Here is a 288,358-nt window from a genome sequence, read left to right as displayed (position 1 = left end):
TAAACTTGAGTCTTGAAAACATGCTTTGTTTTATATACACCTATGGAAACACAGTATTACGAAGAGAGACTGCTGAGTAAGAGGAGAGGCACTAGTTTTCCAAGTCTTTTACAGAAAACTAACACTTTCCTACACAGAAGTCCCTAGACTACCTCATCCCTCCATCACATTGAAGTCTTTGGGGCTGAAGGATAGAGAGATGTATGAGTTTAGCTTGCCTCATCTCAGAAAAACCCTGCTAAAGTCCTGCAGCTTAGACATTTAAGCCAGAAAAGGTTGAAGCCATGCAGGTTCAAAAATCTTTAATTGCTTTGCTTTTGGAAGTGAAGAGAAAATTGAACATAAAGTATTCAAGACAGCTAATAAATCTGGCTTATAACTTTATTGTTTCCTTAGCCAGGATGCAATTTTACATTAAAAAGAAGACGGAAAAAAAAAGATGGGCTTTATATATCCTTACATTCCTTTTGAGCTATAACTCCCTGTTCCTAAATATACTTCTACCCTAGTATCTTCCTACGTATTGGATAAAAGCAAGCATTTTATTTGGATAAAAGATCATTTAAAAAAAAAAAAAAAGAAGAATATTTCTGCATTTTTAGAACTCATTTAAGGGACAAAAGGATATGATATAATTTATTTGGCTGCTCAAAGGGCAGTCAAATAGGCAATTCCAAATATTCACACCAACAGTTGAATATACAGCTCTTGGATAGCCCAGAACTGTTGATGTCAAAACTTTTGATACAAAATTTTGTTCCAAAAATGAGAGTAACAGAACAAAAAAAATCACAGTCCAGCAATTTGTGAACAGGGCTAGACCAGTTTTGACAAATACATTATTCACAGCAAACCATTAATTGAAGTACCACATTAACAGTTAGTTCAGCAACCAAATTGGATGCTGCAGCAAGACTTCTGTGTTTATTTTGCAATACAACTTCTTATTTCTATTGATTGTTTTCATACCAACATACAACAAGTAAAGAAAATGGCATTACTTGATAATGCAGTCAAATATTCAGAAATTATTTCAAATACAGGAAAAAAATCTTCCTTTTTCTTCAATAATTACATATTTGGTTTACAGGACAGAGTCTCCTCTCATTTACTGCACTGCAGATTCATGATTCTCCTTTCCTAGATTGAAACATTGAAGAAAACGTAAACTCATATTATAATCTGAGTAGGGTCAGAACTGCCCTTTATTGAAACAGTCTTTCTGAAACACTTGATTGTAGTGTGATACTTATCAGACTATAATTATCTACAGGGAAGAACATCCTACATAGCACTTTCTAAATGCAGTTTGCTTAGGTAAGAGCATTAATGACAGTATCAGCAGCAAAAGCTCCTGGCACTGTGCTAGGTTGGGTACATGCACAGAAGGAGACATTTGGCTGCTCAAACAGGATTTATGCATAGCTTTGGAGTAACTTGCATATTACTAATGGGATGCTTATCACAGCTTGAGAACGCTGGCCCAGACCCATCTTTATATTTGGATGACACTGGTGTAGGAGTCACCTTAGTCATGTCATGAGACAGAGGCAAAGACTGTGTCTCAGATGCCTGGTGCCTGACTGGGCATACAGTGCTCACCCATCGCAAGTGCAAAGCAAAGTGTGCCAGCTTAAAGCATCTCTGCTGAGCTGAATAACTGAATCATTCTGGACCAGGTGTGCATGGTTATGGACATGGCAAAGGGGAGGCTTGTATTAGTCAGTGAAATATTTGTGGCATAAATATGCAAATCTACCCTGGTATGGGGAAAAATTAATAGAGGTGATAATGATCATCATTTTAGTTGTTTATATTGCTTAAAAAAAACTTGAGTGGGATTGTTATTGCATTTTAATTGCTATTTACAAGTTTTATTGATTTTATGCTGACAGAGAAGGCAAAGTAGATATATTGTAACTGCTAACATTTAAGACAGAAAATAATGGTTGTTAGCTGCAAACTAGGATATTTTACAGAATATCAGGAGATTTCTCTGTTAATTATTTTTTGTCTTAGCCATGTTCAGAGGTCATTGGTTGCTTACTAAATTTGCAAGCTTATTGCAGACCAATCCAAGTTTATATAACTCTCCAAACATAACTGTTCTGTGTACAATATTAGCTAACAAGTAATTATAACTACTAGCTGCTCCCAGCTGGTAATATGCTTAGGAAATTCATACATTTGGACTTGTCAGTTTAGGTTAAATTATTTGAGAAAATGCCTGACTTAAAAGGGTGCCAAAAGAGAGTGATTAAGATACAAATAATTGCATAAGATGTGTTGCTCTTAAAAAGGAATAGTTTAAAATGTAAATATTTTAAATTCACAATTCCCGTGTTAATTTGTCTCAGAATAGGGATTTGAGAAAACATTAAATTGATAATGTTTTGATAAAGTACTAAAAGCTCAACTCTAGAAGCACATGCCAGGTGGCAGAGGAGTTACATGGTTTGCATCTATTTTTAACTAAATTACTACTTTGAAGTCAATAATTGTATAGCCATCTTGGATACCAGAGGAAGCTTTTTCTAGCATCTAATCATGCTTAATATCCAATTACTTTCAAAATAATGGAAGTCTTTTCATTTAAGCAGTTCTGCCTTCAAAGACAACTTTCTTCAGTACACTGGATAATGTTGTTTGGGTTTTTTCCCTTGGGTTTTAAAAGCGTTAGGACACTATTTCTCAAATTCCTGCATTACGAAGAAAAACTAATCAATAACCAGCAAGGACATAAGAAACTAAGTACCAAAGAAAGAAGGATCTTCAAGATGCCAAAAAAGAGTAGAAGCCTAGTAACTCAAACCCCTGATATTCTGTAGCCATTAAAAAATCACTAGAGCAGGAACTTGAGAATTGAATTGTTAAAATTATTAAGGTGATATTTTAGCAAAAGATCCAGTACCGATTTTAGCTCAGAACACATAGGTCAGAAGAAGTGGAAGTTGCCATGACTCTAAGTGATTTGAGAGGTCTTTCAGATTTGGGATGTTTAATGGGATCAACCATCATTGCCATTGAACAGGTAGTGCCAGAGAATAATCCACATTACTGCTCAGAGGCCAACTGGCACCAAATGTCCCCAGGAGCTCCACAGCTACGTACAAATACCTGTGTGTCACTCCATGCCTTTACACCTCAAAGCCAGGGCTTGCGTGTGCCCCTTGCTATTCTTTCACTAGCTAATTTCACCAGGATTTTAAAGAATGTTATGTTTATTTTGATTTTGTACCAAGGTAAATGGGACTTGGTCAATAAGCTAAGAAGTAACCTTCAACTTTTTGCCACAAAACAGGTGAGCATATGACAGCATATGCTCATTTCTCCAGAAGGCAACCTAAGAACGGTGGAAAGCCAATAAGGACACTAAATTTAATAATGTGTACTCATAATTTTTTTTCATTCTTATAGTGCATATAGAGTTTCATAGTGTCTTTTGAAATTACATAAGTTAATTTTAGGGAGTACCTTTTCTGCACCAGAAAAACTCTCCTTGCTAGTGTTGTTAATTGTCCCAAAACACCTTCTCTGCTTTATCAGTTCTCTCCCTGTGAGCTCAGAAATATTACTTGTTGTACTATAACTCCATGTTTTTCTAGCCCTATCCACAAAGAAGTATGGGGTTTTTGAATGCTTTATGTCACATGATTCTCCTTCATATTACATTTCAGAAGAATGAAAAATCTCCTCTGCCATTTAGGGCAGTATCATGAATAACTTAATCTCAAAAACACCTGTTGTTTTAGAATAGACATAACTACAGTATTAATGTATTTTTCCTGCTGAATTTGATTTCTCAATCTTCAGAGTCTTCACCTTTACTCAGAAAAAGTATGGAGTCAGCTGAACTATAAAAACTGCTCAACTCTCATGGGCAGGTTGATGCAAACTGGGTGGGCAGACTTTACAGAAGATGTTCTGGTTGCTACCAAAAAAAAAAACCAAACCCCAAACCAAAGAAAAGCCTTTTTTGCCTGAGATATTTCATGTTATTTGTTTGCTTATTTGATTGTTTTTCTTGGTGAAAATTACAAAATATGCATTTAGTTCACACTGTGCATAGTTCTCTGTATAAGTATATATGCCCCGTATACCTCATTTGGCATAACACTGTAATAGTTCTATACCCATTCTTTAAATGCTTTTTAGTTCCACTGGTTTGAGCTTTCAAGTCTTTTTTCCTTGATGCACCTTCTCATTGCTGATTCTTGTTAAAAGCAACTTAAGAAGACTGTGCTAGAGCCATCATACCCTAGAAAGGCTCTAATATACCAGAGGATACATGTTTGCACACTATGGGAGTTACTGATCCACTCTATTTCCTAGGTACCCTCAAATTAATTGCATCCCATGCTTTACTTTCTCCTTTAAAACATGACCAATGACAATGACACATCTATCTGGCTAAAGTTTTGAGCCTTTTTCTAAGGATGGTTGTGGCTTAACTCTTGAGTAGTCACCCAACTATTCTCCCAGTGCCTTAGCTGTAACAGAACCACGCTGTCACTTACTCCTCTCCCTCTCAGAAATGATCTCCAAAGGAATATGTGTAAAGGAGAATTGCATCACTGCACTTTTACCTGGTTTCTGATCCTGGAAATAGACCTCTATTTTTTCTGCATCCTCTTGGTCCTTGAATTCAGCTGGTTGAGCTATGTACAGTTTATAAATTATTGTACAGCTTACTGTATGAAAGTTATACCATTATCAGCAGATAAGTAGACCCAGCTACTTAAGCCCACATAAAATGTTTAACTTCCTTAGTTACAGCAGAAAATTATTTTTAGTGAAATCAATAGCAGGGGAGTTTGTAATGGGATCTTTGTTCTCTTTTAAATTCACTGCTTCCCATAGTGTGCTGGAGTCAGTCTCTGATAAGGCTATCCCATAAATAGCTAACAGGCAAGAGGCAATTTCTATTAATGCAAAATTTGTAAAGTGCAGCCAGAGAGTCATTGAAGCTGGGAACAGAAGATTTGAAGCTTTTAGCTGCCTGAAAAATTTTGTATTCTTGGTGAGACAGGTGAATCTAAGACTGGTTCACTAGTAACATGGAATGTGATGCCTCAGTACAGTATCACTGCACAAAGTAATATGTCTTCACACAAAATGTGTTCTGAATATCAGAAATCTAAGAAGTGTAAGATGGCAATCCACATGGCAAAGCATGGAACATATTTTGCTGAGGAAACTTGCAAGTCCTGGTGGTGCAGTTTGTAAGTCCACATTCACACTGATAAACTATTATTGATGTAACTAACTATACCTGTCCCATCAACTTCACTATCAATCTGGCCTTGAGTTTAGAGCTAATAGAAAAGTTTTCCTGGGATGATTATAACTTCTAAAACAAAGCTCATTTTCACCTGACGACAGAAACTTTAAATAAGTGCAGGACTCTATTTTGGCAACAAGCAGTTTTCCTGAACAGCACATTTTCACTTGGGCTTGCTTTCACCTACTACATTTTTAGCCAAGTTTGTAACCTAATTGTGTGAGAGGAACACAATTAGATATTTCACTTGAAAGAGTCAGCTGTTAATTCTATACAAGGCTTCCCCAATGAGTGTTAATGTTACTAAAGGCAGAAGCTTTCCTTTGAAAGTTAAGAGCAAGGAAGATACATAACAGAAAGGGAGTTATTTCAATGCTTCGAATAATGTATTTGAGGTTTACCCATATCACTCATTTCAGATAACAAAGCACATCCCCTGTCTAGCACTTGCGGGTGCCATTCAGGTCTTTCGTGCAGTATACTATGAATATTTTCTAAAGTTAATGAAGCATTCTTCTCCTTCCACAGCAGAAAACTGTTCTGGTACTAATCAAAGGGAGATGTATTCAGTCAAATGTTTAGAGCTTTCAGCTGAATCAGTTGTTAAATAAGCATAATCTGTAGTTTTTACTCTCTGCTGGTTATTCTAGCTTAAAAACCAACCAACCCATTATAGTGTTTGGAGAAAATATGCAGCAGAAAGCCCAGGGATAGTGCCAGAAGCTGCCTTTGGTTCTGAAGTAGATTCAGAAGCTGCCTTCTGGATTTTCAGTATGTGTGCAGAAGAGAGAGCTGAAGACTACAGCAGGCTGGATTCTTTTAGCTACAACTAAAAACGGATCTGAGTCACTTTACAGTTTTGACTTCGTGAAACCTGTAAGCATGCTGTCAACCTACATAGAAGTCCAGCCTTTCATCTAAATAACTCTAGCTGCAGCCAATGAGGCAAGTCAAGGTAGGGGAGAAATCTTGGATTCAAGATCCCACATGGAGCCTTCCCTTGGGAGAGTACAGAAGATTCCTCTTGTGCTAGGTAGCACATAGCAATGGGACGTAAAGTAATACGTGAGGGTTAGTGTTAACACCTGTAAGGTGTTACAGTTATGGAATATTTCACACAGTACCATCAGCAGACATCTTATAGCTATAAAACCTTCACAGGCTGGTTTTGGACTTCTGACACACCCACCAAAAAGCCCCTTGGTATATATACATCCACAGGAGCTCCTAAGAAAGGGCAAATGGCATAGACATTAGAGCTAAAATATGGCACTCCCTTCACTTTGAGGAATGGGTCATGTCACATTGACAGCCTACAGGATGGGGCTGATGAGTCAGCCAAAAGAGGACAGTAATAGAAATAAGTATAAGGTAAAAGTTAAATGAAGATCTTTTTTTGGCCTCAGAAAAACAAATGGGAAGCTGAATGTGGACCTTGGAGTAGGGACCACAGGTCGGAGGCTGTTTCTGTGCTCTTCTTCAACAGCTTTTATCATTGTTTCAGAAACTCACTGCCATTTTTGGCCACCAAAAAGATGGTCACTGAGTCCTACAACCTTAGTGTCAACAGCTGAGTCAGTGCATTGCCAGGGCAGGGAGGGAATAGAAATGGTGGGTCCACAGTGAGTGGCTTGAGGCAAAAGCTCAGGAAAGGGAAGATGCCAAAAAAAACCCCTAAGATTTATGCTTTTACTAGTTACAAGACCTGAGGAGAACAGCAGTCCAGAAAGGGAATTTTGACAGTGATGAGATAGAGGAAAGGCACTGGACTTTTGATAGGGTTATTATAAAGCAGAGTGAGGCAGAACAGAGAGAGCTCTCCTGGCGTGAAGGAAGCTGCACTCAACTCAGTTTGGGATTCAAACATAAGCCAGGACACTGCAGCTATGTTTACTCTTTGGGACACAGACTGTTCTCTGGGCCTGAAAGCACAATGTAGCATGTGCCTGTATGGGCCATGCAATCTCCCAAACCATGGCCAAGCATGGTCAAGGACAGAACAAACTGGCACAGGCCAGAATTGTGCCAGGGAGCTTATGGGTAATGATGCATCAGTGCTCAAATTCTGCCTTGGCACAGTGATTATATTTGCTGTAGAAGTAGTTTGTGGGTCTATCTTAGATAGGGGGAGGAACAGCTTTACTATGCTATGCAAGACAACATTACTGCTATGACAGGGCAATGTGACATCTGAATATAACTATGAAAAGCACTTGCAAGTGAAACCATAGCTGTAGTACTTGAAGTGTCTGAAAGCTTATGAAAATAAATTCTTTTACCCATGTGAAAAATAATCCCTTATGCTGGATGCCAGGTGAGTGGTAAATAACTGACCATTATAAAAACTATGTCATACTGGAATGGGAATTTATCATTGCGTAATTGTCTGGAAGAGTCACTGGTTGGGCTTAATTTTGGGGTATATTATGAATCTACAATATTATGAATTATAGAGTGAAAAAACATTCCTGTAAATTTCTGGAATTATCATATGGGGACACAGTAATTCTCTATTGGATTAACATAGTAAATTCAGGCTTTGCAATAGGTTGCAGCAGGTTGACGAGATTTGTGGCATCTTTCAGGAAGGTATGCTGGTAGCATGCTCTTCTTGGAGTGCAGAAGAGCTGTATCATTCAGATAAGTCACTGAGTATTTACTCTGAATTCTCAAGCAGTTTACTAAACTAGAGGAGATTATCCCTTGTTCTGAAGATAAGTTACAGCAAATAAGAAAAGTGAGAAGGCAGTAACAATCTCTCTGTCAGAGGGCATCCAAGATAAGCTCAAACAGATTTTAATGAGTTTATTTATGGGAAGGTGGACGCTACTTCTGGAATTACAAGAGATGCATCAATAGGAGCCAATTTCCATTACCATTTCACCAGCACAGTTTCTAAGATGAATGAAACAGCACATCACAAAATGCTGATGAAGTATAAGCAAGACACGTTACCTTTTTGGCCCCATGGTGACTATTTGAAGATTATCTCTTCATTGAGGGTCAGGTAAGACCACAGGTATTCTTAATTCCTGGCAATGCTAATTGCTAGTGCTTCAGTTATTATGTACAGGTGGGTACGTGATGATGCTGTGAAGAAGACGATCTGTCAGCTCTCTCTGTTGGAAAGGCTTTACTGATGTTGAGCTAAGGAAGAAGAAAGCTTATCGCTGTCACGGTCCGTTTGTGTTCAGGAGAAGCTGGGAGCCACCCCAGCAGTACACTGCTGCACAAGCTAGCAGCCTTGCCCTTTCAATAGCTGCAGCTGGTATGCACAGACACAAAGATCAGTAGCAGAGTTGGTTACTATGGGTCATACAAGAGTAAGGTAAAAATCTTAAAACATGAAAAGCTGTCATCCTGGTCATTTCCCTCTCTGACATAATGGACAGCTATACTTGCCCCAGTCCTAAAACATCCAGTGAAAGAAATGTGCTAGTGCCTGTAGGCAGTTTATTCCAGTGTTTCTTTAGTTTTACTGATATCCAACCTGCATAATACTTTCTGCAATTTAGTAAAACATGTTTGGTTGTAATAAGATTATCCTATTCATTAGTCTCTGACTGCTTATGCTAGTCCACCCAGATGGAGACCTTGAGGCTATACAAAAGAGCTGTGTAGGATGAGGGAGAGGATAAAACTGCATCAAACCCCAATTAATCCTTGAATCCTGGACAGATCTTTGCTTTTGTGAATCAAGCCAAACGCTAAAAGTTGTCTGCAAGTGGTAACCCAATTAGTTCTTGTTTTTAAATGCCATGCATTTAACTAGAAGGTGTTCACGAAAAATGTTACTAATTCCAGTATTGCCAATGAAGTTCCTACTCTAAGTACAAAAGTCAGACCTTCCTGTTTCTGGAATTTTTCTGTACACTTCCACTTACATTAAGTACACTATATTACATATAGAAGTTATGGTGGTGCTCTAAGATATATTAATGCTGTCTGTGGTGCTTACCTCCATGGTTATCTTCAGACTATATTTAAGCTCATGCCAAAAACCCTTAGGAAGTCAAAAAAAGTCAAAAAAGCTGCTTCCACTTGCATTATTTACTAACTTATCTAAAATTAATCTAAGTAGAATTTACATGGTCTAACAAATGGAAGGAAGCTAGTATAAATGTTAAGTGAAACAATTAAAGTGAAAAGGAATCTAAGATTTTTAATCACAGAGATGTGCAAGCAAGAAGCAGTTTTGACTGAAGACAGAGATCAAATTTGTCAAATATGAATGCCTCAGATTTGGCATGGATAGACATATCTGGGCAAATAAACAGATGCTTATCTAATTTTCAGAACTGTTGAGCACGCACACTCCCTAGTGATTCTGAGAACTAAGCAGATTTGATATTTCAAAGAGATGAGAAGACATTTTATTCAATGTTTATGTGTTTGAGTAATACTATATTTGTAGTTGTGATGCTAAGTTGATTGTTTTAGTATCATCATAAGTGTTTTAGATGAGACTTCCTTCCACACAGTCCCATAAGCACTAATGTGCTTCACTATCCCAAACTAACTCCATTTAAGCTATCTTGTATTTGAATACTTCCTTGGTTCCTTCATATTTATTGTAAGGTTGCATTGGTTCTTACTGGGTGAACATGGAGCAGGATTACTGACATGATAAACTGGGTGGTTGATCTTAAGACCTTTGTTTTATGGCACAGTTCTAGATAAAACTACATCAATGACACTTTATATTACAGGCCTTATTCACAGGGAGAACCCGGAGGACAATCTGCATGAGGACTGAAGAAGCTGATTTTTTTAAGCACTAACACTTTCAGTGCTACTAAAAGGAAGGAAATAATAGAATAAAAATCCTAGCAAAAAACACCTAACAACAACCCAAGAGCAACATTTCATTCCAGTAGTTACCCAGAAATCTGATTTCCCTTGCTTTGTGTCAGGCAGCATTACTCTTGCAGTGAAGGGAACTTTATGAGAGTGTTTAAAATAAAACTTCTTGGAGGAGAGGTGTCACAAGAGACTGCAGCATCACCCATGAAGTCATTTATCTACTGTGAAAACACAGGTCCCTTGCTTTGTTAAACATCTCTGTACAAGCTCCACTTGATATCTGGGGCCAGATATTCACCTGGCACAGTTCCATTGAAATCAATGGACCTGTATTGATTTACACCAGCTGAAAATCTAAACCTCTGAGTTTATTACAGCATCACTAAAAGGGGTGATTAATTGTAACGTAGCATCACAATATGATAATAATGCTCAGAAACCTCTCCAGAGTGGAACAGATAAATGTTATGTCTTCCTGCAAAGCATTTGTTTCATGCAGGCTACCTCTTTTTCAGTTGTGTGGGGTTTTTTTTATATTTAAAATACAGACAGCAATCTTGTTACCATCTCAGGTTTACCCTGAAAAACACATCATGACAAGGTAGTGGTGTATAACTGCTGAAATCCTGATTGACACTGAGCCCCAGGTATGTTGTGATCCCTTTGAAGAAGAGTATGCATTCTCTATTTGACAATGTCCTACAGAAGATGTGGCTTTCCTGTCCTGCAGGACAGTCGAGTCTGGGCAATGCATGCACCCGCAGGCTCTGCAGCCTCTGCCCCCCCACCCAGGGGCTGGCTGCATGTGCTGGTGGCACAGCCATCTAAGCTGGGATCAGGCTGCTGGGAAAAAAGCTGTGCAAGAGAGCCATGAGGCACCCTGTCAGGGCCTCCCCCTGCTTTGTTCATGCATTTAAGTTGTAGCTGTTGCCCTCAGTCCTGGCACAAGCCACATTGGAGGTATGCCTGCGTCTAGCCCTCCTCCTGGCCTGCTGACTTGACCTCAGACCTGCCTAGTCACCAGGGACCTCCTGGGCTGTGACTGACCCTGGTTACTGTCACCTGACCTGTCCTGCTTTCATTGCTCGGGCACGGTGGGACTGTACCCTTGCTCATGAGGACACTGCCTTGACAGCTTGCCATCACCCTGATCCCTGGCTTGCCTTCCCTGGGGAGCAGCCCACTCTTGTTACTTCCTGAGAAGATGAACCCTTAACTCCTGCATATACGCTGCTATGGGCAGCAGCCATAAGTGAAAGAGCATATACTGGTGTTTTTGAAAAACAAAGATAATAAAATGTGCTTTACAGGATCATTCTTATTTAATATTAAATTTAGCAGGAATGGTAAAAATTGACTCTCTCTTTTTTGGTTTTGCTACTCAGAAATCTTCTGTTTACTAAGATCTTATAATCTGAGAAGCTAAATGGCAGAAAGAAAATTGCATCCAGCACACCACAGTCCAATCAAAACATTTCTCTGCATTTGCTTAATTTTAATAATAGAAGTAGGTAATAGCATGTTTCCCAAGCTATAGACTTGTCAGCTGTCATGCAGGAGTGTGAGACATACTCAAGGGTTCACCGAACCTACGGTCTTCTTGCAGAGTCCCTGTAGTTCACACAGTTGTGATGCAGTGTCCCAGTCTCTCTTCCCAACTGAGACACTGTGCGTGAAGATACAGGGGGGCAGAGGAGTCCAGGCCCTGTGCTGTAGGAAAGGTTGGGCCTACTTATGAAGTGTCACATGCAGAAGTCGCAGCAGAAGACATGCTTACACCACCACAGTCTCACACCATCGCTCCTGTCCTGTCACAAACTCAGCTCGAGAAATGAGCTGAGCTGGTGCAGAGGGGCAGGGATACATCCATCACAGGATCCACCTTGTTGAGTCTTACAGGCTAGATCAGGGAAAAAGTGGAGGTCTAAATCAAGCCACTCTTGACTGGCTCATTTCCTAATTCCCTGGTTTTGGCAGATTTGGGTCAGGAGAGGGAAAATGGAAAAAGCAAAAGTAATAAACTTAATGCATGAGGCTCCAGTTCCAGCCGTGTAGTTTAATTCTGAAAGGACAAAGCCTGAAGCCCAGTTATAGGACTGTAAATAGTCAATAAAATGTAAAGTCAAAACACTTTTAATAGACAACTCTTAACAGAATTAAAGTGTTAAAAGAATAAATTCTGTTTTCATGGAGGTGTTTAGTACAGGCCCGAACACTCTCCTTAGCAGCAGCACTAAATGTTAATAATGTGATGAAATTTGGTGCAAGTCTGACATTTTGGTGTCAAGTTTCTCAGCACGAATAGCTCCCTGAGATGGCAGTGGGCATGATTCATCCTAATATAGCTGCTGACATGAAATTGTGCTTAGAAGTGTTTTGGGGAGCCAGGCTGGTGGAAAGGTTTCTGTCAGAGGCACCCAGGACCCACGGCATGCCAGACCCAGGGCACTGCAGTTCAGCAGCTCATTAAGCATTTCAGTCATGCCCAGCAGTTCTCTGAATTGTGGTCTTTTCAGTACATCTTTTTTTTCTCTAATTATATTGATTTTAGCAAATTGCATTGTCCTTCTGTTGATTTTCAACTATGTACAGCAAAAACTCAGAGTGTGAGAGGAAAAACAAACTCATTGTGCTCCAGCAAGTTATTTTATACCATTAGACCTCTGATGGGACAAAACAGAGACTTCAAAGCTAAGAGCATGTGAAAATATTACAGTTATTACAAAAATAAACAGAAGCTAAGTTTCTAAATGAATATAAACCTTACATTCATAACCCAACAAAAAAAGACCACTCAGTTATTTGGAACACGAGCTTTGTAATTACATGCCCATGTATTTTCAGTGTGTGGAGGGTGTAATTGCCTGTGCCCAGCTTTATCTTTGGGTCATCACAACAAACCAACCATGCCACGTGCCAGCACCTGCGATCTGCAGGCTGTCCTCCCACACCAGAGACCTGAAAGCTAGCCCACTCTGCTTCCTAAATCATGTCTTAATAAGGCAGAGAGCTACTAAAATCTGCTCCATTAATTAGGGGCTGTCATACAACCTCTAGCAAACCCGGCAATACAACCCCTATGCTGTTTCTTCCCCATGTAGATAAGCTTTGATTCCTCCCTACACTTTCATTTTACAAAACATTTCAGTAATTGTATTGATGAATCATGCTAGAGGCAGAACATCTGCATTGGTGTAAATGCAGCTACAGTCAATGCAGCTAAATATTATAGCACCAGTAATTTCATTCATGGTGGGCAGAAGGGGTTCTTGGGTCGTTGGGGAGTATGTTTCTCTTCCTGCTTTGACCTTTTTACTTATTTTAGTGAATGATTTGCTTATACCAAATACTTAAGCAGTTCTGGGAGCTGAGAACAAAGTCCAGAGTGAGTGTTTTAACGAGCTAGCCAGCACCAAGAGTATTTTAAAGGACAGTTGAACCCTGGTCCATTCATTCAAGACTGTATGTGCTACATACAGCCATCTGCTGCCTTTGTGGATGTAGCTCCTGCATGGTGGGAGATACCTGGCTCACCACTGCAGGTAAATACCTTGGCTTTAGGGAAGGGTACAACACAAATATGCATCTTTCTGCAGAATTCCCCTCTGGTTAACTCTGAGATGCTCCTAGTTCAGTGCTTTTGGTTCAGTCTCTAATAGAGTGAACTAGTCCTTTATTGGATTTAGTTCATATACTTTACAGAGGGTTTAGAATTTTTTTTTCACCAGTCAGTCATGATAATATATAAGAAATATTTATTCCACTGTTTTTTTTGTTGTGGGAAAAATAATACATGATAACTGGGGTTAATCTAACATTTAGCAATTTAATCTTATGTTTTGTGACCTTTTTATTATGTATAAAAATAATCCAGAAGGATACAGTCTATGGTTAGTCATATTTAGCTCTTTTCCTAGGTATAGTTAGCCCATATCCCAAGAATTTGTGGTCTATACAAAGGACAAAAATAATTTACTTAGCAGTTAGAAGCTTGGCATGGCATGTTTAGGGACATACCACATAACTTGCACTTCTTTGTGTTTGGGAACCTCTTTCCTCTGCAACTCAGTAGACACCTTGGCAGGATTTATTAAAGGGACTTACCAGCTTAATAAAAATGTGTAGCTTCAATACTTAATTTAAAATCTGTTCAGGTAGTTGTTACCCTCGCTAAAAATCAATGGACCAAATCCCATACATCTCACATATATCACCAGAATTCCACTTAAATCAAAGAGTTGCCTTAATGTAAGTGAGGAAGGCATTTGCCCAGTGGGAATGTTCATTCAAGTAATCACTGCAGGCCCAGCCCTAGCCTTGTTAAGACCCATCAGTCACTCAGCAATGTCAACTTAATTAATTTATCTCCTTTCAAAGTTTTTTCCCCATCAGTGAAATAATTCCATGGAATAAGTAAGAAAAAAATCCTGCAAATCATTAACTTGTAAAAATAGGATAAGTATCTTCCCTTCATTTCTTTCCCTCTTCACATGCAAGCTGACAACTCTGAATTAGCAAGACTACCTAGTATCTCTAAATTTTAGACTGCATCTTAGACTTGGTATCCATGAAGGGCTTTGGAGACTAAGGAGCTGAGCATCTAGGGAGATGCCATGGTTAAAAGAAGTAAAGCAAAGCCAGTAGTGGAGGAGTGGAGGGAAGTAATCGCAAAGACTAATTTCAGTCCCGGGGACACCTGACCTGCTTCTCTAAGATTCTTTGTTATGAATGGAGGATAATTATGTAGCAGATAAGTCAAAGCAGAAACCTAACTTTAGGTTAGGGGAACTTCTTTCTCCATCGTAGACCTCCATGCCCCCAGCTCCAGTGTCCACATTTTAAAAAAGGGTATTTTAAAAGTAGACTGTGCACTGAAGGGAAACACAAAAATCATTTAAGGACTGGAGAAAATGCCTGTCTTTAAGCTTGGTCTATTTATCTTATCAGAAAAGAAGATTGAGACATGACTAGATTAAGGTGTATAAGTACTTTCATGAGTAAAAAATACTGGGCACTAAAGGGGACTCTAATCTAGCAGAGAATTGCATATCAGGAACCAAATGGCTGGAAGCAGAAGCCAGACAATTCAAATTAGAAATTAAACACACATTCTTAACAGTGAGAGTGAATAGCTACTGGAACAGACTACAGAGGAAAATGGTAGATTCTCACCATATTCAGGTCTTCAAGTCAGGACTAGATGCTAGGCTGAAAGAAAAGTTTTAGTGAAACTATGGGTCTCGATGTGGCGTTACAGTCTGATACTTAATGGCCTGTGATATTCAGAAGATTAGATAGTCTAATGGTGCTTCTTAACCTTAAACATTATGAAGCTAAACTCTGTGAATCTATATCAGTCTCCAGGGATTCAGATGTAGGCTTTGCATAAAAAGATTATCCCCAAATTCTTTAACTCAACAGTTTTGATAACTTCTGGTATCTTTCAAAACTGATTGATTTCTGAAAGCTTTCTGGCCATAACATCACTTCTGCTGAGATTCGAAAAGCTGAATATAAACTGGATACAATCTTTATTTGTAGCAATAACTGTTTATTAATAATGGACTGTTTTCTATTCTGTTATACAAGTACTTAAAATCAATAAGATGGCTGTAATTTTATGGCATAAATTACCATATTTATGGTAATAAATATGACATTAACAGCTGCAATTCACCTAGACTCAAGCTACACAGAGGAATGCAGAGGATGAGTACGCTGATGTGATTTGCAAATGTTCATTGATTGAACATCACCATAATACTGTGAAGTGAGTAAGTAGTATTACCCTGATTTGATAAACATTTTCCCATCTAAGTGAAGTGGCTTGTTCAAAGATATATATATATATATATATAGATATATATATATATATATATATAAAAGACAATAGCAAAAATAGCATTAAAACCCATATGGGAAAACTTGGCTTTCTTGAAGTCATTTGCAGATTTGGGGAAACTGAATTTTCAACCTGATTTGTAGCTCAACTTAAACCTAAATCCATCTTCGGGACAGTGAAGTTTTTCATTAAGTTTGTATCTGACCTGAAAATTTGTGGCAAAAGAAGCATAATGATCATTCCAGATTTATTTATTTTCTCCTTTTTCTGCACTATGTCTTGTTTGATGATCATGCTGAATTATCAGGTAGAAAAATTCTTTACTCTTTCCCCATTTTATATATTTTTAATGTATTTCCCATGAGGGTAAAGTGAGCTGAGATTAAATTCTGAAAATAGAAAAATTTGAAAACCCATAAGAAAAATCACAGGGAGAATGAAATCAGGGCTTTATTTCTAGTACTATAGTTGACTTCAGATGTATTCTTCACCGAAGTAATCTGATGTTAAGATTTCCTTTGTGCTCAGAAAACAAAACCATAAAAATGAAGACAAGTCCGATGAATTAAACGTGATTAAAGCTAAATGAGAAGTATCTGAATGATTTTGTGTAAAAAACATAAATTCTATAACTTGTGACAGTTCATAACTCTGTTTTATTGAAACTCATACCAGGGAAGTGAGGGGTTACCCCAATAAATTGACATAGGCTATTAAATAGGTTTTGAGCTGTTTTAAGTGATTTCCAACTCAATAATTTTGGCTAGCTTTGGCTTCAGTTATTGGGGGAAGGATGAAGACAACTGAATGTAACACTGTGATTAAATGCAACCATTTTCTAACATGTGGCTGCACCCTCTCTGCCCACAGGCACTCTTGCACTGCCCACACATCTGCATGGCTTTTCCCCACCTTCACACTGAAGAGGCAAAATGGGCAGGAAGCCATCACAAAACCATGATCTCTACTCATTTGCCAGTAAGAACCTCTCCTACCCTGGCCCTCAGTTTCACACATTTTCTCCCCTTCAACCAGGATCCCAGTGCCTTCCCTTCAGAGGAAAAACTGCAGTAGCTGAAAGGTATTATTCCTTGATTCAACAGTCCACAAATCTTTCCTCCCTCTAGCTCTGGAGTCTCAAAGAAGGAATTATTTCCCGACATTTCTACAGCAACTCCTAACTGACTTCTTCTGTGCCTTTTCACTCAAGAACTCTGCTGATTATCTGGGGCTTAGCAAAGTCAGCAGCAGTTTCCATTTCAGTCACTTGCAAGCCATCTGAAGTCTCTCTTCCCAAGGAAACGTTATTACACAGTAAAGTGACGTATGTCACCTGGAAGAAAGAGACACTTTGCCTTGATTTCCCTGCAAGGTCACAGTGTAATGGCTTCCTACATTTGCAGTACTTTCCTTATATCTAACAATAATCATTTTGCTATACCATCTTCTCCTTCTTCAGGGACTTCTTGCAATATTTCTCCAAGCTATTCTCTTACCCCAGGTGCAGAGGAGGTTATTGTTTGAGTCTTCAGATGGACAATACACTTTATAAAACATGTCACATAGGAAAATGAGAAAGTTGAGAGTAAGGAATGCAAAGTGTTAGAAAATACCTACAAAGAGAGGAGGTTAGCAAAAATGACACTTTCCTTCTGGCTGCAATACAGAATAAGGCTGTGAATGCATTAGAACTTAGATAATGTTCTTCCCAGTTCAAAAAAAGTGCACATCAAATTTAAAAATCAGCAAATTAACAGCATTACAGAGAGAGAAAATACAGTAAAAGTCAATTCCATACTATTGTGTCAACTGTAAGGATATGGAAGGCACCCATCTGCACAGCTGTAAAATATAAAATTAAATGGGTTATAAATCTCTTACTTTTCTTTTTTCCAGCATCATATGACTATGATTCTCTAAAGCAGGTAGATAAACAAATGTAGGTAGAGAAAGTCTTTAGATTTGTTAAACTTGGTAGCAGTCCTAACACTAATAGAGTCCTTAGAAGCCCTGAAAGGAAAATACAAACAGGAATCAAGGTCACCACCAATGACAAGCTGCAGATCCATCAGGGCTGTTGGTGATACAGTTGATAGGCTCATGATGCCCATGAGACAGAACAATCAACACAACAATACAGCCTCTTTTTTGCTGCATACTACTGAGAAGGTGGGCAGCTATAATCCCCTACATATCTTCTGTAAATCCAAACTTGCCTGGTAACACCAAAGGAAATAGTGACAAAAATCTAATAGCTCCCTTCCCAAAAATTACAGAGCCTAAAACTGGTCAAACAAAGGCAAAATACAGTGAAACATGAACACTATTGAACACACAAGTCATGTTAGTCACAGAAAAGATGCATCACTGGATCATGATCGAAGTATGATGAAAGTTATAAGGCAGTCAAGTGTTTCTGTATCTGGAATAATGATACACACCTACAAGATTTATACAAAATTTAACAGAGTTTCTCTTAAGAAACTAGGGAAAGTCCAGCAACCATGATTACAGGAATAGCAGTGACAACAAAACCAATCAGTATGTACATGAACCCAACAAATCTATACGAAAATTAAAGTGCTACAACGAAAGATATCAACTACCGGAAGGCATCCTCACAAGCTGCTTCACTTCCTGTCTGAAGGAACTCCTTTGGGAAAGCAAGAGCTCTGAGACCAATTCAGCAGAACTGTACTCAAGAGAAAACCAAAGTATCTGCCATCGTCAGTGAGGGTTAAAGGCTGCATAAATTCACATAGTCCAACAAATTTGTGACAACATCTTTGACAAACTTGTAATTTCTTCACCACTGAGATTTTACTCATGACTTTGAAGCTATTTTTATTAGTATTAGTAATGAAGTGCAAGAAAACTATGCTTCTGAAGAAAAATATGTAAAGATTATTGTCAGTATTCCCTGAGTCTGTGAGGGGCACCTCTGAAATGTTAAGTAGAAATGCAGCACAGTAGACATATGAGAACACACATGTCATAGAAACATTCAAGATCACCACTCCACAGCTGTCTGATTAAACCATACAGAGAAGGCAGAGCCAGACTACTTAGAGGTACACAGCAATGGGATGTGAGGCCATGAACACAAGTTGGAACACCCTCCTTCAGTTGGACCTGAAGGCTTAGAACGGTTCATTGGTAAAACAGCTTCTCCTGATTTTCAGCGCTGCAAATGACAGCAAAATAAGATCAGGCAGATCCTTCCACAATAAAAGGACTTAAGGTTCAGAACTTAGAGACATTTCAGTCTGATGATACAAAGACAATGTGAATGGTGGCACCTCAGCAAAGTGGTTGAATCAGTGAAATAACCTACATTTTTTAAATTCAAAGAATAGAGTGTTACTTAAGCAAAAACAAAATACTTGAAAAATCTCTCTATGAATGCAAACAAACATCATGGAAAACACACACAATGAGGTGAAATAGCAGCTGAGAACATCGACTGCCATCCCTATAGCCCTGAGAACCACCTGTCACACAGGGAAAAGACAATTCTGTTCTCACAAAACAAGCACAAACCTCTGACACCTTCACGGCTGTCCCAGTGGTCGAAGTGGAACTGTTGAGCTGCTAGTATGGAAACTGACTACAGTTACAGCTAACACCTTCCCAGTGCTGTGGGCGGGCATGCCAGCAGTGCCTATGCTGCACCAGCCCATTTGACTGCTCCCCTTATGACCTTATCTAAGAAGAAATGCCAAATATGACATCCAAACAGCAGAATGTTGTAGAAACATCTGTAACTACACTTCCAGCTTCTCTGAGTGATGCTTTTCATGCACAGTTAGGTAATTTCATTTGAAAGAGGCATTGGAGGTGAGATTAGGATGTTCTTTCTCCCTTTGTCTCTACTCCTGTGTATGTGTGAAAGTGTGCATATTCTAAGCTGAAGTGCTGTGACTTGAGGATGGTTTTGGAAAGCCTTGCTAGAATGTTTGTCTCATTTTACCCTATCTAATGTGAGTCTTCATTTGGGAAACAGGTTAAACATAGACAAAACAAGGAAAAGCATTTATTACAATAAGAAGATTATAAGTATGCATACACAGTGTCAAACATATTCACATTGCTCTCCTATTATGAGTCATATCAAAACACTCTCCTCCAAGCACATTTTCTTGAAATGAGCTTTAACTTTGGCTCTGTGAGCTGTCTGAAGAACAGACTTAGTGATTTCTAGCAGCATGAACCATGTTAGGTTACAGGTCATTTAACCAAATTGCTTTTGATTTTTGAAGTGTGCAGGCTGCCTTTGCTGAAGGACCTGTTGGTATGAGAATGCATATTTAAGGTGTATTAAATATGCTAGTTATACAAAAAGAATGATGTAAGGCATCTTGAAGGCACAGAGGTGAATATGAATTTAATTCTCCGGAGTGATCAGTTAGGATTTTGCATACAAAATTTGACCCCAAACATTAACATCAACTTATTTTCCATTTCAAAAGACAACACTTTACTAATCTATCATCAAATATCCAAGTATATTATAAATAGCACCCTTAAAAGAATTTGAACTTTTCTTGTGAATCTTATAGGATGGGTTAGATAAATTTAAAATTCATTTTGCTTTCCACTGTCAAGTGTTCTTCTCAAATGACAATATATAACACATGCAATTTCATCCTGCAGTAATCTGTGATAGATCTGATGATATATTGCCTGTCAACAATAAACTTTCTGTCAAACTGTTTTGGCAAGCATCATTTTCATGAAGCCATCAAGAAGGGAGCCTTGGTGCTTCCGGCCCAGTCATGAGACAACCCTGTCAGAAAGACAGCTTCGGGCTATGCCATCTGGTGGGGCAGTGACAAAAGCTACAATGCAGCAAAAGAAGACCCACGAAGCAGCAGAAGAGGAAGGTTATTGCAGCAGCTTTTCTCCAGTTAGCAATAATTTTGCATTCTCATTTAAAATTCCAGGCAATCTATTTTCATGCTACCAATGACCCAGTGCCTGAAATGTAAGCTTCAAAGCTATGAGTTTGTAGATCTTAGTAGCAGAACTAATAAGAACCTAGATACCTCTTCATCACAGACCTGCTTCTTATGCTAAGAGCAATGGGTTGTTTCTTCATTCATGCCCAGTAGGCAAGGAAGGTCGCTGCATTTTAAATAACTTTATCAAATGATGTTGATAAGCACATGGCTATGTCCTTCAGAAACCATTTCAGCTTGTGCATATTTGCCCTTGTATCTGAATGTCATCTGGATGTTCTCCAGGAATTAGTCTGTATGGCTATTGTTCCTCCACATCCTCCTTCTAAATTCACTTCTGGTGAGTGCCTTGGAGAAATCAGGCAACCACTAAAGGTTAAGTTGTGCATCAGTGAAGAGAAACAGATGTCATTTATTTATTAAAACAAACTTCCAGATGGTTCAAGATCACCACATTGTGCAAACAGCCAGCTTAAACAACTGCTTGCTTTTGTTGTCATCACCCTCCAGTTTCCTTCTGCCACCACCTAGTGTGTGTTATGCTTCCTTACTTCAGCTTGTATCCAAGCATTATGTGTTATCTGAGATATGAACTTTGCTTATAAGGTTTCTAGAAGCCTTTGGAACAAAAATGGTAAAACAAAAATGGTAACAGTGGATCACTAAACAGAATAAAACTGTCCCTATGACCAGAAATATAAAAGTCCAACCAGTCTGATAGTATACACCTGTTAGTTATGAAATTGCTTAGGAATGAAGTAGCTGTGCTTTTAACAAAAATATGTAATTTCTTATAAATATCTAACCCTAAAAAGCAAGAAAATATTAAGTTAATGTGTTAGTCACAGCCTGTTGTTCACACAGCATGTTTCCACACAGCAACACCTCTGAGTCTCCAGAAGGAATTTTCTTTTGCCTCCAGCTGATAATGAAACACACTACACACAACACATTAATCTCCTTCACAGAACCGCACAAAACCTTATCTACGACCTCAGCAAAATAACAAGTACTCAGCCCTGAGATGTTTGCCAAGATTAGTTGTGCAGTGCATCACACTTGTTACATTATAAGACCCCAGCAGACGTTTTGCATTGTGGTGTGAAGAAGACTTGCATGTAGTTAGTGTCCATGGAAGATATAAAGCTTCAGCACCTTGTCAAGTGCAAATCCAAAAGGAAACTGAGCATAGCAAGCAAGTTTCTAGCAACCCCAGTTTCCCCATCAGATATAAAAGACCCATAATTCAGTCTGGTTCACACTGTCCTAAGAAGAGCCTGAACTCAGGCATCCCACGTACCTCAGTGACCCTTGTTGCACGCAATGTTGGGACTTCCTTAGAAGGCCCAACTTCTTCAACACTGAGTGCATGAGATGATTGACTAAAGGACTAATCAGATAGACAGTGCTGGACTTGCTTGCCCCAACCACCTCTGATAAGGGCAATCATTTCCTCAGCATATTCAAGAACCTTCATAATGCTTATATCTGCATATGATCATGGATGCAATACAAATTCAGGACTGAATGTTCATGCTTAAAACATCATATTGATCCACCTGATCCTACCTATTGTACTTTTACAGCTATAAGATGTTACTGCTCTTCTAGTCTGCCTTGGCATATTTGAATACTATTAACTCTGTTCACTGAAAACCGATTCAGGTATTCTTATGCCCTGGAGAGACACACACTTTCAAAGCACAAAACAATAAATAGCTGCAACCCTGTTAATATTTTAACATGGTGAAAATCATGTCTGAAGATATTTTTCAGTGTTGAAATGTTTAACCTATAATTCAAGATAATGATATAAAGCACATTTATTGTTTACTTTCCTACCACTGCTTTAAGTGTTGGAAGAAAAGCTTAAAATTCAGGTGCGCTTCTTCTCTGAAACTGTCAGACAGCAAGCAATTATAGATGGCTCAGACAGATGGAATCCTGCCCCTACTATGCAAGATCCCAATTATCTCATACAAACCGTCATAAGGAACAAATGAAGAATTGGGAAGAGTAAGAACTTTCTTTAACAGGTACATTTGTGTAAGTCGTTCTGGCCTTACACCTGAGTAACGGTGGCCAGGTTGCTCTAAAACAAGGATAAGCCAGCTCATTAGCGGCACTGGAGCACTCAGTCACTGAAACATGACCACATCTACATATGTGAAAATGTTATTAGTGCCCTCAGTGGGGGCAGAATGTTAACTTATCCCCACATAGCTGGATAGCCTAGAGATAAGAAATGTGAAAAAAAGACTAGTGTGTTGTCCAGGCAATGAATGGCCGTTTCAGCATATTCAGCATTCAGGTCATTTTGAACAGAAATGAAAGAGACTTCTGGTAGCACTTCCCGTCTTTAGCTCTGGAGTATACTACTTCATACAAAGACTTTCCACTTCTTATTTTCAGACATTAATCGTAGTCATGCCTGAGGGCTCAAAACTAAGCATCAATGAACATGAAAGGGCTCCAGCAGACCTTGTCAGACACGAGACCAAAAGAGGACTTGCCAGTTGCATGTTGGAGATGCTCAGAATTCCTTCATTTTCTTCCTCTGTGTCCCACTTTGACCTGTTGGAAAATATACTTGATATGAAGTAGCACCCTTCTTTTTGATATATATGCTTTGTATTTCCACAGACCATTTTGTGTATAAGTATTTGGGCTAGCTGAATCACTCCCAGCCTACAGTGTATATTTTCAAAGGGACTATAACCACAGAAAAAGAAAATTACAACTTTAAGCTTTATTGGAAGTGCTGTATCTGGCTCTAGTTAGTTAGCTAAGTGAATAAATGAACAAGCATACACACAACTGGAAACGACATTTCAGTTATTTTTGCTAACTTGGAAGCTGTTAATCTTGTAATTAAAGGGTTTGAGATGTGGAATTCTATTACAGTATTTCTGACAATGAAATATTTCCACAGTAGCTCTGGGACTGGAACTCAGACAGGTGAGAACCATCTTGATCATTTTCTCTCCAGCGAAACTGATTCAAGCTGGGACTAGTGTGCTCTCAAGCACTCATCGCAGGTAATTACCCCGCAGAGGTAACACAGCTGGAGAAATGTTACAGCTTTACTACTATTACTTTTTTGGATTAAGTAATAAATAGTTAAGAAAGCAAAGCTAGCCCACATGAAAGGATAAATGAGCACACACTGAAACCCCACCTACTCAATTGTGCACCATAAGGCCTCTTCTACCTGAAATAAACAGCAAAAATAATTCCCTTCCCCACCACTGTGGGATCTTATTTTCCTAAACTAAGCTAAACTCTCCTTCAAAGCTAGTCTCTGCTGTGATATTAATGACTTTTATAAATGTTTCTGGTCTATTTCTTTAAAAAAAAACCAAACAAGTGAGGTCAAAACAACATCAGACAGCACAACATGGAGTGCTTTCCACTGTAGAGCTAGGGGTGCTTCTCAGTCTTTTCTATGCCTGTCTGAGAGAAGTGTGGGTCTTTGTGCAATAGAGTTAACCCTCCTGACCACAGGATCACATTTTTTAAATGCTTTTGCATGGAATTTGAAAGTAATTCAGTCTTCTGAAGACTCCCAGACTCTGAAGTGAAAAACAACAAATCTGTTCTTTTTCCATTGCTGTGTCATCCCTAGTCACTCACTCACTGACCACTCAGCTGGTAATACTCTCTCATGCTAAAATTTGTGCCAGAAAATTTGCAAAAATAGATGGTAAATAAAAAATAATCAACTGTGAGGCATTTATAAAAATCTCATTTTATATCTAAGAAATTAACTTCCAATGACCCCATTATTTGATCTTTCACTACACTTTTCCTTAATACTGGGAAGCAAGATGACATTTAAATGGACTGGCATGGTACAGATCTTGGGAAATATTTAGACTTCTTAGAAGTTATTTCTTGTCATTCTAATATTTCTCTGTTTTTGATAACCTGTCAAAGTTCTGCAAATAAAAAATTGTGATTTTGAGGGTTAGCTGGATATTATAGCATATTCTCAGTCCTAGCTTTAGGTATACTTTAAAACAAATTTTGTTTTGCATGTAGTAATAATAAAAAAGATCTTCAAATCCCCAAACATTTTTCATAGGTTAATCTGATTGATTTAGATCTAAAGCCTGTTTTATTAACAGTTTTTAAAATATTGAAAAAATTACTGGTCATCTGTGAAAATAATCCATGGAAGGCATTAATTCCACAGATTTTAAAGCACATCTTATCTATTTGTCTATTCATCGTGCAGCAAAGGCAATCTACATTTTAGTGTATCCGAACCCCTTCAGGTCATGGACGCAGGAATGAGGAAACCTGGGGTGTATTGCCAATATTTCTAAAAAGGCCAACACCTCAGGCAATCCCCTGAATCCAGTTCACCCCATCTGAACTATGACAAATTTACCCCTCCATGAATCAGAGGTGCATGTGCCATTCTTCCAAACACCTGCTTTTCATATTTGCAACATCTGGTTCCTTAAAAGCACCTGTCATATAAACTGCCCCAGTTTTATACCACCGTTATTCCCTCTTTTTTTCATGCATCTACAACCAAAGAAAACTTTTTACGGAAAAAAAAAATCTACTATTATAGAAAAAACCCAAAGAAGTAAGACACCGAAGTGTGTTCTTGTCTGTTTTCTACAATTATTGCTTTGTTCTAGAAGATTCTGGGGAAGTTCTTATTTCAAATACATATTTCTGTAAGAAATCAGAACATGGTTTTCACATAGACTGATATCTCTAACTAGAATTTTATGAGGAAATTCAGGAACAATAAATCCAGGAATGCAATTTAATAACTTCTTTCTAACAGAATGTAAAGTGTGGCAGAGCAAAAGTGCCAATAAGGATATGGAGTATAACTGTAAAGTTCTAGAAAGTCAGAAATTTCCTTGACTCTGACTCCACCCTACAAAGGCAAATGTACATCTCTTTTGAGAGATCCAGCTGAAGCCCACAGAGGAAACTTGGGTGCTTAGAGGCAGACCCTACAGCTCATTTTCATAAAAACAGATGCCTTGGTGAGTCTTGCCCTTAGAGGTATTGATTACATTGACACATTAAACAGGGAACTTGGTTACTCCTTGAAAAATATAGCCTTACAAGACTGAAAGAGCTTCAGTAACAGAAAATCTCATGTCTTTAATTTGTTAGAGGTCAGCTGGATTCTGGCCAGGGGTGAGGTTAATAAATCAGGATGTAATGGTAACTGCTAGGTCATTTCTGAGCATAGAAAAACACTGGGGCATTGATCAGATACTTTTTTCTTGGGAATAAATTCCTATCCCCTGATAAAACAAAAGTTAACAAAATGCCAGACTTCACTCAAAACATTTTCCAGTTTCAGGCTTCTAACCTGGACGCAAGGCTCTGGGATCAGCCTGTTCGTCCCTCTAATGTTATCTGCCCATGTAAGGTCAGAGGGTGCTCAGTGCAGCGTACCTTCTCCCAGAGCACCTGTCACGGCCAGCGTTGCCTCCCTGAGCTGTCCTACAAAGTCACTGCTCTCTCTTCCTAATCCTGTCTCAGGGCTCTCTGCAGCAATATGTAGCCACAAATAAAGGCAGCTAAAAAAACTCAGGTATTTGTTTTTATAATAAAGATTTTGACAAGTAGATACCAGATTTTACACATAATTTTCTACTTTTTTTTGTATTTCTGATATTTTTTGTCATAATCACCTTCCAGGTGTTCAGCAGGCTCAAGCCAGCTAGGTGCTATGGTAATCATAGCAACAAAGAATCGTTTAGGTTGGAAAAGACCTTTAAGACCATTGAGTCCAACTGTAACATAAATATTATACAATAGTTCATATCTCCTTGTGCCCTAGGAGTGAATCTTGCCCAGACATTTCCCTTGTGGGAAAGTTTTTTAAAATGTATTGCAACTGCAATCCATATTTACTTAGTTGTGCCCAGCCAATATCGTATGATCTATAGAACTAAATAAAGCTTTAGGTTTTTTCTATATTATTAATATCATACTGTGTAAACCTAAAGCTGGTGTGTGCTGGGAATGGTCTAATAAATTGTTTAGTGTGAATCTGAACAACTGTGGAAAATATGTAACATTTTCAGGACAGCTCTGTGGAACCTTTCTTCAAAATTTAAGACAGAAAACACCAGCAATAACATTAAAAAATTCATCAAGAAATGGACCTCCAGTCATTTTTTTTCCAAACAATCAACACAACTGCTGAGGTCCAGTGCACATGTTAAAAATTAAGCTTTTTCTTATAAACATTAATCATATCTATTTAATTAAAAATAGTTGAAAACTAATTCATGTAACCTGATGGAAAATTCTTGATGGGTTGTCTTGCAGTGGCTCAGATACAGTTTATAATTTTTACCTGTAAATTTACAAACTCAGCCAAACCAACCTAATCTGGCCTAATTTGAATTTGGACTCCACAGAGGAATTGTACCAAGCCACTCAAAATACTCACTTGTTTCACACATAAAAGGGTATGGCTTTGTGCATAGATATGACCTAAGGTGCCTAGAATTTTAGTCAGCAATTTGACCTTCAGCCTTCTAAGAATTAATTTTTATGCCAGAAGAATTTGCTGTAAGATCTCCGTACAACAGAGAGGCCAGAGGGAAAGGTATCCCATTGGTTTGGATCTACAGCTTATGGCTAATTTTTTTATCTTCTTCTGTAGAAAGACACACGACAGTAAGTCTGACCCAGAGTTCAGCATAGTTCTCATCTGTACAACGCAGATCCAAAACTTTATTCAGTTCTTAAGGCATTATTTTTTGTATAACTTTAAATATTTAGATTATATTGAAGACTTAATAATAAGACTAGCAGGAGTTAATAAGAGACAAGCAAAGAGATTTTAATTCAACCTGAGAAGAAAGCTCTTAGCTCTGATTGACAAAAATTTGATGCAGCCTTATTATTTGCGGCATTAACTCGTCAAAACAGAAAAGAGCCTGAAATTTCTATTGACCAGCTACTAAATCCAGGAATATTAATACATGCAGAAATAAAAAGAACGTGAGCCAAAATTAAAATTATTTCTGACATTCATGAAAAGTCGAGTCAGAATAACTTGTCAGGAAAGGAAGAGTTTGCTTTCTGTGGAGTATCGAGGCAGAAAGTTTCTCCTTATACAGGACCTCATCTAAATTATTTTTATTATTATTATTTTAGAATTGTTGTTTATGACTTAAACTTTACTGTATTTTATCTCTATACTTTTTTGAAATTCCATGTTTATAGTTTCAAATTCAATAATCATACTGGAAAAACTCAAAATGTTAAACAAAATATAGCTCAATAGATGAAAAGTATTTGCCATATTTCTTTAGCAAAAACAAACTTCTGGGGAAAAATTAATGCACCACGGAAAAAAGACTTTTCCTAACTACAAAAGCTTCCATTTTAAACATGAACCCTTATAAACACTGAGACACCGAACAGGAATGTTGTGTGTTGCTCTGGTACTACCATAGCATTAATACATGCCCAGAGCACTCTGAGTTTTATATGCATAAAGCTAGTTGACATTTTTAGTAACACTTTGTTCAGAGAGCATCCCAGTTTCATCTGGGAAATTTCACAGCCCAATGTTCAATATTTCCACTAAATTTTAGGACAAATGAGGTGGAAGAAAGGCTGTGGAAACTCCCAATTTATAGAAAGCATAGCATGACAAGTCTGCTCCCGGTAGCAACCCTGGACTTTTTCCTGTCCCACTCAAAACACACAGTCAATCCCTGAGCAGATGGGATTTTCTCTCAAAGAAAATGTAATAAGCAAAAAAGACATAGGGACAGGTAGATTTTAATTTCTTTCATTTTAATTAATCTCTAAAGTTTCTGTCCAATGGTATAGAAACTGGGAGATTTGACCTTTCTCAAGTGGTCGCAGAGGAGAGGTAGACAAAGGGTAGGTTTCAACAGATGTAACTGTGGTACTCCTGGGTTTACGTCTCTCCTTGCTGAAAAGGCCAATATGGAAAAAAAAGAGAAACAGGAAAAATCAGAACCCGATACACTTAGAAGCATTTCACGGTGGCAGTTCCTAGTATATGCTACCATAACACTAACAACTCCTCTATTGCAGAATATTGATGTAGGGATTAACCTAGATTTTTCCATATTAAACTTAGTTGCCCAGTTTAGCTAGTCACTTAGGCTGTTCTTTAGTCACTGGAAGGACACATGCCCTTCCCAATATGATTGTTTCCATCACAAACAGGTGCTTAAGGATGAATCACCTGGGACAACTCCAGCAGGGACTTCACCATGATGCGCCATCAAGATCCCTCAGGAACTCCAACAGTGACCATCAGGACTCTCCACCTCTTCCCAAAGGAATCTAGAAGGTGTACACTAGAAACTCTACTTTTTAAGTAGCTAATATATTAAATGGAGCCTGCTTTTCATCCAGTACTCAGTGGATACATCTTTCATGCAGTGATTCCCCTAAGCAGTACAAAAAATACACTCAAATGAAAGAGGCTTCTTGGAGGGACAGTCAGTCCTATTCCCCTTCCTAGTCTCCTTATTATACCCCCAGGGTCTGCTCTGTATGCACAAAACGTCAGGCAGTGCTAAGAGGCAGGGGCAGGGGTCACTATGATGACCCTGCAAACCAGTAATACCCAAAGGGACCAGATCACAACTGAGGGCACTACTGGGGACTTACCTGTCTCCCAGGTGTTTTACAGCTATGAGGCAGAGGGACACAGTTTCCTTTCTTTTTCTTTTCCAAGCCATGCTGATACCTGACACCAGCTTCAAAAGAACATACAGCCTCCTCTAATTGGAGCAACATAGCTAAGTTTTTAAATACTTGGAATACTTTACAAATAAGATAGTCTTAGAACTTGCTATATGTGATTAGATAGAAGGGAGTCTGGAGACACTGTATCCTTGAGCAGAATAAATAAGGGAAATGTACTAGAATAAGCTAGTTCAGTAGCAGTGAGAATTGTGTAACCAAGCCAAAAACTAATTTAGCATGCCCAGAGATAGAGTTCAACCAGCAGATACGGTGAGGAAGACTATTGACGACCACCAGAGGACCCTGGAAGACCACCAAAGAACATGAATGTGCATGCATTAAGGACATTAGTATGAATATAATAATTTCATAGAAATCTAATGAATATGTATATTTTGATTGCATATAACCCCTGTAGTAGAGCAACTCAGTGCACACAGTAGGTGGACTGATCCCCTGTGCGTCCCACACCACAATAAAGAATGCCTGCTTTCTAAAACTACAAACTGAGTTTTACAGGTTTCTTATATTTGTTGACTTATGGTATCAATACAACAGCACATAACAGCCTTGGCATTCACAGGAAGGAAATGAGCTCAGATTGTCAACAGGAGCTCTTCTGTTTCTGTGCCATCTCTGTTCTTCTGTCACCTCTAGCACTCTAGCCAAGGACGAAGGCTTACTCTTTGATTTGACCACTGCCTCCAAGATCCCAGCTTGATCAGTTGTCATGATAATGAGTAGATGGTGGTAACACGTTACAGAAAGAAATCCCTGTTTCCACTACTGAGCACTGGCTGTTATTAGTAACAATTAAAAAGCTGCTTTGGAAGCTACTCTCTCTATCCAGCTGAGAGCTCCTGCCCAGAACTTTTGCCAGTCATGTCCAGCTTGGCTTCCTCTGAGACTTTTAAGAATTAACATGCTCAGAGTAACCTCCATCACTGGATTAAAATTCCTGCATTAGAATAGCAAGTGTCTATTCTACTTATTCTGGAAGTGTGTGGGAGCTTTACGCACATAGCCCAGTTTCCACTACATAAACACTTACAGAAAGCCCTGAAAAAACTTGTGCGGTAAATCTAACAGGGCTAAGGAAAGGTGACAAGCAGACAGAATAAGCACAGGGAAGCAATGAAATAATACAGGTCATCAAGAGAGTGCCATAACAATAGGCACCGCATAAGCAGCCACAGTTTAAAGCTGTTTATCTAAGCAGCAGGAATCACCTAAGAAGAGGTGGCTGTGCTTGAGAGTGGCACTTTTTTATTTGCCTGGGTCTTGAAAGAAAAAATGCACAGATCTCAATTTATAGTAACATTTCACTATGAGATAAATTTGCATTTTGGGTGAAGAAAAAGAGGAAAATGGAGGCAAAGGGGAACTAAGTATTACAACTGAGTACAATAAGCACTACAGTGAGTAAACGGCCATCCTACTTAGGCTGCACAGGGAGTTCTAATAGAGACAAATAGTGCTGCTGCCTGGCATGATACATGAAAAATAGCTTCAGCATTTCACTGAATCACAACAGTTCACCTAATGTAATGACTGCAGAGAAAAGTTATCTGATCTAAAGGAGTGTTTTATCTATGTGGGATATTCTTTTAATCCCAAAAACTGTCAGAATCACCAGCCACCTGAATCCTAGAACCTATTCATTCGAACTGAAGAACCAAGCATCATAAGTGTCTTGCCTGTCCTTTGTGTTCAGTGTGAAAAAGTCTTACCCAAAAAACAACAGAGTGCCAATCTTGCAAGTCAAACCAAGCCTGACTTAATTTAATGGCTTTCAGTAGGGTTTTGATCAGTTGCAGGTTTAACCCTACACATCCTTCACAAGCACATTTAGGACAGAAGTAATAAATTAACTGCATTCTTTTCACACGTCTAGCTCAGTCCCTGCACAGGGATGGAAAGAATAGATCTTCTGTCCAAAGAGCAGAAGCATTTCAACATAAGGAAAGGAACCCTTTGGCACAGCTACAATATAGGTTCATCCCGTGGTCTGCAAGAACAACTTAGTTTCACAATAGGCCAGTCTTTGTGTCAAGGCAATTCTGGCCATTGACAGTGTACACAATGATGGAAAATATAACCTTTGTAAAAAATTCTTAAGTTAAATATATAAATAAGTTAATAGAAGGCACACCGCTTAAAGGGTACTCCAGGGCTTCTCTATTTTTCCTTGTGTTGGAAAATTAGCCATATTACCCGCTTTCAAAAGATCCATGCAGCTGGTTTTCCTTTAACAGCAGTTCTTCAGGTACCATGAACTGAATCAGTACATAAAGTTACAACTATTCCCTTGGGAATACAGCTGAAATCACACACCAATTAAAATCTTTCAATGTGTTCACCTAATAGCAAAATATTACAGCAGCCTACACAGCCCAGTAGTGTTCCATATATAAAAATAGCTTTCCAGAAATAACTACTTTGCTGTATCGGACTACTGAATTTCCCAGAGGACCAGTTACTGTTGTTTTATATGTTAACACACTTGCTGTAGAGGGAATGTACTGAACCCGAATACATTAGCAGTAGTTTGCTTATTGCCTACAAATGGCATTTAAGCGACAGTAATACTGCTTTAGACTTGAAAAGCTTTTGCCTTTGAAATTTTGGCAAGTTGTTGGAATAATTCTGTGCTCCATTCCCAGTACATAAATCTCAACACAGTGGGCATATATTCTCAGTCAAATTACTGCGAGGGGAGAAAGCCTTGCAGTTGTCTGAATGCAACGAGTTTGGCAAGATAGCTCTCTTATTGTACTTTTTAATCTGACATTTTTTTCACTGCTCAGCAAGAGCAAGTAATCAGAACAGCAAGTGATTCCAAAATGTAAATTAGGGTGTCTGATGTAGAGATCCAGTGCATGTAAAAAGTCTTGATTGAAAACATTTCCTTTTCTAGTTCACTGCTGGCAATCAAACCTTTGAAATTAAAGAACTGCTTTTCTAATCCTGGTGTTATTTTAGTGTTTCTTTTAAGAATGCAGCACATGGGCACACACATATCATATACCTTTGTTTAGAGGTTACAGTTTCTATTAAATTTAATTACTTCTTTCTGTGACTTTAAATCTAGTGCTTCTTGAAAGCAAGGGCAGTTTCTATTGAATACCATAATTTTCTACAGAAACATACATGTTAAAGATGTCTGGCGGAGGTGTGGCTACAAAATTAAGTCTTTTATTAAGGCACATTATTACCAAATGGCAATACATGGAAAATGACTACTGTTGAGGCATCTCAATGTTAAAAGTTTAGACTTTTAGCCTAATGAAGCATATTCAAAACAGTTAAGACCACAGATCCTTCAATCACTGCATCCTGAAAATGTCATTACAATTATTGTAATGAGGGTGTTAGAGTTCAGAATCTGCAGGGTCAAACCTTTAAGTAACATTGACAGGCATTGCTTGAAAATTCATTCAGCCCTCTTCAAGATTTATTCTGGTATAGGAATTTCAGGTTATGGTATTTAAATAAAATGGAATTAAGAATAGGAGTTAAGCATATACTGTTAAAAGTTCAGAATACATTATTTAGAAGATGCCTCCCAATGTTGCTTAATCATTTCTTTATAGAAAAGAGAGCAGTTAATGTGCATGTAACATCACTGAAGTATACAGACTAAAAAGGATAGAAGTATTTCTCTCAATAGATATGGAAGAATGGATCAGTATGCTTACAGAGATTCACTGAACTCAGTAAAGATTCCAGTATAGATTGCAGAAGTTGAGCTCTGGTTCCTGCTTTGACACAGTGCCATGTGATAAAGGGAAAAGATATAACCCCTATCCAATATATTATTAGAATCCCTGTATATCCAGGAACATGTATTGCTTCACTGACTTTGCTGTAGCTATGTACAGACACTACTATTATTTATTATTTGCATTATGGTAGCTGCCATCAAGGACCAGGGCTTCAGTGAGCTAGTCATTATGGAGACATTTACAGAGCTCCCAGTTTTCATGAGCGGCAGTATATCAGAAGAGACAAGCATGATTGGGAAGGATGACATTACAAATGAGCAAATCGAGCGAGCAGGGAAGTCTGCTGAAGTCATTCTTATTGTTTCTGTGTGTAAAGTTACAATCAATCTAAAGCATATTTCAAAACAGGGTTCTGTATTAGACAGAAAGGAAGGAGAAATATCTACACAATAGAAGATTGTAAGTATCCTTGTTTAAGCAAAGTACATATGATTTCTAAGATTTTTTTCACCCTTCTGCATACCTTTCATGCTTATATGGAGGGGTTTTTCTAACCTCACTTCAATTTTAACAGATTGTGATATGCATTTGGGTCATGGACACAATGAATCAGTCATAGTCACCTGAATTAATTTTTCTATGTGGCACAATCATTTTCCTTGATTTATTATTATGCACATAACAGTTCTGAAAAGAAAGTAACATTGGATTATTGAGGGAAAGAAATACCAAAGACCATATATGAAACAGGCATCTATTTCCTGTTTGTGTTGAGTAAGAAAGTAGATGCTCAACAAAAAGACATTTAGCCTTGAATTGAACAATGCTTCTGGGAACAGCTGATCATTATTCTGTTCAATGTGATCTTGAAAGTTCAGCATTTGCCCTGAATAAAGGGTGAAGCAAAAAGGATGTTTTTCAAGTGAAACAACAGCAGGCTTCTTTAACAAAATTGTCAGCAATAAGGACTAGAAGCATGGAGAGAATTGAGCTCTGCATTTGGTATCACATCAGCGTAAGGAAAAAAATTTAAACTTGAGAATTTTATTTGTTAGAATTAGTAATGCTCTTTGACTCTATTTTCAGCTATGCTTTAAGATGGTTAAAGGAGTTTAGTCTAAATCCCCAGATTTAGATTCACTGAAGCATTAAATGTGTTTGAAAATAAAATTTCAATCCAGAACATAATTTTTGAAGTTAGCATATTAAATCAATAGAGTAATCCAGGCACTAATGTAAAAGTATAATATTGACCTGATTTGAATTTTGCAGTTTTTCCCAAACACCAATTCTTATAAACTGTTTCAAGTATGATCTTCAGTACTTACTACCATCTTAGCTACAAAAACTAAAAATCAAGCTTCAAAAGTTATTTAAAAGTGGCTTTACTACAAGTATTCACTGTGCAAATGTAGCTAAACTTATCCAAATCACAAAAAGTGCCATTTTTAGATTACGTCCTTTACCTCCTCTTTCAGATGTCACAATTATGCTTCATACAATTTGGAAGCTTCAACAATAGATTTAACTGCCTGCATAGCCAGAGATTTTTTTTACACCCTGCAAATTAATGACCCCATCAAAAACTTCTGTAGCAGACAGGAAAATAAGCAAAATGAAGAGGAAAAGATAAGAAAGTCAAACAGTACTTGGCAATGTTTCTGATTTTACAGTGAAACTCATTATATTAGATAGCTGAGCTTTAACCGTAATTCCTTGGTTATACGAAAATCCTAGCTTTCCTATTTTCCTTTAAATAAAAAAAGAAATATTTTTGTTGTTAACTTCTTATTTATGTAAAAATGATTGAAAATAAATCCCTAAAAGTCTCAGGTCTTGCATGTCCTTAAAAATAACTCTAAGTATTTTTTACAATCCCATTCCTTTAAAGCTAAGGCCATAATGAGAAAGGGAGTACATTTTGAAAAGAAAACTAAGGCTGATTTCAGTAGTTCGGTGATATCCCAGGGCATAGGGTTTGAAAATATAGGAAATTATAAAGTAGGAAGATCCCCTCTGACACAGCAAATGCTCAGTTTTGTGCTTCATTGCTGTCTTCACTGAAGACAAAAATCTGCCAGAAATTTACTGATGGATTATGAACAAAAATTTCTTACAAATATTCCTGTGGCAGTATCTGCAGCAAAGCTGAAATGTTTTTCAAAAACTACTTGTACATATGAAGTAATACAGGAAACTTTGTCTTAGAGCTTCAGTTTCAACATTGCCCATGCAACCAAAACACCTGCACTTTCTCCAGACATTTAACAATCACATGATTGTAAATGCACCTGAATTTCAAGGTAAAAGGCAGAAAACAGTTGTTGAAAGTGATTAACTTAACTAACTCAATTTTACTCAACAAGCAACAGAGTAAGCAGTATTTACAGATAGAGGGACATTCTAACAAAAATATATTTTGCTACGGGCTTCTACAATACATGAGGACGAACTCCAAAATTTCAGCCTCCCTAAAACTGATAATAGTAATGTTTTTAAAAAGCATAAGCAGATGTTAATTCAAATACTGAAGATACAAGCCACCTGATTTTAAAACAGTATTTCCTCCTACTTGGGATTTTTTTTCTTAGAATTGTTTCTACAGCTAGTTGAACCACAATCCATCTCAGCATCTTCTGGTGAAAGGCTGAGAAGCTTTGAAAAGGAAGATCAGATTACATATTTTGCACTCAACAAAACTGTGTAAATATTTCCAGAATGGACAGCTTTGGAAACTGAAATGCTGCTGAAGATTCTATAAGGACTAGCCTAAATAAACGGTAAATTTCTATTTCTAGAAATTGAAACATATCCTGTCACATTAAATACTATCAGCACATACTATCAGGGAAACATTTATTGAGATCAGTATTAAATTAAACCAAAGAAAACTTGCAACTGAGTTTTTTAAAATAGATCATGGGTGCTTTTCATTCTTATGATGGGAACCAGCAACCCTTTTGAGAGTCCCTCTGAGGCACGGAACTGCCTGGAACCTTATCAACATCCTGAATCAGAGGACCTCTTATGAATAAACAAAAAGCCATTTCTTTTCACTCCTGAGCAAAACATATTAGAGAAGCATTCAGACTTCCTGTATGACTATAGTGTTGGGTAATTATCATACATTGGTCACAAGTTCATTTCTAAATATTTCCAGGAACAAGCACCTATCAGGATTGGCCTAAAACTTGAAGGAAGTAGAGCAGGTAAATTATTTTCTGCGATTCTGTGATCACACTGTCATATAGGATCATAGCCAAAGAAAACATCTATTCATTTCTTAGACATGCTTGTGCAGGCTTGCCCATGAATTCTAATACCATATATTAGCTGAAATATAACAAGAAACTCAAAATCTTTAGCAGTGTTGAACCATTGTTATTTTTATGGCCCTAAAAACTGATATCTAAATCGATTATATTTGGGCAGATCAGAGTAGAATAACATCTTCAACATTGGCTAAACCTCTGCTGAATCACTTTCAGCCACAGCCATCTCTGCTGTAACTTAGTTGACAGGAATTTTTCTACAGCTGGAATGGACGTTGGTCTAAAAACAGCACCTACATTTAAATGCACATAGCTTAATATTTTATACTGGTTTTAATCCAGTACTAGACAAAGAAGGAAATGACAAGAAGAATTATCCTCAGGTTTGCCAGTCTTTCACTGGCAAAATTGCTGGCTGGTGAGAGAAAACCTTTCAAATGTGACTAAGGGCAGAGAGCACTACTGAAAAGTCAGTTTCTAGCTTTTAGTTGTGAGACTTATCTGTAAATGGACAAAGCACTGGACTTTTTCCTAATATGTATTCCAAATCCCCAATACACACATTCTGGTGTGGGATCTGAAAAAGTAATCTAAAATCAAGTACTAGGTTCCAAATACAACGTAGTTAGGATCACTTATTATTTTATCTTTGCAATTATTAACTGTATTGAATTTACATACCCCTGTACTGAATCTACATACATCAGCTCTGAGTCTCGCAACAGCATTCTTGTGGCATTTCCACTTTTTTCTCTTGCTGATGCTTGTCTCTTACAGGTCTCACAGAAGACTCACTGTTACGTACTAAAGATCTCAAACTCACATATCGAGTCTATTAGTGATAACCTTGAACTCTCTCCACACTTCAGAATGTGCATGGCCTATCCAGGAACTTCGTCATAGGTTTCATTACCTTTACAGCCTCTACACTGATTTTACTAAGAGCACCAGAGTCAGGTGTGAACCAATAAAAGTTTTTAAACAAACGCTTTTCTCCATTTCTTTTCCCCTCTGGGTCTGTACTCAGACTGTTGTATGAATTACCATGTCTATCCTGCTGTTATTGCCCTCTATGGAAGTATTGTCGTTTACTTCCCTGCAACGTGGATCAGACTGCAAGTTCTATAACTGAAAGTTTCTGCAGGGACAAGAATATTTTTTTGTTAGCAAATACAACTTCCTCCCATAGTTGAAAACAAAGCTAGGCATTAGCAAATAAATATTTAATTCTTATTATAAATCCTTGTCCTCATCGTTGGGTCACCTCTAATAGGCACTTACTGTTGTCTTACAACAACAACAAAAAAGCAAAAATTACTCCCCAGAACTGTTGACCATTCACCTCTAGGAAATGCCATAAAACATGAGTTGCCCCTTTAGAGTGGAAACTTAAAAGTAACTCTATACTGCTTTTTGTCTCTAAATTTAATAAATCCTAAATTCTGGCAGGAAAATAATTAATAACGTGACTTGTTTTCAAGTCTCTCTAGATTGCCATGTTGTTGGGTGGTTGGCCCAACATCACAGCATTTTGCTAGAATTTTAAGCCTGACATTTACTCACTCCATGCAGCATAGGATCCTACCATTGCCTCCTGCAGTAAAATCTTTTCCTCCGTGGACTTCTGGCATCAGAAGTTGGAGATACACAAGTGTTGTAATGGAAAACATCTGGTTCATTTGATAGGAAAAAAGAAGAAAATTAATTTATATGAAGATCCTCTTGAAACTTTGAACTGCAAAATAGCATTTGTGTTCTGCTGAGAACTGCAGCAACATTTCTATTCTTTGCATTTGAGATCTTAAAAACTCATGTGATAAAGTATTTAAATAAAAATCCTGTTGACATGATATTTCATCTAATAGGAAGACATGTTTGTCAAGAAAGAGGATTATAATATTTATTCATTTCACTTCTTTGTTTGATGGCTATGTTATCACCACTGCAAGAACAATTTCAAAGAGAAGGGTGGAAGTTGGCTTACCAAAGATGTAAGTCAGCTCCAGGAGGCAAATATAAACATAAAAAACTGAAGAGAGCATTTAAATGGTGCTGGATTAAGGCAACTGAGAATGTATGAAAGCAGGGGAAAGTCAGAGACTGGAATACGAGAAAAGTGAACCCAGCTGGAAATGCAGAGGAAGTTATCAAAGGGATTCAACAATGAAGGCAATGGGGGACAGATAAGACAATTTTATGGCAGCATTTCAGAGACTGGTTTCTAAAAGGCAAGAAATTGCTGTAACGTGGGACCAAAATAGGTCCATGTAGTAAGCGTTATGAAGAATGTAGGGATATTTTTATGAGTATTCAAGTGTAACACATAATTCAAATGCTTTGGCACAGTTCACTTTGCAGTTAAATTACAGTTCTCATACACGGTAGGGAAGCTTGAGTATTGCCTTCAAGCAGATATAAAGGCATATATTTTATTTGTTGTGAATCTTAAACATTAAGATTTCATTTAACAATTAACTTAACCGTTAACCTTTTCATTATTCAAAGAAAAAAATGCTACTTTCCAATTTACCTTTTACAAATGCCAAGAATGCATTTTTTGTTCATTGTGCACCACACCCGATGTGATGGGTGCACAGCTAATAAGAATATGTGCGTGCATCAGAAATTTCTGAGGACTGCCCTGAAAAGCTTTTGAGAATCAAGCAACCATGTAACTGAAGCCTTACATGAGGCAGGTAGATTACAAGAAGATATACAATGCTATACTCGATGCAAATGACTCATAAGTAGTCCATAAGCAATATTACAATGAAGCAATATCATTTAGTGACTAAAATAAAAACTCATTCACACAGAAAAATAAGTTTATTGAGTAACTTACACCAGTCTAGTGGATTATCTGTTTGTATATATTTGCATTAATCAAAAAGTAACATCTCTACCTTTTCTTTCTCCTTTATGAGGGACAAACATAGCTACAGGTCTTTCTGCAATAGAATTATTTAGAGCCCATCATAAGGAGCAAAAGCCCAAGAGAGAGAAGTGGGAGTCTACAGTGACTCAGTGCAACAACGCAGAGAAATAACGAGGTGGGTCAAGAGAATACAGAAAGATTGCAGCTTCTAAATAGGTAGTATCACAGGCAGTGACAATGTAATGTGGAGAGGAGACAATAAGTAAAGCAGAAGACCCCATAGCAGCATTCAGCAGTCATGAATAAACCGATAACAAAGAATTGCACAAAAAGCAGAAGCATGAACACATGAATGAGGGGGATTCTAAAAAACCCGCAAAATAATGTAGGCAAAAAATGCAGAAAAGATATGGTTTAAGATCTACTTACCAAGACACAAAGAAAGCAATATGAAGAGAAAGCACATTATATTTCATTAGGAGCAAGCTGAGGGAAAATATAGATCAATTATTTAAAAGGCAGTGTGAATAAATAATGAATACTACTAATGAAGGCAAAATACTTACTGCCTTTTTGGTATGAGCCTTTGGACAAAAAGATTAATAGCAACCATGCATGTAGCACAATCTTTATAATAGGTAGCTCAGGCCAGCAGAGGAAAGAACAAGTTACAGAATACTTAGAACAATGAGACGTATTCAAGACAGTAAATGGGATGGATTTCAATCCACACTTTTAAAGGAAGTAGCAAAAGTGATCTCTGAATCATTTGCAATTAATTATCTAAGATAACTTGAGGGGGGAGAGAGAGAGGTGACAGTAAACACTGGAAGACTGGAGAACAGTAAATACAGTCTTTTTTCTTCAGAATGAGGAAAAAGTAGATCCGTACATAATGAACCCAGAAAGATTCTGTGGCAAACTATTAAACAATCATTTAATTAGCCCCTGAAGGAAATATGATAGGAGACATCTCAAAAGGAAGTACAAAAGCATACCCTGTCAAAACCATCTCATCTTTGACAGTGTAGTCGATAGGGAAAGCAAAAGATGTTTCATATCTTTAGTATGGAAATGCACTGCAGCTAAAATTATCTTACAATGGTGAAAAGACTGGACAAAAAAAACCTGATCAAAGTGTAGTGTTCAGTAGTTTCTGGCTATCTTTGGAGGCTGTACCTATCAAATTCTTTTATAGGCCTGTTTTGGGTTTTCACTAACAGCTTGAGTGCTGGAGGAGACAGCACACAAAAAATCTGCACTAACAGCAAGCTGGGTGATTAGGAACCACTTTAGGAAAGACAACTACCTTCAGAATTGTTTTGCTCAACTGAAGAAATTGTTTTGTTCAATCTGAAGTTAGTAAGATAAAATAAAACTAGAAAGGAAAAAAAAAAGACAAAACAAGGACTAACTTGGCTAGGAAGGAGCTCTACAGAAAAAGCTTGGGGCTAATAATGGGTTGTAAGTATAATAGGAGGCTAAAAGTAGTTCAATAAATATTTTAATCTAACATAAAACAGTCATGCCATCATAAGGAAGAGTCTTGTTCTCCTGCTGCCACATCCTCTTCCTTTTTGCAATGGAAAATTATTGGTATAGCTACACTGTAAACCATATCAAAGAAGCAAAGGTGACAACTTTTTTTGGCAGATTCGTTTTCAACTCAGAGGAGAGAGATGTGGACAGAGAGGGATGGAGGCTGCAGCAGGACTGACTTATTCCAAGTTAAACTTTATTCACATTTTAAGACAGGTTGACAGTGTGACACCTTTTCTAAAAAGTGATGTGGGATGTCCTGAGAGGCACACTGGATGCAGGAGAACAGAGACAGAAAGTCCTGTGGGTGAGCACCTGCTCTCCAGCCCTCCACTGCAGTTCAGGAAAGCACAGGGTGGCCCATCTAAGAAAGGAGCATATGATGTGGAAGGATTCCAGGGGAGTGCAATGAAGATAATAGGTTTTGAAAGGACCGAGCATCTAGCATTGATGGGGTTGGGGCTGGCTCAGCATCTTACAGCCTTGGTATGCTGGTTCGTCTTTTAAGTTCCTCAGGTTCCTTCTAGACAGGCATTTCATAATTTTAAAATGCTTTGGGGTTCTTTGAAAAATACTTTCATTTTTTAATTTACAAAAAACTATATACATGCTTCATCATATCCTGTTATCTCCATTCTATGTAACAGAGCATTGTCCACCAACTGTCCAGGTAGCTGTGAGTTACGTTCTAGCAGTCTGTAGAATAACTTAATCTTACATATGTTTCTTCATTTCCTGAATGTTTTTTGCAAAGGTTTCAAGATAAAAAAGCTAATCACTTTAATACAGAATTTATTTTCAAATTAAGCTATTTTTAATTATTTTTAACAACTGAGGTGCTGGCAAAATTTCCATAACTAAGATTTGAAAATAGCAGAGTTTAACCACAGAGTTACTAGAAAGTTTCAGGAAAGACAATGGTATGGATAGAATTGTGACATTTTGACTTGCACAGCTGCTAAGAGTAGATTCAAAAGGCTGTTGAAATAATGGCTCCAAAATTCCACTGAAAGGTAGTCTGCTGACACCAAATAAATTTCTTGGGTAAAAAATTCCCTAGCAGCTGCCTGGAAAGATTTTTCTGTGAAACCTGTGTAACTAATTTTCAGTTTGTTGCTCTTAGTCCGTTTGTGGAGCATATGGGAAAGACAAAACAAAGGAGAAGGCCTTTGACACAGACCCCCCCAACATCCTTCTCTCTAAATTGGCGAGATAAGGATTTGATGGGTGCACTGTTCAGTGGATGAGGAATTGATTGGGTGGTCGCATCCAGAGGGCAGTGGTCAATGGCTCAATGTCCAGACGGAGATCAGTGACAAGTGGTGTCCCTCAGGGGTCCTTATTGGGACCAGCACTGTTTAGTGTCTTCATCAATGACATAGACAGTGGGACCAAGTGCACCCTCAGCAAGTTTGCAGATGACACCAAGTTGGCATACCTGAGGGACAGGATGCCATCCAGAAGGACCTAAACAACCTCAAGAAATGGGTCCATGTGAATCTCATGAGGTTCAACAAGGCCAAGTGCAGGGTCCTGAACATTGTTCGGGCAAACCCCCTGTATCAGTATTGGCTGGGGGATGAAGGGATTGAGAGTAGCCCTGTGGAGAAAGATTTGGGGGTTACTGGTGGGTGAAAAGCTGGACGTGAGCTGGCAATGTGCACTCGCAGACCAGAAGGCCAAACATATCCCGGGCTGCATCAAAAGCAGTGTGACCAGCAGGTCCAGGGAAGTGATTCTGCCCCTCTGCTCTGCTCTGGTGAGACCCCACCTGCAGCGCTGCGTCCAGCTCTGGAGCCCTCAGCACAGGAGGGACATGGACCTGTTGGAGCGAGACCAGAGGAGGGCAACAAAAATGATCCGAGGGCTGGAGCACCTCTCCTATGAAGAAAGGCTGAGAGAGTTGGGGTTATTCAGCCTGGAGAAGAGAAGGCTGCGGGGAGACCTTACTGTGGCCCTTCAATACATAAAGAACAGTAAATGATGCTTGTTCTGGCCTGCAAATCTATTGTTAACCTTCTTAGTGTCCCAAAGAAATATTTTCTTTTTTTAAGAGAGTATTACAGTTTTAAATTCAAACAACAAAAAAACCAACCCTTATTCCTTGCTGATTTTACTTGAATTTAGGCCACTGTAAACATAGAAATGCCAATATTTTCCTCTAGTCCTCAAAGGGTATTAATTTTAAATGTTGAGTTTGCTCTTTTGGAGGCTCATAATTGTAAAAAAGTCTGTCCTTTAAAAACTGCCTACATGTAGAATACATTTTATGCATCCTAGCTGAGTCTTGATAGAGTCTAGTGATGTCTATTTGATACTTTGCTATAGAATAAGCAGAAAATGCGTATGAAACAATACTATAATGCTTTAGTATTTTATGCCAGTCTTCATTCAGCAGTTCTAGACTGGGTTCCTACCAGTCTTGGTTTACCTCCACTAAGATCCAAAGTTTTGCATAAGAGGGTGAAAAGAAAACACTGTTTCCCAAATTCCTTGATTCAAACACAAATTTGTTGATTCAGATATCCCTACCTTGTAAAGATTAACAGATTTGTAGAGCAATGTAACTTTTATTTTGACCCAGCTCTTTTCAGATTAACTAATTCATTCGTCAGTAATCCTTGGCATTTTTCATTTTATTTGTTTTACAGCTAAGAGTGATTTTTCCCCTATTTACACTTTTGGATATGTACTAATTAAGTCTGCGTTTTCCTGGTGTATGCAAGAACCAGCAATGCATCTCTGGTAACAAATGACCAACCCCAGTTTATCACATTAAATATTTTACTGGATCTTGTTATCTTCTAAATTTCTTCCCTAAGTGTATAGAACTGATTTCAAACTTTTTCTGCTTACAAGACACCAAAAAATAGAAGAAATCATAAATTTGCGCAGTACTCCAGATGTATGGAATGAATGGACTGTGAAGTTCCAGAACTACATAATTCTAGTTTTGATCATCTTTAACTGCTTTCTATTTTATTTCCTTAAACTTTACTACTACCATTGACCTTGGAAATGTCCTCTGTGGACCATATGAAAATTCTAAAATTTTCCAAAATTTTAAGTTAGGGCCATAAACCCACTATAACCAATGAATTTTCACAATAAATTGGAATTCAACTTTCCGTATCATCAATAATCACTTCTTCTAGGGTAGTAAGCAATCAAGGCTTTCACATAAAATGTGTCAGAAGTCATAAGTAAACAAACACCTAGCTTTACCAGTTAGGCTTTATTATACCTCTTAGCATGAGGGAGACTGTGAGGTGGAAAACGCTCAGATCAATTGCAAACCTCTCTGGTTATCAGCTGAAAGGAGCTCTTACTATCCTTTCCTTATACATACTCTGCTAAAGAAAAAAAATATTCCATACTCCCACCTTTGGCTAATTTTAAAAGACAACATGCCATAATGGAATTACTTCTCTACTCATTATCTCAGCATCCCACTTCAGCATCCCATAGCTATGTTCAACCTTTTGGCTGTGGTGGCTAAAATTCTGGGAAAACTGCAGTCTCTTTGGGGGGGTGGGGGTGGGGGGAGAAGGGGAGGAGAGAAGAAAATACAGGCTTATGAGCTTCCCTAAGGAAAATAGACAGAAAAATAGTGAATCAGATCTCCCACTTCACTACAAAGTACAGTGGATAAGTATATTTTGAGAGTTCAGTCTCCAATTCCCATCTCAGTAATTTTAACTTAGAAGTACAGGAAAAGTAACTTCAGCGATGCCAAATATAAAATGTGTGCTCAATCACGGAAGATAGTTCAAGGCTTTTTCGACTATTGTTGACAATTCTGCAACAAGCTAGTTGGCAACTGTTAGGACTGGATCAATAATTATCTTTGTACTAATGTTTTGCTTAGATGGAAGCAGAATGAAGAGTCATTCTTGCCTCTTCATTGAAGAAAACAGTGAAATGAATTGAAGGAAAAACAGGAATTTTATTAATCATAAATACTTATCAAGCTGTTGATAACCATAATACTGTCGAGTACTATAATAGTATTAAATCTTTTCACTGGAGAGTTGCTGGGATTTTAGAGAGACATTGACAGGGAGAAAGGTGTCACACTTTTCTCCACCACAAAACCTCTTGCTGCCCAGATGATCTCACTGGGGGTGCCTGTCTCTGAGGGTAAGGGAAGCTACATGAAGCGAGGTGCTCATGGACCCCAGAAAACCCCCTGCTCCCTGCTGCTAGCACCAAAGCCCCCGTGACCTCATTAGCAGGAGAGCTCTGCTCTGCCATTTTGTGCTGGCATTTTCTCTCAGTGGGGGCAGGGAGGAGAGCTGGGAAAACAGTGGGGGAAGAAAGGTGAAAGCACAACATAGCAGAAAATAACTAATTCTCACTAAAGGGAGGTTATCTTGGATCTGTGCAGGTAGTTCACAGGTACACTCTCCCTTTAGTAAAGGAAGTGTGAGTGATTTTGAGTTAGCAATTCTGCATCATTTCTTTGTGACTGCTTTGAGCTGAGCTGGAAAAAGCAAAATGTAGTTCAAAGGCCAGTAATGGGCCTGACTGTCCCTGGCCAAACCCCCAGGGCTCCCCCACCCTACCCATGGCCAAGGACCCCATTTCAGCCCCTGAGGCCATCAGCCCCTGACCCAGTGATGCTGCAGCAGGACTGATCAGGCCCTGCCCTGCCCAGCCACGGGCCATGATGATCCAGCCCATCCTTGTCCCCAAGTTGGTGCCTGATGCCCAGGGCTGGGGCTGCCCCAGTGCCCACTGGCTGCCCTGCTCCTGGCTGGGGCGGTGGGACGGGCCCTGGCTGCCAGGCTCTGCCTGTGCTGACAAGGTCTCCATTGACTTCCAAGGGAATTTATACCATTACCTCACATGTATGTAGACAGCTACGTGGCAGACACCTAAATGCAGATGTCTCAATCCAAAGCTACTTCCTATCCCTAGAGGCCATTCCAAGAAAATATCTCGTATAAGGTTTCCTGGACAAAAAGTAGCTTTGACTTTGACTAATGTAAAGTTTTTATTGGTGATAAGGAACTTGATCTTGCACAGTACTACTTCATAAAACCGTCCGGTTTTCCTCTGGGTTAAATACCCAGACTACTGAATCATTCAGCAAGATGAGTAACACAACCCTGTCAATCAGCTTGGTATCTTTTAAAAATCCATAAAATTTTATTAAACTTATGAAAGGCAATAGTTTCTCTCTGGTTCTAGCAGAGGCTTTGTTGTTTTGAAGTGACCAGCAAGAATACAGGAGCAGATGTATCGCAGAGATACAGCTGAAGTAATAAATGGATAATGATGACTTTTGCATGATCTCCCATGTTTTCCAACAAGTTTCTGCAATGTTCTTATTTTAAGATTATAACATATTAAGAATATAACTATATTTCAGTTCACGCTGTTTGTGTTTCTTTGCATGGAATTAGTTTATAAAATAAAGATCTTATCTGGGTACCACAGCCTGCTCTCGAAATGCCTTGACTCTTGGGCAGAAATAGACCTAACATATATTCTACAACCTGAATGACAAGGGCTTGCTCGTATTTTATTAGGAATAGATAAAAGACAGCATTGACAATTTTCAATCTGACATGTCACCTTTTTTCTTGTGTAGGAGAATAGTTACTGTACTACTATAATCAACTGGTGTGGTCTCATATTCCCAAATGGATACAAATCACAGTTTATGCCTGTGAATAAATGCTGCAGCACCATAATTAAGAGGAGCAAGAGGCAATGCCTTTATGATCTGGTGAGTGGTAACTTGAGCTGATGTACAGCTTTTTGATTTCTTCTGAAGGCGGTGGCGCTGCTGGTGCTTGAATTGTTCCTGCCTGTGTTTTTTTTTTCTCCCAGTTGCCCTCTGCAGAAGGTTAATAGTAGGCTTAGAATGCCAAAGTTTTCTAGCCAGTGAATCACAATCTCAGATTTGTCAGTCAGTGATGTGAAACCAGCTGCTATTTAAAGTGGAACACTTACACTTCCCCCCGCCTCGCTCCACAGATGCTCTTCAGTTGTATGAAGAAATTGATCATTTTGCTTCTTCTGCAAGTCTTCAAAATGTCACTAATTTCTTATTTACCACAAATTTTTCATCTTGCGTAAGTTACACTGTAGAAGTGTTACAGCTACCCTATATGCTCTGCACTGATCTCACAGCTGGATAATGAAAGAATGAATTTTATCCAGCACAGAATTAAAATTCATAAGTATGGAACTTGTCGTAAACATGAAACTGCATCCTGTCTGTAAATATCCTGTAATGATGCTGTGAATTAGTATACTTAAGTTATTTCCAGGTTAAAAATTCATTACTCCTGCTACGAAGAACAACTTACAGACAGATTAGTAAAACCAAGCTGATTTTACAATTATTATTTTCTTCTGACAGTCATGCTATTTACATTTTGTGTTCCCCTCGACCTAGAAAACTTTTATTACAAAATGTCAGCCCAAAGCAGCTGCAGAGAGTCAGCAGCTCAGATTTGCATTGGTGCCTTTACATCTTCCGGGGCTTTTCTGTTCTCTGCTGCACACTACAAATATTAGCATAAAGGAGACAGATGAAGTTTTAGACATTTGGATCATCCTTAGGAGGAGTCACTCTCAATAGGCTTTGGCCAAAACTTTTCTATTCTCAGACTGAAAAGGGAAAAGCCTGCCATTAAAGAATACTGATATTTTTAAGCCTGCTTGCTCATCTTTTTTTTCACCCTCATCATTATGATACTACATCATATATACTCCTCTGAGCTCCAGTTTCCTTCTGCTCATAGATGATCCTACTTTCAACGTTTGACAGGTCATTGCATCAGTGTGGAACATGGTCATAGTTCAACAGCTACAAAAGTGTCATTCTTTTAAGTAATGGAAACACAGCTGCCTTAAAATAATATCTAGCTCCACAAAAAGAGCCATGATTTCACTGGTTAATTGAGGAAAATGTGAAAATGTGTTCCCAAAATTCTAATTAAAAAATTATGGCTTTTAGTTAGCTTCCTCATGCTTCAGGAAGAACGTTATAACTAGTTAATCACCTTGAAACAAGTCTGCTCTGTGTGAGGGAAAAAAGGTCTCGTAAGTGGTGAGATCCATGTGCTGTGTTTCCAATGTGGCTACCTCTTACCTTGTGTTCCAAACGGTATCAGTAGCAAGTAGTTGAAGCCCTCTGTAGGTCCCTTCCAAATGAAATGTTCTATCCAATCCTGTCCTATCCTATCCTATCCTATGCATCAGCTTTGAGATTTTAAAATACAGTCGATTTCAAGGATCCACTGTTGATGCCCTGCAAGTCAATAGAAGACCTAGAGAATACACATTCCTGTCTTACATCCATCATTGTGGCACCTAATAGCATAAGAAAAATATCATAGTTAAAATATCTAATTAACCTGATGATGGCTTTGTTAACTTTTAAATGCTTAACAATGCCAAATAACAGGAAATTGAACTTCTTTCCTTTTCATGGAAAATTAACTCTGACTAGTTAAAAAATAATCAAACTAGTGTTAGCCACTTCCTGCTGCATAATTATATATTCTGTTTATTGAGACCAACACATCTTTGAGCTCTGAATAAAATGTTATTTATACATAATACTAGCACTGGAGTATCATTTGCCTCAGCTAAAGATCATTTGGTATAGAAAGAGTTAAGTTAGTCATTTCATGAAGCTTGAGAATTTCTAAAAAAGATCTGCATACTTTTTAAGACTAAAGAGACCCACCAGATACATCAAAGTAGTATCTGAGCAAAATAAAACAAGCATCTGATTTCTTTTTACACCTGACACAGATTAATTCAGTACAGGAATCTTTGTCACTGGTGTTGATGAAGGATAGATATCCAAAAGCCATTGGATTGATTCTCCATTTTAGAATCAGCAGTTATAGTGGTTTTTTCATTATTTCTGAAGTTCTCCAATTTGGACTAGTAAGGCAGTATTATTAAAAATAGACTTTTGGAGAAAATCTTACCTGTACATCATTATTTCCCCCCCTCCCCCCATCCTCATAGATCCTTAAAGTACAGAGGTAGATGAAATAGCCAAGTATAAAGTTTTCTGAACCTTAAGAATGTTTTGTCTGGATCTGATTCAAGGTTAGAATTGATTCTTATTTCATACAAATGAGTTCATTCCTCTCAATATGTCTGGCAATGTATAACACATCCTAATGGAGACACATACTTCAAAAATATTGAAGTGCAAATTAGCAATATACTTCATGTAAATAGTTGCTGTGGGGAAGAGGAGGCAATATTATGTATCAGCTACCAGAAACATCTGAGTTACAGTATGAAGAATATGTGGCTGATATGCAATGATTTATTAATACTCTATATTGCCTACTTGTGGGATAGTATGGCTGTATTAGCTTGCTAGAATGTTTACTATATGCATATGTTGATTTACTTTTACAAGAGAGTAGTTAGAAAAATGCCAAGAAGGCAAAATAAAGATTGTCAATAAGTATCCCGCTGGTAAACATTTCAAAGGCACTATGGAACAATACCTGAATTATTAAGCTATTCCAGGGACCAGCCAGGTCATTTCTTTTGCTAAGACTAAGAGCAATAAGATTAGAGGAACAGTAACACAGCAAAAGAGCCACTCTTAGAAGGTGGATGGAAGCTTTGTAATGCAAGATTAAACTTTGAGCTTCTGACGTGATAAAAAGAGGCAAAATCTGTAGACAAAAACTTTCTACTAAGCATTTTAGCTCCACTGAGGTTGCAACTGACCATAATTAGCTTTTCCATGGTTAAATTAACACTGTGAAAGGTGCTGAATCCCGGCCTTATTTGGTACAGACACTGAAGAAAAAATACCACTTCCAAATTCCGCCTTTCAAATCAAAGCCATTTTTAAATGAAGGTCAAACACACCAGTACCTGCAGATAATGGCTTTTGGGAAGCATTTTGTTCTTTCTAGCTTAAGTGATGACTAAGAATGATGACCACTGAAAACAAACTGCACTGCAATATGAAAGGAGACACATTTTTTCTGTTTTTGCATTGTTACATTTTTTTTTTCCCTGCTCTTTGTATTACACTCTCCAAAGCTTAAAAAGGAAAACTGCCATCATGGATTTAATGTCTTTCCATGCTCAGACTTCCCTCTTTGTGAAGCAGATTGCCAACGACATTACTGCCCTCAAACTTTGATACAATGGAACTGAAATTTATTGAGTTAGCGTTCATAAGATTTTTCTCAACACACCAAAGTTCTAACAAATGCCTGGACCACAGTTAAAATACAGGGAAAGGAGCCACTCAAAATCTGTAATTAGCAGCCACAGCATCTTTGTAAACAGGTAATGTCAAAGGAATCAGAGGCAAGCAAGCATGAAATCGTAAAAACAAGTGGCTCCAGTGACAAGTAATCAGCGTCACAATAGGGAATATTCAGGAAACAAACAGAATTAATTTTGAAAGCTCCAGTCCTTTAGACTAACAAAACAATCCACACGCTTCTGCATATGCTTACATTTACCTGTGTAAGTAGTAGCAAGTTGACTAGAAAAGTGGAGAAAGTTAAAGAAAACTTGCAAACTTTTCCAGGAGCTCCACTGATGTTCCAGTGGTAACAAGATCAAACAAGCATGCCAATTCTGGGAATAAAGTCTAGCAGAGTTAGCACGGGTACAGTTCAAATCAGGAATCTTTACTAAGTACGTAAGGACAGAAAATCAGGTTCAGTAATAGGACAGTCAAAACAAAGGAAATTAAAAGACCTAATACTCTACATTGGCTTTCTGAAGTGCTGTGTGGCACTGTCTCAGGAGGTAGGCACAACCCTGCATAAAAGAAGAACAGAAAGGCAAAATAAGTCCCAAACGCCAAAGTATTGCTCAGTAAGGAAGTCATTCTGGATGGAAAGCAGAAATCAAAGCTCTATGAAGGCAACCAACACGAAAGTAGCAGATAGGTGGTCATGAGGTGTCAAAATATGTACGTTAATTAAACACTTTGTAAGCCTGAGGGAAAACTGGGTACAGAAAGGATATATCCAGAAGTCCTTTGGGATTATATATGGGACTGCAGTATTCTGATCTGCCAAAATTAGTGCTGCTGGTTTCACAAGTGAACAAAGAGTAGGAAACTCACACTGATGATAACTTCATTAGAGTAGGGTCCTAGCACTGAGAATGAGAGGGACTTTGACAGCAAAGGCAGAATTATCTGAAACCATATGAATAAGGTAATTTAAAACTCAAAGGAAGATACCTGAAAGGTTCATCTGAGACTGTCATGCAGTATTTCAGCAGCTTTCTATACTGCATATTGTACTGACCTGCATTAACTTTGGTTTTTACTTTGTCCTGTATGATTTCTCCTGAGGAAGCGTGACACACATACAGAATAAGCAATTGTTTCTATATGGAAAAATTGAGCAAGGTCACCCCATGCTGTGTTGAAAGAGCCATTAATGGCACCTCAGTATCTTCCAATAACAAACCCATTTATGTATGTCATCACAGTAAAGTACTAAGCAGTCGCAGCACTACAGCAAAATTAATCAATATGCAGTGTACTGGGCTCCGAGCAAAATTTTAGTGCTGTTTTTAAAGGTACCTTGAGGTATGCTTTGGTAAATGGTAACTTGTTAAAGGTAGCCTGAAACCATAACAACAGGATAAGCACACTTGCTTAATTTTCTTTTCAAAAGACTGAAGTATAAAATAGAAAAACGTATATCATGCTTTACCTAAGCGACAATATCCTTTCGTGGATGACAAAATACATGGAAGGTGTTTCTTAAACTTAAGTTGCCTGCAGTCATACATAGAAAATGAATTGTCTGCAACTTGCTCACAAAGGGAATAATTTCCATTAGGTCAGCCTAATGTGATGCCCCTCTTGACTTACAGGTTATGCTTTAAACATATCTCCTATTTCATGAACTAATTTCAGGCTCTTGAATGCAAGCACATAGTGGGAGCAAGTGTGAGGATATTGACTAGAGGACACCGACTAGAGGACACAGCAACTTTTTCCAGGAATGCCACTTTTTAGTAATATTGTATGGGACCCAAACAGGACACGTGTTCAGGGTAGATTAAGTAGTTGATCCCAGTCTGACCGTGCATGTAGATATAGTGCATATAAATATGCACTGTAGTGCAGATAAATACATATTTTCCCTTTCTCTTCTGTCATATTAAATTGTTATCTCAACCCATGAGTTTTACCTTTTCTTTTTTGATTCTCACCCCCATCCCACTGGGGGGAAGTGTGCAAACATCTGTGTGGAGTTTAACTGCCTGCCGGGTTAAACCACAACAATAGTACATAAATAAATATTAATATGACACTGGTACTATTGAAAGCAATGGAGTTATCAGTGCACCTAATCACTTTACTGCATTGGGCAGAGAGTAATCCGTTTTTTCCCAATAGTTGACATCCTCCTGCTAATTTCTGAGGGCCAAATGCAACATACCTAGAGGTACAGAGAGCTCTTCTGCCAGGACTTGCGTCATATTTAGCTTTAGCCTACCTTTTGTATGGGTAGCTCATGCTATAAATTTCTTTAGCAAGCATGAGAAGTGTTGCACAATTCAACTTCATGTCCCATTCCCCTTTTCTCTAAACACCCAGTGGAATCATACTGGTTTTCATCAGGTTTAGACCAGGATGCCTCAGGACACTGTGGTTCTCTCACACAGCCCCATGCAGTTTTTGAAAAGGCATCATTTTACTGAAAGAGAACAGGCCTTTGCTTCAAGTTCAATATTATACTTATACCCTTTGAGTATGACTTATTGATTTATTCACTAAAAATTACCCCTCATGAGTTGATTTACAGTAATTCACTGTCTTCTGATCTTCCTCTTTCCCCTTTTCCTACCTCCAGGAGTTTATTTGGGTTTCCACAGTCTCTGTGTGCTATCCAAAATTCCTCTCCCAGACCTAGTCCTGAGCCATAGGTAATGCAGACAGGCAAGTGTCTCTCTGTGCTTGTTTTGTCTGGGATAGAATTAATTTTCTTCATAGTAGCTGGTATGAGACTGTGTTTTGGATTTGTGCTGAAAACAGTGTTGACAATTCATGGATGTTTTAGTTATTGCTGAGCAGGGTTTAAACATAGTCAAGGCCTTTTCTGCCCCTCACCCCACCAGCGAGCAGGCTGGGAGTGCACAAGAAGGTGGGAGGGGACACAGCTGGGCCAGCTGACCCCAACTGACCAAAGGGATATCCCACACCATATGGTGTCATATCCAGCATATAAAGCTGGGGGAAGGAGAAGGAAAGGCAGGGGGACATTCGGAGTGATGACATTTGTCTTCCCAAGTAACCATTAAGAGTGTTAGAGCCCTGCTTTCCTGGAGATGGCTGAACACCTGACTGTCAATGGGAAGGAGTGAAGGAATTTTGCTTTGCTTCTATGTGTGGCTTTTGCTTTACCTATTAAACTTTTTTTACCTCAACCCATGAGTTTTCTCACTTTTACCCTTCCAATTCTCTCCCCCATCACCCCAGGGGGGAGTGAGCAAGTACTACGTGGTGCTTAGTTTCTGGCTGGGATTAAACCACAACACTCTCCCAGTGTTAGACTGGAGAGTCTGGGCTTCAGGAGACAACTCCATCCAGACAGAATCCAGGTTCTGGGATCTTCCCTGGGTCTGGGTAAAGAGGATCTTCAGTTTAGGTCTCTGGCTTCAGTAACTACTATGAATAGTATGTTAGGCAACACCACTATCATTAAAAAATAAGAAAATGAAGAAAAAAAATCCTCTTTGAAATAATAATGCAGATATCTATTGACAAGGTATTGTAGAACAGCTTGGCTTTATCTTGAACACTGAAAAAGGATGTCAGTGAGAACCATGCTTTAGGGAGACACTGTCACCTTTGAGTAGGATGTCGGGGGGGTTTGTCAATTGCTTGGTATTCCCTGCGCACTTAATTGGAGACAGAAGCATAAGTCTGGGATGCACACTCCTTTCAGGAAGCCACAATAGTCTCTGATTTCTGACACACTTAGATCTTTTTCTTAATCAAGTCCCTAACCTGTAGATACTACTATCATTAAAATTATCCAAAAGAAAGGCAAATAACCTCTATTTTGTCCTTGTTTGTGTGAAAAAGAGGATTTTTATCTTACTTAATTGTATTTTATTAACTCAAAATCTGAAAGAGTAGTTTTACCCTGCCACTTTATGTGTCATATACACTGGACACAGAATATTTAAACACCTTCAAGTGTTTTTTGGCTGGTAAGAAACAATGCCAATATAGTCACCATACTCTTCACAATTTAAATTCATTTAAACTTGGGAAATAAAGGCAGGCAAAGAATTACAACAGCAGGCAAACAAGCAGCAGACTCTACTTAGGGGGAGCTGCCAGGCTGCTTTCTCTCACTTTCTGCACTTCCCTTTCTGCAAGGACTACCGACTTAGTATCTAGGCAGCTTCTCTCATTGTGTCAACAAGCTCACTTAGCTCTCCACGACTTTTGATCCTCTCTTCAGCAAAATACTAGCATTTTTTACTTACTAAATGTTCGTGGACTAATAAACAAATTTTTTTTATGTTTAAACAACAGAAACTACTTAATCTGTATGACAGAAACTAGGTCCCCAGCTAAATTTCAAAATCTGACTAATAAAGAGATAAAGGATTCACCTTTATCAGGCAAAAGGTTTGTTTGGCCATTAGGGAATAGAGAAGAAAAGTCAAGAATTTAAGCTAAAGGTACATGAAAGGAAGAGAAAAGATGGAAGAAAAGAGGAGGGAAGTGAGAGAAAACCTTTGCAAATGCTCTGAGCTCTTTCTAAAGCAAACACAATATAAAGCACTGTATGCATTTGGGCCTCATCAGTTTGAATAACCCAACTATGATCAAAATGATTATTCACAAGAATTAAGTCAAATGCACATGGAAGTGTTTGCATCATAAGTGCTGTTGTTGCAACAAGACAAAACAAAGTACTAGCCTGAGTCAAGAAAAGCAGGGCTTCAGCAACTGTTTGAATTTTTAAAAGGAAAATTTATACTGCTGTAACTAGTGAGGAATCAATATTTTCTCCACTGTATTTTTCCTTTGTAATTTTGCATGTGCACATATCATCAATATTTCCTTTTAACACAATAAATGGTGCAAACTTTCAACTGTAATTTTAATGTCATTGACTCTGTTGGGGGGGGTATCAAATACTAGTTCCTAAAAAAATTAATAAACTTGCAGCCAAAACCATTAAGACAAACATTGGAGGCTGACAAATACCATCAGGAAAGGATGTGATATCCTGCTCTCCTTGAGAGAATAACTGCAATGGCAAGGTCACTAAAAGTGTCTCTGAGTGGCTTAAGAAATGTTGTCAATAACTTTTAAATTTAATATGAAATATAAAATAGAAACGCTGAGGGATCTAGAGAAAATCAGTAATGTGGTTTAGTAATTTGGAATAAATTAATAAATTGTGAAGAAGTGTTTGGACTAAGTATACTCCTAACATCAGCATAAGCACATTCTTTGAGTATACTAAGATTAACATAGTCAGTGACTAAAACATCATCACTTTGGCAATGGAATATAAATGGTTTCTCTCCAGCAGGATTCTTCAAGTGATAAACCCATCTCTTGTCAGATTATATATGTTACTTAGCCCTAAAATAAAGACATTGTTCCAAAAATAACACTGAGATCTTTAAGCGAACAAAGAACACTGGACTATTAAATTACATGGTTGAAGAAGGGGTTGTTGCAAGTTTGTGCCATGAGATAATTAGTTTTACTTCCATCTTGCTCAAATTCATTTTAAAATTAAGGTGTTCGGTTCTGAATTTCTGCCAAACACTGCGACAAAACATAGGCTGCAGCATCACAAAGCATCAGGAAAGAGAGAGAGGAAGCTGGGAACCATCAGCAAAGCAAAAGAATATTATACTTTGATGGTGAAAAATTGAAGTAGGAGACAGCATATAAAAAGAAGAAAATATAATGGTTATTATGTAGAGCCCTGGGATGGAGCCATTCCACAAAGTAGAATAAAAAGGAAAAAGAGGATGGAAGAATTTGGTCAACAATCTAATGATGTTCTCAAAGATTTTGACATAGACTTGTTAAGGCTACAGTTTCCAAAGTGGCAGCACAATATGGTTCAGCAGCATAGACTATTAATTATGGCACTGACTGGAAGGTCTGGTTTAAAGTAGAGATGCATATGCCATGAGAAATAAGTAAATACAATGAGAAAGAAGAGAAATAGGACATCGAGGAGAGTATAAACAATGTCTCAGCAATGATCTGAAAATGAGAAAAATGGAGGTTTTCTCTGTCCTCATTGGCATTGACAGGATCTGTCCCATTTACAGATACAGAACGCAAAACAAATCAATGATGACAGACAGTAGATAACTTCAGAAAAGTTAGTCTAAGACCGCAGTAGGTAAAGCTTGTCACTGCTAAGTACCCACCGGTATGTGAGCTATGTGGACACAAACAAATTCCCAGCAGTCACAAGACAACATCCCAAAGTCAACAAAGGGAATTTGTAGTCATTAGTTCTTTATGCTTATAGTCAGGGTCAGAAAAGAATGAAGACTCAATGAACATGGAAAATTGAGCAGCCCTTTCACTCTTGCAGCAGCATATGTGAATGAAGCACGCAGCATGTGGACAAAAGCAATAACAGGAACCCGGCATTCCTGTTGACCGCAAGATTCTCACCTGGGCATAACACAGGATGGATGGTTGGGCAAGCACCCTGCGAAATACTGCATTTCTATTTTATTTTACAAATTCACTTTAAAAGGTTTGCAAAGGGCTTGGTTGTACGAAGATTAACAAATACCAGCTACCAACACCAAAATCATCTCATCAGCAAGCAATTGAAGGATAAAAGTGTAATTCTTGCTGAATTCTACTTGGAGGTAGAGAGCTGTGAGGTCCTTGAAGGATTTTATATTCAGATCCTGCAAAGGACTTGCAGGAAGGCCATTTAAATATCACACACCTTTGTCCTGAGAACAGAACCCAGAGCTAGCGAATGATACGCTGGCTCCCCCATGCAGGCCACACTGAGCAGGACTCCCTTTTCCCTCGATTGTTTATAGGGGCACTTGATGGCTCCACATTTCACATAATATATCTGTCCAAAGTCTGGGGTGCTCATCTGGGGTAGGGAACCCTAATTCAGTGCCTGTCTTATCTGGCTGTCCTCCTGTCTTACCAAAGGCACTTGTTGGGTGTATATGCTTCTCCTGTCTGTGAGGGCAGTCACATCAAAAAGAAGCTAAAGCAAAACAACAGTGCACAGTGTCACTGCAGCGAATAGTAGGAGGGAAAGAGAGACTGTACCCTAGGGGATGAACTGGAAGATGTGCACTCTTTCTCTTACAGTTTTTCAGTTTTGGGGGGTTTTTAGTTTGGGTTGGTTTTTTTTCCCATTGACAGTTGGGAAAAAATCCAATTATAAAAATCCAGTGCTAAACACTTCTGCCAGCATATGGACATGTGGAGTTAGTGCCCTTTCCAAACCAATAGCAAATTAAGACTCACGTCAGTGGGATGGCACTCTAATTATGAAGCTATCACGAGGTGGGCACTGCTACCCGTATGCTGATAGTGCATGGCATAAAGGCTTTGCAAATGCCTAGCAAACCAGGTCCTTTGAGGATTTTGCAATCTGTTCAACGTGTTTCTGAATCCTAATCACACATAGCCCTAAGGTACGTGCTGACCTGCTCAGCATAGTGCAGTTCTACACATGAACAGACAGTGCCTAAAGAACTACAGGTACGAGGACAGAACACAGAGTGCATTTAAAACTTAGTAGGGACTATATCTTACAGCAAGAACAAACATACTGCATAGACATAGTAACACAGCCTGGGTTACTGTAGAATTAAGGAAGTCATCAGTGAATTAATTTTCTTTGCTTTGATATAAATTGCCCCAAAACCTTTAACATCAGCACTTAAAAAAAAAAAAGCATATAAAACAAATTTTAGTGTGAATTAAGTTAAATAAAATCATCAAACAAATGGGTGTCTTCTCTAAAAGAACCTAGAAATAAATATGAATTATATAAATATATAAAACAAAGCAGATGGCTGCACAAAAGACGGATCCCAAAGAGTGAGACCTGCTTTTATAAGTCGTATATCGCAGGGCACATAAACCAAGGTGGAATTTAGAGGGAATGTGTTTTCTGTTCAGGTGAAGAAACATAATGAGAACTATTTTACCTGGGTCAAACAATGTCTGCACTTTAACATCCAGAGCAGCAAGCATCAGAACTCAAATGGAATCAGTTGTCTCTTGAAATAAATTACTTGCATGTTCCTACAGATATGGTTACTATTAACAAATGGAAGTGTAGGATTTCATGAGCTGTCAAAAGTATATATATCTTGTCAGAAGATCTTGAAGGTGACCTAAGCAAACCTTATTCTGTTCTTTTCAGCACGTATAAGTGAGAACAGATTCCAGAATCATATCTTTAACTACAGAATAAAGTAAAAATTTAAAGTATTAGCCTATTCAATGTTTGTTTTACTATGCTGAGGTTCATATCTCATTTATATTATCATCATTATCATTATCAGTTTATTATCATTATCAATTAATATTATTATCATTGTTGTTGTTGTTATTGTTATTATAACATATTCTGAAAAAGCACTGGAAAATTTGGTCTCACAATATGTATACAATTCTGTCCTAAATCATTGCTTGGAGAAACAGGACTTATACATGCTTATGTTGATACCATATGAAACAGGAGCAACGCACATTCTGCATGTAGGGTATTCAACCTGACTCAAAGCCATTATCTTAATAAAGGATATTTCAGAGCTAGAGAAGGAATTATCCAAATGTGACAACTTTCTTTTACTACATGCAGAGGCACAAATAAAAATTAAATAAAATTTAAATGGCATTAAAAGTTTCTTCTGTGGAAACAAGCTCTGATAGGAAACTGGGCAGTGGATTTTTAGGGTAGAATTTATCTTACATAAGTTTAAATAGCTACAGTGTGGACATTGACATCTGAGCTTCTCACCCTAGCCTTCCCATATAATTGATTTAGAGCAACAGGCACATTCAGAGTGTCATTCATCTGATCTACTTCCAATGTGTACTGTAGGATAACATACATCAAACCTTGGGGAGGTCTATTTCTCTGCAATGACTGTAAAGGGAGCTTCAGGTGACTAATTCACCAAATACTATAGGTATCTACATTTGCTCAGATGAAACCCACCTTAAATGTGTTCTTGAAGAGGAATGTGATGTATCTTAATGCAAAAAGAATTATGTAGAAAAAGAAGAACATATTGAGGAAGTAGGTTAGAAGAATTTAAATTTCCAGGATCAGTTGCTAAGAAATTACCATAATAAAATCTCCCATAAATTCTGAACTATGTCTCATTATATTATAAAAAAATGGTCTTTAAAAATAAACTTATTAGCTTATGCTGGCAGCCATGACCTGGTAAAATGTATGGAGAGAACCTGGAATGATGAGGCAGCATCCATACGGAGCAGTTGGATTAACCACTGTACATCCACACATAAGAAATAAAGACCATACACCAGAAAGGGCATGGACACTTGCTTCTTTGAAGACTGTGTAGAAAAAGGCCTTTATATTGCTAAACATATCATATCCATTCCTTTGACTTTCCCCAGGTCTGTTAGGCCAGCATTAAAAAATCCTGAGCCTTTCCATAATATAAATATAAATTTTGGTGAAATACTTCAGGACCTAGCAAATAGATTTGTACATGAATGGTACACATGTATTTGGTAAAAGGTAGGCAGTGCATGAATGCCTCTTGGTTGGGACCTATTCATCTGCTGTGGGTAGGACATTCATTTGCTGGTAGGGAAGAGCTATGAGGACAGCCAAGCAGTGGAGAAAGTTGCCAGAGTTGTGTGATCTCTGGTTTTGGAGGTTTAAAAGACTTGATGGGATTAAATAAACTTCCACAGTCCCTTCCAAACGATATGATTCTAGGATTCTGTATGCATGTGTATGTCTCAAATACACACAGAGATATATATAAAACTATTCTGATTTATAAATTGAGCCAACATAAATTTCTGATTTTCAAGGAAAAATGCATAGTACAAATATTCTAAATGAAATAAGGACAAAAATTTAATCAACTATGGCTACATGAATATTAAAACTGTGACACTGTACTTTTCCTTTTGTCTAACACTAAAAGCGATATTGCCAAAAAGGACAAAAAGAAAATCACGTCACCATGCTTCTGCTGCATGTCCACAGACAAAGTCAAAATTTAAGACTTATTTCAACTACTTATAAGCTGTGAGCAATCTCCATTTCTGTTCTTCATGGAGCTGGTCCTCAAGCCAGCATCTAATTTATAGCTATTTTTATGGTAACTACCAAAATTTTCTAAGAATTATCCTGATTATGTTTATTTCTGTTCTTTTCTATTTAGTTCTTTTAGGTTAACATTCTTGCCATTTTTCCAAAAGGACAGTTCAGAAAAATGCAAAGAAAAATCCATATCCAATTTACATTCCTGTATACAAATGCTACTTACCCAAAAGTTAAGATCTTGGGCTCAGGCTAATTAGTCATGTGAAGATTTTTTTAAAAGTATATAAAACACAAGTCTTGTAAGTGCACTAAAAATCTGCCAGTAGCTTCATTCAAGAGTAGCAACAATTTATTTCATAAAGGTTATAGATTATATATAGACAATCTCTAACACACTTGTCTATATCTAATTTGGCAGTCTAGGATTAATGAAACATATAATGCTTTTCTCAATTTGAAAACTTGGGTACATATTGTAAATAACAATATGAAAATACAGCAATGAAATCAAAGTACATCTTTAAACATATTTGAACAATTAAGGTTTTTTATGAGAATAGTAGTAACAGTAGTGGTTGTTTTGGTTTTTTAATATGTATATAATTTCATGGACCACTGCTCTGTACTAACAACTAGTAAGTCATAAACTTCTGTAAACTCATAGAGAGGAATTTGCATTTCATCACTGGAGTTGTGAAGTTTTTCTGTGGGATCTGATTCTGACTTCATACCAGCCACTACCACTGTAGTTAAACTAACTTCAGTGGTATTGTTCCTCATATTTTCCAATGTGCTAACAAAATCAGCTCCTAAACAGTTGCATTCATGGCGATCCGTTAGTTAAACCTGAAAGCCAGATTCCAGTGACCATTTATTTAAAAGGTAAAAATCTTTCTGAGGCAACCAGTTTAACATTTCCACCAGCTTAACCCCTAAAGATAATTTTGATGAGCATGGGTAGAATTCATCCACTTCATTTTAGATGTCTGAGAAGTAATCCAGGTGTCTAAACATGGGTGTCTAGAGCCATTTTAGATCTTCTGGGAGTTAGCAGGAATGACACAGAACCAACTGGAGACCTGTATCTTTCTTTACTAGCAACTGGAGACCTGGATATCTGGGACTTTTGAGGTGACATTCAACACCTAAGTTTAGGAAACAGAATTCCATTTGGAAAAAATATTCATTAGTATCAGTATTAGCATTAGCACTGGTATTATTTAAGTCTGAACTAGTTGCATTAGGGTCCCGTTATAGTCAATGGGAAGAAGCAAACTCTTCAGGATACAATTCTTATTAATTAGCTTGCATATCTACACCTAGGTCAAACGACATACCAGAAGCAGTCATTTCTTTGCACTGAGTATAAAGTAAACCCTGGTAATTGCCTGGCCCTCTGTGCTTTCAATCACTTTTACATCTACTGAAATATAACAACTTAAAGCATTATGATATCAAATGATTCAAATAACTTGCTTTCTTCTATCTAATCTAAATGGCCTGACCATTAGCTACTATAGCACTTCATGGTGAACATCATAGAGGAAAAGAGTAGAGAGGTAGCTGAGATGTCTGTTTTAGACTGATAGCTCACTTGAAGAGACAGAGAGAAGATTCATAACAATGATGAAAGAGGTATTTATTCTGCTTCACCATGTGTTACAAAGCAGCATAATCACAATGATATTACCAAAATAAAATACATCAAAAAATGTGCAGTATCTCCAGGTGCAGGGTGAATGTAAGAGTATGATACATGGGACAAACGATTAGTCTCAAGTGTACCTCTCAAAAGGGGTTATTTAAGATATTCTGCTCCTAGATGAACCATCTGTGATCATATGCTCATTTGTAAATGGTTTAACTTGAAAGATTTGAAGATTAGCATTTTAATACAAGGCACTTTTTCCATCAAAGACCTTCATTCAAATCTTGGTATAAATAAATTGTGTTTGGTATGTCACCCTAACCCTCTGTGAATACTGACTACATCACATATGCTAGAAAATTGCCACCACTGGCAATCCAACAAGGAAAGTCAAGCTCTGCTGATGAGTCAGGGATGAGGTTCAGTGAGATAAAATGAACAGTACAGGCTCAGCTCAGGACACTGATTCCATTCTGTCATCAGATGTACATTATTGATCTCAGCAGTTTAAAAGAAGAGCATGTATTTGATGTACCTGGCAGCAGCCTTCCACTTAAATTGCTCTTCAGCTGTCAGACTATTCTGTGAGCTTTGTTACAAAGCAGATCAGTAAATGCACACATTTTTTTGTATTTCTCACAGTATCTAAGACAGTGAGTAATCTGAACAACTATTTAAACATTTTCAGTCACTGCTTTAAACAGGTGTAGATAGAGCCTGCATGCATGGATTTTGCTGCTTGCCAGTGACCAGTCAGGAAGAATTCACCACACCGAGTGTGGTCTTCCATTCAGCCCAACACGATGTGTCAGAGAACACGCTATAGAGAAAGTCATTGAGTCTGTCACAAATTTGGGCCTAAAGTGCTTGGGAAAAAAAGTCTTTGGGGATGACATGTTGTTGATATGTGATATACTTTGGCCTATATGGTTCATAAATAGATTTCCACTGTTAAAGATGCAGTCTTCTTCCTTTCTTGTCACTCAAGGAAATTAAGGAGAAGAAAGACAGAGACAAGGAAGCTTTTCCTAAAAATGTAGAAACATAAAATATTGCCAGAAAAGGATTATGAAAGAAGTATACCTAAAACTTAAAGATACTTCTGTGCATCTATTTGTACCTGCTCCTTACAAAACCACTCCTGCCTCACATGTTGTTAATATATATGTGTAAAGAAGGTAAAGTATGGGCTTGTATGAAATTAATGAAATTCCCTAAAAGAATTCCCAGCTGAGGTCTGAAGAATGAGATCAGAAACTGCTAAAATTTGAGGGAAAGATATCTCTCAAGAAGAGAAACACACAGGCTATGCAGGATAGGTAGTTATCCAAGGAGAGAGAGAACACAAATAGCCTCAGAAGAAAAGTAGCAGTTAGGAGTAGCCTCTAAGAAGGAAAACCCCAAAAGACAGAAATAGCTTTTAGAAAAGGGAATGGGAACCCAGCCAAGAGGAGGAACAGCACTTGTACAAACTCTCTAATGAGGGCATACTTCAGGTGTGTCTGCAAGAGATTTTCTTGCAGGAAGAGCTTAATGGATAGAGAAGTAAACCACTGATGGAGACAAACACAGGTGGAATCAAATGAATCTCCTTGGCATAACACTATCACCCTTACAAAGAACTCGCTTTGAGTTGTAGGTACATTTGTTAACACAGCCTACATGGTTACCTGAGCAGACACCATGTTTTTATTTTTTGTATATATAACATCCCACACAGGGGCCCTGATCACTACGTAGACCCTCTTTGGTGTGAACATAACAGTGATAACTAACAGGATCAAATGCAGTCAGCAACTGAATAGCAGGAGAAAGGAGGGGGACTAGATGGCTATGCAGACATTCTCCATCCAAGCACACCTTAATAAAGAACTATAAGGGGGAGTTTTACTGTCTCCCTTTACAGCTTCTTCCTGTTCCAGGAAAGCCACACTTAAATAACAGCAAATGTTATTGCAACAGCAGCAGGGTTTTCCCCATGCACTTCACCTCTTGGGTAGGAATTAGCAGTGATGTACCAGTTTGTAAGCACTCATAAGATTATTATAAACGTAAGAAAGTAAACAGCATGATTTTTACTTGTTATACAAGTAAAACAAACAGCATGTCATAAATCACTATACTTTGCAGAAAATAAAGCTGAACTCAGATAACTTAGGAGCCAATTTTCATGTATGCTTATCACTGTAAGTACATTGTGCCAAGTCTTTCAGTTATTCCTCTGCAGAAGGCTGAAACCTTCACAAGCAGGGTCTAAAAGTTTGGGCTGTTCCAACTACATAATTTCCAAATCTGTTGTGCAGCCACTGCTGTTAACTGGCTGACATGATGCATGACCCCACCAGAGGATAATAGCTCAGCATGCCACATGAAGCCCACTTGAACTGTTCTGGCAAGAGTAAGTGAGTCGTTAATTATCCCACAGCTAAATCTATTGAAGACTTATTAACACTAATTCACAATAAAGGGGCTTGTTTGATTCCCACTAGGATGGAGAAGTTGAATTAGACTGTTATTAAAATACACCTAATATTAAGGCAGTACCTCCCAAAGTAATGCGATTTAAAAGAGATATTATTAAGATCATCTGAAATATCCTTGACTTCTCTATAAATATTACTATCGTATTACATGCAATTACTGTTCATTGCCAAATCAAACTTTCTTTAACTATGACATTTAGAATAACCTTTAGAGCACCAAAAATTATCTGAACTTATTCCAGTTATTCATGGCCAAAAGCTAAGTCTGCCAGTTAGGATTCCTTTAATGCTTATTTTAGGTATTCCAACTGATTACCATATAGAAATCTGTCATAAATTAATTCAGAAGTAATTAAAGAACACTTGCAAAGTAATTCAAGGAATAATTAAATACTTAAAAAAATTATTCTCACTGGCAATTTAAAAATCGCTGTCATAGGAATCCGGAAAGAAGGACTGATATTAATTATATTGACAATAGTTAAGAATTTTTCTGAACTATGAAAGCCAACAGTAAATATAAGTTCTAGGCTGAAATTCGAAATGGGAGCTGGAAATATACTTTGTATACCTTTAGGAAGTTTGAAAACCCAACAGACAACTACAAAGTTAAGTTCATTTGTATATTCGCATTATAATATCAGTTTCCATTCTAGCTGCACCTGTTTCACACTTGTAAATCAACATGCAGGCATTATTTTGGGATAAAAGCACCTTTAAATGTTTTTTAATCAATTAAAATGAACCAACAAGAATGATATAGCAACCTGGAAGTCCATAACGAGCTACATTTTCAATTTTAAAAAAGTATATCTTTAAACCATTAATATAAAATAATTTTAAAAATATTTAATAATAAAAACAGCTTCATTTTACTTTGAAAATTAGTAATTTCTTAAACAAAATTTACACTTTTAACTTAAGTATTCCCTGCCATGATTCTCTAATATAGTCTGGTGCCTGTTGGCATGTTTTGAGAAAAGCCGAAGTGTCTAAAACAGAGTTAGCTGAAAGTTGCAAAACTGTGTGGATGATGCACTATCATAAAATTGCAAAATCCTAAAAAAATTGCCAATGCAGCTCACTTTTTAATTAAAAGTTTCCCAAATTATTTTTCTGGCCATGTTCTTTAGCATTTCACTCAGTCTTACGAGCAGCTTGGTATGAAGCTGACAATGAAGCATTCCTTTGCTTATATTCATTAACAAAATATTCTCAGGGTATCCTTAAATGTAGTTTAGGAATAGAGTATCTCTCTACATGCAGTGCAGTTATTTTTATTTCTCAAAATCCTGAAGAAGAAAATGGTCCCCAGAAGAGGATGGGTTTTAGACGCTTAAGCCTTTTTGGTTTCTCATGCTTCTTGCGCTCTGTCAGACAAGCTGGAAGCATTAGCCTACTAAGCACATCATTTCCTAGAATCCTGTCCTGCAATGCCTAACCCCTGCCCTGCTCTGCTCAGGGAGCCTTCATGCCTGAAACACAGCTCTGGGGTCCACTTCAAGGAGCAGGCTAAAAGTCAGGGTCTTCAAAACTCACTGACTCAGTTCTTTTTGGTTTTAAGTAAGATCATTTGCCTGAAAAAAAGAGAAAATGTTCATTGTAGGATGAAATAACTTTGTCATATGAACCACAGTTTTCTTTGTATCCAGATAGAAAAGATTTCATAAAGATTTTTATCATACCAAAAATGTGGACAAACACTGCAGTTGGCAGCTGGTTTGACATAATGCTGTGTTAGGGTATGTAGAATCAATACTCTGTAACACTCAAAGCACTATTTATACAGTGGAAGGCTGTGGTTCTTTAAGAGAGACAGAACGATCACTTTTTAAATGTGAATAAATGGTTAGAGAACAACAAAGCTTTCTCTGAGCTGTTAGGAGAGCCTCATAATAAAATGATTATGTCTGGCTGTCTATTATAAAATCTTCCTGTTACTGAACCACTTTTAATATCCCATACTGAAGCTGCACACTCAGGATCTGCAAGCATTTCCAAAAGTGGCCATGAATTTTCAAACTGATTATAGCAACCTGACAGAAACATTTTTTAGAAGCTTAACCCAGCAAAGTGCTGAGCCATTTTTTAAGGTGTTGGGCAGCCTCAAACCCAATTGTTTTTAGGGAGAGCTGTGGCTACTCACTGAATTTTAGGAACACTCAGCATTTTGCAAGATTTAACTCTGAAGATCCTAATTGAAAGTCAATGAGAGTTAGTTTCCTAAAACTCAGCGTCTCTAAGATATTTCAGTACTTGAAATCAATGGAGTCAGCTCCCTAAGCACCTTTGAAGCGCAGAGTTTTCGCTTTGCAGAGTGCAGTGCCATGATGCCTGGCTCCAGCATAACTGTCCATAATATCTGAAGGATACACTGATGGATATGCATGTCTGCCAACTTCTGCAACATATTTATAATGGCCAAGGAAACAATAAGGCTGGGGGGGAAGTGAGAAAGTGAGTGCAATACATATAAAAGCAGACATTAGCCATTTATGCGCTAAAACTAATCAAGGTACAAAGAGGATGACCTCAACAGCTATATTAAGAGCATATCAAGTGTTGTCCTACATGGTTATGTGTGGTTTGTTTCTGTCCCCCAAATCTTACCATCTGGACAAAAATGAACATAGTCTTTGCCCTCAGCAAACAAAACTCAGAGCACTCAAAAACAGCAGAAATGCTCAGACACCCCAAGAAAAGGAGTGAATCTATGGTTCCACCTGCCCTACCTCGTCAGCCCACAGAGCATGGTGCTGGCTGTGAAGGGTTGTGGCAGGTGTCACTGTTCTGTTCTTTCTTTCAGGGATGTTGCATTTGATTTTGGGTAATGCTTCCATCAGCTGCCACAAGAGTTTCTCTTCACACAATGCACAGCAACCTGGAACAGTCGTAGTTACAATTCTTCTATTTTCCCTTTTTTCATATGTACGGTTGAAAGTATTTATGTAAAAAAAAACCTAACTGCATACATTTCAAGCTTACCTCAGTACAAGACAACCTTTAAATAAGTGTACATACTTGTATATATATAACTAAGCAAAGCTAAATCTGAAAAGTGAACTGGTTTGGGAAAAACACAGAATAGTTCTTATTGCTGTCTCTTATTTTTTTGAAGTTATTTGAACAAAGCAGTTCTCTTGTCAGTCGGTATTCATCTAGACAGTGCCCAGAAGTGTGCTATGTGCTCTTCAGCTGCTTGTCAATATGTTTGTTTATTTAAAAATCAATCTTTTCACCATTACATCTACTGTTGATGACAGATTTTGTACACATAATAGTGTAGTTTTAGTGTTGCTTATGTATTTTTCAGGAAAAAACAGCCATCATGTATTATTGTAACCACTGTAGTGTTCTCTTCTACATAAAGTATTTTTAATAAAACACATTTTAAGGGTGGTTTGAATCACATGGGATCAGCAGGCAGTTCATTGTGATGCCTGTGAATAGATATCTAGTACGCATTAACGTTAACTTCTGCAGTAATAAACACAGTAAAGATCTTGATTGTTAAAAGCCAGGATACTACAGGAAAGAAAAAAAAAAAAGAAAATAAAGTTTAAACACTAGTTATAGATTTTTCAAGGCTAGAGTTCCTTGCTTCTGGCATCAAACACATTTCACCATCCAAAGAAGTTTCACTCCTACTTTACCTGTCAGCAAAAATCACATCTAATGGCTTCTACAGACTCAGGTAACAAATGTAAGACTCTGCGTTCCTACACAAGCATGACACATTACAAGAGTAGAGAGCCTTGATCAAGCAGTGACTGAGGCTGAGGTAGCTGCAGAGAAACAGAAAGGAAAAAAGCAGAAACTGAGAAACAGGAGTGAAAAATCAAGGAAATAACATGTTTATCCATCTGAGAGTGGAAGCTGGTGTTAAATGGAAGGAGAATATCTTCAGTAATGCCCTTGATAGATGGATCCCTATGCTTTAAATAAAGCCATAAAACATATTATACAGTGAAAAGTGTTGAGGGGGCAGCTGAAGCAGCAAAATATTCCCAGTGTTGCTCATGAGAAATATATTTTCAGAATTGGACACAGAAGGCTCAAAATGTTATACATGCCTTTTTGTATGAGCAAGTGATATCTGGTGCTAGATTCACCCCTAAACTATGTCAAATAATTCCACAGATTTTTGAAGGATTACCTGATAAAATCCTAACTGATAACAAAGACAAATTTTGCAGGGAGCTAGAAGTCACATAGCACAACTCTCTGAAAACTGGTCTAAGAGAATATATCTATCTTAGGCATAAAATGAGCTGTGGAAGCCAATAATCAGGCCACCAAAACAGATGCCAGGGTTAGAGCTGCCGATCCCTAACCATCAAAGATTGCAAATATTGGCCTTTGTCTGTAGTACCACCTAGTGTCAAAAACTCTTATCTCTGAGCTGAAAAGAACTGGATTGAACTCCACCTACTCTCCTTTATTTCCTTGGTCCAAAACAACACCAGATTATACAGGAAGGGTGTCCAAAGGGCCTCTCATGATGGCGAGTGCAAGGAAGTGTCTTTCACACTTTTGCTTGCTTTATGGAGACAGAATTTTGGGTCTAAAAGTAGTTTGCATTTTTGGCACATCAGATGCAAACTCCCCCAATATTCTGCACAATTTTAAGTACAGTTCACTTTTTCCACAGTATAAAGCCGCAGAAGTGCTGTAGGGCTTCTCTGCACTGGACATGAGAGAAACCTTACAGTGAGCTAGGCTGTGGCAGCACAGCCCATTTTGCATTTGTGGGCAAGCCCCAATGTGGAATCAGAGGACTCACAAAGAGAGGCTCTCTGTCTGCACACCAAGGGAGTCCTCGTGCAGAATGGAACAGCGCCAGCAACACAATGAAAATTCATCCTCCAGCTCTCCACATGTTAATTTGTCTGTGTACATTTTCTTTCAAAAACAAAATGTTCTCCCAGAGATCCCAGGTTCACAGACTGCCTAGGGAGGCGGCCACACCAGGATCCTGCCTCCTCCCTGCCCATCTGGCAGGGAAGCCTGCACAGCACAGGAGGTGGCACAGGCGAGGTGGGCAGCTCAGGAGCCAAAGCCACCTGCCTGCCTGCCAAGATAGACAAGCTGCTTGCCTGCCAAAGCTGGGCACCCGACAGTTCCTCCAGAGCAGGGAGCTCCCAGGCAGCTGGCAGGCTGCGGGAGTAGGGCAGCCCCATGTCCCTGGAGCCCCAGGGCCTGAGGAGTGGGAAGCGGAGGGAGTTGGACTTGGTGGCCACCCACTCTGGGGGCTGCCAAGGAGTTGGGCAGCTCCTGAGCCTGGCAGCTGGGAACCAGCCGGGTGGGCAAGGTGGCATGTTGCACCTCACCCAACCTAACCAGGGCTTTTTGGATCTCTCCCTTCAAAACCTTTCTAGTGGAAACCAGTTTTGCCACAGAATTTCATACCTGCTCTGTCTGGGACTTCCCAAAACATGGTATCTAGAAGAAAAGTTCATAATGTGACGGTGGGCACAGAAAGCTTACAACATGACTTTAAATTAAGGCAGAACAGGTACAGCAAATGTGAAAAGATACAAAGCAGACACATTTACTAAACCAGAATGGAGTGTGTTGACTGGAATACAGCCAGCCTGTGAACGTGGGCCTCTAGCTGCAATTCATGTGACTAATGAGTAACTGACATGGAAGCTCCATGTATAGATTGTAGATTTACTTAAAAATTTAATACAAGAGCAGGCCAGAGAAACAAGATCAAGATTAAATGTATAACAAAAATTTGTAGCAACATCAGCTAATTGCATAGCTGAGGCAGGAGGTGTTAATTACAATTATACATGAGCCAGCTAGTAATTCACATTAGTGAGCATAGAGCAATTATCAACCTGCTGGTTTTCCTGCTACTCATAATATACATGTTTTCCCAATTTTGATGGAACATAATAGTTGTATTGAACAATGTAACAGAACAGTAATGGATATAATGCCTATTTAGGTAACCTACAGCTGTGATGTGCAATATTATCACAAAGATATTCTGTTTCATTTGGATTAAGTCACTATCCAGAGAGCTGAGTATCTCTACTGCTAGCCTTGAGTAGAAAAAACAACATGGGCAATTCACAGATGGACAGACACACTTTGTTTCTTGCATTAGGATTTACAAATACAAATTAACCTTGACTGGACTTGAGGCAAAAGAACAGTTTAAATTATGCACCAGTAGAAAATCAAATCTAAGAGTATCAACATCAGTATATCTGTGTCTAAGTGATAAATTGGAAGAATTTTGCTGACATTCAATGGAAGAAACATGGTCTCTAAGTCTGGCAAATGTGTTATTCCTATGAGCTTCCAACAGACTTGGTTTAACATGGATCACCCAGGAGAGACCATGTCATCATCATTGTGTTAGCAGCCTTATCATATAACACATCATTGTATGGGGTACTAGAAAGAAGGCGTTAAAGTCAAGGTAACCTTCTCAGGTCCCAAGGGGGCTTTGTGCTTGCAAGTCATACCCATGATCCTCACTATGAGTCAATTACAGTGGCAAGGCACTGGATGCTCTGTTAGTGCACAGCTTCCCAGGGGAAGACAGAATGTTGGTATAGCCCAAAAGTCCTGTAGACAGGGGACTGGCAAAACTCTCTGTTCTCCATTTACGGAAAGGCAAGGTGCTTTACAGCTAGCAAGGCTATTTTACTTTGTCAATGGTTTGTGCTTTGCACTGTGTACAAAATACAGTGAAAATCCTTTTCAGGCAAAGGGGAGTTATTCATCTCCAACTAGACATCTTTGGGATGAACTCTGAACATTTGTACTTACAGTATGCTCCACTGGTATATTCCTGGCAGTGCCTTGCCCTCGATCACTCAAGCTTTAAATAAATTTTAAAAAACACTATTTACTTCACTCTGAAGCAGAACATGAGTCACATTTTGAACATGTAATGCTGTCATTTCACATGGTTTCTATATATTTATGCCAGTAGTTCAGTCACATTGAAATTCAATACAAGGATATCAAGCAACTATGCAATTTTTGTCTGAAAATTACCATCTTTCTGGGCAGATGTTTATCAATTAACAGGTACAACTGGGATATTATAACTAAGCTACACATTTTCTGTTTGTTTAACAATAACTGAAGCTGAATTCAGTATTGTATGTGTATCAAGAGAAAATTAAATCCTTCCTAGGTTAACGTACAAAACAAAACTTCACAACATTAGCAACATTATTTTCTTACTATTCATGGTTTGAAGTATTTGTAAACTTCAACAGAAGGAATAATGGCTAGAATCAACTAAATAACTAAATATTTTGAACAAATTCCATGACTATTTGCTCAAATTTTAAAAGAAATTTATTTTGAGTTGCATCTGCACTACTTCTGTGTTTCATTTCTGGATTACATTCAGCAAAACCACCTGCCTTGCAGAAGATTTGTGTATTAAATAAGTCAACATAGCTGCTATTTTGAGAGCTTAGCTGAGATAAAAAGGAAGCATATCCTTCATACTTTTTATGCAGCAATAAATATACCTAGAAATATGATATATCTATGTGTGCTTCTTCCTCCAAGTATACATATGTTATTACCCTGTCTTAGTCTGGAATTTTTTGATCAGTGTGATTGAAAGGAACTGGTCAGATAGTTGTGACATTAGGTATCACCCTGAACTTCCCATGTCCCTGCAAGATTGACAGTGGAATAGGGATCACATTAGTGCCATAGCTGATAAATAATATGGACAAATGTTAAACATCCAGCAAGATTTTGATACCAAAATTTTCTGTGAACTTGAAAAATGATTGTTAGTATATATGTTGTGTGGTTTTCTCTCAAGAAATTTCCAGATAAGGCACTAGCATTTTCAAACCTTTGAGTCTGAATGTGTTTCAAAGCACGTTTCCATCATCCTTGGGCTAAAATTCTCAGGATCTCCATGATGGTGCCAGGAGTCATGTGATGCCAAAGCAGAGGGCTACAAATGGGTTACAATTTTCATCTCTACCTCTTTCCTCTCTAACACTCAGAATTAGCAATGTTTTAACTTTCTTTGTGGTTATTGAAAGATAATGTTATGGACAATAACTTTAACTGCATATGTCTCAAGCCTTGTAGATACTACACTCTTAATCCAAGGAATAATTTCAAGTCCAACCTTACTCTATCAACCCCATAAGTCAAACCCCTGTACACTACATTTCAGCTTAGACGAGTGATCTGTGTCATGGTTTAGCCCCAGTCAGCAACTAAGCACCACCCAGCCACTCGCTCACTCCCCCCACCCCTGTGGGATGGGGGAGAAAACCAGAAGGGCCAAAGAAAACTCATAGGTTGAGATAAGAACAGTTTAACAATGAAAAGAAAACAGTAATAGTAATGATAACAATAATAATATAATGAAAAGAAAATAATGAGAGAGGCAAAACTTCAGGAGGAGGGAAAAAACCAAACAACACATGATGCAACCACTCATCACCCACTGACTGACGATGCCGGTCCCTGAGCCACAATCGCTGCTTCCCCCAGCCAACTCCCCCCAGTTAATATACTGGGCATGATGTCATATGAAATGGAAATATCCCTTTGGTCAGTTTGGATCAGCTGTCTTGGCTGTGCCCCCTCCCCTCCTGGCTTCTTGTGCACCCGGCAGAGCATGGGAAGCTGGAGAAGTCCTTGACTAATACAAGCACTACTTAGCAATAACTAAAACATCAGTGTGTTAACATTTTTCTCATACTAAGTCCAAAACACAGCACTACACCAACTACAGTGAAGAAAATTAACTCTATCCCAGCTAAAACCACATAATGTGAGTGAAATACAAGAACCATTGTTGCTAGAGATGGTAAAGGTATGGAGGCCCTGGGCTACTAAAGCAAAAACTCATTGCTACCTGAGTACCACTTCCTCTGGAAACAGATGAAGACAGAAGAGTTCTCTTACTCTTAGGTAACCCCAAGTAACTCAAGCTTGCAGTAAAGACAAGTCCAAAGTTTAGAGGAACATGAGAAGAGACCTGGCTGGCCAGAAGAAGAAAACAGGAAATTTGCCAAGTGTAAACAACTCTCTCAGGATAACTGAACAGGTATTCAACTCACTTAAATACTGAAAAAGACTTCACAGAGTTTAAGTGTGAAGTGCTCTCCCTATGTGAGTCACTGGAAGATTCTTCACTGACTTCAATAGAAGCAATATTTTTATCTTTTGTACAGATGTTTGATATAGACGTACCTGCATGTTGTACAGAGATTCACAGACAACTAAAATATAAGGAAACTTTCAAATTTAAAATGTTATTAAGACAAAATATAATAAATTTTAGAAGTAACACTTTGGGATATTTGTTATTGATATTCAAGCACCAGATATGATCAAATATAAATAGAGTTTAGAGATTAGTATTAGCTATAGCTCAGATATAAGTACCTTCCTCTGTACCTGAGCATCAGCACTGCTGGTCCCTGGAAATCAAACCCCACATCAATATATGTAACAAAGGAATCATTTGTCACTTTTTCCTGGGTGCCTGTTCAGGTAGAAGTTACAGCTTCCAAGGTATCATATAGTGAATGAGGTTAATTTTAGCATCCTTGGATTACTCCGTCTCTTGAAGAAATTACAATGCCTTTAACTATGCTAGCTGAGTGGTTTCTGACTCAGAGCTTCTGAAGCTTTTTGACTGGAGAGCTTCTGAAGCAGTCACTACACTGACAGTGCCACACTCACGCCTGTGTAAAGTGTTGTAGGACTTATTTTTATAGGAAAAAATCCAAAATAGGTTTTAAACTATGTATTTAGGAAAGGATAATAGAAAGAAAATCCAGTCCTGCAAAAGAATCAGGCAGGGTTCACTTCTATTTTGTAGCTGCACTGCAGTCACCAAATAATGTCACAATGTGGGAGTCAGATATATTGTTCCTTTAGCTGATTTTAATTACTACTAATACTTTTCTTCAATGGGTTCCAGACACACAAACATAGGAGATGCTACTAGCTTGTCCACCCCAGCCATGGGTTCCTTAATGACATTCCCAACAGCTTCTTGTTCCCCCATCGTTCAGTCCTGTGTAAACTTTTGCCTCCTATTCTCCCAGAGCTGACAGGCACTTCATATTGCTGTGTTCTGCCCCAGTTCTATTTAGCTTTGCAGACTCCCAGACAGTTCTAATTCTGCCCAGCTGAGGATGTGGCCCCAAACACAGCTTTTAAGACCACCACACTCACATACCAGCATGTATTTGGAAGGGAATGGTACATAATTATAATGCCATCCTACGACAACAACTAAGTAGACCGTGTAATGAGTCTTTAGTTTGTCCATATAGCGCAAAATCTTGAGGAGCAAAAAAGCAGTAATGGTGCCATGGAAGAAAAGCTAGTTCTCCAGCAATGCATAATAGATAAGTTCCTAAAAGCTTTCCATTCTGTGTGCTGCTGTGATTCAGTTCCAGAAATTCTAGACATAAATTCCAGAGCAAGCACAGATGTCATCAGAGGGTGACGTGTGAGAGGCGAGATGGTGCAGAGTCATAGAGGACTTTTCACGCAGGTTCTGAGTCATAACACCTGGGTTTCTTTCACCTGTGAACATCACATAAAAACTGGCAAAATTATTGTTGCTTTTTAAAATTATTGTTTCTTTTTTTCAAGTAGGAAGACATCCATTGTTAAGGATAGCTCCAGTGTAATTCTCATGCTGTGACATCACAGATGACCCCAACCTGCAGGACATGGTCATTGTTTGCATTTTGGCTGTCTAGGCACAGTTGCGTTTGGCTTGGCGTTGCCAAATGTTATAAAAAGTAGTCCAATGGCAAGAACCTATACAATAACTGAGGAGTGATCTGAGGTAGCTGAAACACTGAGCACAACCCACTTCCAAATGGGAATTGCCTATGTTGGGGAATTATTATGGTACCCCTCAAGGTGAGTTAAACACATTTGTGTTTAAACATAAAAGAAAAATTTAATGAACACTGCACTGGGCAGTGTCCTTCCACAATACATGGTTCTACATGGAGTCTCCAAAGATGTGTCACAAGCAGATTCCTTATATATATACTCTTGCACCAGCACCAATCCTAAAAGAGATTGCATGGGGCATCTCAGCCTGCCATGGATCCATCCCCCAGCCCAGCTCTGCTGCCCAAAGGTGGGCCCTGAACTTGGGCCCCTGAGCATTCCTATTCCAGGCTGAGGCTGTTTCTTACCTTATCACCAAGCGAAACTTCACTCCCTTGCAAGGAGTCCTGTTCTGTCTCTGGCATTCCTGCTTCCAGCCGCTTTAACCCCTTATTGCAATTGGGCTTTCTTGGCCTCCATGCCAGATCATTCCTCAGTCACAGATTACCACTGCTGAGCAGTTACGATTAGAATTTTCCCTTCACCCCGGTGTGCTAGGAAAGCACTCCCTGAGACACAAAGCAAAACTCTAGGTAGGTTTTAGGTAACCCCTTCTAATTCTGACTCTTGGCTTTATTTAGTTCATTTGTGCTAGAACCCAAATTTAGCCTTCTCAGGAGACATCTGTAGAAGGTTGAAATCAAGCTCGCAAAACTGAAGTTTGGGTGCTCAGAAAACACCGATGACCAGTCTCCCTTAACACTCAATATACATTGCTCTTATAAAAATGACAGATATATTCATCATGGAACAGACAAACAGAGCTGCTGACACTTAATGTCATTTCTGTATTTCCTGAATTTATTAACATTATGTAAAATGCAGCATCAACCATTCAATGCATAAAATTTTTAAATTTTGGACAGTCAGGAGAAAAAATTAATAAAGGATACAAAGCTTCCGGATGTATGCATATGTACATAGTCTTTTAAACTATCGTTTGCACAGCAGCCATCATTAATTTTAGAAGTCATTCAGTCATATTCTCCCACAAAGCTTTGAGACTGTAAGAGTAAGCTCACAGGTACATGAGAATGACAAATGTATTCCTCTGCCTCACAGGTATTATTTATATTCACCAGTGCAGTGCCCATCATTTTTATGTAATGCAATGCATTGTAATGACTTCTAAGTAAATAAATGCTTTAAAATAAAATAAATCAGAGAACTTCAAGCAAGAGCTTGTTGGAATTTTTCAGTGAAACTTTTATTGCTTGGGAGAGCCCATTTATCAAAGATTTTTGTGCGATTAGCATGAATGACACTTACTGGGAAAGGCTTCTGATATCTAATATGGACATGCTAGAAATACAGAAAGAAATGCAGGCAACTTAAGCACTTGCAATTGCAGGAGGTCTTTCTATGTACCAGACTCTTAGAAGCCCTTCTTTCTCATGATACTTTTTTTCTGTGGGTGGTACATTTCTTATATCTGCAATTAACTAGTTAGTCCAGGGAGAAAGAAAGGCTATCACACATATACTAGAGCAGTGATTGCGCACACTTTCAGTAAAAAAATTTCTGAATAGGTATACCCAATATATGTTTGTTTATTTATACATTATATAAATTTACTCCTGTACTAATATATTACATACATTATAAAACACACACAAAAATAGACATTTAAAAGGATAAGATAAAGTAAACATTATTTTGAAATTTATTTTATTTTATTTATTAGTGGTACAGAAAATATTTTCTTCCACTGAGGTATGCACACACCCTACTTTGGAGATCACTGAGCTAGAGTACCCACCTTGAAGACATGATTCCAACTCCCTCATCTGAATCAAAAAAAGCAGGGACTTGGTTTCCCACAGAAACTTCCTTCAGGGATTCTTGACTTTGCTAAGACAGTTAAGATGGTAGTACTACATTCCTTTTGTCCAAATTCTTCTCTCACACCACTAGAAGGAACATGCATTGTCATTCCCCAGGGCTCAGTTTTGGGGCCAGTTCTGTTTAATATCTTTATCAATGATCTGGATGAGGGGATCGAGTACACCCTCCGTAAGTTTGCAGGTGACACCACGTTGGGCAGAAATGTTGTTCTGCTTAAGGATAGGAAGGCTCTGCAGAGGAACCTGGACAGGCTGGATCGATGGGCCAAGGTCAATTGCATGAGGCTGAACAAGGCCAAGTGCCGAGTCCTGCACTTGCGTCACAACAACCCCATGCAACCCTACAGGCTTGGGGAAGGGTGGCTGGAGAGCTGCCCAGTGGAAAAGGGCCTGGGGGTCTTGGCTGACAGCCTGCTGAACATGAGCCAGCAGTGTGCCCAGGTGGCCAAGAAGGCCAACAACATCCTGGCTTGTATCAGAAACAGTGTGGCCAGCAGGAGCAGGGAGGTGATCGTGCCCCTGTACTTGGCACTGGTGAGGCTGCACGTGGAATCCTGTGTTTCAGTTTTGTGCCTCTCACTGCAAGAAGGACATTTAGTTGCTGGAGTGTGTCCAGAGAAGGGCAATGAAACTGGTGAAGGGTCTGGAGAGCAGGTCTTATGAGGAGAGGTTCAGGCAACTGGAGAAGAGGAGGCTGAGGCCTTATTGCTCTCTACAACTCCCTGAACTGAGGTTGTAGTGAGGTGGGTGTTGGTCTCTTCTCCCTAGTTACTAGTGATATGACAAGAGGAAATGGCCTCAAGTTGTGCCAGGATAGGTTTAGATTGAATATTAGGAAAAATTTCTTCACTGACAGGGTTGTCAAGCATTAGAAGAGGCTGCTGAGGGACGTAGTTGTGTCATCATCCCTGGAGGTATTTAAAAGACATGTAGATGTGGTGCTTAGGGACATGATTCAGTCAGTGGTGGACTCAACAGTGTTACATTTATGGTTAGGCTTGATTATCTTAAATGTCTTTTCCAACCTAAACAATTCTATGATTCTATAGTCTTCTAATTTCAGCTCACATTTTTGAAGAGCTGAGTAGATGGTGATTAACGATTCTCTCTCTTTTCTGTGATAATAGTTTATCACCATAGTGAAAGTATAGACATCGCATAGTAGAAGTTACATAAATGTGTACATATTTCAAAAAGCAAGTAGCTGCTTCACGAAGTTTTCAGTTTTTGTTCGAAAATGTCTCCCATGAGATCCTGTCAAGCAGATGCCTGACAAGCTGAAATTTGCTCTCTTTAGGTGATTGTACTCTTTGTCTTGTTTACTTTTCTCAGAATTTTAAATTCCATGATCTTAAGGTTACTGCAGCCAAGGCTGCCCTTGACCTTCACATACTTGGCCAATTCTTAATTATGTGAGTATAATAAGTCCAGCAGAACATCTCACTAGTCAGTTGATCCCCTTCATCAGGAGGAACTCAACTTCTTGTCGACACACCCCAGAAATCTCCCAGATTGTTTGCACCCGGCTGTATGTCCTCCCAGCAGATAGCAGAGTAGCTGAAGTCCCCATGTGTACGAGGGCATGTGAAAGTGTTGTGTCTAAAGAAATTTTCATCTTCTTGTATTCCTAATCAAGTGGTATATAACAGATACGTAGCACAATGTCACCCATGTTGGTCTGTCCCCTGATGTAAAAAAATCAGACAAAAAGCCATTGCAGCACTTAGTCATGTGAGCTGTCTCACCACGTTTCTCTATCCCAGTGATGTCACTTCTCTACAGATATGCAAGAACTTGGAATTCCTCTTGACATCTCCCACACTCCATCCATTTGTGTAGAGGCACTTGATACAGCCTTCCACTCATGCTGCACTTAGTGGCAGAATGCAAGATCCTCCTCCTTCATGTTTTTCTCTGGACACACCCTCATCTTCCCCTTGGCCTTCACTTCTTTTCAGGTTATAGTAACTCTAGTTATGTATTTAGTCATGGACCAGAAGGGGAAAATGTTGTTCTTTAGACTAAAGCAGTAAAGAGAATTAAAATAGCGCATTCGTGCTTTCATGCAGTAAAGCAAGCATATGGGCCCTGATGCAGCAACAATTACATAAGCACACATATTCCTGTAAAGAGTTTGACTGTATGGTGCAGAATATCTAAAGATACTTAAAACATTGGAAAATCCATAGTACGGAATAAAATCTCTGCTTTGGAGAGGGATTTGTAAACTGTGCTATCACCGTTCATGTCACCACACACAAAGATATGTATCTATCCTTGGAAAAGTCCAAGGTTTTGAGTAAGGTGATAGCTGATGAGGGATTTATCCCTTTCAAAGTATTAAATTCAGAAAATATGTACAGTTCAGGATTAAGCCTCTAAATTGTGAGAAGTACTTGGATCAATGCTTGATATACCAGGTGCTACAAATGCTCTTTCAATTCGGTGTTTATTTGTGACATGTCTCCTGGCATGATATTATTTCCTGCCCGTCTTTGAAAGCTGTTACTGCACTTGTATTCTGTGTGGAAGAACTAGAGTAACTGTGCTTACAGAGTAGACCTCAGGAGAGGATATGCACCAAATGTGTGACTCAATCCCACCTCATCTATCAAAACAGGTTCTAAATGAGCATAAAGGTCAGACAGGGGTTATTTTTTTGACTTTTTTGTGCAGGGGTTGTTTTCATTCTGTGCACTTTTAAAGGTAAATTGCTGAGTCTTCTGTGTATCTGGTGTGTCTCCATGTAACCTTCTTTTTTATTTACATCAACAGGAAAAAAAAAAAAGGCTGCTTTGTTTTACAGACCTCAGTTTAAAATGCTAGACCAGTTCTCACTTATCTCACTCCTGTCCAGATCAGCGAGTCAGACACAGGACTCATGCATTATAATTCTAAAGCCAGATTCCTGTTTGGTATGAAACCATTAAAGCTGCAGACAAAAAATGTAACCTAAGGACCTCAACCTTTCTGTTCCATAAAGTCAAAATACCCTTCTCCAAGCACCTGTCCCAGCTGCCCTCATAGGAATAGAAGAGCATGGAAGAGGCGAGGGTAGGCTCTGGCAGATTTTTGGCTGCCATGACATTTGGCAGAAGCCAGAATAAATCACTCAATCGCTGATCAGGAGAAATTTAGTTAGCTTAGGAAAAGTACAGCAGAAAACAGAAAGGCCATTCCATCTTCAGCTGAACAAAGTACAAATTCACAATATCCTTCCCCTTTTTCTCAGCATTACAAACAAAAGTAGGATTTTTTTTTTTTTCCAATATAGCATATGGGGAAGGATTGTCTTCCACAAGCTCATTGCACTTGGCTGTACGCACCATGGGAGAAAAAGGCTTGTCAACACAGGTTAGTGCTCAAATAATTCTCCAGTTTCAGTTTCATCTCTTCAAGTCTATTTTCTTTCTTTCCTGGGTTTTCCTCAGGCATGTGTTTCTCTGTTTATGTACAGTGACTTCTGTCCTCTTCCCTACTCTGCCTACATAACAGCATTTTTCCTCTTATGTTTTGTGCTTTGACCTCTCAAGCTCCTCGCCTCCTCCAAATGTGTTGTTTCTGCATCAAGAGAGAGGAGCACAACCACTGGGAAAAAAAGGCAGTTAGTTCTTCAAAGAACTAGACTGCAGCCTCAGTCCCAAACCTGGGTACATATTTCTGGATATGAAAGAAAAGCAGATGAAAGGCTGGTGAGGTTTTTTGGGCTGTTATTAAGGCAGAAAACTCAGAGGAAAAAGAGAGGAGCTACTAAGGAAGTACCAGGCATAGCCTGAACCAGTCTTGGAAATGTGTTCCTGAGAAAAGCAGCTTTTGGGACTAAGAATTCAAGGGCAGAGCTGAAATCTGAGACTTATTTCTTTCTGTGTTCAAAGAAAAATTATTTTGTATTTTTTAAATGTAGATGTAAATAAACAAGACTGCATTATCAGTGTCTCCTCAACGTAAACATCCTGCCAGCCCCAACGTTTGGCTAACTGCTTAGGTCAAAAAGGGGTAACTATATATTTATGTAGAGTGAATAATACATTAATCCCTTGCTCTCCAAGTGTGATATTGTGTTCTTTAGAATGTCATTCATTAATCTATATGGCACAAACAGTGGGAGCAGGTCAATAAGGTTAAAGATAATTAAGAATTGATTAGCATCTGAGAAGCCAAATGAAAAGACACATTTTCCCCCAATGACTGGAATGGTTGAATTAATTGATAAACCCAAGAATCTTTCTTTGAGTTCAAATTCTGATGCTCCTCACAATTACTGAGATTTATTTCTTTCTATAAATTAATGTTGGCATGTGTCAGTTGCATTGCACAGTGCCTTAGGTCCCTTAGCCTTTGTAGTGCTAAGGGCCTCCTCTTTCCATTTCCATTGCCTGCTTTTTGCTTGCAGCTCTGCAAACTTTCAACCAAGTTGCTGGGCACCTCCTAGGGGAGGACACTTGCCTGAGAACTCCCATGACTTCTCTTCCTAGTTGGCTACTGGGGATTCTTCCCTTCCCCTTTCTCTTTCTCTCTCCTTCCCCCCACCCCCTTTTGTTTTCATTTTTCCCCAGAAGTAACTTTTGCTGTTAAGTTTGCTATATGCCTTTGACGCAGATCCGGCTAATCTTTGTGCATGTGAACCTGTGAGAAAAAAAACCCAAACATTAACTTCAGAAAAAGAAACAAAAATAATCTTTTATTTACCTGCTATAAAGCATTTAATTGAGGAGAAATTTTCAGGAGAAACATAAATATATGTTTTTACAGTGTCTTAAAGTTTTTTAATCCATTCCAACACTAGCTCTAGGCACATACACTTTTTTTTTGTGGAGTATTAATTTTTGATATAAAGTATTCCTTGAACATGAGTCCTGAAGACCTCTAACCACCAGCAAGTACTTTCCACAACTAGTTCTAGCTTCCTAGAGTGACTTTGCAAAATAACTGTTCATGTCACATTTGTTTCCAAATGTTGTCTTTGTAAGTACAGTGTCAATGACTGGCCTGAGGATTTTTGAAAGAAGATTAATAAGCCAGTCCTTTGTATTAAGTGTGTCTGTCACCCCGCTCAAGAGTGGATCCCATCACAATCCATTGCATTTTTTCTAAATAACTTGTATGAATATCTATCCCACCTCTGGCATGAGTCATGTAATCTATGTAATTCTTTGCATCATATAACAAACATGATGGGGTGCACCAAACACTGTAACCAGCCAGTCAAAAGAGGTGATTACCCTGCTGCATTCAGCATTGGTGGGGCTTCACCTTGAGTACTGGGTGCAGTTCTGGGCTGCACGATTTAAGAAGGTTCTTGGATGTGCCCAGAGGAGGGCAACAAGGCTGGTGAGAGGGCTGAAAGGAATGTCCTATGAGGAGCAACTAAGGATTTGGGCTTGTCTAGTTTGGAGAAAAGGAGTGAGCTAATTGCTCTCTACAGCTTCCTAAGGAGGGGGAGTGGAGATGGAGGTGCTGAGCTCTTCTCCCTGGTACACAGTGACAGGGTACATGGGAATGGTTCAAAGCTCCACCAAGGGGAGGTTTAGACTGGACGTTAGGAAGCATTTCTTTACCAAGAGAGTGGTCAGACACTAGAACAGGCTTCCTAGAGAGGTGGTCGATGCCCCAAGCATGTCAGTGTTTAATAGACATTTCAACAATGCCCTTAATAACATGCTTTACCTTGGTCAGCCCTGAAGTGGTCAGGCAGTTGGACTAGATGTTTATTGTAAGTCCCTTCCAACTGAAATAATCTGTTCTGTTCTGTTCTATTCTAAAGATTGCTACCAATAGTAATTATGTACTTCATTTGCACTTCAGATGTTTCCACTGGCTTTTCTTTTAAGGTCTAAACACATACTTTCATAAATCTTCCATACACCACAGATGATGATGTGGTTGTAACATCCATCTGATACCTCTTTCTTCTGTTACTCCACTTTGCCCACAAAGTTCTGCTGGGATTTCTTTTAACATTCGAAGCTACTGATTAGTTTCAAGATGCACTTTCTCTTTTGAAAAGCAGGGGGAAAAATAACTTGCCAGAGAAACATTTCATTTTTTCTGCTTCCACCACAAATGCTGAATTTCTTTCAATATGGCCCGAAGCCCAGGACAGGCAATATTCTGTAATGTACCAGTGACAGGATTAAGATCCAGTATTTTGTGATCCATCAGTGTGGAAATGGGAGCTGTATACCATCGGCAGGGCAGATCATTGGAAAGGAAATGGAATGTGTGCAGTACTTTCTATCAGTCATGTCATTGCTGAAATATCAGACCTTGCACTTGTCATATTATGTGTGAAAAAGCAATTTATATTTAATTATTACATTTCTACAATGTGTTAGTGATCGTTTCACTCTTCCTTAGATGTCTGCACAGTTATATTTCTGATATTAGAGGATTTGTGTTACTGCTGGAGGAAGATGAAAGTGACACTAATAATATTTCTTAAATAGAAAAAATATTTGCATTGTCTTTTTTGGTAAAGTCTAAGAAATACAGAGAATCCCTGACAGATGATAGAGAGATTATTTTTTCATTTGTTTGGCATGCATAAATTTAAGGCCAAAATTGCTAGATCATCAGGTTACTCATAACTGGTCATTTCATTTCGCATTGTTTTTCTAAGGCACATCTTCTGAAAATAGATCAAATCTGTAATTGAAGCTTTTTATCAGTAATGGAAAACTCAATGGTTACACATTTTCATCACTGAAATTTTGTGCCTTAGCTTTCACATGAATTTCTGTGGATTCAACTTCAAGCCACTAGTTCATGCTTTGCTCTCTCCTGCTAGATTAAATAGCCTTAGCACCTGGTGTTTTCTCCCTGCAAATGTACTTATATTCTGCAACCATCTCATAGTTTCATCTTTTTGATAAAACTGGATGGATCTGATTTGTCCCTCAGTGAAAGGCATTTTCTACAACCATCAAATAATTCTGTATTCTCTTCTATATTGATGAATTTTCAACAACTTTTTCTATACATTACTTTTAGACCTAGATGCAATCTCCTTGGGTTACTCTCACCAGCACAGTGATAGCAATGCACCAGGAGTTTATGTTTAGTTGCTAGTCTACTATGCTTCCTAGATGCTTTTTAGTAACTGCTTTTCATTATACAGTCTGTCATACCTGTAGGTTTTACCTCTATTCTTGGTTTCTAGAAATACAACTTTGCATTTTGCATTACTAAATTGTAGCTGCTTAAAGCGATGCCAAACTTAGCAAGGAGACATTGTTCTGCGTGATTCCTTTTCCTTGTCGTTACTTATCTCTCCACTAACTGTATGGTCGTGTGTAATAACTTTTAACTAGCTCACTGATGAAAATGTTGAATAGCATCAGGCCTTGAGCCAGATCCTACAGGACTGCCTGAAAAACACTCCCAGTCAAAGGAAAATTTTCAGTGACAACAGTTCTTGAAGGTATTTCAGGAAGGTAACATCTTATACAGCATCTTAACCAGATTTCCCTTGCATCCATGTTCTCAGCCTCCCTTGTCTGACAGTCTTTTAGCTTGATCACAGGGACGGTCCAGCCCACTTCAGAGACTCTCTTGAATTTCCAGGATGAATCTGACTTGGCTTGCTTAATAAGTTCACACATTTTCAAAAGGTGTTTCAAGCTCACTGGAGTATGCAAGATTTGAGTATTAAAAGTTTCCAAATAACAATGGTTTCTGACATTGTCGCACCCTACTTCATCTCTCTCATTCCACTCCATGAAATATTTAAACAAAATAAATAAATAAATAAATACAAGCTTCGCCATAACCTGGGTGGCTTTGCTGTGGGGTACAATGTATAATACAGACCAGAGAGGGCAGTGCACATCCTTTGGGGTGACTCCAAGGTCAGCCTAAGATTCTAAGATTCAGTATATACTATCCATGGTATCTTTTAATCTATTTACCATGTACTTTATTGATATTGTATGACACTCATTTATTAATCACAGTATAATGCAGTGCATCAAGTGCTTTCCAAGTCTATATCTTGTGTATATAATTCCATTCATCAGTCTTATAAAAGGAGGAAATCACTTTTGTTTGATGAGATCTGTTTTCCATAAAATCAAAATTCCTGACATTAATTGTATTCCTATCTTAAGTTTTTGGAGAAATCCTTTATCAGCATTTCTGGGTTTCTACACAATTTTGCTTGGTTTTGATAGCAACCTAGTTATTCAGATGTCTAAACCATTTATTTTTTAAAGATATTACCTGAGCTGATCGCATATTTATTCTTCTGAAATTTCCCTACTCTCCTAGTGTTTCTTATATGAATATAAATCATACTAGGTTTGCCAACTAACCAGTTTAAGACTCCTGACTATGAGCCATGCCAAAGTAAAGCTCTTTATCACTCTTAGATGATTTAGAAAGTAATGGAAATTCAATACATTCTGTCTGATCTTCATCTGAGCATTCAGTACACCACCGTTTGGGAAGATATTAGTTAAAATGAAAAATAGTGAAAATGCATAGAAATACAGGAGCTGAGACGAGAACTGGCTAAAGACAGTATGACAACACATTGGTTGACAAAAGAATTGTGATGGAAAGAGATTGCCTGTAGACTTCCTCAAGGATTGGTTTTGGAGTTTGATCTCATATAATAGTTTAATTAATGATCTTGGCAGAAACAGTAGGAATGTGGTAATGAAATTTGCTGATGACAAAATTTGGGAAGTATTATCAATACAAAGAAGTTGGATGACCTCAAGGACTGCAGTAATAGAATAGTATTACATTTAATAATGAAAAGTGCCAGGTCATGCATTTAGGGACTAATAACAAGAATTTCTTCCAGAAGCTGGGAGCTAATCAGTTGGAAATGACAACAAAAGAGAATGATCTGGGTCAGCCAGGGTATGACAATATGGTAAGTCTGTGAAAAGGGCAGGTAACCCAAGGATGTATCTGGTAAAGTATTTCCACTAGGAAAAGGTGAGTATTAGTGCCGTTGTACAGTGCACTGGTGAGACCCTCCACTGGAATTCTTTTAAACAGCTAAAACCAAGATGCTTATACAAAATATTTTTATTTGACTGAAACAGCATTTCTTGACAAAATCCTTGCTTCAGATTCGGAATTTTTCACATGAAGCTTCTGCACGACTGGGCTTTCGGTTTAAAAGGAGGGAGGAAACTAACATGGTGTCAGATTTTCTGACATCATCATATTTCAAAGAAAGGTTGCCATGCAGTTTTGAACTGTCATTACATATCCAATAAAGAGTGATGAGACACTGATGAAATGTTGCAACACAACATGGGCATTTTGCTTTATGTGATAAAACTCCACAGGTAGCAATCACAACCCTATTCACATTGTTCCAGAGGGAGGAAAAAACCCCTCCTACATGCCTTTACAGCTGAGCTGGCAGGTAGCTTTATCACTTTCTCACAGCTGTATATTGGGTTTTTTAGCCATGGGATTTACTCCATCATTGGCCTAGAATACGTGGGGGTTTTTGTGTGTGATTGTGCATGGGAGGATGGATTGAGCAGTATATCTTTAGAAAGAACAAAATAAAGTACTAGCAAGGGCTGTATGGTCCGATTTCTGACACCCATTCAAAGGCTTCACAACTCCAGCTGAAGTTTTTAATTTTCTGCTTTCAGAAATAATGTTTCAGATGCAGTACTTCTAATGCTTATCACTGAGTTCCTGGCTCTCCACGCCTAACATGAGCCAAAGAGAAATAGATACGCCAGATATATGCCTTTGTCTGCTCCCTAAAACATCTTTCCCTGTAAATTCATGAAGTACAGGGAAATGAAGGGCAAATGAAAGCAATAGCTAATGCAATTTTTGTGTAAATGGTCACAACAGATATTTGATTCACGATAGTGAAAGGGTCTCACAGGAAAAGGGGTGAGGAAAGAGAGACGCTGGTAATTCTAAACTAAAATATCTTTGCAATATTTAAAACTCCACAGAGTGATTTTAGTTAGCAGCTACAGATGTAAATCAGTGATGAGAAGTGATCCAAAAGAGGAAGCAATACTTTCACAAGAGGTTTAAGAAAACTGTTCACAAAATTCTTTGACATTGATAGGATAGTTGAGGAATATGCATTGCAAGAGAAACATCAGTTAACAAACTGATGTATTCACTGAGTATTCAGGTTGTATTCAGCCTGCCTTCAGCTTGCATTCACCAAGCAGCTTATAGAGGAAGCATAGCTTTGATTCATCCAACAGGTTAACTTAGCCACTGCTGTCCACACAGTTCTTAGAGGCTTTTTTCAACTTCATTGCCTGGATAATTTTTTCAAAGCATGCAACTATAAGTGGTCCAACCATTCTGCCTCTCTTTATCCATGTGCAAAGGGGAAGCCATCAGAGATGGCTTTCTGGGTGAGAAGAGGGTTCTACTGTGCCTGCATCTGCCTTCTCCCCCTGCCTTGGACCATGGCACCTAAGTGAGCACAGCGGATAGATACTGGAGATATTGTCAACAAAACCTAAAGAATTCAGTTTGGGAGAGATATATTCTTTAGCATATTCATAAGGCAGAAACTTGCCTTTCTGGTACCCCAGAGAAGTACCTTGCTAAGAAGCACTGCTACCACACCTTCACTTGGGTTTCACACTAGGAAGAAAGGTGTGTGACCGAAACTCCCATTTGTTAGTAGAATGAGGCCAGTAGAGGGTATGTTGCAACCTTTTTGCTGATTCCTTGGGAGCCATCCCAGCTGATGTTGGGAATGTATCAGTAAGTGTCATTGCAAGCTCCAGAGGAAAAGTCTTGACCAAAACAACCATATCGGTACCTTAACCTTCTGTATGTCCAATCAGTCCCACAGAGTGTTAAGAAAGTGATTTGTCTTGAATACTGGGTATCAGAACTAATCACACTATTAGCACTCGCTTTCTTATTCAATTATTCTCCCGTCTTGCTTAAACTGTCTGCTACAAATTTGCAAATTAACTTGTCTGACCAGCAAAAGAAAAATGAGAAACACCTTTGGAAAAGTTTAAAACAACTCTCATTGGCATCTGCAATAGTATGCTATTCAAAAAGCTGCTGGCTAGGAAGGGAAAAGGATAGGTGCCAACATAAGGTGACAAGGGAGACCAGCAGCAAGAAAGAAAGACTTGCTGTTTGAATACTTGACTGGTTGATGTGACCAGAAAAATAACTACCAATCTCCTAACCTTTAAGGAGACAGAATTGTAGCATCATGCATCGCAAACACTACTTTTCGAAATCAATATCTCAGAGGCAATAACACGTGACTATTGGAACTTCCATGATTTTGAAGTAGTCTTGCATTCTCCTTTTATCTATGATACTTTTCACCACAATTACTTTGATCTTTCCCCCCTAATTAGTGAGTAGGCAAGTGGACAGACTGTCTTGATCATAACTCTGTTATCATGGTCATTAAAATTATGTATAGTGTCAGAAGTTCAGGTTTATAGTTTTGCCCTATCACACACAAGAGGGGAACTTACGCGTGGTTTACTATGCTGAGCATGTGAATAAAATGATAAACATGCCACAGATTTAGTGTGGATATTTACATCTATATGGTGGTTCTTCTGATGCAGGTTATGACCACTGCAGAAGATTATGGTTTCAGTGTTTTGCTCTGCCAAATTCCAGAAAGCAACTATTTTATTGGTGGTAAGTTATTTACTGAAGTTAATGTCAGTTCCTCTTTGTGGCCAGACTGAAAATAATATTTATACAGACAAGAAAAAGAAGACATTTGGTACATAAGATAGAGCAGTATTTGCCATCAGAGTATTGCGAGCATGAAGAAAACTTCAACAAAATTGATTAACTTTTATTGAGTGGTAATTAAAATAATTTTTTTGCATGCTTTCTGAGATAGTTAAGCAGGGAATCTTGTTTTCCTGGAGTCATTCGGGCATAGAGTAAGCAAAGCTCCAAGGAGATGAAACATCTCATTTTGGCAGATGTTTCAGCAAACAGCATTCCTGATGAAACTTCTGGAGGACTTTTTCAGTCTAACACAGTGACTAACTTACTTCATGTGTTTACGTTTTTATTTTCTTAAATATTTCTGCCATCACACAAACCCCAGGCTTAGCTGTATTTAACAAGTTTGATGTCTGTAGACAATAATATTTTGAGGTTGGTGTCAGACCATTATTTTTTCAATATTTTTGCTGTATCATCACAAAGTTAAAGGTCCACCACAGCTGGAATTTCCTGTAATATCATGTCCCAAATAAATAGTGTTGATGTACCCACATTTTGAACATATCAGAGATTTTCAAAATTTTCATTACTTTTAATATTGAAAAATTGTTCAGGTTGAGTACAGGACCAAAACTACATGCTTTCTTGATGTTCTGTCCCAATTTTAGGAAACAAACTTCTTTCATCTTCATCTTGTTGTGCAAAAAGTATTATGAATTACCTAAGAGAGCTGCTTTTATCTAAACCTTTTGGAAGTGCTTGTACATATAAGCAGACCTTTCCTATTATAGCTTGAAAAAAGAAAAAAAATGTACTTGACTACAAAGCGCGTCTGTGCTTTGCATTCTGAGCAGAGTACAAAGCTCAGTATACCTATGTGTTATAAAATCAAAATCAAGTCACGATGAAGTTGGGTGATAGGATCAGCAATGTTTTCTTCTCTTTTTTTTATATTCTTGCACAGTTCCAAGCACAATGGTTTTCCGGTCCAACTGTGGGGTCCCCAAATGCTACCATAATAAATAAAAGAGCAAAACTGTTATTCTTCCCATTGATCATTCCTCTCTAATGCTGCCCTCAAATATTATTTTAACTTTATGCTTTCTGTAAAGAATGCTTGATATTTAGTGTGTTCCATTTAGTAAAAAAAAAAAACAAACAAACAATGAATCTATTCTATTATTGCTGTAGAACAATCTGTACAACATACAGGCAAACTAGGACTCATGGGAAGTAAGCATCGTGGCACATGCTGCTTCTTGTTATCTACCACCATATGTCTGATATACATTTGTGTTACAAAGTATATTGCTCTGATAAGCTCCATAGTCATTTAATTATAGTCTTTTCTTCAGTGCAAACTGAGACAGGTAAATATTGTACGGAAATAGTCCTGCACATCATTTTTTTGCACCTTTCCCCCCCCAATTTATACCCAATTTTCTTTTATGCAGGTGTGGCACTGTTTTCAGGGAAGAATATTTGGCATGAATCTCAGCAAGTGAGCTTATACAGCGAGTTCATGAATTTTTAAACAATGTAAACAACAATGACTGTATTAAATGGGCTTTTTATGTTCCAAGTCATTCGATATGAATGTGGAATAACCATTGTGGAAAAATTCAGATTCTTATGGTGTAGCTCTATGTTAGATAAGCAAAAGAATTCTTTTTAAAAAACACTCTTCACCACCTTGTTTCTTTTGCCTTGCTCTCTTGAACTTTTTTCCCCCTCATATTATGTAGGTTTGCCTGACTTAAGTCAAATGATTACTGTGAAGACTCCTAGATGCTTTTAATGACTCATCTGTATTACCAGCTTTGTGGATGGCATTCTTCTTTCTGGTAGAGACTGATCAAAAGCCTCAGTGGGGCATTATGAAGTACTGCTTTTCTCCTATGAATGCCTCTCTTCTTGATATTCCTCACAAAAAATACTATTTTTTATCATACATTATCTTCCTATCTGCACATAGGAATGGTAGTCATAACCTGTGTTTCAGATAGTATACTAACCTAGAACAAAAAGACAGTTCCTGCCTGGCAGAGAAGGACTTCAGGGCATGGTTTAGGAGGCAAGGTAGTGTTGGGTTGACATTTGGACTTGATGATCCTAGAGGTCTTTTCCAGCTGTAATGATTCTATGATTCTATGATTTCAGCTATCATGAGTCTTGATCATTTGCAGGACAACTCACTAGATTTTCAGTAATTTCAGTAGTAATGACATGTCTATATTCAGTAAAACTGCCGTTGTCTAAAAGAATGAGTCAAAAAGAGTTATCTGTCTGTACTCCTGTACATCCGAGTTACTCTCAGATTACTCTTATTACCCAGTCATCTCTTATACATACTCAAATAACTCTCAAACATAGATAATTGTTCTTGACACAAGAGAGTTTATTCAGTCTTGTTTAAGCTCAGACATAATTGCTTAATACCCATTTGGAAGTCCCCAAAAGCATACCAGTCTGTCTTTACCGGCTGGCTGTCTCTGCTTGCCTGATTTCCTAGCTGTCCCGTTCAAGTCACTAATACACGTGCAGAGTGCCTTTTCCACAGAGATATGCACTTCTTTTCCCTCGTGGGCCATTGCTAACAAGGTTTAGCACTCAGTAACCCAACATCTACCCGTGCTGTGGGACGTCCGAAAAATTAGTTGCAGTCAGCAATACAACTAATTTCATCTGCTGGGATGGTAGGTTGTACACAATTTGTATAATGACTAGATGTTAGAGGACTCACCTAATAGAAAATAGAGGAGCCTCAGCTCATCCCAGAAGATGTGGGATTAACCATCTGGCTTTCAGCCATTGTAAGGTGGAAGATCTGCCATCTGCCTTCAAAACTGATCTGCTGAAAACAGAAAATAGTCAGAAGATGGGCCAGGCTAGGCCCACCTCTAATGGCTACACAATTTATGGAACAATGGCATTTAAAGCTCTGAATATGGTCTGGAGCCATGACTCAGACGTCTCTTTTTTAATAACAAGTATTCTCGCTGCTACAACCAGACTTACCCTGTTGGGTCTTCATCTGGTCCTGTGATACTTTTCACCATGTAAAGGTTCAAGATGCAAGAGAAGGCATGGGAGGTCCATTTATTCATATTGGAAAAGAAATTAAGTTAATAAATTTTAAGTGATGTAATACATGAACACGAAAAACTACTGATGAAACCATAACTATAGCTACCTTTTTCATACATAATTGTCAAATCACAAATATGATGCAAAGTCATAATTTAATCATGGCAGTAATAACATTACCTTTGGTAATCAATTAAGACTATGAATTTTACACTGCTGATATAAAATCATTAATATATCTAGTCATTCCAGTGCATCAGCAAGTAGTCCACTTTGCTATAGAGTCATCTTACTGCACCAGCTAAGATGGAGCTTGCTCCAGGGCTGTATTGTTCATACAGGGTTCTTGCTCCCAGTGGAGAGACTGGTTCCAGGCAGGTACTGAGTACTCTGCCTCCCTCTTAGGTATGTAAAATTCTAGAGTTTTAGCTTGAAATACAGAAAAATGGTGGTATTTAGAAATTAAATTCTGTTTCATATACATTCACATTTCTTTTACAACTGCCTTTTCTGAACTTTTGGGTAAGCAAACTTTCATCTCTATATATATGCCCACAGACAGCCATTTCTGCATCCATAAAATCCATGTATTTTAGTTTGGTGCCAAAACAATTATTGTGGATACTGGTTATATGCTTCAGAGTGAATCAGAAACAGTAAGATAGGGTTTGGCTGACCAGTCATAGCTGGCACATGGTTCTAGTCCTAAACAGACTGATACGATCACATGCTCTTTGACCGCTCTGAAATATGAAGAATTATGCTAAAAACCATTGTCATGTACAATGGATAAGTCACGAACAGCTGAACTGTACCTTGTTTGCCCTCCCAGCATTCCCAATAATAAATAATCCAGAATTCATTTTCTGCCACAGAATCTTGTCTAGAATATTATCATGCAGAAAACCCTGAAGTATTTTTAGAAAAAGGATGACTTTGGATTTCATTTCTCCCATACCTGACTTCCTGAGGCCCCATGAAAGTATGAGAAGAGATGGCCAATGGCCAATTGTATCACACAGCTCTTCCTATCCAGAAGTACTTTATAAACATGAATTAATCACTTCAGACACCATCCAAGTGTAGCAGTATACAGGCCAAATTTGGCGAAAACATTTAAGTGTTTGTATATTGTCTACCTACAGTACTGCAATTAACCTCAGTATATTCTTATATATGGATACTTACATGAATTTGCATATGAAGCACTTGCTTATCCTGCCTTCATTCATTTTATGTATTTATTCAATGTAACTCATTCATCATTCACTGAACACTCAGTTTCAATACATAAAAGCTTTGTTCCACTGACACAATATGTATTTGTATTTTCTTGCCACAACTGCCTTCAATCTCTCCCATCCACATGCCCCTTGAAGCTAGTCTCTGTCTCTGATCTTCCTCATGCCCGTCTCTGATCTTCCTTAAGTAACGGAAGTTCTGATTCCTTCCTGCCCAAGGGCTATGGGGCAGGCAATGAACATGGGATTGACAAATGTTGGAGGCAGGGAGGAGTGGCAAGAAGCAAATCAAAAACATGCAAAGGATTCAGAATATAATGGAAAGAAAGAGAGTGCATCAGGTGAACCAAGGACAGTGAATCAAGGACAATCAGTTTATTTTCTGACTCTACAATTTTTCAGATATAAAAAGTTATGTATTAGTTGCTTTCAGAATAGATCTCAGACTATTGTTCAAAATACATATACATATGCATTCCTTTCTTCAGGGCAGGAAGCATATTTGCTTCACATTCTGTGAAGCTCCAAGACATCCCCAGTGCTGAGAAAACAAAAGTACCTATTGACACAATTGTGTCCAGTTGATCTCTAGGCTTGGTCTCACTGACTGCAGTAGCAGCCTTTATTGAAGAACTGCTAAGAATTCTAAATGTAATGAACATGGAGGGAACAGGGGAAAACAAACAGAACAGGCACAAGCAGCAGACACTGCTTTAGCACTCTCCTGAGCACTCAGAAAGACAGCTAATAACCTTCCTTGCCAGTACACCTCAAGCCTAGACCTGAAAACATCCATAGCTTGTGTATTATGTCGGTGCAGATACTGGTGACAAATCTGTGAACCTGTTCAGGGATATGTCTCCTAATATGGTCTCCTCAAACTTTCATGGTTAAAATGTCTCATAATACTAAAGTCATAATATGTTACGTTATATCTATTTGTAATGTCAAAGTTACACAGTAAAACAAAATTATATTTTTCTGTTTTAAAGTATTTCTTCAGTAGCAAGCCACAGATCTGCAACAGTAACTGGCACTGTGACCTTTGTTTTTAGATCCATTTGCAGAAAATTAAATATGTGTTTTATACCCACTTTTATGCTTATCATAACAGCAGCTACATCAAAAAGTTAGTAGAGCTCTGTTCCAAGCTTTCACATATTATTGTCCAGATGACTGAACCAAGTCCCATAGAAATGTTTTCAAATAAATATAAACATTCATTAAAATAGTTACTCACAGGACAGGGTTTCTTTTGCCAGGAATATTACCTGCAGTCTGTTTCTGGAAGCAACGTCTTCACTTTAAGTGGTTTCTGTAGTGTTTGCAAACTCTTCAGACATGCAGTCCATGGAGAATACAACTGAAACTGCATGTTGTCTTATGCTACACCAGTTTGTAGCACTGCCTACAAACAAAAGTAAAAGCCAGGCCAGTTATGGCTTGAACACCACCAGTGTCACACTGATAACTGACTACCTTCTTCATTCTTGTATTTTTCTAACATCTCAAGCATAGGCTCTGCTTCCCTTTCAAGCTTCAGCCCATTTCTGACCTCACAGCTCTCATTCAGTTTGGAAATGAGAGCTCTCACCTCCATTTGTTCCATGAGGTCAGTCTCCACTGTCCACTTACTCAATTTTCAAACAACATTTTCACTTTGTCCCATGCCAAATTCATGTAGAAATTTTACTAAGCACTTGCAAAAATTTTCTTTCTTTCATTTCACTTGCTGAAACTTTAATTTACAGCTAAAATCACTGTCAATCACACTAATGAATATCTCATTGTATCTTTATGCTTACCCATCTTAAGCATCCTTTCTCCTGCAGAGACTGTAACGGCTTAGGAATCATAGAATAATAGAATCATTAAGGTTGGAAAAGACCTCTAGGATCATCAAGTCCAACCATCAGCCCAACACCACCATGTCCCAAAGTGCCACATCTACACATTTTTTTAACACCTCCAGGGATGGTGACTCCACCACCCCTCTAGGCAGCCTCTTCCAATGCCTGACCACTCTTTCAGTAAAAAAATTTTTCCTAATATCCAATATAAACCTCCCCTGACGCACCTAGAAGCTGTTTCTTCTCATTCTATTGTTAGTTACCTGGGAGAAGAGACCAACACCCACCTCACTACAACCTCAGTTCAGGGAGTTGTAGAGAGCAATAAGGTCTCCCCTCAGCCTCCTCTTCTCCAGGCTAAACAACCCCAGTTCCCTCAACCTCTCCTCATAAGACCTGCTCTCCAGACCCTTCACCAGCTTTATTGCCATTCTCTGGACTCGCTCCAGCAACTCAACATCCTTCTTGCAGTGAGAGGCACAAAACTGAACACAGGATTCCAAGTGCAGCCTCACCAGTGCCGAGTACAGGGGCACAATCACCTCCCTGCTCCTGCTGGCCACACTATTCCTGATACAAGCCAGGATGCTGTTGGCCTTCTTGGCCACCTGGGCACACTGCTGGCTCATGTTCAGCAGGCTGCCAACCAACACCCGCAGGTCCTGTCCACTGGGCAGCTCTCCAGCCACCCTTCCCCAAGCCTGTAGCGTTGCATGGGGTTGCTGTGACGCAAGTGCAGGACCCAGCACTTGGCCTTGTTCAGCCTCATACAATTGACCTTGGCCCATCGATCCAGCCTGTCCAGGTTCCTCTGCAGAGCCTTCCTATCCTCAAGCATTTCTGCCCAACTTGGTGTCATCTGCAAACTTACTGAGGGTGCACTCGAGCCCCTCATCCAGATCATTGATAAAGATATTAAACAGAACTGGCCCCAACACTGAGCCCTGGGGAAACACCACTTGTGACTGGCCACCAACTGGATTTAACTCCATTCACCACAACTGGGTCCAGCCATCCAGCCAGTTTTTTACCCAACAAAGAGTACACTTGTCCAAGCCATGAGCAGCTGGTTTCTCCAGGAGAATGCTGGGGGAAATGGTGGCAAAGGCTTTAGTAAAGTCTAGGTAGACAACATCCACAGCCTTTTTCTCATCCACCAAGCAGGTCACTTTGTCATAGAAGGAGATCAGGTTGGTCAAGCAGGACCTGCTAGAGCCTAAATATGAAGACTAAGCGGTGCTTAACATTTGCATAAGATATGTAATATAGACGATATTGATTACATAATGTATATACTTACTATAATGAATATCTAATATCTATAGATGTCCATTTTTTTAAAATCCATGTGTCATAGCTGAGCCCTAAATATATATACAAACATGCAAAGGCTGTTAAGAAGATACAATACCTGTTCATTCAAGTGAATTTTGGGCTGTCAAGAGTTTTTTAAAGTCTGGCCCTTGTTAATGTATAGATTAGGAAACCTACCCTCAAATAAGCAAGTATGGACAGAGGGTGGGGCAGTCTATACAGGAGTCAATACTTTAAGCAAGGAATGTTACTTCTCTAGGCTTGTTGTATACAGGAGAGGGAGGACATTTTCTCTAGAAGGCACCTCAAAGCAAACTAAACTAGGCTGCTACTCTGAAATATTTCATAAATGGACCTCTACCAAATGCTGAGGAATCCTAGAGAAATTAGCGTCCTGTGTCTGAAGTTAGTCATTGTAAATACCCCCCAATGTCCTGCTTTATACTATGTCTTTATTTAAAAGTAGATCAAATAATTGGACTGTCATAAAAACCTGGCAAAGGTACTTGTGCAGATAAGGAAGACTTCTTTGATGTAAATTTGAATTTTGAACTTTAGGAGATGCATAATGATATTAAACTATATCAGAAAGAATCCCTGTAGTTAGGAAGACAAAGATAAAAGCAGGGTATGGATTTATTCTGTCTCCATTTCTCTCCCTAGTTGGAATTAGTTTAGTTGGAATCCTAAACTAATGAGTAAAGGAAAAAACAATGTTAATATTTAAATATTAACATTTTCTTGCTTTTAAAAAGTAGAGTAATTTTTTCTTACCTTTATTTACCATTTAATTATTCAGTTTGTGTAGGGACCATTTAGACCCTCGTTCTAGGACACTTATGAAGACAAGAAATACACATTTAAAATTTGCTTGGGTACAAATTGCAGGATTGGATTCTTTGTAAGTCAGAACTTAAAGCAGAAAAAAAAATCTGCTAGAATGTAAGACAAGTTAGCCAAATGTCTAATGAAACGTGTTTACACAGCCTTATAAAGAAAATATAGATATTATGTATGTGCATCCTAAGAATGTCACATCACCAGTCTAGAACATTTTATATCACCCTGAAGGTCCTTTAGACAACAGTTTGAAGCCAATTTTTTGCTTACTCTGGGTTTTTTCCCCCCTACTCACATACCTTGAATATGTACAAGGTTAACTTTGAAAGAGGTGATGCATTCCCTCTGTGCTTTCCATATTGGGAAAGATATTTTGGATATGTATCTGTTTTATCTTTATTTGGAAGGATTTCACAAATAGATTGTTTTATACTTCATGATCAAAAGAGAAAAAGACCTGGATAAGCCATGATCAAAAGAAATTTAAGAACAATCCCATAATAATTCATTTGAGCATAAATGAATAAAGAAATGCAAGTCAGATAAGGCTGAACAGACAGATAGCAAATAAAAATCATAAATAAATAACAATAAACTTATGACTCTGCATAAGACCTTTCATGCAGCACAAAAGGTCTGCAAAGGCAAAATCAGTAGTAAATAGTGGTTTTGCTCTTTCTATGTAAAATAAAATTTTCTGTTTAGAATTGGGATCTTTATTAAAGATATTTTGCTTCTGCAACTTTTCATGGACTATTGCATACCTATTATAGCCTGATATGCAGAATTACTTTTACAAAGGAAAACCAGAACAACTAGTATCCATGTGATAGGAATGTCCTTTAATTAAAAAAAAAAAAAGCAAAACAAAAATGTTGAAATGCCAGTATCCTTAGTGCAATATTTGGTACGAAAACATTGAAGTGAAAATATTGGTAAGTGTTTAAGCTCAGCAAATGATTCAGTATTGAATACTGTTTCAAAGGCTGTGGCTTTGTCTTTAGAAGTATTACAGTGCAGTAGATTTCAAGCCTGTAAAGATTTAGGGATACCTTTTTAGTGAGTAATTGTACTGAATTAATGGAATTTTCAAGATAGAAAAGTTTATTTTGCTTATTATGCATGCCCTAAGGCATCTACAAGGCTGTAAATATTCAGTAATTTATCACTGGGGCAGACCAATAATTAAGTCTGTCAACATGAGGTAACAAACTCATTGTCCAGTATTTACTTATTATTTTAAATAATCTCTAATATGCCCTAGACAATCATCATATTATGACATGGAATTCACTCAACATCAAATAGGAGATGACTTACTCATATAGGAGGTGAATTTAAAAGCTTTGTGAGAAAAATCTCTATGGACTCTTTCTAAGATCAATGAAGAAAATAAAGTTCTCAAGTGAAAAAACAGAGCTGTTTAATTAGGGTCCAATTCTGAACCATACATAGAGGGAGCCTTTCAGTTAGCTATAAAGAAAGCCTAAGGAAAGATAGATGTTATGAACACCCCTCCTCTGTCAGTACAAAATTGGAACTGTGGCTGCTGAATGGTTATTACAGCTTAGGGTGCAAAACCTTAAATTAATTATCACTAGGTCTGAAAAAGAGAGGGGAAAAAAACCCCTAGGGTTATATCCAAATGCATTAAAGTAGAATGGACAATAAATGGTTACTCACACCTTCCATTCCTGAACTTCAAAATAATGACTAGGGAATGCATTTTCTGGGATATGCCAAGTGATTTACAAATTTATCATTCTTCTCCAATATTAGTATTACCACTGAGCCCTGAGGCCACTGTCAGACTGTTCAACAGATAATGTTCAACATCTTCAACAGTTTAAGCACAAGAAAACAAGTAACATTAGAGTGGAGAACAGAAGCCTAAAGTCATATACATGTATGCTAAATTACTTATCTACATCTGGCAATTTCTTCCATTTTTATAGATAAGATTGGTGGGACTGAGTGTTATGCAGGTTGGCTGACGTTTCCCACTATAGTATTCTGCACTTAGGTGCATATAATCTTGTAAAATTTTATCAGTTTCAACTGAAACTTTTTAATTCAGAGGCCAAACTCTTTGGGAAAAATCTTTGTCCAGCTGATTCAGTTCCTCCTCTGTAAATATAGAGTAAGTCATATTGTAAACTCAAGGAAAAAGTATTCTGAGGGCTCTATTTGCCCTATAAATATCTGGTACTCAAATGCTTTGACTTCGGCATATTTCTAAAATGTGCCTTATCTAACTTCAGGCAAATATATCTGAAATTGTCCAGGCTGGAAAACTCAGGATGTTGCCATTTACATATGCCCTGTAAAAACTTTCGATCTTAACAGCTTTGCCTTGGTGTAGACGCTTTCTTTGCTGGGTGGGCCTGCTTCAACCGGTGCAGAGTAATTGCTCCTACACAGCTGCTAGTTTGGATGGCTGTGGGCCATGAGGAGTCCAGGAGCAAATTCTGTACATCTGTACATAGAGCAGGAGTGCTCTCCTCTGTGTTCACTGAGCACTGAGGAACATTGGACATTCAAAACTGGAAAAGAAACAAGCTTAGCCTAAACAGGTATGAAAGAGTGAATTAGGGCCAAAAAAAAATCCACCCGAGGGAAGGCAGTACAAAATTGGAATTAGGTGTGCTGTGGGTAACTACAACCACACAACAGTAGAAACTAGGAAGTGAAACCACAACTGGGTTGGCAAAGACACAGCAAGACAGAGAGAAAAACAAGAGCCAGGGGAACAGGATGCGGGTAGGTACAAGGAAAGAACCAGAGGGGTTAGTGAGCAAAATTAGCTGGCAAGGCACTGGGGCTGAGATTGGGAAGGGAACGGGAAAGGGCATGTGGGAGGTGGTGGGACAGACCTCGGGAAGAGCTGAGGTACTGGTTGGAACCAGGACAAGGCACGTACCATGCCGTGGCGGCAGGAATGCAGGCACAGGAACAGGAAGACTAGTTAAGAAGCAAAGAAAGACAGATCTGGGACTAACCAAAGGAACTGGGGAAAAGATAGGGTCTGACTGGACCACAAGATTAAAAGTGGGGTAGAGAGTACAGCAGAAGTCTGGAGTGAGGGGAGCAGTTGCCCTGCTGCATCCTGTCACCATGGAAAAGGCAGAAGAAGAGTTCTGGGTAAAGCCTACGTGGTCAGTTGAACAGTCTTCTAGTTATTCAATAAATTACTTAATAAAGAAGTCATTTGATCACCAGGTAATGTAGTCAAGTGGCCAGAGAAGTAATGCCTGTTCTTTATGTGCTAATTTCAAAGCTCTAAGCATAATATCTCAGATTCTCAATTTTTAAAAAAATGCTGGACCCCAGTGTCAAGATAGGGATCTATAAGATTAAAATTCACTTTATTCTCCACATATGGCAGTGACAAATGACCAGTATGGCTAGAAAAACTCAATGTACTACCTAATCACAAATTACTATAAACCATTACTGTGGGGTCACTACGGAAAAGATTATATAAGTTTGAGTTTTATCAGTTTATGAACATGATTATTTGACATGGTTGTTGGTTAAAACAGGAAGCCGCCTTAGTAACAGCTTGAAAAATTCTATCTTCTGCTTTTAGTAAAATTATACAGAGCTACACTTTTCCTTTGGAAAATAATACACTTCTCAAGCACATACAGCAATAGGGTAGCATTTTCTCATTTTTCTGCTTTATACGGGGGATGTATTTATCTTTCAGTATGACAAATAACAAATTCTGTACAACTCTGCACATTAAACGATGCCAGAGCATAAAAGTGTCAATGCTGCTTCATATTACAAGAATATAAATAGATAAAATGTATGATACTTCAAAGTATTTTCAGGACCTTTGAATTTTATTATTGATATGTTAATAAGTGGTAAAACATGACAAAGATAAGGCAGTTTTCAGTGCTATAAAATTTATACAGACTAAATTATTTTCAGATATATGTGAGTGAGAGGAAGAGGCAATGCCTCACAGATCAAACACATTACCATAATTTCCTACATGACCTAAGATACCTACACTGACACAGTAACTTTCAGTTGTTCAAAACATTTCAGCTTTCTGACAAAACAGCTGAGAAATGCATTCCAAATTTCTCTTTAAGATTTCCCTTCTAACCCTCCAAAAGACTTTCTTATCTTTCTACTGTGTAAAAACACAGGCTCTGTGCATTACTAAGACAATAACATGAACTTCTGTCCCTTTCTACTGCCTTCCATTAGTCTGTATATCCCTGCCTATAGGTTTTCATCTTGGCTGTTAATGTTGCCAGTAAATATCATACCTAGTAAAATCCGAGAAACCTCCCAAGTCATAACATGAATTTCATATAACCTATAATCAGGAGCACATAGTAAATGATCAGAACACAGAGAAAAAAATCTGTTCTCTCATCTTACAATGGCCTGGCACTTTAGGAGATACTTGGAATTACATAATTTTAAATTGCAGTTGTGATTGCCAGATTGATGGCATCCTTTTGAATTTGCTATTTCACTTAAATATAGCTTAAGTTTTGGGCTTCATTCAGATATTGTTACTGTTGAAAGATTTTCCCCCTCTTTATGGCTGTCGTTGCAACAAGGATTGCTTTTAAAAAAGTCACATAATTAGTTTGCTAAAACCTATTAGAGTGAATCTTTTAAAAAATGTTTCAAAAGTATTTTTAAAAGGAACACCACAAAGTATTATGCTTATGTTACAATACATATATGTGGGGACAATTACCCTGCTAAGCACTCAGTTTACAATAAGAAAAGGCTGTAATGTTTTGCAAAACAATTGTTCTTCCCTTGTTAAACTACAACCTTAATTGTAACTCAGCAAATGTTTCTAGGTGCCTGTAACAAGCATTATGAACAGGACAATTCTGATCACAGTTTTTTTCTCGAGATTATATCTTCCTTCTCTAGTTCACCTGTCTTGCAGCCCTGACAAATTCCAAAGCAGAGGAGCACCATCTAGTTGTTTCTATACCGAAGCTGCTGCCCTTTTCTTTAAAAGTATGCACTGGTTTTGGCAGTATCCTTTTCAGACATTGTTATTAACAATAAGATGTTAAACTATCATAATTGCTTTAGGTATATTTAAGTATGAACTCCCTTTGTACTGTTTAATATTTATATCTACATGAATTCAAGAAGATATTCAAACAAGGAAGAACTTGTGTGGCTCTACTGTGTGTGTTTGCAAGTAGGATTTGGTGGCTAGACAGAGGACACCTCAGCATCATGCACTGGCAGGAATGATCTCAGGAATTCCTTTGTCCTGCTCTCAGAAATGTGAGCGAGACCTGCTAGCACAGTCAGCCTCTGTCAAAGTCCTCAGCAAAGGGGAAAGTAGCAGATGTATGACATACAGCTTGCTAATGTGGGGTACCCCTCCATGGCTCTTCAGCCTTTCCTAAAGCAAACACCTATCGCTCAGGTGGGTTTAGCTTTTCTGCTTTTAAATTTAAGTGTAAATTTTTTTGCAGTGTTCGGGGCAACACAATCAAGATTTTTAGTCCTAATTTTAGCAGCATTCTCTTTATTGAATACAACATAGGTATTTTATGCAGACTGCAGAAAAGCGCAGAGTCGGGATCTTTGCTCTAATCAGCTCAGCCACAGACGAATACTGCAGATTATCCACTAAAAAATTAAAACGGGGAATTTCACCTGTGAATTCTATAGTCTGTCAGCATGCTTCCATGCAGTATATGAATTAGTACCAGAAGAAAGGAAGTACTTGGCAAAAACATAATACCTAAAGAGACCTATGTAAGTCTGCCTATAAAAGAGTCTGGCAGGAGAACTAAGAAGGTCATTGTATCATTTTTACAGTTTATATCTTCACCCTGGAAAACTTCCTAAGGCTGCACATCTGAAGGCACCTGGAGACCTACACTATATTCTAGACATTAATTTAAGAAATCCAAAAAGACTGTAATACACAGAAGAAAAACTATCTTCTCATAGGCATATTTCTTTGCCCTTGGCTGTTAAAAAAACCCCACCATCTCCAAGTTACAAACTAAACAGGCTTGGTCATTGGACTGGGATGAATAAAATCGGCTACCTGTTCTCAGAAACCACAGAATACAAGTAAACCAAAGGTGGAGAATTGTGCAAAGGTCTATAGAGTTAATGAGGAAGTTGCTATGGGACAGCAAGGAGAAGCACAAAGCACATTTATATATGTCTTCAGTGTTATGGTAGAGCTTGTAAAGAACTATTAACTGACTGAAGGAGAAAAAGAGACTAAAGAGCTTGAGAAACAACACTCTAAGTCATTCAAGGTAAAAGTTTGTTTTAACCTCTTACATAATTCACTTTATAAAAGTTGGTACTCCTGGAAACAGAGGGATGCTACAAATTCAGTTCTTTGAAAGAACCATTAGAAGCAGCTTTCCATGACTCCTAATGAGGTCAGGGCTTAATATGAAATGAGCTAAAGCATTCTAATATTGGAAAAGAACATTTAAAGTTAAAATGCCAAAATGAATTTTCATGAATTTGTGCTAATGGTAGGAATGTTGCCCTTCTTCAGCTTTGCTTCTCTAGGAACCACTAAGCTAGAGAGACTGCATAGACTGAAAGAATAAAAATCCTTTAAAACAGCAAATGCCACCTCATTTTCTATTCAGATCTTGGAACCTGCTGACCTTTCATAATTTGGATCCTGAAAATTACCCTGACCTGTCAGATAAATGCAAATAAAAATAAATAAACAAAACCAGTAATAATAAACACAAATATAGAAGAGCTGGCAATTTCACATTTAGGAAAGTTAAAATACTCAGTGTATTTTATAGAACTGTATTAGGATGATTGTGCCAACACCTACTATGCTTCTTAAGTCAAAGCCTGGTAACCCTGAACTTTTTTTTTAAAAAGAGCCACAAAAATAAACAGAGGAAATACTTCAATATCTATATCAGTCAGCTACCCCCACTGGAAGTGGAACAGTGTGTAAGAATATTAAAACAAAGTCACTGGCAAATCTCCAAGATAACAGCTGTACCATACCCAGCAAAGTCATACATCATAACAAACAATCTCTGTAGGAACAGAGACCATCTAAATAAAACAAAAAATGGTTCTAATTCTTTTCTTCTTGGGAAGATCTAGCCAACACTTTGCTAGGTTGCTCCTGATGGTCAGCGCAGCCTGGTGCCCCAGGTCACTATGTGCTTTCTGTATCCATGCAGCAAGTCCTTTGAACACCTAACTTAAACCCTAAGGAGTGGGGTACCCTTGTACAAGAAAACTCTCCACAGATACCTGTAAGATGTAGCAAGGCCTTCCTATTGCTTTGTCAACCCCTTTTTGGCTATACTACACAAATTAGTTGATTCACCTCACTGTCTCAGATGCTGCTGCCTTTCACCAACCACACTGATCACATTGTGTCAGTATGTGAAAAAAAGAGGTCATTTGTGAGACTGGGGAAAGTCTAGAAGAAGTCTGAGCCCCAAGAGAGCTCTCTCTAGAGAGAAGGAAAATCCAGCATGGTAATGTCCCATTTTATCCCACTCCCAGTCTTTATTTTCAGTGAAAGGTAAGAATTGTCCCAGGCATCTCCAATGGGGCGTTAATTCCACATCTGTTGCTGAGCTGAGGAACGGGTATCAACCTTGTGGCAGGTAAGTAGAAGACTACTGTACAGACATCTCAAACACTCAGAAATGCCACATATACTACTAAACCATTCTGTGGGCAGCAGATTCATACCGTGGGACCAGGGTTATATTTGTTCTGAGGAGGAGCTATCACTCCAGAAGAACTATGCGAGAGCAGACAGAGCCTAGCATTGAGCTGGGCCTAGGGCTCCAATTTTCTACCCAAGCTATGGGTACACTTACCACAAGTGTCTCACTTTTTGTTCACATGACATGGACTGCTGCAAGCTGCTCTTTACTCTTGGGTCTACAGAAGCAGCCCAGGAAAGGAGAATGAATACTCTAGAACTGACCTCCTCCCTCCCACACCTTCCTCTTCCAATGTCCCAGTGTGCTGCTGGCCAAGAACCAAGAGGCAGGAATCTGCAGAGGAACTGGCATTGCTGCAGCTGCTGTTCCTGGTCCAAAATTAAGTTTCCGGGCTTTTTTTTTTTTTTTTTTTTTTCGTTTGTTTTTCAAGAGGGAAAAGGCAGGACAATGGCAAGGTCAAAAGAGCAGCAAGGGAGGTGCTATGACAGTGTGTCAAAGGAAAGTACGCTCAGCATTCTGGCAATGGGGGATAGTCAGCTCTACTCTGTCAGAGAGTAGCACTAAAATTTGTGGTTGATTTTGGGTTTGGGTGGACATTTTTTATGGTCTGTACAAATTCTCTGTTAGCTTGGCTTACTGCTACAATGTTTGTTTAAGGAAGATTCAGTTCAAACATAGAGTAGCTGCTACAGTATGCAGAGACTGACCTCTTTCAGGTGAGAGAGAGAGAGGTGGTGGTGCTGGTGGGCAGGAAGCATCAAGGACATCATTGGTGGTGCCAGACAATATTAGCCCATGCAATTTAACACTTCATTTCTGGTACTGAGGAAAGTCCTTTTTTTCTCTCCTTTGTGTAATAGGAATTTAGATGAGAACTCATGCAGTCAGTAAGTAGTGGTTTGCTTCGTAAATGCAGTTGGCCAATTTGGTAAGTGTACTATATAGCTGACGATGCTAGTAACGTATTTTTTCCCCCTGAAGATTTTTCTTTTTTTTAATGTTTGTGAACAAGTGTAGTAGCCAACAGTCACTGCCAAAGACTTGCTTCAGTACTAGCAATCTTACCTGGACCTCAGCCATGTTCCTTCCCTGCTACTCTCTAATTTTTCTGAAACCATCTTTCTCTCTCTGCTTCCTCTTTCTCTGTTGCAAATACTATTGATGGGACAGGGAAGCGCTCTCTCCTTAAAGAATATGTACAACTCCATCCTGTTTATTCCACGTTCAAACTGACCTCCTGGTCAAAACAGCAGAGCTGCACCATTTTATCACAATAAATTACAGCCTCTTGAAACAATGAAACTTCAGCTGAAATGTTTCTGCTGAGTATAACAGGACATAAAGGCACCTAGAAGAAAAGCAGCAAACAAACATTAACTAATTCTTACAGCATTCCTATGCTACAGGGAAGTAGGAATGATTAAATCAGACTGAGAAAACAGATGCATCTCCTGGTATCTTGAAAATATATCATTGCAGGTTTCTCACATTAAAAAGTAAAAATGTTTACATAAAATCCCCACACACTACCTTGCTGGTTCCTGTTTTTATTCAGAAATGAAACCCTTTGGTCATTATCTATGAATCACTTTGGTTACCCTTGAATTTAGTAAATAATGTCGTTATCTCTGTCGGTCAGATAGCCTACTTTCAGAGCAGGAGAGCAAGAGCAATGTTGCTATGATGTAAAATAAAGCTATCGCAAAAATTGCTAGCTGTGTTTCCTTTTTAGTTTCTAGGTGACTTCTGGAACTCAGTGAGACTGAAAAGTTATGTAAGAATAGTTTTAAAAACTGAAGAAACTGATTTCCCTGTAGCATTTCAGATTAACAATGGTCCTGATTTTCTCTTTGTAACCAGAAGCATTGATCAGCTTTGATACATGTAAAGATCATCTTCTGGTGTGTTTTTTTCTTGTGATGTGATGGATATAATCTAATTTTCTAAAACTCAATATGCTTGCTTTACTAGCAGAATTTTTTTTCTTGATTCTTGCTTCCCCCCGCCAACTATGTACATTTCCTGTCTTCATCCATCAAACCTAACTTTAGCAGCAGTATCCTGGCGTCACAGTCTGGGTATAGTGATCGTGATCCTGATGTTATGATCACAGGCAGGTCTCGGCCAAGTACATGATTTTCATTTTTCTCTCTGAAGCCAGGTATGAATAAAGTCCTGAATTATTTTCTCATACAACATAGGGTCAGAGTCTGGAAAAAGCAAGGATCACCACTGAACAATGCAAAGAAGAGAGGCCATGTATAACACATCTGTCAAAAAAGAGGCTGTAGTTCATAATATGCTGCCTTTAACAATGAAGCACGTTTAAGGAGTTTCTCATCCTCAAGAGCTCCTTCTGGCCCCTCCTACTTGCTGTGAATCAGATCACAAAAATGAAGTAACGTGTTTCAAAAAAATGGATCTTGGAGGAGAAGACATTACCTTTAACCTGAACACAGCCAACAATGCATCATGAACCTCTAACAGCTTACTGTCACTAAGAGGGGGCATCAAACAACAATGGTATTACCATGTGTGTATGGAAGGGATAATTTCTTAAGCCTGTTTCACCTTCAGAGATATTTTATCATTGATGTACTGCATGAAAATTCTGTGCCCAACTACTTAGGATCTCCGCATTTAAAAGAAGAGGAGCCAAATGTTATCCTTGGAGGTGTCGTGAAATTCAAAATGCCCCTGACATTTACCATACTGAGAATTATGATGAGCCTAATTTGTAGTAGACTTGTTAAACTGTGGGAAAGCATACATCATCCCAGTAATATTTTCTCCATGGTTCTAAGAAGACAGACACATACTGGGTCCGAAGTTCTCCCCTTATAGGGACAGAAAAAGACATAGACCTCACTCACCCTATTGTTTCTCCTGAGCTTTGCTGCTCCTGAAGTTTCTCTCTGTAAGAACACTTTGCCTCTTCCTAAGCCTCAAGAGACACTCAAATCCTTTTTATAACCCAATATATTGACAGTAAAAACTCCTTGTTCCAACAGGAAGGCAAAGCAGATGAATCCCACATCACTGAGTATATTTCTAGAGCGTGAAACCTTTTACAATCCCATTTGAGACTTTATATACTACTTTTTATTCGAGCAAGTATAGTGATGCAACTTTTTTCCTAATAACGTATTGACTTCTTTTTTGTCTGACACAATCCTGCTGCTCTCTGCAAGTCTTACATGAGAGTGCAATGAACTATTTATTTGTCCCAGTGTTCTGCTGTTTTTGAGAATGTTAGGTTTAGGCCTAATTTTTCGAAACCAATTAACAGTTATAAATGCTTGATCTAATCTTCTCTACATATCTTGTTTTGGAGGAAGGCAGATGAAATTTTCTAAGACTATCAGCAACTTACCAAGATAAATGAAGTTAACATAGGCCACGAACATACAATGAATTTGTCATACCACTGTAACAATTCATGTACATACCTTGCCTCTCGTAAACATTTTCTCACTAGTCAGTGAGAAAGGGTAATCAATCATTCACTTGCTTCTAGGTAAGAGCAATTTTTCGGCAGTTATCAGACAAGCTGTTGTGCTGTAAATTAACAGATGAATTCCATAGTGACTCCTCTATAGGCCTGTACCTTAACAACAAAGTGTTCTATACAGTAGGCACACTGAAACTTAGACACCCAAAATTATCATAAAAAGTCTAATCACAGCTCTGGAGCCCACTTCTCATGCCCAAAAGGCTTTTACTGCTAGCCATATCCTCATGAGTCTCAGGCCTTCATTTCTAGCCAACAAAAAATGATGTGAAAACTTCAACTACATGAACAGAAAACAGTTTCAGAAATGTTATATAGTGCTGCGTGAAAGAGTAACTTCCTAACTTTACCAACAGGCATATGAAAATGTAACATACATGTGTGGCAAAGTAACATGATGCAGCAAGAACAGGGCAATCTTTTAGTTCTCATGGCGTCTAGCTTTGTGTTACACAATGTATCAGAACAGCATTATGAGAAAGAATACAGAAACTAACATAGCTAGACAACCACCTCAAAATAATCTCATTCTTGGACTTAGTCCAAAACAATCTTTGCTCTAAAGCTTTGTGATGCCTTATAAAAGTCAAATAAGAGTCCTGTTATCAGCCAGCAGCTTTCAGTATCTTCCAGTCTGTGGATCTCTACAGCTTTTCCAGTAGATCTATATGTCACTTTCAATTTTCACATCCATTGTATTATTGCATAGCAAATACTGATCATAGGCAACTCCCTAACAAGTGATCTATGTATCTGTAGCTCACAGGGTAGAAACACTGTCATAATAAATATAATTCATGTAAGTGTTCTGCAAGCATTATATAATGACACTGATCACTATTAACCGGAGAGCACCCTTTTACCTTGTTTCCTTATATTTTGAACAATCTGACAAAGTTGCTTGCTCTTCTGATAGGTTTTGTTTTATTCTGATGATCCAAACATATTCTATCTCTGCCTTGCTGAAAAATAAATTTGAATCTAACTTCAAAAAGCTGAAAAGTAAATGGGTTAATCTTTACTGCTCCCGAGTCTCCCATCTGCCATTTACCTTCCTCCTTATAATCCATTTCTGAATTTTATTCCATTTAATATTAGATGGGCCATATTCATTACTGGCTTCACTAGAATTGCATAAAAGATTAGTTTGATCCCTAATGACTAAAAACATATGATGAGCAACAGAAACAACCAAAGTGGGTTTGCCCTACTTGAACAAAAGTGGATGTTTATCTAACATTTGTCATTTGTTCTTTTGCTGCTTGTCTATAGCCTGCTTGCACATGTAACAGTACTGAGAGTTATACTTAGTTCTGTTGTGCTTCTTCCATCCAATTACTGTGATAACAGAGTAACTAAGCAGAGCTAGAGGCATGCAAAAAACTTTTCACAGATCTTATTCTAGATACTTTTAAAGCATATTTGAAGAGGAGGGGGAAATGGACAAGCAGAATTAAAAAAAAAAAAAAAAAAACCACACACAAAAAAACAACCCCCCAAAACTTTCAAGATCAATAATTTTATTAGGATGTACAGCACAAAAAGGCATTAGATAATGAGAACTCCAGCTGATGCTATTAATAGTTTTTATAAAGGTGTTCTAAAAACTAAGTGCTCCATAACATCCTGGAAGACAGCATTCCCAATGTTGACAGAATCATAGACTAAATTGGAACGGACCCATACGGATCATCAAGCCCAACTCCCTGCTTCTCATGGGACTACCTAAAACTGAACCATATGACTAAGAGCATTGTCCAGACGCTCCTTGAACTGACAGGCTTGGTGCTGTGACCACTTCCCTTGGAAGCCTGTTCCAGTGCCCAACAACCGTCTCAGTGAAGAACCTTTCCTAATGTCCAGTCTGAACCTCCCCGATGGACCTTCATTCCATTTCCTCATGCCCTGTCACTGGTCACTAAAGAGAGATCTGCACCTCCCCGTCTGCCGCCCACCTTGAGGAAGTTGTAGACTACAATGAGGTGACCCCTCATCCTTCTCTTTGCCAAGCTGAACAAACCAAGTGACCTCAGCCACTCCTTGTAAGTCTTGCCCTCGACACCCTTCACCATCTTGGTCTCCCTCCTCTGGACACACTCTAATAATTTTATGTACTTCTTATATTGAGGCACCCAAAACTGCACATTGTACTCGAGGTGGGGACGCACTGTGGTGTAGGGCAGGACAATCACCAACATCGACCGCTAGCTATGCTGTGCTTGATGCACCCCAGGACACAGTCGGCACTTTTGGCTGCCAGGGCACACTGTTGACTCATATTCAACTTGCCATCAAGCCAAATCCCTAGATCTCTCTCCATGGGGCTGCACTCTAGCCTCTCATCCCCCAGTTTGTATGTATAACCAGGATTACCCCATCCCAGGGGCAGAATCTGGCACTTGCTCTTGTTGGGGTCTCCACCCCTGGAGGTATTTAAAAGAAGGGTAGATGTGGTGCTTGAGGATATGGTTTAGTGGTGGACTTGGCAGTGACAGGTTAGTGGTTGGACTCGATGATCTTAAGGGTCTTTTCCAACTTTAACAATTCTGTGATTCTATGATTCATATGGTTGGTGATTGCCCCACTCTCTAGCCTATCCAGATCATTCTGTAATGACTCTCTACCCTCGAGGGAATCCACGGCTCCTTCTAGCTTAGTATCATAAGAAAACTTACTTACTGTACATTCAATTCCTGCATCCAGATCAATTATAAAAACATTAAAGAGCACTGGCCCTGGGGAACCTCACTGGTGACTGGCCACCTGACCCGTCAGCCAATTGCTCACCCAACATGTTATGGACTTGTCTAGGTGTGTGCTGGACAGTTTATCCAGAAGGATACTGTGAGGGACAGCATCAAAAACTTTGCTAAAATCCAAAACCACCTCATCAAACTTCTCTTGATCAACTAGATGGGTGACCTTGTCATAAAAGAAAATTAAGTTGGTTAAGAAGGACTTTCCCCTTGTGAACCTGTGCTGGCTATGAGCAATGACTGCATTGTGTCTCAAGTGTTTTCAATAACCCCCAGAATAACTTTCTCCATAGTTTTATCAGGCACTGAAGTGAGACTGGCAAGTCTGTAATTACCAGGTTCTTCTTTATTTCCCTTTTCGAAAACTGGGACAACATTTGCCAACTTCCAGTCGACTGGGACCTCTCCAGAATCCCAAAAGCATTGAAAAATAATAGAGTTCCCGCAATGACATCGGCCAGCTCTTTCAGTACCCTGGATGAACCCCATTGAGCCCCATAGATTTATGCGCATCCAGCTGGAGCAGCAAGTCTCAAACAAGTTCAGGGTTGGCTGGGAGTTTATCATCCCCCCCCAGTCACAGTCTTTCAACACAGGGCTCCGGGGGTCTCAGGGCTCATCATCGGTGTCGAAGACAGAGGCAAAGAAGGCATTAAACATCTCCATGTCCCTGTTTGTGAGGTAATGGACCCCATCAAGCAACAGACCAATGTTCTCTCTGATTCTCTTTTTGCTATAATATATTTTAAGAAGCCCTTTTTGTGGCCTTTCACAGTGCTGGACAGCTTGAACTCTAATCAAGCTTTGGCAACACAAATTTTCTTCCTACAGAGTCAAACAGCATCTCTGCAGTCCTCCCATGTCACCTGTCCTTGCTTCCAATCTCCGTACACTTTTCTTTTCTGCCTAAGTTCTAGAACTGAACTTAGAAAGTTCAAGCAGGATCTTCCCTGCTCAGACAAGCTGGCCTTCTGCACCACACCTTGGAATTGCCTGCTCCTGCACTCTTAAGAGATGGCTCTTAAAAAGTGGCCAGCATTCATAGACCCCAGTATCTTCAAAAGCAGATTCCTGGGTGACCTTACTAATCAACTCTTTCAGCAGCCCGAAGTCTGTTCTCCCCATATCCAGGGTCAAAGTTTTGCAGGCAGTTTTTCTCCTATCACCAATGATTTGAAACTTAGCTACTTCATGGTCACTGTGACCAAGACAGCCACCAATCACCACTTCACCCACGACGGCCTCTCTCTTTACAAACAAATCTAGGGCACCTTTCCTAGTCAGCTCCCGTAGTACCTGCACTAAGAAGTTATCTTCAATATGCTTCAGAAGTTTCCTGGACCTGTTTGTGTCTGCTGTATGATATTCCCATTTGATGTCTGGGAAGTTAAAATCACCCATAAGGACAAGGGCAGTTGATCTAGACATACCCCTTAATTCCTTGTAGAATAATTCATCAGTGTCATCATCCTGGCTGACTGGTCGATACTAGGCTCCCATGAAAACATCTACTTTATTTGCTTTTACCTTCATTCTTACCCAGAGGATCTCAACTGTGTTGTCACCAACTGTAAGTTGCCATACAATGCAAGCCCTCCCTTATAAACAGTGTCAGCCCCCTGCCTCACCTGCCCTGCCCATCCCTCCTAAAGAGCCTATAACCATCCATCATGGCACCCCAGTCACAGGACTCATCCCACCAGGATGATGTCATAGCACTGGGACTGGGCCAAACCTTCTAGCTCCTCTTGCTTATTCCTCATGCTACCCACATTAGTAAAAAGACATTTCAAATACACTCCAGTGTACTGAGCACTTAGTGGGCCTCGCTAGCATATGCTCCCTCAAACATTGGTGTTCCATCCCCAGGCTTATCTCTAGCAAGCCTGGTTTTATCCCTTTCCCCCTTCAAATCTAGCTAAAAGACCTTTCAATGAGCCCTGTTAACTCCTGTGCAAAGATTCTTTTCCCCATTATCAATAATGGATAATAATCTGAAGGCCATACCAGGGTAGGGAGATTTCTTGTCACATCTTTAACCTGGGCCCCAGAGTGGCAGCAGACCTGCTTTCCTCTAAAAGATCAGGTTGCAGGTGGTTTTGTTCCACCTTTGAACACTGGCCTGATCCACAACACAAGGTGAAAGATATCTTGGACTACTGTGAGGGTGCAGTTCCACAGCAGCTTACACTGGTCCAAGTCAGATGTGCTTCAGCCCCTCCCTCAGCCATGTGGCCCTGTCCCCTGCTTTGGAAATGCACTGTTGCTCAGAAGTCAGGGAGGTGATCTAGCTGAAAGTTCATAGAATTAAAGAATAAATCTGGTTGGAAGGGATCCTGGGAGTTTGTCTAGTCAGGTGCAACACTGAACTGAGACAATGTTTGCCAGGGCCTTTTTGCACTCCGCTCTCGAAAACCTCCAAGAACTGATATTCCACAACCTCTCTGGGCAACCTGCTCCATTGCTTGGCCACCCAGCTCCCTCAGTCCCTCCTCAAAGGACACAAGCTCCAGCTGTCCTGATGGCCCTTCACTGAACTTGCTCCAGTTTACCCATGTCTTCCTAGTACAGGAAGAACCCAAACAGGACTGTATTACTTCCAGAGGTCCTTCCTGCCCAGGTGTAGGACTCTGGAAATATCCTTACTGAATTTAATGAGGTTCCCATCGACCCATTCAGGTCACTCTGAATGGCAGTCTTACACTCAGGAATACTGACCCCACCCCCCAGCTGGAGTCATTCACAGACCTGATGGATTCCTTCCTTACATCATCAAGGCTCTCACAAATTGGAACTTAAGAACCATAAAAACATGTATTCTGTGTCAGAGTTTACCTAACCCAGTAACCTGTCTCAGATAGAGTCTCGATCTATTTATGGCTTCAGGATTTCCTGAACTAAGCATAGCTGTGATATATGTAGCAGCCCCCAGTGTATTTTCCTTCCAGCCTCCATCTGAATTCTGTGACCACTTTTGTCATCCACAACACTTGGCTGCCAGGAGTTCTACCTTTTAAGTTCCTCTAGTGTGGAAAAACCACACTTTTTCTTGTTTGTTCTGAATCTGCCTTTTGCTAATTTCTTTTGCTGCCCCCACTTCTTTATTGGGAACAGAGACTGAACAGCCACTCCCCAATTGCCTGCTCCAGGCCACTCATTATTGTATTCTATTATATTCCTCCCCCACCCCCCCAGCTGACTGTTTCCCAGTCAATTTCAAGGCCCATTTAATCATACAGATTCTATTCTCTACCTTTGATCATGACAGTCACATTTCTCTGAACCTGAACTCTGCTATACCCTACTTAACTTGGGAGACAAGATCTGCTGACAGGATGTGGGTAAACTATAGTTGCATGTGCAGTAACATTCCTAGGTTTGCTGTCTATTGCTGAAGAGGCAGTACCAGAGGGCTCCTTTCCTGTATGTACCACTACATCCATAAGACATGTCAGAAGCTCTAGTTGGCAAGTAAAGCACTTCAGAGGCCTGCAAATGAGCTTTGGTCATTCACGTCAGGGAGATACAAGAAGTTCACTCTTACAATTGTTTTCTTTGCTATGCGCACTGCTTCAGGAGCTCTCAGCTGCCGCAAATGTGCATCAGCACGTTTCCTGCCTCAGTTCACAGCCTGAACTCCAAACTTAGCCTACCATCGCTTTTCCTGAGACTCACATAAACTGTGCGCTCACAGCAGGAGATGGAAACCTCTTAAATTGCTCTCACATGTATCAATAAGACATGCCTGAACACTCGCAGCAGGACAGTGTTTTTAAACAGCATCTTTTGGGCTGCTTTTGGATACCCTTTCTTAATGCTGTTTTCCATAGTCCAGATCTGCATCTTCACAAATAACTGTATGAAAGGCAAGCAGCCTGTGGTCAATAGTCCAGTTCTGCATTGCTTGGGAAAATCACAAACCTTCAGCACAGAAATTTAGTAAACTGGCTTTCCTACCCCTTCACAGCTGCATTCACAGCCTGAACTTCAGGCAGTGAAAACCATTCAGAGGGCAGAGGCATAAGCCTTCTGTACCAGCATGAACAACACAGACACCTGCTTATTTGCATGTTGTTGAGTCATGCTCTCAATTACAAGATGAGCTGTTATTTTTCAGCATGGTGCTGTGTTTTCCTTCCGTGATAGGCCTTTGGGGTCACAGCATGTCAAAGACATTGTCTTACTGGGTGAGATAAAACTTACAAGGGCAGGTATCTATCCTATTATCAGTGTTTCACAAACTGAGAATAAAGCTAGTGCTGTGTCAGCAGATTAGCTGTGGATCTGAAAGGGGTGATTTCTTAAAGTACAGGTTAGAAAGAGAAAATAAAATTGGTGTCACTACCTCAGTTCAAAGAAAAAAAATAATTAACTGCATTTTCCTCTCCTGAAGAAGGCCTCATAGTTAGTACATGTCATTTTCTTGATCATGAATATCAGCATTAGAAAATAAGCAGTCATCTCAATGATGAGAACATTCAACAATTTTGTAAGACTACATGATCCATAATCTTGCACTTTCTCAGTGACTGTCATGGTTTTAGCTGGGATAGAGTTAATTTTCTTCACTGTAGCTGGTGTAGTGCTGTGTTTTGGACTTAGTATGAGAATAATGTTGATAACACTGATGTTTTAGTTGTTGCTAAGTAGTGCTTGTACTAGTCAAGGACTTTTCCAGCGTCTCATGCTCTGCCAGGGGCACAGCCAAGAGAGCTGATCCAAACTGACCAAAGGGATATTCCATATCATAGAACATCATGCCTGGTATATTAACTGGGGGAGTTGGCTGGCAGAAGCAGCAATCGCGGCTCGGGGATGGGCAGCGTTTGTCAGCAGGTGGTGAACAGTTGCAACACTTGTTGTTTGGGTTTTTTCTCTCCTCCGAAGGTTCCACATCTCTTTCTCTCATTATTTTCCTTTTCACTATATTATTATTACTATTACTGTTTTATTTTAATTATTAAACTGTTCTTATCTCAACTCACGAGTTTTCTTACTTTGGCCCTTCCAATTCTCTCCCCCATCCCACAGGGGTGGGCGGAGTGAGCGAGCAGCTGGGTGGTGCTTAGTGGCTGACTGGGGCTAAACCACAGCAGTGACAAGAAACAAATGTCCCTCGTAATTTTTTCCACATTCCATCAAACACAAATAAGGAGTGAGACTATCAGTAAAGGTTTTTGACAATGATAAATACACATCCATCTGACAAGTTAATGCAACTTTTTTTTTACCAATATTGCTCACAAAGATCCTTTGGCTATTTAAAAAAAAACTATATTTTTGGTGTGCTTGTTTTACTAATATATACTAAAACTCCACATAATATATACTAAAAGAAACAGGGAAAATATGAGAGAAGAATTTCCCCCTGCCTAGATTGAATTACTCTGCAAAAGAGAAAAGCCATCATTGTTCTGTGGAACAGAGTGGAAAGCTAAAACATGCCTTTTTAAGCATCAGTTAAAAGAGAAAAACAGGAAAACAAACAAGCCACCGTTGGCAATCTCAGGGGGCACTCTGCTTGTGAGGAAGCAATGAGACTAGAATGCCTCTGAGACTACTGAGGCATGACTTGTATATCTTATTTACAGCAGTTCAACACAAACTACTGCCAGCATGTGTGTCAAATTACTATGTGGTACGAAAAATGTCAGCATCAGAGTTTCCTTTCGCTAGTATGGCCCCGATTTTGAGCTATATTACCACCACTTTCAGCTGGTTTCCTGGCCTGAAATTCTACTGTGTGTCATCAAAATTCAGTTCTAAGCAGCTGGAAGTGTCCACTCCTGGGCTCAAAGATGTCTTCCCAGTGCTAACTGGTCAGGAACAATTTTGCTGACTTTTATAGCCACTAGGCTAGGAGAAAGGAAAAGGCATTTAGTGGCAACGTACAGCATAGGGAAGGGATAAAAAATGTCAACTGCATGAATTGGGATTCCTGAGATCATGCTACAAAATACCTCTTTTTCAGAAGAATATTGTTTTCTAGACAAAGGTAACAAAGATCAAATCTATGTTGCTTTAATAAACCATTTGATATATGTTATTACTGTGTATGAAGAAGAAGGGGGTGTGTTCAAGAAGTCCCAAGTAAGGAAGGTTAGATAGGGATAAGACAGGTTACAGCAGAGGGAGAACTAAAGAAGATTCTAATGGAGATCCTGAATGAGCAGTGAAGACTCAGTCGTAGCTCCAGTTAAGTCTTAGACCCAGTTAAGATCCCATCTTACTATTTTAATTATGAGCTTGGAAATAAAGTGTGTGCTAATAAAATTTGCAGACAGCCTGAACACAGGCTTTATTAAAACAGAGGCAGACCAATATATAGAAAGAATTAGATGAGCTTGCATATTAGAATGCAATGAACTTAGAAACTAAAAAACAAGCCAGCTACAATGTCAGAGCTCATCAGCTGGAAATATTAGTCTATTGCAGAATAATTATGTGACCCTGAGAAAAGGCACATACAATGCTAGGGTGGATTATGCGAAGTATATCCAGAAGTCCAGTATTAACATCATGGTACAGGACAGATGAAACACTGTACAATTTTGTATGCTACTTAAGAAAGCAACATCCAAACTCAAACAGGTGCAGACAAGAACTGTTAGGGTTACTGACAAAATGAGGAGTCTTTGTCAGAGGAGGCTACGATAGTTGATGTGGACAATCAGAGCTGCTTTCTGGGGCTTCCTCATGAAAGCAACATGCAAGTTTGTACCTCTTCCACGCATTTCTTCCCATCTCTGCATCTGTAATGGTCAAGTAGCACTGTAGAGAAGATAACTCCAAATACGTTTTGGTATACAAGCATTCAGGTGTTAAATACACAGATTGTCTGACTGGCATTTATGACTTAAGGGGATGTAACACACCCCAACCTTTTAAGTTTATCTTGGACTTGTCACTCACACTTGGAAATCTAAGAATTAAGAAAAACACAAAGGGTTAAAACTGTTGTCTGTCCAAAATGGAAACAGGCCATAAAGCCAATCAACCAACAAAACAAACAAACACCTCCCAACAATAAAGACACAAAACCAGACTATACTTAATAATAACAAACCTTCTTAATTGTCCTAGGTATCTTTCACATGCTTAATGTCGAGTCTTAGTAATTCATAGCCCACCATCTGAACTCTGTTTCTGAGAAACTAACCTTGTCTCTGTGCTACAGCCATACAAAACACCATCCCAAAGATCCCTTGCAATTTATATCAATCAGTTAAGGACTGGCTGAGAGGGAATCGTTTGAATTATCAGAGAAATACTTGAGAATACAGCCTCTTTTATATTTTAGTTAATTTTGGAAAACTACCGCATTGTAACTTTTCTTCAATTTTTCAAGATTGATTGGATGCCTGGGAAATGTTCAGGTGTTGATAGGACTATTACTTCTTTGTGACTGTTACTTCTTTTTGATTAGTAAGTCAAGTGAAATGTAACTTTCACTGGTGCTTCCTTTTTCAATATAACCTGTAAAATCCTTTCTTCCCAGCGCAGCATTCTATAACCTAGGACATACCAGTAAGTACTGACTGTACAGAAACCATGTCAATCTTACAGTTTATGCTATATTCCTGGCTTTATAGACACCGTGAAATTGTGTATCATCACCCCAAACAAGCCTATTAAGAGGGTACTTATGTTGTTTACTTCCACCCCCATTTGTTGTAATTTTCTGGAGTTCATTATGTCACGAAAGCTAAAACAGCCTAATGTTTTCAGACTGCTAAAATAGCAGCTGCAAAAATATACTGCTGCTTGCTGTAAGTATTACAGGATGGTAAATGGTAAGGAGGAACTGACAAGACAATTCTGGCTCAAGAACAGACAGCTATTACATACAAGTGGAACTCTGAAGTTTTGTCACTATCCAAGAATGAAGTTCTTGTAAAGCTTGAAGTAACTGTGAGGTCAAAATTTCAACAGTTTAAGACAAAAATGTAAATTCATGAGACACTTTTGGCATTGTATGTATCCGTCTGTGTAATAAAAAAGGTGGATATCCCAAGTCCAGTGTTTCCGCGAGTAGTCCCAGTCTGCTCTGATAATGAGCTGTACCAGCTTCTTGTAGCCACTACTCTTCATTGTCTCTACCAGCGTAGAATCAGAGCGTACACATATAATTGTACATTTCAGCATAGTTCCCTTTAGTCTATAAAACCTGCTACTACTTTTCAGCTATAGGCTCAAACACAGCCTGTGCTTTCTTTTACTGAAGGTCTTCAGTCTTGTATCCTAGATTAAGTATAATGCCTGAACACATATGTACAGATTGATGGATTTTAATTATGCTGAAAATTCCCTCTCTCTGGATTTTACTTTTGTTAGAACCACTGGCTGTAGGATCCTGTTGTTTGTGTCAGCCTTGATCATGTGGACTGAGTTGAATTATCCCACTGACACAGCTGGAAACTATTCACAAAAACATATAGTTTTCATGGATATGGTGAGGATAGTACCACCGTTTTCTTACGGTGGTACTATCACAGCCGTCCCACATTAGACAGTTTTCTATCCCATACGAATCCAACAGGACACAATCGGTGTGTGTCCAATTTGGAACTAATATTATTTACACATGCTTAACAGAATTAGAACTGCTTGCTGATTTCCTGAACACCCCGGTTTCATTATGTGTGTTTCCAAACTCCAACTGAAAGCTCACAGCTACATATTCTACCCATAATTACTAATTTAGAAATGGTTCTGAATCTAAGGAAGCACCATTTCAGTGACAAGACTCCCATTAACTTCAGTGGGGCCAGAGTTTCAGAGATTAAATGCTGCCTCTTCAGTGTTACCATTTCTATATCCACATACATGACAGAGCTCTCACCAAGCAGGTTATCTCCAACTGCATTGAGAATTGAATCTCTCTGACAGCGTAGATTTAAATTTCCCCTACCTCTGCTTCTGGATATGCCTTCAGACCAACGGTGTCCACAGACACAGCATTAAGATTAGACTCCCTTTTCCTTGAGCCACAGTTGAGAACCTTTGTAAAAATACTTCATTATTGCCTAGGAAAGAGCCATGTAACATATTGACAGAAGGACAAAGGATAACAATACATACAAACATATATGCATAGATTGATTGGTCACTTTATTCACACAGTGAATACATAGGTGAAAGGAAGTCTGTCACAGGTTCAGAAGACAGAGCACCGAAGAGCTCAACACATGCCATAGGTCTAGGGTCATATTAATGCCCTGGAAATCAAATAAATTGTAACACTTTGCTTCTGTGGCTTGCCAGCACTCTGAACACACTTCCACAGCCTGATGAGGTGCAATGTGGAAACATCTCTTACAAGAAGACCCCATCTGCTAATTTCATTTGGTGCCCACTAGTTCTCCTTGGGAACGCACCACTCCACGTTCACCTTGTCCACACGCTCATGATTTCAGAAACCTGTAGCACATCTGCCTTCCGCCATTCCTTTTCCAGGCTGCCAATCTTTGCCTAAATAGCTACTTCTCATACGGAAATCATGCAGTATCCTTGTTTTGCATCTCTATTGTTTTTCTATTTCTGCTGCATTATTTTTCAGATGAAGAAACAAGGATTGCACATTAAAGGTTTCAGAACAGCACTGATTTATAGAACCAGAGAGCAATGCTTGTGCTTCTGAGCTGTGTGAATTGCATAATAAAGCTGTGCAGCATAATTTTCCTTTAAAAAAGATGTGCTCCTTCTTCCTTATTGTGAATCTCCTTATACTCACCAGTTCCATTATTTTCTTATAAATTTGATCAGCTTTTCCTGGGGAAGACACCAGATTTTCCCTCTCATACTTCCCTCTGGTATCACATTTGCTAGGTTCCATCCTTCTAGCACCAGAGCCACTTCACGTAAGGGTGAGTTTACTATAGTTTAATACTACAGTTGCCCTCAAGTAATTTTGGATGGTTCAGTAAATACCGCTTGGCTGTGCCCCGTTTGCTGACCTCAATGTTGTTGGCTTTCTCTATTGTTTTTTTTCACTTCAGACACCACAGTTTGAGCCACCAGAGTTCAAAGGATGCTGGTTCTCTAATGCACTTTCCTACAAAGAAAAATTCTTCAGAGAAGCCTCCTGAGGACTCCTCACTGTGAATGTAGACACAAAAAATTCACTTATTGTTTTTCAAAACAGTTTTCAGCAGCATTCATACAATCATAGAATCGTTTGGGTTGGAAGGGACCTTTAGAGGTCGTCTAGTCCAACCCCCCAGCAGTGAGCCGGGACATCTTCAACTAGATCAGGTTGCTCAGAGCCCCGTCCAACCTGGCCTTGAATGTCTCTGAAGATGAGGCCTCCACAACCTCTCTGGGCAACCTGTTCCAGTGTTTCACCACCCTCACTGAAAAAAATTTTTCCTTATATCCAGTGTAAATCTACCCTCCTTTAGTTTAAAACCATTACCCACTGTCCTGTCACAACAGGCCTTGCTAAAGAGGTTGCCCGCATGTTTCCTATAGTGCCCCTTTAAGTACTGGAAGGCTGCAATAAGGTCTCCCCACAGCCTTCTCTTCTCCAGGCTGAACAGCCCCAACTCTCTCAGCCTGTCCTCGCAGGAGAGGTGCTCCAGCCCTCGGATCATTTTTGTGGCCTTCCTCTGGGCCCACTCCAACAGGTCCATGTCCTCCTTGTACTGAGGGCCCCAGAGCTGGACGCAGCGCTGCAGGTGGGGTCTCACCAGAGCGGAGCGGAGGGGCAGCATCACCTCCCTGGACCTGCTGGCCATGCTGCTTTTGGTGCAGCCCAGAATACAGTTGGCCTTCTGGGCTGCAAGAGCACATTGCTGGCTCATGTCCCGCTTTTCACCCACCAGTACCCCAAAGTCCTTCTTCTCAGGGCTGCTCTCGATCCCTTCATCCCGCATCCCTTCATCCATCCGGCTGCCCCGAGGCTCCCCCAGCACCATGCCCTGCTGGAGCCGGCTGGACAGAGCACACCTATTTCTGAAAAGGACTTCAGGAATTCCTTTGCACCCTCCACTCCCGCACCCACCACAGGGCCGCCGCCCCTCACGCTCCCAGGCAGGCCCTGCCCGCAGGCTCCCTCACCCGCCGCGGCCGCCCCGCCGCCCCAGGGAAGGGCAGGGCAGGGCAGGACCGCTCCGCCCTCACCGCCGAGGCCGGCCGGGCGCCCCTCCCGGCACCTCCCTCGGCGGCGGGGCCGCATCGCGCAGGCGCGGCGGGGCCGGGCGCCGCACGCAGCGCGCAGGCCCGGCGGTGCGTGCGTGGAGGCGGGTTTGAACGGTGGCGGGTAGCGGAGACTCTCGGTCTTGCGCCGCGCCGCTAATGGAGCCCATCCTGAAAGGTACCGGCTTGTCCGCTAGGCCGCGGCTGGGCCGGCGGCCGGTCCGCACTGCGCTTCCCCCGGAGCGGCTGGGGGAGCTCGCCGGGCCGGAGCGGGGCCGTTTTAAAGCGCTGGCCTGGTACTCCTTCCTCGCCCGGGATAGGGGCCCAGCCCTCGGGGTGGCTCAGTCTTCCTCACGACGCAGGAGGGAGAGGGCTTTGCTGCGGAGCTGCTGTGGCTAATCGCGAATCCTCCCGGAACCGGCGGCGGGGCCGGTTCTGCTGGGACCGGCCGGAGGCCCGGCGGGCCTGGGAGCGAGGAGGGCCTCTTGGGCAGGGGAGGGAGCGGGTGCCCCTTGGGGTGGCTGCCGGTACGGCACCGACCGGCGCTGCCGCCCCCTCCTCCCCCCCCCGCCTTCTCCCACCGCCGCCCATCGGTGTCTGCCTCCCTCTTCCTGTCCCGGTCAGCCGAGGCGTGATCCTGTCTGGTTTCTGCTACGCCTTTCTAAGCATCTGCCTCGCTCAGTTGCCCTCTGATGTTTGTTTTCCCCACTGTCACGGCCTCTCTGTGATGCTGTAGCACAAGCTGCCCTTTACAAGAACCGATCTCTACTCAGCTCTTCTGGTTTGAAAAAGCTCCAAACCCCTCCTCATTTTCCTTTCCATCTGCTGTACAAGAACTACAAAGTGCCTTTTGTTGGAGTACACTTGATTAGATAAAATTGGCTAATTATTGTAAAATATACCTTTGGTTTCCTGCAGGTGCATGCAGCTTTGAATTAATGTTCCTTTAACTTCCTAGTTTGACCTTTGCTGAAATGCTAGGAGAATGAAAACTAGGAAGGTTCTCAAATATTTGATGTAAGAGGAAGGTATTGTTTTTTCAAATGTGACTGCAATATTTTTCACAAAAGAGCAATCGAGGGAAAAAAGCACCTCTGGCAAAGCTGCCCTGGTCCAATAGTAGAACAAACACAATAAAAAGTGCATTGGAGTAGACTTGTCTTAAGTTCCTGTGTATATCTGAAGTTACAGTACTGACTGTAAGATTTTTTCCCTGTGGTTTGGCTAAGGAAGTGCTTTATGTTCCATGTTTCTCTTATGTGTTAAAAGTATTTCTAGCAATTATAAAAGTATGTTAGTCTTTATAAAAGCTAATCTACTGTTGGAGCGTTATTCTGGTTTTCGTTGAGAAAGAAGACAGATGACACTACATAACAGTCAGAAGGACATATGTAGTAACTAAGAATGTTAAGCAACATTTGCCGAGGATGACCGTTTTAAATGAGCACTCTCAATTTTATTCTTGAGTTCTTAGAGTTGTCTGGCATGCAGTTTGCATAAAGTTGGTTTTGGTGAACTGGCATTCCTCCAGTTTTGTGGAACTTTCCTGATTCATTGTTCAAAATGGGAAATTGGCATGGCCAATGGAGCTGTAGGTTACTTTAGTGCCTGTCCTAAGTAAAATTAACGAAGGTATTGTTATGAGTTTCACTTGCTTATCCCTCCATGTCAATACATCTTGGTTGGTTTGTTTGTTTAAAGACCACCTCAACCAAGGCTGACCTCATTCCTTTAAGAGATTTTTAACCTGGTTGATAAAGGAAGCTACTTAAATGCAATATACCTAAAGTTCGATAAAGCAGCTGACATGAAAGTGGTTAGCCCCTGTGATATGTACTTAAGTTGGGGTGATTCAGTATAAATAAGGTGGAATTTTAAGTCTATTGGAAATTGTTAAATAATACTTCTGCAGAGTTTTCTGGGGCTTGGGGGAAGGAATAATTCCATTATATTTATTTTGTTATGTTCTGTAATTTGTGTTACATCAACTTGTCGTAAAATTTTTGATTACCCTGAAGATTAGCAGTGATTAATCATAAGGGTAAGCAGTCACATGGAGATACTGCATTGCTTGTTAAGCTGGTAGTGTGTTTTAAATAGACAAAGTGAAAAGCTGTGTAACTAAGTGTTAGACTTCTAAGTTTGTTCCATTACAACTAACTTAAGGGACATAAGTACTCTAAAAAGAATATTCTGCTACTAACATCTGATACTCAGATTAATAAAAGTTATACGTGCTATTGAATGCAATATGTATAAAGGTAAAATTTTGTTGCAAAGGCAGTTTAACCAGTTTTACCATAGTATATACTTCCTTAGCTGTTTGTTGTTTTCTCTCTCCTGGTCCAGGTATATGCTCATTTGTCGAAGTTTGGTCATCTAAAAGAACAGAAAATTACTCGAAAACCTTTGAGCAGCAACTTCTTGATATGGGAGCAAAAGTAAGGAAATTATTTTGAAATAAATAGAATAGGAAAACTCTTAATTACAAACCAGCTTGCTTGTTCTGCTTGTCATGTATATTTCTTTGTAATATGAGTTTTTAAAGTACAGAAAAGAGGATAATCACAGACCTGAGAATAGACGAGCATGCTGTAAAAGACTTATTAGTGACAGATGGGAAATGCATTTAAAGCCTCCCTACAGCTATAAACCTCTTTGTATATTAATATGATAGCATGCATTTGTTGTGAAATATTGGGCTTGCCCCATACTGTGGGCAAACCAAATCTAAGTGTTGAAAACCTGTGGTTTACAAATATCTACCTGATGTTGTGTTGTTTTGTTTAACTTGTAGTCAGCTGCTCTGGTGTTACTACAGTATTTTCTAACCCAAGTACCATGACATTTTATTCTTCCATTCACTCACCTACAAATGTGGTTCAACTCCAGAAAGCACTAGTAAAACTATATCTAAGAGTCTTTGTATATGTCTCAGTGATTTTTTTTCCACATCAAGTATAGTTGACTTGTAGGTGCAAAATATGTATAATTGCCAGCTGTAAAATTTCAATCAAAGACCAAAGTCAAACTGGCATCTTCCCTTCTTGCACATTGTCACTGGTTAATGGAGATTTTTGCAGCCCGCATTGTGCTCTAAATGCTAACACTTGCATGAACTCCCTGTGCTTTTTAAGTGGGCATGTGTAGGTGTATCTTACTTAATTTAAGAAGTTTTGCTAATCTCCCTAAAGCCTCTTTCTGTATGAATTTAGCTGAGATAGTGTGACAGAACAGTAGAATAACTGTTTTTATTATAAAAGCAAATACAACTCTCAATAAATAATTTGAGTAAGAAATATTTTTTTCTTTTGTGCTGTCTATCAGATCTATGGAATTCTGATGGTGTTACATTTTTATCACAAAATATGGCAAAATGTAAGGCTTCAGAATTCCTCAAGTTGATCAAAAAGTAGCTGGATATGGTGAAAGGTATAGGCAGAGGATACAGATGAGCCTATTTAGCAGATCCTTAGGAGTGAACAGGGGTGGTCGTGTCCCTTCACTATTCCAGGGGCTGGCTTCCTTTTTATCAGGAAGGATAGTACATGATAGTAAACTGATTTGGCTTACTCTGTCAGGAAAGAAAACTCTAAATTATTTTTCTCACTAGGTTGTTGATTCAGACATCTCAGGCTAGGGTCAGGTGAGTAGCAGAGGACGTCCTAGAGAAGGGAGGACACAGGAGAGGTAAGAGGGAGGTGAAAGGTGGTGCTCCTCCATAATTTGGAGGCAAAACTATATCAAGACTCTGTCTCCTTGAGACACGGGCTGTGAGCTGGATACTAGCATAAGCGAGTAAGCAATTGTATCTGGAGTCATAACTTATTCTGAAAGAGAATTATTGGTCCTGTGTACCTAGGTACTTAAATATCATAGGTTTTTGTCTTCTGGGAAACAATAAATCAGCTTGCCACCAGAAATTTTTGGAAAAGCTGGATAGTTTTCTTAAAGCCAAATATAGATCCAATGTGTTGGGAGCCAAATACAGTGGTGCAATTGAGAGCACAACAACAGGGCTATTTTTATTTGACTGTGCAGAGAAGAAGCTGCTGTAAAATATGACTTATACTGATCTCACCATGTCAATAATCACAACAACTGATCAAACAGTTTTATGTGTAAGATGTTTAGTCTCCACAAAAGGAAGCTTTGGTTGTGAAGAATGGAGCATCTAGAACTAAAAAAGTTATCCCTTAACAATAGAGGCTGATAACTGAAGATTTGATCAGTTGTAGAACACAATGAAAATGTCAGGTATGATAATAGCTGTACTGACTTAGGTTTTCTGTATTTCTCACTTTTTAAAGTGTTCCCATATAATTTTTTTCTTTGTAGTAGCTTCAGCCTTCCCTCAAAACTAAAAGTGATTTTCATTGATAAGAATTAGTTTAAAGGATGAGGTTAGCTGTACTGTTTAAATCAGAGTTCTTTGCTAAATAAATATGTAATTTGGCATTTCTTTGGATAGTGGCAACTACCTTCTGTACTGGCTGTTGCATAAGAAATTATGTTGGGCTACATAAATAAAAATGTAATATTAGTGATACAGCTAGAGTAGGGAGATGAAAATGGTAATCTGGAGAAAAGTTTGAAAACAAAAGGCAACTTGAGCCCTCTAGCATGCATTGCATTGGCTTGACTAATGAGACTTGAGTTTTGATTGCTTGAGGCTTCTTGCGAAGATGAGAAAGATCAAGAGTCCTTGACATAATGTTTAGAATAAGTTTTTACGCTAATGGTTTATACATTAGAACAACTATGCTAGCTAGTTTCATTAGCATTTTCTGATTATCAGACTTAAAGATGAGCTCTCTGTACTTCTGCAGGTTTCAAAAACTTTAAACAAGCATGTGACCCATGTAGTCTTCAAAGACGGACGTTTGGCTACATGGAGGAAAGCACAGAAGATGGGTGTAAAACTGGTTTCTGTACTCTGGGTGGAGAAGTGAGTATTTGTGAATATAATGAATGTGACCCATTCCAGAGATAATTGATTCTAGTATTGTTTTATTTAAAAACGTAAGTACAGTACATGTTTGAAATAGTGACAGTACTTGAAATAGTGATAAATCTATGAGTAAACAATTAATTTGCTATGACATTATTCCTTGTTACTTGCATAAAAAGGAAAATGTTAACTCTTGAAAAATGAATGTATTGAAGTAGTTCCATGGTATATTTGGTAACCACGCAGTGTTCTACTCCTTTGCTCTCTGATGACATGCATAGGCAGTGGAGACCAGATATTTATGTTGAATAGCATTCTTCAATTTTCATATGAAAAAGCATATTTTGTCATTGTATTCTTTCTCTGCTTAACTCCTGTAGACAGAACATCTAGAAAGGAAGAAAAAGATCCATACATAGTCTGGCTTTTAAGACACTTGGCAGGTTCAAAACAGCACTGCTTGCAGATTCTCAGCTACCATAAGAAAGTTAAATTTAAAAAATTACATTTCAGCTGTGCAGCCAGTCCATGAGAATTTACTAGGCTATAGCTGCTTCTCTGAGTTTATAAAGTGGTTGTGAGGCCTTAGATTTCAGATGAGGTTTAAAAACACAGTTTACAGTAACTATGTGTTAATGAGAAATGTGTGTTATACTCAAACACTCCAATCGGTAAATTGCTATGATGAAACCAGAATATAAGTCAAGTAAAGAGGCCATTTCCTAAACCAATTGTAATATGCATGGAGAGATAAAAGTCTAAATGCAAAAGTTTAAAAAAAAAAAAAAGGGGGGTGGGGGTGGGGGGGTGGAACTGAGCTCTGCAGCCGCTTCAATGTAGGCCAGTACAAACAAGGTTTGTTGTTTTTGGGTTTTTTTTAAGAATATCAGATATAGAAGTTACAGCTGCACAACCCAGCCAGCTTTAACACTGAGGAAGAAATACCTTAAGTTCTCAAAAATGAGTGATGCAAAATTTTATTTATGTGAATATATCTTTCTGTGACCTAGTGTTATCTGAGTATGTGAGAATGATGGTCATTTCAGTAGGAATCTTTGGTTATAAAATTAAATATGCTTTTCAGATGGCTAAGTGTATAAATACAGAATTTGAAACCTTACTCACAGGAACTATAAACTATTTGAGGTTTTGAATCTATTATAAAAAAAAAAAAGATCCCAGAAAAGTCTAGGAGAGTAGCATCTGAAATGGAAGAAGAATCAGAGCGCCTAACAGGGGAGAGTCTAGGATGTGTCATACAGAAATGATGTCTCCGTAATAGCGTTTCCATCCCGAGAGTCTCCTGTGCAATACTGGAAGGTACTGAACACTGTAGAATGCTCAGACCTAGAGACAGGTGGATATGTGACGGGACAGCATGGAGCTTTGAGATCCAGGTGTAAAAGCCTCAAGAACTTTAACTGTTTCTGGATAGCAGCAACAAAGGAAGAGACAGGAGAAAGGATCTGGAGGGAAAACTTAAGCTGTTTGGTAGGAAAGAGAAGGCTAGCATCTTCCTGGTATTTTTTAAAGTGTTACTAGTATCATGCTCGTGACAAGGCAAGGTCTTGTTATATGGCTTAGAAGTTGAGGCTCGTCATCTGAAACAGAGAGATGTTGCAGAGAGTTTTGTACAAATTAGAGAGCTGGGCAATCACCAACTGTATGAAGTTTAACAAGGGCAAGTGCCAGATTTTGCACCTGGGGCATGGCAACCTTGTATGTATGTACAGGCTGGGGAATGAGAAGCTAGAGAGCAGCCACATGGAGAGGGACCTGGGAGTTCTGGTTGATGGCAAGCTGAACATGAGCCAACAGTGTGCCCTGGCAGCCAAGAGGGCCAACCGTGCCCTGGGGTGCATCAAGCCCTGCACTGCAGCCGGTCGAGGGAGGTGATTGTCCCGCTCTGCTCTGGTGCGGCCTCACCTCGAGTGCTGTGTGCAGTTTTGGGCACCACAACACATTAAGGATATAAAGCTACTAGAGAGTGTCCAGAGGAGGGCCGCGAAGTTGGTGAAGGGTTAGAGGGGAAGCCATACAAGGAGTGGCTAAAGTCTCTTGGTTTATTCAGCCCAGAGAAGAGGAGACTGAGGGGAGACCTCATCACTGTCTACAGCTTCCTCACAAGGGCAGGAGGGGGGGCAGGTGCTGGTCTCTTCTCTCTGGCGACCAGTGGCAGCACCTGAGGGAATGGCAGGAAGATGTGCCAGGGGAGGTTTAGGTTGGATATTAGGAAAAGGTTCTTCCCCCAGAGGGTGGTGGAGCCCTGGAACAGGCTCCCCAGGGAGGCAGTCATGGCACTGAGCCAACGACCTTCAAGAAACACTAGGACAACAGCCTTAGAGACATGGTGTGAATTTGGGGTTGTCCTGTGCAGGGACAGGAGTTGGACTAGATGATCCTTGTGGTTCCCTTCCAACTTGGGACATTCTATGATTTTATGTATTTTATTGTGGGAGGCAAGGGGATACCCAAGCTGTGACTTACGATTAAACTTTTCTGTAATCTTTTTCTTCTGCCTTTTAGTTTAGAGTTCATGCCGAAAGGTACACAAGAACATACAACTTAGATCGATGCATATTCTGGCAGAATTTGTAGGAATATCGTATCCTTGAGTTAAGTAGGGGTCAGGAGCAGTAGAAGCTTACATAAGAGATGGTAATGAATAGTCTCACTAGTCATAGGCTTATTTAAATGAAGGATAGACAATAAAAAATTTAAATGAGTCTGTGCTAGCATACATGCTCAAAATTTTTGTAATAAGATGAGGGAACTGAAGTGGCTGACTTTAAATTATATGCCTAATATATCAATATCTCAAAAGTTTGGTAGGCAGAAGAGCATAAAACCTCATGTAGTAGGATGACAGCATTATATTATGGAATGGTGCGAGAAGATGGCAATAAGCATGACTGAAGTTATAAAATATTTTTCTCACAAAGTGTGATTGAAGAGGCAAGAATTTTTCAGCCTTGAAAAGAAGTGGGAATGGAGGGGGAGAGACTCCTGTGAACACAAAGGTTCATATGTAGAGACTGAATAAGGAATGCATGTATGTTTTCCTTTCCAGTAGAAGAATTAGAAAGTAATCTGTCTAGAGGCAAAGAAAACAGTAAATGATAGTTTTCAGCAAAATAAGGTTAGGCTGTAGACCTTGTTGCAGAATCATAGTCAGCAAAGATTTACATGGATGTAAAAAAATGCTGAAGCAATTATCAAAAACCAAATACAGTACTGTATATGAACATCTCTAGACCAGAAATCTAGGGAACATAGAAAGTAAACTGGGAATGTTTGGCTGTGTTTTCATGTTTTTACAAGCTCTTGGGAATCTTGATGTTAGAAACAGGATGCTGCAGTATATGGTATTTAATCTGGATGCTACTTTTTGATGTTTAAGGTCTGAAAACACCAGACAAGGAAGCAAATAATAAGTAATTACTCCAGCATTTCCTGATTCTTCTGCTTTTTGCCAAATACTTGCCCACTTAACAGCTAGTGAACCCCTACTTTCAAACTTATGTATGTATACTAGTGTTATCTTCCCCTGAGCAGTGCTTGAGCCTCTCAGATGAACACCTCCTATGATTTGAGAAGTATTATAATACTCACTTTTCTCCATAAAACCAGCAAAAATATTTAGAATACAAGGATTTGTGCAATATTTAGTGAACATTGCCTTGTTGAACTCTTACTGGATTTCCAGCGCTCTCTCCAATGATTTGCCTCAAGCTTGTGTTGGAAAATTCTACTTTATAGTATGAGCATCCATTTACTCTAAAATGGATGTTGTTCTACATTTTAACAGGAAATAATTTGATTAGGAAGAAGATTCTTTAAAATAAGATGACAATTGAAATTAAAAAAAAATTCATATCTCCAGAGAAAATGTATTTTTAATTAAAAAAAGTATTTTGTTTCCTTTTTTTGTTGTTTTCTAAGTATGGTATATATGTCTAACTTCAAAAATAGTGCACAAAATCATGGACTGGCTATAAGATTCATGCAAATAAATTGTAAGTTTAATGCAAAAATGAGTGACAGTTTTGGGATCATGGGAAAAAAAAATTAGTGCTGCTTCAATTCAAATACCTCAATCAGCAACCTAAAAAACTTCAAACCCCAACAACAAAAAGAACCCTCATAAGATAGAACTGCTACAATCTGTGTCCAAATCAAAACATTGAATGCTTCCAAATCAAACCCATAATTGGGAAACTCTGCCTGTGCATTTTTACTACAGTAACTCATTCATGTCACAAATAAGATAGGTAAATCATTTACATTGAGATTTGTCTGCAAAATTAAAAAATCTTATAAGATATTTAGTGGTCAAATTTTCTTCTGTTTATCTTCTCTGAATCAATGAAATATCTGAATTAATGTAGATTATAATATAGTCTACATCTATGCTGATTATTATCTAAAATTTATTAATAGCCACTGAAGTCCAGCTTCAGTGGACTGAATACAGAATATCATCTGTATTTAATGCTCCAGACCACTCTAAACTCAGTCAGTTTGACAAATATGTGTAGTGGTTTGGCTCATCTTCATTCAAAACTGAGTAACTAAGCATTAGAATTATAATTTACAGATACTAACTTTATAGCAGTTAGATCACTAGGTGTCACTAGAATCACAGTTTTGAATGACTTGTGGGGGAATCCTAGTGTAGTCTATTAAGGTTCCATACTCTTTTGCTTAATCGATTTTATTATTTACTGTTTGAGAATAAAATTGTATTTACCTCTTTTGATCTTGTCTCAGTATCATTTTTAGTGTTCACAAATACAGTAGATTGTATCATATTCCAGGATAACATTACTCCTACTGGTCTCAAGTCAGTCTTTGAATACAAAAAGACAGGAGAAACTAGGGGTATGGTATCAGCTGGAGTTTTGGTTTTGTAATTAAAAAAGAAGTTTGCATATATATAGCTTGCTTCTCGGTAAGGGGCTGTTTTTAGCATTGCATGTACAAAGAGGAGGCAGAAAACCGGCTAATGGGTAAAATGTAAAAGCCAGGATCAGATGAAGTCTCCTTTGTCATTTGCCTAAATAGAAAAATTTCCTGCCTCCCCTGCCATGACATTCTGTAGACTGTAGTTGGGAGTTTACTGTCATCACAGTGACCAAGTTAAGGTTAAGTTTGCTTGCTAGTGAACAATGAAAGCCTACAGTCCTTACAAAGGTCAGGGCAAGATTTGAGGTTCGTGAGGATCTGGCCAGAAAGACTTAATACAGTGATTTTTTTAATGTGCAGAAAATAACATATGAGTAGGAATCTTTGAGTTTCAGAACAGCAATTTAAAGGGCATCATTAGGACAAAAAATTGTATCATGTCCTATATTTGATGTGTAATAGATTTAATTTTTTTAACATTACAATATTTACACTAAAAATACACACTTAGAAAGGGTTGATGTTTCCTTATTACTGGGCTCAGACAACTCTTCTTGCAATAAAGGTTCTCATTCTTAAACAAAACAAAAAAAAAAAAACGCAAAAACAAAACCAAAACCCCAAACGTACCCCAAACCCGCTCTAATTTATTATACAGGTGTCGAGAAACTGGAGTACATGTTGATGAATCCTTATTTCCTGCAGTAGGCATTAATGAAGAATTCCCATTACTGATCAAAAAAGTGAGTATGTGGGTTTTTTTCTTTTTTAAATAGCCCTAGAGTAGTAAACCTTAAAGTTTGAACTTGACTTCCTGACCTCAGGCATTTGAACTGTTTATTTTCAGAACATTCTGTAAACTTTACCTATCCATCTGAGTAGGTTTTTAAAGGTAGGCTATGGCTGTGATGATGTGACATGTTACCTGAAGAAAGGAAAATGAAAGTAGAATTCTTATATTGGTGAATAAAGAAATGAAGATTTAAATTATAATGACATGATTAATCAAAAAAAATGACTGTAATGTGGCTTATGTTTCACTGATCTTAGTATTTAAAAATAATCTTTCAAGCCTTAGCTTTGCTACAAGCAAAAAAAGAAAAAATGGTCACTTCGTCTCCTTTTTGCTAAAATCTAACCTAAGGTATCTGATAGGTTCTTTAATATTAAATAAGAAAGTTCACTTCAGAAAACGTTAACTTCTAAAATTATCTGTGACTCAAGGAGGTGATAATGAGTAGCATAGATTTAAACACTGATAATAAATACTGTGATAAAGTGGTAGGCAAACAAGAAGTGTAGTTACTTCTGGCAGTTTTATACCATATAATTAATAGTTTTGGTGTCTTGTAGCACAAATGTATGCAACCAAAAGACTTTGTTGAAAAAACTCCAGGAAATAATAGAAAGCTGCAGAGAAGACTGGAGCAGATGACTAAAGAATTAGCTGTACAAAAAACAGCAATTAATGCTGGTAAGAACTACTTTGGAATAAGATTCAGATATCTTAAGATATTTCTTTAAAGCACTTGATGGGTTTGTGGTTTTGGGTTTGTTTGTGGGTTTTTTTTGTTGTTTTTGTTTTGGTTTTTATTTTCTTTTATGTATCTCACCATGAGAAATAACATTGACTTACTTTTTACAGAGTGCTTTGCAAGTTTGTGGTATTAAGGCATCTGTAGTGATGTTAGGTATAAGGAACCTAAGATTTTCAAGTGTTTTGGAAAAAAAAAAAAAAGAAACTTCACCTGAAGCTGTTATAGCATGTAAATGTTAATGTACAAATGCAATTTCTTTGTGTAGAAACTGATGTACCAGTTTTACTATTTGAAGACAATGGTTCGCTTGTATACAGCCCTATTAATAAGGTAAAACATCAATGCAGTGCAATGGAAAGAGTAAAGGAGATGAAGGAAAAAAGAGAAAATATGTCTCCTGCTGGTAAGAAGTTACATTTTACCTATCCATGAACATGCACAAATGGCTACCATCTTTATTGCTGAGTTTCTGGCACACTTGTCTTTCTCTGGCCTTCAGAATTTTTTTTCACACCTTACTTGATTGCATGTTCTCCCTTCTTCCCAAGTTTTCAGTAGGTGTGAATGTTTTAGCTTTTAGATTCTTTCTGTCAAAGGGCACAAGAAGTCATGAAAGACAATGATAGCAAAAAGGAATTTCTTAATCACTAGACTGCTCAAGAGGCTAATGTTTAAGCTAGACTTTCTATACTTGTAAACTGCTATTATCACAACTTGGTTAAACTTTACAGCAAGACTCCAAATCTTATTTCCTAAATCTAAATCTAAATTTTAATGTGAATGCTGTACTTGACAAAGAATGTAATGTTATTACTCCCAGGCCAACAGTTTAAAAAGGAGTCCAAAATTTCTAAGGCATCTGTCCAGGTACTAAAGAAGAGGATTTTAAAAAATAAATTAATTTAAATGACCTAAATGAATAAATCTAGTTGACTTCAAAATGCAGGTCCTGGAGGATTAAACCTTGATTGTGGTTTTCAAATAATTTTTTAGTGTTTGCATTACCTTACTGTGAAACTATTGAGGTCTAAGTCATTAGGTTTTGTCAGTTATTATAAAAACTGTTGAAATGTGGAACATCTGGGGGGGCAGGAATCTGTAGTATTTGAAGTTTTAAGACATCTATGTCAACTAGGCTCTCAGTTTATAATTTCAAAAAATAATTGTGGGAGGAAAATAAAGAACTAATGATACATGGATGAAAATTAAATCTAATTTATTTTAGCATGGTTTGTATTTGTTTTCTCTTTGAATTTTAAGGTAATACCTTCAAATGTTTTGAAAAGCATTTCTGCTGTATCAAGGCTTTGCTGCTAATTGCAGAATTTTAAGATTCTTTGGTAAAATGCCTCAACTGGCTTAGAAATGTCTATATTTTCTAAATGGTTTGCCATCATTCTTTAGTTTCAGAAAAATGTGCTGAGTTACTTACAAAAAAATTGCTTAAAATTGTAGAATATCTAATAGATTTTTTTTGTTAGTATGTACATTTGAGATACTGTTGAGTAGTCTGTAATTATTTACATGGTTATAGTTAGTTGGCAAAGCAGTGAGTTGTCTCTTATCATTGAGCCGTTTTGAAACAAGAATAGGTGGTGTGGAAACCTCTGTGTTTGCAAATAGGGCTAACTAGTTTATTTTTCACAAATTCCTAGCTTATCAAATGTCTCAAATACCTCCAAATAGTTCAGCAGAAGACTGCCTGCTGTCTACTTCTGTCTTAAGTAATTCAGAAGATGCATTGTTATCAGGTAACTAACACAACTTTATATATTACAGAAATTAAAAACAATACATAGCCTATATATCTTATTTTGTAAAGTACAGTATACTGAAATAGGAACTGTATATATTTGCTATATCACTTATATTTAAAGCTGAATTATTTTAGTTTTTCTTAAGTGGCAAAGTATGCAGTAGTAAGAATTCAAGGAAAATGGAGCATGAGGAATCACACTGGGTAAATGCTCTGCCTTACAGCTGTCTTGCTTGCCTCACTTCTTCTCTTTTCCTCACACCATTCCCTGTAAATGACTTCTTGTCCTGGCATGGTGTCATTCTTCTTTGCTCTTACAGTGATCTTGTGTAGAATACAGAGTGCACTCTAAACAGCATGATGTGGGAAGTAAAAGAGGGAAATGAATGAGAGAGAAATCTAAGGGAACTGAAATGTCTTCCAAATTTTCAGTCGAAAACCTTGAATTTAAAAGGAAACCTAATATGTTTTCCAGCCTGAGTATTCAGGGATCAAAGAAATAACAGGAGTAAAAATAAATCGGCTTTTAAAATGTTTTATGATTGCAGACAAATTCAAGTCATTTCTTATCAAGCTTTTTATTCTCATAAAGTTAGGGCTTTATTCCTGTGTTTTGGCATAGTAGCAGGACGTAAGGGAGAAGATTATTGTGAAGGCTGTTGAGCTATGTTGGTGGGCATCTTAACAGCATTAATCATGTATGCAATGGGTATGTACTTCAGACCTCATGTCTTCTGTCAGTCACATGAGCAAAAATCGGAAGTCATGCTGGTGATAGGTCTCAGCAGAAAAGTAAGGATAGAGTCTTTAGCATTCATGAGGACCACTTGAGTGATCTGTGTACTCTCCAATCTAGTCCAACAGTAAGCTATACCTGATGCTGTTTTCAGGTGCTGAATTTTTTTTACATCATACAGGAATTCTGTCATGCTGGCTTACATGAGAACAGGGGCAGGATCTTGTAACCAGAGACAGCTTGGTATGTCCTCATGCACTGCTAGGGAGAAGTAATAGCTTAATACTGGAAGTAGCATAGCTGTGCCAACAAATTATTTTGGTAAATTAGTGTGTGCTGATGAGGTTGAACATTGTGATTTGAGGGCTTTACCTTGAGTATGTCCCTCCAACATTACAACTGCACAATGTAATTTTACATTAAGAACAGGCCTCCACATCCCATGACAATATTCAGTGTAGCTTCCACCTCTGATGCCCTGTGACAGTGACCGTTTTGTTTGTGCTTGAGATACATAAGACTGCATTGGTTAATAATGGTTAAAAATGTTCAAGAATCCAGTTTAATTTGAGGATCGAAGTTAAGACTTTTTCAATTGTCAATATAGGAGTCTGATCATGTCGTGAAATTTCTCTTTGCATCTCCATATATTTAATTTCTCTGAATTTAGCTAGCTATACTATATGTTTAAAAATATTTCTTATATTTAGTAAGCAAATAACATCAAGACTTCCCCTAAAACCTACAGGAGCACTTACAGAAGGGGTATTGCTGAAACTTTGCACTCAAGCTGTACTTAAACAAAAACATCTATTGTAATAATCAGTTTGTAGAACCATTGGATTTAAAAAAATGTATTCTGAATAATCAAAGATACTAGCCTGTTTCAGAGGAATTAATTGTGAAGAGGTATGAATAGATTCTGTGTATCACCTCCCCCAAAATCATTTCATAAGAATAGCTACAGGAAATTATATATTTTTCCACACTCTAATTTTAATACATCATGTTGATGTATATTGTATAATGCTATGATGTTGTATTTAATTTCATCTTAACGGCAAATACTACAAGGTAGTGGTTATGCTGTGGTAGTGAAAATATTTCCTAAGTTTCCAGTATTACTTGCTTATAGCTAGCTTTATCAGTGTAAAATCTTGGTGTTTTTCTCCACAAACACTAGAGTGAAAGGGAGTTCCTCTGTTGCATTGTTTCAAAAAAGCAAACAGAACTTATGGCTACTTCTTACCACATAAGAAGGTATGATAGCTAAAGCTACTGTAGCTTCTTGTCAGTGTAGAATGTGGTTTGTTTCTGATCCATTTCCTGTTTAGTTTTTTATGACTTGCTATATAGTATCCAGAGAAGTGGCTACAGCCTTGTTTTCTTCTTTCAGTAATTTCATATGTATTTTACTAAAAAATTTGGTACTCTCTGTTTTGTTAAGTACATCTATATTGCCACTTTTCATATCTTGCAGGAGAAGAAATGGAAGACTGCTTGAATGCAAGTTATGGTTATCTTTGGGGAACTGATAAATTAAAGAGACAGAAAACAGAGGTAGTAAAACATGCCTGTGATACTTGGACTGATATTCCTGTATCCATGAGCGCATCAGTGAATTCTCCCTCACACAGCTATGAGCAGAAGAGCTTAACACCAAAACAACATAGCAGAAGAAGCTTAAGAAAGAAACAGATTGTGCAGCACACTTTGTATGATAAATTGTCCTTAGGAAAAAAAGATCTAAAAAAGTTTCCAAAGAAAAATCAGAAGGATGAAAATAGCAGAACTTCAGTTGCAAATGAAAGGTCTCTTCTCCAAATCAAGGGTTTGGGTCATATTACTCCTTCCAAAAAAATAGTCAAGTTAAATACTGTTCCTGCTTTGATTGACAGTCCGTCTAATTCACCTATGAACAGTGAAGACTTAGATACATCTTCATTGGATAGAAGCTTCCCTGTTGACAGAAATTATTGCATTCTTGAGGACAAAAAAAGGAAGAAACTACAAACACTACCTAGTTTGAAACTGGCTACCTCAGAACTGGGTGAATCAGAGTCTGAAGAGTTCTTGCAAGCAGATACTACATGTAGCAACTCTTCTTGCGCTGAAGAGGCTTCTTATGAAGACTTCTTTTCATCATGTAATGAAAATGAAGTACAGGTACGAGTACGAAGAGTATCACATAGTTCTCAGGAATTTTGTTGCAGTGACTCTTTTACAAGCATGGACTCACTCGGTATGAGTTTCTGTGAGCCACAGACTAGTTCCAAGAAAAGTAGGAAAAAGTCTATTCCAGCAAATGATGTTTCAGTAGAGAAAAACTTCAAACCAGCTGAACATCCTGGAAGTGTGCCATTAAATTATATGTCAGATGGTGAAAAAACTGATGCTGCAGAAGCTTTAGATTCTGATGATGTGAATAGGTTGCTTCAGCATGCTTGTGAAAAATCCTACAGAACCAGTGTGAATTACTCTACTTACACTACTGGTAAGTCGCTACATAAAGCTGAAAAATGAAAAGATATCATACTGCACTAGATAACACTCATGCAACTAAATTGCAAAATGAACTGCCATTCCCAAGGGAAAAGAATTTCAGAATTACACAAAAAGAAGAAAATGCTGCAGACCTGACTTTATTTTTGAATAAAATAAATGAGTGCATAGGATCCAAAAGAACACACTTCCCCCGCCCCCTGTACATTACAAAGACAAAGAAGTCCCCAAGAGATAAGGAAACTGCTCACAAAATGCAAGAGATTTTCCCCTAATGCTTGGTGTTCTGTAAACTTTCTGCTGCTGTGCAAAATATGTTTAAGAAATCAAGGTCCTCCTATTTTATATGTTATGGTGTTTTTGTAAACTGTTTATAATTAACTCCTCACCATAGGATCCCTTGTTCAAATTAGTTTTATTTCACAAGTTAAAATTGCTACTTCAGGTTAATTGCAGTTAAGGGCATAAAATTTCTAGTGGGGAAAAAAAATTGAGTTAGCAATTTCTGTCTTGTGCTATGATGAACATTGAATAAGACATTTGAGAGCATGTGCAAGAGTTGCAATGTAGCACTTTTTCAACCATGGCTTTGTTATACGGAACTGATCTTAGTTTTTAATACTAATTTTAAGAGTATTTTTTATATTTGAGCATTTTCAAGTTGGTGTAGCCTAAGTCATTCGAATGTGAGTTTATACTAGAGTATTGAATCTTAGGAACTTCCCTGAAAAATGCTCCTAACTTCCACTGGGTAATCACTTTCAGATTTTCATATTTTGACCTCTGTTTATCAAGCTTTCAATAGGGTTAAATATCTGTAATTATAATTGCATATATTAGTAATTCATTTTCCCTAGAAAATTCTGCAGGAGTGCATCAATGAATTATATACAATTATTAACTTGAAGGGCTCAGCAAACTTGGTATCAGACTTATGAAACCATCCAGTGGAAATGTTGAACAGTGACTGTGCTTATATTTGTGGATAAGAAGTTGCTGAACTGTGAGCTGCTATATTGCGTTCATGACATCTGTATGCACCTGGAGTGCATCATTATAACACAGTTAAAAAAAAAAGTTGATGCAGGTGTATGTTATACAAGTATAAATGTACACCCATAAATGTATGAACCCATTGTATGGGTTTTTTTGCCATATGGCAATGTAGTAGAAGATGATCCTTAAATATGTAATGTCAAAGAACAGTCTGTTTTTCATTAAACAATCATGAAAACAAATGGGAAAGGAGAAAATGATTACTACTTTTAAACTTAGGTATGCCAGTTAATTTTAGAGGTAATTCTAACTTTTAAATTCTAGTGACTAAGTTATGATCAGTGTTCTGGCATGTTATGCTTTTATTTTCTCACTGGACAACTTGTTTAAGATAACAGATTTTGGAGAAGAGGAAAAAGGAACAGTATTCAGCAAACAAAAGTTACCCGATGTTTATACTTTTTGTTCTTTTTGTTAGGAACTTCTGTAAATCTCAATTTATGTTTCTAGTGATTTTAATAATGTTTGTGCTTTATCAGTGATGGCCATTTTCCCAAATATAATGTATTCAGCTTCATGCATCTGTTGTGTAGTCAAGTAGAACCTCAAGTTTGACACCTCAAACAAGCTCACTTAAAAATTGAAGGAATCAATAATGAAAGATTAGTTGTATTTTCCTTAAAGCAAGTTCTGTGGAAGAAGATTAAAATCTTGTTTTAAACTTACTACTGTGGCACTGTATGATGGAATAATTGATTTTTATTAAATATAGTTTTAATATTTCCTGTTTTTCTTGAATGTCATTTCTTGTCACTGTTAATTAGTAAATAAATAGTAAATTGCTTTGTTTTTCTGCAGTTTGTGTGTAACTTGAAAACTGGTAAATACAGTGTATTATTTTCAAAAGCTAAAGAATTCTTTCATCTTATATATACAGGTAATCAAATATATATATACAGGAGTAATCAAATATCCATATAAAATTTAATTATATCTGTATATATTTTAAATATCAAACATTTTTCTTGCCCGTTTTTCCCTTATGTATTTAGGTCAGTGGGATTCTTACCCAGTGTCTTTAATGACAGGAAGTAAGATTTGACAAGCTTTCTTTCCGCAGACTGATCGGAACATTTGCTTTTAAAGTAGAAGTGTAATATGCAGGCTAATCTGAAACTAACTTTTCAAGTCCTAATGGTTATATTGTACCAAACTGTAGGTTCCTTTGTAGGGTACACTCAAGGCTGTCCGGTTCTGCTGAACAGCACACGCGTATACATGGCTATTTATTTTCATCTTACTCCAAGCCATAAAGCAAGTAGAGAACTGTCACAGATACAAAAGTTAAAGTTAATTAGGCAGTATAAGAATATAAAAATATGTTTTCCTATTCAGATTCACTTTTTGTTTCTCAGCGTTGCTTCTGGAGATGAAATAAATTTTCTATCCTTCTGATTAAACCAGCCATGTCTGATAAATTTCAGTGCTCTGTAACCAGTAGGTGCTCTGTAACTGGGGTTTGTGTGTCAGTGCCTAAATTTTTAGCAGTTATAAGGTGAGGAAAATAGTGGCTGTTCTCTGCCATGAATATAAGTTTGTGGAAACACAATAATAATATGTTTTGTGAAAGTTAATGATCTATGTTACTAGGAGAGTCTAAGAACTTCTTTGTCATTCATGTTGTAAATTGCTTTACTTTGAAATCCAGTCCATCTGCTTATAACTTTTTTAGTAGGGCTGATGGTAGGGTGAGTTGGCACTTGAACCACATGGTTTAGAATACCGATACTTGCTCAGATTTGATGAATTCTTATGACTTTTCTTCTGAAAGCTGTAACAATAAATAATATTGGGTAAAGAATGCAAGAGTACTCTTTTAAGCTTTTATCATCCTAAATTCATTTAGAAATTTGAACTGGGACTTAGCATTATTTCCAGTCTTAAAAATAAACTTAAGGCTTAGCTGAGTGAATTTTAGATGGTTATGATGAATGTGGGAAGCAAATATTCTCTCGGTGGCCAAAAGACACAAACTTAGACTCATCATGCTGTAATTAATGTAGTTCAATGTTAAGATAGGGAATCTGGAATATCATTCTATTATTTGGTGCAAAAAATGAGTTTTAATTTAGATGAATGCGTTTTACCTGAGGTTCTAGATGCTTAATGCTGCTAAAATACTGTTTATGTCTTTAAAAACTCACACATGAAAACTTCCTTAGATTTGTTGTGCCTTTTCTTCTTCGGTTTTGGAAGAAGAAAAGCTCACTAAAAATATTTTATGATGTCCTCTCTTGACATTTTATTATGTCCTTTTAAAAAACTAGTGAGGGATGAAGAAGAAAACCATTTCTTGCTTGATTCCTTGTTTTGTTTATCTTCACAAAAAGTTTAATTGTAACTAATAAAGCAAAAAAGGATTAATACTTCTGAATAGAGGAACAGGTTAAGGATTATTTTGATGTAGTCAAATTTACAAAGCCTGATGACGTTTGTCCTAAAGCACATAACAAACTAGATAAAATTGTTTTAAACCATTAACAGGTTCTCTTTCAGAACCTCGTGGGCACATAAGCTTTCAGCAGACTTGAAGAAATTGTATTCTGAATAGCAAAGACTTGGTATTTGCTCATGTTTGAACAATAGCTACAATAATAATAACACAAGTTATTAAATATTCTGTGCATATGTACCTGAAGGATTACTAATGATGACAAATTCAGAGTTATCTTCTTCAGAGTTGGGGTAAATAACTCTGGATAAATACAAATTAGTAGATATGATATAGCTTAATTTCAATGACGCTTGTTATGGTATTCTTAAAGTAGAACACTGTACTATAGATAAAATTTTTATTAGATAGACATGATTGATTTGATTGAACAAAAAATCTCATTGTGCCTAATCATTGCTTTGCTTTTTAACTTGAAGGAAATATCAAATTGAATTTTGAAGATAATATTCTGATTCAAAACTTCTCACTAGTAAGAAATTATCATGAATGAGCAGAAGCTTAAATTGCAGCCTAAAGTCACTTGAATTTGTTATAGTGCTTCAGAGGGCTATCAGAGTTGTTGATTTTTATGCCAGTCGTTGAACAATGTTTTAGAAGTGAATTCAGGGGATCTAATGGACTACAGTGGCACGAGTTAGCCGTGTATTTGAACTAAATGTAGGGATAACAGTGGATGGAATTGCTTCTAAAAGTTGTGTTGACCTTATCTGAAATACCCTAGGAAGAGCTGCTAAATATGAAAACTCCTTACTTGTGACTGAGCAACTGCTTTAAAAAGAAGCAGTCAGGGAAAACAGACAATAGACAGTGAAGCTTGAGACCTACAGGATGGAAAAGCTGGAAAGTGCTTCAAGTCCTGATAGTCAGGAGAGGAGTAGGCACTGAACTGCAAATAATAGTCCTTATTTATGGAATGCATAAGATCCCCAAGCTGATGAGCAGAGGATGTGATGGACCTCGTCCCCTTTTCCTGCTTTCCTGTAAATATGAAGAACCAGTGAGAGTGAACCATAACTGGAAAGAGGTCCAAGCATACAGGTATTGAGACTTTAATCCCAGTGGGACAGGAGCTGCAGAGCTCGAGCATTCAGGCAGAGTGGCAAAAGGAATATTACACCACTTCCTGCTGCCCCCCCACCCGTAACCCAACCCTCCAAAAAAACCCAAACACTGGATTGTCCTTACACAGTGTCTGAAATAACTTACTGGAAATAAACAGAAACATACCTTGCTTTACCCCATCTGCTTGGGGTAAAGTAATGGAGAAGATGATCTCCTGACATCCTTTGCAGTCCTGTGGTGGAGTTTTTTAAAGATTCAAAATACCTGTTTAAGAATTCTGTTTTCCACATTAAAGGTGTTAAGTTTCTTAGCTTTTTTTATTGTGTGGCAAGATCTTTTCTCCTCTTCCACTTGCCAACAGTCTTCCTTGGTGATTGAAGATGGTGGGCCTCAGTGCAATATTAAATAAAATTAATGTAGTTAAGTAATTAGTTCTCCCTTTGTTAAATGACACTTTGTATTTAAATATTGAGCTTAAATTAACGATTTTACCTGAAAGCTAGGTTTACTTGTATTACACAAAAATTACTGTAATGCTGTGTAAATTCCTGTGAAACTTGTAACTTCAGTGTGAGGAAGTGATTAAATTTTGACTAGTTTAAAGGTTATAATTTTAAAGTGATCAGTAGTGGAAAGCGTTATTTTTTTGTGTTGTAATTTGTTATTGTTCTGTCATCTCAAGGATTAAGAGTTTAAGTAGCTGACTGAGGAAAAACAAATTATTCTTATTTATATATGCAGTAAGACTAGTAAATACGGATACTACCCTTCAGTACTTTCCAGAAATAATCAGAAGCAGCTTATTTGGGAGGAGCTGAATTTAGGCCACTTTAATCACTAATTATTAAACTTTTTTAACTGGTCTCATGCATTTCTTTGAAATAAAAAATTAACAGATGTCCTAAAGTAGACTCCATTGAATTAAATTTGGGAAAAATAATCTACTTAAATCTTCAGGATTTGAAACTTCATTGATCAAAAGGTAGAAGAGTTTTTCATCTTTTGCAATCAAGCTAATTTCTCAAATTATTCAAAAGTTCATTATTTAGTGCTTTTAAAAGTCATACTGACAGTGTTGAAATTAAATATATGTTAATTCACAAAATAAGTGATGAAAGATACTGCTTTTTGGCAGCCACATTGGAGCACGTGCTTATGGATGGTGCCTTTTTATAACTAATAGGACTGATTAGCTTGCATGTGCACACAATCCTTGCCTGCTAACAGCTTGCTAGATTTGCTTGCAAAGTGTTTGAAAACGTGTTTCAGACCCACAGGTCATACCGGATAAACAGAGTGTGTACTGAAAGCGTTGACATTTCTGTAAGAAAGTAAAAATCTAGCTACTGTGGCTTCAGACTTTTAAATAACTCTGTATTCAGAGAAATTGTAAACTTTGTAATAAACAGAAAGCAATTTAGCTGATTCTCTACTTGTAGTTTATAGCTTCAAAATATTGGAAATTGGGAGTTTTACAGCTAGTTTGTTTACAAGATAAGGTACTGAAAGATGAAGTCAGATGCTTGAGTGTCATTCTTTTTTCCGTAACTGAAATAAAATGGAAAAATAACTGTTATAAATTATTAACTTGGGTATATTAATTGTACATAGATCTATGTGCTATGGTAAAGTAATTGGTGGCAGTTTCATTTCACAAGATGCGTTTTTCATTTCAAGTTTTGAAATTTGGTTTCTAGGTGATGAAAAAGAAGTTTCAGAGTGTCATGTTACTGACGACTCTTGCAAATGCATTTTTAATGAACAAAAGAATAAGCACAATGAGGGGTTAAGAAAAACTAGAAGACTCCAAAAGGTCAGTTTAACTGGACATATTGTTTAAGATTTTTCTTTTTCTTGGAGAATCACTGAGTGCACTTTGTATGTACAAAAAGGAAATACATTCTCAATTTAAATGCATGAATGTACAAAAAGGATGTGCATTATCAGTTTAAAGACTTTTCCAAATCTCACTTTCCTCGAAATGTTATACCCTCAAAGACAATATGTATAACTATGGAACTCAGCTTTCTGGTAACTTGTGGTGACAGAGCCTGTGCCAAGTTGATGCTGGAGGTTGGTAAGTCAGCTCAAACTTTCAGCTGAAAAGCTGCTGAAGTAACCTGAAAAGATGCCTACACTTCTTAGAGGAGTTACTAAATGGGGTAGGGGTTTTTGTTTTATAGTGGATCATCCCCAGTGGATGCTTCTGCAGGATAAAGACTTATGCAGTATTTTCTTCTAGGCTCAGGTAAAGCTAAATTTCTTAACTGATCTTGGTTTGGATGTTAAAAAAAAGTGAGAGGATTGGGTCAGCACTGAATCTTTTCCAGGTGGTTTTCCCTTGTAAAAGGGAAGTAGCAAGTCATACAATTAAAATGAGCAATGGATTGTTTTGAGAGTTGGAAGTCCTAAAGCACTAAAAGATGTCTGAGGTAATTATATGAAATAAATTACGTGGGTTTTTCATTGGTAGCTCTTGGTGGAGTTTCAAAGTGATTGATCACAGATTTTGATCCTCTTTTCTGTAAAAGTCCTGAAGAGGTACAATTACTAGGCTGTTCAACCTTTTAAACATCCTGAAGGTGGGATATTAATCTCCATGGACCAATGATCTCTGGGTTAAAATTATAATTTTACTTCTTGCCTGCACCTTACTGCTTGTTACTTTTCTTAAGTATTTGTTCACTTTCTTTTCCTAAATACATACATATATATTATTTGTATAACTAAGTATTATGGAGAATGTATAAGTGAACTTCACTCTAGATCCATGTCCTATAGAAATGGTACACTTTTTAGGCTGAAACTGATCTATCCAGATCAATTTACTGCCACATAAATCTGACTAAAGCTGCTAAACATATATTCACAAACCGCAGTCAATGGCTCATCCTAAGGCCACCTGCAGAAATGGTGCTTGGAGACGTATCAGATTTGTTGGTACTGATTCCTTCTGTGTAATTAAACTACAAGAGTATTACACAGTACTACTAGTTTTGATTAATTTCTCTTGAGGAAAGATCCCAATGTAACTATTACATACTGAAGAGACAGAAAAAGCAATATGAAGTTCTTTTTTATTGTTCCTCTTTTTTCAAACCTGGCCTTGCAGTCAAAGGTGGTATCTTTGAACGGTTCTGCTTGGTGTCTGCTTGCAAAGCATGCTCTGTGAGGTGTTTAACAGTAGCAAAAGCTAAGCAGTAGCTGGATAAAATTCCTCTCCGGTGTTTTGAGATGGCTTCTTTCGTCCATCCATCTCAGCTGGGTGATAATACAGTTTGACTCAAATATCACTAAAATAGCAGCATATGCACTCATGACATGAAACAAAGTTTGGGGTTTAATAATTTTAAAGGTTTTCAGTTGTAGTTTGACTGTGCAAAACTATATCGAGACAATGTTGGGGATTTTTTTTTTTTGATTGAAAAGTAAAAAGAACTTCACAAAAAGGTTTTATGTGGTTTAACCAGACAGTCGGGCAGCCAGACTGTTGCACTGAAAAATTTCACTTTGTATTTTCCTCAAGCAGTTAATATGTATTAAATGTTTATGAATATCTCTGTCTAAGAGCTATTTTCCATTGTTTGTATGCATACCTACATGCAAAATTAATAAAGCCAATGTTAGAGATCCCTAGGAAATTCTTAGTGAAGCAATTTTAAGAGGATAATGTTTTGAACAAAATTAGACCGTATCTAAATTGTTTAAAAGATTGAAGTTGCAAAGCTTCTCTAGTCCCAGTCAAAACCTGTTCTTGAGGCTTTCTAAAAGCAACCAAACATCACACAAATTCTTAATAAACACTTTTTTTCAGTGGCTGCAGCTTAAACATTGCAACATGTTGCTAATGTTTGACGTGAAAATGAAGTAATGTTAGAAGATTTTAGTTTGTTAACTTTGCCCGAGACAAAAAGTGAGAGAAATAGCACAAATATTTTAAGATATGATTTTATTGAATCATGAAGATTCATGAAGAATTTTCTAATTTTTTTTTAAGTCTTAAAGTTTACGTTAAAAATACAAGTGCAAAAAAAAAGCCATTTCCCAGCTATTTTAATGGACTAACATTTCCAGAAATGTGGCTATGTGAATCTCCAGACCTTTTATATCTAAACAGAAAGAAAAAAACCCCTTGAAATTATAGTCATTGTAGAGTATGTGCAGTTTTGTACTGAATAGTTCCAAAATGAGGCTTCAGATCATATTGCTGGTGTTTTGAGAATCTGTTGTAAGTGTAATCTGTTAAATTCATTACTTAATTTTAAATCTTTTAATTTGGAAAGCAGTATAAATTGCAGTTAGTTTTTTCATAAAAGTTTGAAATCTAATACCTCTTTAATAACATTTTGAATGTTTGCTGTATGTAATTCCCAGACAATGTCTGAACTGAAACTTTTTAGAGTACTTTAGTTATAACTCGTTCACTAGAGTGTTTACTACGTTGAACACTGCAGTTATAATTAACTCACTACAGTAAATGCATTTCAGTAGGCAATTGGAGTTCACTATGTGATAGTAAATATTTAAAAAGCCATACAAAAATATCTTTGGAAATATGACTGGGCGTAAGCATTAACCTTATTTACTTCCATCGTTATTTCCATTTGTTGTTTGTAGTTTCTTTAACATAAATCAAGCTGTAGATTCTGTATTTCTCTGCTGTGCTATCGTATTATGCATTTGTTTCCTTCAAAACCTCGCGCACATTGAGTTTCTTGCATTTTGTTTTAGCTGAAGTTAAAATCAAGAATCACTTTGTTCAGGTACTTTTAGATCACAAGTTTAGATTACAAGTACTTGTATTTTCTTTCTTTATACTATTTATATAGGCATGCTTATTGTACTTGTAACATGGAAGACTTCTATCAAAGTTATCTAGAATTGTAGTGTCAGCTAACAAAAACCATGAAGACAGAGCAGTTTATAATGGCAGCTGCAGGCATGTTGGGGGAGGATAAGTAAGATTTTCATGAATCTTTAATGGCTTCAGAAACAAGCTTTTTGGATTTAAAATGACATCACCGCCCCAAAAAACCCAGGAGTTTTGGTGTGTTGTACCTATTCAAATGCAGCACATAAAGATAGATTCATAAAGCTGTCCTGGAGGTTTGTACTTCTTAGTTTTGAGACATAACAACTAATAAATGAGGATAGTTCCAGATTCTTCTCATACAGAGTTGGTAGGATAAACACTTTGGATTAATGCCTATGAATGTCAGCAGGTGGCTTCCCTGGTCTAGATATCAAGGTTGATGACACTAGATTGCAGGGATAAAATAAACCCTTTATGCATTGTGATGCATTTTTTTAAATTATTACGTGAAATTGAATACATAGTTCTTTGTTGCTTTGCATAGGGAGGACAAAGTGAAATAATTAAAAATCATAAAACAAAAAATGTATTCAAACAAGTTAGTGACAGTGGTGTTAATCTGTTTGTATGAGAGTTGAGTGCTCGCTTCATTACTTAATGTTATATTTATTGCAACACCTGTTGCATGTCACAAATGTAAGCATTTTGTGTTTTAAACAGGTCAGAGAAAGATTCATTATGAATAACTAGTTAACTGCCATTTTTGTTCAAATAAAAAGTTGTTCCATTTTTTAGAGTGATATGAGAGGTGGTGGATATCTTTTAAAGGACCTAATGGTATCACATCACTAGAAATGCAACTGGAATCAATTTTACACTCAAAAAAACCCTTAAAATACTGTTTTCTGAGTGAATAGAAGAAACTCTTCAGCCATGAGAAAAAAAAAAAGCAGTTAAGAATCATAAGGGACAATTAAAACCATATTTTCACAGAGAAGACAGTATGGACTTAACTGAAATTCCTTCAGTTTTGTTTTTAAACAGATTCATCTTGGCTTGTATTTCTCTAGCTCTTGGATTTGGGTGAAAGCAAAGTTATGAACCTGAGAACTTATGAACTTAAGATATTTTTGAGAGAAGAGAAAATTATTACAAATAATCTAATCTCATGCTGTGGATCAATTAGTGTGAAGCAGGCCATTGATAGATCCTGTTATCAAAATACTTCTTTTTGAAAATATTTTATTCATGGCAAAACAAATTTTAATATCCTGAAAAATCTGTTGTTATAAAACATGAAGTGTCTTGCCAGACATTCAGGGAAGTAACTTTATGTCTGTATTTGATATGTGCATTTGTAGACTGTCTTAAACAGATTGTATCACTGTAGGGGACAACATCTTTTAATGTTTTCCTTCTAATTTAGGTTTTGTAGTTCCTTTGAATAGGTGCATATTTTAAACACTGATACTTGAAATGTTACTTACTTTGAGCTGCAAATTAATATAAAACTAGTGCGAATTAGACAAGGTGGAAGCATGTGAGCTCACTTACAGTTAACAGTGAAGAAACTGGAACTACCTCCATGTTTGTGGTCTGGGGAACATACTTGAAGTAATGGGGGTGGTGGACAAATGGTCACTGAAATTATTCAAATTGTTTGCATCTGGGTGTAGCGATGAGTGACTGAAGCCACAAAGTATAAGAGTTTTTGCATGGTACCGTTGAGAAACTTTTATTGTATTGACCAAATGTCTGGTGGTATGATTTTTATTCATATCTGACTTGATCCTAGAATGTTTCTTGTTTAAAAGATGTCTCATCTCACCTGAAGTAATCCTGAAAGTGTCTGACCAACCCTAGCTGATGACAACTGAATAATTGATTGTTGTTTAACTGTAGTTATCTAGCTGACTAAACATAAAGTTGAAGAAACAAGTTGTTGGGAAACAAGCTTTTGAGCAGTCTACGTTGTGGGACAAAACTTTGAAATGGCATTGATAAAAGGATCTAATTTATGCATCACTGCAGAAAATTTGCTTCCTTGGAATGTCTGAAACCAGTGAATGGGACACTGAAATCCAACAAGAAAGTTTATTTTTACTGGCAAGACACAGCTTATGCTATTACTATATCCAAAATATAGCTGTGGTCATTTGTTTGTTCCAAATGTCCACGTTTTGTAATAATACTAGAATTTGAGAACAAAATGTCATATCAATAAGGAGTGTTAGTATTTGTTTCATATAAATGGAATATGCAGATACTTATTTGATAAAATTCTAATTCTCTTTTGGTATTAAGTAATGAAAAAAAAAATCTAAGAACCTCATATTGGCCTAATGGATTTAAAAATACTGAATGCTATAAGAGTGATGTAAGGGGAAAACTACAATTAGTATCATCAAGGTTAATGTGAGATGGTTAAAATCACTGAAAGATATGCTTATTAAATATTTGAAAAGCAGAGTCTCAGAATACTGCCTGTGACTTAGTACTTACTGGCCATGCTCAAGCTTTTCAGAGGATAGCACTGTAAATGTTGCTGAGGTATCCCATGGTTTGAGACAGTTTTATAAGTCCTGCTGTGTGTTTAATCTCATGAGTATTTTCGCTCAACCTTCACAAGGCAGTTCTGGTTCTGGACTTTGTCCAGCTAGTGAATTTGTCCCCCACACTTGTCCCACATCTAGTTGAGGGCTTCCAGAACAGAAGTCATACTCTAGACATCTGTTGCTCCACCTTACAGTGCATGCTTTGGACTATGTCCTAATGGCAACAGCTTTGTTATCACCACTTAGGGATGCTACCGTTCCTGCTAGGATGATCTCCTGTAGACCTAGTGGGCTGATTCATGGCCTTGGGTCTCTATAAATCATTCTCTTTATGATAGGTTTTATGCTAGCTATTCTGGACTACCTACTGAAGTGCTATGGTCTTTCTTAACTTGATAAAAGTGTCTTTTCAAGTCAGTACCTTTCTATAGCAAAAGGCACAACCTCCTCTCAACTCAAGTTTAGGGTGTTCCCTGTTGTCCCAGGGACACAGGTGTTCACGCTCTTGTATGGGTTGCTGTTTGGAAGACTGGAAAGATGTGCCATCACAGTGATATAGGAGGTGGTTGACTTTGCAGTTTGTCATCTTAGCAGGCAGGGTAGTTAAGATCCAGGAGTTGAATTCACCCAAGTTTTTATATAAAATTGTCACTAAATATATATTCAGTCAACAGATGAATAAGGTTCTGAAAAAGATCCAATATGTTAAAGAAATAGTGGCTTAAGTATATGGAGAATTTTGATTTTTGTCTGCATAGAATTAAGAAATAAAACTCCACTGTGTCGTTTGGGGTTTTTTTTCCCCTTCTCTGTCCCATGAGATTGGTAGGTATGGTGATTTTTGGTCCAGAGACTATTTATGAGGTTTTACATAAAGTCAGAACATGTTTTATATTATTACTTTTATGTAAGTAGGAAATTGCTTGAGAGCTCTCCATGGTGAACAGTAGGTAGGGATACGTACCAAGAATAAAATCCTAGAATCCCAAGTTATTTGAAGTACGTCTATACCATCTCCATCCTTTTATTTAAAAGTCTGTGGCGTACTTGGATTTGATGGTGGAAGGGAGGCTTAGGTGCTAGAAACGGAACTCTTTCTGGCTCAGAGCATGAGGGGAACAGTGTATAAATATTGTGTAAAAAGTGAGAGCATACAGTCCATGCTTGAGACAAACATACCTCACTGCTGAAGATCTGTATGTATGCTATAACTTTAGTTACTGGTAAATTACAATTCTTTTCTAGTTTTGGGGTACACTGTTATATTTAACACTGAGGTCATAACTATCATGCCAGAAAACCAATCAATCACCTGGACTGCAGCTAGTTTGGTAAAGAATCAGTGTAAAACTGAAACTATTTTCCCTCTTCACATCAGAAACTGCCAGGAGGAAAAGCCACTGCTGGTTAGATCCTCTTGTTTTGGGGAAAGTTAGATCTTGGGAAAATGAACACCCTACATAAACCTACTGGTATGTGGCATGACTCTATAGGCCAGAAATCCTTTAGTTGATAGAACTGCTTTCTAAATGATAGTTTACAGCTCTTGAAAATTGTTGAAAATCAATCTGAACAAAAGACTTCCTAAACTCCATTTCATCAGCATTTGATGTCATTAACATTTTTTAATAATTTAACAAATACCACCATTCTTTTCTACACTGAAATTAACCATTTTATGTATTAGAGTTGTGGTCTTTGTAGAACTGAATTATGAGCTCACAAAGAAGTCTGCATGGAACAGGAATATAAATACGTGATCAGTTAAACAGAAAAAAATCTTGCACCACACTACTCCTTAACAGATGTACTACTTCCTACTAGTATAAAGTATCAGAAATGGTAAAAACAGTGGCTGTTGATCATAAGTACTCACTACAAAGGATCTTTTCTGAAAGAATTATGTGCATGTATGATAAACTCATAATCCTTCAAGATCCTAAAAATAAAAAGGAGTGGTTGGGGGTTTTTTTTCATTATTATTCTACCCTTCATAATATTGCTGTTGCACCTCAAAACCTGAAATAAGTATTGTTCGGTTGTTTACCATATTGTCTAGAGGGCAGTAAAGCTTTAACTCAGGTTATTGGCTATCATCAAGTGGGTTACAATCTTGTCAGCAGTGTATTTACTGAAGTTTACAGTCTTGTGTCTTAACACTAAACCTAGCATAAATCCAGGCTTATGTGTTGTTTTGGGGCTGCAAATGCGCTCAGGAGTATCTTCACCTGAAATTCCACTCATTCCTGCATAGTTGGCAATCTTCAGACGACTTCAACTATCCAAATTAACCTCATGGTGTTAATAATTGTGCAAATCCAGTATCTAACAGGGTGATGCAAAGTGGTTCTTTCCCTCTTAAAATGGTTTCATCCCTACGGCCTGTGCAGTGGAAAGTCTCTCTGTGCCTCAGTTGCTTCTGCCCAGTGTATGACCCATGTGAGCAGTATTAACTGAGCCACTGATGTCTGCAATAAAGTAGCTGAGGCAAACATAATTTCTAATGAACCTTCCATGACGGGTGGCAACCGCCATTACCAAAAATGGAATGGATGGCTGATAAGGGCTTAAAATCAAACCATTAATTTCACTGAAGCTACTCTACTGTTGCCCACTACCCTTGAGGCTTGGTTTTTATCTCACAGTTAGGGCATAGGGTATTTCAGCTGAAGCTTTATGAAGTGCTTTTACTTGGTCATTAGTCAGCTGTCAAGAGGAATTGTTCACTTCATTGGATCATTATAAAAGCATAAACAGTTTTTAATGTCTGAACAGATGAAACAGATTCAATCCTCCATCGTTCCTAATTTTTTGTTGAAATTATTTGCAGAAGGGTACAAACTATTTTTGTTAACTTTGGTGGAGCTGGGGGTTGGGGGGAAGTAGTTCATGTTGCTTAAAACTTCAGCAGAAAAAATTAACTATGCCTGACTTTCTCACAGATCATTTGGGAAGGTGAGTTTACATTGGGCTTTATTTGGTGCTAATGATGTAATTAATTTATGCCTTAGTGTGGTCTTCAAAATGTTTCTGCTTGCATGTATGAGTTTTCTCCACAACATAATGTTGTCCTATGATGGCCCTTGTTCCTCTTTCTCCTGTCTTGTGACTTTTTTTGGGTGAGGGAATGTCCTTCCTTCACCCAAGCTTTCGTTTTCTATTAGAATCTAAACTATAAAGTAGCTTTCTCCTCCCCTTAGCATTCTACTTCTTGAGTTTCACTTCTGTCACACTGGCAGTCTCCCCCTCTGTGTCTCCTCATGTTTCACATTATATGGTCAAGAGGTGAAACCTTCCTAGTAAAATACAGTTGAGAACCGGGCTGCTTCTTTTCCTGAGCAATGCTGACCAGGAAGCCAGCCCCTAATTTGTACCTGTTGGAAATGCTTGGGTTTCCCATCAGAATGGGAATTACTGCTATCTGTGCTTGCAGAAATGATAATCATGCTTGTTGGCTTTTTTCATGTCATGTTGATCAACTTAGAAATTTTTGGTTGCAGTCAAAGGGGTGGGAAGGAGCATCTGCTCTCCCCTTTGTCTGTCCTACCAGAAAAAGTCAGTCTCTAGTTTTGCTAATGATCACAGACAGGTAAACCTGTCCTTTGAAGTTGCAGAATGCTGTGAAAGCTGTCCCTTGCTACAGAGTTTTGTAACCACCATAGTAGATTTATATATATATATATATATAAAAAATATAGTTGTTAGCTATAATGATTACGTGTGGAAAACTGCAAGTGTCAGTAAGTTGTAAACTGTGACGCTGCTAGTCTGAAAAGTTTGAAGCTATTCTTCATCCTTAATCTTGCCAACAGAAGATGTCAGGGTTCCTGTGTCTGTGATTATAGGATTTGTCTTTTTTTCTCATCTTTGGCAGTGAAGGAAAGCTGTTGCCCAGACACCTGCCATGTCATCTTATTTTTCTGTCTTCTTACAGCCTGCTTTATTTTTTCATCTTTCCCCGTGGTAGTATTGCCTTAGTTAGGATGGGTGCATTTTTCACATCTTTCTAGGACCAAAACAGAGGTGCTATATTTGGTCAGGAAATTACAGTGGAAATTGAGTTTGCAGCCAGAAGAAACTGGAAAAATATCAGTATTAAAGGACTGATAAGAGGAGAAAGGCCAGCCAGAAAGTAAATTACAACTTTGAATAATTGCTGTTTAAAACTACTGAATAGTAATAATTCATTACAATTACCAATTATTTTCAGCTATGAACCACAATTACTTGAATAGAATAAATTAATGTAGCACAATTTATAGATTGTTTCTAAAAACAGCCTTAAAGTTTTGGATCCTCATTACAGCCTTCCTAGATAAAAGCAGAGTGAAATTAACCTGAACTTTGACTATTCCCATGCTACACATGGCTCTGGTTTTTGGTTCATGTGCTAGTAGGACTGAAGATTGTTAGTTCTGAAATAGAGCTGTAAAGATCAAAAGTGAGTATATGAGTTCTGAACCAATTTCAGAACCATCTGATGGACCTAGAGAAAAAAGGGGATTGGAAGAGTACAAAACAGCATAATAATCTTGTACTCACACTTAGTTTGCCCATGCATGCATTGCTTTCCCCTGCTTCCCTCCCACCCCACCAGAAGTCCTTTATCCTGGTATATTGGCACATATATATACTCACATAGGATAACTGTCTTTTTGAGTCCTGAAGGTGAATGTCTTTTTTTTAACCCTATCACAGCATACGTCTGAGTTTCAGAGTATACTGAAGCTTATTTCTTTCAGAACTTCAGTCAACTTTAAGGCATAAGAGGAGCATTTGGACTAAGTAATATAAAATTCAAAAGTGGTATTTATTGGTTGAAATCCTTACTTGAAAAATGCCTGAGACCCAGGTTCTTGACCCAAAGACAAAATGAGATCTAATATACTTAGACTGGAATTTAATCAGTCACAAATGTAAAACTATTCCTATCAAGTCCATTCTTAGCATGAATGCACTTTATTCTTGAGCACTGACCTGGCAAAACATATTTTATGGTCATACTTTAATTCATTTGTCACTTATGAAAAACAACTCATTACTTTCTTAAGGAAACAAAATTTGAGTACACTTTCTTGAAAAGCAGGTTGTACAAAACAAGACTCTTCTCTTACTGTTCCTTTAGCTCCAAGAAACACCGGCTCAAACTTAGAAGTGAAAAATACATTTTGAGGTCGGATGCCTCTTCTGTGGTGTAGGTCAGTTAGCATATAGGAAGTATCACGTCTTTTAAGTACTGGGAAGATTTACAAATACTATTTCCTTTGAGCTACTGAAATGCATGTTTTATATTTCAGATGACTTAGGAAAATCTTGTTGTTGGCAGACTCTAAAGAAATACTTAATGCAACTGTGCTCCTAAGAAATACATAAAGGAAAGCTGAAGCATGTCATTTATAACACAGCCTGTATTCCAGACCTAAAAAGTAGTTCAGAAAGAAGTGTGTTCTCATTTAGAGTACAGATATGCAACTCTTCAGGGTTCAGAGATTAATGATAAATAAAAGGACCAGTTAACTTAATACCACCTTCTCCAGTGTTTTATTAATAATAATCCTACTACAAATGTGCATTAGAACTCATAATGATGCTCACCAGATGTCTTTTTGCTGGTCAGAAAAGAAAATGCTAGCTCGAAAAAAATTTTTGCAATAAAAGCAACATGTAAAATAAAACAGACACGGAAATCATAGAAGAAAAATTGCATAGCAAGGGGGGAAGCAATTAACTTGAAAAATGTACAACTGAAAATCAAAAACATGTTTGGCTAAGTTTTCTGCTTGGTAACTGTAATTAAAGAGGACTGCTTGTCTTACTGAAGCAATAAAACAAAATGTTGTCTGCTTAGCAAATGACCTCTAACTTGCAAAAATATGCAGTTCTGAATTAAAAAGAAATAATAGTTTGGAAGAAATTAAATTTATTCCAGTTTCTAGCTTTTGTATGCATCCTTCTGCATTCTTGAGTCTTTGAATCACTTTGAAGCACACTGACAGAACATTTGCCCAGCATACGCATGGCACCACCTTTTATCCTATCTGTTGTAGCATAAAAGCTACAATCGAAAGCTGACTTTGCAGGCTAATGTCAGGGCAGGCTCCAGCTTTCACAATTTGTGAGGATCCAGTATTTTCACTTCCTATAGATAAGGTATTACGGAACTGTTAAGAAACATTTCTGCTCGGAAGCTGAAGAAGCAGCTGTAGGATCTCAAGCTGCTCTGGCCTTGTTTTACAGTAACGGGTGGGTTTTTTAACCCAAGTTTGGCAAAAGTAGTAGTCTGATTAGTAACACTTCCATGACATTTCATTTATAAAAAGTTGTGAGGAAGGGTATTTTTCTGCACATTCTGAACAGGCACATCAGGATCTGGCTTTGGAGCTAGTAAGGGCCCCAAGAACCTAGTGCAATTCTTTTGTGTGGATGTAACTCCAGACACCTAGCCGAAGAGCTTCATTCTGATGGCAGTGAGGCTTGGCGTCAGATGCTGAAAGAGAACATCATCATGATGCTGAAGCATAGATATTCAACAGATGCGGTTTTCAGCCCAGACAGATTGGACAGAGAAGAGTAAAACCTTACTTTTAAGCACTGTTTTGTCCCTTCCTAGGTTGTCATACCCCAGGGTCCTTTAATATTCAGGAGTTTATGCAAATCCAACAACATCTATTAAGATAGTATGAGGTATGTCCTCACTATTGTATAATGTAGCCCCATGTCCAATTTCAATCATCTGACCTAACGTGTGCAGTAGAGTGCCTAATATTGCAGTCCTTCTGACATGAGAACCCTCATTCAGTCTCTTACTAGATTTTTTTTTAGTGTACACTCAAATTTTGAGTTTATATTCATGTTATGATAGATATATTTAATATATATTGTTGCATTGTTACAATTTTTGTTCAAACTCTGTGTATAAAACTCAAATGAGGAACTGAAGCTGTAAAGTTCTTGGGACTTGCAAGAGCAATTAAATGTGACTGCTTTTTTGGAGTTGAAACTAATGCAGTAGAAAGTCTTTTGGCTAAGAATACAACAACTTTTGATTACAGGTAAGTGCATGTTATCTTCAATTGTCAGGCTAGCAGTAGGCTTAAGGCATCATCTGTAAGTGTTGCTGGCAATAAGTTAGAATTTAGAAACTTACATTTCCAAAAATACTGCATAGAATTTCTCTAAAAGAAATATTTCAATATAAACATTTCATCCTTGCCTCCTTTGAAGTTTTATTCCATTCTATTGCTGATTGTTTTTACATTTTCACTTTATGTGTATTTTTGGTTCTGAAGTATTGTATAGCTTACATAATGTTGTCTGAGTACTTATTTATCATAAATTTTAAAAATTATCAAATATGCTACATTATGTTGCTTCTGAAGACATATATAGTATCTGGGTTTTATGTTTTTCAGATTTACTCAGCCACAGAATGAAATTACCATGTGTATGTTGAAAAGACTACCTTTTGTGTTATCTTTAATTATCTAGCTTGTCAATGGTATCTAAATTGTGTTTTATTTATGCAAAGATTGTTCATATAATGAACAGTCGTGGTGAACACTATTGGCCTACAGTCTATTAGTCTGGGGAGAGAATTCCAAGGAACTCCATTCTTAAATGTGACACATTGCTTGAACACTTAATGGAGAACAGTTTTGTACTGATAAGAGAGGACGGATGGAGTTGCATCAGACTATGTTCTATCTTCTGTTCTGTGATTCATTGCTGGTTAAAATGAGTTCCCCTCAAGTCTTTTTTGGCCTGTGCTACCAGCTGTAATCCAAATCAAAATATTTTTGTGGTCTCAGCTCACTACGTTACTCAAAGGAAACTGAATTTTAGCAAAGACTTTGGGAACTTACTGCTTGTGGTTGTAATATGTTGGTGGGGCAGAAATGGGAATGATTATTTTTTATGGAGCAGTAGTTATCTAGAGAAATAATTTGAGAATCATTGATTTTGAAAATTAGTTATTTGAAAATCATTGTATGAAAGTCAGTCGATCTACTTTTTCTACAAACTTAAAATGTTTATGTATATGTACTTGTGCATGTTCGTGTAGCTACAAGCAATTCTTAGCTAAGATTTACAAAGCATCTAACATATATTTTTTGATGACGATGTTGTCTTTAGTTATGCATTTCTCTGATACTGCTAAAAGTCATGTTTTGTTCTACCTTTGTACGTGCTGGAGGCTTCATAGTCATTGCTGATGACCAAAAGATACTTCTTCCTCTGTAATACTAATTATTAAAAAGCTTATTTAAAGTCTGTGTGGGGCAAACACTCCTACTTTGCACATAAGCTATGGAGGGTATTGCAGGGGAAAAGGGGCCTGCTTTTTAAGGTGCATGAGAATTGCTGGTTTAAGGATTGCTGTACTCTGAGTATACCTTGTACATTATATTGCTTTGACAGCTTTTATTCACTAGACTAGATTTAAGAGTGAAAGAATGCTTACTTAAAAACCTGGACTTAAAATACTGAAGTTGTGCCAAAAAAAGCAAAGAAAAGCTACACTATCAAAATAAAAATAAAGTATAATTTTAATAATTTTACAATAAATATACTCTTGTTTCTGCAGCATTTCAGGTAGTTTCTGCCTTTCTTTTGGAAATAACTGGAATAATTTTAAAATACAGGTTTTCTTTGTGGGAGGTAGGCTGCCTTTTCCTTTCAACCTGATCAGAAGGAAAAGACAGAAGACAAATACTATCCTTTTTTCTGTGGCATCCCAGTCTGGAAATCCTTTCCTTTTTGTTTTTACTAATGAAAGCTTATATTCCTGTGTTCTGCTGTATTTGATGCTTTGATACCAGATGCGATTAAGGGGTTTCCTTCCTTCCTTGTACTCAAAATTTAATATTTCTAGTACAGGTGTTAATTAGTACAGCCTTTTCCCTAAGTGATACTGTAAGTATGAAGTAGTTCAGTCCTTTTAATGGAACAGCTTCTAATTTAAGGTTTCTTTCAAAGGGGAAAACTTTTCAGATTTTTGATGTTTTCTTGTCTCTTTCATATCTCTAGCCAACAAGGACACTAGTTATGACGAGTATGTCTTCCGAGTAAGTATTAAACATTTTGATTCTTTAGTAAGTACACCGTTTAAACTTAACTGTTTATAATCTTTTTATGCCTATACAAAATGAAATATATCTTTGGGCCATATGTTAAAATACTTTTATTGCATTCTGTATTCTGGCTAGAAACATGTACATACATGTATATGTTGTTGCTATCCGCAGTGTGTATGTATGGTTGTCTTGCTGTGGTGCAGACTGAAGTAGTTGTTCCATAGGTGAACTCAACAGGGCTTCAGAGCAATGAAACTAAAATCTTAAGCAAGTTTTGAATTTTTCTGAAGGAGGCATAAGAAGGAATTTTATGTAGTAAATGGTTCATGCTTGCAGCCCAAGACTTAGCTTTTTCCCCATACATTTTCATTATTTCTATTTAAAAAGTCATAATCTGAAACATCAGTTCAAAATATTTTTTTTTCGTATAAATAGTTGCGGAAGAAATACCAGTTGTAGGCTTTTTGGCCACTTAGCTTCAAAACATTAGAGGCAGCTGCCACTGAATATTTTGGGGGAGAGTTAATAATTTTCTGGCATGCTCTTATCATTCTCTTAAAAGTCTTACAGCATAAAGAACATCCAACAAAAGCACAGTTCCATATTTTATACTACACTTGCTTACAGTTTTTTTAATTCTTTTTCAAAACTGAAGATATTTCTACTACCCACAAATCTGTTTCAGGTTTTAAGTAATTAAATCTTGACAGTTACATAGATACAAAGTACTCAGAAACAGCACTTGGTGGCTATCCTTTTAGAAGTTCTTTGTAAATGGTTGTCAGTAGCTATTAACAGGTATACTAACATATGTCAGAAATATAAAATTGAATTAATACTTTTCTTGTATTTAATGTGACTGGATGTTGGTAACACCAAGACTGTAAAATGCACTTCGCAAGTCAGGCAATACAGGATCACTGTGGGGGAGGTAGAGATAACAGCTACAGTGCAGATAGGAGTAGTGGAAAACAGAGGAGAGGAGAACAAATCCTGGAAGAGCTGGGGAAGAAGTTCTTTTGTTGAAAGAGGTCATTAATATATTATTTCTTTTATGTTGCTTCTATGATGATTTTTCCCACTAGCCAATTACTATTTTATTAAATAAAAAAGTCTGGTGGCAACAATTGCTTTTCTTCAGAACTTCATCAAGATCATGCTTTTGACTGTCTACAGTTGTAGGCATTCATCAACCTGTAAATGGGTGAAGGGAAAGGGACTGCTTCTGAAAGAACTAAAGAACAGAAAACAGTCCTCCAAAGTGTACAACTCAATGGCCAAAAGCCAATTCTGCTACCCAGTAGCTACAGCCTCAAAAGTGGTTCATTAGAATGTAAATTTAAAGATCATGATGTCAGTGGGTTTATGGAATTGGGTTTTGAGATTCTATTAAGTGTTGCTCTCTGATTCACTGCCAGCAGCTACCTGTTTTTCTGAATCACTAATTTAGTGAAATTTGGCTGTAAATTTGCATCCAGCAGTTTTTGCAGCTGACTGAAGTATAAACTAGTGAGTTTTCACTGTGATTTATAAGATATCTTCAATTCAGTTCTTGGACAATAGGACTTACTCCTCTCATTGTAAGGAATTTTGTGCAGACACAGGAAAGAAGATAAGCTTCAGGTAGAACATGGAAATGCATCCCCTGAGCATGCAGCCTAGGCAGGGCCAGCCCCTGTGTGTTGCAGTGTTGCAAAAACATTCCCTTTTAGGCTATGTCAAGTTAAAACTCATCAAATGAATAGTAAATATGCCAGTAACATTCAAGGCAATATAGCCAAGGCCAGATTTCCCATTAATCAGTGTCTGGAGTGAAGCGGTTAACAGTTAAGTCAGTGGTTTGAATTTTTGTTGTTGTTTAATTTTTTTGGTGTGTCTCCACATACAATATCACTTTTTGTCTTAATGTGTGAGGTTAATTTGCTACACTGTTTGCTTTTACTATTCATTTATCTTTTTGAAGCTTCTTAAAAATATAGATCGTTGCATTCTCCATGAAGAATTTTTTGCAGGTTTTGTTTTAGTTCCTCGAAGGTAGTGTCTGCTTTAGCTTGTGTATTTGGGGAGACTTAATTGAGTTACTTTCTGTGAAATGAAATGTAGTGAGAATGAAAGTAACCCCAGAGGCTTCTGGAGATGTTCTGAGTGTGCTTGCATCATGTCAGTGATTAACTTAAATGTTTTACCTGAGAGGGTCACCGTTGTGATAGATGTGACTGTGTTCAATTTCGTGCTTAATTATTTTATGTTGTAGTAGGATGCCACGGACATTTCCAAGTCAACTGAAAGGACCAGAGAGAGTACTGGAACTGGGCTTTCATTTACAAATCTTTAATGAACATTTGTAATAATGATTTATAATAATAATTAAGAACAGTAAATTGTTCTCATGAAACAGCTTTTCTCTAATGATACCAAGATGTCACTGTTTTCATGATTATGTATTTGTGTGCCTCAGTGTAGCTATGTAGAGAAGTCAAAGTAGAATTCCAGCTATAGGTGCCCATTCTGGATTTTGTGTTTAATTATAATTGCATTTAAGGATAAGTGAATTTTTAAATGAAACCATTGGTTCAGATGTATAGGTAGCAAGCCAGAACTTTAAGACTTCTCTCTAAATTTAGACACAGCATTTTATTCAGATGCTGAAAATCTGGTGCTTCTAATGAAAACCTCATAAGATTGCTGTGTCTAAATGTTTGCATTTCCTGGTAATACTTTTTTGAGTAAGTTTTAGTCAACATGAGTAACATGAGTACGTGTTTTTAATGTATAAACCATTAGCGTAAAAATTTAGTTTACTTGTACTGCTTACTACAAAAGCAAACAAGAATTAGGCTCTGTTGTACTAGGCTTTGTACACAAACAAAATGTTAGATAATTCCTCACTCAAAAGCTTCTATTTAAACAGACAAGATAGATATGGGGGACAAAGGAGCTTTGATGTGCAAGTAGATATGATTGTGTGGTGAGAGAAAAGGGTCTGTTTGGACTCTGTGGGAGGGCTGATGAATTTAGGGCTAGCAAATGGGTAAAGGCTCAGTGAGAGAGGATAAGGAATAATTAGGAAAGAAATGAGGACAGTTTGAGTTAATTTTTGTTGTGTGTATATGTTTTTATAATTCTGCATATCTGTTCAACATTGTATGGGTTTTTTTCCTTTTCTTTTTTTCAGGGAACAAAATACAGTAATTCAGGTGGTGAATAAACTTGGAGACTTTTTATTCTCAGATGATGTAGGTGAAACAACAAGTCATGTAGTTGCAGGGAGTCCTCGTCGTACCTTGAATGTTTTGCTGGGAATTGCTCGTGGCTGTTGGATTGTTTCTTATGAATGGGTAAGAAATACTTTTAAATTTTGTTACAGAATATATTAAACTTATTTTGTGTAGCTGAATATAACAATGTTTGTGTCCATGCTGTGTACAGTTGTGCGATGTTCAGAGATTCAGGCTTACCTAGAATTAGCTCAATTAGAGGAAATTGAAGCTCTGTTACCATGACTTAGTCTTTCAGTACTTCATCTAACTAAAGTATTCCTATGTTCTGTCTCAATATGTATTTTAGAAATGCCTGAAGTGTTATCTCATGGATGAGAAACTTATGTCACATGAATTATAATTGGACAGATTAAAGCCTAAACAAACCATTGCTGCTCAACATTAGCAAAGTCACATTATTCAGATTGAATTTTTCTGAAATATGTATTGTGTTCAGCAATGGTAAAAATGAAGGGGAATTGTTAGATATTTTGCTGCATAGTGGGAAAACTGTAAAATAGAAAAAAAAATTAAGGAAAGCTATTTGTAGATGAGTAGTTTGGAGACTTTGTAATTTACAGAAATGGTTCCCAGACATCCAGATCAAATAATCACTGTATATACTCAAAATTTATTGTGGACTACCACATAAAGTTACCAGACTGTTACTGTAAAGACAAGATAATAATGAACTGCTGTACTGGATCCAGCTGGAATGGAGTTAATTTTCTTCATCATAGGCTGTATGGTCCTTTGTTTTAGAGTGGTGACCAAAACGGTGGTGATAACTCAGCAGTGTTTTAGCTATTGTTCAACAGTGCTTACACAGCGTCAAGGTGTTCTCTGTTTTTCGGTCAGTGACCTCCAGCAAGTAGGCTGGGGTTGCACAAGAAGATGGGAGGGGACTTAGCTGGGACAGCTGACCCCAAGGTATCAAAGAGATTTTCCATATCGTATGACATCATGATCAGTTATAAAACTGGGAGGGGATTTTCCAAAGCAGCCGTTGCTTGGAGACTGGCCGGGTATCAATCTGTGGGTGGGAATGATTACTTTTACATCATTTGGAGGTGTTTTAGCTTTTTTTCCCTTCACTTACTACTGTCTTTATCTTAACCCACAAAGTGGTTTTTTTCCTCACTTTCATCCTTCCAGTTCTCTTCCCCATCCTGCCGGGGTGGGGAGTGAGTAGTGACCAGGTGAGAAGCTTACCTGTCAGCCCAGGGTTAAGCCACCACAATTGTTCACCATGATAATAGAGATTAACCACTTAATTTGATGTTGCAGGTGAGAGTTTTTCAGCTTTCCTTATGTTTCTAGAGCTATAAAACATATCTGTTGGAAATAGCTCTTCATATTATATAGAAAAGGGTTGTAGAATAACTTTAAATTTCTTGGTTTCCTTTTCCTTACAAATACTTTAAAATTTAATTGTTGGGCTGAAAACAAAATAAACTCCTGTTGCCTTTTTTTTTCCAAGATGTCTGGCACTTACCAGTGTGAAGCTTGTTCTACATGATAAACATGTAGTCATCTGAAGAAGCTGTTATGGTATACTTTGGAGTTTTCAGAAGTTCTTGGTGATTAATTTTCCTTGGAATAAAGGGGTTTGCATCTTTGGTCACCTTAATGATCCAGTAATGTGCCTTTGTAGCAAAAAAGACAATAGCATCCTTGGCTGGATTAAAAGGAACATATTTGGGCATGGGTTTGGACAAGACAGTCTCGATGGCTCCATTCCAGCCCCAACTGTTATACGATTCTATGCACCTATGAATGAAATACATTGAAATATCTGTCCCATATGTAGCTTTGTATGGAGTTTTACGCCAGTAACAATATATTTTCTATAAGTTACTTTCTCATAACAGGGTAGTCAAATATGGAAGCTGTAGATTTCCTTGATAAAAGCTTCAAATAACTACTGAGATAGCTAAAGCTGTAGATAACTACTACAAAAATCCAGTAAAATAGTTTTCTATCTTTGTAATACTGTAAATAAGGCAGTATTTGGATAATCAGTATTCTGGCAATGCTCTACTGGAATTTCATTTCCCATCTTATGCAGTGCACTTCTATGAACAATCCATGGTGAAAACATCAACACGTGCTCTTCATAGACCAATATTGACTAGAAGCAGTGCCAGTTTTTCTCCTGCTGTCTTACAGTCTACCTTTTAGACTCATCACAGGATCATCTATATCCCTCATATAATACCAATAACTTAAATTGAATTGTTCTAAGCGTTAGTTTGTTCCTGTAAGTATTATTGGATCAAATGCTGGAACTGTCTTCACTCATTTTATTAAACTGCTATTTAGAAAAAGTTCTGAAGTTACTAGGAGAGCCACATGAGAAGGAACTAGAGAAAAACTTCAGAATTCAGTTCTCCAAATCACGGATTTGTTCAATCATATAGTATGTGCTTATCTGTGAATATTACTAATTTTATTTTTCTTAGAACTGTGCTTAAATCTTTCACTGAGGCTGGGTACAACTTTGTCCATAAATTTCTAATCCCTCAAGTAATTAAGTAATCTATTTCACTGAAAGAAAATATTGCTTTAAACTTTTTTTAAAAATATTTCTTAACCTGGTTAAATCTATGCATCTTATCACGTAAGAACATTATTTTCTAATTCTTTAATTGTGTCACTGGCATAATTTTGCCATCTTTTTACCCAAATTCATTAACTGAATACTTCAACTAGAGAAGAGAAAGCTGAAGCCTTACTTAACCATCCTGAAGAATTCTGGAGAGAATTAGTCAGGAGAATTTCATTTACGCAAAATAATCTTTTCCTTTTATTAATACTACAATACTGGATCCTTTAAAAGCCTTTCTATACTCTAGTCAGTCCTACTATAAGTGCTTTCATTGGTAAAATACTTCAGATTGGATAATTAAAATAGTCAATCAGTCTGGAGAAAATTAAGACTACCTTTTAAACAAGGTATTAATTTTGAGCAGTGATGATTCTCTTCTGGAAGTTATTTCTCAACATTTTAAGAAGCTGAAATATTATTTACATCTGCCTTTTGACTTGTAACATGGAGAGATAATTTAGGCTGCAATATTTTTTTCTTCTTCTGAGAAAAAATTAAAATGTTCTTTTTAAAGATGAATGTTGGACAAATATCAAATTTACTATTAGACATTTAATCTTCATAGCATTCTGTTTACATATTTCAAGATGAGTCATTCAATTACAAATACCATATGATCTTTCAGTGAGCTAGATGGATAGGTAAGAGGTCTTAAGTAATGACAAGTCAAACAGTGGGTTTTCAGACCCCTGAGAACTGGATGTTTGAAATAAATTTGCCTATATAGTGTGAAGAAACATGGATGTTATGCATATGCAAAGGAAAACTTTGCACCAAGGCAGGACACTTGTTGGAGCTCCATGCCATACAGGTTGCCTGCTACTGAATTAGTAAAAGAGTCCATACATGAAGACAGAGTAATAGAAGATTGATCAACTTGATCCTAGTCCAAAGCCAAAGGAGAACGTTCTTTAAGGTTGTAGGAGGTCCACAGAAAAACTATGCTTTTCCCACTCTCCTCTTCCCTCCCTATATCTTCCTCTCTTGGGTCTTCCATGACCAGGAAGACTGCATTCTACTAGAATCTGATACATTCTTAATATCTCAATGTTATCAGCTGTATTTCCCTAGCTTCTGATACTCCTATATCCAGCATTCATTCTTGATCCATACTGTACTGCTTTACCATTATATTTTAAGCTAAATCATAGAATGGTTTGGGTTGGAAGAAGATCATCTAGTCCAACCCCCCTGCTGTGGGCAGGGACATCTCCAGCCCTCTGATCATCTTTGTGCTCCTCCTCTGGACCTGCTCCAACAGCTACATGTCCTTCTCCTGTTGGGGCCCCAGAGCTGAACATGGTACTCCAGGTGGCGTCTCAAAAGAGCAATGTTCAGGGGGAGAATCACTTCCCTGGACCTGCTGGCTACGCATCTTTTGATGCAGCACAGGGTACGGTTGGCTTTCTGGGCTGTGAGCGCACGTTTCTGGGTCATGTTGAACTTCTCATCAACCAAGACCCCCAAGTCCTTTTCCTCAGGGCTGCTTTCAATCCCTTCTACACCTAGCCTGTACTTGTGCTTGGGATTGCCCCAACCCAGATGCAGAACTTGGCACTTGGCCTTGCTGAACCTCATACAGTTGACCTCAGCCCATCTCTCCAGCCTGTCCATATGCCTCTGCAAAGCCTTCCTACGCTCAAGCAGATCAATGCTCCCATCTAGCTTGGCATCATCTGCAAACTTATGGAGGGTGCACTCGATCCCCTCATCCAGATCATTGATAAAAATCACAGAATTGTAGGGGTTGGAAGGGACCTCTGGAGATCATCTCGTCCAACCCCCCTGCTTGAGCAGGGACACCCAGAGCAGGGGGCACAGAAATGCATCCAGGCGGGTTTTGACTGTCTCCAGGCAAGGAGAATCCACAACCTCCCTGGGCAGCCTGTTCCACTGCTCTGGCACCCTCACAGTAAACAGGTTTTTTTCTCATGTTTAGCTGGAACTTCCTGTGTTCCAGTTTGTGCTCATTGCCCGTTGTCCTGACACTGGGCACCACTGGAAAGGGTCCGGTCCCATCGTCCTGACACCCTCCCTTTAGATATTTATAGGTATTGATGAAATCCCCCCTCAGTCTTCTTTTCTCCAGGCTAAACAAACCCAAGCCTCTCAGCCTTTCCTCATTAAGGGAGGCACTGCAGTGCCCTGATGATCTTGGTAGCTCTGTGCTGGACTTGCTCAAGCAGTTCCACATCCTTCTTAAACCGGGGGGCCCAAAACTGGACGCAATACTCCAAATGTGGTCTCAGTAGGGCAGAGTAGAGGGGGAGGATAACGTCCCTCAACCTGCTGGCCACACTCCTTTTTATGCACCCCAGGATACCGTTGGCCTTCTTGGCCACAAGGGCACATGGCTGCCTCATGGTCACCTTGCTGTCCACCAGCACTCCCAGGTCCTTCTCAACAGAGCCGCCTACCAGTAGTTTAGCCCCCAGCCTGTACCAGTGCATGGGGTTGTTCCTTCTCAGGTGCAGGACCTTACACTTGCTCTTGTTGAATTTCATCAGGTTCCCCTCGGCCCAGCTCTTTCTCCTGTCCAGGTCTCGTTGGATGGCAGCACAGCCTTCTGGTGTATCAGCCACTCCTCCCAGCTTGGTATCATCAGCAAACTTACTGAGGTTATACTCTACCCCATCATCCAGGTCATTGATGAATATGCTGAACAGAACTGGACCCAGAACATACCCCTGGGGAGCACCACTAGTGACAGGCCTCCATCCAGACTCTGCTCTATTGATCACAACCCTCTGAGATCTGTTGTTGAGCCAGTTCTCTATCCACCTCACTGTCCATTCATCCAACCCACACTTCCTTAGCTTGCCTGTGAGGAGGCTATGGGAGACAGTGTCAAATGCCTTACTGAAGTCAAGATAGGCAACATCCACTGCTCTCCCTTCGTCGACCCAGCCAGTCACGCCATCATAGGAGGCTGTCAGGTTGGTCAAGCATGATATTCCCTTGGTGAATCCACTTTGACTGTTTCTGATAACCTTCTTGTCCTCAACATGCCTGGAGATGACCTCCAGGATTAACTGCTCCATCACCTTTCAGGGGGTGGAGGTGAGGCTGACTGGCTTCTAGTTCCCCAGGTCCTCCTTTTTGCCCTTTTTGAAGTTTGGAGTGACATTTGCTTTCCTCCAGTCCTCACACACCTCTCCTGTCCTCCATGACCTTTCAAAGATGATGGAGAGTGGCTCAGCAAGAACATCCACCAGCTCCCTCAGCACTCGTGGGTGCATCCCATCAGGGCCCATGGATTTGTGAGGATCCAGTTTGCATAAGTGATCTCTGACCCAATCCTTCTGAAGCGATGGTAGGTCTTCCTTTCTCCAGATTTGTCCTCTCTTCTCTGGAGGCTGGGATGCCTGAGGGCCATCCTTAGCAGTAAAGACCAATGCAAAGAAGGCACTCAGTAACTCCGCCTTCTCTGTGTCTTGTACCACCAGGGCCCCTTCCTTGTTCAGCAGTGGGCCCACTGTATCCCCAGTCTTCCTTTTACTGGAGATGTATTTAAAGAAGCCCTTCTTGTTATCTTTGACATCCCTCAACAGGTTCTGTTCCAGGTGGGCCTTGGCCTTCCTCGTTGCCTCTCTGCATACACTGACAACATTCCTATATTCTCCCAAGTGGCCAGTCCCTTTTTCCACATACTGTGAACCTCCCTCTTCCATTTGAGTTTCTCTAGAAGCTCTTTGCTCATCCATGCGGGTCTCCTGGCTCCTCTGCCTGACTTCTTCCTCCTCAGGATGCACTGATCTTGAGCTTGGAGGAAGTGGTCCTTGAATACTGTCCAGCTCTCTTGGACCCCCCTGCCTTCCAGAGCCCTATCCCATGGGATTCCTCCAAAGCAGGTCTTTGAAGAGACCAAAGATGGCTCTCTTGAAGTCCAAGCTTGTAACTGGACTCGTTGCCCTGCTTCTACCTCACAGTATCCTAAACTTGACCATCTCATGGTTGCTGCAGCCGCGGCTACCCCCAACTCTGACATCCTCAACCAGCCCTTCCTTGTTTGTTTAGGTAAGGTTGAGCAGCACATCTTGCCTCGTTGGCTTCTCTACCACCTGCATCAAAATGTTGTCCCTGATGCTCTGCAGGAACCTTCTGGATTGTGCATGGCTTGCTGTGTTGCTTTTCCAGCAAATATGTGGGTGGTTGAAGTCCCCCATGGAGGACCAGGGCTTGCGATTGTGAGGCTACTTCCAGCTGTCTGTAGAAGGTTTTATCAACTTCCTCTTCTTGACCAGGTGGCCTGTAGCAAAAGCCCATAACTGTGTCACCCATATTTGGCTGTCCCTTAATGTTTACCCACAAGCTCTCAACTTGTTCTCCTTCCATTCCAAGGCAAAGCTCAATACATTCCAGTTGCTCCCTCACATAAAGAGCAACTCCCCCACCTCGCCTTGCTGGTCTGTCTTTCCTGAAAAGCCTGTAGCCATCCATGACCACATTCCAGTCATGTGAGCCATCCCACCGTGTCTCTGTGACTGCAATGAGATCATGGCCCTGTGACCGCACACAGACCTCTAGTTCCTCCTGTTTATTCCCCATGCTGTGTGCATTCGTGTACAGGCATTTCAGAAAGGTGCTTGAGCACACAGATTTCCCCGGAGGGGTGTACGAGGACCTACAGCTATGAAACCCTTGAGGTGGCTGGTCTCCTGGTTGCCATCGCATGAGGCCACCATGGCACCTTTATCACTGCTCAGGTTGTCCTGTCTTATTCCCCCATTGTGTGTGATGGCATTAGCATTGCCAGTTTGTCCCCCTCCTCCGAGTTCCTCAGTTTAAAACATTAAAGAAGACTGAGCCCTGGGGAACACTGCTCATGACTGGCCGCTAACTGGATTTAGCTCTGTTCACCACAACTGTCTCGGATCAGCCATCCAGTCAGTTTTTTACCCAGTGAACAGCACACCTGCCAGCTTCTCTAGGAGGATGCTGTGGGAGACAGTGTCAAAGTCTTTCCTAAAGTCCAGGCAGACAACATCCACTGTCTTTCCCTCATCCACTAGGCAGGTCACATGGTTAGGTAGATCAGGGAGAACCTGCCTTTTATGAATCCATGCTGGCTGGGCCTGATCCCCTGGTTTTCCTGCATGTGCTTGGTGAGCTCACTCAAGATGAACTGCTCCGTAATCATCCCCTGTACCAAGGTCAGGCTGACAGGCCTGTAGTTTCCCAGATCATCCTTCTGGCCTTTCTTGTAGATGGGCATCACATCGGCAAGCCTCCAGTCATCTGGGACCTTCCCTGTTAACCAGTACTGTTGGTAAATGATGAAGAATGGCTTGGCAAGCTCCTCTGCCAGCTCCCTCAGTACTCTTGGGTGGATCCCACCTGGCCCCATAGACTTGTGAGTGTCCAGGTGGAGCAGCAGGTCGTAAACTGCTCCCTCCTGGATTATGGGGTTTTATTTTTCTCCCTGTCCCTGTCTTCCAGCTTAGGGGGCTGAATACACCTGGGATAACTGGTCTGACTGTTAAAGTCTGATGCAAAGGAGGCATTTAATACCTCAGCCTTCTCTTCATCCATTGTGATGTTCCACTTCACATCTAGTAGAGGATGGAGATTCTCCTTGGCTCTCTTTTTGTTGTTAATGTGTTTGTAAAAACATTTTTGTTATGTCTTACAGCAGTGGCCAGACTGAGTTCTAGCTGGACTTTTGCCTTTCTAATTTTCTCTGCAAGACCTAACAAGATCTCTGTACTCTTCTAGAGTTGCCTGCCCCTTCTTCCAAAAGTGCTCAACTCTTTTTTGACCCCGAGTCCCCGCAAAAGCTCGCTGTTCAGCCAGACCGGTCGTCTTCCCTGCCAGTTTGTCTTGTGGCACTTGGGGACAGCCTGCTCCTGTGCCTTTAAGACTTCCTTCTTGAAGAAAGCCCAGCCTTCCTGGACTCCTTTGCTTTTCAGGACTGCCTCCCAAGGGACTGTCCCAGCCAGTGCCCTGAACAGGCCATAGTCTGCCCTCCTGAAGTCCATGGTAGCGGTTTTGCTGACCCCCCTCCTCACTTCGCCAAGAATCGAGAACTCTATCATATCATGGTTGCTAAGCCCAAGACGACCTCCAATCACCACATCTCCCACCAGTCCTTCTCTGGTCGTGAACAGGTCAAGCGAGGCACCTCCCCTGGGAGGCTCACTTACCACCCGTGTGAGGAAGTTATCTTCCACACGCTCCAGGAACCTCCTAGATTGTTTCCTCTCTGCTGTGTTGTATTTCCAGCAGATATCTGGTAAGTTGAAGTCCCCCATGAGAAAAAGGGAAACCGATTGTGAGATTTCTGCCAGCTGCTTGTAGAATGCTTCATGTACCTCTTCATCCTGCTTGGGTGGTCTATAACAGACTCCTAGCAGGATATCTGCCTTTTTGGCCTTCCCCCTCATCCTTACCCATAAGCACTTGACCTTATTGTCACAATCGCTCTATACAATCAAAACACTATTATAAAGGGCCTCTCCTTCATTGCCTATCCCTTCTGAAGAGCTTACAGCCATCCATTGCAGCACTCCAGTTGTAAGAGTCATCCCTCCATGTCTCTGTGATGGCAACTAAGTCACAGCTATCCTGCTGCACAGTGGTTTCCAGCTCCCCTTGTTGGTTGCCCATGCTGCATGCATTGATATAGATACACTTGAGCTGGGCTGTCAATTTCACCCCCATCCTCAGCATGCCACCTATGTGCTCCTCTCTCGTGAGCCTGGCTATATCCCTTTCCCCCTTCAAACTTAAAGACCTCTTGATGAGTCCCACCAACTGATGAGCAAGAATCCCTTTGCCGCTTTGAGATAGGTGAACCCCAACTGCTGCCAGCAGGCCCGGTGCTGTGTAAAACTCCCCATGATCAAAAAAACAACTTCATGAGGTTCACATGGGCCCACCTCTAAAGCTTGTCAAGGTCTTTCTGGATGGCATCACTTCTCTCCAGCATGTCCACCACACCACACAGTTGGTGTCATCAGCAAACTTGCTGAGGGTGCTCTCAACCTCACTGTCCATGTCACTGACAAAGATGTTAAACAGCGCTGGTCCCTATACCGACCCCTGAGGAACGCCACTTGTCACTGGTCTCCACTTGACATCGAGCCATTGACTGCAACTCTTTGAGAGCGACCATCCAGCCAATTCCTTACCCACCGAGTGGTCCATCCATCAAATCCATGTCTTTCCAATTCAGAGACAAGGATGTTGTGCAGGATAGTGTCAAATGCTTTGTACAAGTCCACTTACAAATCTTCTACAACTGCACATTTGAAAAATTCTAGATAGCTCTTCCTTCTCAATATAAACACTTTTATATTCTGAAGTATTTCAGCTTTTCTTAGACCTTTTACACATTCTAAGGAACTGTTGAATATGAAGATGTTACTGACTTAGCAAGAAAAAGTAGTTTACTCAAGAATAATATCGCAAATCATAACTTGTTTTTGTCCTACATGAATTTGACGCATTTTTTTAGTGTTGCTCTGAAAATATACTGGTTGAAAATTTGTCTCTGCCAGTCAGAGACAAACTTGCAGTGACTTAGAATGGAGAGCTCTTGCCTTTGTGTTCATGGAAACTAAATGTTTTAGTGAGTGGTGACCTAATTATTTACTGCAGGACCTGTTCATGAACTCTGTATCTAATTTTCCTTTTATCTAGGAAAGTAGATATGATGCCTTTGTACTTAATTCCAGAATCATGATAGACAAGCATTAATCCATCTTTTGTTGAGATAAACAAAACTAATTTCTAAACAAAATTCTGTAAATACTGCAAGGATTGACATAGGTTGTTACTGTAAAATTGGCCTGGAAAATGAAATGGGATTACTTAATCATAACGAATCTTTTGGGTTTATGTTTTAATCCATTTGGGTTGTTTGCGAGTTATTCTTGGTACAAACATCACTTTGGTACGATCAGGATGTGACGTACGCATTATACAGCATGGTACATCTGTTCCTGCTCAAGATTATTTACAAAGAAATTTTTTTCATGCAGCACGTCTTTAAGAATTGTAATGGAAGTTACAATTTTCATGGTTCAGTTAAATTTGATTTATACTGTGATTAAAAGAGAAATGGCCTGGATTAACAAGTTTCTTTTATTTGCAATAAATATATACAGCTGTAAGTATAAAGCCAACAGATTTCAATACTCTAATTGTAAATTGTAAAAAGTAACGATGAAATATATGCAGGTACCACCTTAAAATTTATCACTTAAAATCCTAAGTTACAGTCTTAACTGTATGTTTTTAAGAAGTTACTATAATTTTCTTGGCTAAACACAGCAATGCATTATTACATTTTGAATATTTCTTTAAAGGTCATTGGTTTATTCATGTGCTTAACTCGTATTTTAGGTTTCGTATGATATTTCGTATGGCTATAGAAATTATTTTCTCTTTTTGTACAGATGTTGCATTTTCAAATATTTGGTTATGTGTTTTCTAAAAGTAAGCATAATATTCTTTGGATTGTTGTAATAACGTTCAACAATAAGTTTGAAGATGTGCAGCTTTTCATTATCAACAAAAAATCACTGTTCATTTCCAATAGCCTGCAAAATTGGACCCCTCCCCTCACAAGTAAAACACCACTTGCCACAACACACAAAGCACCAGCTTTTGTAGCAGTTCATATATGAGGTTGCTGGTTCCTCTGAAAGTCATCAGACATAGCCACTTTGGACTAAAGATTACTGAACTTGTTTTTGGTAATAAAATTAGTTTTTAAATTCGGTTTGCTGTTTACCTCTTGTAGCAGCAGACTTGGGGCAAGACAGCCCTTTACAGAAAGCTATTCTCCTACGCACAATTAGGCCATTTCATAAGATACGTATTGCTAGTTTATAATCAGTTTGTTCAGCTTAGAATCTTGTTTACTTAGTGAGCTGTAACGTTGTAAAGGATAACTTTATCATGTTTGATAAATAATAATATGCCAGTTTTTCTTCTAAGGGGGGCACCTCATAGCACTGCTTCCCAAATTTTACAAGGTAAAGTTTTATAATTTAAATTAAAACTAATAATACATGAATTTTCATGGCATCTTCCAAAAGAATAAAAAAACCCAGAATATTTCAGTTGTGAATCCAGCTTGAGAATAATTTCATGCACTGATGAAATTCAGCTTGTTCTAAGGTGAATAATGATAACAGTTTAATGGTGCATGGCTGTGCTAATGGTAAGGAACAGACATCATCTATTTGAAATGGCTAGAGAACTATTTAGGGAAATTGCGACTGCCAGAGGTACAACTATCCTAAACATGGGGATTTACTTTCTAATAAATTCCATATATCCCATTTTGGGGGTATATGTACACTTATTGTTCACTTAATGTTACCTGTTGCTGTAGGGGCAGCAGGCTATTGGGGGGTTGCTGTGGCGTTTAAGGTTGCATGTATGAATCATGCTGTCTCTCACTAGTGGGCAACAATGTGGTTTTTTGACTCTTATTTAAGGTGTGCCAAATGCCAGCTACAGGAAGGATTTTGCAAAGCTCAAATATCTGTAGAAAGGGAAAGTTGTTGAGCTGTGTGACAGTGGACAAACTTGGCAAAGAACTTTTACCTATATAAGAAGGTTTATAGCTCAGCTCACAGTGGTAAAGCCAATGAGGAAAATGAAATCCTCTTCCATCAAAGAGTGCTTCAGAATTTAGACTATCCAGAAATTAGTAGGAAAATACCCTTCATACAACTCAAAGGCAGAGCCGTAATAGGAACTTCAGTCTTTTTCCATTTTCCCATAAAGACTTTTACCACTTGAAGGATAGTCTCTGAATGCTGTTTGTGAGGCTTTTAATATTATAGTCTACCAGCTGCAACTTATAATGATAAATCATAGTGAAAAATGGTTTAGGAAATCAACCAAGGGAAAAATGCTGGATGGAGTAGTTTTCGGAAAGTTTAGAAAAAAAAAATTGTATTTGAGAAACTGAAAATATAACTCTCTCAAGTAGTTTTTCACCTGTTACCCATGCTGTGATGGCCTTGATGGGAACAAAGTCTGAAAGTAGTCCCAAGTGTTAGGATTGCTAGTCTCCAAGGATCATATTGATCCAGCATTTCAGAGCTCAGTTCAACACAAATGATCATGTATTTTCCAGACAGTCAGTACTTTGTGCTGTTAGCAACCTTTCGTTATGCTCTAGAATGTGATGTTGACAGAGAGAGTACTGAAGAGAATGGAATTGAGCTTTTCTCCTTTGCAGGCTCATTTATATAAGTAATGTGGATTATATACAAGAGTTGCATAATCCCAGTTGGTAGTAGGGGTTGATACTTGTCCAGAACTGTTTAACATCTTCATTTGTAATCTGGATGATGGGGAAGAGTGCACTGTCAGCAAGTTTGCAGATGTTACAAAACTGTGAGGAGTGTTTAATACACTAGATGGGTGTTCCCTCTGAGAAGGACCTTGACAGGCTGGAGAAATGGGCCAACCGGAAGCTCATGAAGGTCAATGATTAACTGAACCAAGAGAACAGAACTGTTATAGCATGACTTCCCTTTTTGAATATTTAATTTTATGTATCATGATGCAAAAAGTTGACTTTTCTAATATCTTCACAAGGTTTGAAAATTTAATGTAGCTATGCATAGAAATATGACTTTGGTATTTTAATGGTTTTAGTTGTAAAAGTTGTATCTTTCTGATTGCTTGATTTTTTCAGAGAATCATTTGGTTTGGGTAAATGAAATATCAAGCCAACTATTGCAACTGCACTGTTACTTCTAATTACACATTCAAAGAGTTTGCTACTTTAGAAATTATAAGAGTTCTACTTAACATTTAATTTATTTTAGGTTCTGAGGTCTTTGGAATTGGGCCATTGGATCTCAGAGGAACCATATGAGCTTTCATCCAGCTTTCCTGCAGCTCCTGTAAGTTTAACTGCCTTTTAAGCTTGTGAACTTTCTTTTGTTTATCTAGAAAATGATTGGCCCTCTGAACAGTTTTTGTGAACAAGAAGACCTACTAGAAAAAAAAAATTTTTTAAAGCAAATACTGTAAGGAGTTATTTTCTCCTTCATCCCCTACTTTTTGAAGTGTGTGCAAAAAAATTGGTATGCATGGAAAATGCAAAAAAATGTATTCACCAATTAACGTCTGGATAAAATAGCTGCTTCTTGAAGTAAAAACGTACTTTACTTGTGGCATATTTTATTTCTGTCTGTGCTTGTATATAAACCGGAGAGGTGTGTTATTGCCTAACAGAAAGATTATTCAGGTCATGAACTCAGTATTTTCAGTCGAGAAATTACTTTGGCAATGGAAAATTACTGTGGTCTTCTAAAACTACTAAATAGATGAAATCAAGCATTTTTTGCTGCCTTTAGTGATCATTCTCAAGTACTGAATTGTGAATTAGTGCAAAAGTGTGTATGCAGGAGCACAGTGTATCTGTGCAGACCCAAGTGTATCCGCACTCCATGTGTTGTAATTGATTAAACGGTAATTTTATTTTGGTTTTAAAACAAGTAGAATTCTAGCAGGTCACTAATCAATCACTCTAGTAGTTTTGCCAAAAAAGGTTTCACAATTTCTCTTACTTTGTAGCAGCTAGTTAAATATATTTTCATCTGCTACTTGTTTCTCAAAGTTTCATAGGGGCTTTGAAGAAACAGCATTTAATTGAGTTTAAACTTTATTTTTACTATAATTTTATTAACTGTTAAGGACTTATTTTTAACATTCTAAATCTGTAATTTATATAAATTTGCATTTTTGAGATGAAGGCTTAATTTCATAAGTTGTATGTCCTCAAAGTGTAGGGAAACTCTAACAGTTAAATACTCCCAAAGAAATTAATAAACCATTATAATGTAGTATTTTTTCTAAAAGGAGAAAGTAGATATTTTTTATATAGCAAACACATGAAGAATGGTAAAAGTGTGAAAAAAAAAAGCAGCATGTTTTTTCCCCCTTTTCTGTATTTGTATGAAAAAAACCCCACAGGACTTCAGATAAAGCTGTTTTGAGTTTTCTGGTTCCTCTCAGGCTACCATGTTTAATAACCAAGTATGCTATCAGTAACAAGTCACATAGCATTCCTTGGAGGTGGTTCCTGCTGGGGTTGCTTTTTAGATTGTGTTTACAGTTTTTATTCCTAAAGCAGAAGTAAGAACAGCTTGAGAGATGGTGAGGAGATAAGAGGGAGGTTATGGTTGTGCTGAGAACCTGAATCACTTCTGTTTGCAGTGTGCTCCTCTTGCAGAGGAACAAAGTCAGTCTCCAAGGTGATATTTCCCTCACCTTTCCAGTCATTCCCTTCTTGAGTCTTTCTGGTTTCTTACTGTAACAGATATCTTATTTTTAAAGACACTGTTATTTGAGCATGAATGGTGTTTATATTGCCTTTCTTTTCTTGTAATTTCTTTTCGGTTTCCTAAGGAGTACTTAGAGAAAATGGAAGTGCATTTTAGGTTTATATACCATCTATTTGATTACAGAAGGGAATTAAAATATGGGGTTATCTTGCTGTTATGTTTTAATTGTTTGTACTGAGTCTAAAGCATTTTCGCCCAAAAATGAAAGTCTTATTAAACAATTGATCCGTTCAATGTCTACATCAATATCTTTGATCACCTTTCCAGAATAGGTATCAAAAAGCGTTATCAAAAAGCCTAAGCTTTATAAAGACTTTTTTTTCCAGCAAATTGAAACTAGCCATGCAATTTTTTTTTTTTCTTGTCATATAGTGTTTTCTTACTAAAATAATGAAGGTTAATGTCAACCAGAAGTTAGCATTATTTACCTTTGCCAGGTTGAGCATTCATACTGTGCTGGATTCCATCATGTTTTTTGAGAAGTTTGGGGTTTCTGGGGTTTTTTTAGATTATTAAGCTGGATATGCTTACTATTTCAGATATGGGGAGTATTTTCTTTAGTTGTCTGATTAAATGCAGTGACGCAGGAAATACAGTAATCTAAACTCAGCATTTCTATTAAATTTCATAGAATCATAAAATATTATAGATTAGAAGGGACCTCTGAAGGTTATCTAGTTCAATGCTCTGCTTCAAGGGACTTGTCCAGTCCACCCTCATAGTAATAAATGAAGAAACTGAAAAGAAAATCCAATTTCCAAAATTCCAGCTTGTGTTTACTGCCTCTTGTCCCATTGCAGTGCGCCTCCAAGAAGGGTCTCCTCTGTGTCCTCAATCCAGCAGTTGTAGACAGCAGTAAGGTCTATCCCTCCCCTTCTCTCTCCAGTCTGAAAAAGGCCAGCTCGCTTGGCCTCTCTTGGTTGTCTGCTTCTTGGTATGTCTAGCTCCTTTAGTGGCTTGGGGGCCCCCTGCTAGACTTGCTCTTGAAGACATTTCTCAGAAATTCATGAAAGCAATTTAGTGAAGTATTTTTTTGGTTTGGGATATGTTTATCCTTACAAGTTTGCTAGGAGAAACAATAAAATACTTAAACAGGAATCTTAAATACATTCAGATTATTTTATGCAACTCTTCAGATGATGACTGTTAATTTACATTCATTCGGTTTATTTAAAATCAGATCATGAAGTAATGTAAGTATTTTTTGTATCTGCTACTCTTTAGTAACACTGACGCATTTTCAGTGAAGAATGGTGGTAGTGTGAGTGGTGGGGTACTCTGACAGCAGCTTTAATGACTGCAGTGTGTTTTCTTCCATCTTCTTCAAAATCATTTAATGTTTTTAAGATACAATACCTTTTGTTAAGTAAGTCTCCAGAAATGTTGTGTCTGGCGTTTTTGTTTTGTTCCGGTATGAGATATGTTGTTGTCTTGTAACTAATTCAGTCATCTGCTGAAATTAAAAATTTATGAAATTATCACTTTAAGGCAAAGACTAAGCATAAGAATTAAAACCTAAAGTTAATTTGGGGAAAAATCTGCACAGAATTATTTTTTGTCATTTATGAAGAAATATATTCTCAATATGAACTGCAATGCACTGCAGTACACAATTTTAAAGCATATAGTAATAATAAAAAAAAAAATGTAAAAAGCAAAAATCACCCAGTAGAGTAATTTATTCACATTGTGTCATACATTGAGGGCCTAACTACAGAGAATTTCTAACCTTACTTAAAACACCCAACAGTATGACCTTAGATAGCTTCCTTTTTTTTTTTCATGTTTTTAAAATGTAGTAATTTGTATCTTAACTCATGAGCATAAATTTAATTGTATCAAATAACATGCATATGTTTTTCAGTTAGGTTATTTTTACAAAACGTATAGATGTACTACAGCACCAGGTGATAACTGATTGTCATAGACAATCGGACATTTGGTGTTAATGCCGTTGTCTCAGTTTATAAAATACTGATAATTTATTTTACAGGTAAATGACAAGGCAAGGAAAAAAGTGCAATCTTCACAGAAATATAAAGAAACACATACTATTTTGTAATTTGCAGGGGTTTTTGTAACTTAAAGATAGTGACTGTAATAAGTACAAACTGAAAGAAATGGTGATTTTTGTACACGGTTTCCCAAGAATAAATGCCAAGTACTTAAATGCTGCTTTTCCTCTGTTAAATAAAGTAATACAGGCTATTGGAAAAAAAACCCTGAATATGTGTAAGCAGTTGTTTAGGAGACTATGAGGGGAAAGAATGTATTCTCTAGCTACAGTATTGAGCTAATTACAGGACAATATTTTTTTATGTACATAAAAGGCAAACATGACACAGAGAGATAAATAGTTCTAGATCGAGTTAAGTGTTTTATATTAGAGTAAAGTTTAAAGTTCAGTGATGAGGCAAAATGCATATTTCTAAAACTATTTTAGGTATTTTTCACAGTTCCAGTTATTTACTAACACATACATAACATTAAAGATCAGTAAAACAGAGTCCTTAAGTTGTCTGACAGTTTCTTGGATGTTCTTTTTATTCAGTCGTTTGGCCAAATCACTGTTATACCAGGTTGATGCTTTAGACTTTGTGTCTGGTTGAATAATATGAGCTTTAGCTGATCAATGCTGTTGCAGTTCAGGAATTGGATTGAACTGATCCCTTCAGAACACTAGCGCATATTTTCTGGGCTTGAAAATTAGACAAGTTGCAGATGTGTGTTTATATGCTCAGCAAATGAAGTCTTTGAAGACTATACAATACATAATTCACATAATGCAAAAGCATTTAGAAATCTGCTGGTCGAATCATCATAGTCGTGGCTTTGAGAGAGTATCCCGAGCCTTTCCAGTAGTACCACTTGATACCATTGAACTTGTTGTTGTTCTGTCGTAATGGATAATACATTCCATTGAGGTTAGAAGGACCACATGCATCAAACCACCATCCTGCAAGACAGAAAAAAAAAGAAAAACGTCAGCAAGTGAAAATGTCAGCACAAGTAATTTTCATAATAGCATATAAGGACACTTTGTTGTCCTGAAGTGAAAAAGGAATCTAAAATCAGGTTTCATTCTTATTATTTGGAAGTGTTGGTATAAAATACGTCCCTCAAACTCAGCAAGGAAATGCATTTATGCATTCACTACATATTCTTGAAGCTTATGTGATACACAGTAGTTGCAAATTGAGAAGGGAAGGTCTTCAATCAAACTTAATTTATTATTGATATCAAACATTATTGTTGACAGTCTCAGGGTAGAACTTGACTTGAACTATCATGATTCCGAGTCTTTTTTGGTTTTTTTATCTTCTCTTTGGTAAATTCCTTTTTTTCCCATATTTAAACTCCATTCTTAATTGTTTTTAGAGGATTAATTCAGTTATCTGATTCAGTTCTCTGTGCAGATTAGTTCAAAACCTCTGTGCTGAAACTTGGTAAGAAGGAAAAGGAGAGAAATGCAGCCCAAACTTATTTGTATCCTTGTGGTCCTGACCTGTTAGTGGGTCATAAGGAAAATTTATTTTTGTTAATAAGATAATATTTTTATACTTCTGTTACAATGGCGATAATGTGTGTGTTCTGTTTTGCAGGGCAGTAATCCAATTATCCTTTTGGATAAACTGAAGCTGTCTTTTGTCTTGCAACTTATGCTATAGGGAAACAAACCATTCCTTAAGAGATAACTGGAAGAGAAGACAAATTTACAAAGCAGTTGTTTACATTTCAGAATGTGGAATTCTAGATTGACAAATTATAGAATGGCTTGTGTGGTTCAAGACAAAAATATCACCTAAAACTCCAGTAACTAGTGAACAATCATTAGAAAAATGTAGATATCTCATATATGTGGTGTATCTTAAATTTATATATTGCCATTTCATAATTATATTGAAATATGAGATTAAATATTTGTAGCCCTCTGTGGCATGTACAGTATACAGCAGCCTTTGGGGTTTTCTTCTCTGGATAGTTAGGGAACAGGTTTGTGCCTAAAGAATCAGGAAACATTTCACTGACCAACTGAATCTCTAAAACAAGTTTTTTGTCGGGGGTTAAGTGTTTTGATCTCTGGGACTATGTTATCTCATTCCTTGGAAGAATCTGCTGTTGCTCTGGTTAGTTCCACAATTACAGAATTTCTTGTACCCCAACTTTACAGACTGTTTTTTTCTCCAGTTTTAACTTCCCTTGTTCTACTTTAACTAACTTTTGTCCAATCACAAAATACTTCATTTGGAGTCACCATACTACTGTTTCTATCTGTGAGTTTTGGACTTCTTCAATAGTCAAAATTTACTGTCAAAATTATCACTATGTATCTCACAGACAATTTCAGTGCCAATAAAAATAGGAAGACCGAGAAACAAAAAAACATTCCTACCTCCTGTTAGCATTTGTGAACATTTGCAAATACATTTGTCATTGTCTGCATCCTTTGTGCTAAAATCATTTCCTGGTTGGCTTATACTACTTATTTTGCCCGCTGTCCCGGTAAGTCCTTTAAGGTAGATCCTGTAGAAGTGAGGAATGGAAAAACAATTATTACATGGAAGTTAATGGTAGCTGATCTGCAAAATAATGATGGAATAGTTTGCAATAAATATCCTGTTAAAATAATTCAGTTCTCTTCTGACCAATGTACTGTTGTAAGCTGTTTTGCAGCATGTTTTCGTAGAAGAGGCAACGGTCAGCACGGTATTCTAAGGAACAGCCTCCACATTTGTAGAGATGACTGTTTTGTTTATGTCATATTAGAAGAAAATGAGACCAGGTAGACAATAACTCCTGTGATTTTTCATATATATAATGCATTTCTTAATACTCTAAGTACATTGTGTGCAATTATTTTTTTAATAGAATTCAAAAGTTTAAATTAAAACTTAATTTTTATTCCTATTTTGCTGTTAGCACAACATAGCAATGTAGCATTACAGCTTGGCACCTAGAAGAGATAATAGCATTACCTGGACTACTAATTACCAATTTGTAACTGATATTACACAAGTTTCCAAATATTTCCCTTTCCAAACTCCTCTTCCTTTTCACATCCTTCATAGATTTATTAGAGTTAAACCATAGAATCATTTCAGTTGGAAAAGACCCTTAAGAGCATCAAGTCCAACTGTAAACCTAACACTGCCAGTTCACCACTAAATCATGTCCCTTAGCACCACATCCAAACATCTTTTAAAAACCTCCCAGGATGGTGACTCAACCACCTCCCTGGGAAGCCTCTTCCAATGCCTGACCACTCTTTCAGTGAAGAAATTTTTCCTAATATCCAATCTAAACCTCCCCTGATGCAGCTTGAGCCCATTTCCTCTCATTCTATCACTAGTGACCTGGGAGAAGAGACCTCAGTTCAGGTAGTTGTAGAGAGCGATAAGGTCTCCCCTCAGCCTCCTCTTCTCCAGGCTAAACACACCCAGCTCCCTCAGCCACTCATCATTTGACCTGCTCTCCAGACTCTCACCAGTGCCGAGTACAGGGGCACGATCACCTCCCTAGTCCTGCTGGCCACACTATTCCTGATACAAGCCAGGATGCTGGTGGCCTTCTTGGCCACCTGGGCACACTGCTGGCTCATGTTCAGCAGGCTGTCAGCCAACACCCCAAGGTCCTTCTCCGCTAGGCAGCTCTCCAGCCACCCTTCCCCAAGCCTGTAGCGTTGAATGGGGTTGTTGTGACCCAAGTGCAGGACCCGGCACTTGGCCTTGTTCAACCTCATACAATTGGCCTCGGCCCATTGATCCAGCCTGTCCAGGTCCCTCTGCAGAGCCTTCCTACCCTCGAGCAGATCGACACTCCTGCCCAACGTGGTGTCATCTGCAAACTTACGGAGGGTGCACTCGATCCCCTCATCCAGATCATTGATAAAGATATTAAGCAAAACAGAGGTATTTGTTTGCTTCAATTCCCTGGCAAAGTAAGCTTTCAGTAAGGCTGCTACTGTTTAGATCTGCTTACACAGGTGCAGATACAGTCTCAGTGGGGAGAGACACATGGCACCGAACTGGGGAGATGATTACACAGCTAATACTGTGTTATGCTGAATTGGAAGGCCTTGGACCCTCTGCTCCCACAGTATCTCTTTGTTGACTGTATTTCTTTGTCAAATAGCTCATCCTTCTCTTAGGTTTTCTGTTTTTTTAAGGATGAGGTCTGACTCTGAGGAAAACTAACTTGTCCCTGGATCAGTCTTCATCTTGCATGTAATTCTCTGCTTATGACAGAAGTTGTCTTTCGTAGTTTAACTGATTATTTTAACCCATTTTATATTAATTATTTGAAAATATTAAGAATGAATGAATTTTTGTTCCTTTAGGTTTCAAAAGATCAGATCATTGCAGATTTTCTCAAAAACCTTTTTCAAAAAGTTAAATATTCTGTTTTTTTCTTAAGGTGGGTTGAAAATTCTGGAAGCGACTTTCTAACATAAATGGTATTAAAGGTTCCAAGTATAATGTATGAGCCTAGGCTTGATTTTCAAATATCATTTGAAGTGTCATGTAAGCAGAGTATTATTCATTTATTATTATTATTCAATTTTTAAAAGTAAGGCTTAGTATAAAGAAGAGAGGCAGTGGATGTAAATTGAAATGACAGGTTCTGGCTGGATATCAGGATAACCTTTTTCACCATGAGGACAGACAAGCAATTGAACAGGTTGTGCAGTTTCCACCTTTGGAGGTTATCAAGACCCAACTGGATAAAGCCCTGAGCAACCTGGCCCAACCTTATAGCTTTAATCAGGATGGTTGACTCAAAAGAAGTAAATTCTGATCTCAGTTCTTCTGTGAATCTATGAAATTTCAGTTTTATAACCCAACTCATAATCTTTCCATCATTCAGAATGTATTGTTGTTCATGGAATAAAAGTTGCTCTTAGTCAAATACTTTCTTAGGGTTTTTTTTCTTTATCATATGGCCTTTATTTAGCTGCATTCTATGATGCGTTCCATGCTTGGTTGCATTTTAAAATAAAGTATTTATTTACAGACAATCATTTTAGTTTTCAGTAATTATTTTTTAATATTGTAAGTGGACAAGGGTAATGACCCATTTTGCAAAGGTTGCCTTTATAAGTATTTTAAAGCATTACTTCAAAAAAATCTCTGCTGTAGGTTCTGACTATTTCCAGATGAAAAAATATTTGCTTTGGAGTTGAGACAACTGTATACTACTAAGGCATTACGATCTAACATTTTGGGGAAGGGAGACGCTGATAGTCTTGGATTGCTTTGCGTATAAGACTTGAGTTGAAGTAACAGCATCAGTTCTCTTGAGTGTCAGACTGACTTTGTTTATAACAAATAGTTGCTAGAAATCTTGGAGAAATTAATCTAAATTTAGGCAATTTTTCTGTCCACTCACCTAAAGCTCCATGAATCTGTAAGGTTCTTAGAAAGAAACATTTCCTGGACCATGTAGTAGGAAAGAATCTGTTACACTGTAGAGTCTCTAATTTCTTCTATAACCAAACAATATCTACTGCATTTACAGAGAGCCTGGAGAATGAAGTGTGAACTGCCCATATATTTCAGCTGTGGCTGACACTGTTTCAAAATGTATTACACAGTGATGCTACTTAAAATGCATGATACTATGATGCTTATTTATATGTGAAGCATTGATTTAAAATGTATGTTATTTCCTGTTTTAACCAAATATGTAAGAAGAAATTGTGAAGCTTTACATTTTACAGAATGATGGGAGCATAAGTAATAGTCCATTAAAATCTGGTGTTTAAATTAACAAGTTTGTAGGGGGTGAAACTGGACATTTGCTATTAGCTTCATTTTTCAGTAGGAGTGTCATTCTTTGAGAATCCAAGCCAGTGGGTGATGGAAGGAGAAGGTAGCATTACCTCAGTGTGCTCTTCATGACGACAGAACAGCCCCTACTAGCCACTGAGCTAAGTGGAAAAATCTCCTTGTGATAGTGTTCATCTTAGTCATCCACCTTACAGAAATGTATTTGTCGCCTGGATCAGGATTTGATAGCAACTGCAGAGAGGTTGCTATTGCCCTGACTATTGCGCACTGCCATCTGCTGTGCTGGTGAGTGTATACTGTACCGTACCGTACCACACTGTACCACACCACATCATACCACACGATACCATTTTGTCATCATTGTGCATTTTGTGTTACACTCACGCAGTGTCCACTAGTAAAATATACATTGTGTCCATTGGGAAAAAAAATTAAGACTGTTTTAAGCAATAGGTGAAAAATGGAGGAAACATTATTTTCTGAGTGAATTGAAAAAACGTCATAATTTGCATGAAATAAGGTCATGCATCTACACAGTCTAGTATGATTATTATCAGATCTTTTTTAATTCAGATTTGATTTTTCTGCTCACCTGTATTTTAGTTCTTCACTTGCTAGAGAGAAGTGGTCATACAATGAATACGCCTCGTTTCCTTCCCAGTCTTTCAGGTGTATTTTAAGAACATAACGCTTCTGATTAGTCAGTTGAGAAACAAACTCATTTCCCAGCCAGTACTCCCCAGCAGGATCACCAAATCCCTGTAATTCAAGTTGTATATTTAAATAGCTTTGTTTGAGTTTGAAATGATCACTTTATGAGTTTTTAAGTTTAATAATTTTCAGTCTGTCAACTAAGAATTTCACTGTGTCTGTAAAGGTTACAGATCTGTAATATTTCAAAAAGTTAATTTCAGCAAAGACAAACTCAGGAATCTGAAATAGTGAATCAATATTACTTAGTAGATTTGGAGCAGTTTCTACTGTTGCCACTGGAAACACAAATACAAATAACTCCAAAAATATGGACATATCATGGAACACTTGATTAAAGGGAAAGTGAGGTTTCTCTTTGAAAACAAACATCACACTTGCAAGTCTGCTTAGGCAAACTTATACTACTCTGACATTTCCTAAATGAGCATCTAAGGACAAAGACAACTTCTAAAACCTGCTTACAGCCTCGGGATGCTGTCAATATAACTTTATGGTATAGCTTTCAGATAATAATAACTAATATTAAGGCTTCAGAAAACATTGTTTACCATCTTGTACTCTTTCCATGTCCGGTGAAAGTCCACACTGCCATCTTCACGTCTCTGAATAACGGTCCAACCTCCTCCACCAGTTTCCATGTCACAGTAAGCCTGCAACAGTAAGATTGTCACAGCATAAGTGCATGCAGTCATGGGAAAACAAAAATACAAAGCATGTACTTTGCATAATTCCATACAGTGGCATGTTTTAAAGTGTGCAAGTGCAAAATGTGTATTAACCTAAAAATGCTGGTTTTCATAGCTTTCATACAAATTAGTTGTGGTTGTCCACAAATAACTGTGATTCCTCAGTATGTATCGAGCTTAAGAGAATACAAATGACACCTGAAAAATAGCTGATAGCTGGCGTTAAAGGAAGAAATTAATGAATGTAGCTTCTGATTCTATACTTCCTCCTTGCGCTGATATTTTTGTGAGTTTCCTGATGAAATATTTCTCCTGAAAGATGTCTTCACTTCTCCAGCTTTTTTGTGAGAGATCCATACATATTTCCCATGGTTTGTCAGAGTTAAATTCAGGCAGTGAGCAATCTAAAATATGTTTTTATTTCCACCGTCATTGTCCAATACCTTTGCAGATGGTCTGACCCCAAAATTAACTCTAGGCGTAGAACTATTATTATCTGAAAATTAAATCTTGAAGCCATGTTGTTATGTATACAGACTGCAATGAATATCTTGTATTCTAGAACAAAAATGTAATGACTATAAGATGTTGCCAAATATTCATAAATCATCTTTGATTTTACCAAGTTATTGCTAAACATTTGAAAGGATTGACATGTAATAGGTAGTTCACTGAACTCAGTTTTAGAATACCCAGTAAATACATCCTGGTGCGGTAAAATTCAAGTTTATAGATGACTTGTTCAGTCAATCTTCTAGATTAAAATAGAAAGTGACTGGGCTAAATAGAATTCTGGTGTATGTTCACTGGAGTGTCAGAGGTAAAAGGTATTACTGGGGGTGCCAATATATGGGAGAGATGCTGATGGAAAAAAATATTTTGAAAATTTAGAGGGGATTTTTGGAGCAATGTTTGTGAGACATAGGGGATAAATTAACAAGAAAATTTTGTGAATACGTGAATATTTAGGACCATTTTTCTTGAGAAAGGATTTAAAATGGTTGCCTCTAATTCTGCTTTTCTGAAACTAGCAGAACTTAAATGTCCATGTGTGAAGTCAGTGGAGCTAAGTGCCAAGTAAAACAGTATAATGAAAATCAAACTGAAATCAGTATCTATTTAAATTGTATGTTAGTACTGATACAAACTTGAAGAAAAGTCTTAAATTTCTTATACAGATATTCCTGTTTGGACAGTTCACAGTTAATGCTCTACACTCTCTCAGTTGGAAGTTTAAATTTTTTTACCACTTTCTGCCAAATTACTGAAGTTCTGAGTCTCCTTCAGAATTACTTCACATCTTTGTGAAGTTATAGTTTGAGTATTAAACTACATTAACTTTTAATCTGTATTCTAGATCTTTCATCAATTGAGTGAAGTTGCATCTTCCTATTTACAGTGGTGGAGTCAAGATTTGGCTTCTTACACTTTGACAGGATATTTCATCTGTACAGATTAATAAAAAAAAAAAAAACACCAAAAAAACCCCACAAACCAAAACCCCTAGACCTGAGTGTTCCATTGTGAATTTGGATGCTTCCTTCTTTGTTTAAAAAAATCTCTTAGTGGTCTTCCTTCTTAGCTAACTTATTACTGCTGCTTGTCACAATGTGCCTATAAATGCCCCAAATCATGACTGAATGACACTGAAGCTGTATGTCTTTTTCATCCTCTTCTACAGGAGTTTGTCTTATCAGTGTTTGCAGTTAGCAGATTTGAGTTCTTTGAACTGTTAGACATCCTCAAACTTATTTGAAAAAGCATGACTTCAGAGAAGCCAGAGTTTCCTTCTGTCCTATGGCAGTGTTTTGTGTCATTTTAGGAAGTAAGTGTGCTCACTACTAAGTGTTCAATATAGTTGGCTCTTTCAGGGTATGCATGTGTTTCTGTGTATGGGTACTGTACCTATGTTAACAGACACACACATATATTTATATGAATCAAGCAGGGTGTTTATAAAGCAAGCAGCGGCATGTATACATCAGACTTTTGAAGGGAAAGCAAGGCCTTAGAGCTGCAGATATTAAACACGTTTGTGTTTCAATACGCTGTAACACATTGGAAATCCAATGCAGACTGTATTTTAAGGTTGTATCTAGTCTTCGTTCAATATCAGAGAATTGTGAGAAGTTCAACTGGTGACTTTTAGGAAAGATAAAAGAAAGAAGAAAAAGACTTGGATTAGGGATTACTTGTTAAAGTATGCCATGTGAATGGAATTTAATTGAAAGAAGCAGCTTTAATTTGTACTGCTGTATGCAATTCCTTGCACCTCAAAGCCTGTTTTTTGTTCGTTTTTACTAACTTCTGTATTTAATGACTGGTAAAGATATGGTAATAGTATATAAATTAAATTTAGTCAAACCAATTTTTTTATTTTTATAAATAAAGGCTGAAGATAAGGTATTGTAAAAGGTGATCTATCTGTTTTAGAAAGCTAACTTGTGATTTAACACATGTAATGCATTTCTGAAAATTAATTTCTGTGAAGAGGTATACTAGGGATAGGCTAAAGCAGATGCAGATACTTTTATTAAGCATCTCTGTGAGTTAAAATGCTGATTTATCAGTGGTCAGGTATTACTGTTTGTAGAGAAAGTTGTTGACTCTGAAGTTTCACCCCACCGAAAGGACAGTATAAGCAGCCAAACTGAGAACAGAACTGTTTCATCCTTCTCTGAAACATGTAGTTTTTAACTACTTAGAGAGAGAGGTTGGGTATTAATTTCCATGGACCATTGGTCCAGTCTAATATTGCTGTTGTAGACGTTAATTGATGTTTTCGAATGTTGCATACCTTGGGGTCTATCGTCTACATTTCAGTTCAGCTGCAGTTATTACTTTGGATATATAAATGCCTTAAAATAGGACTTTATTTAGTTCTAATGAGATTAAAATACTCAGTGAATGACTGTGAATGTCTTACATAAAATGTTCCTGTATCCATTTTGTATTTGAATGGCAAGACAACTAGCTTTTACAGACATTATAGACACTATAGCCTCTTTGGGATGAATGCTGCGGTACTGAAAATTTGTTCCCAAAGGAAGAAGCAATTTAGTAGGAACTGAAACACATAATAAGAAATTGAAGAAGTCCATAAAAATCTTATGTAGATTTTTCTTATCAGTAACAAATTTATAAATTTTATATAAAATTGGGAGTATAATTTTTCCAAACCAAAAAATGTCATGTCAGTCATCTGTAAATGCTTCTAAAAGTTGCTAGTTTATGGCCTTGGAAAAGGAAATAATCTTCTTTCTTGGGTGGAAAGCATGGCACAGGCAGAAGGAACGTACTGGTTAAACCACCTCCTTTTAGACTCATAGTAACTATTTTAAAAGATGAAAAGATTATTGTATGAGATTTCAGTGTATAGTTTCTAAGTGGCGTACTTCATGGTTGCATACTTGCTCCCTCCCTTGTACTAGCTAAAAAGTGAAAATTCCTTTACCACCTATTAAGTAAGCATCATACAGTGAAATGTTTTGTTTTCAGGCTTGACTGGCAATCCAGGACCCTACCTTTCAAGCCCTCAAATGTGCAGCTTTGCTCATAAAATCATTCCATTGCTTTCCAGATCATTTCCGTAGAAATCAATTCTCTGACTAAATAAGATGAAAATACTTACTGTAAAACTATGAACTACACACACACTGGATTTTTAATTTGGGAAAGAATAAAGTCAATGAAGAAAAATGGCAGTAAGATTACAGAAAGAAAATAACTTGATCTATTTTTATTACTTTTTGCTAAAAAAACTTAAGTGAATGATGTCCATTCACAAGTAATTTTAAGGATGGAGATAGGCTATCCAGTAAAATGAAGATTAAGGAAAGGATTTACTTAGTTTAAAATAAACACAATAAATTGCTGTGTCAGTCTGCAGAGGGAACAATTTCTTTGTGATACATGTGAAAGATGAGGGGAGAAGCAGCATTTATTTGGACTACAACTTCTTTTTAAAAAAATCTTTCTCCAGTAAAATGATATGCATATGAGGCTTTCTCTAACAGTCGTTACTAGAACAGAGCTCTTGTGACCTTTCAGCCCAGACTGGGTTTTATATTCAAAAGGAAAGAAATGTAACATTTCATAAAACTAGTAAAAATAGATAGCAAGATTAGGCAGGCAGCAGGAGTCTTCAAACAGATGCCAAAAGGAATAAAGAGATTAGCCTCTCAAATTACAACAAATTGGCAGGGGGAATATTTGATTTATTTTGCGAACTGCTTCAGTACTTACAGTTCTAGCGGCTGTAGCACTGTGAGAGCTAAGGTCAGCTGTTTATATTTTTCACCTTCAGCTAAAGATCAGTGCTGTATTTTTGAAAATGCTGTAAGGTGCATGCAAGCAGAAGTAGTCCCTTTTCCAAAGATTATAAACATGTAAGCTGTGAGCATCAATCTGATGTCTTCACTGCCTAGGAAGTTGACTTTCAGAGCAAGTAATTTTTCTTTCTTTGTTTTTCTTTGTTTTGTTTTGGGTTTTTTGTTTGTTTGTTTTTATACATTAGGATATTTGGGGAGTAAGTGTTTTCAGACCTACTTTCAGAGTTATGAGGAAGAAGATCCACTACAGTTTTTATACCAAAGCAAGTGTGGTTGCCAGATATGGGCAGTTTCCCTTTGCATTGCTTTTGGCTATTTTCTGAACACTTTTGAGTCATGATGCTCAATGATTTTGTATTCTGCTATCTCTAGCTCCTAGGGATGTGACTAGATAAGAATTGCAGTCTTAGTTTCCTTGTTCTGGAAAAAATAACTACGCACATGGTTTATAATGTAATTTAACCTAAATAGAAGTTACCAGTGAAAAAGACAGATGATGAGACTTCTACAATTCACCAAAAAAAGCCCTTATCTGACCTCTTACTGTATCAGAGAAGCTACACATACACCCTTTTCTAATGCTTGGGGTTGGAAACAGTTTGTATATGTGTATTTTAGACATAAGGTCCATGGCATGGGCTCCTTTTGAAATGACTAGCTAGTTTTCTGGATCATGACTTTTTAGGAAAGTTATGCAAAACCATTTTTGTTGGTAAATTCAAACTTGCCCAAATCACTTTCTGAAAGAAAGCTTTGGTTAAAAAGGCCTCGGCTTGGAATGTGTGTTGGTTCTGGGCTGAAAATTCAGCTCAGCAGGGGTAGAAATGGGTAAGAGCTTAGCCACTGCTTCAGCCACTATTTTAAGATTTTGGGGTAATATGTTGGTAATAGTTGTAACAGTTGAGCTAATATATTAGGGTCATACAGACTCAACTATTCTGCCTGGTTAAGACCAGGAGGTAAATTGGTTCAGGTAACCGCTGTAAACACGAAGCTATTGACTTTTCATGGGTTTGTCTCTGCCATTTTTCCTTGTGTCAGCAGTCTTTTGCTGGTTTTCCTCAGTGTTTTTAAAAGGACTTAGCCTTTGTCCTGGTGCAGGACAGGAAAGCTTGAAAATATTAATGGAATAAAATAATTGTTTTCCTCTCAGCTCTCGTATGCAATTCTTTAGTTTTGAATTATGATGGGAGACAAATTAAAATTAGTAAAGTGGGATCAGTTAGAGATTACACAGAAGTTGTTTATAAGCCTGTTGGGAGGTCAGAAGGTGTTACAAGAGGAAAAGACAAAAACATAAACAGCAGTGCAGCACTTTTGGCAAATGAAAAAGGTCATTCTGTTTCCTGGTCTGAGTGACCATCCACATCATAAACAGTTGAAAATGGTGTAACATGTTGATTATTCCTAAACCTTCACTTCCCTTGACAACTCCTCATGTGCATTTGTATTTGTATAAAAAATCTGCATCACATTTAAGCTTTTTAGTCTCTTATCTTTCATGTCATATAGTAAGCAAAACCTTCACTGTCTTTTTAAGTCTCTTTTTCATTCTATCTGAAGTGGGCAGAATAAGATTAGAATTCTTTAATATTATTAAATGAGTTACTAATTTAATTAAATTATCATATTTGAACTACTTTTTCTAACCTAGTCAGTTACCAAAATGGGCATTTCTGTTAAGTGTTTTAAGCCTCCATGTTCAAATGAAAAGCATTTAATATTTTATAGTCTAGAAACTTGCGGTTGTACTTTTGTTTCAGAGGTAGAATATTTTGGTAGGTTTTAGTTTTGTAGAAATATGTGTTGCTCTGGCTTCTCAGATCATATAAATTGCCTAAACATTTATGGCTTTGAAAATGCAGTTTTAGAGTTTATGACGGAAATTTTCATTCTGTAATATGGCATGCACCTGTGTCTGCTTTTAGAAAATATGTATGCTCTGTGTTTATATTTGATAGCAAAATTAAAACCAAAGGTAAAGCTTGAGACAAGCAATATTAAGAGATTCAAGGAATGTAACCCTTCTGGAGATGTCTAACAAAGACTGCTGCAATCTATTACTCTAGAGATGCAGTAGCTTGCATCTCCTTTAACATTCAAAATTGTGACTGTAGATTATCTATGCTATTTAAATAACATTCTGCTTCATGTGCAAAAAAATACTTTATTGCATCTTATGTAACTAATTTTCTTGTGAAACAGATGTAGACTAGACTATTCCAAAGGTAAATCAGCCTTTTTTTGTTTTTTTCCCCAAGAGAAGCAGACTGCAGATATCATTTTTCTAGATGGTATGTTCAAAAATTGCAGGTTTTATGTATTGTATTTTATAGACTGTAGCCAAACAAATTGCTTATTTCCTTTAGTTGAGAGCTTTGTAAGGGTAAAGATCACAAAGTCTAGCTTGGGCTACATGAAGTTCTGGCACTTCGAAGACTAGTCACTGCTGAAGTTAATTTCTAAACCTCTGTTATTCAAAATTGGGAAAAAATGCTTCCTCTGTCAGAGTTTCACCAATTGATTTTCCACATGTGCCCTCATTTTTCTCTGCTTTTGTACATTTTCTGTTAGTTTTTTTTCCCCAAGTATTTTTGATAGAATAAAGTAGAGCCTTAGGAGTTCCATACAGTACTTCCTTTTTTTTGTAAGGAAATGTCTTCAATACAAAATTATAAAACAAAAACATTAGCAAATTATTTAGTGCTTGTCTAAGAAATACATTAAGCATTTTTGTTTATATTCACATGTCCCTTAGCCTCCTCAGTCTACTGTTTCTGAAAAGTTGGAAACAAACGTTCATCATTTGAGCCCCACCCCTCAGAATGCCCACCGCAGTTTTTGGTTCTTTATCCTCACAACCCACCTGGGACTTTTCTCCCTTTCAGATTTTATTGATTGTTTCAACTATCTGAAGCTTTATCATTTTCTTTATGTCAGTAGATGGAGCATCTCTGTCAGACATCCAGTGTTTCATCCACTGAGTGCCCTTTTTAGCTCAAGGTCTCTTCTATAGAGGTGTGGTATATTGCTTTAACTTAAATTGACATTGAAGTTCATTTCAGTTAAACACATAGAGGAAAAAATATCCATAGAGGAATTTAAACTGATCTAGTGAAACCACTCCAAATTCTCACCATTTATTTAAATCAGAGTAGTATTTTCCAGGGAAGTCCTCTCTGTTACACACTGTCAGTTGTGCCGCTCTAATTGCTAATCTAAGTGTTACACAAATGCCCTTAAAATTCTGCATATCGAAGAACTGGAACCCATACATGAGTCCAGTACTAGTAAATTGCTTACATAAGTACACATGCATGAGTACTCTTCTGTGCCCCTGTTTTTACCTCCTTTTGCCACCTGAAGGGACTTGGGCCTATGAAGGAACGAAGAAATTAGAGGGGACAGGAGACTGCTGATCATGCAGAGCTGATCTCTGCATGATCTGACATGTAACTCTTGTTCGAGTTACAGATTCTATAAAGAAATTACAGTATTACATTGCTTGAATTGTGTTAATTGTGTGGAAACAAAGAATGAAATTCTGGCATGCTGCAGTGAACAACAAAATGCTCATTGATCTGAGATATTCAGATCTAGAAGTGATTAAATGCTCATAAAAAACCACGGTAAGTAATAAACTTCACTATTAACTAGCTTTTAAAATAGCATATTTACCAGATCAAATAACTTTTAAACACACACTATGCCTAGGTAGCACTTTATAGCCATCCTACCTTCTTTTCTTGTGCAGTGTTTGGAACTGTTAAAGTATAGATTCCACTTGTTGTCAGTCCAGATTTGAAAGCTTCGGCACAGTCTTTGAAGCTGATTTGCTCCTCTTTAGCTATGAAGTTGTTCTTAGCTGCTAAAAATACAATAGAAATTGAAGGCATTAAGAGGAGATGAAAAAAAGTTACTAAGAAGCCATTAATGATGTAATCAGCTTAAAGCTTTGCAGTTCTGAAAAATATGCCTGGTCCTGAAAGAAACTGCAGATCACGTTATCAATTATGTGTGTTGTTACTTTATATTATTTAGAGACGTTATTCTTGTAAGAGCATGGTTGCTTGATAGATTGAAAAGTGATGACACGTTAATACGTTGAATAAGAAAACTTAGGATGTACCATCTCATTCAGTTGAACAGTTTCTGCTTCCATTCATTGCCTTTGCTGGACTCTTACATGCATTACAAGCTCTGCATGCATTAACTACTACTGAAAACATATCTAACTAGCAGCTGATGTGATACTAACACTGACCTTTGGCCAGTACTCTAAAATTGTGAAATCTAAAATAAGAGTTATGAAATCTTTTCTAATACAGCTGACTGCAGTAACTACTCTTACAAAGTTTCAGCTACGTTTTTTGCCCCTGTGCTGAGCAGGAACAACTTCGTATGTACCAAGCTGAAGCTTGGTAGCTCAGCCCAACCCACTAAGGAAACATCCCTTCTGGAATTCATTTGTGTAAAAAAAATACATTTTAATATGCCTAAGCCTTCTTGTTTTACAGAACAATCTAAGGCTCATCTTTTTGTTCAGTTCTTTATTAACTATGGAGGTTGGAATTTCCTGGCATTTTGCCTGCTGACTGATATTTCATATTTGACCCTTTTGGAGTTGGTTCTGTGTATTTTCCCTTTTAATTTAATCTAACAAGAACAGCCAGTTAGTACAAAGTTTTAGGTGCCATATAAATATATGCTTATATTACAGTTACTTATTATGTTCTTTTTAGCTTGCGTACTCGTTATTTACCAGTTTACATGCTTTGCCTTAAATATAAAAATAACACGTTCAGTGTTTTAATTGCTTTTCCACACTCTATTGTTTGTATACTGTCTTAGAAGCTTTCCCTGCTAATTTTGTCTTTTTGGCAAACATTCATTATTTTTTCCACTCTGGGTTTAACAGCGTTGTAGCCAACATGACTTTGACTTGTTTACTTATTTGTGCACTAGCATAGCAGATAACATCAGCAGGAACCTGTACAGCCTTGGTATTGGTATTTAAGGGGATAGAGTCAGTTATTAAGACAAAAAAATTTGGGATTTACTTTGTTGAGGAAAACCTACAACATCATTATTATTTAGGACACGAGGGAAAGCGAGGACTTCCAAACACCCTTTTCCTTCTTTGTGATCAAACTTACAGTAGTGTAGCATAGTCCATCCATCCTGTCTTTAAAGTTGCAATGACAACTATTTTAAAATTTTCCTAATATTTAATTTTAAATCCTTTTTTCAGAGGTTCTATATGCTTGTGTATTTCCAGCCCTGAGAACTTTACAGGCAAACATGCCAGATTCTTTACTCTAGTATACAGAACAGCTATACCTTCTTAATTTGTCAAAATTCTGTATCAGACATGAAATTCAAGGGAAGGAATTTGTTCATTTGTTGAAATCCTGTTTAGCCATAACCTTCAGCTTATGGTTTGTTTGGGTTTTTTATGGAGCATGTGAATCTGCATAGATTTGGAAGCTATGCTTGGTGGCTATGATTTGTTGCAGGGCTGTCAGGCATTTAGGGGTGAGGTTATTGCCTATAAAATTTGCTAGGCTGAGGGCTTTTTAGGATGAACAGGGAAGCTTCAGTGAAAGACTGGAGGATTTTGGGGAGTACCTGCTGCCCTGGGCTGGTGCTTTCTGTTGTTTGAGGCATACATAGGTGCTAAAAATTGGGCCAATGCTGATTCATTTGCCTTTAATAGCCACTATAATTTGTCCTTTCTTTGTTCTACTCTATCTGCATAGAGCAATGAGAGGTGGCAGAAGCAACCTTTGTGAGTCAAGAAGAAAAGCTACAGGCCTACATCATGCAGTCTAACCTAGATATATGGTCAAGGGAGTGTGTATTGCCAGATGAATGAATGCCATGTGAGATTAATGATACTTGGCACCTCTGTATTTTGTTGAACCAATGGAGAAGTGGGCAGGCAAACCAATACAGTCCACCGAAGATCAGGAAAATGTTGAAAAGAAACCACATAAATGTTGTGGTTGTTCCCCCCTCTCTCCAGCCCCTAAAAATAGGTTAGTTAACTCAGATGCAGAATTTAAGGGAAAAAATCTTTTTGAGATGCAGAAGTAGGGGGGAACTGGTTTTAAGACTTTATAGGTAATAATGTACACATATTAGGGAATGTCACTCAAATGATACAAGCATGTCTGCTTTTACTTACAGTTTGGTGTAGATATCATAGTAAGCAAGTTATGCACAGTCTCCATCAGATCATGTTGCTGTTTTTGCAGAACTGAGTTGTTTACTGTAGCTGTAACTAACTGTTTTTCTAGTTCTTCTATAATAGATGTCTGTCTGGATACTAGGACTTGAAGCTGATCTTTTTCATCTTTTATTGACTTCAGCTGAAGTGTGTGCTTGTCTTCCATCTCAAGAACTCTTTTTTCTAGAAAGCTAAATAAAAGATTACAATTAGGCTCCTCGGAAACAATTTTGAGTTGACGTCAAGAGAATCAAGCCTGTTTCTTTCTTCATAAGTACTCAATTGCATTCTTTGATGCCAGGCATGCAGTAGAAAGCTAAATGAAAACTGAGTTTAGTCTGATACGCTTTAATATATTAAATGACTAATTAGTACATTAATAAACAACATTATAAAGTATAGTCTGTATTGCAGGCTTTTAAATTGTAACAATCGGTTGTCTGATAATACAACATTATGAAAGGAGAGATATAGTTTGGTCCTGAAAAAAGGATAGTAGTACTAGAAGTACATGGGGTACACACAAAGTAACCATTATTTATGAGTGTGAAGTGTCTTGAATACCATTCTCTCTGAGTTTTGGCATAATAGTGAAGGATTTCATGGTCTTATCCTATTAAAAGATGAAACTGATTCAAAGCTGATCCTAGGAACTTTTCAAATGCCTGTATCATAATAAAATATATTCTTAACAGAAATGAATGTTACAGTGTTAAGACAGGGGAACCTGCAAATTGTTACTTGAAGATCAAAAATTATTTCATTGGTAATAGTTCTGATGCAGACTCTAAGAAAGCTGATGTTAAAAGATGCTTGCCGAGAAGGGAGAAGTTCACCTAAATTCCATTACTGTTATTGAAAAAAATCCGGAACCTTATAATTATGTTTCGAGCAGATTAACTCGATGTCAGATCGTCTTTTGTTAGGTGAGGAACAATACTTTTGTGTTTACGTGGATTTTACAAGGGTAGCCTAAAGTCTGCTGAGTTCAGCACAAAAAATTTGACATTTTAAAATTCAATATTTGCTTTGCTTTCCATTTGATAAGGATGCTTGTTTTTATTAAGGTGGTAGATAAAACCTTTAGGGAGCACATATAAATGTAGCAGAGTAGTGAACAAAAATGTCAAAACATATCTCCTGGGTTTTTTAAGCTAATTCTTTTAAAATAAAACACACTTTGCACACATGGTTCTCATTGAAAAACACGGCTTTGAAGGAGAAAACTTACTGTTATTGCTGCTTTTAGATTTCTCTGTAAACTATTTATTGCCAAAAGTAAAATAAGACCCTGGTGGTATGAAAATGAAACTATCTAAAAAAAGGTATGAGTCTTTGGACCACATTTGAGTACAGAAATGGACAGGGTAATAGATGGTTATCAGTCTGAATTTCAAAAGATTGACTAGTAAGGAACATTGAATATAGTAGTATTTGACTGTTCTGGCCAGGTTAGAAAAAAATTGTGGCAATGACCTGATTGTGTATTAGGATAACTGTGTACTACATGGAAATATAATTTCAGAGATGTGGTTGCACTGGGTTAGTTTGAATCAGGCTACATAATCCATAACTTCACTGGATAATTCTAAAGAAGAATATGAGTTGGCTACAACTGAAGTACTGAGAAGTAGTTCAGTGTTAATCTTAAGTTCTTCATATAAAGGAGAACTTTAGATAGTGAATAATGATCTATAAACAGAACACAAGAAGAATAAACCTGCATGATTCTCTAGGCCTTAAATAATATATGACCTTTGTAATGAGCATAGTTGGGTATGGGGAGCTTCTCTACAAGGTCTTATTTTCCTACTTGAGTACATTTGTTTCTAAAACCATTAGAAGGGCACTTCAGGGAACAGCATTTTATTGGGCAGATTGGCAAACTTACCTGTTTTTTTCTTGTAATTTAGTTATCTCGTTGGTCTGATCCGAAATCTGTCTTTCTAGTTTGTTTGTTGAAAGGGAGTGCTCCAAAAGCTGAAGTTCAAGTCTGGTTGTCTGGTTTAATACCTAAATAAAATTTATAAAAATATTTGAAAATCAATATTCTTATAAATAGACTGTAATTTCTTTATGTTGTGAAATCATGCAAATCTCTACTTAAGCCTATAATTAGAAAATATTTTTGAACATAATTTGGACACAAATGCTCCTAGAATTAGAATGAAGAAGAATACACGGAGTTGCGCTAATTTTGTTGTTACGCTACTACATATCATTGGGAATATTTCAGTAGTATGCTACATTTCTGATCAATGGCTGAGAGTTACTGTGTACTTTAGTTTTGCTGTCATACCTTCCTCTCTGTTATGATTTTCTTGTTTCATTACTGGAACTATTTTGGTGGTTGTTCAGAGAATAATTGGAGTTGTCTTCTCCATCTGATATAGAAAGAAAGTATTTTGCATGTATCTCACTGGTTGAAATCTTGGCCCAGTCCTGAAATCACTAGGTAGTTCCCTTTCAGCTATTTTCCTTAATCCCAAATTATATTTTAAAGTGTTTAACATGTGACCACACTTCTGCCGACTCATTCCTTGCATTTTAATGTTACCTTTTCTATATGTATTGTTTACTGTCTAAATTTATTTGCATCTTTAAATGAAGAAATGTAGATATTAGGAAACATGGAAGATACTTTTTGGTTTGTATCAGATTGCATTACTTGAGGCATGTTTTCTAGAAATATTTTCTCATTACTTTAGAACAGCTTTTTTTAATTCAGCAGAATTTGGCTTTCATTGGCAGGAAGAATTGATTACTCATGTCCTTCATGTTAAACAGTCATTCAGGACATGATTTCACACTTAAGTGTAATTGAAAACCATTGCCAAAAGTAAGTGTCCTTGAGAGACCAATTGTTTGGTTAATTTCCTTATGTTGTTAATTAAGCCCTTAACCCAGTCACCAGTAATTTCAAGCAGAGAAGGAAAGTTACAGTGATGATTTTCTTCCCCTAAGCAGAAAATAAGTGAATAATTTCCACAAAGACGTTACTCTGAATGAATAAATACATTCTCTCAACATGTGCAAAATACTGGGCTCCCGAATAATACAACTAGAAAGTTGAATTCAGTGTGCCCGTAAGTTACGAACGATCAGTTTATCAAAGAGTTCGCAAAGGCTTGTTTTAGGTTAAAGAAATGTAATTGAACCATGGAGTGGATTATGCAGAGTATAAGGATTTTAGGTTTTGCATGCTACTTACATTATATAAAATGTGATATGCTATATACTATATTTACTCTTTCTTTTGGAAGTTATATATCTGAATTTTTCTACCATGCTAGCAAATCTCTGGTTTGTTTACCCTTCAGATAAATACAATACTATAGAGCATTGGGCTGGAAATGAGCTGTTATCCCAATTCTAGTATCTGTGAAAACATTCATTAAAAAGATGCATTTTTACTGATAAAACATTTTTAAGAACACCAAAAAATTAAATGTAAAAAAGCAAATAGCCTGGTAAGTGGAACAAAGGCGAAGCTTGAAGGAACTCTCCTTTAGCTAAGATTTGGTGGCGAGAGGTGAATAATCAACAGAGGTATATAACAAGGGTTGTATAAAAGCATACAAGTATCCAACTGATGCTTGGATATACTCTAGGATTTTTAAGTACATTGTCTTTAAAGATGTATGTAACAATTGTCTTGCTGGAAATACTTCAAATCCTGCTGTAAGGGAAGTCTTTCAAGTGACAACAGTGAGCTTGAGATAGAGCTATGTATTACCAAATACTAATGTTTCCTTAAACTGGGTAGAGCTGTTGATTATAATGATTTTCTTCTAATTGTTGAACTGAGTAGTTTAGCACTAAATGTGTTAAGTCTGTAGTTGTAGGTGTTTGGGACGCAGAAGCATTTTTAGGTTGAAATTCATTACTTACTTGTGCTTCAACATCTGTTAATTTGCGGGTCTGTTCAGCTGTTTGATTTAGTAAGTTTGTGCCTATTTCAATCATTACTGCAGTCTGGTTCTGCACTGCAGTTTGCTGGATCTCTACCATTTCTTTCTTCATACTGTCCTGGATGTAATTCTCAAGCTACATGGGAAAGGAAAGAGAGAAGATAGTTGCATTCTTTCAGTGTTGGAAGTGGGGGTAGTACAGTAAGCCTGCTGGCTGCCTTGCTAAAGAAATTTGTTCCTTGTCCTTGTCTGCTATGCTTTTATGTGAAGCTTCCCAATGGTAAGCTCTGGGAGAGGAAGGGCAAATATGGCAAGGAATGTGTGGCCACCCATTTTCTAAAGGCAGGAACAGAGATTTGGAGGAGGTAGGTAGTAGGCACGACGGTGAGAATACTTGCAGGCACTTGGAAGCATTTCTGCCTTAGTGCTCCCACCATTGTATCGGAGGAGCTTCACCAGCTTTGGCAGCGATGGGAATTTTTTAGAAGACAAAAGCTTAGGAGTTTAGTCATCTTCCTGTATCTAGACTTAAATATTTTCAAAAGCATTTTTCATCACATGGGTAGAAGTCAGAGAAGAGGTTAGATGTCATTTAACACTGTTATGTGCACATTTTTATCAGAGAGAATTTCAAATAAAGACATGAAGCAAAAGGAAAACCTATAAATACTTTAAACACTTAATATTTAGGAATGCAAAAACTGGTTTAATTATTTGATTCCAAAGTCATTTCTATGTCTAAATTAACAGGGCTTTTTATTTTGTAGTCATTTTATAGGAGAGTACACTGCTTTCAAGGAAAGCAACAAGAAAATTAACAAGGAGAAAATTCAGTTAATCTTTCATGAAGTCTTTCTTTCCACATGTCTGGATTATCCAAAAGAAGTCTGATTTTTCTCCATGCTTCAATATAATTTTCTAAATAATTTTGCAAATATTTCATATTTCTTTCATGGGTCATTGCTTATGCTTGAACACTCTGTTAAAAATCCCGGCTATGTGATTTTTTTGTTTGTTTGTTTACTGGGGAAAATTCTAGAAATTTCTAGAATCAAACTCCCACTTCACTCCAACATTGTTCCAGCAAAAGAACCATAATAATTTTTGAGCTTCATGCTATACCTACAAAGAGGATACTAGCTAGTAACAAATAGCTAGTGTCATTAATCACAAATTATAAAACACCACCAATTCCAAATCTAAGGAAAACGGTAAAACTGGTTGATATCTTGATATTTTAAAAAGGTTTTTTTGAGAATACTATCCTGATATGAATAATGGCTTATAGTGAGGAGGAGCTTTGAACATTATTATAGGGCTATTTTCCTTAGCCATGAGGAAAAAGCAGCTTATGATTTAATATTCTACCAAATCACTGGCAGATATAGCCATTCCACTTCTGACCAGCTACAAATCAATTGCCAGATCTATCAGCTTGAAGTCCTTCCCCCTTAAATATTACTTGAGCGAGGACTGGATTTTTTATTTCTGCCTTCACAGTTGTTTTGTAAAAATGACAAATGAAGAAAATAAGGTGTAGTAAGAAGTTAAAACCTATAAAACCGGAAGTATATTCCTAGTTTGAATTAGAATCATAGAATCATTAAGGCTGGAAAAGACCTGTAGGATCATCAATTCCAACCACTAACCCAACACTACTGTGTCTCCTAAACCATGCCCTGAAGTGCTACATCTACATATCTTTTAAATACGTCCAGGGATGGTGACTCCACCACTTCCCTGGGAAGCCTGTTCCAATCCCTATTTTGGTACAGAAATTTTTCCTAATATCCAGTCTAAACCTCCCCTGATGCAGCTTGAAGACATTTCCTCCCGTTCTATTGCTAGTGACCTGGGAGAAGAGACCAACACCCGCCTCGCTACAACCTCCTTTCAGGTAGTTGTAGAGAGCGATAAGGTCTCCCCTCAGCCTCCTCTTCTCCAGGCTAAACAACCCCAGTTCCCGCAGGTGCTTCTCATAAGACTTGTTCTCTAGACCCTTCACCAGTTTCATTGCTCTTCTCTGGACACACTACAGCAACTCAAGGTCCTTCTTGCACTGGGGGGCCCAAAACTGAATGTGGTATTCAAGATGCAGCCTCAACCAGTGCCAAGTACAGGGGCCCGATCACCTCCCTGCTCCTGCTGGCCACACTATTCGTGATACAAGCCAGGATGCTGTTGACATTCTTGGCCACCTGGGCACACTGCTGGCTCATGTTCAGCCGGCTGTCAACCAACACCCCCAGGTCCTGTTCTGCTGGGCAGCTCTCCAGCCACCCTTCCCCAAGCCTGTAGTGTTGCATGGGGTTGTTGTGACCCAAGTGCAGGACCCGGCACTTGGCCTTGTTAAACCAATTAGGCGTTATTTCTTTTTGCCCAGTGTCAGCACATTTTCAAAGCAGTATTTGTGTGTTCACTCCATTCTCCCCATGCCCCTGATGAACTGCAATGCACAACAGAGATTTCAGCTATGGCACAAGCTTTGACCCACATCTCCTATACTGCTGCATAAGCATGCTTACTTCCCAGGTGTACCACAAGGATTTAACAGTAGCCTTTAGACAACCTTTAGGTGCTCTTTGTGTAATGACCTCTTTGAATACTAAAAGCGAGCATACAATCAGCTGGGTTTTGGCATGATAATTTAACATGTGTGTCTTCAGTTGCCATCATGCTGTGGCAATTAGAGTTCTTCCCTATTCACAAGATCAGTTCTTAAGTGTTATCTTTTGCTCCTAGATATTCCTCATTTTCAAAAGCTTCCCCACCCGGAGACAAATACAATTTGACCAAACAAGTTGGAAATTTTTAGAACTTTAATGACATCTTTTAGGCCAGCTGCTTCTTTTCTGTTGAAGTAAGGTCAGTGGTTTTTAACACTGTAGTAATGGTAAGCTATCTTTGGTCCTTGTTCATTAGGCTATGAGATGTCAGAGCATAGTGATCATTTAATTTAAAAAGTAGTGCAAGGTGATATTTAAGGTGCCATTGTCCAAGGAGAATTGCAAAACTCTGAATGCTTTTACATATTTTTTTATAGATATAAATAATTTAAATTTTTCTATAAATATATAAAAAATAAGTAATTTTTCGGTAAAGTTAGATGCTGTTCATCAGAACAATGAATATGTGTCCCTCTGAAAAGGCTAGACATCTGGGGATTAAACAATTTATATGACTCCAAATTAACTTTAGCAACTGAAGCTGGAGATGGACATCATTATAGACAACTTGGAAAAAACCTTTTCTCAAAGGCACCTCCATTAAAAGAAAATGAAGGGAGATCTCCAGCATTTTATTTGCCTCAATACCACAGCCAAGTATTGTAATGCCTTTATAAAGATCTAAGGTATGGCCTCGCCTGGCAAACTCAATGTACAACTGCAGTTAGAAGGGACGTTGTTAAAAAAAAAGAACACACAGAAAAATAAATGAGTGAGGCATCTCAGGTATCAGAGAGCTAGCATACGAGAAAGCATTGAAAATATTGCATCTTTTATAATTAAGAAAAAAAGGCCCACACAAAAAAAAGAAGGCAATAAGCACATGAACAAAGAAAGATTGATCATGAGTTTTGCTTCATTCATAAAATAACTGTAGATATTAAACCTCATTCTTCAAGGCTGGTTCCTTGTTCACTAGAGAGAGATCAGAATGAGAATCTGAGCAAAGCCATCTCTGCAAATAGGATTATAGAACGGCATGACTTCTTTGAAAATGTTATCATTGAGCTATTCCAAAACACACTACTAGAAAATGAGTTAATTCTGGGCTTAAAGGTAAGGTAAACATTTTACGGTAGGCTTAGGCAGTTGACCAGTTAAAACACACAGCTGTAAGGTTGCTCTGATTACAGTACATAAAACCTGTGATTACAATTTAAGGCATCTGGTGGTTCTGGTTGCTAGATTTTCATACCCCTTCTCACTGTGCTTGCAACCTTAGAAAGCAGTTATAAGTAATTTAGGGAATATGGTATTTGTGCTTACTTGAAAGCATGAAATATGAACAGCAATAGGGATTTATTTTAAGATTTAAAGCCAGTTTCATGATCTGACTCATTTATTCCTGCTTAGAGCAACATGAAACATCAAAATGATATTGACCTATTAAGTGGATTTAGAGCTTGTGGGTTTTTCCCCTAAAAATCCTACAAAGCATGATTACAAAACCCCTTCTGTTCTTCCCTTCATATGCACTAATCTTCTCCCACCTTCATGCATTCTCTGCATGTACACATCATAAAATCTCTTCTGACCTGAACCAAGACATGCACTCATCCCTCTTTGCTTATATTCCCCTCTCTCTTCATCATACAATGCAAAACTGTAGAAAGTAGGACTTTTTACAAATACACAATTTTTTTTTAAGTGGCAGATGCTTACTTCATCTTTCTTCAAAGATGAATAAAATACTTACTTTCATCCATAATGCCCATCATCCCCCACTGACCTTAGCGAAAGCAAAATATATTCCCATTGCATACTCTCAGAAAGCAAGGCTCTTGGGTTTCTCTGAGAGGTGGAGTTGGAAGATCTTTTCCAGTGCAGGCTCCAGTTAAGGCAGCCAAGGCTGAACTTCCATTGACAACAATGAGGATTAGCAGCCATTTTGCAAGACTGCAGTTCTCTGTGGCACACTTTTTTGCATGGTACTATTCATTGGCTCCTGCCAAGGAACCTCCTTCCTTTAGTAGCAGTAGCACACTCAGAATTTCTGAAGAGGGGGGAATGGTTCGGGGCATTTACAATAGGGAAGGGCACGGGGATCAAATGTTTCAGTCCCCATCCATGAGTTCAGAGGCTTGGCAGTTTGGTTGTAGAGCATGTCTGTCTTCTCCAGTATTTTGCTCAAATTTGGAAGGTGCAGCAGGGATTATTTGCCAGATTTCCCCCTTTGTCACGTGACTATATATGGGAAGATAATTTTTAATATCTTTTTATTCAATAGCTGGTGTATAAGACTTCTGTTGATATACATTAACCTTGATTACATGATGGTTATCTTGGGCAAAGTAATTGCCACAACCTAACAGCTGACTATTAGTGATGCATCTTCTTTCAGAAATTCTGTTTTTGAGGGAGTAAGTCAATCAATGGATCTTATCTTAAGGAAGTTGCAGGGGAGACAGAAAGAGGTATTAATACATTCAGATTTGAAAGAAGGAATAGTTAGTTGATAGCATTTCACTGATTCTTCGTGGGATTTTTTCATTAAACATTCTAAATTTTGTGTAAGACTTTGGCTGGCATGTATTCTTGAAGAAAGTATATATATAGATGAAAGCAGATATGGGAAAAAGCATGTCTCTCAAAGTAGGCTTAAATTACAAAAAGAGCTGGGAAAACTGAAAAACATAATTTCACAATTAAAGTCTGTAATATGGTTATGGTGATGCATTTTTAGAGAGGCAGAATTCTCTAAGGTCATCGGTTTGGGGCTGTCATGCTTTGTTACTTCAAATCATATAAAATCATAAAATTTGATGAAAACATTTTAGCTCAGTTGCCAAAAGAACAAGGACAGATCAATCACTGGAGCACATTCCAAAACATTGCTTTCATAGCCAAGATTGACTGTTTTTAAGCAAGCTTTAAATTGGCAAGAAAGAAAAAACAACATGTAGAGTATGCATTAAAAGAAATTTGTTTTCTAACCATTGGCAGAGACAGTATCAATCCTTTATGAAGGGTTCCCTTCATAGTTACTTATCAAACATACTTATTTAAATTAAGAGCCCTCCTGATTGCTATTTTATAGTTTGTGTCCATATTACAGAAAAAAATTCCAAACTATCAATAACTTATTTGTGCATTTTGTAGACACTTTAACTTACCATTTTTTCATTTAAAGTTATAAATGAGGTCTTGCTTTTGTTCTCTGCTGCCAAATGGTTAGTCTGTACTAATTGAACAGTCATGTTCCTGGCAGCATTTATAGCTATATGAATACAAACAACCCTTCTTTGCCAAATGCTACCCCATATAAATGGTACAAATAGTACTGGCTGCTACTTTCATTTTATAGAATTTGTCAGTTATTGGCGTAGTCTTTCCACATGAAGTGGTGATTTTCTTAATGTCTGTAATCTGATCCTATCAACTGTAACACTTCTTTTCAGAGAGAGGGGTCATGTTAATCATGAGTTTCTACATAGTGTTGTGTCCCCTAGAAGAAGGAGGTAAATGGCTGGAAGTGGACAATCCTTTGCATCCACCCCTAAGATCATCACAGTCTATCAAGATCTTTTTTCCTTGAATCAAATATGATTACTAGACTAAACAATTTACCACTTTCAGGGAATTAATCTGTAAGTGTGAGAAAATTCTAAAAGCATTGTTTTTAGGCTTTCTCACAGCTTGTCTACTGAAATCTGAAGATAATCTTTATTCTTACAGTAAAGCTTCCATTCTAAAACTGTACCTGCTAGGAGAAATAGCAAAGAGGTCAAACTTTATCTGCAGTCATGTCTCTATAGCCCTGTATTTAGATCAGGAGATTCACTGCATGAAAAATGACATTAGCCCCATACACTCAGCAACTGCTATGTGTGATATACTGTATGAAGCTCAGCAGCATTTGGGTTGTTCATTCCATCTAACAGCTGATTGCTGGCCAAACTGAGAGGTCATACATCTCCACACCCCAGCCACTTGTTCCTGCTCCCTTCCTTGCACCGCTCTCACATTTTTTGTTGGACTTTTGACTAAGCCTGGAGGCACTAACCTAAAAGAAAACAAGGGACAATTTCCCATCAAGTTTATGGACTGTGGATCTCTCCTAGATGTCAAAACTGTTACTAAGATAACAGTGGCTGTTGATAGTTTAGAAGAGTTATTTTAAGAAGCAACACGTTTTAAAATTATATGCTAGAGTTTGAAATACAGACTTTGCATAATATTCTCCTAAGAATATCAGTGCATATGAGGGTCATTATCTTCCTCTGATTGCAGTGACAAGTGATTGTTCTCCTGCCATTGATCTGAAGTTCTAGATCCTTCGTATTCTTGGCAGTGGTGGTCTCCTAAATATGAAATAATTTAAAGAAAACTAGTTTTCTTCATATTTTCAAGGAGGAAAACCAAAGTATATGCATGAGGTTTCCATGAGAAACATTCAGACATTGATTGTGCTTAGTAATTAATCTACAAAATACACCAAAAGAACTTGCAGAAATATTGAAGAGGTTGTATTATAACACATATTGCATGCTTACTCATCTACTGTCGACACAGAGAAAACTGCAGGAATAATGACAGAATCATAGATTCGTTTAGGTTGGAAAAGACCTTTAAGATCATCAATTCCAACCATAATCCTAACACTGTCAAGTCCACCACTAAATCATGTCCCTAAGCACCGCATCTACATGTCTTTTAAATACGTCCAGGGATGGTGACTCCACCACTTCCCTGGGAGGCCTGTTCCAATCCCTATTTTGGTAAAGAAGTTTTTCCTAATATCCAATCTAAACCTCCCCTGATGCAGCTTGAAGACATTTCCTCCCGTTCTATTGCTAGTGACCTGGGAGAAGAGACCAACACCCACCTCGCTACAACCTCCTTTCAGGTAGTTGTAGAGAGCGATAAGGTCTCCCCTCAGCCTCCTCTTCTCCAGGCTAAACAACCCCAGTTCCCGCAGGTGCTTCTCATAAGACTTGTTCTCTAGACCCTTCACCAGCTTCATTGCTCTTCTCTGGACACGCTACAGCAACTCAAGGTCCCTCTTGTAGTGAGGGGCCCAAAAGTGAACACAGTATTCAAGATGCAGCCTCACCAGTGTCGAGTACAGGGGCACGATCACTTCCCTGCTCCTGCTGGCCACACTATTCCTGATACAAGCCAGGATGCTGTTGGCCTTCTTGGCCACCTGGGCACACTGCTGGCTCATGTTCAGCCAGCTGTCAACCAACACCCCCAGGCCCTTTTCCACTGGGCAGCTCTCCAGCCACCCTTCCCCAAGCCTGTAGTGTTGTATGGGGTTGTTGTGACCCAAGTGCAGGACCCGGCACTTGGCCTTGTTGAACCCCATACAATTGACCTTGGCCCATCGATCCAGCCTGTCCAGGTCCCTCCACAGAGCTTTCCTACCCTCAAGCAGGCCAACACTCCCACCTACCTTGGTGTCATCTGCAAAATTACAGAGGGTGCACTCAATACCCTCATCCAGATTGTTGATAAAGATATTAAAAAGAACTGGCCCCAACACTGAGCCTTGGGAAACACCACTTGTGACTGGCCACCAACTGGATTTATCTCCATTCACCACAACTTTTTGGGTCCAGCCATACAGCCATTTTTTTAGCAAGGGAAGAGTACACTTGTCCAAGCCATGAGCAGCTGGTTTCTCCAGGAGAATGCTGCAGGAAATGGTGTGAAAGGCTTTACTAAACTCTAGGTAGACAACATGCACAGCCTTTCCCTCATCCACTAAGTAGGTCACCTTGTCATAGAAGGAGATCAGGTTGGTCAGGCAGGACCACTCCCTACTCAGTGAGGCCAGTCTTCTTCCCTGCCATTTCATCTTTCGGCACATAGGGTCAGCCTGCTCCTGTGCCTCTTCCTTCTTGAAGAACATCCAGCCTTCCTGGACCTCTTTGCCCTTCAGGACTACCTCCCAAGGGACTCTGGACAGTCTCCTAAACAGGCCAAAGTCTGCCTCCCTGAAGTCCAAGGTGGCAGTTCTGCTGACCCCCCTCCTTATTACTACAAGAATCAAAATTTCTATCATATCATGATTGCTATGCCCGAAATGGCCTTCAACCATCACATCACCCACCAGTCCATCTCTGTTTGCAAGAAACAGGTCCAGCAGGACACCTTCACTAGTTGCTCATTCACCAGCTGTGTCAGGAAGTTATCTCCCACAAACTCCAGGAACCTCCTAGACTGTTTCCTCTCTGCAGTGTTGTATTTCCAGCAGACGTCTGGTAAGTTGAAGTCCTCCACGAGAACAAGGGCAACCGATTGTAATACTTCTCTCAGCTGCTTATATAATATTTTGTCTACCTGTTCATCCTGGTTGGGTGGTCTATAACAGACTCCCACCATGATATCTGCCTTGTTGGCCTTCCCCCTGATTCTTACTCATAAACACTCAACACTGTCATCACCATCGTTATGCTCTAGACAGTCAAAATGCTCCCTAACATACAGGGCTACCCCACCGCCTGTCCTGCCTTGTCTATCCCTTCTGAAGAGCTTACAGCCATCCATTGCAGCACTCCAGTCATAAGAGTCATCCCTCCATGTTTCCATGATGGCAACTATTTCATAGTTTTCCTGCTGCACAATGCGTTCCAGCTCCTCCTGTTTGTTGCCCGTGCTGCGTGCACTGGTTAGATGCACTCAGCTGGGCTATTGATCCTGACATCTCTATTGGGGGAGAAGCCCTAACTCCTAAGTGACCATTCTCAGGCGCTTCCATGTTTTCTGATACATCAATAACCCTTGCATCTTCACTGCCACATGCATCTTCATCCCCCACGTCCACTGAGATGGCAGATTGATGGACCTCACTAGCACACACTCCCTCAAACATTGGCATGCCATGTCCAGGCTTATCTCTAGCGAGCCTGTTTTTGTCCCTTTCCCCCTTCAAATCTAGTTTAAAGCTCTTTCAATGAGCCCTGCTAGCTCCTGTGCAAAGATCATTATCCCACTTTGAGACAGGTGTACTCCATCTGTTACCAGCAGGTCTGGTGTCATGTGGACTGACCCACGATCAAAAAACCCAAAATCCTGCTGGTGACACCAGGCTTGGAGCCAGGTATTGATCTGCTAGCTCTTTGTGTTTCTTCCCTCATCATTCCCTGCAACTGGAAGGATAGAGGAGAGCACTACTTGTGCTGTCTGTAGTGACATATCTGTATTGCTTTCCTCTAATTTTTGCTTTGAATTTCCAAAAGGGGAGTAGATCCAGTAGAAAGCCTAGCAACAGAAAATACAACATTTATAGCTAGGCATTTTTTTAAAGATGCATTGAAGCTACAGTGTTTGACATATAATAAGCTGTTAAATGCTTTCTGAGTTCTTGTTCTTGCATCCCTACTGAAAAAGTCCTGTGCTTTATTTAAAACTTATCTCTGTGAATTTAAACCAAAGGAACTTAATCAGCCCTTCCAATACCAGTGGTCATCATCCTGACATATTATTCCCTAAGATGTTTAGTTTATACACAAAAGTGAGCAAAATGGAAAATGAACTTAAGCATCCATAATCAATTTTGCTTAGTTCTAGAGACTAAGAAAATCTCTGATGAGTCTCATCAGTTCCTTTTCTGAATACTTTTTCAGACTACAGATGAGACCTTCCTACTTCTCATACTCCAGATGTCTTGAGTTACCTTTAACCCAGTAATGTTTGGTCTTAGTTGCCTGCCCTTGTTTCAGAGTGGCAGTGTTCTTTGGATCGTGGCCACGTCTGGTTTCTTCATGAGTCATCTGAAGTAGAATTTAGTCCATAATTTGAACCTTTTTTTTCAAACTCTGTGCCAATGTGCAACTATCACATTGTTGAAGGTCATCTATATATGCCACAGAATCCTTAAATTTCTGATTCACAGATACATTTTGGTATATAAAGACAGAAAATACAGTTTGTCAAAGACTATTTTAACAGACTTCACTTTCAATTAAAATACTAAATATGTAAATTTTTTATCTGTGGTATAACTGAAGTCTGGACACTAGGAAAGTTTTCTTGGGATGAGACTGTCTTCTTGGATCCTATGCAACATGGATAACAGTGAAATATAATGTTTTCTTCTTTATAAAAAGAAGAAAACAGTGTCATTAAATAGGGGAACACAACAATTTCATCACAGCAGTTCATATAGGCAATATGAAGCCTTTTACCTACATATATATGCCACACATGCTGCTGAATGTGCATGTATGTAATGAATGGAGCACAATATTGCCAGGCTCTCCATGCGTGCTTATATTTATGTTTCTGCATCACTGCAATGTATTGGTGTTATGAAGACAAAATACTGTAAAAATTTCAATTTTGCAGACAGTTTTGTTCTCTTGAAAATAGCTTTTCACAATCTATCCATGTTGCCACTGCTTAATGTTAGAATGAAAATGGAAGAATCACTATCCCGTCCAAGATCCATTTATCTTGACAGACCTAAGGGAAGACGTTCTTAAGGTCATTGCATCAATTCCCATCAGTCAGACCTTAAGCTATTTTAAATTAGCTTTTAATATGTTTTCTATGTTTTCTGAAAGTCAATTATCAATTTTAGTGGTGTGTAACCTTTGGAAAAAATTAGTACACTGCAGAAGAAAAAAGCAATCGTGTCTGGAAAAAAAGACTCTTTAAATTGCCTTTTTTTTCCTTTTTTTTTTTTTTTCCTTTCCTTTTCCTGGGGCAGGAAGTCCCTATGGACTATGTGTTGTTTCTCAAGGAGGGAGAAAAATCTTTTGGGAATGTATATGGGAATGCTTGAGATGTCTCTATGCTATTAGCTTCTTACATGCCTCATCGAGCATGTCTGCCTGTCCAGACCTCCAGCTAAGATTTTTCTCTTATCTCATTTTCCTGTCAGCAGACAAAAGGTGAAACATCCTAAATGAATACTAGCTGAAAGTGAGCTGTGATTTATAGGAAAATATTCAAGCTAAAATTGTGTAATAAAGTACTAAAGGTTTAAATGCTAACTCTTAAAATAGTAAATACAGACTTTAAAGTAAATTATATGCAGGAGATGGTTCAGTTAATGCCACTTGTGCACTAAATGAAAGCTTACCAGCTTATTCTCATGTATGATTATATCTCATTTAGAGGAAGCTGTTTGTTAGGCTTTTATAATTTATACTTTCTAGCAGAAGGAAAAAAATTCTCCCCTTCATTGGGAATAACCTACTTGAATAAAAAGCAAATATTTCATTAATATAACATCTAATTCAATTCATGAAATGCCTTAATAGTCTGTGAAAATATTTATGAAGAATGATTTTCACTGTGTTCTTGACTGGAAGTATTTTGTTCTTAATATTAAAAGGTATTACAGCATGATCATACTTTCTACTGTATATTTTGAACTAACTACAAAAGTTACAATCAAAATAATGACCTAGAAAAACCAAAAGAGTGCATATGAAAAGGGAGGAGACTTTGAGAGCTGAAACTATCCCAAAGGCTATCTTAGAGTTGAGCTCCCACGATTCCAGACACTGAGCTTGCTTTGTACATGTCATATGGCACTACTGCTTTCCTAACTGTGCATGCATTTTCACATGGTTTGTCACTTGGAGGATGACATAGGTTCTTTATACTGCATATGATGCATATACTTTATATGGTGCAGAGATGTGCATTTTTTAGGAGATGTGAATAAAATTGCAAATGAAAAATATTATTGAGTTTAAACAAAAAAAGGTTACAAGAAACTAAATAGTAGCCTTGACAAATCTTTTGATAGTCTGAGTTTCTATTTGGGTAAGGAAATAATTTAAAAGCAAAATTTAACAACAGTATCTTCAGAACTAAAACCCATTATATGGTGGTTACCATTCTCATTAAGAGTTAAGGATATTCATTAAGGCAGTAATCTAAGATTCTGAATCACTGTTTTTCAGGATCACAGCTAAGTGGTATTTCTCTTAGAAATCAGGGAAGGAATTCTTAAAGTTCCCATTAGTCTAAAAATAAAGAATAAATAAATAAATAGTCTGAGTCATGAATGGCATTTTGCCGAAGTTCAGTAGCACTGAAGCCAGGAAGACAAGAAGCCAATGATGCTTCTGCCATTCACTGAAATGAATGTAAATATTCCTCATTAGGTGTAACAAGTCACCAACATTCAAAATTAGGATTTCTTATTTATGAACAGTATAAGATATACTGCTAATTGACACTAGATTTTTAAATAGTAGGTTATAGCATTGAGCTATGATTTCACAAATTTAATATTCAAACTTTTTGGAGACAAGCCTACATGTTTTCTGTCATATTTTGTATTTGTATGCTACCATCAGTGAATCAGGGCTTTACCAGACCGGTAAAAAAGCCCCCACTAGAGTAAACATGTGCTAAGATCCCAGATCAAAAGTAATCTTTTCCCATTTGCATATTTTTTTCCATTGCACTAAGCAACAGACACCTGAAATGAAAGCTGATGGTAGGGGTAATTAAGACATTTTTCACAAAAGACATTGGCTATGTAACCTTATAAACTTTATGAAATTTTTAGCGGATTTGTATCTGGTACAGATTTTTCTTAAGAAAAAAATTTATCTTTTTTCTCTCAATTTACAATATCAAGTTAATTTCATTACGAATTCGTCTTTCAGCAGAACAGCCTATTTTACAGAATATCTCATGACGTAGCAGAGCAAATCATAGTGTAATTTTGGGAGGAAATATTAAGCAAATGCCTCTTTTCAAAATATGTTATTGGGGAGGTGAAAACGAGCTGGACATTCGCAGTCCATTCTCAGCATTGCTTTCTAGGGAAGCAGTCATCTTGCATTCCACATCCAGCCAGAAGGAAGAATGATTCGGAGTTCAAGGATCAAACTAGTTAGGAAGCTGTGGAACACAATTAGTCCACTTCGTAAGCCATAAAACTGGGTGTCTCCTGTTTCAAAGCTGTGTTCAGAGAGCATCTTTCAGCATGAAAAACCATTAAATTTTTTTTAACTTCACAGATAAAGGAAACTGAAAGCATTTCAAGTAGTTCTTAAACTTTGCAACATATTGGCTTCTAAATATAGTTTATGGAGCTTTTATAAGATTTTTTTTTTTATTGAAGAAGAACCCTCAATGATGATGCTACCGAGAGAGAACCAGTCATTTGAGCTAAAGGCCTGCCAATTTTTGAATGCTTTGAGACAGTACAAGTACACGTCAGCTGTTGATTTCAGTTTTGAAGGACTTAATTTCTCTACTAAGAACTCACACACTGATTTCCTGTACATTTGCAACAAAAAAAAAAATTAAAAAAGGTAATTTCCTCTCTTAGAGTGCTGTAGTTCTTTTTTTAAGACATGCTGCATCTTTCTCTCCGCTGCTTCCATTGGTAATAAGCTAGATGGACAGGGGAGTTGGTGTGTCTGAAAAGCTGATAGATTTTCATCACGAGACTGAAAATTCCTCGCTTGCCAGACAGACCTGTCAGAGAACTTCCCTGATGTTTCCAAAACACTGAGCGGGGGAAGCAGTACCCCCCACCCAAAATGGACGTGACTGTGACTACAGAAAGCACTAGGTGTTGCCTTAAGTAAGGGAAGCTCTGGTGGTCACCTCTGCTTAGTTAAAAAACTGAGCGTCTTGATATGTTCTTGTCAAAAGCCACTTATTTATTTCCCTTTGCTGTTCCATTAGCAGAGTTAAGTCTTTAAGGCAAAAGCTTCTGAGGAATTCCATGCTTGAAAGATAAACCAGGGAGCTACTATGTTAAGAGTGGACAAACACAAATATTTGGAAATAAGATCAGCACATATAGGCAGCACATTGCAGAAACAAAATGTAGCGATGCAGAAAAAAAAATTATGTAGTCCTCATGAAAAATACATTTTTTGCCTCAATAGCTAGGATTATCCATCTAAAAGTGGGCAGTTTAGTTTGTTGGAACACAACCAAGAAGAAAAGTCTTTCCATCCATTGCTTCCAAAAGTTCCTCTTTGTCTCTGGTGCCCCACAGAGCGCTCAGGCAGCAATGGAAAGTCACCTCTCAAGCTGAGTTCCAGTCAGTGCTCTTGAAAGCCTGAAGCCAGGCAGCTGCCAGTTGGTGCCCTTCTATGAAGACCAGAAACTGGAGCCAGATCCTCTCAAAACAAACGAAGCTATTGGCATTGGTTATAATAGAAGAGGAGGAAAGCTCAGCAAAAAAAATGGCTGAGAACCAAAGCTATGCTCTACAGGATGGGTATTTTATAGGAGGAAACTGCCCCCATCTGTCAAGATCTGATGGGGTGGGCCACTGAAGAGGGAGACTTTTACATGCATTTTCTAGATACTCCCTTGGATGCAAGACTCTGCTCTCAAGATGAGTAACTACAGCTAGCAATGGAGAAAGTACAGTGTTATTGATACTGCATGCAGCTAGCCAGAAAAAGAAGCTGTCTTAATACCAAGGAGAGTATGCATGTAGGTGGGGGTTAAGAAGGAATTTAATAATGAGGACAAAATAATCCAGAACTGAGAGTCCTGAATGACAAAGTACATAGAGAAAAGGGAGTTCAGACTGGAGGGCCAGGAAGCTGAATGGTCTTAACAAAGGGAAAGAAGAAGGGAAAAAAAAAAAAAAAAAGAATCTGTGCAAGCGGAATTTTAAAAATGGATGTGTCAGGGATAGGAATTCATAAAGGCAGTGGGCTGCAAAAGGGGGCTGGAAGACTGATCTTAAAGACAGCTGAGGGAAGGAATTGTCTGGCTGGCTTGAAAGTTAAAAAACATTGTGAAGTTGGAAGGAAATTCACTGAGGAAAATGGTGAGTGCGAAGGACGACTGGATGAGACTCTTGGGAAATGTTACTCCCACATGGACTCCAGAGGGACAAGAAAAGGAAAATGTTTTCCTTGTGATTAAAATTATCGCTCTTTTTTTCTATTCCAATAGCAGCCTTACTAGTTAGAGGTAGTTCACATGAACTAAGCCTTAAAGCACCTGTCTGATTTACTGGTTTAATCTATTATCAACTTCAAATAGTTTGAAAAAAAAGTTTCACCTTTTGAGTCAAATGACTGTTTAGATACATCAGATGAAATCTCAGTTTCACTAAGAAGTCAGTGGGAATTTTTCTGCTTGCTTAGAGTGGAGCTAGGTTTTTGTATACTGTCCTCAGAGCCTTTTTAAAATAATAAAGTTTACCATAACAAAGAAGCTGAACTCAAGACATGGATTAGTTTTCTCTAGATGCAAGTCAAATAAACTTATGTGTCAGGGGAAAATATTAGGGTATTATTAACTATATTTAAACTTTCTTCCGTAGCTGGTAAACTATAGTTGTCAGAATCCTTGCTTGTACATGGTAAGATTTCAGCAGGGCCAGACTGTTTATATTTGTTGTAGTTTATACTCTAAGGGTTAGGTTATTAGTCTTGGGGTTTACCTTCTAGTTATATGAACTTTGTTTCACCATGTCAGAGTAGTTTTCAGAAAACATTCCCAGTAAAGTTCCAGTAGCAGTTACAACAGGTTTTTTTAATTTACTATTACTTTACAGGCAATCATTATATCTGACAGAAAATCTGGCATCAGGATGGAAGTTTGACATAAGTGAAAAACACAGGGATAGTTAATATGGTCAAAGTTCAGACCTCACGCAAGGAAGTTTAGTTTTATTTAAGTCAGTTCCTTAGAAGCAGAAAAATACAAGATTTTGTCTGGTTTTACTCATTCACTTAAGCTGTCTTTTGCCTACTTTATCCATTTTTCTTGAAGTTGTATTAAGAAACTGGAAGTTGGTGTTCCCTTTGAATAGCTGAATTCCCTATTTATAGAAAAGCTTTCTGAAAAGAAAAGCAAAAACATGAAAATTGCTTCATTAAGTCTTCACCAGAGAATTTTCTTAAATACTGAATTATCTGAATGGCCAGGATATTTGTTAATGCATTAGGAAAGTATGGCAAGTGTGTTTCCTGTTGCTACATGTATTTCAGTCTTGATGTGCAGCTTTTTGATTTTGAATGTTGACTTTTTCCGTAGCTGATGTGACAGTTGACAGCTGATACTGTGGAAAAATAAGGCTACTGCTTCTTGACCGACTGGCACATTCTCCTTTCAGGGATGGTTTATATTTCACTTTAAAACCATGGGTTTGAACTACTACTTTGCAGGTGTTTACACCTTGCAAATGGAAACTGGGGAGAAAGATGCTGTACAGAAGCAGCTGTCCAGAACATAATGTTGTAGTTCAAAGGAAAGCACCTAAAGAAAGTATGTGAAGTGTCTTAGTAGATCACTGCAAGTTCTTTGGAGGAAGAGAAAATGATTTTTAGGTGCCATCTAACAAAATTAAACCTCTCAGCCTATTCAAATACCTCAGTGTAAGGCTATGCATCAGGTCATATGGTCAAAGGCAGGCTTCCGGTACACTGACGTCATATCATATGTAGGGGAGCTGCTGGTGGGGTAAGGGCTACAGCTATTGCCCAGGAAATGTCCTTTCCACTGAGCTGGGTGTCTCCCCATTCCCACACCCTGACAGAATGGAACAAAAGAGGCTTTTTTCCTTCCAGAATCACGCACGTCAGGTGTAGGCTTGACCCAAAAAGCAAGCATAGAGATGAAGCTGATATCGTGGGTACGTGAGGTGAATGACTCTTAAAGCTTGCAGCGTGAGAACGAACAGGTCTGCAAAGCTGTTGTTTGAACAGGGTTTAATACACTGCTCAGTCATTTTTATACTAGAGATTTGGAGAAGATCCTACCATTTTTAAATGGCTACAATTTTTCTTTCTCCAAAGATGAGCAGTTTTAGTTTTATCCCTGTCAAAAAGTTCTATTAAGCTCAGTGATAATTAAAGAACAAACATTTGCCTGGTGCGTTTTCATGTGCTTTTGACAAACACTTTATTCAAAGAGCATACTAAAACATTGCTTCTGAAGTAGCTCAAATGACGACAGTTGTGCGATTCTGTAACACACCAGATGCTCTAATATACTAGTTTTGACTTTATACTGATTTACTCTGGTCTTCATGTACGCTTTTGCACAGCTTTTGAAATGCATATAGCTATTTTCAATTTCTTGATAATTACATTATTAAAAGGTACTACAGAGTCTAAAAATTGAATGCCTCTTAAAGAATTTCAGTTGCTAACATTGAGGGAGCTGTAATGTATGAAACAAGGCTTTTTTTCCCCCCTTCCAGAAATGGAAATAATTAGATGTCATAGCAAGCTAGTCAATAAAAGTCTGCTAAGATCTCAGCTGTGTTACCACAATACACTGATTTTAATCCCTAACCAAAATCAATGACAGAAAGTTGATACGTTGTTCCCCAGAGGATAATGGTGCACTATATAGTTTCTTTTTTTTTTGAAGCTCTGTCATGATGCTTGAGCCCCAAGTACAAATACAAAACTGAAAAGATTATTTTTTCCCTATAGTATTAAAGGGAGTTTGAGCAAAGTTAGGACACTATACGCTGCTTGGGTTTAACAGGAATCTGTAGAGGCAGCTGAATTAGAAAGTAAGTTGCTGTCGTCTAAGAATCCTGAGGTATCCGCTCATCTAGAGAGGGAAATATTTCACTCCTTACAGCTTTTGTGAGTAATGCAACTCTGAAGAATACTAGGTTTCCATCCATACTTTTACTAACCGAGAGAGACATTTACAGTGAGAAGGTTGCATATTCTATCAGCCTTCTCTTTTTAGCGGTGAGACCTTGTAATGACCTCAGTAGGCTCCTGGAAGATTATTAGATAAACTGATAAAGCTTTGTATGAGCAGTATAAAGACAGCAGAAAAGTTCCTGTAGCTTCCCTCTCTCTGTCCGGACTAAGCCATAATGTGCTGGAAGTTGGAATGAGAACAGATATTTTCTAATCATGTGATTCTGTGATATATTTGCTGAGCTTTGTGAACAACATCTTAATTTTAGGACTAACCTGTTCCACAAACAGATAAAAACTAATAGGATTTTCAGGAATTATTTGGAACATAGTAAGCATTTTTTTATAAAAGGCATTTAAGGAGTAGTAATGTATCTTCCTAGGCAGCTTGAAAACTGACACAGTGAGTGTTTGCAGAACTACTGAGGTGTGGGATTTTTTTTTATACAAAACATGGATCTGGATTTTGTAATCTGAAGAATTTTCCTCTGAGCTCGGTTTACTTAGAATAGACTTCAGGTTCACCAAACAGTATTTAATTTATTCTCACTAGAGAATAAATACAATTCTTTCTTCCTCTGCCACATTTTCTAGAGATATGTCCATTAAAGGAAATGAGATGATCACAGTATTTCCAGTTGTAAAGCACTTTTTAACTTTTTGTGTGTGCGTGAGGTTCTTTGGTTCAATTTGTTCCACTGTGGAATGTGCCATATCTCTAAGGCATTTCTAAGTATTAAATTACTGTGCCATACCCTTTTTTTCCATAGAGGCTTAGCCCTATGAAATTATCTGACGCTCCTGTTATTTTTTTCACCTGTAATTTATATTTGGCTAGTCTGAGAAATTCAAAGAATAAAATGGCAGATAAAATTGTGCCTATTTCTGAAACGTCTTATTCAGTGCCATAGAAACTCTCTGTTTCTTGATGGTTATATTGATAGTTATGGTCTACTGTCAAACTGTTTTTTCAGTGGTTTAGCTGTGAGAGGTTTCCTAGTGAGAACATTTGGACTACCAAAATATTTTCTCTGTGTGACGTCCTTGTTTCATATACTAGTACATATACAAAATATTTTTTTGTTCCAGGGACATCTTCTCCCATTTTCCCTTCTGCAGTTCTTACAGGTATCCTTAAAACTCCCATCAGAATCTTATTGCTAACTAGATGCCAGAACCTTTTTTCTCAGAAGTACAACTTGCATCTTCTCCTCCAGGAAGAATTTTTTTATTATAAGGGTGATGAGACACTGGAAAAGGTTGCCCAGAGAAGCTGTGTATACCCCATCACTGGACGCGTTCAAGGCCAGATTGGATGGGGCGTTGAGCAACCTGATCTCATGGAAAATGTCCCTGCCCGTGGCAGGGGGACTGGACTTGATTATCTTTGAATGCCCCTTCCAACCCAAACCATTCTGTGATTCTATGATTCTGCCAGGATGTGGCAATGGGGAGACACCAAACTCTATGGAAAGGCCATCAGTCCTGATGTGACTCTTGTGCCTAAGCTGTTTTAAAAAGTGGGAAGCATAATGTTTGTCTATATATTCATGTCACATTTGCAGCCTAATCCACATTTCTACTTTCTACCTATTGTCTTTTGATTCTGAGGCTTACAAACTTTAGTGCCAAAGTAGTATTCCAGGATGAGGGCTGTGCAGCATGCTAGTTTTTGCAACTTCTTCAGAAATGCTGATAAATCTGCCTCTTCAAGGGGGATTTCTTTTAAGTTTTCCATTCCTCTATTTCTCTTTCTTCCAGGCTGAAGAGACAGGCTGAACTTTACTCTAGGGAGCTAATTAAGAGTTGTCTGATGAAACTCTGGGTTTGCTAAGCTCCAGAGAAGGATCTGAGAGTAGCACCCCTCTGTTGTAGACCTAACCTAAGGTCTGAAACTGTCTTCTAAATCAGTTGGCATCATTTTGCACATCTAGCCTTATAATAATGGTAAAGGTGGAAGAAGACAGTCTTACTTTTTCCCCATCCTGGCTTTCAGCCAAAGCTATGTAAAATCCCATGAAATAATGGATGCAACAGGAGGTTCTTGCATTAAAGTATGTAAAATTTTGTTAAATAAATAATGGTTACTAAGCTGCCTTGGTTTACTGTAAGAAGTATTGTAAATCAAGTAATGTATAATATGGTATATTTTCAGAAACACAAATACTGTAGTATGAGAAGGACAGGATAATACAGTCACTGAAGATACTAGGTGTTGTATTTTGAAGGTTAGAAATGGGTATCTGTGTCTTCTGTGCAAAATTCTGTTCTAAGCAATACATACACGATAGCTTCTTTCTTGTGCTTAAGAATCAAGCAAATGATATCAGTTGTTTCCCTTGGTAAATTATGCGGAGATGCACATTATTGAATTTGTTCATACTTAACAACAAAAAAAGAGCAGTAACAAGATAAATGTCCGTAAAAGAAACACCATTCTGACCTCAGCCTCTATGCAAAAGCTTCTAAGATACTCTAAAGGTTATGCTGTTACGTTTTGTATGTTAAGTAGGTATGCAAACAAAAAAGATTGGCAACTGTCAACTCAAGCATCTCCAGGCTCATTTCCTATATGTGCACATGAAGAAAGAGAAAAAAGAAGAAAAATGAAGGACTTGATGTCAGTAATTAATGGAGAAAGTCTCCCAGTTTGCTGTTTGGACCAGGCAAAGATTATAAATTTATAATCATTTTAGTAACAAAGAAAGTACATGAAAATGTATCTTGAATGCTAGTAAGAGACTGGTTCAGTAAAACAACCCTCTTTATCACATCTTTTACTGGTAATATCCTTGAGATGGCAAGCTCTCAACTTCAGTTTTGTCTTGTAGGTCTGAACAAGAAAATCTCTAGTCCTCTTTGTTGATTTTCTACAATTTCATACCTGTATCATCAATTTGGCATTTGTGGAATGATGCAGAAATAGTCTTTACAACATAGTTTTTAAACACATGCAAAAGTGCCATTTCAAATCCTTTCGCAGAATTTTACCTACAGGAGATATAACAATAAACTTCATAGATCATTTAAAGTAGCGTGGAAAGTTCATCCGATAACATGTACTAATCTGAAAGTAAAAAAGCATTTTCTCTTGGGTCCTGCCAGTACTCTTTTGCTTAGCAAATACATAGCTGATAGACAGAAACAAGCACTTTTCACAATAAGTGAAAACAGATGCATTACTTAAGAAAGGAATGCAGCTCTTGATTCAGAGTCAGAATCATCTCTCGCGTACTTCAAAATCCAGCACTGTACAATATATTTGTCCTTATCCATTGTGTACAGATGGTTTTGGGTAACGGCATGTCAGAATATCTTTTTGTATTTGAGATATGAATTTCAGTACGACAATAATTATAACCTTTCATTGGCAATTACTCATGAAAAATTATAAGCATTCATTCCCATACATCTTAAAACGTCTGGTTTTGTTGTGCTTAGAGAATATATATATATATATTTAAAACTGACAAAGGGTTTTTAGCTTCCAGGATAATATGACAAGGAAAAACAAATCTCAGTTCAGAGTATCCATCCAAAGATGCTGCATCTCTATCAGCAGTGTCCCCCTCCCAGTCTGCTGGGATGGTTCAGGATGAAGTTCTGGTCTTAGGTTAAAAATTGACTCCTGGCACAGACTTCTATTTTCTAGTCTTTTGATCTGCTGATAAACTACAAATGAATTACCTCTATTCCATATGCTGTAATCAATTTGATCTTACATTGTTTTCAAATGTTTATAACAGGGAAGACTAAGAAAGTATACTTTTACACTGTTGCTTTGAACAGTCATATCTCCTGAGTCATGGGATCTAGTTGTAAATTCAAATTAGCATTTAGTTATTTCAGTGTCTTAATACCTGAAAAAAAAAAAAAAAAATTCCGTTCCTTGAGTAGAAATGCTGTGAACCAAATGGTAAAGCTGCCATTAGTTCAGGTAGAAATTGGTTTAATTGTGGAACTTACAGGAATTGCCTGTCTTCTAGGAATATCTGAAAACCTGATGTTTTTATATAAAAAAAACTCCAAAGTATAATAGCCAACATACATGTCTACATTTAAAATTTCCAGTCTTGTATCTCAGCTGTTTACCAATCTGCTATCCTCTCTAATTAACTGAATTAAATTAACTCTTTTATTACTGAGAGGTTTTTTTTTCTCCCTGCCCACAAACACATCAGAAAAAACAAAAAAACCTTACACTTCAATATACAAATTGATCCCAAGGTAGAGAAAGTCAAAGAAGAAAGTTCATTACGGGTATATTGCTGCACAGTTGATCTAGGGTTTTGGCCTTTGTTCTACAGCATCACTTACTGGCTTACTGCTAACCACTGGATTAGGTGGAATAGTCATTTATTCTAGCATGTCATCTGAACGCTTAAACATAATCTACTTTTGAAAAGACATTCCAGTTTTATGTATGGTATGTGCAGTAGTGGCATAAGGCATTAATAACAGTTCAGATTAAAAAAAATGTGTTTTCATGAAGCTGCAATCTCTAGCAATTGTAGCACAGTCTCTTCTGCTCCCTATGCAGGAGCAGATCAGAAAAGAACCTGGGCCTACGTAATTCATGTTCTTCCCATTGTGTTTGTCCATTAACGAGATGAAGCACACACTTCCCATGCTATTCCATTCATACAGCCTAGCGTTCATTCAGAAACAGAATGTTTCCTTTAGTTGATGGATTAAAGGCAGGAGGGGGGGAGGAGTGTAAAAATGTTTTGGGATGTGCAGTACTTCAAGAACAACATTTAAAGGTTAACCCACACTAAAACCTTGTAAAGTGTACACAACCTCAAAACAAAACAGGTGCTGCTTCTTAAATGAGCAAAACTAACTTTTAAAAAAGCAAGACCTAAAGCAGCTTTTTGTGTAATTGCTGAGAAGTTAATGTGAGATTATTTTTTAAAATCAGTCTTATATTACACTTTTTTTTTTTTTTGCTTGCCTTGATTAATCTGGTATTATACTTCCATAAGTTGAAATACAAACCTAGGAATGTGTATTAGTGACCTTAAAAAAACAGCAAGTAAACTCTGTAAGCAGCTTTAAAGGTTATTGTTTGCTTTTCATCTTCACTTGCAAACCAGGTGTCTCTAGCAAAGCAAATCTGAGGAAAAGCTACTTTTGTTGGAGTCTCTTTGTGAACAAAACAGATGACATAAAGAGCAGGTGTTAAAATAGTGAAAAAGGCAAACAGCAGATACTTTACAGGATGTTTAGCTGTGGAACAGCTAGGAAAAGATCAGGCTATTCTAAAGCATCTTATTCAGAAATCTTCGCTCAAATAAAAGAAACATTCCTCTGTCTTGTAAAACAGAAAAACTGCCTTTTGATCCCCCAAAGAATGGGTTAGATCTGCTTATCCTATTCCTCTTGTAGCTGATTTCCCAGGGACTGACAGGAAAAAGCATAGTTTTTACTAAATAAGGATGCTGGAATTTGCTTACTGGTTTCTGTTTACCTGATGCCACTTAGGATACTGTGTTTGCCTACTTAAGTGGCATTTAGCACTGGAGTCCTGTGTGTGATTTTACTATTTATGTTAGGAAATTGCTTAGCAGCTGAGTAGATTAGACTGTTTTACTTTGTGTGTTTTTCATCCTGCACTGCACATCTGTTAATGTTGGTCTTAACGTTACAATAGTGAGCATTGTAAATTAATATGTAGAAAGGTAAGTATGTGGAGGGAAGCATGTTTGCCTGCGAGATTAAAAAAACCAAAAGCTACTGAACTGACAATATTTGAGTGTCTAAATTAAGCATGCTAAACCCATAAAGACAGATTTGGAGGCCCACACTGCAGCCTTCAAGCATAAGCACTTTGGATTTAGCCTTCAAGGTTCATTTTCAGGTAGATTAAAACACTGTGCTTTCTGCTTTGAAGTGTGACTTCTGTTTTCCACACACAAAAATTCTGTAGCCGATTCTGTTGGTTATATGATGCTAGTTCTGTAACTCCGTAACTGATGAGAGAAGGGAACCCTAATGCAAAAATATTTTATAGTCACGTAAGCTTAGAATAAAGAATCGGCCGCTCATTGTAGACAATTGTGAATTCTCTCCATTTGCAACAAATATTTCATTCTCTATGAAAAAACCCTGTGACATCACTTGCACACTTATTTGGAGATAGCATGTCAACTGCTCGGTTAAGTCCTCAAAATATTTATTGCTTAGAAGATAGGCATCTTGGTACGAGACACAAACACTCATAAATTTACTATGCAATTAAACTGTACTATCACACCTTTTAAGGTACCAGTGAAGTAAAGGTTTATTAAATCAAAATCTGTTGAACTGTACAGCATTTAACTCAAATGAGCTTCTATAAGAATGTGGAACAGCGATCAGGTTTATTCTCCAGTAATACTAAGAGCCTATGCAGTACACATTTTTTTTTTCTGTTGTTTCAGGTATAATTTTACAAATCTTGCCACTGTGGCAATAAACGTGTCCTTTTCCCTGAGTTACAACGGAGTTGCATTAAAGGACCTATGGGGCATCTGCAACACCTTTTCCAGAATATTTTTCCCTTGAATATTGTATATTTGCGTGGAAATGTCACAGGATGTGAGGGATATCCGCTAATGAGCTTTCTTGAAATTCTATCACTTCACTAGGCTAATTTCTCAGCAAGTCAGACTTGCAGTCCTTGCTGAGAATTACGGTTCTTTATCAGTGGGCCTTAATGTTAATTTCTACATGCAAGTTTGGAAATCACATTTCAAATAGCATTTTTCAAACATGCCTCAGATAAAGGTACTTTCTATATTCTTTAAATAGAGATACAACAGCCCTTGTCAGTTAATTTTAAGTAAGTAGCCGATTCTTTCAGAAATTTCAGGCACGCTCGCACGCCGCCTGCGTATGCGGTTACTGTTTGTCCAAGTGACTCAAATGTAAGGACAAACTTTAAAGCATGAGCTCTGCAGAAACAGTGCAGTTCTCTGTTCCTTTCTGGTCAGTAAAATTATGTTCTCGGACTTCAAAACAACTTTTTGACTGAAAGGTAATTCCAAAATTTAGTTTGGATAATGCACTTTGTGAATTTAGAAACCATTAGTAGAAAAAAAACCTGCAATGAAATAGATAAGAGGATGCTGCGAGCAAGATTTTCAGAGCAGAAATGGTATTATCCTACCTTCATTAGCCACTGAGTGTTGTTTTCCATGATGTTTTCAAGTAGTTGCAGTCTTTGAACCGAATCATCATAATCTAAAGGTGCATCCCTTTGCACTGCGTTGGACACGTAAGAAGTCGAAGATCGGCAGTTGTCCGTCTCGGGCAGAAGGAAGGTATAGCTGCATGACCCGTGCTGAACCTGGTACTGCTTCTTGCCTATCGCCTCCATGCTCTTACTAAAGGAGTTGTATCCTGAAGCTAAGAAAACACTGCAGCCCCAAAAGAAGTAAACAGTCAGCTGCATTTTAATTCCTGCCGTAACCCCGCAAACCTGGAGTGCTTTAGCGCGCGAGCGGGAGCCCAGACCTAGCTAACCTGCGCTGAAACCCAGCGCTCCGCTGCCATGTGCCGCCTGAAGGAGGGCTGGGCTTTTCGCTGCGCTCCTCGCGAGCTGGAAGCGTGCCCTCCCCTCCCCAGCCGCCGTGCCCGGAGCTGTCAGATGCGGAAAGCGAGGAGCCGTGCCCTTGGCGGGGCGGGATCCGGCCCACGAGCCGCGCGGGGGCCGCTCCTCCTCGCCCGTGCCGGGACCGCCCGGCCGCGGTGCCCGAATCAATCCCTGCCCGCCCCTATGTCAGCAGTTGATAAGAGCGGGCAGCACATGTGGAGCGGGGCCGCTCCGCCTCCCGCCTCCGCCGCTGCCCGCCTGCAGGGGAGGGGACGGCGACGGGGACCGGGAGAGGCATTTGCGAAGCGGGCTGGCGGGAGCGCGGGCGGGCGCGGGGCGGCGCGGGGCGGGCGCGGGGCGGGCGCGGGCGGGCGCGGGGCGGGCGCGGGCGGGCGCGGGGCGGCGCGGGGCGGCGCGGGGCGGCGAGAGGAAACCCCGGGGAGGAGCCGGCAGCGAGGGGACCCCTGCGAATTCCTGCAGCGCGGCTCTAATTAAGAAGTTCCTAGACAGAGCAGCCGGTTCCGATAGCCTCCAACTATGCTTGTAAATTATTTGTGGCGGTAATCATTTTTAAACACCGACCAAAATAATTTAAAAAAAAAAAAAAAAAAAAAAGTTCCTGGGCTTGCTTGTTCTTCTTAAAGAATTTTCTTTTTTAAGTGTGCTGAACCAAGATGTAATTTCGTTTGTGCTTAATGCATTCCGTAATTACAGAGACAGACACTGTCCCAAGCATACAAAAGCAGGCTTGGGCACGTCCTGGCAAAGAGAACAAGAGAGGGGGGTTTAATTAGAAGTTTTCAGTTGAACACAGACTTTGTACTTGACTGAATCCCTGAGATGAACGCTTGGGTTTAGGCATGTCTTTCAAGAGTTAAGCGTTTTCAAGCTTTTTACTTTTAAGGCTTTTTTGTCCGTATTAAATGGCTAACTTTGGAAGTGCTAACATTAGCAAATGACAAGTCAGCTGGAAGAGGGAACAGCTGTCCAGGCGCGGTGGCAGCAAGGCATGCCTCAGGAAGGGGCACGGCTGAATAGCAGATACCCGATCGGCTCGCGCAAGCCTAATTCCGTGCCCTTGAAAATACCTGTAAAAGGTGGGGGAAAAACCTAATAAAGTAAGTATTTGCAATGTATAGGTAAGATTAAAAAGGAGCTTCCCCCTACTTCCCACTCCTGTGTTCTCTGCAGTGATCAGTGATGTTGAAGAAGCGGAAAATTACTAACCAACTTACCAAACCCTGGGAAAGACTCGATTCCACTGAAATTCTGGAAAAGCTTACTTCTCTATTTTAGAAAATGTCTTCTTGAAACCAGCATGATAGGATACTGATTCCTGAAGACAAACTGCCTGAGAGTTTTGCTAGGTCTGGATCTGGAAGCTATAGATTGTTCTTAATTAAAATAAACAAAGAGAATGCCATGCTAGTCAAACTAACATGAATCACAGACCAAACTTTCCTTATACAAGGAAAATCCCAACGTGCCTCGGGATCTCTTACGACAGGCTTTCTTACACAACTTGCTATGTTTCATATAGTGTATTAATGTGGCTTTACTTTCTAAATCATGGAAGTTGTGTTCAGGGGTTGTCAAAAATAGCTGTAGCAGCTAAAATGCATGCCTTGCATTGTTGGAAGCTGTTGGGATTTCTTTACATACTACACAGTTACCTCTGGAAAGGAAAATCTCTAGAATTCAATTCTGGAGACTTCCAGAAAGGTTCTCATTACACTTGGACTGTGACCGGTGGAACCAATTTGTCAGATTTTTTTCCTGCGGAGTATTCATCTGCCATTGTTCATCCTTCCAGCCAGAGGAAATGGAGGAATATGTTTGGAACTTGGGATACAGTCAAGATTATTTTCTACAAAATGTACATATTTGGAGGGTTTGGCATATAAATTATGCATTCTCCATCCCTTCAGCTTCGTATTGCAATAGCAAAGCAAATTAATGTGACAGCTACCTGCATTGTCAATGACATTTCAAAAGCCTTTTGTATACTGATTTCTACTTCTCAATGTACTGAAGTCTTTGAAAGAATGTTTAATTCCATGTGAATAAAAGTCTCTTGCAGGGTAGTAGGGAAACTTAGTACTATCCAGTGAAGACAGCATGTAGGATTAGATTTATACACTAGACTGTGAGAAGCATTTCTAGGCATCTAACCAGACATTCAATTTTTTCTGTTATTTGAATATTTTTTATTAATTTGCCAAGTTAAATGAGAATTTCCTATTATGAGTTGTACTTGTCCTTAACTTGGTCTGTTCCCTGCTCTTTTCCTCACACAGCTAGCCCCAAAAATATAGGACCTTCAATAGAGTAGTGCTGAAAATAAGATTGCTCCAGCCCTGAAAGTATCTGTCTCCTCACGAGGAAGAACTGTAGGAAAATCTTGATTTTTCTGGTTATATTTTCGTGGATTTTTTAAATCCTTTAGTAAGATGTTGAAGGTAAAGATGAGACTGACCGGTGTAGTCTTTAGGAAGTTTTCTTTTTAATTATTAGACCTCTACTCAAGGGACTGTACATATATAAAAGACAAGATTTAAGGGATGCTGAGAATTCATTAGACAGGATCTCCATGAGAGGCTTGATTAAATCAACAGTTTTTGAATTGCTATGAAGCTTGCCATCTGTGTGCCACACTATCGAGTCAGATCACCAACATAATCTGGCAGCTCAGTTTTGAGGAGAGACCAGAGTGTCTCCAAAGGTTTGAGCTGGAGTCTGTTTTCCTTTAGAAAAGGCTGATGCATGACCCAGGGAGGCCCTTGAGCCCTAATGGGGCCAGGAACAAAACTGAACTTGGAGGCTGCCTAACAAGGCTTGCTGTATCTTGGACCTCCACTAGGGAGAACTGTGGTTGTATGAATACTGGAAAGAGAAACTAGTTCACCTTTTAGTGGTTTTTTGGCTGGGTTTGGTTTTTTGTGGGGTTTGGGTTCTTTTTTTTTAATGAATGAATGAATGAATGGCCAGTTGCTATGGCAGCTGCCAGCAGTTCAGGGAAAAGGTATGGGAAGTGCGGGTTTTATTCTGAGAAGTGACAACAAATTACTAATGGAAGACCCTTAGCAGCACAGCAGGCACTACCAGTTAGCTACTCTGCTGTGCTTCTCATCTAGCTCTTGGAGTAACACCCTGAGGTTCACCATAGTAATGTATTCCCCAGCTTTTCCTTGATACTTCCAGGCTGTAGGGGCAATAACTGGAATACAACCCCCAACACACACACATAACCGAGGGAGGATTTTGCTGTTTTCCCATCTGGGTCCAATGGACTCATATTGCTTTAATGAAGTGTTCTTTCCCACTGCCCAGGAAAGTCAGTGAGCGTTCACCTTGCCAACAAAATAAATATACATCCCATTAACCCTTCACTACAGGATAGTGCGTATTTGGTGCATCTTTTGGAGCATTTGATTGTGATCCTTCACCCTTTCTATCCCCCTGGGAGCAGCTTTCCCAGCTGTGGAGGAGGAAGTGGTCTTCTCTGCCTCCCCAGGGAGTCAAAGACAGTCAGAGTTCAGGGGGAAAGAAAGTAATAACAGCTAAATTTAGAAAACTGGTGTGAAAAGTAAGGCAAGTTAAATACATTTTTGTCCTTGAAAACTGAGGAGGAGGAAGGAAGATGCCTGAATACAGCCTTTTTACTGAGCCTCAGAGGCATAATAACAAGTCTGCTTGCAGGGCAGGGCTTATTCCAGAAAAGCTGAATGACAGAGAAGATCTGTCTCCTGTCAATTATGAGAAAGAACATCTCATTGCTAGACAAGTTGAAGTAGGAAGGAATTTAAATCATTTGGCATGGAATCTCATATATGCCAGTATGAAACCAAGTAAAAAGTTACAACTTGGACTAGTTGCTTCCTCTCAGTGTTTTTTTCATGTTCATTATTCTCATCTTTTATTTCTGCTGTCGATATGGAGTGGCATGTTTGCATTCATGATACATTTGTGCTGCAAACTGAAATATAGCTGCTCAGCCTGTGATTTCCTGCTTGCTTTATGGCTGAGAGTGTATAGTATTTGACATAAAATAGCAAATAGTGGCTTGGTATATTTAAAGTACAAATTAGATCTTTCCCTTTTTAGAAAGAAGATACCCACTCCACAGAACTCACCTTATAGGAAGAGCTGAAATGTATATTTTGCCAAAACTAAAGATTTAGAACGTTTGCCAGATGTGTTGCAGGCAATTTCCTTTCCTGGGAAACAGTAAATTCCCTTACTCAGCCAATCCTGTTTTTATTCCATACAGCATATGACTAAGCTGCTTTGAGAGAGATGCCTGAATACCACTAACATTATCTTTCCAATTATCATTTTACTTACAGCTGCACAGCTTCTGTTTGACAGGCAAATACAGACATCTTGTGAGATCTCTGATAGAAAAGGAAGCATAAAAGTTTTTGAGGTAATGTAGGAAAATGTTGACTTGGCTTTAGTCTGCTATCCGCAGACTTTGCCACCTAAAACTTTCAAGATGTTGATTTAGTAGATAAGCAAGTTCTCATTTCAACAGCTTTCTTGTTTTAGCAAGGGAAAAATACGTCATGAAATATGTGCAAAATAAAGGCAGAACAATGTAAACGAGTAGTTTTGGTGCTGCATTCTCATAGGGATACTTGTTCTACATACATAAATGAAAATACTGTAGTGTAAGAATATGGAACTTCACAATCAAATCTGAGATGAAAAATTATCTGAAAATTTGAATAAATTAATGAAGTATTTTATATATTCCTGGTATTTACATTCCTCACGTTTTGAGACCTAGTGTTAAGTTCCCACCTTTGGTTCCTGGTACTTTAATACTGGGTTATGGTAGTTTCATTTGCTGGCTTCAAAATATTTTCTTTCACTGGGAGTATTTTAGCATGTTTCTCAGAAACAAATGTCAACAAGGACAAGACTCATGAACTCGTAACTTAAAAAACAGGGAACAGGATCTTGGAGCCTACTAGATTTTTAGTCTGCTGAAAAGCTTATCTGTTTTGAGATCTTACACTCTCTTTGAAAGAGTAGAGTGCCAGATTATTATGTTTTCCGATAAGCCAAAACAAATTGTTTTCATTAAGACCCATAGTTCAGTTCTTTAGCACTTCTAAAATTAGTGGTAGTATCTTACCAATCATTCCTCCTTCCCCCACCATTTGCCTAGTATCCTTTTTATTTAGTCTGAACTTCTCTACTGGTGTCTCATGATTTCCTTAACAAAATGTCAGGGTTCTGCTCACTTTCTTAGCTGTTGCTTATTTCTAATCACTCAGAACATCTGGTGTAACGTCTTGTGAATTCATAGTCATCTTTATGTTCCATCTCTGACGTTCCCTCACGTCTCCTTTGAGTGCCCTTCCTTTCAAGGGAGGACATTTACCCAGTAATTCTCATATTGTACTTTTGCTGAAGGGACAAGAGGTCAATAATCTGATCCACTGAAGATTTCAGTTACCACTCTGTCTTGGTGACTCAGTCTGCTTGTTCCCATCTTGCCTTGTAGCATCCAATCCATCATTTCAGTACACGGTATTTTTCCTAGATGTCATGCCATTAGTGGAAGCATAATGCAGCCAGAACCAGACTTTGTGTCTTCCCTTGGTAATGCTTGCATGTTAGCCCTTTTTTCTCTTTCACAGTTAATACTGCCTCCATACTTCAATGCATTTAAGTCTATAATCTGCAAGTTATGATTATGTCCCTTTGTCTCTTTGGTATTTTATTCTTTCCCTTCTTTGATACTATGCTTTCATCAATGTCTCTAAAATTCCTGTAGTGATCCTCATCATCAGTACATTGAATTTTGTAATATATTCTGTCTGGCTCCTTCACAACATATGAACTGTGACTTACTTATGAAGCTTATTATATTCGTTCTGCATTTCTTAGTAAATTACATTCAACTTTATTTTCATAAGAATTGTTAGATGACTGTCAGAGCTTCACACAAACAGACTATCTACTTAATTGCTTCTAATTTGTTTTCAGTTGTGGAAGCTCTACATCCAGCACCACTCCTACCAAATATGTCAGCTTCATTGCTTACTTTGTAGGCAATGACTGGATTGGCTTTCTTGGACTGTCTTGGACAAACTGGGATGTTTTTTCTCCCTTCATCTGACATTTAATGTGACCATATTTTCCACTTATAAACTTTATTTTGATATCCCACTTTTGTTATATAACATCCGCTCAAGGCTTCTTGACTGAGATTATATTAACATCAAAATAAATTATATATTAATATACATACATACTTATATCTGTATATATGATAATGGTTGGTATGTTGTCGATGCTACTGTACCTAAAATATACTTGGTCATGTTAATTTAGATTGGGATTTTATGATATCACATCTTGAGCAAAAATGATAGCATGAATGAATGTTTTTTTAAATTCCTGTCATCATCACTTCCACATTCCAAAACCTTTTCTTTTCTTCTTAGTTTTAATTGTTTCATTACTTCTATAGTGATTTCCTTTATCAATCAAAATTTTCAAGGGATATCTAAAGTAGAACATACAAATACCTAAAAAACTGTACTCTGTACAAACAATGTATGCAGATATCTAAGAAGATTCTCACAGTGTATTAGTGACGTTCCTATTTGTAGAACAGATGGTACTTTCTTTCACTGTGTGCATTTTTTAATAATGAGTGTTATTTTAATCTTTGAAAGATGAATCATCCACGTACAGAAGTAGGAAGTGAGTCCCAGGATTATGAAGAATAGTTGCTGTATGTCCTTCCTCCTTAACATTTTTATATCGTTTGGCTATAGTGCCCAAAGGCTCATTCTCTTCAGAGTTACATGATGACAGCAAACTTTAGCTGGTAACAAGTGTAATTACATCTTAAACTCAAATAGCATGAGTTCAAAATTAACATGGAAATTACAGCTAATGTTAAGGATCTTACAGTTGGACTGCCGAATATCTCTGACAGTGTCAAGTGCTGTGCCCTGTCTGTCTCTCATACGGGGCAAAACATAATACGGCATTTGTTTAAACAGGTTACCATCAGTTTGAACCTGAATGAAATAACTTGCCAGCTAATGTGTAGCAACTAGCTCTAGTAAGGCCTTTAAAGCCTGTTTGTAAAAATTGTTTCCATATCATGTGCATATTTACTCTTCATTATTGAATTATATGTGAAAAAATTAACAGATACTCTTGCTTTATATGCTCACATACTGTTTATATGCTTTTTGAAAAATGCCTTTTTAATTACAGTTTTGTACATTTGGACAATTTAAACCTAAAATCTTTATGTAAGGGTTTCACTTTTATTGTATTATGTGAATGTCATATTATGTTGACATGAAAAGGCAGCAGACTGTGAAAGAATCCAGAAGGCCTTTGGAAAATGAGAAATCTGCCTTACTGACATCTTAAAGAAAAACGCATTTGCCATTTGTTTAAAGGAATGTATTTTTCAAATGTCTAAGCAGTTGACAGTAAGCTAGCCTAACAAATCACCCCAGTCCCTGTGATTTAAACCCTTCCTCTTGTAAGCAGTCATTCAGGTTAGCGGAAGGTTCTCTCATCTGGTAATAGCACACTTATTTGATAATAACAGCATGTCATACTTCCGAAGAGCATGTTCAAGTTAAGAATCTGAACTCAAAGATAAACTGATGTCAAAGAGAGAATGAAAAGGAAGTGAGAAACTGTGTAAGAGGAATAAACAAAGCTTTCAGAGAGAGAGAGGACATTTATGGCAACAGTAAGGCACCTAGTTCCTGACATCTGTTTCCCTCAAGAAAAAAATACAGTACATATGCTAACCTTTTTATGGAGAGTGCAAGAAAAATATTTGCAGCATATTTTCATATATTCATATTTGTTGAACTGTATTATGGATGTGTAATTTGAAGAGGACAGAGCCACGGCAAACTCTTTTTGCACTCCATGAAGATAAATCTTTGCTTTTTCCAATACTAATAAACATAGTTCAGTAATAGTTCTTAAAAACAGTGCCCACCCTCTTGCTGTTTCTGCCACAAAATCGGGGCATTGTTTTCATCATTGGTCTTACTGCTGTACAGGCAAAGGAAGGAACTAAACTATTTTTTTTCCCTGCTTAGTGAGGCATCAGAATCTGTGATGGGACGGTACAAGGATTACCTGCATACTGTTACTAAGATTAGGGCTCCTTTGTGCTTGGACTCCCTGCCTCCATACAACCATCTAGCAAAACATCTATTGCCGTGTAAATATTAACATAAGTACCTCACTGGATGAGTAACAGTCTGTTCTTTATCTCTCCAAATAAATCGTTTGCTGGAAAGATAATCCTCCATCTCCAGTGGAATGTGTACAGAAGATCAAATCTCTTATGAGTATCCTATCATTAAAATGGTATATTTTCTTCCCAACACAAACCAATTAGAAAGTCCTCTTACTGGTCTTTCACTGAATTATTACTTGAGTCGTTTCACTACACAGAGAAAATTCAAATCTTTGAAAAATCTTTATTTTGTCCCACTAAAAATACATGTGAATGAAATTTGGAGACTGTCATTGGTGATGTCTATATTGTTTGAATGTGAATCCGCATTCAGGCTAGCCACAGCCAAACTGACTTACATTTACAAATCCTATCAAATAGTTCAATCTTAGCTTACTAGCTTCATTTTAAACTGGATTATAGAAGGTCTTGCTTGTAGTTTTATGTTCTCACTTGATTTTTAAGTCAGTATCTTCAGTCAAATATCTGAAATCTGTGATCAAATCATATTTTAAATAATTAATAAGGCTTCACCTTAGTGTTAAATGATATATTATCAGTTGTTACTGCTTTGGCTGTGGCCTGTGGGATGCTATTAAAAGTAATGTCCAGTGAACAGCATTTTTCTTTAACATAAACAACTTTTTATCTAATTCATCAAATTAATAACTAGCTGATGTTATTCTACTGATTTCTGCCTTCCTTTGCCTGTTTGCCCACTCAAGTATAATTTTTAAGAACAAGAATGCATACATTAAGATTAAAATATTTACTAGATGGTGCCTTGACAATTTGAATAATATCTCCTAACTTGGCCAGTTTAGACTATTTTCCTCTTCTATTAATGAAGATTGTATCCTTGCACAGGGTGTCATGGTGGCCTTCTTTGATTAAATACAAAGATCAGGTCACCCAAGGCTTCCTTGTAGAGTCAGAGAGATTTCTCTCTGTTGATCCGAAGGGGACTCTTGAGTCACAAGCTCAAGTGAAAGCACCTGAAGTTAGGTGAAATGAATGTCATGAAGTTCACTAGACAGTACAAATGCTGGCTTCATGCTTACAAAAACCTTGTTGCTGTAAACTGCATGGGAAGGACAGGAGCCTTTTCCAAACCACTCTTCTGCAGAAGGAGATGAGAACTGAGGATAAATCCACCTGATTTCTTGTCTTTTGCTAAAAGTCGTAGTTTGACTTACTGAAAGAAGTGATGGTTATTCCAGATTTCAGATGTGTTCCACTGACTCAACTTAAACTGCTGTTAGTATATTACCAGTATTTTTTCAGTTTATTACAGTTTTTGGACTATTGTATGCCAACTTTAGTGCTGTGACTCTCATCTTTTTCAGTAATGGATTCACTTGGACTATGAATTGATTAAAAAAAAAAGTCCACCAAGAAATTGGGTCTCAGTAGATTATTCACCCTGGAAAGATAATTCCTTTACACTGGAGGCACATATTCTAATGTTAAGAGCACTAAATAAATGTCAGTTGAAATGTTTAAGCAGTGCCTGTTCTGGAACCCCATTGCAGCCCCCCCTTTTAGACGGCTGAGGAAGGACAGGCTAGTGGGGGGCTGAGTTTTCAGCCAGCTGTGAAGTATTCCAGGCAGGACTACAGCAGGCAGGGAAACAATTAGAAGTCATGGCCTAAACTTTGTTTTAATTTTATACCAAGTATAAAGAAATATTTTTTGAGGCCAAGATCTATGAGGCTGTAGAAAAGCCTCTCATGAGAAGCAGTGGAATATCTGTTGCATGAGAAATTTAATATAGATGGGCAAAACACTGAAATATGTGAAGAAAAATCCTGTACTGGCAGAAGTAAGAATTAAATGACCTAATAAGCTTTTTCATCTCTTAATTTCTCTCATTAAACCTCATCACTTTGCTAAAGAAATAAAAATGTTTATCTTGGACCTCCATGTGAAAAGTGCTTGTAGAAAAAATATCCCTCTTCAGATGATGAAAATATAATTAATATATTTGAAATTATTCTTGAATTTTCTCACAGCCATGAAATTAAACCTGTCAGCCACAAGCTAATATTAGTGCCTGAAGACTGCTAAATACAACTATTGCAATATGATGCAGCAATATTTTAATATTGGAAATTATTATGGTTTTAGATTTCATTGCAATATTGGAACAACTTCGGTTTATATTATTAATTCTACCAGTGGCATGCAAAAGAATGTAGTTCATCCTACTATTACTAAAAGCATCAGAGTGAGACTGTGCTTCATAGACTGTTATTGCCCACATGTGAACCTGCTTGGCTAACGGAGAAGTTTACAACCAGACAAATTATTCTCGACTATTAATAGCTTAATTGCTACTTTTGGTTTCAGATTTTTTTAAGAAATAATGCTTATTTAAACATATTTACAATTAACAATTTTTAAAAATGCACTTCATAGACATCATCAACATAACGAGCCACAAAGTTTACGTCAAAATCGGACTGCTCTTGCGTTCTGTTAACTTGAGACGCATCATTTCTGACTTTTAAAACCTCTATTTTGGAATATTTATTCTATGTGAAGCAGACTCCTTCGTATTCATATATTTTACCTCGCTAGTTCCGCAATAGGGTGCAGAAAATCTGCAGTCACCTACCCCTTACCTAACTCTGCTGGCCTACAATTTTAGACTGCAGCACACCCAATAAAGAAAAGTAACGCATACTTTTAAGATAGCGATTTCAATAAACTGAAAGCCTGGAGGACTAAGGAAAAAGGGATGCTTTAGGGGCATACTGTGGGCCTCTCATTTAGAAGGTTTTTCTAGTGTCAGAACCTTTTTCTGACATGCACAATGGTCAGAAGCTGCTGAAGTAAACAAAATGTGGGTCTGTTCTCCATTATTATAATTTGCAGATACCCTGCGTCTGCTCACAGAGGATGGCCCAAGGCTTTTAAAGCTGTTAATGACATGAACAGTGGCCAAGAACTGTCTTTATTTGAAATACAAATGTGTTTTAAAAGTAAACCAGAACGTGTGAATCCTCAACCAGTTGCCATTCACATTAACTTTACACAGTGAGGTTTTTTATAAAGGTATAGGCTTCTCACCAAACATTCACTGGACTATTTAAACAATTGGAAGTACTTCCAAGAGGTGTCACCACTAGTTAAAATATTGGCTTTCGTGGCTGGTCCAAACAAGAATCAGGCTTTATAATAAGTGAAACTTGGTTCTCTCTCATTGTTTCTCAATGTTCGTAAATTCATTAAACATTCCTTCATCAAATTCCATCTCTTTGCTGGCTCTTCCATGTCAGAATGAGGCATCTGTTTCCAAAAAATGAAGTGACAGATGGCTGAGTAAGTATTGCCCCATATTACAGCTTGGGGAATGAAGTAATCTTAATGAACTGAAGACAAACAAAAACAAAGGTATTCAGGATTAGAAATAAAGGAGAGAGGGTTTCTTATCTTGTCTTCTTTTTTGTTTTTCTAGTTAGTCTTCTTTTATTAAAGTAGAGTTGTGAGCCCTAAATACTAAATGTTGAAATTCAGGACAGTTTGGGACTGTGTAACAGTTCTGCACACAGACATCAAACACACAGTAGTTAGTACTGCCTCTGCTGTGAATGCAGGTTTTATCCACATATGCACTGTGTCATTTTTCCAATATAGGCGTCTGAAAAACAGCCTGGTTTCTATGAAAATATGTGGAAAGCCATGCCCCATATGCTTTTCATATGAGACACAAGACTTGACTGTGTGCTACAGGACATCCCCTGTTATGTGGGACAGCTGCCAAGCGCAGCAGAAAGAAAAGATACAGGCAAGACAACAAAACCAGAGGAATAAATGATTACTAAATCCTCATTCTGTTTTTAATGTTTATATTCTGCTCTGGTCTCAGCTGTTACAGTCTTTTAACAACATCTTGTTGTCTTTTAACAACATCTCTGAGCTGGAATAGCCATATATTCTGTACTTGCTAGTCTATTGAATGCTTTATGGTATAAAACTTTTAAAAGTTTAATGTTCGTAAGTGAATGACAGTCAGACTTTCAAAGGTAATATGTGATACAGGCTTTGAGTCTTCCAAAAATCCTAGCGTACCTTTGCATCTTCAGGTAACAATGTATCTCTGATCCATAAACATGGATAAGCATAATAGCTTTTTAATACTTACGGGCCCGAGTACTTTAGGTTATATTTGAAAGCTGAACTGCAGCTATTATAAATTTTCTCAATGGTCTTGGGGTAAAAAACAAATGTTACCTTGTTTTGGGGCATTCCAGTGTTGCCAGGGCTTATGTTACTCAGCGTTTTGGTCTCTTACAACCTGGACTGTGAACTAATTAGATTAGATTAAGAAAAAATGATAGTTTAAATTTAGGGAAAATATTTCTTTTCATCATGGTTACAGAAGCATGAAAATGTTACCCTGCAAAATGGCAATAGAAGGTGGTAAATAAATAAAAAACATTATTTTCTTCTTAGCATGATTTTGGAGTCCAGAATCTTGATTTCTGGGTAGTTCAGTTAGCAGTCCTGAACACATAAATCCCACCAAAAGTCTGATTGTAAGACCTTTCTTTCACATTTCCAAAGTTGGTCATGTAAAAACTGATAATATTCTACAGATTTGACTTTGGTTTTGAGACTTTTTTCTTCTATCTATTTATATATCTAATACTGTTGAACCCCTCTTAATTGGCATGTATGTGTTTATTATACCTAATGAGAAGCAAGTCCTCTCAGTACCTCTGATACTGCTGAAAACTTCAAATTATGTTGGATCTGGGCGTCCTCCCTACAGAAGCACAATAAAATCCACAGTTGCATACAGGTTTCACTTACTAAAATTTACTGTGGTGGCTGCAGATAGAAATTTTATAATGTGCAAGCTGGTTGATATGGAGTTTTTTTCTAAGCACGTCAACTCCCAGGATCACAGAAGGAATCCTGAGAAATATTTGCCTTCATTTATCATGTTTTCAATGTTAACTATGTTACTAGAGATGGCAGAAACCACGTACTTGGCATCATCTCACTTCGAATACTAGGTCAAAGAATGGGCTGCCAGGCCATCACTTTCTGCAAGTCATATGCTGCTTCTCCATATAATATTCTGCTGCTGTTAGTTTGTCTGTGTTACATCTGTGAAACTCGGAATAATCCCTATATTCATTTGATACATTGCTACAGACAAGAAAGAAATTTTTATATATTCAGGATGGGAATGCAAATCACTATTTTTATTTAATAAAGACAGATTGTTGAGCCTGGCACTAATTTTATCCTTTATTACCAGTGAAGACATGAGAACTTGTAGTACATCCTGCTTCCATACCAGGGAAATTGGCTCAAACTGGAAGAAGGAAGACATAACGTAGTTTTTTGTGGACTGTGTCCTTTAAATGTTAGTTTACAAAGGCATCATGAGTCAAAAGGCCAATTTTATCCAAAAGATGTTTTTTAAGACATACGTAGCATATTCAAACACAACAGCAAAGACTAAACAGTTTCAGAAACCTGTTGGACTTCATGGATGCACCTGATTATTGCTCAGGAGCCTGTTCTGGGAAGGACACCCACCTACCTGTGTGGCTTCTGGCTGATTTATGCACTTCAGCACATGATCATGTCCTGTAAGGGTTTACAAAGAGCACGTGACACCCCAACTATCTGCTAAAAAGACCTCTGTTTTAGCTACATAGCTAGTTCTCCAGGATAAAAATCAGTGTCTGTAATTCCTTTTTACCACTTCGTGGTCCCTGCTTACAGCATGATGGACTTGTAGATCGCACTAATAGGATCCCAATGCCTTGCAACACTTGGGTCACAAGAACTTTTCATCGGCTACTTTGCTAGTAACTTTAGTATATGCCACCAGTTTCCTCTCTCCACTCAACTGGTTTGGACTAACATGGAAATGAAAAATGAGTGAATGTAAATTTTTTTGCTAAATGAAGGCGTTAAGTGTTGACAGGATGTCTGATTCCAGCCCAGAGTTTTCTCTGCATATAAACATAGAATACATTTCATAAACCAAAACTGCAGTTTTTGTTTGTTTGCGTTTGGGTTTGGTTCCAAGTTTCTTGAGAGGAGATCATCCTTAACTGAGAAGAAATACTAGGATGTGTTTCCATAAGCTTATATGGGCAATATTGTGATTACAAGGCGCCAGAAGAGCAAGCAAAACCTGGAGTAAGGAAGCTGAAATTAATGTATAGATATTAATAAAATGAACAGAGCTGGGCCCAGTCTTCTTTGCAGCCAATATTCATTGTGAGGAAGAAACAGAGGTTTATATTGTTCTCTTGATATTGTTTTGGTAGATTTCTGGCTTGTTGTAATTGTAACACATTCTACTTTTAGATTATTGTCTGAACTGTAACCTCACACTTCTAGAAAATCAGTATTTGGGGAAGTTGTGTTATCATATTAAAACACAACTGAAGTTATATTGTGGTCTTTTTTCCACAGTAGCAAAAATCTGGTAAAGTTTATGTGCCTTTGTCTTTTTTTTTTATTCTGCTGGTGATGTTACACTGTGATTGTGTTTGCCTGTATGATTCATTACAAGCTTGCTGGCAGATGGTCACGTACACTTTGCAAGAGTGCTTGATGCTAATAATAATCAGCTTTTAGCTTTTATTTTTTTTTTTCCTAGGGTAAGTAACGTATTTTATCCTAATGCCTAGAAAATCATGGTTGTTTTCAGTCACTGTCAGCTAAATACTTTTATCCTTCAGTAAAAAAGGTTTCTCTGTACATGCTCAACATTTCATGAGTGAAAGTTAAATTGCATGTGTAGATGGTAGCGACAGAAGAATTAGTGTTCCGTCTTTCTTATATGAACAAGCTGGAAGAATAAGTGTTTCATGGGACCACTATGTGCTAGAAAACCTCCTGGCTCCTGCATATGAATGATTTTTTGTTGGTTAAGCCATTGGAGCCCCACAGGGGCTATATAGCTAAAGCCTCAGAAATCCTGCTTTGTCTCACTTGACCCCCACACTTGTTATGGTAGAAGGAAATTGTTTATGTATATTTTGTTGCGTAACAGTAAATCAAGTTTGTATGCAGTGTTTATCTGTAACGCTTAAAATGCTGTCAGTCCAAAATACATTCTATTTATTTAAATGGTGACATTTTAAAGAACTATTTCTATGTAGTGCAGTAAAATGTGTATAACAAGTAACACTGTTTTATAAGAGGAAAAATGTGTTGAATTATGTGCTTTTATCATTATAGTATGACACAGACATATTTCATGTTTTTTTTAATACCAAGACTAACCTGTATTTAACAGTACTTCCAAATGGAATACCTGAAGAAGCCACAATATGGTGGAACTACATGGTGACTGTTTATAGTTATCTTCATGTTGGAAAAGGAAGATTTCTAGTCTAGTGGTTTTAGTGGAGACAGCTGTTGAGATGCTCTTGTTGGCTTTTGTTTCTCGTAATTGTAGTACACTATATCCAGGCAATAAAGTTAGTTATAAATCTGACTCCCTCAAAACACAGTGTCATGCATGGTTCCCGCAAAAGTGAATCTTAGTCATTTAATTAAAGTTCCCTTACTTTTAACAGATTCCTTGCTCTGTTTCTTCATTTAGTCATAAGCAAAAGGATGTATTGCAACTCATCTTCTTGCAACAGAATATGACACTAAGTCTATGACAAGGTCTCTACAGTGTAGGATCATGGTCTACATACCTGATAAGATATTTTTCTGAATGCAATTCTCAGTTACAGAGTCTTACTCATCTCCAGAGAGCATTAGAAAGTATATTTTAGCTGATACAGCTCCTCTTCTCAGACTTTCGTAAGTGTGTCTAAGGTATGGTCTTAACTGCTGCATTCTGTCCTCCAATATTGAGGCTGAATTAATTCACAGCTAATACGAAGAAAATACTCCATGAACCTGTGCCAAATTCTGTCCTGCTAGTCTTAAGTTTCACTGATACAAAAGTTGTAATAGGCTCCTTTGATTCCTAACTCCCATACCTTTGCTCCAACCAAACGAGAAAAAAGAATCAATTTTAAAATTTATTCATAAGATAGTTGCGGAACCAAATTCCAACTTCAGCTGATTTATTTTGCATTGTTTTTGATTTATTGTGCTTGTGGATATATGTATATATAGACATACTTCTGTTATTGTTCTTACTATTTTGTGATTTATTATGAGTTGATGAGACTCTGTTGTAGACCTTGGACGCTTCTTCAAAGACAAGAAGTTCCATTGTCATGTTTTTCTTACAATGATTTATGTCTTGTGTATTGAAGTTATTTATCAGAACTATTCAAAAGATCATCTAAAGTCATAATTTTTGAAAACACTGTTATTTAATATTTGCCTAAAGTTGGTCCCTGAGGCTGCAATCAAAAAAGGGCCTCATTTCACTAGTCAGTATATTACTATTATAATGGCAGTATTTCTTCATTATTTTCCATGTAAAACCAGACCTTGCATCTTAATGCATTGTACAAATCCAAAACAAAAGATAGTGTCTTCCCCAGGGACCTTTTGATGTACAGAAGAATATTTCCATCCTTTTTTTTTTTCCTAATCTGGCTGAAAGGTCACACTTTACACATATTCCATTTTAGCAAATTTATTTGTGGCCTGGAGCCTTTGTCAACTTCCTTTCAAGCAGAAGACACTGGCAATAGTTGACATGAGGGACTTTTACCTGTGGAGCTGATTCCAGGCAGCCTGATTCTACTGACCTTCAATAGTCTTTACTGCATGGCATGACTACTTTTAAAGCTGTTGTAGAGAGAGAGGTTTAATGGGTATGTTTGCCTGAGGGAGGGGAGTTTTATGGGTAGTGAATGGGGTGGAATTGTGTTGGTTGTTTTTACAGTAACTGTTAATTAGCATCTTTTAAATGAATGCATTTTGGACAATCCAGGAAAAAGTGTAAACATTCTGTTTAATACTAACTTCCTAGAATCAAAGGAACAAACGTGTAAGAATCAACTTAAAACGTTCATTGCTAGCATGTTAAAACTGAATAACTTGTCTTAAAGCTTTAGAGGTCTGTCAAAAGTTTTGCCTAGCCTTAGAGATTCTTACCTGAATTGAGTTAAGTTTTAGGTGCCTGAAAGAGCTGCAGATTCAACACAAAGCAAGGTCAAACTGTATAGGTTTTATTGAGTATTATTATTGAACTTCCGGGTTTAGTCTTATGTGAAGGAGATAAGCCACATTGCGTATTTTGATTAAGAAGTTTTGCACAAAACTTTGTCATTTGAAATTATGTATTTCATTGTAGCTTAGAAGAAAAACTATAAAATAAGAATGAGATAAATCACGGAAAGCTCTGTTTGTCCCATCCCATTTAGTTGTCAGCGTGGCTCAGCACATGCCTATAAAACAAACGATGTGCCCTCTTGAAGCAGTAGCATAGTGTGATCCTGTCATATTCTCCATGCTGTGTGGACTGGGCTGCTTGCTGCTTACTTATGTAGGAGATGCCTGAAGGAGATACATTGGCTCATCTGACATGCAATTAGACAATGTTTTTTCTTGGGTTTTTCTGTTTTTTCTGGAGGTTGATGAGATCATTTCTCAAATTTAGGAATTTTTTTTCAGGACTAACAGGACTATTTCTATTTTAGTGCTGTCTTTGGAGGATGTTGCAGACGTGGTAGTGGCTATTTCTGTGGTCAGAAGTCTTCAGCATCCTCTGCTGGCTTCAACCATTTACAGTGCATGTTTCTTCTACTGCATTCCAGATTTGTCTAGAACACATCCCTGAGTAGCTGACTGGGGTTTTAACTGCATTTGCCTGACAACTTGCCTTTGGTTTATAAGAAAAGGAAGCAGTGCTGTCCACAAAGATATGATGTGCATGTGGACACCTTTTAGTAATAGTCAATCTTCTTATCCAAAATGGCATTCGCCTGATTAATTATAACTCCTGTTATAATGTCATTTTAAGTTTGAACTTCTGCCTTCGTGAATCAGCACTTCCAATTCCGTAGTTAAATAAATTTATGAAAGAAACCACATATATTGTAATATATAGGCTGTATTGTACTTAAACAATTACGTTATGTTGCATTTGCAGGTCTGGTGTTTAACTTTTTTGTGGGAAGTTGTCTTTCTCATGGCAATTACAAATAAAGAAGACAGAGGTCTCTCATCTGTCATCTAAACATTAGCAAAAACTGTAAAAATGAAGGAAAGAGCATTGTAAAGGATTCTTATTACTCTGATCTTATAGATCATGCTGAGGACAACACAGGACCATTTCTGTTTAAAAAAGAAAATATTTTCAAATTATGTTAAAGTATCTAGCAATTTATAATAGTAGGTGAATTTTGCTGCAAAACAGTATATTTCAAATATTCTGGTGTTCTAAAAATGTTTTTGAATCCCTTCTCACATATGGCATTATGTTTGTGTGGCATTAGGGGAATTGATTATTACCTTTCATGAGACACTATTAGTGAAAACCCTGTTACCTGTGTTTCATCTCAGAGAACTGCATGCCATAATGAAGTGCACTTCAAAAGCCAAATTAAACTGAATGAACGAAGTAACTAGTAAGGATGTTCTCTTGAGCATTCATTCTTACCATGATGAATGATGCCTGTTTTTCTCTTCTCTTTAATTAGAATGTTTCTACATTTGCCAAAGAAAATGTTGGAATGCAGACAAAAACTGAAATTATAGGAACAGGGCTTGATGTAATAGCTTATTTGTAAAGGAAACACAACTTGTTTGGTATTTTATTGAAACAGGAAGTTCAGAACCTCAGTACACACAAGCACAACAAATTCTCAGGTGCTAGTTGAGTCATCTGTTGTTGGAAGTAGTCTCATAGAAGGCTTCCCCTTGATTTAGTTTTAATCTTCAATTAACAAAGGGAAGGAAATTACATACAGATTTAGGTTTAGATTATGTGCAGAGCTCTCTGTTGCTCTTTAGCTGTCACACTCATGTGCATGCTTTGTGAGTATATCACGTTGGCACAACCAGAGTGTGTCCGAGTGAATATATTCAGCTTTTAATTAGCAATAGAAGCCTGATGTATTACATTTGTGAAAACATGTAAGGCTTGCATAATCAAAATACTCTGCTTTTTTCGTCCTTCTAGTCTTCTCATATCTGATTTCAGCTTTACTGCACGCCACAGAAGTAAACATCTGGATAAGTTGATAATTGATAAAACTACTGTTTTAAGTTTAGTATGGGATTATTTATTTTTTAATTGTCATATTTGTTTGTAATAATAGGTCTGTTATACAGCAGAGCCTGACAATACCATGCAGTTTTGTTCAGCTGTGGTATCTTTAAAAGGCACTTGGGAGTTTGCACGTGTATCTTCTGTGTAGAAGACTTAGCCTTTCCTATCCTTCAAAGGTCTGTATGACGCTGGCCTTCTTTGAATGAGAAGGATTTTACTAAATTCCCTCCAAATACCATCATTACTGTTCCTCTGTTTAACCCCAGGAGTATTCCAGTGTTGTGCAGTGAGTCTCCTTTCCTCCACCGACGGTCTGAGCAATGATGGCTGTGTAGCTCTCCCAGCACTGGCCCATAGCATAAGGATAAGTGCATTAGTGCTTTAATCAATAATGTAATTTTAAGAAAACATTCCATGGGTAGCATTAGAACTATCATGTCAGCTCCTGAATTCTAAAGTTAATATCATTTCAAAATTAAAATAGACACATGGTCCAGTGAGCATGCAGGACATTTTTAAACCATTACCCTTATGCAGGACTAGCTAGATTAGATTCTTTTTCCCCATCCTCTGAGTAATGTATATACTTTAGTATAGTATGTATCAATACAAACAGTACCTTCTGTTGCATCATGGTAGTTTGCATTGTTATAGGGCTAAAGCTGCATTCCTGATATACCCACCATACTCCCATTGATTTTCATGGGAATTCTGGACTGGGACAGAGCCAGATATGGTAAATATTTACAGACTTTTACTAGAAAACTAGTGTGTAGGAGAGGAGTTATGGAGCATTTGTATTTTATCTATGCTATCCAGTTGTTTGACTAGAAAATAACTAGTAATTTTGCTTGAAGACCACAACTGCTCCTGTGCGTCTAAGCACAAATACCCAGCTGCTTATACTTTATATGCAGTCCTTGCTGAGTATCCTTTGGTTTTCGAATTGCAGCTGCTTGCTTAGGAAATGACAGCCTCAGGAAAAGGCTTTCTGCTCTCACTAAAGCACTTCAGATAAAATCCAGATAAACTGAAAAGTAGTAGCGTCTCTGCCCTGCGTCATTCTTAGATGAAGAGCAGTAGGAATATAGGAAAGGAACTCGGAAAGGAGGACAGGGTCAGCGGTTTGACCCTACAAACTTTGCCCAGCTAGCATGAGAAGTCACTGAAAGTCCACTACCATAATAAGTCTGCCTTGTTCTCTGTATTTAACCATGTCATAGCTGGTGATCATAAAACAAAACCAAATTCCATATGGTATTTATAACAATACTTATTTTTTCTACAAAAGTTTTTAACAAGATCATCATTACATTTGCAGTAAACAGAAGTGAACTTTTCTGTGAATCAGTGATTCACTTTTCAGTGCATCTTCCTGCTACTTTAGATTTGCACTTCAATAGCTTCACCTGTAGAGTCACACATTTATTTTATTTTCATTAAGATAGTTCCTACAAGACCAAATGCCAATATCAGATAAGTCAAATGAATATTTCTCTGTTATCTTTGTAACTAAAAAAAATTTAAACTAGGAAGAAGCGATAGAAAAGAAAAAAGGTGGAAAAGTTACCACATTTTCAAATCCTAAATGCATTTGAAATCCTAATCAGGAGTAAGGTTATGAGACTTATGTTCTAAAATGGCATCTCCTTACTTGCAGCAACAACTGAGATCTAATGCTAGACTTTTGTTTTCCTCCAGCATTTGGTAAGCTTACTGACACAGTGTTTACTTTGCCTCCTCTAGACTCTTGAGAAGAAAGCAGTGAGGTAATATTCTGTAAATGTGTTTGGTGTATCGGCTCACCAGCTGATAAGCATCAACTCAAATATCAAAACAGGTATTGGAATCAGTTATTTTTAGAGGGGCATCATTTGGTACCATGCACAACTTATCATTGTGGTTTGTGAATTATTTTTTCACTTTGTTAAAATAAACCCCTTTCAAAGGCTTGCCATTCACTTGAAAAATTCCCTGGTTTAAAAAAAAAAAAAAGCAGAGAGAGAAAATTTGGTGTCAGGTACTGTACCTTTGCCCTACCAACTTTCATAGCTTTAAAATTACTCTGTATTCATAACATAAATTGTTCTCCCTCAGCTATACAGAAAACCATCCCAGCTTGCTGTTACTGTATAGCCAAAGTTCTTTCTTCTGTAATCTTATATTATTGTCATGCTAGAAAGTACAAGAGTTCGTGAAAAAAATCTTCATATAGAAAATGTTAATCATGTGCTTTGTTTCACACCTATGAAGAAAGCAGTGCTCTCAAAGAAAGTTTTCTTGAGTAACTGTCATTTAAAAACATGATTGACAAAAAGCACCTGGTCAAATATTTAAACACTTTTTTTTGCTGTGTGCGCTGGCAGCTTCACTTGCTGCTCTCAGTGCTGGAGAATTAAATATCTTTGCTTTCCATACGTCCTATGGAATCTTTTCTTCCAATTTGTGACATAGATTAAGTGAAGAGATGTTATTACACATAAAGAAGTCTTTCTGCCAAGCAGTACTAATCGGGGAAATTGTAGACCAGAGGCGATTGTGGTAGTAGCTCTATCCAGAATTTCTGAGAGCAACCTGAACCTGGTCTCGTTTTGCAGCTGGCAGCATTCTACAGCAGTGGCGTCCAGTTGTGTGATGCCAGGTAATCTCTTTCAGTGGGTTTATTTCAGTAGTTCTCAGATAATGGTAAGGATTTTTCTCTGTTGAATATTGATGTAATTTCAACTGACACTTTAGTTTGTATTTTAAAAACCAGGCGTTCCCTGCTACTTATTGTTGTAGTGCATGTGGTTCAATGTAAGTACAGAGGATTACATGTAACTTCTGAATGCAATTCTCCAGGTTTCTGCTGTACTCAGTCACTACCATGCATCTTTTTTAAACAATTTGAGAAGAAAAACAGCTTTTAATTAATCATCACTTTTTTGTTAATATGTGGTCTGTTGTGTTGTAATACATTAGGTGCTGAACAGAAGCATTTATTAGTTTTGTCGATGTGGCAATACTTTAGGCTGCCCTACTTAGAGGGTACTTTTTTCCTCTGTTGATACTAAAAAAAAAATTACAAGAACAAAGCAACTTTTTAAAAAGTAATTTGCTGATGCCTGTTTTTTAAAGCCAAGTCCATTTTATTTGTCTCGCTGCAGCGTATCAAAAAAAGATTGAGAAAAGTCAGTCCTAAGAAGTTTGAAGGAAAACGGACTCACTGTGTTCAAGCTTTGACATATTTCATAAAGCTGTTGAAAACCAAACCATGAAAGCCAGATTTATAAGCTTTTTTTAAAGTTATTTGTAGATTCCCAAGACGATTGTGTTCCCATCACTTACTGTAGCCTTTAAAACTCAAATGACGCTTAAAAATATTCATGTTTGGCACACACTGAGTTACTGCTGGGCGTTGCAATGGCATTCAGCTAAAACTAAAGAGGAGAGAGAGAAGAATGTACTCTGCCTTCGCTTAAATCATTTCAGTCTGTTGAGGTAGAGCAAAAGGATTCACATATTCATATTTTAAAGATAAAACTAGGAATTATTTTTAATGTTAAGATTAGTTTTATTGTGGGTTAATGCAGCTGTTTGGGGAAAGAGCCTTTTGGGAGCATCTGTGTAACCCTTCACATTTGCCAGGCTTTTCCTTTCAACAAAACCACTCATTTTGTTATTACTGGAATAGAAAACTCTTTTATTTATCAAAGCATTATTCATCTGCACTTTGCCAGGTATAGCAAATCTGTTGACAGCCCTGGATTTATCATTTACTGTTAAAGGAGAATGGAAGGATTCCCCACGTCCTTAAGCCAGCAAAACAAATGTCATTATTGACGCTCACTGCACAATATCCTGTGTTGATTAAAAGAGAAAGTTGGACTACTGTCCAAAATGATTCGGTATCTGAGATGTCTAAGGTAGTTGAACTAAGGTTATAACGTGTAATGTATTTTATGCAAATACTGGGCTTCCACGGCTTGTATCTTCATTATATATAGTATTTAACCATGGGGAATATCAAGTTATTTCCACATTATTAGCTAGTGGAATTTGTGTTTCAGTGCAGCCTTTTGCCAGTGGAATATACTTAGCTAGGTATGTATTATTTCAGTCTCTGTAAATGCAGATATGTTTACTCCCATATCATTAAACATTGCAATTTACTTCATTAATACTTCATTCCTTAGATTAATGGCCTATTCACAGATTAGGTACTGGTCTCATGCTGTAGGTACTAGTCTGTTTAAAGAAAAAAAAACAAACAAACAAGTGGCCTTACATGAGTTGGGAGAGTTCAGTTGAGGATACTATATACAAAATATGGGTAAATGGTTGCAATATGAGGGGATAAATGCCAAGATGCAACTAATGTTCCTCCTTCCTGTTTCCATGCAAGAATGAACTACGAGATAATAATAAGGGCAAGTTGCAATTGTTATAATTTTAAAAACAGGCTAAATTCAGTAGAGGTCATTATTTTTGTGCAGGTAATAATTCAGTTTGAAAGAAGCATCCCATACCTATATAGCTACCCCATTACATCTGCCAGAAGTGACTTTGTGCTCACTTGTGCCTGCATCTATAAGCCAGCAATGCAGATGAATGGGAAGGCATCTGAAGAGTGCATGAGCTAGTGCCAAGACCACCTTGTACACAACCCATGCTACAGAGCTCTGGGCTTGCTCCTGTCTGCTCCACCGAACTGAGCACATCTTCTGACTGTATTTCATCCAAAAGGAGTACAGTCTGAGCCCTTGATGGCTGCTCCACACTGGGAACCAAAAGTACACTCAATAGGAATGACTAAGAGATTCATTTCAAAAGCGCACTCCGGGCTTGAACAAAAACAGTAAGAATGTAAGTATCTTTTCTACCGAAGGTCTTGTAAGGATTTACCCAGCAAGAATAGACCTTTGTCAGCTGTGAGGAAAAACATGTCCATGTATATATTGTGTACCTTTTAAAGTCATGGATAGCTGTCTAAAGCAAATTATTTGGAGGCTGAGATTTGGATCTGAGATCATACATCAGAAATAGGTATGATGGAGTTCAGTAAGGAGAAGTGCAAAGTAGGGAGAAATAAACATCACCTGCAGAAAGACAAGATGAGATTGACAATGCAATATTTCTGCCAAAAGAGCAACTGAGTATTTTAGAGGATCCAAAACGTCACCTATGTCATACTCCGATAAAAGAAGCAGGTGTACAAGGATGTGTTAACAGAAATGCTAAATGTAAGAGACATGAATTGTTTACAGTGTGCAGAGCAGTGGTGGGGCCTGAGCTGGACTACTGTGTCTAGCTTTGGGCACTGAACTTCAGGGAAGATGTGGATCCGTTGGAGAGAATCCAGGGGAGAATAAGAAAATGATCAGAGGTCTACAAAATATGACCCATGAGCAAAGACTGGAAGAACTGTGTTTGTTTAGTCTAGCGAAGAGAAGACTGAGGGGACACATGATAAGAGTCTTCGAATATTTAAAAGGTTGTTGCAAATAGGAAGAGAATAAATTGTTTTCCATGTCCCTTGGCACTAGGACAAGAAGTAACGGGTTCAAAATGCAGCAGAGGCAACTTAGGTTATATTACTGAGAAAAGCTTTATAACTGCAGGAGAAGATAAGCATTGGACTAGATTGTGTATGGAGGTGGAGAATTTCTGTCTTTGAATTCTACTGGGATTCCTGGGGGCTTGTCACATGTAGTACATGTACCCCTCGTGGTACGCCAGTGATGCAGGGCAGAGAGTTGTATGTGCCACACTCATATACTGCTTCAGAGAGATGCATGGCACAGTGCTGCTTTATTGATATTTAGGTGAGGAAGACACCTCCCAGCTATTAGTAGCAATTATTTGCAGAATTTTGACATAAATTTGCACTTGCAATTTGCAGTCTTATCACTGCCTGCTAGTCACTCAAGTTTAACTCTCTTGAAATAAGACAAAAAAAAGGATGGACAAGCTCTTGAGGTATTTCTGAAGCAAGGTTTAAATTCCTAAACCTGAAAAAAACCTTTCTTTTTTAGTTAATCTGTAATGAAAGGATTTTTTAAATTTCAAAAATAATTGGTTGGCGTTGAAATGAAATGCAGATATATTTAATTCAGAATCTTTTTGAGAGTTATAAACAAATAGTTACAGTAAAGTAACCACATCTTACAATCCTAGCAGAGTGTTTTTAATGATGTATATTGGAAATCCAGCTCCTTGATTTAGAAGTCATGCTTATCCTCAAAAGGGAAAAGACTTATTGTTTTACCCTAATTTGTTTTTTATTAATCTATAGTTGATAATGTTGATATTACATAGCATTTAAAAATAGTTCTACCTCTGGAAAACAAGGAAATTAAACTAAAAATAAATTAATTTGTTATCTTTTTTCCTGCAAAAATTTGCTATGCCGGAAAAAATGGTTCAAATATCTTCCAGTATAATTTTGAATATCTGCCAAACAGTAGATTTATTTGCCAAACATTTTCATACAGTATTCCCACTGGGACACAGTATTTCAGAGAATAAATTGGTGAAATTAATTTTTCTTATCAGTCTATGGGATTTGAGAGAAGCAAGGTTGTCTGCCAACATGCAGTGGAAAGAAACAATATCAGCTATGTTGTCTGTATTCAAGCATTCTTCCCTTCACTCGTCTTGGCCAGGAAACACTTACATTAAGGACTATACGGAGGAGGGGAAGAAACTGTGTTTTGAAGAATTTTCCAGATAATACAGTCTTGACTCTATGCCATTTCTCCTTTTACTTTCCTTTTTCTTTTTCAGGACTAGACATTGAAGGTTTCTTTTTTCTGGACCAAATTTTCCACTCTATCTCCCTCAACTTCTGGCTCCTGGCTCAGTACACCATTTGTCTTCTACCAGACAAATGTATACCAAGTTTGCCTGTATGTAATCTCTGCTTGTGTGCGTGTGCTGGGGTGCTGATGTAGCCTTATCAGGCATTCAAAATGAACGTTCTCACTTCTGTCTGTCTGAAGGCTTAAGCTTCTCTAATTTGACAGGCAGGGAGCTTCTATTTTAGCCAAATAATATCAATAACCAATGGGAAAGCGATGTTTCAATAAATATTCAGAAATAAGGATGCAATATTTGTAAATAATTTACGTGAATGTTGCAAGTTGAGTTTTGCTCTGAGAATTAAAAACATCACTAGCAATACAAATGCATTTCATGCCAGAAAGTGGAATAAGGTTCTGGGTGCTATTGAGATAATAGTATGGCGTATGGCTTGAACCAGTTGGGGTTCTGTATCCATGTGATGTACCATTAACTTAGCAAAGATTCTCCAAAGCTAAGGATCTATTTCTTTGTGAAACAACTTGCTGAAGGAAGTTGTTTCCAGTTCTTAACTTGCTCTTTTATATTGGAGAACACCAATTTATTTATCTAGTACAGAATTTCAATGTAATTTTTAAAGCTTTTAGTGAATACTATTTCAGTTTTAGCATTCTCAATGTGTTAAAAAATACCATCAAAATGCTAAATTAAATTATAAGAAATCAAACTAAAATGAAGAGTTTTTACTTAAGTAGGAAATATATGTCACACATTGTTCCTACAAAACCAGAGTTACTGTTTGGTTAGTTGCTTGTATTCTCCCATTAAACCTGATATTTAAAAAGGTGAAAAAGAGAGCATTTATTTTTGTCCTGCAGGAGCACTGCATTGTTAACACAAACTTCCTTGATCGCTGTAGGGTCCTGCAGATTCTGCAAATTCCTCACTGCAGGATAACAGTGCTTCCAGAAGTCCGCATGCTGCAATACGCTCCTCTTTATCAGAAGCAGGCTGATGCTCCTCTTGTGTGGATGTGTGTGAGCCCTTGATCTTTACATGTACATGGGGTTCCACATATGTGTTTTTCTTTTAAATTTTTACTAAATGACACACTGTCCGAAAACGCATATAACCACGCAAGCGTAATGTTTCCTAACAGTGTTGGAGCTCTGAGCACTTTCTTCACAAGGTCTTTGTACAGAATTACAGTAACTGAAAATGTAAACATTACATGGCCAGTATATTTATCCATACTGAAATCATATGAATATTAGAGCTTAATATTTCCCCAGCAACATCACCCAACTATATTAAAGGGATATGCTATTTCATGTGTCTCTTTTTGTTAAATTTGTACGTTATCAAACCATAAAATCTTTTTTTTGTTTGTTTTATCAATTGTATGGTTTTCTGTCATTTACTAATTACAGTGGTGAGCTAATCCATACGACTTCAACAGTGAGATCCTTCTCTTTTTGGTCAAAATGAGCAATTTCTCATCGACTGCAAATGAAATACTTGGCCTATGGATAGGTATAAAACATAAAATATACAGTCTTCTCTCTTCAAACTTATATCTGCAATTTTATCTTCTATTGTTTGCATTTAATAAAATGTATTTGTTATTTTTGCAAGTAACAGTAGCCAAGATATAATTACAGCTTTCCATAAGTTCAGTAAATACTTCATTAAAAATAGCCTTTTCAAATAGGTGTTGGTAAGGTTTCCAATCCTATATTAAATGCTCAAATACTAATGATAAAATAAATCATAAGCTTATTTTTGTAGATTTATTTATCTCTGGTGAATAACTGAAATTAAGAACAAGTATTTACCATAATGCATACACTGATTGTGTAATATATACATGAATTTTCAGAGATGTACAATTATTAGATGGCCACATTGTACATATTTTTGAAGCTAGAACTTCACGTTTTCAATTCTAGCCTACAAATACAATTTCTATTAACTGTAATAAATCATAACCATATTCCCCATTCAGTTTTTATGAAGTATTATTATTCTAATAGCATTTTAGACTGGAAATTTTTTTATGTGCTGTTTTCTGGGAGTGCACTGAAAATTGTGCGCGGTATATAAGGCATCAGCAGTTTCAATGCTGAAAAATGTCCAAGAACATCCAGAATAATTTTTTTTCACATTTTCTATTGCATGAATTCAGGTATCCATTCAGAGATAATACCTTTGAAGGACATGATGGTTATCGCCTGAGCCTCGTGAAAAGATCACACCCTTGGACTTTTATGGGGTTTTGTGTGTTCCCGCACCCCACCCAGCAGGAGCTATTTTCATAAAGTTCTAGGCAAAGCTCCAAAGTTTGGGGTTTTTTATAATATATGCTCTTTTGGCTTGTGGGGATTGAAGGGTGGACAAAAGTTGGTGAAATGTTTTTCTGTGGGGTTTTTTTATAATGAAGAAAGGCTCTTTTTCGTTATCAGACATTCCCCTTAAGTTTTACTTCTATCAAGACTTTTTTTTTTTTCCTTTCAAAACTTAGGTTCAAACAAGCATCTAAATCAATGGCACATTTATGAGAAATGCATACATATAAGAGCTATCTTCCTGCCGTTCATCCAGCTAGTGAAAGAATGAGGTTAACACTTAGGATCTTACCAAAAAGAGTAAATAGATGCTCTTATTACTTTTTTTTTTTTCTGTCCATCTGCTAACAAATATAATTAGAAAGGAAAAATGGTGCTGTCTGTTATAATCGGGACTGACACAATTGTAACTGTAACTACTGACTGATACATACACAATTCATGGAAATAGTCACTTTTGGGGTCTGATATTTTCCCAGGCTTGGTCTCTGCTGAGGAGTTATTCATTTATTTGTAAAAGCTTACACAAAATGTGTATCATTTCAAAGGGCTGGGAGCACCCCTGGAGTGCTGCAAAGGCTTTGATGTTGCAAAGGCAGCTGAGTCAATTCAGGGGTAAGAGCTAGATTGTGCCCTCTCATCCCACCGCCAGAGCCTGTGTGGTCAGCTAGCTGCTTTTCAGCAACTGGCTAGTGGTGTTTCTTTCAGGTTAGTGGTCCAGAAAGCAAAGTTAACCTTTCAGACTTCTCTCTGAGCTCTGACTATCAATGCATATGATTTTCCCTAGCTCTAAGACCCATGCGTGGACCCTGTGCACTCGAGCAAATCCAAGCATAGCCTGTCAGGAAAGCTGTGGTGGTGGTGATCCAGACAAAGGAAGTGTGAAGATGACATTCCATGCGGAAGCTTTCCTTTGACGATGCCACTGAGATGTACTGTGTTCTTACCATGTCATCCTCTCAAATGCACTGATAATACACACAGCTGGAATTTTAAAGGCAGTTTAAGAAAATCCTCTCTATAGCGTGTCAGCATTTCACTTTCCTGGGTTCCTTTAATATAGACTAAATGTACAGAATAAAGCATGCTATTTGCAGACATCAGGCAAGGAGAGTGCTCAAAATTTTGATTTCCTGATTTGATGGTTAACTGTGTACACATTTGCTTTTAATATTAATTTAATCCAACAGTTCTTTCTATATGAAGATGTATCAAATGAATGAGTTTTTATTACAGTGGCAGCAAATAAATCCTTTCAGGGGAAATGTTTGAGTAAGTGGGAATACAATTAGCCCTTTTAAATCATATTCCCTAAAATGTGTGAAATTGCAGATTGCAACAATTTATATTTGCTGTCTCCTATCCAACACAAGTCCTATTGCATTTTTAAGACAACAGCTTCTCAATCCTAATAATTTTCATCTTTAAAATCTTAAAGAGTTCCAGGTTGATGGAAACAGTGTAACTTTTGCCTTTTTGAGTTAAACCTGATTTATTTTTTATAAACTAGCATTAAAGTCTCTTGGTAATTGTCTTTATTCTATTGGTTGCAGCTGATTTGTCCCAATAAACAATTCCAGAGAGCTCTGTGTCAGATCAACTAAGATGGCATTGCCTCTGTCATGAGGCTGTTCTGAGGCTGATGTGAAGGGATTGTTGTTTTTCATTATAGTGCATTCTTTAATTTGTTGACCTTGCTGACCACAAGCGCTTTTGTAGTTTCATAATTGCGCAGTTTTCTAATTCATTAAAATGAATGATTGCAGTCCTAGTAATACCAAAATCATGACACTGCTCTGTCCATCAGAGATTGCAGTGTTTCGCGTTCTTGAGCTAGTTCCATTTTAAGACACTGATCGTGGCCTCAGAGCCTCACAAGATCCACCAGCAAGTGATAGTCTTAGCAAATTCCGAATCAAATACCATATATTAACACTGTACAATGATTAGTTTCCTATATTTCATGACATCAAGATGCCCAGCAGAAAGACATTCATAGAAGAGCATTCACCTCAGATGGAGGTAGGCAGTACCCTACCAAGTCCAAAACCAGATCTTCTGCACATGTGTAAAGAATCGGGTGCCAGCTTATGTACAGGTAGGGCCATCAGATATGTTCACCAAGTCCTCCAAAATCTGCAGTATAACTCTGCCTTGATACTGTGATCAACAAAATTATTTAGCAGCTGTTTGACTTTCATGAGACAGGATTAAGTGCCATGTCATTCATAAACCTAAATTCACAGAATAGAAAATAAAGAGTATTTCTTGGATGGTGCTTGAGTCTTTTTGGCCTGCTTCATCTATACCAGTCACTGTCTTTATAACTCACTGAATTCAGAACACAAAGAATCAACTTAATTTTATTCTCAGGAGAGCAGCCAAGGAATTAACAATCACAGAAAGTTGAATGAATTATTGAAGGAGGAGATGTCAAAATTCAGATTGGGATTGACTTGTCCAAGAATAGCAGAAGACAGTGGCACGGATCCACTGAGCTATGAAGTCTCATGTTAGCATGGGCTTCATGCTTTGTGGGTGCTTCATCTAACTGATTGATCAGAATTGCTAAGGGAATTCACTTTGACTTTTATCTAGGGATGTGTGGACATGCCATGGAACTGTTTGGCTTCATAAACCAGGTGAAGACTCTTACTTTGGCTGCACATCTGCCAAGCCCATTTATTATTGCATTAAATTCTTAAGTGCCTATGGTTTCACAGCAGGTTTGTGCGAAGGCTGGAGGAAAGAATCCACTCAACAAGTAATTTCTTCCACTCTTCCAGATACATCTTCCCACTGCTACAGTTTCACATTCAGCCATCTCATATAAGCCAGATATATACAGAGCGACCTTTCCTCTATGTATTGTGCTCATGTTGATTATCTGTATGAAAAATTCCAAGCATCACATAATGCAAAGCATTTATTTTTATTCTCATCTTACTATTAACTCCAGTTTCATGATAAATTTTCCAAACTTTGACAAGAGATACAGAATCAGATGTTACATACATTAATTTGGCAGGTCAATGGCAATCTCGCTCTAAATATAAGGGTTTGGGGTTTTTTTACTATGAAAACCTTATATTGCGTACCATGGTGCGTACGCTTGTTGTATGCACTGCTTTTATGCACATTATAGCTAAAGGAGACAGCTTTAATTGATGAACCACTGTCCTGCCTGGTTTATACAGAGAAGCAAATTTGCCCCATATAGACCAAGCAGGTTTTTCTAACAATGATCAAATGTTACAGGCTGCACAGCATTCACAAGGGGCTTCTTTTTTGTTTTTGTAGAGACAGAAGAGTTTACATGAAACGGTTTGCTCTGAGTTCTGGTACATTTGCGTCACTTCATACATCTGAGACAAAATGCAGTTTGTATCTGTGGAGCACAGGAGGGGAAAAGAGGTCCTAAAGTAGTTTAAACTCTGAATTAGGTATGTTCATAAAGCTCCCTGATACAAACTGATGAGCACTATATATTGTAAAGGCTTTCATAGTTTGTCTTTGTGCTGCAAGACTAATTATTTATGATATCCTTTAATACTTCTGTCTGATGGACAATGTTACAAATGTAGGAATAAAAGATTATGGTGAAGAATAATACTGTCAAGTGCTTTAAGAATCTTTATAGGTAAGCCATCTGATCTATAACAAAATAGTCTCAACTCTGGTTTGGGAACTGTATTTATCAAAAACAGCAAATTCTTTGTATAGTTTACCCAAGAGTTTCTGATACACCTGAGAAAGTAAAGTTCATACTCATATAATTATTTTTTTCTGAATTAACAAAGATTAGTTTTACTTTGAGTGGAAATGCAACGCCTTGGTTAATTCATTTCCTTGTTTCCTCAAATACAGATCTGCAGACTTCAACGTCACCTATCAACAGGAAAATTCCAGCAGAATCTCTTTTCAAACCTGCCTGCCATGTTCGTTTCTCCGACCAGTCAGCCACCCTGCAAAAAGCTAACAGAACTTATACAGCTGTCAGGAGGCAAAATATGTAAAGCCTTACGTCAGGCAAAAATCTGTATAGGAAAAAAACCAGGAAAGAAGTACGAGGACATAAAAAGTTTATCCGAAAAATGGGTATTAGGTAGGACACTAAATTTCAACTCATCTAATATATTGTGGAATATGTATTCAAAAATTGACTGTAAATGGTTCACTAAACTGAGGTTATGGAGGGAAGAAAATGGAACGGATTACTACAATTAGGTTTTCAGGAAGGTTGTATCCATGGTGAAGACTTTCTCTTACAACTAAGACTGCTTTGTGATGGTCCTGCCACTCACCATTGTGATTTTACCAGGAACAAATTTACTCCAAAGATTTACAAATTTATCTTTTGTATGATTGTTTCTTTTAGAGCAAACTAAATTATGGGGAAATCCCCATAGGATAATTGTTTTTTAAAATGGCATGTACTTAAATTTTATATGTAGTAAGAAAGATTTTTAACTGGTATAAACTGGGGTAGCACTGCTGAAATATGGTAACTGGCACCCTCCAATAATCTGTCCTGAATTTCATATTGTACATCTGAAAGACAATTTCCTGCAGTTTCTATTTCACTTGCAAAAAGTTTTTCAAATCTGCTGTTACATTTCTAAGAGTTGTTAGTCCATCACTTTTCCATTAAGGACACCACAGTTCTAACAGTTATCTGTTTGCAGGGAATCAGATGTAAAATTGCAATATCCTCACCCTCAAAGAAAAGCTTTAGATAATCTGTGTAGGATTCACAGCTTCCAGCCTGCCACTCTTCCTTCTTCAGCCAAGATAAGGGTATTTTCCAAAAAGGGACCTTTTGCATACTAGAAAAAATAAGATTAAATTTTTGTCATACACTATGTCAGACTTCTCTAGATGGAGCCTCACTCGGACACTAGCAATAAATGTGCTACATAAATTGATGTTATATGAGACTAGCCAAGCAAGTCCTAATCTCTTGACCATTAACACTATCAGAATATAATGACTTAAAACCTGAAAGAAAACACCACTAAAGAGGAAAGGAAAAGTAAGTGATAAGGCAAAAATGCTCATCTAAATGAAAAAGTTGTTTGATACTTGCTTGAAGTATGAGATAAAAATTGTGATGATTTGGGGAAGGCATGAGAAGAAGGCATTGTTTATTGTGCCTTTCTCCGGCTTCAGAGTGACCAGATGAGGAAATCAGAGGCTTGTGCAAGACTAAAAATATGATGTAGTAATGTATACACAAAAGTTTCACATAGTAGTACTTCAGTCATAAATTCCAGATGAACAAAGATAATGATCTAAACTGGCATGCAACTCCTGTGGCATGTCCCTCTCTTCTGCTGGTCTCATGGAGTTCTGCCTCACCCCAGCTGCAGGATCTCATGAGTTTACTGCAGCTGGACAGGCCACGCTCAGCCCATCAATGGGCTGAAGGAATTGCGTGTCCAGCTGCTAATGAAGAAGGACTCTGAATTCTTTGTCCCCTTTACAAATTTCTCAGTTCTCTTTTGCAGTCTGATGGTACCTTTTCTAATTGTTATGTCCTGCTCACGAGGCACAGTTATGCAAGCTCTGGCTAATGGATTTTAAATGATGAGTCATCAAAACATGGAAAAAAAGTACTTCTATGTGATACTTTAAAGGAAGGATACATGCCTTAGAAGCTCAGTCCCTTTGTCAGCAACTGTTTACATAATATTATGGACAGGGTCACCTATAAATTGCCATCTTAATCAAATAAATCAAATCAGATCTGAAATTTTGACTAATCTTTGACACTTCACTGTTGCAATCCAGTTGGTTTGTGCCTATGTACTTTCTTCTGTTGAAACCAACTGCTAATTAATTCGTTCAAGGCTGACCACAATAAAAAGCATATAGGTAGCTAATGCAGCACCTGTTTTTAAATTTAAATAAATGATAAGAACATGACTAGGATGAAAGGAAATGGCCTCAAGTTGTGCCAGGGGAGGTTTAGATTGGATGTTGGGAAAAATTTCTTTACTGAAAGAGTGCTCAGGCATTGGAAGTAGCTGCCTGGTGAGGTGGTGGAGTCACCATCCCTGGAGGTATTTAGAAGACATGTAGATGTGGCACTTAAGGGCATGGTTTAGGAGACATGGTGGTGTTGGGTTGATGGTTGGACAGTCGGACTTGATGATCTTAGAGGTCTTTTCCAACCTAAATGATTCTATGACTTCTATAAGTTCTTGCAGTATTATCATTTGACTGCTTTTTTTTTTTTTAGGGTCCTTCTCTCTCTAGATCCTCAGCTCCACCAAACTGTTTTATATCAGAAATTGTTCTGAAGTACATTGTTGCTTTTCTTGTTTTCTTGTTTTCTTGTTGCTGTTTCTTGTGCATTTTATCTTAAATAATCCTGGATTTTTATTTCTTTTAGATTCAATCACTCAGTATACAATATGTCCCATGGAAAACTACATTTTTCAGCTGTGAGCTAACTCAAGAGCTTCCATATGGTTGTAAGTAAACAAGCCTAGTTTGGATTTAACAGAAAAAAAAAAAAGCTGTGAACAGAATTTCTAAGAAAACACAAGGTACATATTTACAAATGCAGAGAAATGTTTTCTACATTTTTATTGCTTGTGTAAGAGTTCATCTTGTGAAACCTTTAGTTTTTATAATACAGTACTTCCCTAATAAAAGTCTTTTATTATTTGTTGAAGACCTTTGGACCCAAATGTTGAATGAATTGTTATGTATTGGGAGGATGTGGAAAGATATTTTCTAATCTCTAAGTAAAGTTGATCACGTTACAGTGCAATTAAAAGATGTGCATGCAGCGTGGGTGAGTGTGCCTGAGCTAGCTCTGGTATAAGTCAGCAGGAGCTGTGCTACCAATGCAGATGCATGGATTCTGTAGTCTCCTCTGTTCCAAGTGCCTCCGTGGACAGCTGAAGGCCCATGTTGCCACACCTTCATGACCATTGCTAATTACATTTCTTTGGTAAAAGGATAAGGTTGCCCATCATGCTCAGCTCACACCTGCTGGTGTAAACTTGCACTTCTAAAGTGAGTTTTCAAGAGTAATTGAAACTCAGTAATTACGCTCAAATGCATAGTTAAGATATTAGTTTATTCCAGTACCTTTAATTGAATTTCAAACTGTGTCTACCTTACATCTAGGCTGAAACCATAAACAGTTACCGATCCTGAGTCAAATGAATTAAGACAACACATCACTCAAATGCTAAAATCTATTGAAAATGGAACATATCATTAAATCCTCTAGGTATGCTTGAAAAATGTATGCAAATACCTTAAACGTTAAATTCCTCTTCAACCTGCCGTTTCGATTTTAGCAGGTGCAAAGTAAGATTTGTATGTAAAGTACGTTGTGTAACATTTGTTTATCTATAAATGTACAACCTATAAATGTACAATATTTGCAAGGTCCATCAGAATGATAAATCATCATCATAGAAAATAATGTATTAACAAGTAACTTAATGGCAGCTTATAACTTACACCTTCCAAACTCAGTGCTCCACTCAGAGTACTGTCAGTGTAAGGCAATGGAAACCCTGTATGAAAAATAATTATTTCAAGTTAATATTATGGAACAGTCAAGGTACCACGGTTTATAAATGTTCCCATTCTGTTGCACTGTTCTAGCTTCCTGGGCATTTTAAAGGACTTGGATATATGATTTCTGTAAACTTGAGAATTATGCAAATTTTTACTTCAAGTTCAGCAGTATCTGGGTGGAAGATTGCTTCAGGCACAAACTGCATTAGTGTAGTTGCTCTGTAAAATGTTAAACATACTTCTTAATGGAAAAGTTCCAAGTTATGATTATTTTATGGAAATTAAACTGACTTTATTTTCAGAAATACTGAGCACCTGTAACTCAAAAAGTTAAGATCTCATTTTCAACTAAGTGCTATATAGCTAGTTTTAGATAATAAACCAGAAAATATAATTTATTGAGGTCTCTTCCTTGCTTAGTTTTCTGACACACGTTTTTAACAGTATCTTAAAATTGGTATGTTTGATACAAAAATTCGGTAATCAGGTCTCTCTACTAATTGCACTGTTTACAATCAAAACTATTTCCCCATTCACTAGAGAGCACTGGTAACATGGTATCACTCTTCATCCTTGACCTTATATGCCCCTTTATTAAGAAACTAGTTGCCAAGTACTATAGACTAAAATATAAATAACTAATTTGTGACATGTGAACATATGGTTCCCAGTAAATAACAGAATAATTTGTTTGAATTATATTGCCTAACTTTGAATATTACAACCTCCTAGTTTATTTTGTTGTCATTTCCTAAGTGTACTATCCATAAAAATCTGTCACTATTAATTTATATAATATACCATTCCAAATCAGTTTTCTCAAAAATTTTAAGATTATTCTCAGCTATTTAAGTTGTAAATTCTTGGATCAACTTGTTAGTCACACGCGTAACAGACTTGACAATGAAAAGTCTAATATAATTTTTTTCTAAATTAAAATGTCTCAGATAAAACAATCTGTCAATTTATTTTGTCTTAAATTATATGGTCTGATAGAAATCCCTTCCTATTGGCTGTTCTTGCAAAATTTGTAGCACACAGGTAAATATAGCCAGCAGGAAATCGAATGCCTAGTTTTGGTCTCACATTACGGGCAACAGGAGTGCTGTCCATCCATCCTGACTACTGCTTTGTAACAGTACATAGTGAATACAGGAGGGGTTAGAAGATCAGCATGTTGTACAGGCAGTAAAAAAGAAATACTCTTTCATGTTTATAGCCGGGAGTCTTTCACACAAACAGCTTCTGGCCTATGTACCCTAGTGTGCATTCCCAACCACCTCAGTGCTGGAAGGAATTTCTACCTAAGACCTCATCAGGAAAAGACACTGACTCTGGTCATCCCCTCAGTAAACCAACATGAGGGGGTGAATGATGAAAACTTGTCAAATGATTCATTTGTCAGAATACATCCACCAACCGAAAAAACACTTGTACTTCATACCAAGGTCCTAAGGATGGTAACACACAGAAGAAAAGGCACAAAACCCAGCAATGCGAAGCATCATTGATTCAGGGGTAGTTTTGAGTTGATCAGTGCTAAGATCTTTGCAACATACAGTGCTTAACTGACACTCTGCCATAGTACAGCACAGCCGTGCTGCCTCCTCTACAAAGCGGTATCGTGCTCACCTTATCAGGAATCTACATTTTTATTATTATTTTTTCATTTTTTTGCTCTCAATCTTTTTTTTTTTTTTTTTTTTTGTGGAGGAGAGGTTGTCTTAATCTTATGTTTTTTATCCAGCATGAGTATTTTTGCTGTTCATTTGTGAAAATGACTTAGGTCAGCTGCTGTCTCTCCTTCTCAGAGAGCTCCTGCACCCCTGATAGATGCTGTCTCTAACAAAATCATATCAGCATGAATAAAGATCTTTCTAAGTTAGCTTAATTTGCTGAGGAATCTGTTTAAACCAAAATAAATTGAAAATCCAAAATAAGTATTATTCCATCCTGAGATTCACATTGGCTGAGTTAATTTTTAAAAGTAGTTTAACTCCCAGCACAGGTCCTATTTTAACTCATTCCATTTGCATCAGGTGATATTGCTCACACGCACAGACCACCAACACCCCTTCCCTCCTTCGTCTGCCAGACCTAAGAAGAGGTTTTACCACACTGCCTTATTTACTGGGGACTCACATTGGCAAATGTAGAAATATTTGAGGATAAACCCAGGCATGATCTTGAAGAATGTGTTGCTTAAGTTGACAGAATGGCAGCAGAATCGGTGTCCTCTTCAAACAGTATATCGGTAAAAATAAACTAGGATCTAAACCGATTTCTTTATAGCTAGAGTGACTCATAATGTGAGATTGGCCAAGGATGTGTTTGAAAGCAAGACTCCTAGAAACTCGTAAGATGGGTGGTTTATACATCTCTTTTTTTTCCCCCTTTCTCTGTTTTTGTAATCAGTTTTAGATTGCAACTGCATTTGGAGTGTGTAAAAAAAATGTAAATATTCACAGTGATCCTAGTGTATGAGCCATCTGCTATTGACTTATTAAACTACAGATTTGTTGAGTTGGTTTTATGTTTCTTGATATCTTCCTGACTCAACTATAGGCAACTTCTTGGAGATTGTTACTTTTAAAATAAAAATAACTAGTAAAAACTATTGCATCACTTGATTTTCTGTTTATAGCTCCACTATAATAAACTTCTGTTATCTTAATTGATCTGAAGAATGTAATTTAGGCATGACTGCATTATATGGTAAAGTGTTATCAGCACATTCGGCACTAGGAAGCTGCTAGCACAGACATGCAGTTTTTAGTTAAACCTATAATCAGCTTAGGGACTGTAAGGCAAAGGTGCTTTTAATTAGTATTTCTGAGCAGGAACTGTGGCTTTGTGGAGCTGTGTTTCTAACACTTCTAGAGCATAAAATGAAGGTATCCCAGAAACAACATCTAGAAAGCTGATTAAACTAATTTTTTTCCTCAAGAGGAACACACCGCGGTGGAAAAAAAATGGAGTATTCACTCCATGTGCTGAAAACTGGCAAACATGAAAAAGTCTGTGTCTGTGCCAGCAGTCTGACTTCTTTAATGACTGATCTAATAACATAAAACCAAATGGCTCTAGTCCTACTGCATTAAGCAGAGTTTTATTTCTGATCTCCTTTTATTGCTGCATTTCAGAATGAGCTCTTTGCATGACATGATGAAATGGCGCGCTCTGGAAGAGTATCACCCTTACTACCGCATCATGCAGCCACTGATAATAAGGTGGTTTCAAACTGCTAATAGTAAATAAATAACAGCTGGTATTTAGGTTATCAGCACAGGTGTCTGTTAACAGCTTTTGCTAGAAGCTGGCAAAGCAGAGTTTTTCTTCTGTTGATACAGATGTGAAACAACCCTCCAAACATCCAGGAGCGGCTCAAACTCCTGTGCACGGCTGAGGTGTTGATAGGTAGCAGCCAGGTGTACTGTAGGACTGCAAGTTCCTTTGAACTGCCAGAGTCAGCTTCCTTCAGAGGGATTGGCAGTGATTTGTGGCCTAATGCTGGAGGCGCAGCCCTCCCAGCCTGCCGACAGGTCCACACCTTCCTCGCCTCTGGGAATGCCACGGTCACGCTAGCTGAACCTTCATGCCTTCTTGCATGCTAGCTTGTGTTGTTTGCCAAGTAGCTTCTGTTGTCTGTAAAGCACCTGAACTATTGCTAGAGACAGAACTGCCCTGTGGTGTTTATTTCCCAAGGAGATTTATCAATGCCCAGAATGTCTTTCATGTTGTTTTTGGACATGTATAAAAAATCTGCAGTTGCATGTGAGGTGGCGAAAGGATTGGTACTGCCTGTCCAGACAGGTTTGGTGTTTGCTTTTTCCTTCTTCACAACAGGTTTTGTGGAACCATACAGTGAGGACTTCCATGAGAGAGAACAACTAGGTCTTTAGGGAGGAGTGTGCAGAGGTAGGTGGTTTCACAACATTGTTGCTGTGACATGATCTTTTAATAACAGGAAAAGCAGCTGAAGCTGAAACTTGGAAACTCTGCTATAAGTAGTTACTTTCTGCAGGGTCTCTCTTAAGACCCTGCTTTTTCAGAACTTTGGATAATTAAAGAAATACACTTTCAAAACTGCGGAAGGAAATAGCTTTACAATTAGGAACTGTTACAGAGCTGGTCTCACATCTAAATTACACTGCAGGATATTTACACACAAAAGTCAAAAGAATGCAGCCTGGAGCACAGTGTAAGTAAGGATGAAATAGCCTTGTCAAAGATGGGAAAACTTCCTTGATAAGGATATCACAGACCTTGCCACTAGGCAGTGAAGTACTCTGTGCAGAGGAACAGAATCAAGCAAATCCTTTCACTCAAATCAAGAAGAGGCACAATTTTTGTATTATACAGTGACTGAGCATGATCATCTTTTCCTCCGTCATGTTCTTCCAAAATAACTATTTCCTGTATATTGCCTACAGATTCCATAGCCCTGTGTCAATCAAGTTCATAAAACATAGCCTGTCTGACCTGACCCTCATCTCTAAAGTGTAAATGTTTTCCTCAGCCAGGCACCACGGTTTTAATGGAAACTTCAAGATGTATCCCTCCCTTTCTGCCAGAACTGCTGTCCAAGCCCAGAATTACAGTTTTCTTCTTGACTGCTGTTATCTTTCCCTCAGTCAACAATTTTAATATCAGTTCCTTTTGTCCACCAAACTCCTGTTTATAAGACTATTTGTGCAGTTCTTTGCCATCTTCACTATTTTAGTCACTACTTGTTTCATTCTTCCAGTTCATCGAACAAAACTTCCTTTCTTTTCTAAGCTCTCATCACTGTAGTCTCACCCTCCCCATCAGATCTGACATCCATGTACTTTTTGACTCTCACTTTTGTTTCATTACAGGATACCAACCTTGATCATTGAATCTTGTGGGGAGAGAATGGGATGGGATGGTTAATAACCATTTTCACGCTTCTCCTTTCGGACTTCCCTTTTACAAGTTACTGTAGAAATCCATTGTGCAGTTCTCCATTCTCTCCATGTCCTACTTCAAAGCCCGCCACTTCTTTACCACTCGTAGTATACTGCAACTACCTGGTTAGGGCTAGGCAGGTAGAAAGCTATACTCCGAGCTTCTGATGGACCAAGAACCATATATTTGCTGTTGTGCTTAGATGATGTTATGCTGGTCCATCTGTTCTAGCCCAGATGCACCAGAGTTCATCTGCCTCCTTCACATGTCCCCAGATGAAGCTCTCCAGCACATTGATGTGTTTATGAGTGGAAAAGTCCCTGGGACCATTAGACTCTACCTTGCCATAAAAACGGAAGAAGAGTCATAACAGAAGAGATTCCTGTTGTATTAAGGTAAGACACAGGATATGTACTTTGTACAACCCTGTGCCTATTTTCAACAAACAGTAAATACTCTAATATGTTATCCCAGAAAGGCTGTGTAGACTCAGATTGCATGCAACACAAAAGATATGCTTTAGCCTTAAATTACTTTCCAGAATTTCTTTCAACTCAGGTAAGGCTGTTTTTTCTTTAGATCATTTTTAGTTGTTGACTTGGTTACAGGTATGGGGAAAGGTAAAGGAAAAGGACTTTCCAGATTTTCTGCTCTGGAGTGAAACATTCCAGCTTATTCACTCATGAACCAGAAGTTCAGTCAGGGGAAGTTTTGCTAAGTAGTCCCTGGGATCCAGAGATAAGCTGAAAGCCAAGATGAATTGTGTATATGCAGTACAGAGCTAGCATGACTTTAAATGTTCTGTGCAATGTACGTGGGTAAAAGTCTTTCAGCAGTGTGCCTAACTAAACCAACATCCGAAATTCTGCATTGTACTCTTTAAATGTTAAGTGGAGCAAACCCAGGGTTTTTTATTTTAACAGCTCTGGGGAGGGGTAAAGGTTTTAGTTCAAGAAATGAACAAACACAGACCTACTGTGATTATAGACTAACGTGTCAATTCAGATGAATATCAAGACACTTGGAAGCAGTGCTACAAGCTTGCAGATACTTGACCTCTGTGAAGAGCCTGACTGGTCACTTTGCCACTTTTAACGTGCACTTAAAGAAATCTGGTGCTCTTCCACCCCCCACTGATGACTGAATATTTCTGAATAACTTGAAATTCACACCCACTTGAAATGCTGACTTGGGAATACGCTTTTTTGGACACATGCTTCATCATATTTCAGCTGTACACGAAGATAAGCATTTTAGAAGTTTGGAGGCAGAGCATTTCCTCCTACAGAAGAGAATTTATATTTTCCCTGACATTGCCCAGGCAACACAGGCTTGAATAAAAAATTGACGCTAAAAGCAGAGTTCTCTAGTCTGGGAATCAACACTGTTATTTTATTCCCAGATACATTCAGTATCCTACTTGACGAAGAGAAGAATGTCCTTCATAAGTGCAGGGATGTTGAACATATTTTGATGACCCATATAAAAGCTATTAGAGGGCATAAAGATCCAAATAAAAGAATCTGGAGTTATAAAATGATCCAACTTGAGATTCACTTTCCCCTGACTTTATCCAGCCTTTTCTCCTTCTGTACTTTTTTGTCTTTTTTGTTTTTTTCCCTCCCTCTGTTATTAACAGTGGTATTTCATGTCTATTATATTTAAAAAAAAAAAAGTTGTATGAGAGACTGAAACCCATATTCTCTAAACAGTACTCTCCTGAACAGTAGCATAGCCACTGAGCTACAGAATCAGATCTCCTCTTCAGCTTTCCCATTTGGAATCTTTTGTATACCTACAACAGCAGTGGTGAGCCACACACAAACTAGGAAGCTATAGAAATCTGATGGGAGATATGAGCTTGAATCTGCCAAGGCTAACAAGGGCTTTGTACCCAAGTCTTCAGTTCTCTAGATACATTTACAAAGGTTACTGATAGCATCTACTTTGCTATCTGACATGCAATTTAGAGCATCTACGTTAGAAGCCTAGGTGAACGTGAAGACAGCAGAAGCAGGGAGACTCCTGATAAAAGTTGTCTGAATATCCAGCTGAACTTTTCCAGGAGATTATATCATTAATGAAGAGAGGCATGTATCTCTGAAAGCTTCCTCTCATGCATAAATCAGATGGCAGAAGGTACAAGTAACTCAAAATGTGTCTGCACATTGAATTCAAGAAAGGTTTCTTACCTCCTGCCCAATTAGCAACATTCTTCCTCTATTTCCAAGCATGCAGGTATGCAGTTCTGATCTTCCCATATCTAAACAGATACAGTACATGTTGAAAAGGTAGCAAACTCAAACGTACAAAGTGATCTCCATATGAGAAGTGATTACATAGACTGGGATTCTCCTGCCTGGAAAAGAGATGGCTGAGAGGGCAATGTTGCTCTTCACACAAAATATAATCAAGCTATGGAACTTAGTGGATATTAAAAGTTTATATGAATTTTAAAACAACTGGACACATTCAAATTGGAATAATCTGGCTCAGGAGGTTCCTGAGCTAGGAATTGCAGGAGGCTGGACAACTCTACTGAATGGCACAGTGGCTCCCTCAATCTTGATGGGACCAATTCCAGGTTCTTTCTGTCCTTGCTGCCAGGCAGCAGTTATACAAGATATTATGCACCTTGCAAAACTAGTTAGAAGTGATGGGTGTAATGATCAACAATGGTTTGCAACACTGCAGAGAGACAACATCCTTCCTGATGATGGTCACATCTGGTCAGGGCAGCAGATCTGACGTGTGTTGCATCAGTGGATATGGCACAGTTCAAGGAAGCTAATGACAGCCAAGTCTGCTATGGCTTTGGTTGTGACTGTCACCCTGAACTAGTGTGGGTTCAATCTTATGAGTACCGTACTGCCTAACCATCATCTTTCCAACCCTGGAGGTGGAAGTCAGTGTCGGAATAATCTTAGCAATCTTACATTTGTGGTCCCATCATTACTGCACCAAGTAAGAGGTGACTTCCCTTTCCTGAAGTTCTTCCTACACTGCTGAAAGGCCATGCCTTCCCATAGAAGCAGCACAAACCTGTCACTCTTCATGGACCAGAGACTACAAAATGGGTATATAACCATAAGAAATTACTAGAAAAGTAGTCAGCTCTGCATGCTTTAACTCTCCTGGCACAGACGCCATGAGCTGTTCTTTGTGGCATGCAGTGAATAGGAAAGCTTGCTCACTTCACAAGGATTCTTATACAGTTGCCAACCATCTCCATGTCTGTAAGTCAGAAATGGTTCTGTGCAGCTGCTGCAACTACAACAGTCCCAAGGAAAGCTGAAAACGGCATATCGCTCTCACCACGCTGAGACGCAAACAGCAGCCTGGCTCAGCAGTGATGTGCCATGGCACCTTCTGCAATGCCGTTCCTTGGGGTGGCTGATTGGAGAAACACCTTTTCACAGGAGCTGCCTAAACCTACCCACACTGTAAGCCATTCCACGACATACGGGGTCGGGCAGCGGTAGGCAGGGTGCTGTGCAGGCCTGCAATACAACCAGGAAGCATCTGGCTGAGAAATCACTATTGGGTCCTTTTTTATTTTGTTGCTGTTCACTGGGAATGTGTTCCTTATAGCTGCGCCTCTACTGCCAAGTAGTCAGATTCAGTGCTCCAGATTATGAAATCACAACCCTAATGAATCAGCTTTGGAAGGAATAGTTTTCCTGTCTGCATCGCTTCTTAGTTATTCACACATACACCTTCCTAGTAGTGGCTAGGAGTCATTCAGTACTTGAAGTAATTATATTGTACTTCTTTTTTTCCCCCCTGGAGCCATTTTCTTAGTAGCTAACAGTAGCTACTGACTAATACTACTCCTTATATCTGAAATAATACAATAATTCTTTTCAATTAATTAAAGAATAGTGTTCCACATATCTTTAGGAAGTAAAAATGTTTGCAATTATCAATAAATAACTGAAGCCACCCATGATCTCACCTTGATAACTTTTTGCCTTTGCATTTTTGGCAGAATTAGCTTTAGTTACTGAGGTAAGAAAACCTTTGCTTTTTGCCAGTCAGGAACAAGTGCTCTGCTCTGCCATAACTAATACAATTTACTCACAGCAGTGTTCTTATCTTTTCTCCAGTTCTCTTAGTAGCTGGACTCTGTAAAACCAGCAATTCACTAGGATGATTACTGCTTTACTCCATAGCAAGACAGAATTCTTAAGGCAACTTCCAGATGCATACTTTCAACTTCTAATGCAGAGAAAAAAATTTGTACAAATGTACAGTCCCAAGTTATACAAGGAAAGTACAAATACAGGGGTCTCTCAGGAAAACTGGATGGTGCAAATCGAGTGTGGGAAAACGTTAAGAGCTTCAGGTCATGGATGACATTTAAACTCAACACCTCTGCTTCTGCGTTGCTATTACTGGTAGTGAGTGATGTAAAACACTGCTTTGCTGTGGGTATGATATTGAGATAATTTGTATAATGAGCTACTGAATACAGCTACATTTACAGACTTAATAAACTCTTTCTGCAGAATATCAATATGGGCACCTAGAAGCAACACTCCCTTTTAACTAGCAGAGTTGTGCTTTTTTGTATGACCTGCACAAGGACAGTATTGATATCTGCCTCTTTACAAGTGTTTTCTATCCCATTTTGTCCATGATTCAGGTAACTGAATACCTGAAAACTGATAGCTGAATTTTGCAAGTTAGAAAATTCCGAAAGAAACTAGTGGTGATTTCCCTCCACATTTGGTTTCTGCTACACCAGAGAGGGTCAAAGGTGCTTCATCCTTGGTGATTGCCTGTGGTCTCTTCCTTAATAAGTGGAAAGACCGACATTTGAACTGGAATCAGCACAGGCTCTCTCAGTCCACGACTCCTGCAAAACAGTCTCGTGGCCTGGTTTACGGGCAAATTATGCTATTTATTTTCCATACTGTTTTTTAAATATGTTGCTGTAAAATATTTTTCTGTCTTTTAGAGAAAGAAAATGAGCTCAACTCTTGATGAATTTGAGGTTTGGAAAAAAGGGGGCTGAGATGCAAACAGAGAAGAAAAATAAGTTTGAAAATATCCTTTTAAAACACCCAGCATTGTCTTAGGGAATACTTGAGTAATATACATATGGCTGCTAATAAGGCTGTAAATGGCTGCATTGCTGCCAATAAAAGATGCCATCTGGTAGGTCTGCCTATTAAAACACAAGTTCGTCTGCACCCTTTTAAGTCTGTTTTTTCTTGCTGCGGGAGGTTGCTGAATCATTAAGAGACTCATGGCAGTGTTAATAAAATGATTTATGAAGTTATCAAAATGCCAGTTGTCATAAATTAGACCCTAAATGCAAACCACTCCTAAATTGGGCTTTGACTCTGTCAAACCAACTTTACCCCAGCTTTGGTCATCAGCCCTTCATACCGTGAAGGGTAGTAACCGCACGAGTGCATCAAGTCAAGCTGTGATGGCTTTCTTCTTTCAACAGTGAAGGCTGAGGTCTGACCTGGGGAAGTTATTCTGCATATACATCAGCATGGGACTGCAATGTCATCTGTGAAACCTGCTATACCTGAAAGGGGGGAAGGGGGGAAGGATACCTTACTTCAAAAGGCATTTTTTTACCCCAAGAAATGTCTTCATCCACTCCACGTGGGTCACTACAGAAATACAGCCAAGTTGGGAGAAGTAGGGTAAGATAATGGAAGAACAGGCAGGTAGTTTGTACATGCACATATCCACCCCATGTTTCTATTCACAGAGATTGCAAGCAGAAGGTAAGACAGTCTAGACCCCCAATGCAAACATGCTTGTCCCAAGGGCTAGGCCAACCAACAAAAGCACTAGCAAGCAAAAATCCATTTTAAGTAAGAGGTTATTGCCTACCTGATTAGTGGCATCACCGCACAGCAACTCTCTGATGGCCCTAAAACCATGGCAAACTACAAATGATAGAAAGTTTACAGACACTTGCAGTAATTTCAGCATTAGGCAGGACCAAGAAGCTTGGCTTAGAGCAAAAATAATAGACAAGTCTCATTTGAAATGAGACATTTAAATCCACTATTCAAGGAACAAAAAGTGGGTTCTTCTGAAGATAGTAAAAGATGCCGCTTTCAGTACTTGAAATAATCCATTTATCAGTGATACTAATTGAAAGTTATTCTAGTCAGGCAGATTAAAAAGTGTTGGAAGATAGGAGAGATTTTTTTAATAATAATAGTAACACTATGAAGTTTGGGTTTGGGGATTTTTAAAGAGACAGAGTTGATTTTGCACACCGACTTCATCAATGAAGCACTGCAGTGGAAAAGCATGCACCACTGGGTTTTCATGTTTGACATTATGCAGGGTACAGTAGGAAAAGCTTCCCCTTAAATGTTTAGTTACATTAACAGCGTTACTTTATATGGTATTTTTGTACCAGTGAGCTGAATTTCAATGACTTTCTCAGGTTGTACAGGACAGTTATGTTTAGATGTCAGTTTGCATCTGCTGATTGTGTTCAACTTGGTAAAGAGATGTTCCTACCAAGATCTATGGCAAATTCAGGCTTGCTCCAGACAATTTTGTCAAAAGCAAAAAAAGCTTTAGAGATTATTTATTTTTGAAATGTAGTCAGTTACCAATGTGCTGTGAGGATGGGGTGCCCCGACCTGTCAGAGGAACGATCCCTGCAGCCCAGCCCACCACCTTCCACATGCAGGCAATTGCAGCTGGTGGAGCTTCAGAGGGCAGCCCACCACTAAGCACCACAGGAAGATGCAAAATAATGCACCCAGTGATACCCAGCTCCTGCTGATGCCTAGGGGAGCTCACTGAAGAAAGGACTCAGGCACAGACTTCCAAGGATTTCAGGCATAAAGATATTTGATACACCAAAACAGGTAAAGACAGGAGCAGCTGGCATGGGTTTCCTCTAACAGCCAGTACGAATAAGCCTCTGGCAGTGGAATACGCTAACTTGCTGTCAAGAGCCACAGCTAAAGAGCACGTGTGCAAGTCCCGACCACCCTTCGGCACCAGGCGAAGGCAGCAGGTGCTCAGGGGCAGCCTCGGCCGCCACAGGGCCCTGCGCAGGAGCCCTTTCCTGTTTTCACAACATGGTGTGTGCATTTTGCCAAAATAGTGGCTTTACCTCATCTTTGGTTTCTCCTAGTTTTCATCAGTCGCCGCTAGCCCCATCCCATGCTCAAAAGTCCCATTTAATGTAACTGGTGGATAAAAAGCATATGCAACTTTTTCAATAAGATTTCTGACTTCACCCTTTTAACCCAAAGAATAACTATAAATAGTTTATAATGTCTGGGATTTCCACAGCCTAAGTGCAGCTATAAATAGTTCTAAACATTTTCCCACTTCATGCTTTTGAAAAGAACATTCTCCACTTCCTTTCTTGGAGAACCCCTGGGAATAATGCTAGATCACAGCTCAGAAAATATGTATATTAGGAGAGTTTAGCAAAACAGAGCTAACAAAGTTGCTAACAGCAGCTCTCAAACTAATTTCGCGTAAGGAAAAGGGTCAGGCAACCTTTGCGACAAGTTCGCAGTCATAATTTGCCCCAGGACGCTGAAGCCAGCCATTTGTGGTATGTCTCTATCCACTCAGCCCATCAGGGTATTTTGGGGGGTTGTTTGTTTTTGCAAGGAATTCGCTGTTCTCCAAGCCTCACAGGCAATGGCAGGGTTTATTTGTATTTACTTGAAGTACGTGTGCGTGTTCAGCGTTTGGTATTTCAAACACTAAAGCAGGACACGTCCTTTCGACTGGTTTTTACGCATGACTTCAGCAGCCTCCCGGAGGCGCCCGTCTGCGCTGAACCGCCGAGCCCGAGCCCGAGCCCGAGCCCGAGCCCGAGCCCGAGCCCGAGCCCGAGCCCGAGCCCGAGCCCGAGCCCGGCCGGGGCGGGAAGGGACCCTACAAGAAGCTCTTGCGGGCCCTGCCGGCCCTGCCCGCGCTTCCCGCCCTGCTCGCGCTTCCCGCCCTGCCCGCGCTGCGCGGCGGCGCCCCCTGCCGGCGCCCTGCTGGCAGAGCCGCTGCCCCCCGCACCCTGCGAGGCGGGCGCACCGAGAGACGGCGAAAACGAGCGGGAAATCCCTCTTTTGCGAAGAGTGTGGTGGTTTTGAACCGAGCTATGAGGAGGAAAGCGGGTCAGCCTGCAGCTCGGGAGCGGATCTCTCCGAAGGAGAAGAAAAAGGGGGGTGAGGGGTGGGGGGGTGGGGAGCCTGACCTGATGGGAAATTATGTCCTTCTGCCATTCTGTCCTTAATTTCCTCCATGTTGCCTGTTTTATCTTGCCTCACATCCCCACAGTTCTTTCACTTAAAAAGCTCTGAAGCCTCTGATAACTATTTTACCCTTGTGAAGATATTTGAAGTTGATGATCAGAAAAGACTGGAATGCATCACTACAAAGGATGATAAACTATTTTCTCAGTGACAGCAGATCATGTAGCACCTAATGAACAGGTATTTGCAGGGGATGGCTTCACACAAAAAAAATTTAGGAAGCGCAGACCCACAGAACAGCTCAGTTTAGAGACCCAGACCATTTATTCTGAGTGGCCCAGAAAAATGTTTGTGTGAAAACCGAAAATCCCATTGTGCCATTATATGTTTTCAAATTACAGAGCAGTTGGCTGAGGCCATTTTATGCCTGGCTTACACATATACAAAAAACCTAGATGAGCAGTCACGAAAGATCAGATTCAAAATAAACATTTTTAAATTGGGCCTAGGAACTGGCAGGGATGTTGAGTTCCTAATATTAGATGGCAATGACTTCTGTAAACAAGGAGCATGAGAAGAGAAACTCCTAACCCCATAGGACTCAGGCAACGCAGAGAACCTCCATAGCGTAAGGTGTAAAGTGTGTGATGGCTAATACTAAGAGCATAGTGAAATTGTTTAGCATAGATAAAACGAAGCTGAGATGTCTCCAGGAATTCAAACCGGCTTTCTTCTGATGCTTTAAATCAAAAGAGTTTTAAACTAATTTAATGATTTTATGATATTACATTTTTATATAATATACAAGAATATAAAATATATATAATAAATAATATCAAATTAGTTTGCAGGGGCAAAGTCGTATGCAAAATGAATGCAAATTGCCTGTGATGTAAGCAAAACCAAGACGCTGATTGCTTAAAAAGACACAGAGCTTCCACAAGTATTACTACCACAGCCTGTTTGCTGATTTGTTACGTGGTATGCAAACTCTGCACCCACTTCAATGCTCAAGCACTGAATGAAGTAAGGCCTACTTCAAGTATACCTCCTTTTTTCATTGACTCAATTTTTGTTGGTCCACATTAAACAGTTGTCAAGATAATGGAAAATTTCTCATAACAGAGAAGATCTGACTGTGCATGGGAACAGAGAGCTGTCTGCACAGCCACCTCTCACAACATTGTTGAAGGCTTTGGTAGTTGCATGTTGTGGAGGGGACTGGATTTTTTTTTCTTGAATCCATTGCAGACAGAATGTGGGAACACGACAAACCTTTGTATCACAGCTGATCAGCCAAAAAGAAATCATCCAATCAGTGAGTGCCCTGCAGTCCACTTAAAAACACTCTACTCATCACAGATTACCTCTGTATTAAGCTAATTGTGAGAGAAGAGAAGCAATGGCTCCATGGCTAATGATGGAAGACAAGCCTGATCCCTTGATCAGCAAGAGTAGGTAGCGGCCAGCGCCTACTCTCATTCATGGTATTTTTGAATCAGAATTGAGATGCCTATACCAGCAGACCAGTAAAATGAATCTGCTGTTATGAAAGTAGGAACATAAGCCCCAAACAAAGCCAGAGAAATAACCACAACTTCGATACCTCCCTCCTTGGAAAGAGCACTGAGAATGCACCAAGCAGTATGTTGCACTTGCAGTTACGTGGGATAATCCCAGAAATCTCTGTTAAATCAACAAAAAGAAAAAAAAAATGTTATAGCTTCTGTCTTATTGTCACAAAGTAATCTGTAAGCACTCGTGCTCCTTGGCCCAGTTTCTTTTCCTTCCATTCTTGTTTTTCAAGTGGAACTCCTTTACCAGTAAGCATTCATTTAAATAGCCATAGTATGAGCCATGGCCTCTGAACTGGCAACTTCATTCATCTCCCTTCTGTGCAGCATTTTCCTTTTGCATGTCCCTACCTCTGTAGGGTATAATGCAATTCACTCTAATGGATTCAACACAGAATGCTGCTCCCCTTTGGCATGGAGCAAGTTCTTACAGAACCCAAAAGCCAAACACGTGTTTTCCAAACAAGTAATATGCTGAGAGGGCTTGGTTCAAGGTTCAAGCCTTAACACTATTCTAGGTAAGCTCTACTATGCAGCTGAACGTGGAAGTAAGCTGAGCTAAGAAAGAGTTAAATGATCGAGCTGAAATGTTATTTAAATATCATGAATTAAAAGCTCCAGCCTAGCTGCAAAGAATGAAAAAGGGCACAAGCTTGGCAATGTTCCTAAGGCAGTAAAAGCAATGTTTAGAGAGAAAGAAATCTTTGTCTGAATGCAAAAAGGAAACTCAAATTGGCAAAATGGAGCAAGGAAAATGTATCTGGGTGATAGCAAACTGACAGAATACAAACTCCCCTTAATACAGGGAGAATCTCCATGAATTTCAGCACAGCCACTGTTAAAGATCCCATAATATAGTCAAGGTGAAACCCCAGCAATTTCATAGTCTATTTTTAAAAGTGCATTTAATTTGTAATTGTTTCTTTCACATCACATTCTGTTTCCCATTACGAGGGAGGAAGGTCAGTCCCATCTTCCTCACTCATCTATGTTATAAGAAATGCTGTCTGAGAACTCAAATTCTCTCCCATTGGCACCAATGGGGCTTTTGCTGATGAATCCAGTTAAATGGGAACATAGACACCAGCCTCCCTGGAAAGTCTGCAGCAAGTGGAAAGGAACATAAACCTATTGCCTCTTCAAAGGAAACCATTTGCCAGCGGAGTGAGATTACACTAATTTGATGTCATTGCTGACAGACACCAAAAAGAGTGGTCCCACCACCTCCTCTGCAGGGAACCCAGTCCAGCACGGGCACAGTGAGATGGATAGTTTGCTGATTTGGGGGAATGACTACCCTTTGTTTCTTGTTTTGATGGGTTAGTTTTCTGTGTAGTCACCTGCTTGATCAGGTTCAACAGGACCTCTAAATCCCACCTCAGGGAAGCAGGGTGTGAGCCCAGGGCTGCAGGGTGTGGGCCCACTCCATCGAGTTGGGTATACTATGAAATTGCCTCATAAGAAAAGTATAATCAGAATCCATATTGCTAGGCCCTGAAGGACTAGGATGAGAGTTTCTACAGGGTGCAATTAATGAGACTGCTGAGCATCCCTTTTCCTAAACAGCAAGCCTGCCATTGAAAACTGGGTGGGGAAAATGAATTCAATTTCTTGGAGGCTTATATTGCTTCACAGTGCATTCCTCCTCCCACCTCACCCTGGCAGTGAGAAAGTCTCCACACAAGACTCTGGAGGAGGGATGTGTGCTGCCCTGGAGCTGCAAAGCCTTTAAACCTGCTAGACTGGGTGGACCTGGCAGGGAGATGAGGTGAGCCCTGTCTGTCAGTGTGGCGGCTGACATGATGATCTACCCAAACCCACAAACCCCATAGGAAGGTTTCTCTACCTGTGTTTTTTCCAGTGGGTTTACTCTGCCCACCATGTCCTTGCCACCCAACTCACAGAGTCACTTGCAGAGGAGGATCAGTGAGTCCACATTTGCCCTAGTGAGACCACATTTGGAGTGCTGTGTCCAGTTTTGGGCCCCCCAGTTCAAGAAGGACAGGGAACTGCTTGAGCAAGTGCAGCTGAGAGCTACAAAGGTGATCAGGGGACTGGAGCATCTCCCTTATGAGGAAAGGCTAAAAGACTTGGGTTTGTTCTGCCTGGAGAAGAGAAGACTGAGGGGGGGGATCTTATCAGTGCTTATAAATATCTAAAGGGTGGGTGTCAGGACAATGGGACTGGACTCTTTTCAGTGATGCCCAATGACAGGACAAGGGACAATGGGCACAAACTAGAACACAGGAAGTTCCACCTGAACATGAGGGAAAACTTCTTTCCTGTGAGGGTGACAGAGCAGTGGCACAGGCTGCCCAGAGAGGCTGTGGAGTCTCCTTCCCTGGAGACATTCAAAACCCACCTGGACACAGTCCTGTGCCCCCTGCTCTGGGTGTCCCTGCTCAAGCAGGGGGGTTGGACGAGATGATCTCCAGAGGTCCCTTCCAACCTCTACCATTCTGTGATTGTGTGATTCTGTGACTAGTAATAACTGAGCTACAGCAAATCTTGTCACTTCCCACAGCCCCTTCCCCTCTGAGCACTGAGAACTTCAACCAAATGAGGTGAAAAGGGACATACCTCACCCAATGTGAATACAATCTAAACATGTCATGGTACTTCTGATGAAATCCTCCTTAAAAGGATTGCCTCTGTAGAACTCTCTGTAAGGAAAAAACCCAGAATAACTCAGTGAACATCTAGTTCAATTCACCATTGTTGTCTGTGAGCAATGCCAAACACATCCGAGAAAAGGCCATCACTAACATAAATTCCTGCAATCATATGAACAAGTAGAAATGCCTTCCTGACCATACCTGGGATTTGGCCAATGATACATTAATAGCCTTTGTAATTTTCTCGTAGGTAGTGTAATCACAGAGGCTCTCTACGCTGAAATAATTAGGACTTTGGAGATTCCCTAAACAAGTTCCCATGAGAAAAGGGTTTCTGGGTAAGGTTTCAGGACTCTGGTAAATTGCTCAGGCTGGAATATGATGACATTCTTTGCAGTGACGGAAAGCAAGAAATCACAAGATAATACTGGAAATTGATCCCTTCAGCTGGAAATGGGATATTGCATGATCTGCTAATACTTGTTTCTTTCTATTTTCAAAGCAAAGTTGGATGAATGCTAGCTATCTGCTGTGCTGGTACTGACTGATGAAAGATTTTGGAAATTATTTGCTCGTATACCTATATGCTTATTAGAAAAGAAGGATGGAAATATAACTGTATTCAGCACTTCTATAGCCAGTTTTTTTCTTATGAATCTAACTTTAGTTTTACAGAACTGGTTCTGTGAAACTAAGGCGTACACTTGTGCTGTTGCATGGGAAATGTCTTGTTTTTAATGAGTTGCCAACTTAATGACCTGTGGGATTTCAAAGTTCCTTTTTGGTTTTAGAGGAAATGATTAATATATATTCTGTCTTTAATTATGGTGCTATAATTGCGTGAAAGGAATTCCATTCATTCTTTTCTTCATTTAAATTTTCTACATTTGTGAATGTTAGACAATGTATTCTCCTAAAAGGTCGGTCTGTAAAAGACATGTATAATATGACTCCCTTTCAAACTGGAAAGTAATGAGAATAATGGTACCCTCAGTTTTGGGGCAGAATATTTTGATTCCCACTTTAAAAGCATATGCAAGTTGGTTAAATGATTACTTGACTAAAATAAGGTGGATTTATATGGGAATAAACGCCTGGCTTGAAACATCTATTAATGTAATACTGTCCCTTGTTTTTAACAACAAAAAATATTTTATAAAACAGGAAATGTCATGTGTATATTTTTGTTGATACTGTAATTGGCTACTAAAGCCCACTAGCAAATGTTCTAGGATAAATTTGGATAAGTGGTAGTTATACTTCAGAAAGCAAGTATTAATCCTACTGTTCTGCCTGCATAATCTAAGGATTTTCTAGTTCTGAAAATTATTCGTGACTTCGTTCTCCTGTTCTTGCCCCAAGTAATTAGAAGATTAAGTTTCTGGGTTTTTAAGAGCTTATATATGCGCCAAATACAAATCCCATCCCTGTGACTCAGACATTTTGATCTCTTGGTTATCAGCCAGACATTTTTCAACAAATTGTGAATCTCTGGAAATAAATTATTTGATCTGACTATCCCTTATACATAAGGAGAGCTTGATATTTGAAAAACTTGATTTAGAAAAACCTTTTAGTGTGCACAACACAGCCCCACGCAGACGCAGAACACCCTTCTCCCACTACCTACTCCACTTTCCTGTAGCCAGCACCACACGAGGTGCTCATCAGCAGGGATCCCTAATTTGCTTTCCCAGATAGCTTGGCCAAGGGACAAAGACCCACTCCTTGACATGGGTCACAAGGACAACATAGACTTAGCTTATGGGACTGGAAGCCTTTTCTTTTGCATACGTCTGAGAACTTTGTTTCTTTGGGGTTTTGAGTAGTCCCCAGTCCTACAGAAAAAACATGTGAAACCTGTATTCACTAGTGTAATTCACAGCTTCTTGTACGCACCTCTCCATACTACCAGAGACAGCTGGCTCTCCCCTCAGCAGCAGCACCACCGAAAAAGGAACACAGACTAGGAAAGGACTACCTGGGTTACCAAATCCCAGTTGTCTGGTACCTCAGGACCATGTCATATAATCAATTTATAAAGTTATCAAGCTCAGTCTTAAAACTACTTAGGCTTTGTTGCCTCTTTACACCTGTTGGGAAGCTCTCATTTCCAAGAGACCCGCTTCTATCATCAAACAGTAATACCTAGTATTAATCCTTCTGTGCATTGACTTGCATTTTGCAGAATTACATTTAATCCCACTTTCATTTCTCCAGTTCTCACCTACCCTGTTAGCCTTCAGTGTTTTGCCTTTACAGAGCTGCATCGCGAATAATTTAAGAAGTTTTTTTGATACACAAGAACTGCATTATCGTTCTGCTGATAAACAGAAAATGCTCTACTATCCTAGCAAGGTTAGTGTGACCTTGCTTGTTAGTTCAGAAAGGAAAATATGCACTCTCGTTCCATTAAATGAGTGCGCCGGCATCTTCTGCTAGAAGTGAAGCGCAAAGTTAAACTGCAATAATACATCATAGCATTATGAAAGGAGTGTTGAGGTAATTTTCACAAATATAATTCCACTATATTAACCAATATAATTATAACCTAATCTATTAACATAAGAATTAGTATTGTTATGAAATACTTAGAAAAAGAACTGCCAAAGCAGATAAGAGATAAAAACATAAGTAGGGCTAATTTTCTGCAGCTTTCCCTCAGCTGTTTCTGGAAACTCTGCCTCTAGCTTAACTGTCAGACAAGTCAAAATGAACAAGATAAGTATCTTAGAAAAACAGGACTGCTAACTTGATTTCCTTTTAAGTAGGCCCATAGCTTTGATGATAATGTCGGTGTGTCCACATGAGAACCAGCACACCCCAGGCACTAGTCTGATGGGCCATCACCATTATGGGCAGATGTTCCTACCTCCTCTGTCCTCACCCAGCTACTCAGCTTCATGATGTTAGGAAATAACAAGAGCACAGACCTACTTTTTGTGGCAAAGTCATTACAGAAAACATTTATCCGTATCAGGCTCAAGACCAGTCTTTGCGGAAGTCTGATTTCACCCTAGTTCTCTTTTTAGCCAATTCCTCACCTTGCCTACAGTTCTAACACTAACCTTTAGGTTCTCCACCTTAATAATTTTCCATTTGGCACTGTAACAGGTCCTCTGCAGAAGCTGATAGCTTTACTGCATTTTTTCAGTCACCTTATTAAAGAAAGATACCAAGTTTGTCTGCCCAATGCAATTTATATTTTATCCTATTTTACAGCAACTTTAGCCTCTAATAATTTTTTCCATCAAAAATAGGTTTTGAAGTCCTGTGAAGTCAGACTGACAAGCTATCCAGAATTCCTTTCCTAAATATAGCACCATGTATTGACATAATTGAAACCTTGCAAGCTGCAGAATTAATGTTCTATGTTTCCTTCATGCACGCAGCACATTCTGCCTACCCTCAGTAGACCATGAAAGCACTGTTCGTAGATGAGCAGTAATTTTAAAAGTCAATAAATTCCTCCATCAGGCATTTCAAGTAGGTTAATGAGAAATTAATAAATTTTATATTGCCCAAAGCAGAATTAGGTAACTTATATGCATTTACTCTGGATTATATTACCAATCATTGTACCAGTGTAGCAGCTCCTGCAGGCCTCTGTGGAGTGAGACATAATATCTGCAGTCTGCGATGGTGATTCCCAGGTATGTTTCTAAGTGCTCTTCTCCAGAACTTTGAAATTATTTTTTCTGAGAGGAGGAGCTAGGCGTATCTCACAAAGAGTAGGTCTACAGCATATTATGTCCTCGGTTTTACAGTACATAGTGTGTGTGGGAGATTGTCCTTCCTTATTGTACTGCAGCCACCTTTGAGAAGACAGCACTGCTCTTCTGCTCTTCTGCTCTTCTGCTCTTCCTTTCCTTTTTTTTCTTTTTTTTTCTTGTTATGTACTGTTCCTTTCAGAATGTCTCCTCAGGTAGAATGCCAGTGGTCCTGGGTGTTCACATATGGTTTACCACTTTTATTCCAGTGGTCTTGGATGTTCACACATGGTTTATCATTTTGTTTGTCCCTTTCTGGCTGCTTGGTTCTGACGTCTCCAAGAAAAAGCATTTGTAAAACATGAAATAATTATTCTGTTCTGTTTTGTTCTGTTTGGGGAGATTTTCAAACTTGGGCTTTAAGAAGAAGTTAACAAAATGGAGAGTCAAGAAAAAAATAAGTAATATAAGGAGATTTAGAAATTGTAGCACAGAAATAAAAGATTGAAGAAATTAGATTTGTTTGCTCCAGGATAAAGAAGACTGAAGACACTTCAGAGAAGAAGTCTGGTAATAACCTTTGTAAAAGATGTAAAAGACTGACTAGGTATGTTTGAGCATTTCTTAATGCAAGGGGCCTGAAGCTGATAATTTCTTGAGGTGTGTCAGTTTTGTATTTCTATGCTTTTCTCTCAAGACAGAAAGTCATTAACAATGTCACCAACAGACATTTTGGGCCTGGCAATTTCACCATCATGCCTTTGAGCATTGAGGTGGTTATTTTCATGCCTATATCTGTATATAAAGCATTTTATCTTTCTCTTCTTGAGTAGTTCTTTGCAGGATACAGAGTTAAAGACGGCTTATAGCCAAAGCGGGGGAAACCCTCCACCCTGTTACATCTGTTCATTCACAAATTACAGGTGAACATACATAGAATTGTGACTTTGCGTGTGGGCATCTCCTATGAAGTCTTTGACTGCTGTATAATTCCCTCGGAGAGGAACAGAAGTTAGTTTTGCCAACACCGGACATATTAGTAAAACATTATGTATATTACCCTTTTTCTTGGGTGTTACAATGTCAGGTAAGGACACCACCTTCCCTTAACCAGGTAAGGGTATCACCTGCCCTTTACAAGAAGAGGGAGTAGGTAGAGTGAAAGTCAGCCAGCTGCTTCCAGCTCTGTTCTTACACCAGGGTCCCATCCACAGCCAAATGGCTTGAGTAATGTGTCTAGTGTTCTGAGACTGGAAACTGTGATGAAAGTACTGTGGGAGGAAGTGAAAGGACTAACTGTAACTTCCATGTTGGTCATCTTTCTTCATGGTTTATTACTTCTTAAACAGAGGGCTATATTTCTCCTTGTCTTACGTAACATACCAGTGTTAAAGCAAAAGACAGTACTGCTCTGAAAAGCTGAATAGAGAAGGGTAACTTTGCTTTGCAGAAGATTGTGTTATTTCAGAATATGGTTTATTTCTGTTGGGAAAAATCCCCTATTTACAAAAAAAGGCGTGAAACTGTGGCTCCAGGGAACTGGAGGTGGACTGCCCCAGAGCCATGAGCAATGGGAGTCCCCACGCAGCAGGCTGCCCCACAGCTGTGGACACTGAGAGCTCCAGCTATCAAGGAAGAATGAGCCTGGAAGCCCTGAGAGCCACGGCTCCCAGCACTTCCCAGATCTCTGCCAAGGAACCAGGTCAGCAAGCTGTCAGGAAGCTGGGTACGGTTCTCATTGAAACACTATATTTTGATGAGTCAGCAAATGGTCAATTAAAAACATGTCCGATATATTTCCAACCAGCTCTACTTACAATCTAAACAAATAAAGGGTGTGGGGAGGAAATACTGTCCTTATTTTACACCAGAGGGACTGAAGCACAGAGATATGAAGTAACTTATGCCAGGTGCTGCAGAAGGTCTGCAGTCAGGAGGCAAACTTAGAATCCATGCCGTCCCTTAATCACAAGAGTATCCTTCCTCTAAACTTAATTAATTTGCCATTACAATGACCTTGTGAAATAAGTATTACTTTCATTTTATAAATGGGAAACCAAAATAACTTGTACAACAGCAGAAGCCTGTATCTGAGCCAGGACTTGAACCCACTGTTCCTAAAGCTGCTAGGCTTTAGTAGCAAGCCTACCTGCTTCTTTCATGGACAAGGTACACAGACTATATACAGTCAATCTTGGATAACCTTACTTACCTAACATGCTAACTGCAGCAATGGTATAGATTTCTACAGCGAACTACTTCTGTGCTACAGTCCTGTTATAGTGAAGCCATACTGTCCACACAAAAATGCTGTTTCGCTATGAATGAAGTCCTTGTATGTGTTTGTGGGTAGTACAGAACTAAAAGTTCAGCTATAAGGAGGTAACTAATGCTTCCCTAAACACTCATATATACAGCTCAGCTGCCTTTCCTGGTTCTGCTAAACATAAGCAGCTATATCTATACCTAGGCACACCACATAAGCTCTTTTTCCAAGTCTTTTATGATCCCAGGATTCTTAGGCTTCTATATGTAAATATTAACTCATCCTTCAGCTGGATTTCCACTTTGAACACAGCCCTAATTGTAGGCAAGAACAGTAGCATCGCCTGATATTAAAGTCAGTTCAGTTTTTATGAATAGACTTGGATTTCCAATGTCAGGGCTTTTCTTTATTGTCTTATCTTTGCCTATTGCAAAATTTGGGATTGAAATTTCTTAAACTGTATTCTTTTAGGGAACACAGCTATGGAAAATATGCTATTTTGCTGGCGTAAGTATCCTTGTAACCTTTTTCTTTTCTACTACTTTTGGCTTTTGAAGAGGAATTTGAAATTTGATAAGGTAGAGAGTAGCATTTAAGCCATGGACATGTCTTCTGCTGCTACTGTGAAAATCTGCTCAAATTTGGCAAAATCACAGGCCTTTGATAAATCTGTTTGCAAGTGCGTAATAGAGACCTCAGAGTTTACCAACTAAAATGCACAAATCCTCTTGTCACTGAACAGGCTGTGTAGATGCTGTCCTTTCTGAGAGATGGCATGCTCTGTCTCCTTTGGGCTGTCCAAGGACCAGCTGGAGGGCCATGGTACCTTATTTCTGCCATTCTCTCAGTGCTCTCGCTGCCAGCACCTGAGTGCCACAGAAGAGGCCACCCAAGTTACATAGAAAGAGAATGAGAGCTTGACCAAAAAGGGGGGGGAAAGGCAAAACTGAAACTGCTGGTTGAGGGTGAAGCTGTGGCTGAGAATTGTTGAGGAAAGACTGGACTGTGACCAAGTAGGCAGGAAGTAAAAATTAGAATCACTCGAGCAAGGAGACTTTGACATACAGAAGAGGGGATAACAGGATTAGGAGCTCTCAAGGGAAATTAAGAGCAAACTAGGATTCACTAGGAAAAAGAGACTAACATTGTGTGAGAAATGTGAATGGGATGAACAGGAGTCATGGGAGTAGAATTAGCTAGGTTTGCCTGGGAAGGAGATTGGAAAAAAGCATGTAGAGACAGAGCAGAGCTCAGAACAAAGAATGCATTTTGGAAGGGAGACTGAGAGTTTGATGGGTGAAGGCTGGAAATGGGGTAAAGACTCTAATAAGAGGAAGGAGCAAACTCGGAGGCAGATGGAAGGTGATAGGCATCCAGCTTGATGCAAAAGTCTGTATTCATTAAAACACTCTTTCCGCCATGATCTGTAAAGAGTCTTGAGAATCACCATTTCTCTAGAGTCATCAAATATGTTTTAGGACCATTGGCAAAGTGTGGTTCTCCTCCTTTATTAGTTTGGTTTATTAAATGGTGACATATTATACTAGACCTGTAGCAGAGAATCTGAAAGTTGTTTTTATGTTGTGTTTAGTTGT

The 288,358-nt window shown here is 38.2% G+C and overlaps 2 protein-coding genes across 11 annotated transcripts; one reads left to right on the top strand and one right to left on the bottom strand.

The window, feature by feature from the left end:
- The first annotated feature begins 122,309 nt into the window (after nt 1-122,309).
- MCPH1 (microcephalin 1) lies at nt 122,310-273,646 on the top strand. Of its 7 annotated transcripts, none has more exons than XM_064447932.1 (16): nt 122,310-122,450; nt 124,622-124,713; nt 127,102-127,220; nt 132,787-132,871; nt 133,482-133,602; nt 133,932-134,069; nt 135,322-135,417; nt 137,639-138,652; nt 144,931-145,046; nt 159,629-159,666; nt 162,851-163,013; nt 176,340-176,417; nt 259,794-260,031; nt 262,321-262,402; nt 263,067-268,792; nt 273,358-273,646. In XM_064447932.1, the coding sequence occupies exons 1-14, from the start codon at nt 122,432-122,434 to the stop codon at nt 262,374-262,376; spliced, it is 2,373 nt and encodes a 790-aa protein (XP_064304002.1). In that variant the 5' UTR covers nt 122,310-122,431; the 3' UTR covers nt 262,377-262,402; nt 263,067-268,792; nt 273,358-273,646. The 7 variants fall into 7 exon arrangements, with proteins under 7 accessions (XP_064304002.1, XP_064304001.1, XP_064304003.1 ...); XM_064447931.1 differs by having other exon boundaries at nt 262,321-263,172; nt 268,673-268,792; nt 273,358-273,637; XM_064447933.1 differs by having other exon boundaries at nt 268,673-268,792; nt 273,358-273,632.
- ANGPT2 (angiopoietin 2) lies at nt 179,525-227,714 on the bottom strand. Of its 4 annotated transcripts, none has more exons than XM_064447938.1 (9): nt 226,964-227,714; nt 201,502-201,657; nt 199,502-199,623; nt 197,569-197,801; nt 195,119-195,246; nt 186,913-187,014; nt 186,243-186,409; nt 182,257-182,387; nt 179,525-180,819 (listed from the first exon to the last, which is right to left on the bottom strand). In XM_064447938.1, the coding sequence occupies exons 1-9, from the start codon at nt 227,246-227,248 to the stop codon at nt 180,659-180,661; spliced, it is 1,485 nt and encodes a 494-aa protein (XP_064304008.1). In that variant the 5' UTR covers nt 227,249-227,714; the 3' UTR covers nt 179,525-180,658. The 4 variants fall into 4 exon arrangements, with proteins under 4 accessions (XP_064304008.1, XP_064304007.1, XP_064304010.1 ...); XM_064447937.1 differs by having other exon boundaries at nt 195,119-195,249; nt 226,964-227,712; XM_064447940.1 differs by lacking the exon at nt 201,502-201,657.
- Nucleotides 273,647-288,358: the final 14,712 nt, after the last annotated feature.

The sequence above is a fragment of the Phalacrocorax carbo genome, chromosome 3 (assembly GCF_963921805.1).
Source record: "Phalacrocorax carbo chromosome 3, bPhaCar2.1, whole genome shotgun sequence".
In the NCBI taxonomy this organism is placed as follows: Eukaryota; Metazoa; Chordata; class Aves; order Suliformes; family Phalacrocoracidae; genus Phalacrocorax; species Phalacrocorax carbo.
This window is presented reverse-complemented; position numbering and strand designations above follow the sequence as displayed.

Excerpts from the sequence above, each read along its gene's own strand:
- MCPH1 (XM_064447932.1), top strand. Across the intron at positions 133,603-133,931 it reads AAAAACAGCAATTAATGCTG|AAACTGATGTACCAGTTTTA; the intron begins GTAAGAACTACT and ends TTCTTTGTGTAG. Across the intron at positions 260,032-262,320 it reads ATCCGAAAAATGGGTATTAG|ATTCAATCACTCAGTATACA; the intron begins GTAGGACACTAA and ends TATTTCTTTTAG.
- ANGPT2 (XM_064447937.1), bottom strand. The coding sequence starts at position 227,248 with ATGCAGCTGACTGTTTACTTCTTTTGGGGCTGCAGTGTTTTCTTAGCT. Across the intron at positions 186,410-186,912 it reads CATGGAAAGAGTACAAGATG|GGATTTGGTGATCCTGCTGG; the intron begins GTAAACAATGTT and ends CTTGAATTACAG. Across the intron at positions 182,388-186,242 it reads AGTGAAGAACTAAAATACAG|GATCTACCTTAAAGGACTTA; the intron begins GTGAGCAGAAAA and ends TCACTTCTACAG.